This window comes from Mauremys reevesii, linkage group 23 (assembly GCF_016161935.1).
Source record: "Mauremys reevesii isolate NIE-2019 linkage group 23, ASM1616193v1, whole genome shotgun sequence".
In the NCBI taxonomy this organism is placed as follows: Eukaryota; Metazoa; Chordata; order Testudines; family Geoemydidae; genus Mauremys; species Mauremys reevesii.
In genome coordinates this window covers 16,841,194-17,123,168 of record NC_052645.1, presented here as the reverse complement: position 1 = coordinate 17,123,168, position 281,975 = coordinate 16,841,194, and the positions used below count along the sequence as shown (strand labels likewise).

The 281,975-nt window shown below is 46.6% G+C and overlaps 11 protein-coding genes and 1 long non-coding RNA gene across 37 annotated transcripts; 8 read left to right on the top strand and 4 right to left on the bottom strand.

Moving 5' to 3' along the window:
• The first annotated feature begins 12,023 nt into the window (after positions 1 to 12,023).
• Positions 12,024 to 19,597, top strand: ZBTB8B (zinc finger and BTB domain containing 8B). Of its 3 annotated transcripts, none has more exons than XM_039511720.1 (4): positions 12,024 to 12,149; positions 13,616 to 14,588; positions 17,060 to 17,238; positions 17,646 to 19,597. In XM_039511720.1, the coding sequence occupies exons 2-4, from the start codon at positions 13,640 to 13,642 to the stop codon at positions 17,955 to 17,957; spliced, it is 1,440 nt and encodes a 479-aa protein (XP_039367654.1). In that variant the 5' UTR covers positions 12,024 to 12,149; positions 13,616 to 13,639; the 3' UTR covers positions 17,958 to 19,597. The 3 variants fall into 3 exon arrangements, with proteins under 3 accessions (XP_039367654.1, XP_039367655.1, XP_039367653.1); XM_039511721.1 differs by lacking the exon at positions 12,024 to 12,149 and adding an exon at positions 12,398 to 12,826; XM_039511719.1 differs by lacking the exon at positions 12,024 to 12,149 and adding an exon at positions 12,398 to 13,033.
• A 7,985-nt stretch (positions 19,598 to 27,582) lies between these two features.
• LOC120389269 (zinc finger and BTB domain-containing protein 8A-like) lies at positions 27,583 to 53,994 on the top strand. Of its 3 annotated transcripts, XR_005590846.1 has the most exons (5): positions 27,583 to 27,710; positions 46,430 to 47,395; positions 50,425 to 50,594; positions 51,272 to 51,365; positions 52,701 to 52,830. XR_005590846.1 is itself a non-coding variant. In XM_039511723.1 (4 exons), the coding sequence occupies exons 2-4, from the start codon at positions 46,459 to 46,461 to the stop codon at positions 53,028 to 53,030; spliced, it is 1,383 nt and encodes a 460-aa protein (XP_039367657.1). In that variant the 5' UTR covers positions 27,590 to 27,710; positions 46,430 to 46,458; the 3' UTR covers positions 53,031 to 53,994. The 3 variants fall into 3 exon arrangements, 2 of the variants coding, with proteins under 2 accessions (XP_039367657.1, XP_039367656.1); XM_039511723.1 differs by lacking the exon at positions 51,272 to 51,365 and having other exon boundaries at positions 27,590 to 27,710; positions 50,425 to 50,540; positions 52,701 to 53,994; XM_039511722.1 differs by lacking the exon at positions 51,272 to 51,365 and having other exon boundaries at positions 27,595 to 27,710; positions 52,701 to 53,989.
• Positions 31,509 to 40,156, top strand: LOC120389266 (zinc finger and BTB domain-containing protein 8A-like). The gene is made up of 3 exons (XM_039511718.1): positions 31,509 to 32,481; positions 36,940 to 37,100; positions 39,196 to 40,156. The coding sequence occupies exons 1-3, from the start codon at positions 31,536 to 31,538 to the stop codon at positions 39,526 to 39,528; spliced, it is 1,440 nt and encodes a 479-aa protein (XP_039367652.1). The 5' UTR covers positions 31,509 to 31,535; the 3' UTR covers positions 39,529 to 40,156.
• An 11,041-nt stretch (positions 53,995 to 65,035) lies between the features above and the next one.
• On the top strand, positions 65,036 to 74,745 carry LOC120389265 (zinc finger and BTB domain-containing protein 8A-like). Of its 5 annotated transcripts, none has more exons than XM_039511714.1 (5): positions 65,036 to 65,290; positions 65,437 to 65,550; positions 66,637 to 67,626; positions 69,921 to 70,036; positions 73,689 to 74,745. In XM_039511714.1, the coding sequence occupies exons 1-5, from the start codon at positions 65,074 to 65,076 to the stop codon at positions 74,013 to 74,015; spliced, it is 1,764 nt and encodes a 587-aa protein (XP_039367648.1). In that variant the 5' UTR covers positions 65,036 to 65,073; the 3' UTR covers positions 74,016 to 74,745. The 5 variants fall into 5 exon arrangements, with proteins under 5 accessions (XP_039367648.1, XP_039367647.1, XP_039367649.1 ...); XM_039511713.1 differs by having other exon boundaries at positions 65,038 to 65,290; positions 69,921 to 70,090; positions 73,689 to 74,744; XM_039511716.1 differs by having other exon boundaries at positions 65,059 to 65,290; positions 69,921 to 70,181; positions 73,689 to 73,813.
• A 5,036-nt stretch (positions 74,746 to 79,781) lies between these two features.
• ZBTB8OS (zinc finger and BTB domain containing 8 opposite strand) lies at positions 79,782 to 91,042 on the bottom strand. 2 transcript variants are annotated; one of them, XM_039511825.1, is made up of 7 exons: positions 90,888 to 91,042; positions 88,976 to 89,000; positions 85,694 to 85,815; positions 85,334 to 85,416; positions 84,753 to 84,805; positions 83,097 to 83,133; positions 79,782 to 82,038 (listed from the first exon to the last, which is right to left on the bottom strand). In XM_039511825.1, exons 1-7 carry the CDS (start codon positions 90,973 to 90,975, stop codon positions 81,952 to 81,954), a joined length of 495 nt encoding a protein of 164 aa, XP_039367759.1. In that variant the 5' UTR covers positions 90,976 to 91,042; the 3' UTR covers positions 79,782 to 81,951. The 2 variants fall into 2 exon arrangements, with proteins under 2 accessions (XP_039367759.1, XP_039367760.1); XM_039511826.1 differs by having other exon boundaries at positions 90,835 to 90,947.
• A 4,142-nt stretch (positions 91,043 to 95,184) lies between these two features.
• RBBP4 (RB binding protein 4, chromatin remodeling factor) lies at positions 95,185 to 106,252 on the top strand. 4 transcript variants are annotated; one of them, XM_039511729.1, is made up of 12 exons: positions 95,185 to 95,373; positions 96,774 to 96,918; positions 97,649 to 97,794; positions 100,218 to 100,391; positions 101,442 to 101,557; positions 101,665 to 101,843; positions 101,947 to 102,073; positions 102,197 to 102,274; positions 103,528 to 103,604; positions 103,709 to 103,766; positions 103,871 to 103,981; positions 105,162 to 106,252. In XM_039511729.1, the coding sequence occupies exons 1-12, from the start codon at positions 95,193 to 95,195 to the stop codon at positions 105,225 to 105,227; spliced, it is 1,458 nt and encodes a 485-aa protein (XP_039367663.1). In that variant the 5' UTR covers positions 95,185 to 95,192; the 3' UTR covers positions 105,228 to 106,252. The 4 variants fall into 4 exon arrangements, with proteins under 4 accessions (XP_039367663.1, XP_039367662.1, XP_039367665.1 ...); XM_039511728.1 differs by having other exon boundaries at positions 95,187 to 95,373; positions 96,771 to 96,918; XM_039511731.1 differs by having other exon boundaries at positions 95,196 to 95,373; positions 101,683 to 101,843.
• A 1,097-nt stretch (positions 106,253 to 107,349) lies between these two features.
• Positions 107,350 to 120,289, bottom strand: SYNC (syncoilin, intermediate filament protein). Of its 4 annotated transcripts, XM_039511496.1 has the most exons (5): positions 116,848 to 116,911; positions 116,506 to 116,634; positions 113,108 to 114,077; positions 109,264 to 109,388; positions 107,352 to 107,968 (listed from the first exon to the last, which is right to left on the bottom strand). In XM_039511496.1, exons 2-5 carry the CDS (start codon positions 116,553 to 116,555, stop codon positions 107,908 to 107,910), a joined length of 1,206 nt encoding a protein of 401 aa, XP_039367430.1. In that variant the 5' UTR covers positions 116,556 to 116,634; positions 116,848 to 116,911; the 3' UTR covers positions 107,352 to 107,907. The 4 variants fall into 4 exon arrangements, with proteins under 4 accessions (XP_039367428.1, XP_039367429.1, XP_039367430.1 ...); XM_039511494.1 differs by lacking the exon at positions 116,506 to 116,634 and having other exon boundaries at positions 107,350 to 107,968; positions 116,848 to 117,418; XM_039511495.1 differs by lacking the exons at positions 116,506 to 116,634; positions 116,848 to 116,911 and adding an exon at positions 115,593 to 115,719 and having other exon boundaries at positions 107,351 to 107,968.
• Positions 115,682 to 144,796, top strand: LOC120389168. Its single transcript, XR_005590790.1, has 3 exons — positions 115,682 to 115,780; positions 134,749 to 134,834; positions 144,726 to 144,796. It is a non-coding gene; the product is annotated as an uncharacterized LOC120389168 (long non-coding RNA).
• Positions 144,797 to 146,224: 1,428 nt separating this feature from the next.
• Positions 146,225 to 197,028, top strand: KIAA1522 (KIAA1522 ortholog). Of its 3 annotated transcripts, none has more exons than XM_039511482.1 (7): positions 146,225 to 146,708; positions 187,380 to 187,535; positions 188,182 to 188,237; positions 190,542 to 190,662; positions 191,816 to 191,932; positions 192,433 to 195,711; positions 196,423 to 197,028. In XM_039511482.1, exons 1-6 carry the CDS (start codon positions 146,426 to 146,428, stop codon positions 195,708 to 195,710), a joined length of 4,011 nt encoding a protein of 1,336 aa, XP_039367416.1. In that variant the 5' UTR covers positions 146,225 to 146,425; the 3' UTR covers position 195,711; positions 196,423 to 197,028. The 3 variants fall into 3 exon arrangements, with proteins under 3 accessions (XP_039367416.1, XP_039367417.1, XP_039367418.1); XM_039511483.1 differs by lacking the exon at positions 146,225 to 146,708 and adding an exon at positions 156,334 to 156,538; XM_039511484.1 differs by lacking the exon at positions 146,225 to 146,708 and adding an exon at positions 181,877 to 182,152.
• A 2,489-nt stretch (positions 197,029 to 199,517) lies between these two features.
• YARS1 (tyrosyl-tRNA synthetase 1) lies at positions 199,518 to 213,707 on the bottom strand. Its single transcript, XM_039511493.1, has 14 exons — positions 213,300 to 213,707; positions 209,058 to 209,148; positions 208,192 to 208,338; positions 207,824 to 207,999; positions 207,316 to 207,445; positions 206,809 to 206,889; positions 206,176 to 206,268; positions 205,649 to 205,784; positions 205,193 to 205,278; positions 204,081 to 204,216; positions 203,384 to 203,481; positions 201,966 to 202,159; positions 201,599 to 201,740; positions 199,518 to 200,580 (listed from the first exon to the last, which is right to left on the bottom strand). The coding sequence occupies exons 2-14, from the start codon at positions 209,112 to 209,114 to the stop codon at positions 200,470 to 200,472; spliced, it is 1,587 nt and encodes a 528-aa protein (XP_039367427.1). The 5' UTR covers positions 209,115 to 209,148; positions 213,300 to 213,707; the 3' UTR covers positions 199,518 to 200,469.
• Positions 213,457 to 260,664, top strand: LOC120389163 (S100P binding protein). 8 transcript variants are annotated; one of them, XM_039511492.1, is made up of 6 exons: positions 213,458 to 213,585; positions 222,812 to 224,232; positions 224,551 to 224,645; positions 225,548 to 225,654; positions 252,683 to 252,751; positions 252,859 to 252,943. In XM_039511492.1, the coding sequence occupies exons 2-5, from the start codon at positions 222,967 to 222,969 to the stop codon at positions 252,712 to 252,714; spliced, it is 1,500 nt and encodes a 499-aa protein (XP_039367426.1). In that variant the 5' UTR covers positions 213,458 to 213,585; positions 222,812 to 222,966; the 3' UTR covers positions 252,715 to 252,751; positions 252,859 to 252,943. The 8 variants fall into 8 exon arrangements, with proteins under 8 accessions (XP_039367422.1, XP_039367426.1, XP_039367419.1 ...); XM_039511485.1 differs by lacking the exons at positions 252,683 to 252,751; positions 252,859 to 252,943 and adding exons at positions 231,792 to 231,891; positions 233,231 to 234,088; XM_039511487.1 differs by lacking the exons at positions 213,458 to 213,585; positions 252,683 to 252,751; positions 252,859 to 252,943 and adding exons at positions 213,940 to 214,053; positions 231,792 to 231,891; positions 233,231 to 234,088.
• Positions 241,947 to 271,448, bottom strand: FNDC5 (fibronectin type III domain containing 5). 2 transcript variants are annotated; one of them, XM_039511499.1, is made up of 6 exons: positions 271,287 to 271,448; positions 255,212 to 255,327; positions 253,430 to 253,628; positions 250,672 to 250,761; positions 245,150 to 245,283; positions 241,947 to 242,575 (listed from the first exon to the last, which is right to left on the bottom strand). In XM_039511499.1, exons 1-6 carry the CDS (start codon positions 271,381 to 271,383, stop codon positions 242,534 to 242,536), a joined length of 678 nt encoding a protein of 225 aa, XP_039367433.1. In that variant the 5' UTR covers positions 271,384 to 271,448; the 3' UTR covers positions 241,947 to 242,533. The 2 variants fall into 2 exon arrangements, with proteins under 2 accessions (XP_039367433.1, XP_039367434.1); XM_039511500.1 differs by having other exon boundaries at positions 242,467 to 242,575; positions 245,150 to 245,261.
• Between the last annotated feature and the right edge of the window lie 10,527 nt (positions 271,449 to 281,975).

Below are 281,975 nucleotides of genomic sequence, written 5' to 3'. Positions count from 1 at the left end.
GAAAAAGAAGGAAATGTAGTCTGTAAAATATTTAAAGTGAAGCCTTTCTCTCCAGTTATGTCTTTCATGGATTCATTCCATTGAGGAGGCTTAGCTTCCATAGATGAAGAATATAAGTCAGTTCTGTGGTGCTGATATAAGGAGAAAGTCAGAATAGAGGGTCTGATTCTGCATTTCTTATTCATGTTGACTAGTCTCACATAAGTAAGACCTACTTGCACAAGTAAGAACTATTCTGCATAATTAGAAGTTGCAGAATCAGGCCCATAACGAGCAAAGTGTTTTGTTTCATGTGGCCTTTGACAAAGGGAGCTGAGTTATTGCTCCAGATTAAGCTCTCCAAACTGCCTGGATATACGCCGCCAAAGTCCTTCCTCTCTGGCCTCATTCTTTCATGTGTGTTCTTGTGCTTGGAATCATCTTTCCTTTCAGCTCATTAACATCACTTGATCGCACTTGTCCTAGCAACCTGTGCACAATGAAATCAACACATCTGTGAGTTAAGGATCTTGGTTCTGACAGCTGTCCTTTGTCATTCGTCATGCTATGCCCATCATCCTCTGCATATCAGTGACCTAAGGTCATTCCTGTACAAACATGGTATGTTGGTGGTCAACCATACTTTTGTTAAACAATTAACTCTAGCAACTGTAGGGTGCACAAAGTTGTCCATAGACAGTCAGTGTATGCTGCTTTAAGCCTACAGCTCTGAGAGATCCTCCTGGTGTTGCAGAAATACTCAGACAAGAGATTCCAGGCCATATGAAATCCCAGCTCTGGAGAATAGTGGAATGGAGTCATACAGGAGATAAAATATCCCCTCCAAAATACATTAAAACAATTCTGGAGACTTCAAACCATGAAGAATGTCTAATTACATTATATTTAGTTGAAAGTGAACTTTCCAAGTGGAGGTGGAGGTAGGAGAATAAACCTTGTCTAATTCCATAACATGGCTCCTCTGGTAAGATCTGAAGGGATTCTTGGCCTGTTCTCATTGTCCAACAACAATATTAGGATCTTTGGGGAAGAACAGGGCATAAAGACGGGAGAATGGTGGGAATCCTCAGAGCTCCCATTTAGGGACCACTCCAAACCCCCTGCTTTCTAAAAGGCAGAAACTAACCTATTATATGATTTCAACCGTCAAAGATCTCAGAATCTAATGAAACAAGAATGAGAGGACTCTGGATGTTGCAGTGTCACGGACTATAAGGCAGAAACTAACCTATTATATGATTTCAACTTAGTCCTGCCTTGAGTGCAGGGGACTGGACTAGAAGAACTCTCCAGGTCCCTTCCAGTCCTACAATTCTCTGATTCCTAACATACTAACAGTTATATTTCCAACAGCATGTACCTGTTGGCATTGAAACCCTGTGCCTGAAGATGTACTCAGCAGAGTTGGGGCTGGCATTACCCTTGAGGACTGTGGGTAGAAGAACTATGTTCTCTGCTAGAATTAAATTAGGTGAATTTACTCCAGACACAATCTGGAATTTCCCCTTGACTCCCTTTGAACAGAGAAGTAATGAATTGTAACATTCACTCAAGTCAGGTAGATGAGCCCTTTTGATTGCACTCTCCGAAATATCTCAAAATCTAATGAACCAAGACTGAGCGGACTGTGGATGTTGCAGTGTCAGGGACTAAAAGGCAGAACCTAACCTATTATATTATTTCAACCCTCATTCTTTTACTCTTGCTGCCTTGCAGTGGATCCTTCCCCCTGATATTGAGATGTAAATACAAAATTAACAATTACAATAAATGTCTGCCCCACATTCACCCTTGATCCAGCCACTGCAGCTTAGAGATGGCTGGTATAAATCTTCATCTATCCATAAAAAAGTAACAACAGATTGTTCTTCAGCCCTTATTACTACAGGAAGACTTGTATGGAAAGGTGGGTTTTTCGTTGTGCTATGAAAGGAGTCAAGCAAGGGCTCATTCTGATCTCTTGTGGCAATGAATTCCACAGTTGAGGAAACCACTGCTCAAATTATTCTGTTCTCAGCTCCTGAAAGTTTTACTCTGGCTTCCAGAGAAATAGTGACAAAACATGAGGGAATGAGCACTGGGCCATTAGAGTTGCTTCCATTTTCTTTTTTTAGAACAGTAACAATTTCCATGTTTTTAGTTAATTTGAGCAAGTTTAGTGTCTGTGAAAGGTGTGAGAGACTCCAGGAAACTTAATTTCTCTGTGCACAGAACTGGTGCAGCAAAGGCAGCAGCAGTGCAATCTTCCTCATGCAGCCACATCAATGTGTCTCAACTTTGACCTGCAGAGCTCAACTCTGGGGTCAGAACAAGATACTAGTTCAGTTTCCATCCCCATTCAGTTCTTGGCCACTCTGCTGAACCTAACAATAATGGTTACTGATAGCAATTTTGATGGTGGTTCTGTGATGTGGAACAGGACTCAGAATACCAACTCATTTCTGGTTGTTTTGGATCCCTGTGGAGGGAAGCCTGTTACTGAACATGTGCCAAAAGAATTGTGCAGTCCATGTTGCTGGCTTGGCATCTCTGCTCTTCTCCAGAAGATCCAGAGACTATGCATTCTGTAGCAGTGTGAAGAATTTCTACAAAACAAGCAAAATGAAATGCTTAAAAAATAATCTCTTTTTTCACTAAATCCTGCCTGGGACCTAACCCAACCTGTTACATGCTGGCGTAAGAACTGAAATTTCCAAGTAGTTCACAGACTGGGCTTCATATGCGCGTTTTGCTGCCAAGGGAAGAGGTTAAATGTTGCATGGGTATTCTGAGTCAGGCTGCCAGTTAACAACCGAAGAGGACTGTGAGGCTGGAAAGCATGTCTCTTTCAACAACAGAAGTTAGTCCAATAAAGGACACTCCCTCACTCACCTGGCCTCTCTAGTTAACAACCTGACAACCATAGTGCCCTCACCATTTGGGGAAATGGTGCCAGATACTCCAGTGGCTCCCAGTTCATTGTGAGTGAGGACTGAAGAGGGAAATTAACAAAAGGAAACACAAATGAGAAATTCCTTAAAACTAGCCCAACTGTGGATGAAGTAGTTAATGAGCTCTGTATCAGGCTCATTGGCTGTATCAGGCTAACAAAGACCTTATATTCCCTGATGGCTGCTGCTGTAAACTGGCTGGCTACTGTCAAACACTGAATGAAGACATACGACTCCCTGCTGCGTGTCCCCTTCTGGCATATACCCTTTCTTTTAAATCAAACACAACCAGGAGAACAGGGTAACTCTCGCAAAGAAAGTCAAGCAAGAGGCATGTAATGGCTGGAGAAGGGGCTGGTGTCACTTTTCCTGCCAACACAAGGAGGCAAGAAATAGATTAACAATTCTTTAACCAACTGGCCTACCACAATTATCTTTTGTTAGGGCAATTCCTACCTGTCTTGTGGGGAAAAGAACTCCCATTTATTGTCAGACTTCCTTATTACTGTTTTGCAATAAAATAGCCTTTCCATTTTAAGTGGCCTCATGGCTTGCCTATAAAATTAGCATTTCTGTGGGGCTCAGTTTCTCACTTTGCAAACTTCTTCTTTCCTTTCCCTTGTAACACTTTACTGCACTTTGCCAAGGGAGGATCAGATTCAGAGCTAGGGAAAAGTGTCCCTGAGATAAATGGATCTGATGAGGAAAGATATATTTTAACTGATTTTGGAGACACATCGACTTCTGATATCCATGAATGAGGAATCCTTAAAATGTCTGCCATCATCTCATGATCATTCTGCCTAATGACTTTTAGTGTACCCCTGAAGAGCAAATTTTTGCCTTTGGACTCCGCCGTATTTAAAATGCATGTAATATGGTCAAAACCAAGAGAGCTATAAAGGATGTATCCCTTTGCTACTCCATGCAAAAATTACTCAGTTTAGACACTGGCTCAGGCAAGTATGACTGCCTCGTTCTACATACTCATTCTTCATATTTTGTTTTATTTTGTTAATGTACAGGTTGATTCTGTTATTCAAGAAACTATTCTGTCCTCATACCGTGGTGCCACTGTTGTAGCATGGCCAGAGAGAAGTGGAACTGAGCATTAGAAGATACACAGAAAATGAAGGTGTGATTGCAGCACTGGTAGCACACCATTTAATCTAGCTAGCACAGGGAACAGTAGTAGCAAAGCTAACCCACCTCCCAGCAAAGAATTCAGTGCAGACTAGCAACCTAAGAATATGCCCCGGAGGTCTGTATTGGGGCAGCTGGCCCATGCTGAAGCCAGGGCCATCATGGCTTCACTACTATTGTTACCCAGGTAGATTAAAGCTAGTGCAGGATACTAACTGTGCTACGATCACACCTCCATTTCCTATGTAGACATACCCTAAATTCCAGGACAGAAAGATGCAGTTTGGGAGTGGCAGAGACAGATCAGTGGTAGTAGCTCTCCCATAGTGTTCCTCGCTAGCTGAGCTACATTGATTTAAAAGAATTTTCTCACCCTGGGTATGATCCTGCTCCCTTTCAAGTCAACAGAAAAAATCCTGTTGATTTTAATGGAGCAGGATCAAGTCCTTTGAGTCCCTAACTGAGTTTAGACAATTTTAAAAATGAAGGGAAGGGCACCAATGATGATTTGGCAAAAAGAAAACTTAGAAACTCCATCACTAAACTGTGCAGGTTCACTGCTGGGCAGATGAAACACTGCAGACAAAGTGGAATCCATCCTGGATAAGCAGGACTCCAAAAATGCAATTAAAAGACAGAAAATAATGATGCTGCAACTGGTATCAAGCAGAGACTGTTCCTGCAGAGACAGCCCCAATTATTGACTGAAGCAGACCTGTAAATACTGAAGCTAATTTCTGGAGACAGGCAGTATGAATCTCCATATAATTAAGCTCTGACTCCCCAGAAATTGATCATGAATGGCATTTAATAAAGAGCTTGTTAGTGCATGAGTTAGGCAAAACTGGTTGTTAACAATGACTGATTCTGAGAATCAGAGACTTCTGCCCCTGCCTAACACAAAGCAATGTTTAAAAAGAATAGAAAAGAGCACCTGTGGTGGAGTGTTGAAAATCTTGATGCTGGTTTTATGATTTAAAACTATTTTTAAATATATACTGTAGAAAAGGGAAAGGAATAAAATAATGTCTGATGTATAGAAAATGCTTTTCATCCTGAAGAATCCCACAGCTTTTTAAAAATCAAATTACATAGGGATCACTTCACCCATCAATGAATGCAGTCACTTTTGGAGTGGAACTTTGCAGCTGTTTAACAGTGCAGAGCAACACTATCTGACAATTTAAGACAGCAAGTAGAGAACACTATCCAAATAACATTATAGGGAGATTTAATTAGGGAAATTGTACAGCAGAGATCCAGGACAAGATCCTCAGCTGATGTAACTTGTCACATCTCCACTGGCTTCAACGCAGTTATGTAAATTTACACCAACTGAGGATATGACCCCCAAACTTGCATTTGATGAGGACACCATGCTTAACACCTCTTCTCTTGCAAAAATGCAATGGAATTTTAATAATAAATAGTAATTTTCTTAACCGCACACAGTCAGGAACTCAGTTTTGCTTCTAATCTGAAATAAGGCATTTCCAACAGTGGAGTACCCACTAGCACCAGGCTAAAGGTTTCATTCCGTATTGACTCAGTGCTTGATCCTGCATTGCTCTCTTTGGAGTTTAGGGTGCACAAAGAATGTAGAGCTGAACCCTAAGTACAGAGTGCCACTTACTGAATCACTAAATCTGTTTCTTGGAGCACCATGGCTGGATTTTCCTTGTAAATCTCCCATCCAAATACTGACCAGCCCTAAACCTACTTTGCTTGTGAGATCTGACAAGATCAAAATAAAATGATACATACTTTCTTCAAAGCATGTGCAAGTATCTTTCACCTTTATTGCTAGCATGGATGTATAGTATATGTCGCTTGGGCTTGTAATTAGTAAAGTGTAAAAAGGTTTCCTACTGCATGAGTGAACCCATCTTTCATAAATCCAGGGGTGCGTTTGAAATGTTAAAATATATTGCAGTGATTGCACCACCACCAAGAGTGTTAATCTGATGGAAACTGTATTCTAGGGGTATAATCAGCCAGTGAAAGTTTAATCAGATGGTGTAATGTTTGTAATGTGATAGCCTGGTGGAGAGCCTTGGGGGCAGGAAGGGTAGAGTTTCTGTGCCACTAGACTCAAGTGAAATTATCTCCTGCCTGTTTGTACAAATATATGTATCCCTCTTAATAAACTCACTTATTATTTTTCTTTCAGACTCTCTTAGTAACTCTTACTGCAAAACCAAAATATACCAATTAATGTATATTTAATAGAATGGAGCGTAAAGCATGTAGATCCTGTAATTTTACTGAGGATTCCTAAAAACATAATAAATAACAACAACATTTGAATCAAAGCTCCTTGATAGAATTAAAGCTTTTATATTGTAGTTTTAGAATATATGTTTATTTTATATTACAAAACACTACTAAATGTTTTGAAATTGGAGATGGTAACAGTTTTCAAAGCAGTTATATGTGGTCAGATAGTGTTGGGAATATTAAAATAAATTTAAGACAATGATGAGTTATTAGCAGGTAGAGTTGAAAGGTTATAAAGAGGTCACAGAAGGTCACAGACTGATTCATTCTAATTGCAGTGTGGAGCATGTAGATTTTCACAGGAGAGAAAGTTTCAATGTTCTTTTCCATTATAGTTCTAAACCAAGCTAGTTAATGTACCACTCTGCCATGCTGGGAGAGGATGACTGTTAATAACTAACACACAGAGCACCAGGAAGAATAATCATCTAGACTAGAGACAGGCAGAGCACATCAGCATTAGAATAGACACAGTGGGTACTAGCAAGATAGTTAATATAGAAGGAGAAGAGAATTCAAACAATTTTGTATTAGACTTAGAACGATCCTGTAAGTAGGGAAGAATTTACGTATGACGGAAGCTATTCCATATATAAACCAATTAACATTTGCCCTCAGACTGGTTTGTGAGTGCTCCAAAACCTTTTAGGACAACAATTTCCCACCCCATTATCAGATTTCCAGGAATAATTATATGATTTTTCAGAGAAGAATTTTCTATATGAAGTTCTCAAACAACGAGTCTGTTTGTCCTGAATGACCACCCAGAAACAATGCCTCCTGGGTCAGAAGGAAGGCTGACTGGTTTGGGGGCAGTGAGTCTGCTTTTATGGAATGCAGACTACCAGCACAGTAACACTGAGGAGGTGCTCAGACTCTGAAAATCTGGTGTCTAACAACTTTAGAGACCATAATTCTGGTTGGCTGCACTTTGCAGCAATGCGGCTGGCCAGAAGTTCTGGTAGACTTCTTTTTGGACAATGGGTATTCTGTACCTCGCCTAGGGCGAAGATTAATAGGGATCCAGCTTTGTTGTAATATTACAGACCTAAGATTTATGCTGCGTGGATTCAGTTGGCTCCACTGATCAACTATTTTGCCACCAATCTTATGAATTTTCATCTGGCCTTCACGAAGATATGGCACATTTTACACTTCCCGGGTTAGGATCACAGAAGAGTAAAGCTTTCTCCTTTACAAGCTCTATTTTCATAAAACTTTTTGTATTAAAAGCCATTGTATTTCTAAATAAAGAGTGTGTAATAACAGATTGATGGTAAAGGAAACATTTGAAAAGTATCCAAAGTAAATAGTGGAAGGGTTAAGAATGCCGGTGCCTCATTTGGAAAGATTTTTTTGCAGAGCAGCAAGGGCTGAAGTCAAGACAGCACACTTAGGCCTTTGTACATATAGACAGAAGGTCAACAGCTGACCATCTATGAGTTATGGTGAATAGAAACCATGACCTTCTATCTAGGTCCATAAGCTGCACCCATTACTGTGGTATTTAACCTTCTGCTTCCCAACAGACCTCTGTACAAAGTGAACTACAGCTTAGCTCATAGAGAAAGCTGAGAAACATTTGAATAAGAGTCTGATACTATTTGGAGGCTTGGAGCCTGTTAATGATGCTCTTTAATTGGTAGGAAGTGTCACTGATTTTCCATTCAGACTGTAATTAACTAAATAGGACAGATCCTCAGAACCACCCATTTGGATTGGTTGTTGCTAATAGGGCTGGGGCCTGTAAGGCCATCTTTGCATCGTCCTTATCTTCAGGTTGTTTGTCCAGTCCCAAGGAGGAATTTAGAGCAGCCTCAAGCCTACCAGCTGCAGCAATTGCAAAGTGACCATTCCAGGACACAGCAGTGCTCGGGCCACACCTTCATTTTTCCCAGCCTCACCCCTTATGCCAGGGTAAATCAGTTTAGCTGCTTTGATAGCTGCTTTGCACCCCCAGAACAGTGCAAAGCAGCACTGTGGGCCAGGATTTGGCCCACTACTTATTATTTGTATAGCAAATTGTTGGTATTTTATACAGGAATAATAATAAAAACAATAATGTGTTAATTAAAACCTGAACAGAAAATCAGTGGCTCTTCTTACTAGTCAAAATTGTGTCCAGTTTAGTCATTGGCGAGATGAAGGATGGTTAAGCTGTAGGGCTTCAGGGATGGCACTGTCTGGGCTGAAGGTGTTGTGTAAGAGACATTTGGCTTTCCAGACAGAGAAGGAGGAAGCGCAGAAGTGGATGCAACACTGCATTCTCTGTAGGCCGTTCATGGAGTGGTTATGCAGCCTAGGAGGTGCCTGCTTGCTTTCTCAACTACAAGAGTGAATGCAGAATTTATAGACAGCTAAAATGTGAACATTTTATAATTTTAAACAAATGAAAAGGAGACAAAAAAAGAGAGGGTCCCTGGAATCATTATGACCCCAACTCCTTTTTGAGGCACTGAGTTAGGGTGGGTCAGAGTCCTTGTTTTCAAACTTCTGAAAGGTATATAGAGATATTTCCCCCCCACAGGACATAATCTACAACCCAGGAAATGTCGGGACTGATCCTTCAGCTTACTCATGTAAATAGTCCCATTGGGACTACTCTAGCAAGTAAGGTTGCAGGATCAGTTCCTTAATTTTTAAATAATTAGGGAACTTAGACAGAACTACTTTATACAAAGGATAATATATCGAGTAAGTTACTGGGCCAGAAAAAAAAGAAGCAAAGAATACCATTTATTTTCAGAAGGGATACTTCAATGCATAAGATGACCAATAATGGATAGTATTTAAGAAGAAATGTCTCTGGATGGTTTATTCCATAAATGTCCACGATGGAGTTTTTGCACCCTCCTCTGAAGCATCTGGCCACTGTCAGAGACAGGATACTGAACTAGTTGGCCCACTAGTCAGATCTGGTATGATAATTCCTATATTCCTGTGATTTGGGAAGGGTAGTTCATGAGAGTCATGTGTTTCAGGATCAAAGTGTTGATCATATGTATGAATCTATTCCTCTTTCACAAATAAATTAGTGCAAGTGAAGAAATACGTAAAGAGATCTGAGATTTTGACAAGTTTTTAGTTATGCTGCATTAGGGTGACCAGATGTCCTGATTTTATAGGGACAGTCCTGATTTTTTGGGTCTTTTTCTTATATAGGCTCCTATTACCCCCCCACCCCGTCCCAGTTTTTCACATTTGCTGTCTGGTCACCCTATGCTGCATCATCCCACTGCATACAAGGGACAATGGCCATGACCTTCAAAGCACATATGCAGTATTGTTGTAGCTGTGTTGTTTCCAGGATGTTAGAGACACAAGGTGGGTGAGGTAATATCTCTTATTGGACCAACTTTTGTTGGTGAGAGAGACAAGCTTTCAAGCTTGCACAGTGCTCTTCTTCAGGTATGGGAAATATACTGAGTGACAGCTAAATACAAGGTGAAACTGATTATTTAGCATGTGACAGTACATTTCCCAGACCTAAAGAAAAGCTGGGTGTAAGCTCAAAAGCTTGTCTCTCTCACCAACAGAAGTTGGTCCAATAAAAGATATTACCGCCCCCATCTTGTCCCTTCAAAGCACATGTACGTCAAGGATGTGTAGATAACTGCTGAAATCCTGGTGATCTCAGACAATATGTGAATGTCCTTGCCTCCCTGCTCTGCCCTCTGAAAATGGCAGCTGAGCTAGGTCACTTGCTGTTCTGCTATTGGTTCCCTGCCTGCTGCTGCTTGCTTCTGCTCTCTCCACTGGGATTTGGAGGCCATGTAGGAGAATTTGAGCAACGTTAACTTATGTGGCAAACAGTGATGTGATTTCTTACTCTTTGTCTGGGAAACATGCCATTTAGGAGCATCTGTACCCTGCTTCATTTCTCTTTTCCCTCCGGCTTAGCTCTGCTCCTCTTTCTTGCACAGTCCCAAAATACTACAGATTTTCTTCATTGCTGAGTGACCAGAGTGTATTCTGTGAAGGGCATGCTGTTTAGGCACTGCTTATTAGAGAAGGGAGTTCACAATTCATCTTATAGCAAATTCATAAATTCACATATCTGCTTAGTGGAAATGAGGAGTGTACGAAACTCTTGGTTATTAATCGAAGGGTAGATAAAGATGCAGGGAGGTGGGAATAAAGTAAAATAGCAAAGGGACGGTGGAGAAAGAGCTGAGGGACTGTGAAGAGGAAATGTAAGGGGGAAGTGTGAGAAATAAGGGACTGGGGCAGGAGCAGGGAATTAGAGTCTGGCAGGGAGGATGGGGAGTGGGATGAGGAATTTGGCAAGGACTAATACTGTAGGAAGGTATAGATTTGATAGGGAGAAAGAATTAGTGGACTACAAAAAGAAGTAATATACTGAGGGAAGTATGAAAACTGATGGTGAGGAGAAAAGTGATTATATATGGGGGTAGGGTTGCCAGGTGTCTGGTTTTTGACCGGAACGCCCGGTCAAAAAGGGACCCTGGTGGCTCCAGTTAGCACCACTGATCGGGCCATTAAAAGTGGGACTAAGGCAGGCTCCTTTCCTGCTGTGGTTCCATGCAACTCCTTGAAGTGGCCGGCACATCCCTGCAGTCCCTAGGTTCCGCTGCCCAGGGCTCTGGCAGCGATTTAAAAGGGCCCAGAGCTCCGGCCGCTGTTGCAGTGGCGGCTGCAGCGGCCAGGAGCCCTGGGACCTTTTAAATTGCTGGTCCCGGGGCAGCTGCGCCTTTCACCTGCCCCCATCAGTGGCCCTGCTGGTAGGGTCCCTACTGGAAGGGTTGCCGACAACGGGGGGGGGGGGGGGAAGGGGCATGGCAGCATATGGGCTGGTACCAGCTTCTTATTGGTATGCCGTACAGGCCTGTATGGGCCTACTTTCACCCCTGCCTCAACCCCTCATTTCTGGCCCCACCCAGGAGCCTGCACCCCCAGCTGGAGCCCTCACCCTCTCCCACATCCGGACCCCTTGCCTCAGCCCAGTGAAAGTGAGTGAGGGCCGGAGGGGGATGGAGTGAGTGGGGGCAGGGCCTCAGAGAAGGGGCAGCGCAAGGGTGCTCCGTTTTGTGCGATCAGGAAGGTGGCAGCCCTCTATGGGGTTGGTTGGGTGTGTGTGTAGGAGACAAGTGAAACGTGGTGGTTCTGTGACGAGGGACTCTACACTCCCCATCTCCCATGTCTATGAATATTCCGTTCATGTTCTCGCCGGTGACATTTGGCCAGGTCTGGTGCCTGGCTGCCTTTGGGACGCAGCTCTGAGCTGTGAGGCGCTGTAGGCTCCGGGGGGTGACAGGAGGGGCGCAGATGGTCTGTAAATAGCACAGCAGGGAGGCTGAGGCCATTGGAAGGCACTGCCCGGACGGTACCGATCTCAGTCATTCCGCCTTCCCCTCTCCAACGCCGAGAGCCCAGGGGGGCCAAGCCCCGCTGGGGCTGCGCTTCCAACCCAGCCGCACGGCTCCTGATCTGCCCCGAGCCCCCAGCACCGCCCGAGAGACCCAGCCCCAGCCCGGGAGAACAGGCCCTCGCGGTGCATGCTGGGATGTGTAGTCCCTGCCCCTGGCTCCGGCCCCGAAGAGGAGAATCACAGCAGGGAACTCCAACCCTGGAGGCGGCCGAGGCGAAGGGCGCATGCTCCGTGGGGTGAGGGCGGGCGGCCGGGGAGGGCGCACACTACCCTGCTGGGAAGGAGGCACCGCCTCTTGGCCTATCCTGCCGCGGGGTTGGCGGGCTGTGCTCGGGAGGTGCGGCGAGAAGGAGGGTCCGGCCCGGCGCGTGCGTCAGGTTCGGTAGCGCTGCGCGAGGGGCCGGGTAAAGGTGAGAGGGAGAATGGAGGTTCCGCTTTTTCATTCAGGAGGGGACGGGAGCGGGGGTCGGTTCGGGGTGTGGCTGGGGCGGCTGAGCGGCATCACCGCCCCCCCCGCCAGCTGCCCTCTGCGCAGAGCTGGGGGAGGGGCTGCACAGGGGCCCTAGCCCCACTCCCTGCCCCACCGGGGGGGGCCGGCAGGCTCTGTCCCGGGGGTCCCGGGCTCGGGGGCGGAGGGTATCCTGTGGGGGAGGCCAGTGCTGACCCCGCGAAGTCTGATGGACTCCCCGTCCCTCTGGGGGGCTGCAGGGACTCGGCCCTGCTCAGCTGCCCGAGGCGTGTTTGCTGTGCTGGGGTGGGCAAGGCTGGCTCCTCTCCAGCACACTTGGCATTTCCCACTTGCAACCAAGGGGGAGAGCTGCTCAAAAGAACATGCAGAATACGGTGCCAAATCGTGCCCCTAGACTGATTGCCACAGGAGCGCCTGGCTAAAATGCAAGAGCGGGAGTGAAATGAGCCGGGTTCCGAGCTCTACCGCAGACTTTCTGTGGGATGCTTAAGCTTAGTTCTTCAATTCCCCTGCCTGGAAAATGGGGTTAGCGCTTCCAGTCCCACAGGAGCATTGTGAGACTTCAGGCGTGTGAAGTTCTCTGAAATTCTCAAGTGGAAAGCCTTAAATAAGTAAAATGTATTGTTCTTCTTAAGCCTTTCCAGTTTTCATTAGCTTTTCTACCAGCAGTGCTCCTGAGCAACCAACCTATGCCAGTTTCACCCTTGACTGCAAATATCAGAAAAACAATAGTGTCTGATTTTTTTTAATAAAGAACAAGGGATTAATGTCAGTAGCGGTGCACGTAATCTCATCCAATGAGACAACTAGTATATAAGTAAAAAGGTGAACTTTGATAACTGTATCTTCAAAAACTTTTCTCAGGGCGGGTTGTCATTTTACCCTGGAATCAGTTTTACTGAAAGTGTTATTAAAAGCAGATACCATCTCCGACTATCTGAAGTTTAGAATTGTCCTGACTCTTCGGAGCACTGTACACAATCACTGCATCTTTGCCATGTGTCTGTGATAGGTTGGCTGAGTTGGGATTTGTCAAGCTAGTATGTTGTCCATTAAGAAAGGACAGAGGCTACTCTATTTAGATTGTAAGCTCTTTAGGGCAGGGACCATCTTTTTGTTCTGTGTTTGTGCAGTGCCTAGTACAATGGGTTTCTGGTCCATGAGTAGGGCTCCTTGGTGCTGTGTTAATGCTAATAATAATTGGACGTGGACTGTCATAGTTGGAATGGTACAGTGACTTCAGGTTTTAATTCCCCCCCTCCCCCTGGAGTCTGAATATGATTATAGGCCAGGTTGTTGCGGGGGGGAGGGGGGGGAGAAGGAGGGAAAACAGTGATAGGTTTTGATTTCTTCTCCCTTTGTGGAATCATTTCTGCTCTAATGTTCTCTCTTTATGTTTCTTGTCAGTGATCAGAAGCAGCAATAGGAGAAATGGAGATGCAGTCATACTACACAAAACTCTTGGGAGAGCTCAATGAGCAAAGAAAGAGGGATTTTTTTTGTGACTGCAGTATTATTGTGGAAGGCAGGATCTTCAAAGCTCACAAGAACATTCTCTTTGCCAATAGCGGCTACTTCAGAGCCCTATTGATTCATTACATTCAAGACAGTGGGCGACACAGCACTGCTTCTTTGGACATTGTTACTTCAGAGGCCTTCTCCATCATCCTAGATTTCCTTTATTCAGGGAAGCTGGATCTTTGTGGAGAAAATGTTATTGAAGTCATGTCCGCAGCTAGCTACTTGCAGATGACTGATGTGGTCAATTTTTGCAAAACATACATCAGGTCATCGCTAGATATTTGCAGAAAAATAGAGAGAGAAGCTGCTTTCTATCAGGCTGATAGCGGAAGCTCTAGTTCTGTCAGAGAGGGCACTTCTTATGGTACAAAGAGCCAGTGCTCTGCCTCCGTGTCTTCTCTGCAAGAAAAGGAAAGGATTTCTGATTGTCAGAGAGATCCTCCCTGTGGTGAATGTAGCAGCTGCCACCCAATGGAACTTGTGGTGAGAGACCCTGTAAGCAGTGATTCTCCAGATGACATTAATTCTTCTCTGCCCAAAGGGGTAGTAGAACCAAAAGTAGAATTTGACTCTGATGAAGTGGAAGTAGAAGTGGGTGAACGACTACAGCAGTATCCAACTCCGTTATCTCTTGAGCAGATGGAAGAGGGGCTGCACAGTGGCCAGGCAATGGACTTGGCCTGCAATAACTATCATATGAAACAGTTTCTAGAGGCCCTGCTACGCAACAGTGCCGCTCAAAGAAAAGATGATGTGGTTCATCACTTTGTTCGGGGCTTTGAGGGTAGGCCAGAAGATGCAGGAGTGGCCATGAGTTCCATGATGGACATTCACAGCGACTGGTATGGAGAGGATACAGGTGAGATGAGAATTCCTTAGGCTGTAGATAATGTCTGTATAACAGATGAGGAAGCTGCTTATTTGTATAACTTTCTATGTTAATTGAACAGTTATTCTCATTCTTGTTCAGTATACTTCACAGGAAAATATTGCTGAATTTTATGCAACAGCAAAATAAACTATTGTTCTGGACTTCAAAAGAAAGCTGCACTCATTTTGCTCAGTGCAGCATTTGGAAGGTAAGTATTTCTGATCTAAAAACTTGTATTTGAAATAGGTGTTTTGGAGTCTAATGTTGGTGACCACCAGTTTACTAAATGGTAACATAATTTGAGACAACACTGGAATGAAGGATGAATGTAAGAAAAACTTTGCCTCTTATAACTGTTAGTATTATGAAGAAGAGTTGTTAAGGATTCAGAAAGACAAACTGATAACCCCATGTTAGTTATGCTATAAACTCTGAGAGGCGGAATATTAACTACACTGCATATTTTCCCTCTAGAGGCAGACTTCCTTCTCCATTGCTGATCATCAGGGCTGCTGCTTTCACTAGCCCAAATGCATGCTGGGATTTCTCAGCACCAGTAGGAAGGCTATGTGGCAGCACCTTCAGGGACCTGAAGGAGAAAAATCTCATGTAAATATACACATTTCCTAAAATGGCCGTTAACGATTTTGGGTCTTCCATCTGCTTGTAATAAAGTTGGAAGACTATTTCTTTTCCCAAACACTGTCTCTGTTTACCTTTCAAAAACTGTCCTTTAAGATGGGCTCTACTCCTTGCCTGAAGTACACATCAGTTCTCATAGCCATTCATAAGTCGCCAAGTTAAAAAAAATGATGTAGGCAATAGGAGTTATGCACAGAAATAGTGTATGCTGTAGAAGGTAAAGCTATGTTTATGCCATCACTAGCTCAAGCACACAAGTGTGTTCTTAAAGCCACTTAGAGTTCAGCAGGTCTGTAAGGAACTCTCACTGTAGTGAATCAATGTTCAGCTGATAAAATCATTAACTATTAGTCAATTAGCATAACTGAAATAATATTTAATGGCAGTATTCTGTTACAATAACATCTACTGCTTCCAAAATACTGTAGCATAGCATACATCTAATAGGATAACATTATGTTCCATTGATGTTTTTTCAAGTAAAACTCTTCAAATTGTTAATCTAGAATTAAAAGTGAAAATGCACATAAAACCTGATAAAAGTTTCTAGCAAATTCTATTAATTATTGATAATTTTTATCACTAGAAATATGTATTTTAAACATGCATTCAGGGTTCTGTGTTTCTCACTAGCACCTGAAGTAGAACAGAAAACTATTCTTTATGCTGGTTTAGGTTCTTGTGATGTATTCAGCTTTTTCAAGGGAGACACAGAACGCTGAACTCCGGCCCTGGTAGCTAAAGTTACGGAATGAGCTCAGATATCTTGTTTTTGAAAGTGTGTGTGTGTATATATGTGTATGTATATGTATATGTACATGTCTATACATGAATTATTAGTGTCATTACTGATTTTTATATTTATTGAAAAAGATTTTAGTTAATCTTTGAGGCTGCAGTACATTAAAGGACTATGTCTGTGCATAACTTTAATCATGCACTTTAGTCCCATTGATTTCAGTGGGGCGCCTTAACATTAAGGATGTGTTTCAAGTGCTTTCTTGAATCAGTGTATAAAGCAACATGCACTTTTTAGTCTCTTAACATCGCTATCCAATCCTAGTCATGTTACAAAGGACATCTCTTGTCAGTCATATATTGGCTATCATGAACAAGCTCAGTAATGCCCATTTTTATTTAAAAATGTAATCTTCAAATACAATTCTCAATTTTTGCATCTTCTCACATGAATTTATCAATGTTTAATTGTATGTGTATATTCTGAACCTAGGCCTATTTTACTAGAAAAAATAAAACACAAACAGCAAATATATTAGAGATGGAAGATTTCTGTTAGTCCCAGGAGAGAGCCTACTAAAACTTGAATGGGGACAGAGGCATAAATTACCTCTGGGGATGGTCTCTCTATGTCTAAATTGAGGCCCATTATTATAGCATATTGGACATCTTACACTGCTACTGCCTGTGCACTTTCCTGTGGCTAAATTAAAGACTTTTCCACTGCGATTAATATGACACCTTTTTCAAAAATAATCTTGACGATAACAAGAAACTTTCAATGGCTCGCATATTGAGCATAGTCTAGCAAATACATCACACCAGAAATCAATGTTGCCAATTTATTAAATGTATTTTAAAGCTGCCTGATTTTCAAGGGTGCTAAGCACCTGCAGCTCCATAAGCTTTTAAAAAAGAGACCATACAATTATATATATATATACACACACACAAGTTAGCCAAATACAAAGAGGAAAAATATGTAAGTATTCTGGCCCTATCTTGCAGGCAAGGATTGTAACAAGCAACCTAGCTAACTTTGTTGAATTGTCTAAAATATATTCTTTTCTTTTTAAAAGGTGATGTGTTAGTTGTGCCAATCAAGCTCCACAAATGCCCGTTCTGTCCCTACACGGCTAAGCAGAAGGGAATACTAAAACGGCACATTCGCTCTCATACAGGGGAGAGACCCTACCCTTGTGAGACGTGCGGCAAACGCTTCACCCGGCAGGAGCACCTTCGGAGTCATGCTCTGAGTGTAAGTTTGATGAAAGCAGATATCTGTCAGAAGCAGACTTAAAAATAAATAGTAAGCTCCTGTGTTCAGTGTTTCTCAGTCATTATGCTGATCTGTGTAAATAATGAATATGTATCACATTTTGACTTAAGGCTATTCTAAAGTACAGTAGAGTATAGAATGATTCTGCTCCCAATATGTAAGGTTAACTGGGCAATGGTTAAGACTAAGAAATTGACATTTAATGTAATACAGCTATTTTAGTCCAAAACCTCTTAGAAAGGTGATGTGATCATTTGCCCTGCAAGTTTGGTAAATGCTGCTGCGTGTTTCATCTTGGAATATATGGAAGCAGCATCTCCAAAAAGGAATAAAACAACAAGATAGGCCAGCCAATTTACAATTATGTTTTATTTCTCATTGATCAGGTGCACCGATCAAACAAGCCAATTATCTGCAAGGGTTGCAGAAGAACGTTCACAAGTAGCCTATCACAGGGATTACGGCGCTTTGGCTTGTGTGACAGCTGCACTTGTGTAACGACTACGCATGAGGATTCAATGCCCATTAACCTCAGTCTGATGGAACCTTCATCAGAAGGTCAAGAAAAGGGTGATACAGACAATGATTGGCCTATATATGTCGAATCTGGTGAGGAAAATGATCCAGCTGATGATGATGATGCTGATGATAAGCAGGAGATCCATAGAAGCTTATCAGACCGAGAGGCACTGATGTAGTAACAGAAGGAGGGTTGGCAGATTTAAAGCGTTTCCCCTGTGATTGGTCATTCTACAGCAGAAAACTGCATATTTAACCAGTTTTGTGGAACTCTGTTTTTATTACTAAATTCCAGTTTTGATAGAACAGGTGGGAAGAACTGGATTTTGAAATATTTTTTAACTTTTCAGTGCTGTGCACTAGAATTCTGAGGGAATTTTCTGTCCTGGATGAGCAGAGGCTGTCTCCTTGCAATCACGTGTTGTGCTTCTGTACCCTGGCTCTGAGGGAAGGATAACATTATTTGCAGGTGAAGGATCATCATGATCATTTGATACTGAGTTTCCTCTCACAATGCTGCCATGGTCCCTCAATCCTGGTCTCAAGCGGGCCAACCATCATCTTTCTAGGAAGAGATGTGGAGAAAATAAATGTAGTTTTCATCCTTAACCTTGGACTTCTCTAAACTGTTTTGCAATCTCGTCCCTCTTATGTTAGGAAAGTCCTGTCTGAAACTGTAAATCCTAACTGTTTGTTTAATCTTAAAAGTTTAGAATAGGATTTAACCTGGAAACCACAGTAAATTACCAGGATAACAAATATGCTACAAAGGGAAGCATATTCAGTAGAGAATCTTCACACATGTTTGTTCATATATGTACTTAGAGAGCAAGTTTCTATTTTTGGGCAGTTTTCACTGCATTTCCATCCCAGGAGAACAACCGAGCTTGGGCTGTGATTCTTCTGGTCTGTATTTAATGCCCATTAGACAGTAGTCCAGGCCTGAGAACTACACAGAATACTTATTCTGTGATCTAGTAAAATAGTGTCCAAAGTGCACTGGTCACTGAAGCAAGACTAAGTGCACTGCCCGCCTCTTTTCAACCATTTAAAGTAGAAGTTATAACCTAGCAATCTAGAAAAGTGGTTTCTTTAGTAGATTAAATAGTCAGATTTACTGTTGATCTAGCTGAAGTACAATTCCAAAGAAAAATCTGGACTACATATATAACACCATCCCTGCAAACTATTTTTGAAGAAACCAGGTGAGACCCTTTGTAAAATTAGAGACTCCCTGTATGCAAACTTCCCCTTTCCTAATGAGATTTTTCTTCTTATATAGTCAAAAATAGTCTTTGATGATTCCTATGATGGTTTGTACCCTTTCATTGTCTTATGAATTCATCCAGGTACTGTCTCTTGTTAAAATTCCAACTTGGACCCTGCATTTTCCTTGTTGGACAGATACAAGTTGGCTTTTGAAGGAGGCAAGATTACTTTATTTAATTTACCTGTTCAGTACCAAATTGCTGTAAACTATGAAATTAGCTGGGAAACTGTAAAGAGCTCTTGGGTAAGCTACTGCTAAACTTAAAGTTAAAGAAGTTACAGTATTGAAGGATTCTGTGAAGTGAAGGTGAATACTGTACGTAGATAGTACTTTCTAACTTGTTCGTAAATGTTCAATGAAAAGCATTGTATTTGGGCCTCACTTTCTGGATCAAGTGCTAGAACAGAAGATTGCAGATAGACATCACTGACACAAGAAGATCGTCTCAGTTAAAAAGACAGTTTTCCTTTCTTATGTTTTAAAGAAGACTTTACACTGAGCAAACATAAAATGGAACATTTTTATATAAAAAGCAGCTGATTTAACCAGTCATTTTCTGTATACCTTGTGCTATTATTTCACATATTGGATAAGAACATTCTGCCCCACAGTTCAGCTTCTTTATTTGCTTCATCCTGTAGCAAGGCAATAATCCTGGTGTGATATCACAATCTACTTGTACAGAAGTGATTCTGATATCACAAATGCGGCATTATGACTTCATTGCAAGATCAAAGAGGATGACTAAAAATGAAACAAGCCTCTGTTTATCTTGAATTACTAGCAAAGTAGCAAAAAAAAAAAATCAAAGGTAAATAGAGTTGTTTGAAATGTCTCCACAAAACTAGAAGTCTTACTTTAAGTGCTCTCTTTCTGGAAGATATTTCATTTCTTGCTGGGTTTATTTTCTGTAACTTAAATTGAGGGGAGCAACGTACCGTTAAAAATAAGCTATTTGTATTTGTTTTCTAGTTTGTTACAAAACCTCTCCAGTAGTCCTTATTTCCTATTGTTTGTACATTGGTGTTGGTGTCTGAACAATCATGTCCTAGTTTCATCAGCATAGCATATTAGTATTAGGGCTAGATTTTCCAAAGAACTAAGCAAATACCAGCAGCTCCTATTTAGGCACCTGAATGAGTGTCTGGATCTACAAAAGAGCCCTGGCCACTTCATTTAGGAGCCTAAATGGGAACTGAGCTCTCCTGAACATCCAACTTCAATTCTGGGTTCTAAACACTTTTGAAAATCTGGCCTATAGGGTGGGCTTCTAGATCACATAAGCACTTTTGAAACTCCTATCTATAATCCCATGGGGGTGGTCTTTTTGATTACTTCTCTGTTTCTGCCCAGCTAACCCAAGTTCACGATGGTATTCTCTGATATCTGCTTATCAGATGAGCAAAGGACTTTGTGTAAGAACATTTGAAAAGGAGTCCTCATAGTTTTGACAACTGAGGACTGAGTTGCATAATGAAGGTGGGGTAGGAATGTAAATAGTCATCCTAACTTTTCATCAGCATGGCATCCTGATCTCGATGGTCATTCTGGCAGAGAGGTGCCACTTCAGTGTAAATATTAGAGGCCACTAGACTTGGAATATTCATTGGATATGGTGCTGGATAGTGTGTTACAATGCATCTTTCTGGTGATTTAGCTTATCAGAGAAACACTGTAGAACTATGTTGAGGCATGTACTAGTGAACTCTGAAATTGTGAAGACCTTCAGAAGAGGAAAATCAGTGCTCTTGTGAAGGCATGTATGCGGTGGATTTAAGAGCTGTGGGAAATACTGCAGTGACCTTCAGCTGTTTGAATTCAGCCTGCTTCATTTGGTTTTAGAAATTTTTGTTGTGTGTCTTGTGCATAGAGAATGGAACTGTGTTAAGTTTTGTGTAATGTTGGGGGAAGGGGTGGGGTGGGAGAGAGATTCCAATCACATTGCAGTTTGAAAGTGACCAGCAAAATTGCAATTTCTGTTGATCTGTCACAGCGTGCCATTTTGTTTTTCAGTGGGTCCTTAATTCAGCCTCTGTGTTTAGTAGAAAAGGTTATGCTTTATTCAGTTTCTTGTGACAGATGTTTATGTAGATCTATGTTTGCTGTGCTTCCCACCCAATTCCATGATGTTTCCTTGAAATCTTCCATGTAAATCCAGCCTTTACAAGCTTTGAGAAAGTGACACTTCAATTCTAAAGAATATTCATATGGTGCTGAATGAAGAATCAAAGAAAATGATCTTAGTAGGCTTGTTTCTAATGTGATCTTTTCTTTCAAGGTTTTTAAAAGGCCACAAAACTACATATCTTAAATTCTTAGCTCTACATAATTTACGTTGTTTAGGAGTATACTTAATCTATTTGTTTGCACATAATGGCACTGTTTTTCACTAAAGAAATATGTGCTGCAATGATATTAATGGTGCATTGAACTTGTAAACATTAATCTTCCAAATCTGAGTAATTTTGTTTGTCTGAAATTTGAACAGTAACTTTATAGCTGGAGTCCTTTAATTTAGTCTACCTAATTAACGGACACACTTATGAGCTGAGCCTTATTTGAACAGCTGATTTAACTACATCAGTGGATACTTGGAGGAATCTAGAACCTATTGGCCTTGTGTAGAAAGTAAACCTAGTTGAGAGGGGCATGCTTTATAAAACATAGACCAGTTGACTAAATCGAGGAAACTCCAAGTTAAGGCTCACACTCAATGTTTAATTCCCAGACATTCAATCCATCCACTGCTGGCAATGGGCACTATGCAAGCAAAAATCAAATTCATGGCAAGGAAAGATTAAAAGGATACTATCAACTTTAAAAGCTAGTCAATTTTTTTTTTAAAAAGGGTTTTCAGGTACTACTGATTCTTCCTAATAACTTTTATGGTTTTACAATCATGGTTTCATTTTTAATTTTTATTTCTTTAAAGAACTTTTCTTTCCCCTGTTGCTGTGGGGGGGTCCTGCACAACCCTCTGGGGAAATAGTGAAACTGACTGTTGTCAAATGCACATAATAAACTGCAAAAAACAGATACATAATTTCCTTCCTAATTTCTCTGTGATAGTAACCTCTTGGATGAGATTTGTAAAAATAATAGGTTTTAAAAAATCCAGATTAAGTATGATTTTTTTAAAAAAACAAATGTATTTATTTACCTATGTTGCTTTGTAACCCCTTAGATTAAGTGAAAATTTAAGAAACCCAGTTGACTTTTTACATTTTTCCCAGTTTAGACAATGAAAACTTTTGTTTATTCAGGGGTCTTAGAGCTGTAATGTTTGGGTTTAAAACAGTGCACAGGAATTATTAAGAACATAAAAATGGCCATACTGGGTCAGACCAAAGTTTAATCTAACCCAATATCCTGTCTTCCAACAGTGGCCAGTGCCAGGGGCTTCAGAGAGAATGAACAGAACAGGTGGTCATTGTGTGATACATCCCCTATTGTCCGCTCCCAGCATCTGACAGAGGCTAGTGACACTCAGAGCATGGCATTGCATCCCTGCCATCCTGGCTAATAGTCATTAATGGACCAATCCTCCAGGAACTTATCTAGTTCTCTTTTGAACCCAGTTATACTTTTGGCCTTCACAACATCCCCTGGCAATGAAGTTGACTATGCGTTGTGTGAAGAAGTACGTTCTTTTGTTTGTTTTAAACCTGCTACTTACTAATTTCGTTGGATGACCCCTAGTTCTCGTGAAGGAGTAAATAACATTTCCTTATTCATTTTCTCCACACCAGTCAAGATTTTATAGAGCTCTATCATATCCCCTTTTAGTGTTCTCTTTTCCAAGCTAAAATGTCCCAGTCGTTTTTTAATCTCCCCTCACACAGAAGCTGTTTCATACCTCTAATAATTTTTGTTGCCCTTCTCTGTACCTTTTCCACTTCCTTCCTCTATCTATCTAAGCTATTAAAAAAAATGTTGAGATGGGGAGACCAGATTCACATGCAGTATTCAAGATGTGGGTGTACCATGGATTTATATAGAGGCATTATAGTATTTTCTGTCTTCTTATATCCCTTTCCTAATGGATCCTAACATTGTGTTATTTTTGACTGCCGCCGCACAGAGTGGATGTTTTCAGGGAACTGTGCACAATGACACCAAGATTTTTCTTGAGTGGTAACAGCTAATTTAGACCCCTCATTTTATATGTATAATTGGAATTATGTTTTCCAATGTGCATTACTTTGCGTTTATCAACATTGAATTTCCCTGACATTTTGTTGTCCCGTCACCCAGTTTTGTGAGATTCCTTTGTAATTCTTTGCAGTCTGCTTTAGACTTAACTGTTGAGTAATTTTGTATTGTCTGCAAATTTTACCACCTCACTGTTTACCCCTTTTTCCAGATCATTTATGAATATTTTGAACAGCACTGGTCCCAGTACAGACCCATGGGGGACACCACTATTTACCTCTCTCCATTCAGAAAACTGGCCATTTATTCCTACTTTCCCTTCTTTTAACAAGTTACTGATTGATGAGAGAGTCTTCCCTCTTATCCCATGACTCCTTACTTTGCTTAAGAACCTTTGGTGAGGAACCTTGTCAAAGGCTTTCTGAAAATCTAAGTATACTGTATCCCCTGGTTCACTGCTGTCCATGTTTGTTGACCCCACTCAGAGAATTCTAATAGATTGGTGAGACATGATTTCCCTTTACAAAACCATGTTGACTCTTCCTTCAACAAATTGTGTTCATCTGTGTCTGGTAATTCTGTTATTTACTATAGTTTCAACCTATTTGCCTGGTACTGAAGTTAGGCTTACTGGCCTGTAATTGCCAGGATAGGCACTGGAGCCTTTTTAAAAAAAATTGGTGTCACATTAGCTATCCTCCAGTCATCTGGTACAGAAGCTGATTTAAATGATAAGTTACATACTACAGCTAGTAGTTCTGTAATTTCATATTTCAGTTCCTTCAGAACTCTTGGGTGAATACCATCTGGTTCTGGTGACTTATTACTGTTTAGTTTATAAATTTGTTCCAAAACATCTTCTAATGACACCTCAATCTGGGACAGTTCCTCAAATTTGTCAGCTAAAAAGAATGGCTGAGGTGTGGGAAACTCCCTCACATCCTCTGCAGTGAAGACTGATGCAAAGAATTAATTTAGTTTCTCCACAATGGCCTTATCTTCCTTGAGTGCTCCTTTAGCAGTTCAATCATCCATGAACATTGTTCAAATGTTTAAAACTAACTATTATAATTGGAATTATTAATGTGAGGAAACATTTGTTGGTCACACTGTAAAAGTTGCTTTGCAAACTAAAATTTGGAGCAAAATTTAAATCGGGTGTCCCTCCTCACTTTGATGTACATTATAAACTTAAATGTATGTTGTGTTTTTTTTATTTTAAAGCCTTACTAGAAAGTGTAAATTATTGATAACATAATATGCTATAATCATTTCACTGAGTCAGTTTTTGTCTGTTTCAGTCAGTTTTTGGACTGTTGCAGACTCTAAATAGGTGGAGGTGTTTAAAATCATGTAATGGAGCCTAAGATTTCACTTGTTCTTAAATAAATATAGGTAAGTAGAGAAATATAGTTCCAATCCTGCCAATGGCTCAATGCAGGCATACAAGTCTACCTAAATGGATCTTGTTATAGGATCAGAGTCATAGTTACTGTGTTCTCTGCTGCCAGGGTCAACTCGAACACTCTTTAAAACACAGGCTCTTAACAATTATTATAACACTTCTTTGCTTCTACCTAATTTTTATTTGAAGATGGTATATGCACAGGAACAGATTAAAAACAACAAATGCAGTATGTAGCCACTTACACGTTCATCCCAAAATACCCAGAGGCAGTATTCCACACCTTAAACTAAGGACCTACAAAACATGATGCAGAATTTTTTTGACTTACAAAAGAACCATCAAAGTACATGAAATCATACTTTTCTCATGCTGGTAACTTAACTGGCTAAGGCTCAGATCCTGTAAAGACTGACACACACATTTAACCTTATGCACATGTGTGGCCCTATTAACTATGAGACTAGTAACATGCATAAAGCTAAGCATGCATTTTAAGGATTAGGGTCCAAATCAGTTTGAAAAGTTCTCCAAGCTCTTAATGGTAAGACTGAGTATGCCTTGAACTTTTAGCTATTCAATACCCCTGAAAACAGAAGTTTATCATGTGAACACTAAAACTTCATTTGAGTGTAATTGACTGTATCACTGATATTCAAATCAATTTTCTTGTTTGAGCACAAATAGCTGGTGGGGTGGGGTGGGGTGTGGGACCAAAAAACACAAAAAAACCCTAAAACACACTACATATTGTTCACATGCAAACTTTAGAAAGTTTGCCTTACAATAGCTAAGATGTTTTTAAACTTTTATTGCTGGGTAAGGTGGATAATATGACATCTAGTGGATCAACATATTTAGAATACCCAAGCTTTTGGGGCTCAGAAGGTCCTATCAGTAGGTATTAAACCAAAACCTAGAATGTTCACTAAATCAAGAAATACTTAATCCATCAGCTTTTGAGCCAGCACCTGACACTGGAACTTTTTTGGCCTGAAAGCTTCTGACTCAAGTGCCAATCCTGTAAATTCCTCTGGGTGAACTTGAGAGCCTGGGTGGGTCAAAATACTCAGGCAGAGGTCTGTGCATTGGCTTCTATACTGGTAAATTACTTTTTGACCCAGTAAAGGGTATTTTTTTTAATTTACCTTTTCAACTTTCTAAGACCAATACAGCTGCAAACATTTTCTGCAGGTTACTGGGTAATGCATTGTCTTGAAATTGATCAACTGGTTTAACCAGAGTAAACCTTACTATAGTATTAATTGCTATAAAGAAAATATTCTTTGTTTATATCCTAACTCTGCTTTGTGCCTGAAATTCTTCAGTTATCTCCACTTTCTCTGTAAGTCTGATTCTTGGTATATTTTTCACTGTTTAAATTCTATTTTCTGTTGAATTAACTGTTAAATTAAGAATACAGGAGAAACTTGACTCCTGTTTTAATAAAGTGCCCTAGTATTTCTGTTTCACCATGTAATAGCAAATAAGGTGCAAAATTAAAAACAAACAAAAAAACCTACTAAGGCAACCTTTTATCTTGGAAGTGGGAGAACTGACATCTTATCTCCTGGTTCCATAAGCACTGAGGGCCAAAAGTTCTATGTGGGACACTAGTCTCACTGTGTAGATTTAAAGCCAGGGTCTTTTCAGTGTCTGACTAAAGGTACCAGCACAGTATCTAGAGAATGCAGTGTGCAATAGATAAAGCAATGCTCAACAGGTGGAACTTTGGAGATTTATAACTGGACATTTCCCAAGAGTTGCTAATAGGAAAGTGCCTATGACATTTTGTCATTGGCTGCCAGGTTTCCAAGTGTATCTGACTGAGACTTTTGTGTGTGTCAAGGTGGATGAGTAAAAACTAAATGGAACCAAAGTTAAGAAGTTATGTAGACCACCACCACAGCAGCAATTTACCCTTATTAAGGGATGGGGAACAAATCTTTAAGTGCTTTTTGTAACTTTTTTTCTACAGTGGTGCATTACTGAATGTCTTTATTGTATGTTAAATTGTATATGTACTATATATGTTTATATTGTTGTATGTAGTCCAGTTCTTTTATAGCTAAAGAACAAAACAAAAAATAAATATTATGCTAACAATGAGAACATGGTATGATTTTGTTCCTCTTCCCCTAGATCTGTTAGGTGTATGATTTAAGTAGATGGCTTGCTGGTGGCCCTGTGGGATTTTCTGAATCAGTGCTGTAATTTGTCACAGTGCTTTTCTTGCGGATATAAAGTTTCAGTGGGAATTATAATGGAAGACGTAGTTTAAAAAACTATAAACATTTTCCCATATAAATATTTGCAATTCCCATTTCAAGGAAAGTGAAATAATGACCATCTGTATCCCAAACATTTTAATAAATAGCTCAAAAGAAAACTAAGTGACAAATTGACTTGTCCCCCTCAAGCTCCATACTCTATAGTGCTGAGAGAGCTACCCAGTCCTCAACTGCGAAGAAGAGATGTCATTTCATTTTGAAAGCAAAGGAGCCTTTCACTGGTGTCATACCTAAACCTTCCACTCACCAATGTCCTTGTGTGCCATGATGGGCACTAGTCTAGACATTCTAGGGTGACCAGATGTCCCAGTTTTGGGGTCTGTCTTCTATAGGCTCCTCTTACCCAACCCCCCCACCCCATCCCGATTTTTCACACTTGCTGTCTGGTCACCCTAAGACATTTTTACCCTCTGCCGGGGGAAGGCTTCCAGAAATGGGCATGGAGGGGCGGGGGGTGTAAAATGGCCTTTAGGCATCACGTTCCCTCCTGGGGAGCATGTGGGACGGCGGGTGTGAGAAGAGGAAAATGCAGCCCACACTGCAAGGCGAGCTCAGGCAGCGGAAGCTGCTGGGTTGTGCCTGCAATCGGTGCGTTGCCCCTTTAATTGTGTCCCCAGCCCTCGGGCGTCTCTGTCCAACGCCCACGTCAGCAAATACCTTTTGTTTCTCTCACGTTCGGGCTTCCATGGTTTGGGGCGGCGGGCCCCGCAAATTGCATTGACGCGGCAAAGAGCCCCGGCCCAGGGGTTTGGGGATCCCGCACCCACCTCCCGCTCTCTCCGGCTCAGCAGCTGCAGCCCGCGGAACCCAGCCGGTAAGTGGCGGCTCCGCAGCCGGGCGGAGCGGGCGTTGGGGGCTGAAATGGCCCCGGCCCGGACCGAGCCGAAGGCCGGGACAGCGGCTGGCTCTGCGGACCCGAAGCGGGCTGGGGTCCGGACCCAGCCGCTCCCCGGAGCCGAGCTTCAGCCCCGAGCGAGCCGCGCTCGCAGGGAGACCTAAGCGGGCGCCATTTGTAGCCCGGGCGCTGCTGGAACGGGCCGGGGATGGCAACAAAGGGCTGGTGGGAAGCGGGAGCTCGGCGGGGCGGGGCGAGGCCGCTGCCAAGGGGGAAGGAGACGCGCGTGTGAAATGCAGGAAGCTGGAGCCCAGGCAGGGGCTGCTCGGGCCACGGTGGGCGGCGGGTCCCGGGCGGAGCCGCCCAAGGGAGGCTGCTGGCAGCGGAGCTGGAGCTCCGGGACGGGGCAGCCCCCTCCCAAGCCGCCTGGCGCTGGCCCGCTCGGGCTCCCTCGAGTCCCTCTCGGGCACTGATGCTCCGTCCGCTAAGCCCAGCGGGCGGCGGCGCCTGCCCTGACTGGGGACCGCTGGCTCTGAAGTCCGAAGGTACCGGCCTTGCGCCGTCGGGCGTCCCCAGTCCTACCCTGATTCCCGATGGTGAGCAACCAGTTCCGCCTGGGCGTGGGGGTGACTGGCAGCGACCGTCCCCAGTGCCCGGGCTGGTAGCTCGGGTGTCCACTGCGAGTTTGTGCCGCTGCCTCCTTGTGCCGCGCTGGTCCCCTCGGCCAAGAGGAGGCGGAGCGGGACTGCGTGTGGCCCCGCTGCAGACAGAACCGTGCGTTCTAGCGCCTGGTTCCTCAGCCTGTCCATGCAGAACGCGTCTCCATCCCACCCTTCTCCCTGTGATGGGGGAGAGACAGAAACATTCCCTGTCCACACCTCAGCGGGGTCTCACACCGGTTGAGGGAGTTGGAAGAGAGCGTCTCCACTCTATTCAATCTGATAGCGCCACATCCCTTCAGTATCTGCTTACTGATGATTATTTATTCTACCGTACTTGTATATCATGAAAATTGCTAGCAAGCTACCTGAGTCTGCTCAGAAATGTATTCTTTGCTCATATGTAAATGTAATACATCTAGCTTCTCTCTAATAAATTCATTGTTCATTTCTTACATAGAAAGGCAAGAAAGCTGAATGGGATTTTTAAAAAGTCAGTAATAACAGGTATGTTATGTTAACAGACACAATAAAGTATGCCATCTAGTCTCTTCTGATTTGAAATTCGTTTTTAAGGAGTCTGATACAAATATTACTGACATCTGGACAAATCCTTAGGTTTAGTCCTAAGGATAAAGAGGTTATAGCATCATCCGTGCAGTCTTATATCCACTTCAGGACAACGACCTCATAATTTTGTTGCCAAACATTTCTGTTTCCAGCCACCAGAGAACATCACCACACATGTTTAGCAAAAGCTAGCATTATGTTTCTCCATCTTCACCTAAGGAATCCATGTTGCACCTGCCATGCATTGATATTCATTCTGTTGTAATAGTAGTTCATCTTCCTGTTGTGTGGGAGTGGGTAGGGGGTTGCTTATTTTCCTTTTGTGACACGAAAAAAATCTTTGTCACTTAAGAACCTAAAGTCTTCCAGATATTCTTATTGGTTTTCTTTTTTGTTTGTGTTCACTTCTAGATAATAGTAAGAATAAAATATTTTTCTTGATTTAATATGACTGTTCAAAAATAAAATTATTTGAAACTTTAACCATGAATATCTGCTTTTTATGTCTCTTTAGGTTTAAAATAGAAAAGTTGATATGGAGAGTGTCCTTCACCTAGCTTCCATATAACACAGTTACATGGAAGTAAAAAAAATCTATACTTTCTCTTTTGCATGCCTCACTGAGAGAAGAGTACAGTAGTCAGGAGAATACTTGTAAGTGCTGAAGAAGAACCATTCACATCACCAGCATCCCATATAATATATAGTACTATGTAGTCTAGTCACTTACTATATGACCATCCCAGTTCTCTGCACTGCCATGCTGGAGATGCAGATTCATCTTTTCTGGTCTGACTCTAATTCTCTGGATTAGTAGAGAATGGCACTGTGGAAAGAAAAAGGACCATTTAGACTCTGCCAGAGATGTGGAGAGCACACTACTTTATCCAGTGGGTGGGTTGGAGGTAGGAGACGAAGATTCTTGCAGCATACAATATAGTGCATGTATACTAAAACAGTAATCTGACATACTGATTTAATTTCCTGATCACTGATGTCTTCTGAACATGCATTGTGAGATTTAAAATACATTTCTGAACTGTGAAGATTATGTTCATAGTGTCTTGTATCACTTAGTTTTGATGATAGTTTGTGATGACTGTCATTAATACACTGCTGTTGAATTTCACTCTATTTTTAAGAGCAATAAACTCTAGATTTTTTTTCAAACACTACTTCATAAAACTTCCCGTCATTTAAATGTTATTCCCAGTATGCTGTGGAACCTACAGATATATATATAGATATATATATATATATATATATATATATATATATATAGATATATATATATATATATATAGTACCCCAAACTATATTATTCCATCATCGGGTCTCCTGATTTTTATATTTTTAAGGGATAATTTCATATCTGTTCACTAAAAATATTGGTGTGGGGCAATCAGAGTAATCCTGTAGTTGACCATTCCATACATGTGTTGGATTTACAGCACATATATCTTGCTTTATGGACTGGTAGGACTGCAGAATTTGCCAGCTCCTGGTGAGAGAGCACCTTTCATTGTTCTGCAGTGATCTTTGTGTAACTGAATAAGGAGCAATGTTGAAAGATACAAAAGCCAGTCCTAGATCCAGCTCTTTTTGCCAAAGAAGGTAGCTCTGACATGAGCTCTTGAGGGAATTGGTAGTGGAGAGAAAATTCTGGTGGTAAGGACATAGTAGACTGCTGCTTATATTTTCTTTCAATAGAAATTTATATTAGATTACCAAAAATGGGATAGTGCTTTTAAAATATTCTATTTCAAAATAATGGTGTTAATTTTAGTGGCCAAATGCTGACAGTTTTATGTTCCAGCATCACCCACTCTTTATAAAAGACTGCTCACTTTGGACACTTCTAAAAAATATTACTCAACTAGATTTTTTTTGTCACTTCTTAGGCAACAAAGTTGAGAAATTACTATTTGTGTATTAAAAGTTACATATATGTAGCACCATTCATCGCACAGGAATCTATAAGACCTTTCCAAATTATATATTCAGGAATAACGTAACCCTCTGGTAAGTGTTACACAGCAGCTTTTAACAATACACATCAATAATGTATGACAATTTAGAATAGGAATTGAGCAATAAAATTATCCACTGAAAATGGAGGATGACTTTAGGAAGGCAGAATGTAAATATCTCAGTGGGAATTTGGCATGACTCTACAGGCTAGGACCACTTAACTCCTACAAAAAATGGAATATTAGTGGATCACAAGTGGTGAAGTTCTTGTCTGAAAAGCAACACCTTCCACAGAGAGTCCCATAGCATCATCCTAGTGCATTGTTTCATTATTGATTGTGAAAAAAGATTACCACTTACTGAAATGACAACATCACTTGTGGCAGTACCTGGATTTTCCCCCGTTTCTTAACCAAGTACTGACAAAACCCAACCCTGCTTTGTGAAATCTGTCAAGATCACATTGTGAGGTGGAATGACTACTGGAATACCCACAGAGGTAAAATCTTTGCACCGCCAATCAGACTACTTCTTTCATATTGCACATTTTATAAATATAATTTTCAATTTTTTTTAGAGTAGCTCTTGTTTGCCCTTCTCTGGAATGGATATTTCTTCTCATCAATCTCGCCTCCTACAGCAACTGAATGAGCAGCGCAGGCAAGACTTATTCTGTGACTGCAGTATCCTGGTTGAGGGGAAGGTCTTCAAAGCACATCGAAATGTGCTGTTTGCCAGTAGTGGTTATTTTAAAATGCTCCTTTCTCAGAGCTCAAAAGACATGAGTCAGCCAACAACTGCTACCTTTCACATGTTCTCTCCTGATACTTTTATGGTCATTCTGGACTTTGTGTATTCAGGCAAGTTATCTCTTACTGGTCAAAATGTGATTGAGGTAATGTCAGCTGCCAGCTACCTGCAGATGACAGATATCATTAGTGTTTGTAAGACTTTCATTAAATCTTCACTGGACATCAGTGAGAAGGAGAAGGATCGCTATTTCAGTCTTTCAGAAAAAGATCTGAACAGTAATGGAACTGAGAGTCCATGCTTATATAGCACAGAATGGAGAGTAGAAAGCAGTCCCCCACATTCTCAAATTGACTCTGATGTAGGGGTATCTATGGTGGGTGGAAATTCCTGGAGTAATTGCACCTACTACTCAGCTTCACAAAGGAACACCCAACAATCTCACTTGACCAAACACACTCAAAGACGGCATTCCTTTAAAAAACGTATCAGGCATCTTGGATTGCCACATTCCACTGACGTCCCCCATTGTAAATCAAGGAAACTTGGAGATAGAGCTTCAGAGCCTACTAGCCACGTTTCTCAATCTGAAGAGAAAACTCAGCTTGATACAGAAGTTGACTTTGCCCATGCTGGGTATCAACATGGTCTGAGATCAGAGGTGTTGCCAAGGAGTTTGCTAGAGACCCAGCAGGAGCATGAATCATCTAGATCAGCCAACAAGTCTAAATCATCAAAAGCAGATGAGCTGTATGCAAATATGCCCACAATTTTAGGTGTTATGGGGAGTTGGATTGAAGGTAAGAGTGAACTAAACATTTATTCCTTCACTATTAAGGGTTCTTAAATGTTCTTTCTGCTGAATTTTTGGCCCAGAAATTGATTGGACATTTAACTCAATAAAAATGATCATCTCTAGAAACTGAAAAATTAGTTACAGTAATGCACTACAGTGAAATCTGGAATCACCTTTTTAACTAATGTGTGACAGTAACTCCATGGTTATATTTTTAGACTGCAGATCATTCAGACATTCCCATATTGATAAGTCATAGTAATGACTTTGAATTCCTAATAAATGAGGCTCCAGTAAAATAATTAAAGTTGCATTTTATATTGTTGCTATGAACAGATTTTTATTTATTTGTCCATATTAATTTATAAACTCTGTCAGGCTTATTTTAAAAATTGCTATGAATCGTCATGTGATAATTCTTACAGTAGCAGCGGCCAGTCAATTTCATCCTGAATTTCTCATTTTAGGAAGACATTTACTTTGTTTCTTGGATTCCCTTTTAAGGAAGTGCTGTTGCCTCACTGAAAACTTTAAAAACAAGTTCCCTATAGAAAGGATTGTTCTAATAACAATGTCCTGTTACTTCTAAGGACAGATGAGACAGACCTTTACCAATGCTGAATGCCATGATTAGTTAGCAGTGCTAATGGGTGCTGGAACTAGGGGTGCCACCACCTCCATTGCTTGAAGTGGTTTTAGACATATATAGGGTTTACAATTTTGTTCAATGGCTTTCAGCATACCCATTACTAAAATTGTTCCAATGCCACTGAGTGCTAATGCCAACTTTTACAGGAAGAGTTGTAAAATGATGGACTACTACAAGGAACAGCCTCTAACAGAAAGATGATCCTAGCAGAAGACCAAACATCTAGTTGATAACAATGAGTGAAAAAGTGCATTGTGTTAAATGTAGCTGATATGTGTCTTTGACTAGACTAGTATGTAAACTGGCCACTAATTAGTTCAAAGAGAGTCTTCAAACTTGTAGGTTCTCTCAGGTATGCTGTAAAGATAGATGAAAAAATATATAGCACTCCTTCAAGAAAAAATATTTCATGTTGTTGATCTTAATTCCTTAACAGGATTCTGCAAACGTATAGTTGCCATGGGCAAAATTCACATTTCAAGTGTTACCAATGCATGTACAAATATGTTGTTATATCATCTTTACAAGCAGAAAAACAACTGTCTCAAATAGTGCAAAAAACTGTTGTAATTCTTTACTGTTTAGAGTTATAGGCTCTTTTCGATTTCTTAATTAGACAAGATTTCCTTTTAATTGTTTGAATTTGAAGGAAAATTAATAATTGTTTGCAACAAATCATCCAGTTTTAGTAATTGAGTGGACTGATCCTCCAATCTACGTTGTCATATCTCAGTGGATGACTGGTGCACTTCACTGACCTTGGGTTCAATAATAAAAATGAATGTAATCAATTTTTTTAAATTATAAAGTACACTATATATTTTTTAAAAATCTCACAGAACTTTCCCTTTGGGGAAAGAAAGGGAGAATGAAAGAACCATACATGATAGATGCTAGTCACATCACTTAATGAGCTACCTGAAAGCACATACACCACAGTGATGTATGTGATATAAGAGCCTATATAGGTTGGAGCTGCTACTTTAAAGGCATAAAGTTCTGTTCTACAACTAACTGAGCACATAATTACAGGAAAGGCCGTCTTAATAAGGAGATCAAACTACTGTACCTTTGGTTAGAGTTTGTAATACCATATCTAACTTCCAGGTGCTAAAACTTGCCAAGTTCTAGGTTTTTATAGCTTTTGCTGCTTTCAAAAAGGGAATACCATGGAGTTGCAACAACTTATGCCCTACTTATAAACTGTTCATCAGCTAATTCATACGTCTGAAAAGATTACATATAATGATGTCTTGATGACTCCTTGCATAGGTCATTCCTTTGTCTTTATATATTTTCAGGATTTTTTCCTATTACGTAGTTTGAATTTTCCTTTGATAAGAAATTAAGGGTGTGGACACACAACTCCAGGTAGACCTTCTGTATACATCCAAAATTTAAAAAACACTATATTTAATAAGATCATGGTGTCTTCTTTGGCACTTCATTCCCCTGTGTATGTGACCTCTTTTGCTAGGCACTGCCTCCTAGAAATTGACCAAACCCTTTGCAATGAGAAAGGGTTCAACTCTTCTGTTGCACATATGCATCAGGCTGTTCTTATGACTGATATATTCTAAATCCGAAGTTCTCAAACTGGGGGGCACACCCCCCTGGGGGAGACAAGGAATGTATTCTGGAGGGGCAAGAGAAGCCGCTCTGCCTTCAGAGCTGGGTGGCCGGAGAGCAGCAGCTGCTGGTGGGGCACCCAGCTCCAAAAGCAACTCTGCCGCCAACAGCAGCGCAGAAGTAAGGGTGGCAAGCTGCTGGCCAGGTTCTCAGTTCTGAAGGAAGTGCCACTGCAGGCAGCAGCAGAGAAATAAGGGTGACATGTCATGCCACCCTTCCTCAATAACGTCCTCTTCTGCTGTAATGCAATCTATGTGGTGTACTGAACTTTCACAGTAGACAGAGCTCCAGAGACAATGGCACTAGCAAACTGTCTCTGATTTGATGGGCAAACTTGGGAAAGCGATACAAAACTAAAACTAACTTGGCTGCAGAATAAAATGGGTTTATGTTTTTTTGTAATGCAAAGTTAGCAGCCATTTCACTGTGGCCCATGAAAAAACTAAAAGGGAAATATATGTGTTGTTGAATATGACTGGCAATGCTGTAGTTTGAATTAATCACCTGGTAAGCAGAGAACAAGCTGTATAGAACTTCTCAAATAGGATAGGAATTGACCTGTTCCTTCTCTGTCTCACCTGCTAGCAGGAAGGTAAGTACATTTTTCAAAGTTTTCCATGAACAGTCCACAGTTCATTTAAAAAAAAATAAAAAAGGCAATAGTCCTTTCCTGTTCATTTATTCTCTCATCCTTCTTTGGTATGTAGACTACTAAAGCAAGATTTGCCACTTAATCTCCTTGAGCTGGTAGGGACTGGCAGCATTGCAGAAGCAGCGTGTTCAGCCTCGGGGGAGGAAGTGCTTGTTATTTTGCTGTGCCACTACTCTCATGGTTAACACAGTAGTGTCTGACTCAAGAGAAAATTCTTTTAGCCTTAGTTAGTATTACAGGGTCATCTTAGTCAGACCTGCATCACATGCATGGCAGTGCCTCAGTTTCTTCTCTTCTGTGCCTCTGGGATAACCATGCAAATAGAATTTCAAAACAAAATCTCCCTTCTGTGGTCTGGTTTATTAATATACGAGTTGAATTCCAATATTTGCACTGGAAAGCCTTTCCGATCCACACCTCATCCTCTGACTTCTACAGCCCTCCCACTGAGGTCTGTGAATAGTTATTCAATTTTAACCAAGTTCTTGACAGCCTTTTTGCCAGAGTCTGTGAAAAGTTCTTTCAGTCTTTCTTGGCTGCTGGAGTCCACAATATTTCTAAGCAGTCCTTGCCCCACTCAGGCTCCCTCCCCAGTCCCTTGGCAGTGAAGGCTTAATAGCCATTCCTCTTCCAGTCTGCCAGTGAAGAAACTCCCTGATCCATCATCTAGATCTCTTTCAGACTCTTCTGCCAAAAGGCCTTGCTGTCCTCCTAGTCACATGTCTCTATACTATCAAAGGGACTGAAGCCCTGCAACAAATGTGCTGGTGCAAGCTTGCCCTTAACGGCCCACCATGATGCTACACTCGGCTACAGAAGGTTGCCGTGAGGTAGATCTTGAGGTGAATTAAGGGATGGATGGCAGCAGGGAAGTCCTATACTGAGGATTGCGGGACAGAGTTTCATAATTAAAGTATTTCAGAGAAGACAAAAACTGTCATCTTACTGGATATCTTTTTCTATCATTTACAATCACCAAGACTTTTCTGTGTAAACAGAAGCTATTTTTTATCTATTTTATTCTGTTTGCTTGATTCATTTACTGTTGTCACTATCTAGTGTTCATGATATGACAGTTGCTTCTATAGTAACAAAATCCAGTGTCAGAAACCTTGGATTGTGTCAACACTACTGTACACAATGCAGCAGAAGAGTAAGGCTGTTTAGAAAAAAGACTTTCTGTGTACAAATATGCTGGTAAAACATGGTGGGAAAATATCCCAGACTGGTACGTGACCAGTTAATGAGGGTTTTGATAAAATATATTATTTAAAGGTATGCAAGTAAGGCTGTGATTCTTTCTTAGAAATTCAGTGTTGAGTGGAAAGATCTGCAATTATTTCTGTTTAAAAAAAGTTGTTAGATCTCCTCCTGCTGTTCATAATCAAAATATCATTTATACATCAGAAAATCTGATAAATTTGGTAATTTGATACACTTCATTTGGGTTTGGAATTTTAGTCATTGCTTTTTTCCCCACTACTAAAAAGAGCATGAAACTTTTAGAAATTAACAGGACTGTTTTGTAACAGATGATGTGAGGTTCAAGTGCCCATTTTGTACCCATATGGTGAAGCGGAAAGCAGACCTAAAGCGTCACCTTCGTTGCCATACAGGGGAGCGACCCTATCCATGTGAGGCATGTGGGAAAAGATTCACCAGGCTAGAGCATCTGCGTAGCCATTTTCGAACAGTATGTATATTTTTTAACATATAACAGATTTTAAAAAAATGTTTGTAGCATAAACCTGCCAGTCACTTCTGTAAATAATCAATAGGGTGAACTTTAGACTATTTGCTTCTGAACATTTCTAAATAAACCATTTTGTTGTGATTACTGCTTGGATTTGAAGAACAACTCTGATTATCAAGATGAGCATGGTACTTGTGTCTTCAGAATACAAATGTCAATTATTGTACATTATTCAAATACTGAAAAAGAATATATTGAATAACTAATACATTAAATGATAGACTGTTTTCCTGTTCCAGTCTGGTATTTTAAAAGGTTTCCCAATGTTTATCTTTTCTCCCTCTTGCAAAATGTTATGTCCCTGAAATGACCCAGTTTGTGGGCAAACTCCTTTTAAGCTTTTCTGCATCATTCTGACAAAACACCTAAGTCTTGACCTGTGGAAATCCTGTTATTACAGTTCTGTCTCTTTAAGAAAGACTGCTAATTGTTCACAACTATGAAGTTGGTTGTGAAGTGGACATTTTATTTTTTTATAGGGATTATGATGAGACTACCAACCAAAACAAGATTTGATTCTTAGTTTTCATAGGGAAAAAAAAAGCATGGAATGTTGTTGACTAGCTCTCATCTCTTTCCAGTAATTTTTTGCATTGTCTCCCACCCGAATCACGTGGTTCTAGTAACAGCTTTTCATCTCTACACTAGTTCACATCTATCTCATTTTGATAGTGACCAAGAGACATACCATTCCAAAGCTGTTTGGTGATCTATGATGAAATGAAGTGACTGTCTCAGTACTGTTAACAAAAATCAACACCAACATTTGTACTAATTGACAATCTTGCTGGAAGTCCCAGCACAGAGACTGTGGACTGAATAGGTTTGGAAACTGAACAGGAGTACTTGTGGCACCTTAGAGACTAACAAATTTATTTGAGCATAAGCTTTCGTGGGCTACAGCCCACATCATCGGATGCATGCAGTGGAAAATACAGTAGGAAGATATATATATATATATACAGAAAACATGAAACAATGGGTGTTACCATACACACTCTAACAAGAGTGATCAGTTAAGGTGAGCTATTACCAGCAGGAGAGAAAAAAACTTTTTGTAGTGGTAATCAAAATGGTCCATTTGCAGCAGTTGACAACAGCAAATGGACCATTTTGATTACCACTGATCACTCTCGTTAGTGTGTGTATGGTAACACCCATTGTTTCATGTTCTGTGTGTGTGTGTATATATACATATATATATCTTCCTACTGTATTTTCCACTGCATGCATCCAATGAAGTGGGCTGTAGCCCACAAACGCTTATGCTCAAATAAATTTGTTAGTCTCTAAGGTGCCACAAGTACTCCCGTTCTTTTTGCGGATACAGACTAACATGGCTGCTACTCTGAAACCTATGGAAACTGAGTTACTTTTTCAGTCTCAGAGATAGTCTCTCCTGGCCAGACTCAAGAGCTTTTATTACTGGATTGTCTAACCTTACAGAAGAGTTAGATGACATAGCAATAGAAATTCCTATCTGCCTGACCCCACTTCTACACCACAGCTTCTGTTGGTACTAAAACTGGTATAACTCACCAGTGGTGAATTATGAGTAGAGCCCTGCATGGATACAAATTTATATCTGCAGATATAAAATTGTATCCATGCAGGGCTCTAATTATGAGTCCTAATTTACCTAGTGTAGACCAAGCTATTGGCAAGATGAGTAGTACTGGGAAATTTGTGCCATTCCTGGTTTTGGATTAATAGAGGACTTAAATCAGTAGTGCTGACAATCTAGCATTTTTTTCAGAAACTCTACATCCTATTAGAACTTTCAGCAGATATCCCTCTCAACTTAGATGTGGATACAGTACTGATTATACTGTGCAATTGATATTCTTCTCAAAGATTCTTCACTGAATATGTAACAGATTTATTAAAGTACATGCTGTAGTTTCAATCTTTCTGTATGAAAGGAAACTGGTCCTATTACATCACAGAATTGTTAAATTTAAGATATAGAATCTGAAAAATAACTTGTATTTTTGTGCTGCTATTGGATAATATTTTTATAAATTTAAATTTTCAGATTCATCAGGCTTGTAAGCCAATATGCAGAAAGTGTAAGCGCCACGTGACTGACATGACAGGGCAAGTGGTGCAAGAAGGAACAAGGCGCTACAGACTGTGTAATGAATGTCTGGTTGAAGCTGGTATAGAAAGCATTCCTATTGACTTGGAGGCTGAACAATCACTTGGGTTTTCACCAGAAGAAGAGGACAAAGATTCTAGGTGGCACTTTGGTGAAGAACACAGAACTAAAGAAGTTGTGGAGGATGACTCTGCTGGCTTAGTCATCCAGGAAGTTGATGATAGTGAAGATGAGGCTGAGAAAAAGGAAGTAAAGCCAAATATTAATTAGTTAATTAATTGAGAACTACTAAATCTCACCATTACATTAACTTCTTGTGTCTTGCCCAAATTCCCTGACTCTGGTTAACAAGCAAAGTTCTGTCATTATGACTGTGATACGGTCTTATTTGCATGCTTTGTATTCATCAAGACACCAAGATCTGTGACATTGGAAAGAATCCCAAGACAGAATGATGAACAGTTCACCTTTGAACTACTAGAGGGATGAATAACTTTTTTATTAAAATATTCCTTAAAGAATTTTAAATGAAGGAAAAAACATTAAATTCTCACCAATACTTGCTCTTTCTTTAAGAAACATTACACCATTTTAAAAAGCAATCATTTTTGCACAAGTTCTAAGTGTAGTTACTCTTGTTCATATTTTTTCATTGGATGCATTTTTCATCCAGCAAAATAGAATGAGAATTAAAATATTCTGCCACCGTGAAGCAGAAAGGGAATTGTCACTCAAACTACTCTGTAGCCAAGGGCTCCATTAAAGTATTCTTATGTTTTGTATTTTGAAAGAATCTCAGTATAAGCATATGGTATATTTATTTTCTTATTTTGGAAAAATCTGTTACAACTCATTCATCAAATTTATCTTTCAAATAAATGAATGTATGTTAATCTTCCTTATTACAGCAATTTGTGTTTGTATACTAACTGCAGAACTTTTCTTTAGCAAATATCACATAACATTTAAAGAAAAAATATACTGTATTTGAGTTCTTGGATTTTCAAGACAAATATATTTTACATAAGGCAGAGTTCTTTTAACCTTTTCTGGTGTTAATTCTACTTTTATGATACCTAAGTGAAACCAAGAAAGACATTGTAAAATGTATGCTAATAATTTTTATATTAGCAGCTAACTGAAGAGAAGGAGATTTTAATCTCCTTTTTCTAGAGCCAGTTTACAAGATAAGACTATCTGTCTGGCTTCTGAGCAACTCCTCCTCATATTGTTGCAAGTAGTTCCACCCCCAGCAGCGCTCTTCCTACCAATCAATCCTCTCTGGCTCCCAACTCCAGGAGAAACGTTCTTAGCCTGAAACACTAACTCAAAAACTGAGAAATATGAGACCTAGCACTAAATAAAACAACTATACAAACTAATACCTACGTGGTCTCCAAGTAAGAACAAAAATCTCCCTGTCTGCAAGAAGTCCAACAGTCCAGAATGTGGGCTATTCCTAGCAGTATCCCAGGTGAAACCCGTGGCAGGTTTACTGAAACAGGAGATCTAGGATAGTTATCTTAATCTACAATCCCGGGGACTCTGCATTCAAAAGGTACAGAGCTAACATCTATTCTCTAATGTTGAGTAAAAGTGTGGATTGATCACCAGGATCCTGTCTGACAAATTAGTGCCATGGAAAAAGTAGTCATACTTTAAGGAGACTGGAACCTTACACCCAGAGAGCAAAAGTATTCCCATAAATCTTCCTGAATATTCCAATCAGGCACACAAGCACTAGTTCCTCATCCCCACAACCCTCACTGTCTGTGCACAATTATGTGAATGGATTTTCAGAACAGTTAGACACAATGTGACTCTTGAAAATTCTAACCAAAACAACAGGTAGATATCTATGTGCTTATCTACTGGTTTAGACGCACTCTGTTGTGTTCCTGATAAGTGATGAGCACTCAACTCCATTGATGTTGATGTGAATTCTGGGTGCTCAGCATCTTTCCAGATGTGGGCCCAAGTACTAGGTCTTTGAAAATTCAGCTGTTAATTTCCAACCTAGATTAAACCTAATGTAGAAAAATATTGAGTAGACAAACAATTGTTTTCAGAGGGAAGTTTACAGACAAAATTAAACTGTAGAAAAATGAACTCACATGCTACAAAAATCTGAGGAAACAAAAATGGTTTAAAATTTTGAATGGATAGGAATAAAAGATTCTAAAGTATTATGCTACCTTTCACATGTTGAGAAACCTTTAACACTATCACAAGGTGCCCCAGTTTTAGTGGAAAGAGAGAGCTTATTCTTCCTGTTCTATGACATTAATTAGTTTCTGCTCCATAATACAATGGTTCTTTTGTTGCAAGTACAGTTGAGATTTATGGTCCAAGGCCCCAATCCTGCAAACTGCTCTAGGCCTGCACAAAGCCCTGCAAAAATCAGGAGGCTCCTGATGGGTGCAAGGGGTCTACATGCACAGAACAACTTGGAGGATGCAGGCGCAACTGTAGAGAACAATGAAATGTTAAGAAGAAAATTTGTATGCCTGTTCACTAATATTTTAAAAATTAGCAATCCAATGGGGACATATCTTATTCAAAAATATTGTTTTCCTTAAAGGAAGATTACTTGGTTTGACAGTCTCAAAATGTAACCTACCCTAACAATCAACTTTTAAGAATTTTTCTTCCTGATCTTGAAAAGTCTATCAGCCCTTCAAAACAAAGATTACAATACTGTTAAATCCTAACTTCTATACTAGAAAACCCACCAACAAGAAATCAAGGGTGTGGGATTTTTGTGATTGCAGGCATAAACTGTGCTATCTCCTGCCTCTTCTGCTCTATCAGTAGGATATTCAAATTTGCTAGTATCTTCTGATACCAGGTTTCTTGTACCTATCCTGTCTGCTCGCAGAAATGGAACAGGCATGAAGACTGGGATGATGCCCGAAACATACCCATGCCATGTACTAACTAAAACTAAGCTGGTAAATTTAATACTTGCACATATTTATATCCCTTTTAATATCAAAGTGCTTTTAAAAGGTGGATATTATGAGCATTGATTGTTCCAATTTATACTTGATACTTAAAGTATACATTGGAATAGTCAATTATCATAATAAAGTATAAATATTTAAATTTAAATGTTTAGGTAACATCTTTAATAGAACACTACCCATTATTTTTTAGGCTTTATATTGTTTCTATTTATTTTAAAGTTATAAAACAAGTTTTCCTTTCAATTTTGATCTTTTTTATTCGGAAAAAACAATTTTAACCTTATTGGTAAAGGACTTAAAAGCTAATATGTCTTAAATTAATTACTTTGTTTATTAAGCAATAATTGATTATACTGTCAGCACTCTTAATAGAGATCTAGGAATACTTTTAACTGTTGCAGGTTTTGATTTTTATTGGCCCTGTAATGGTTTAAAAACAATCTAACAATGGAGTAGTGACTTATGTTTTTTCTTTCTGATATCAGAATTCCTTACATATTCTCTAACTAGCCTTACTATCCAAATTTAGGATTAAAATACTTGATCATATGGGTGTAATCTTGGCCACACTGAAATCAATGGGATTTTGCCATTGATTTTAACGCAGCAGGATTTCAGCCAATATCTTTAAGTAAAAATAAATATACAGAAAGCTTTAATTTAAAAAGCAACAATTGCCAAGGATTTGTCTTTAGTCACACACTAAGGTACTGTATTTTCTAATAGCAATAAAAACATTATTTTTGAGTAACATCTTTTGTCATTTCAATAAATGAATATGTCACTTTTTGCAAGAAATAAAGAGGGAAATTGTGACCCTATTGAAGTCAGTGGAAATTTTACCCTTGACTTAAATGGTACTGGGAATTCCCCCTTGGACTTTAGTGCATATTTTTTCACTTGTTCTATGTTAAACAATGTGATAACTGCACATATCCAATAAATCTCCTACTATAATACAAATGGGTCTTCTTATTCACACACGGTAACACTCCTGTAATTTTATCCAGAGTAAAATGATGGGATATTATCTTCCAGAACATTGATTATGTCCTCTATTGCCACTGCTTCACAGGAATGTCTGACTACTAGGACAACCATAGGCCTTGGTTCTGCAAAAACTTATGCATATGCTTAACTTCAAGACCTGCTGAAGTCATATTAAGCATGTGTTCAAGTCTTTGTTGAATCAGGCCTATAGTTAGAAAATAAAAATACTTATTAATTTTGCAATAATTTATTCATAAGATTATTGCCTAATAAAATAGATACATTGTTAATGTATGTTGCATTTAAGAATGCATAAAGTTGCAAGTAATACAAAATTAAACATCAAAGGAGAAAATATTATAATCTATTACATATCAATCACATACCCATGCCATTGCCATCTGTGAAACAAAGTTATTAGATGAAACATTTCCCGCATGTAGTTTCCACTCATTATTATATGATAGATGCCATTCTTTTTAGACATAAATTTAACCATGCCCCACACTAATCTGGTATTCCTTCATTTGTATTATAAAAATATTGATGATGGTACACTACAGAATCAGGAAACTGAAGTTATGGAGAACAGTAGTTCTGTTAAAGCTTCCATTACTTCTGTTTTCTTGGGAATATATTGGGGGGGGGCACTTGCAGATGATTTTTGACCTTACAGGGCAGATCCATATTCTACAGTCCTCATTTGGTAAAAAAAAACAAAAACATTTGAATAAATGTGAGTTGTTTTGACTAAGGATTGTAGGATTTGACCCATCATACATAGTCAGTAATTCAGTCTGAAGCAGTGCAAAAGCACAAAGAGAAATTTGTGAAGACGATGCTAATCTAAGTACTTGGTGTTAATTTACTTTACCACAAAAATTATTTCTCCTTTTGTCATCAGCTGCCTATCATTTACACATACATACAGGGGGACTCACAAAGTAGTATCCCTAAGGGTTGAGTCAGCAACTGCAAGTTGTGTTTTTTAAACAGATACAAAGAGAATGTGCTCTGTAGAACTAGGTATATGATTTTGTATACAAGGATTACACAGATATGTCCAATACATTTAACATATGTACGGTTTGTGTGTCTTTTCTTTGCCACACAAAATGATATAAAATCTGGCCCTTCTGCTGGCAGTTAGTGCTTTCATCTCATGTACAAAATCATATTAAAGTTTTATTGTGGCAGGAACTGGGGCATCCCACCAGCCCTGGAGGCTCAGCTAAGAGTGAAAAGTAAGGAACAGAGCATCTCTTAAAGCGTCTGGAGCAGGGGTCAGCAACCTTTCAGAAGTGGTGTGCCGAGTCTTCATTTAGTCACACTAATTTAAGGTTTTGCGTGCCAGTAATACGTTTTAATGTTTTTAGAAGGTCTCTTTCTATAAGTCTATAATATATAACTAAACTATTGTTGTATGTAAAGTAAATAAGGTTTTTAAAATGTTTAAGAAGCTTCACTTAAAATTAGATTAAAATGCAGAGCCCCCCCGCCCCCCCCAACCGGTGGCCAGGACCCAGGCAGTGTGAGTGCCACTGAAAATCAGCTCGCGTGCCACCTCTGGCACACATGCCATAGGTTGCCCACCCCTGGTCTGGAGTATGGGAAGGATGTAAAGCAGAGCATGCAGGAGGTGAGAAAGGACAGGGCCTCAAAACTCTACTGAAGAGTATGTCAGGAAGAGAAAGAAATGGGACATCAGGGCCTAAATCATAAAGCTTGAGGGGGTTAAGAACAATTTGAGGCATTCTGGTGCCTTGAGGGGAAAGTGGGTGTGAGGCAGGACAGGAGCATTACATTCCCTCAGGGGAACATGCGGGTGTGTGGCAGATGGATCTTGGGCATCAAAACCCCTCTCCTACACAAAGGTGTGAAGAGGAAGCATCTAGGACATCACTTTCCCTCCTGGGGAGCATGTGGGACGGCGGGTGTGAGACGAGGAAAGCGCCACACTGGAAGGGAAGCTCAGGCAGCGGAAGCTGCTGGGTTGTGCCTGCAATCGGTGCGTTGCCCCTTTAATTGTGTCCCCAGCCCTCGGGCGTCTCTGTCCAACGCCCACGTCAGCAAATACCTTTTGTTTCTCTCACGTTCGGGCTTCCATGGTTTGGGGCGGCGGGCCCCGCAAATTGCATTGACGCGGCAAAGAGCCCCGGCCCAGGGGATCCCGCACCCACCTCCCGCTCTCTCCGGCTCAGCAGCTGCAGCCCGCGGAACCCAGCCGGTAAGTGGCGGCCCCGCACCACGCCGGCAGGCCGGACTGGGCGTTGGGGTTCGGGGGCTGAAGCGGCCCCCGAGCGAGCCGAATGCAAGGGGCAGCGAGCGGCTCCCGCTGGCTCTCAGACCGGAAGGGGGCTGGGGCCCTTATGCGGACGCTCCCGAGCCCGGGCGCTCCCCGGAGCCGAGCTTTAGCCCCGAGCGAGCCGCGTTTGCAGAGAGACCTCAGCGGGCGCCATTTGCAGCCCCAGGCGCGGCTGCGAGGGGCCGGGGATGGCAACAAAGGGCTGGTGGGAAGCGGGAGCTCGGAGGCGGGTGCGGGGCGAGAGGAGGCGGCCGGGGAGCAGGGTTCGCACGCAGCCAGCTGGGCAGGGGCGGCGCGGGAAACGCCGGGCGGGCTCGCGGGGGCCCTGCGGGAGCCGCACAAAGGGAGAGGCGCGAGCCTGCGGAGAACTCCCCGCGAGCGAGCGGGTGTAGGAGCTCCAGCCACCCGGGCAGCCCACAGGCTCCTGCCGGGCTTGCGCCCCACGGCGCGGTGGGGGCCGCAGGCTCCCCCGAGCTCCTGTCGGGCTCTGGCGCCTCGGCCCCTGGGAAGGCGGCCGGCACCGCCTGCCGCGGCCGAGGGTACTGCGGGCTCTAGTCGCTAGGCGCTGCTGCCCCTCTTCGCTGGGCGGGCGTGTCTCGCGCCGTCGGGCGTCCCTGACTCCCGATGGGTGAAGAACCAATTCGGACTGGCCGCGCGGCTGAGTGACAGCGTCCTCCGCCAATGTGTGGTGCCGGCGGCTTTGGTGTCCATTGCGAGTTCGTGCGGCGGCTTCTCGCTGCCGCTTTGGTCCTCTCCGTCCAGAGGAATGGTCTCGGTGCACACTGCATCCCTCTACTTAATAATAATAATAATATAATAATAATAATAATAAAAAGCTGCTTTTAGAATTGGGTTCAGCAACTCTGGTTTACACGTAGCATGTCAAGATTGTAATTATTCTTTATTGTAGAGCAACGCTTCCTGTTACCCTTTTTTGGAATGGAGATATCTTCCCATCAATTTCATCTCCTGCAGCAACTAAATGAGCAGCGCAAGCAAGACTTATTCTGTGACTGCTGTATCCTGGTTGAGGGAAAGGTTTTCAAAGCACATCGAAATGTGCTGTTTGCCAGTAGTGGTTATTTCAAAATGCTCCTTTCCCAGAGCTCAAAGGAGACAAGTCAGCCAACCACAGCTACCTTCCAGGCATTTTCTCCTGACACATTTACAGTTATTCTGGATTTTGTGTATTCTGGCAAACTCTCTCTCACTGGCCAGAATGTCATTGAGGTCATGTCAGCTGCTAGTTATCTTCAGATGACTGATGTTATTAGTGTTTGTAAGACCTTCATTAAGTCATCACTGGACATCAGTGAGAAGGAGAAGGATAGATATTTCAGCCTGTCAGACAAAGATGTAAATTCCAATGGTGTGGAACGCTCATGCTTGTATGGTGCTGATTGGAGAACAGAGAACAGTCCCCCGCATTCTCACTTAAATCCTGATCAAGGGACTTGTGTGATGAGTGGAAATGCTTGGAGCAATTTCAGCTACTATCCAACTTCTCAAAGAAATGCGCAGCAGCTGGCCAAACATGACCAAAGGCAGGATTCCATTAAAAAAACTAGACATTTAGGATTGCAACAATCTTCTGATATTCCCCATTATAAATCAAGCAAGCTTGAAGACCGATCCTCAGACCCCACTAGCCACGTTTCTCAATCTGAGGAGGAAGTCCAAATTGACACAGAAATTGACTCTGCCCATGCTGGATATCAGTATGGTCAGGGTTCTGATGTGATGCCAAGGAGCTTGGGTGTGGCACAGCAAGACCATGAATCACCCCATTCTTCTAGCAAGTCAAAGTCCTCAAAAGCAGATGAGCAATATGGCAATATGCCCTCAATTTTAGGTGTAATGGGGAGCTGGGCTGAAGGTAAGAGTTGGTCATTTGTACCTCTCCCCTCAGTTCCTTCAAAAATGTTGTTGAATCTTTACTGTATGAAAGTTACAATGGAAAATTTATATAACAATCTATTATATCACTAGCTCTAACAATAGGGAAATAGGTATGACTGCACCCAAAAGGCAGGGGGGAGGGAATACATTCAGCTGCATTGCCTAGAAATGCAAGATTGGAAAGTAATATTCCCTGTGTGGTATTACTCCGTTATGGCTATGTACGGTATCTTTAAGTCACTAACTTTTGAATTGGTTTCTCAAGCTTTGGAAGGATTCCAAAATGGGGTGAGTTTCACAGAATTAGAGCTCTCACTACTTTCCTTCTCCCACTGTAATTCTATTGCATTAACTCCAGTGCCCTTTGGTAGACACAGAAACAAAAGTCATGTATCAAAGGTATGCAGCAAACTATTAGGGACCTTGGGATAGGTTCTCAGCTAGGGTAAATCTGTAGCGCCGTTGACTTATATTCCCTTTATTTTTGCTACATCTTTCTTGAGATATGGTGACCAGAATGGAACACAATATTTCCTAGTGAGGGTGTACCACCTGACAGTATTATCTTTTTACATTAGTTTTTAATCCATTCCTTTTACATTGTAATACTTGTTGCTTTACTGTTGACTTCTGCTCAGTATGCAGCATCGCTGAGCAGTCCACAATGATACCCAGATCTCTCTTTCCTGGGGTTTTACAGTTAATGTAGAGCAAGGTAAGGTTCTAACTCATGAACTATGAGCTGTTTGTGAAAGTACACTCTCAGTAGCTGATTTTAGTCCAAGCTCTCTTTTTAGTAGAGAGAATATCACAGAGACTACTAGTTGGAGCTGGAACCAAAGTGGATTGTTGTTTTTGTTTTTTTTCCTAAGAAAGGTATGTAGGATCAAAGTCTTAAGTTCTCATAGAAGTATTAAAACTTTGGCAGAGACTGGCAGCTAAATCAGGCCAGCCTTTTCAGGTCTCAAACTTTCTGTGACTTTTTTTTTCTTTTTTTTAAATTTAATTCTGTTGATTAAAACTTCTCCTGTATCCATGTTCCCAAAATATCTTTTGAAATTATACTCTAATAATTGGACTCTCTTGTGAGTTTTTGCTTTATCACCTCTTCCTTTGGTCACAATTAGTAATGCACAATAATTATAATGTTCTGCCAACTATTGGGCGATACAGGTAGTCTTCCAGAGAATACATATCTTTACAAAATTCAAGTTTTAAGTGGCAGACAACCAAACACTAGAGATCAGAAATACGATCACTTAAGATTTACCAACCAAAGATTCCTGTGGAAGTGAAGGATATCAGAATGCAGCTTATTTTATCCTGTTTCACATTCTGGGAAGGCACTGGCATGAATCTTAGGAACAAAGAAGCAACAGAGCAGAAGTAGGTGTTGGGATTCCCTCCGAGACCTCTTTCACTTGACTTATCCAGAACAACTCATCCAATTCTAGAAGAAAACTTCATTCAGTTTTCTGGGATCCAAAATCTCAGTTTGACTCTAGCTGGTCACTCAAGTTACTTTATTAGGATGTAACAGCTCTATGCCCACGCTAGCCAGGCACAACCCAGGGGTTTTAGGTACAGGATTATATCGCGATTCTACATCATATCACACAGTACACAGTTTCCTATCTACTAACATTTATGCTGCTTGAATCTAATTGGTTTACACAGTATACGGATCGAGTAAGGACCAATCATGTTGCAGATTGTGTAAAGACCAATCGCTTACCTCCTCACCTGACTTACATTTCAAGCTTATCAGTTCAGCATGTTCCCACTTATCGCAACTAGCCCAAAAACACCATCTCCAGCACATAGCTTGTCACACCCTTGTTTACAGTTTAACCTTGCCCTCAAATCAAGCTATATGCAAGTTTACTCATGCCCAGCAAGATCTACGGCAATAGTAGGGAATCTTGTTCCTCAAAACTGTTTTACTCTTAATTGCACATCTCCAGTCAAGGAACACTCCTCCTGCCCTCATCATGCTTTTTTTTTTTTTTTTTTTTAAATAGCCTGTGGATGAAGAGAGGGAGGTCATGGTGATGACAACTTTATAATGTGGAAGGGCATAGCAATAGGAGAAAAGATACCTGTGTTCTATTTCCAGATGTACTGCTGACTTGCTGTATGATCTTGGGAAAACCATTTACGTCCCAGTCCTGTAAATACTGAAGTCAATAGGACTATCCACATGCTTACAGTTAATTAAGTATAAAAAAGGTATTTTTGAATGATTGGGGCCTAAAGCTGTTTATCTGTAAAATGGGGATAATAATGTTTGTTTACTGGTGAAAATCATTATGAAAGTGCTATGTAGTTGTTTGCCATATATATATATATATATATATATATATTCAATTTTTAGGTTAACTCCCTGACATTTTTCGTTAGTTACTGCTTTGGCATTTCAACTTATTTTATTTTTGAGACATGAAACAACTTTGTATATTTACACCCCAGTTATTCTGCCTTGATCTGCTGGTAGTGGAGCTGTACAGTATAACTAGTAGAAACACTAATCTTTCAGACACTAACATTACAAAGGTAGTAATTTTGAATGGCTGAAATAGCTATCTTATCAAATTGTATTGTTACTATAATCAAAGTGTTTGTCCAGGCAGGCTTATAAACACTAACCCTTCAAAATAAACTTCATTGACTCCCTAGTTTCATCCTGCAAGTTAGGTCAATATCCTTTATTTTTATTCTTATCCATTTTAGTATAGCCAATTGTCAAGTCCTTTTTCTTTTATTCCACTGCTATATATTTAACATGAAAAAATGATGACATCCTGTGGAACTGAAGGGTTGACTTTGAAAGATTTGTGATGTTAATTCACTCTTTCAGAATGAAAACAACATGCAGTTCTGCTAGCTCTGCTGATTTTTCATAGTCAACATAATTTATAAATTAGAAAAAGTATCTTTTAGAAATTTGTCACATTATTGGACCTGTTATGACTTTTTCAGATATTTAATAGGATTGTTTTGTAACAGATGATCTGCCCAGGATGAGATTCAAGTGCCCATTCTGCACTCATGTGGTGAAGCGAAAAGCAGACCTAAAGCGCCACCTTCGTTGCCATACAGGAGAACGACCTTATCCATGTGAGGCATGTGGAAAAAGATTTAGCAGGCTAGACCACCTAAGTAGCCATTTTCGAACAGTATGTATTTTAGACAAAGACTGCATGGTTTCATTTAATGTGTGTACAAGTGTATGTCTTGGAGTATAATGTAGTATGGCTGCATATTATTTTAAGTTACTCAATCTGCTTGGCATGATTATGGCAGTTTTCTTAAAGCAAGGTTAATATAAAACGGCACTCTAGTGGTTTAAAAACATGTCGACTTGAAATTTAATTCTCTTGAAAATTTAATCATCCTTGTTTAGAGGGCCTGCAAAAGGGCTATATAAAATTCAAGACCTCAGAATAGGGCATAGGCCTTGTGTGAATCCTTTGGAGATGGGTGAATGTCGCTCAAAAGGAGCTGAAAGTAGTTTTTGGCACTACTCTTGCCCCATCAATTTCTTTGTCTTAAAAATCACTTCTCCCTCTTCCCAGTTGCTCTGTGAAAGACTCGTATAAATGAGGAAACAAACTGACTAACCAATTTGGCTATACATAAAGTAAAGAGGAATTCTGTATTTTCAGTTTAAGTATTAGTACTGTAGTAGGTAGACTTGCACATAAGTGTAGCACTTTTAAATTTTGGTTTTGTTTCTTTAATACCTATTAATTGGTTTTTTTTTTTTTTTTTTTAAATAAGTTCAGGAATAAGGTAAAACTGGTGGTACTGGGGAGATAAGCTGTAATATTTGAAAAGGGTTGTATGTCAACAGAGAAGTAGAAGAGGGATCTGGCAGGGTGGATGGAGGACCTAGAGCAACTGCAGCTGCGCCACTGGCTGAGAGGAGGAGCTGCGTGTAGTAACAGGTGGGAAAAGTAGGAGTGAAGACATAGGGTGAGGGGAATAGCCTAGAAGTTATCTCAGAAGAGCAAGCTCTTTAGAGAGGGATATACCATGGTATGAAAGCACTATAATCCTTTTGATATTTTAAGCTATTCCTGTGCTATCATTTTAATGGTTTCATAATGAAAATTAAAATCATGTACTTGTTTCCTTTTCACAATTGTCCTGTAGGCCTTTACCATAGATTAAAAAGCCTTATTCCAGTATACGGTGTACATTTTAATGTACATACATCAAACAATTTATTTAAGACTGAAATAGCTGTGTATTAGACTTTTTTTTTTACATGGTTATCCATGCTTATATGCATATACGTACAGTGAGTATTAGCAAATCACATAAAGGTGGCACTGAGGACTAGACACAGTGACCTTCTTTCTACTCCTTTCCCCCACCCTCCCCCAAAAAAAGACTACCACTCAAACCAGAGGATTTCATTAACTGTCAACTCACCTCAATTCAGGCCCAAAGCTAACTGTTTTCCACACACATTTGCCATCTTCTCATTTATATTGTCAAAAAGTTATATCAGAAAAATAATAATTAAACTTGCTATTTACACTTAAGGAATTAATCCTACATCCATCTTAATGAATGAATAATAATTTTGTGTCACATATTGAGTTCATGTTTTTGGACCCTGACAGGTTGAAAATTATGTGCGTTGGTAATATATAGATCTTTAGGCCAATTACAGAAAGATGAAATTAGGTGATCTGTGACAGAAAACTCTGTTATACATACACACAAGCCTGTATGCTCTTCCTCTTAATATTTTTATTTGGTAACTTTTGTATATGAAAATGAAATATCAAATTGTTGAATGAGCACATTTCAGTCATACTACTTCATTAACAAATCACAATTTTTTTTGTTGCTGCTTTTTTTTTTTTAATTCCCAGTTATGAAATAATGAAGCCAGAACTCAGTTCACAGGGGTGGTTAGAATTTTGCTAAGCTGCCTGAATTTTTAACATTAAAAGTTTAATTTCCCAACCAGGCCTGTCCTCGAGGACAGAATTATAAACTTTAAATAGAGACAGAACTTTTCAAAAAAGGCAAGTGCTCTGTACTGTTGAGATCACAACATAGGGTTTTCAGCTCCCCTGTGAAATCTCCTTTTGGGCTACCCAGTAGGTTTGTTTAAATCAGCCTAAATTAATTTATTTCTTTATATACCTGTGAAGCACAAAGTTGTCAAATGATATCTGACTGCCTCTTCACAAAACAAAAACAAAGAATTGTTTGGCTATCCTACTCTGAGGAAAATATCATCTTTTATCCCTTTCAATTTTCAGATTCATCAGGCCTGTAAGCCAATCTGCAGAAAGTGTAAGCGCCATGTGACTGAGCTGACGGGACAAGTGGTGCAAGAGGGGACAAGACGTTACAGACTCTGTAATGAGTGTCTGGCTGAAGCTGGTATAGACAGCATCCGCATTGACTTGGAGGCTGAACCACAGCTTGAATTTCCACAAGAAGGGGATAAAGATTCCAGGTGGCACTACAGTGAAGACAACAGATCTGATGTGGAGATTGTGGAGGATGGGTCTACTGACTTGGTCATCCAACAGGTTGATGATAGTGAAGATGAAGCAGAACAGGAAGTAAAGCCAAATATTAGGTAGTTGTGAGTGAACTGAGAATTAGTAAATCTCCCCTCTTACATTGACTTCCAGTGTCTTGACCATTAGCCCCCAACCAGCCTGTTAATATACAAAGATCTACTATATTGGCTTCTTATGAACTTGTCTAAACTTGCATGCATTTATGGACATGCCATTGGGTCCATTTTGAATTTTGTTACTCAAAAGTATCAATATTTTGCTTCATTAGAAAGAATCCATCCTGAGATGGAATAATGGATGAACAATGAAACTGAACTACTACGATAACTGTATAGCAGACAGTGGTTCTCTTCTCAAACCTTTTTCATTGTGTATGGGGGGGGTAAAAACACTTTAAAACTTCACTGTAAATTACCCTATTTTAAACTTTTATAGGTGGTGGGTGCGGGAGAGCGGAGTTTATATCCAGTATCACCTGGTGACAGCTAAATATAACAAGGTAGCCCAGTATAGAACATAAACAAAATTTTCTTTAAAATACAGAAATGAGGGTGCCCTTCCATGGAATTTAATAATTTCTTGATATCAAGTTTAGAGAAGCCAGGAAAAGTTTTCAGAAATATTGTATATAAAATGTTTTAGATGTGATAGCACATATCTGGAAAAGCACTTTTTTGTAAAACTTCTTCTAATAAGGAAAAAAAAAACCAGTAGCAGACCATTCATTCAGGAAAACTTTTCCCCAGAAAATAAACAAATGGATATAACTTCTAGTCAATGCATCACAAATCAAGTGATATCTGAGATAAATCATTAATTGATACCGCTAAATGTCTTATTCACTCTGAAAATCAGGAATACTCATTCTTCCCGTCAAAATACACTGTCTTTTGTTAACTACCGAAGGAAAGCAATTTTTTAAAGTAATGAATTTTTGTACTTCTCAAAAGTGCCAAACTGAGAATTGTATGTAGTGTAGCTGTAGCTGTGTCAGTCCCAGGATATTTAGAGAGACAAGGTGGGTGAAGTAATATCTTTTCTTGGACCAACTTATGTTGGTGAGAGAGACAATCTTTCAAGCCACACAGAGCTCTGACCTGAATAACAGCTCTGTGTAGCTCAAAAACTTGTCACTCTCACCAACAGAAATGTGTTCAATAAAAGATATTGCCTTGCTCACCATGACTCAGATTTGTTAGTTATTAGAACAAGTACAGCACTATCAATAGCAGTTCAAGCTTCCCAAAACTGCTGTAAAGAAAAGACCTTTGGGGTGAAAAGGGTTTTTTTAGCCTTCATGCTAGTTCCTTCCTTGTGCCCTCATTACATTATCAACAATGGTGTCACAGCTAACTAACCTGTACACCTGGTAATTAGAAACTGAACTAATACCAACTAATTTTAATCTAAGCCACTGAATATTTTGGTCTATAGTGATCTGTACTAAATTTGAACTGGTGAGTTTAAGGTAAAAGGGTCCCCACGTACTTACTGTTCCCAGAGTCATTCAGTCACCAGGAGAACCTTGTGATCTTCTTTTTCTAAGCTTTCTCAGTGAACAGTATACACTGAAAACCATACATACAATTGGTTACTTTGTCTACAATTAGAATACAAGAGGTGATTAGTGCCAACCAGAGAATGCTGCTGAGAAAAAATAAGCCACTTTTACTCTGATATAGTGCGTTAACCAACACTGCAAACGTGAAACAAACACACGCCTGCTACTAGTGTGCTTTTCTACAATCTTATCTTGGACAGAAATAATTTAAAGATAATTGGACATAATTATTAAAAGTTTCATCCTGCCCTCATGGAAATTACTGGTGTTATCATTTATTTCAGTGGGTGCAGGATTATGCCCTAAATTTCTGTTTTCCATAAATCTTCCTTGACTGAATTTTTCTCTGATACAACCTGCAATTTACTATCTCTTTGCACTATATCAATAAGCATGCTTGCCTGATGTCTGGATTAACTACAGCAACATTACAAATGTGTACTATTGTAACCTCTCTACCCATTTACATTTTTAAAAAGCACTACTTGAAATCCACTTATGTAAAGATGCATAATCTTAATTTAATATCTGCATTACCTGAGAGAGCATCATTTTCTTTTTGGGATGTTGACGGCTAGCGGGAATGTTAAATGAAAACCTGGGCAATGCCTTCCTGGAGATCATAGTCTGGGTCCTAAATTTCTACACTGGCAGAGGCTGAGAGTAGTCCAGGAGTAGCATGCTCATCTTCTAGGGAGAGGAATACCCTCTTTTACCTTTGTCTGCCTCAGAAACAATGTTAACTGTCTGCAGAGAAAGTCTTGTCCATTCTTTTTCATATGGAAGAATGGGATGACCAGAGGTGGGCTCAGATAAAACAGGGAAAAAAGGAGATTGCTTCAGGGCTCTAATAGCAGATTTTAATTTTAATTATTCCAGATTTCTCCCTGCTATCACCTGTCAAAATTTGTTTTATGTTCCTTTTCACGCAGAAATTTGCACAATGGGTTTGCTCTGAAACTGCACAGAAAACTCTTGAAGTTTTCCACCTTGACAAAACTCCTGTAGTGGCTGGCAGAGGCAAGAAATCCAAGCAGAGTTCTTCCATTTCTGCCAGAACTCATAATACACTATAATTAAAACTTTGTAAAACATTGCATGACCAACCTGAACTAACTTCAGACCTAACGAAGGAATGTGTATAGAAAGCCTGAATAGCTTCAGAGAGCAGTTCATTTAGTAATTTGCTAACAGAAACCTGATTTACAGGTAAGAGGGGAAACTGTTCAATCAATAGTCAGCCACAGTAAAATCCAAGTAGTAATAAATTCCACTGTGCCAGAATATTGAGCGATCACAGCAGGTGAGGGGGAGAGAGCTTTAGGATCACGCATATAAGCTGGGCTACATCTGCTGAGGATGACATCTAGGGTGTAGCCTATTGCAGTGGTTTTCAAACTGCGGGTCGCAACCCAGTACTGGGTCACAGTGGCTCTATTCAGCACTGCCGACCTGGCCGTTAAAAGTCCCTACCTGTTTTGACACCATGCTCCGCCCCGGAAGCAGCCAGCAGCAGGTCCAGCTCATAGGCAGGGGGACCATGTGGCTCTGCCCCTGCCCTGAGCACCAGCCCGGCCAATGGGAGCTGGAGGGGGAGGTGCCCGCGGGCGAGAGCCATGCAGAGCCGCTTGCGTGCCTCTGCCAAGGAGCCTGACCTGCTGCTGGCCGCTTCTGAGACTCAGTGTGGTCTGCAGTGCCAGGATAGGCAGGAAGCCTGCCTTAGTGCCGTCGCTGACCAGGAGCTGCCTGATGTAACTACATACCCCAATCCCCTGCCCCACCCTGAGGCCCCCCAAACCTGGAGCCCCTTCCTGCACCCCAACCCCTCCTCCCCAGCCCCATCCCAGAGCCTGAATCCCCATCCCAAAGCCCTGACCCCCTCCTCCACCCCTGCCCCAACCCCGAGCCCCTCCCAAATCCCTCATCCCCAGCTCCGTTGGATTGCGGGCATCAACAATTTTCTTCAACTCGGTTGCCAGAAAAAAGTTTGAAAACCACTGGTCTATTGGGTATGTGGGGTTTTTCTTTTTAGAGCAGAGAAATGCTGGTCCGAGTCAGGCTATTTGATTAGGAGGACATTTATCTATCTCTAAGAGTGATCAATAGCAGCTGCTTCAGAAGAAAGTACAAAACCCTTGTAATGGGCAGTTATGGAGCAACCTGCTCACATGAGGGAATTTTTTTCCCACCGGTAGGCAGTTAGTGGCTGGCAATGTCCTGACGCACAATGGTTTCTACAGTTTTGTACGTTTATCCTAGCTAATGTAACCTGATGGTTTTTATTAGTCATGTTTAATCCATTTTGAAAATTTTATTAAGCTATGAGACTATTTTGAGGCAGTGATTTCAACAGGTAAACATGTTTTGTATTTTAAAGTATCAGTTTTATACTTGCCTTTTTAATTTGATTTATTGTTCACATATTTTTGTACTGCAAAACAGGGTATACAGAAGTGCCTGACATTCTTTATCATTCATCATTTTACATACTTTATCATGTTCCCTCTGTTCCTTTTCTAAATGTAAATGGTCCTAATTTTTTAAACATCTCCTCTCATGAAAACCTTTTGCTTCTAATCACTTTCTTTGCATGTTAGGTAGTAATGTCCTACAACTCTTCTCCAGAAGCCCCTTCTATTTATGCCCAGAAAAAAAAAAACCCATAGCCCTGGCTGAGGGAATTTTAATGGAAATGGGGCTGATATCTTGCTGGCTTCATAGGTTACTTTTTGTATTGAACAGTCCTATCTGGCGAAATCAACTGATTGTAATACTCTCTTCTTGGTACTCTGCCAGACCACAGATAAGTCAGCTGACTTCCTGCACCTCTAAACACCTTGAGAAGGCTGCTCACAATTGTTGAATTAACTTCCTCTCCTGTCAAGGACATGACTGGGACATGGGTGCTCATGCCTAATGGTTAGAGCTATGGGGGTAGCCAGGCCTGGAGGTTAGAATGGAGCCAAGTTGGAGTCAAGACTCAGTGCCACGGGACATGTAGGGGAAGAGGCAAGAGCAGAGCTGAGGGGCAGAGTCAGGGATCAGAAGCCAAATGCCAGAGCCAATGGGTGAGCCGGAGACGGGTCAGGAAGCAGACCCAGACTTGTCAAGGATGGAAAAGGGCAGGGAGAGGAGCAGGCAGAGGAAGCAGGACCAAGCGCAGCTGCAGTTAGGGAATGCACTGAGCAGTAAGCAAGCCCTGGTTGTTGCTGGGTTAAATAGTAATTAGCTCTACCTCTCCATCAATTACATAGTCTGTTAGGATCAGCTGTGGCCAGTGTGGTGTTAGGAGACTGTCCCTGCTGAAACTGGCTCCCTGACAGTACTTCCCCCACCCAAGGTGCCTTCCAAGGGCCTGGTCTTTCTGGCTACTCGCCTTTCACCAGGAGTAGGAGCATGGACATTCCCTTCTGGTTCCCAAGATTCTTCTTTGTGGCCATAATCCTCCCACTCCACGAGGTAGTAAAGTCAACTCAGATTCACTTAGACTCCAGGATTTCTCAGACCCTGAACCTCCATGGGAGAGGGTAGTGGAGTGGGGCAGCCAGGGAAAAGATTTTCTGTGTAAGATTTCAGGGGTCATGTGAAAAACTGGATGGACTTTCAGAGAATTGGGCAGCTGGCTTTGGCACGCTACCCAGTTGATTTGTTCAGTAATCTTGAATGGACCCACGTATTGACAGTCTAATTTTGCATATGGGCAGGAGGATTTGAGATTTCCCCACAGTAAGTGTTGGTGCAACTTGGTGACTTTGGTTAGCTTGACGTTTATATGTTTCCTTGGCAGCTTCCAGATGCTTTGTAAGTTCCTGGAGAACTTGGTGAAAGTGGATAATGAGATCTGTTGCAGCGGGAACTTGGACGTCTGCAGGAGTGACTAGATTGAGATGAGGGTGAAAACTAATGGGTATAAAATTGACTGTGTTTGATGGAGGTATAGATGGAGTTACTGTAAGCAACTTTGGCATATGGCAGGAAAGTGACTCAGTCTTCTTGGCGGTAGTTAAAGAAGCATGGACAGTATCGCTTGAGGATTTGATTTAACTGCTCCATCTGCCTGTTGGTAGGCTGAGTAGATGAAGAGTTCAATTCCAGAAGTTTAGAGTTTGCACCAGAAATGGCAAGTGAATTGTGGACCCTGATCCAACACTATTCTAGTTGACAATCTGTGGAGATGGAAAAACATGGTTTAGGAAAAGGGGAGGCTGTTTCCTCAGTGGTGGAGAGAGTGAAAAGAAATAGTGTGATCAGCTACAACCAGAATGACTGTAACCTTGGGAGTGAGACCACACACCAGGGCTGAGGTGGGGTGGGCAGAAGCAAGAGTAGAACAAGCAGTTTAGCATGTGAGCACTTGCTCTGAAAGCAGAGGTTGCAGGAGCTGGCTTTTTTTTTCTCCACATCACAACTCACCCCGGCCATCAGAAACTTCATACCACCAAGTTTGGAGACTTATGGAAGCCAAAATGGCCAGCTACTGGTATACCCTGGCAAATTCTCAACACTTCAAGTCTGGGTTGACCTGGAATGTAAAAGCACTTCTCATGATACAGTAGACCATTGTGCAAATGGAAATCTGAGTTGTGCAGGGTGTCAGAGGTATCAAGCCTCTGACAGATTTTGGCCACTGGCTAGTCTTTTGGGAGTAGTGTTTGAATAAGGGACAGCAAATCCTGGGCTGTGGTTCCACAAAATTAGCTGATTGTAGCACAGTGGCTCAGGAAGCAGGGTTCAGTTTGGCGTATTCGTCCTTGCGGGAAAGGGCATCTGCTTTCCCATTTTGTGACCCAGGGTGGTAGGTAATGATGAAATCAAAGCTGGTAAAAAAAAAAAAAAAAAAAAGTGGCCAATGGATCTGCCACTGATTAAGATTATGGGCCATTCAAAGATACTCTGAGTTCTTTGAATCAGTAAGGACCTGGACTGGGTACCAACCCCGCTCCAAAAGATGTCTCCATTCTTCTAATGCTGTTTTGATTGTGAGCAGCAAATTGTTCCAGAAACCATAGTTTTCTCAGCAGTGATTAGTTTACAGGAATAATATACACAAGGATGGAGTTGGTTATGTGGGCCTGCATTTTGCAAAAGTACAGCCCTGATTGCGAAGTTTGAGGTATCTGCTTCCACAGTAAAAGGTTTGGCAGAGTCTGAACACACAAGAACAGGAGCTGAAGTGAAACCTTTATTTAGCTGATTGAGGGCTGATCATATCTCTGCCAACCAGACAAAACAAAACCGTTTTTGGAGGAGTGCAGTTACCACTGATGCTAGCTGGGAGAAGCCTTTCATGAAGTACCAACAAAAATTGGCAAATCCAAGAAATTGCTAAACTTCCTTGACATCCTTTTGGGGCATTCCACATACTGATGGCAGACACTTTCCATGGGTCCATTGTTGGGCTCCCTGGAGAAATTATGTAACTGAGGAACTTGTTAGTGTCCTTGTCAAATTCACATTTCTTCAGTTTGGCATAGAAGTCATTCTGGTGAAGTCTGAAAAGGACAAGGCAAATGTGTTGCTCATGTAGCTTCTGGTGTTTGGAGAAGAGAAGAATATAATCTAAACAGAGAACAAAATCGAACCAGCACATCCCAGAAAATTTTGTTCACAAAATGCTGAAATGTAGCCAGAAAGTTACACAGCCCAAATGGCATATCTAAGTACTCAAAATGTCCATATTAAGCGTGGAATGCTGTCTTCCATCTAGCATTGGCCGCTAAGCACCAGAATTCCACAGCAAACCTGATGACTGGCCTATTCACCTGGCATAGGTTCTGAAGCATGCTCTCCGAAGAGTAGGGACAATACAGGTCATCGAAAACAATCACCAGGGCTCGGATAAATTCCTCAAGTTGCTTCAGCAGGGTGCTGGAAGTCTCCAGGAGCGGGCTGATGCCGAAGCCAGGGCCTCCCTGATTAACAGGGTGATAAGCCCGACTCATACCTGGTCAGTGGGAAATGACAGCGGTCATAGCATGAACAGGAGCCAGCATCAACTCAGGAAGCTTCAAAAATTCACGTGGTCACCAGCAGAAATCTTTGGTTCACAAGGCACCTGGGCCCTAGTTAGGAAGATCTGTGCCTGCATGGCCATGATCTTGGTCTGCAACTTCTGCAAGGTGTCCATTACCTCTGTCAGGAAGAGGGAGGCCCTAATGGGGTTCAACCTCATAGCCAAGCCCAGTCTTTGGTCTTTCTCTCTTGGGCTTCTCAAACTCTCAAGGACACAGCTAGGACATGGGTGGTCAGGCCTAATAGTCAGAGACATGGGGGAAGCTAGTCTGGAGTTTAGAGCAAAGCTGAGCTGGAGTCAAGAATTGGGGCCATGGGACATGTGGGTGCAGAGTTGAAAGCAGAGCATCAGAAATGCCAAATGCCTGAGCCAATGGGTGAGCTGGAGACTTGATCAGGAAGCAAAGCTAGGGGTCAGAACCACAGGTGTCAAGGATGAAGGGTAGGGGCTGAACTGGGCACAAGAGCAGGTGAGGCAGCAGCAGGCACAGGAAGCATGACCAACCACAGCTGCAGGCAGGGAATGCATTGAGCAGCCATTGATCTCTGGCTGTCACTGAGTTCAACAATAGGTAAGTCTGCCCCTCCATCAATCTATCAATCAGGCAGCCCCGTCAGGATCAGCTGTGTCTAGTATGTTACTAAGAGACTGCCACAACTGCAGCTGGCTCCCTAATACTAACTCCTACACCCACTCCAATTGGGTTTCTGTCCTCTTCACTCAAACTGCTTTCACCAATGTCTCCATTGACCTCTTCTTGAGTAATTCTCCATGACACTATTCCATCTTGTTTCAACTCGATCTTTTCCACTCCCTTTTGATACTGTTATTCGCTTCCTTCTCATGGACATTCTATCCTCCCCTGGTTTTCTTCCTACTTTTTGAGCAATCCCTCAGCATCTGTTTCAGAAGATCCTCTTCCTTCCCCCTACCGCCCTCTATGGAGGACCCCCACGGCTTTGTCCTGAGCCCCCTCTTCTTTTTCACCTACACCTTGTCATTGGGAGACCTCATTTGTTCTTCTGTATGCTGTTCTAGTGTGGAGAAATAGACTCTTCTTCCTCTGTTCAATCTCTCATCACTCACTGGCATTTCATTGTAGATGGCCTGCACTCCTTTCAAACTTCATTGCCAAAACTGAATTCTAAACCTTTTCTCCACCCCCACCTCACCTCACCCCCATCTCCATTCCTGAGCAACACCTCAGTTCTTCCTGTCACCTAATCTGCAATCTCCAGGTCATCTTTGATTTTTCCCCCCCACCCCCAAGTCTTTCTCCCTGCACATACAGTCCATAGCCAAGTCTGTCACTAAAACTCTGTCTTTCCTATCTCAGCAGCCAAATCACTTGTTTATTCCCTAGAATTTGAAGAAAAGATTAAGGGAAAATGAACACCAACCACAGGAGGAACTAGAGACAGTGAGCCTCCCTCTGACTTGTTAAAAGTGTATCCTACATAAAGAGTGAGAAGTATAGACATCAATGCAATGAATGCTGATTTAGTAGGTTAATGGACACTTTCTACATAATGCTCAGTGGAAAAAATTGGTAGATACCAATGGCAAGACTACAAACCTACTGTTTTCTCACATACATCCCATTGTTCTCTATATACCCTATCACTTTTTTATAATGGCTAGACCCATACCATGTTTCAGGGCATGCCCCAATTGCTACATGATTAGTTAGGAAGAAGCTTCAGCTTTGAGCAATTTATTTCATAATTGTTCACTACAGGGTTTCTTGCTCCACCCTCTGAAGCATTTGGTGATACTGCTCACTTTGAGTGTCTAGACAGATTATGTATTGGCGAGAGTCTGTATGTTAATTCCTATTTTCCTCTGTTTCCCTATTTCTCCACATCTCTCTCCTATCTTGGCATATTAAATCTATAACAGTCTCAACATCTGAAGATCTTCTAGTATGCAGATCTCAGCTTCATTGTTTCCAGGGCACCACTTACAAAATATGTTAGAAAGCAAATGCAGAATAGAGCCTTCATTATGATTTTTTTCACCTAGCCTCAGAAGAGATGTTTTGTTCTTGATTTTTCTTATCAACAAGAAACTGTCATCATTCTAAGTAATTAACATACTTTGGATTTACACAACCTTTCAACTGAATGTTTCAGGAATTGTTATGTAACTACCATCCTTGGATTCCAGTCAGATTAATAGTTCCACAAAGGGTAACTTACTTAAATTGACTTTTAAAAATGAGTTGTAAAAAACAAAACCTGACACTAACTGAATAGAGTGATATGCTGAATTCCTTACATACTAAGGATAAGAGGAATGTTCAAAGTTATTTTGAATGTATTAGCTGCCCAGAAGCTGCATATTATTATTCCTTCTCCTCTACAATGTATTATATTATACCTGCTATCTAAGGTCACTGAACGAGAGGACTTTTCCAGACTGGGAGAAAATGGTGCTTTTTCAATCTAGTTAGCTCAATCAAGCTATTGAAAACCTCACTTAATACTGTTTTCCCTTTTCACTGAGCAGTTAGCCAAAATTCAGGGACTTGCAGAGTTGTTTTAGAATGAGAAATTGGTAACATGAGCCAGATACAAGTCTTAGTGTATTATTATTTTTGCAAAAAAGGTACATAATGTCTTGTTTCCCTGAACACACTAACAAACCACAGCAGGCAGTTTCTTTTCTCAGAAATCCCCAAGTCTGCTATTCCAGTGAGTACTGTCCCCAAGAAACCATGTCCCTTTGCTTCCATTCAGGGTCCTACTTGCAACTCCTTGTCCTGTCTGGCTTTTTGTCTCCAACACACACTACATGCAGCTGATATCCTCACCTAGATCCTGCATTTGCAATCAGGGTTAGCACTCTATACAAATTAGCTCCAAATCTTGTAGCTATTCTTACTACATAAAGTTGCTTGATTGTCCCATCCTCCTTTTGAGCTTGAAAATGCTTGGCACACCCATTAGCTTCAGGGAGGTCTGAGATGGTCTATGGACCCAAGACTCCTCCACAGGTAGCCATTAACCTTTCAGCATAATATGAATATAGGTTTTAATATTTAGGCTCTATCTTGACCTGCAAAAATCACTATAAAGGTGTTAGACTGTATCTATGTTGGTATTAAGTGGGATTTTAAATTGATTTAAACTTGCTCAATTAAGATAACTTAATTTGGGGAGGGGGTTACCTTTTTCTCCTAATCCAGACAAGGCCACATATAAGCATCAGAGAAGTTAAGTGATGGACTGTGGGGTTTATTTAATATGTGTAATGAGTTTGAAGACTACATGGGGGTACAACAAAATAAGGTAACTAAAACCATGTGGCTTCAGTGGATAATGGGGTCAGACAACAGTAACACATTGCATGATTTTGTTCTACATACAGTAGGAGGCAGAAGTGTGATTTCTGACCATTTTAAAAAGAACTGTAAATTATACATCCAGTGCCCAAATAGTTTATTGTGTGTGTCTTTCATTGTTTATAAACAAAATGATCTAAAAGACAGTTGTCAGGACAGTACTTAAATACTTTTCAAACAAACTATAACAGATTATAGGGATTCCAGCTGAGATGAAGCATTAAAAAGGGAATCAGGTGTCAATTTCTTAATGTATATAGAATATCTCAGGAATGATCAAGGAAGATGGGCAGAGAACTACTACTACTACAGGAACACTACAAAAGAAGGGCCACATGATCGGAGTACCCATTTGCTAAACCAAAATTATGGACAGAATGAAAATGACCTTTTTATAATTCTAGCAAGAAGTGTACAGCTGTGAACCTGAAACTTCCAAATCTCATCTACTAAATTGTGTTTCAATACAATCTCTTCCCTCCCCCTTAAGAATTCCCTCCATTAAGAATTTTAGGTCATTATTTTATACACTGAATGCATGCCAATTGTCCATACTTATGCCAGAACTAATTGTTATGTTAATAAGCAGAGGCTTTTATACCATATTACTTGTCTAAGAACTGTTTCCAGTATTTTTTTTTAAAGAAAAGAAATACTCAAAAATCAAACTAGCACTATCTTTTACTAGGCAAATAGTGATGCATGAAATACAAAGTAAGAAGGCTTAGCCTTACATCAAGTACTTTTTTTACTTTTTTTTTTTAAATCGGGGATAAGATGGGGGCAGGGAGCCCTTTATGAGCCAGGAAGAACCCTGTAAGGGAGTGGGAGGACAAAGACACAAACCACATAAAGTCCATCTCAATCCATCTTGTTCCACTAAAAATACAAATACTGAAAGGGGGTTGACAGCAGCCTTCCGTCATGATCTTGTTAGCTGATGAATAGGGGACACCCCACCAATAGGGTGACCAGAAAACAAATGTGAAAAATCGGGGAGGGGGGTCTAATAGGAGCCTATAAGAAAAAGACTTAAAAATCGGGACTGTCCCTATAAAATTGGGACATCTGGTCACCCTACCCACCAATACCTTGACTTGACAATTAAGGCTGCAGCTAAATGCTTTTGGGAGGAAGAGGGAGAAGCGACCTCCTACTTCCTCTTTAGTTCTGCTACTAGTTTCACATGCCTCGCGTTGAATGTAAGGCTTCCTCCTTTACAAAAATGAGAACTAGAAAAACCTGTATTCAACCCGTACACTCTCCCAACCCAAGAAACCCCTGGATATTTGAAATTTTCACACTGCTAAACAATGACCGTGCTCAGTTTATTGCGGGCAACAGTGAACTAGGCTTCTTGGGGAGATTGCGGGTGCGAGGCGAGGAAAACAGCGCAGAGCAAGGTGAGCTCAACCTGAGCAAACAGCGGAAGCTGCTGGGTTGTGCCTGCTACAATCGGTGCGTTGCCCCTTTAATTGTGTCCTCAGCCCTCGGGCGTCTCTGACCAGCGCCCACGTCAGCAAATACCTTTTGTTTCTGTCGCGTTCAGCCTTGCGTGGGGGACCCGCAAACTGCGTTAAAGTGACAAAGAGCCTCAGCCTAGAGTCCGGGGAATCGCAAACCGACCTCCGGCTCCTCCCCGGCTCCGCAGCAGCAGCCGCCGGTAAGTGGCGGCTCCGCAGCCGGGCGGAGCGGGCGTTGGGGGCTGAAATGGCCCCGGCCCGGACCGAGCCGAAGGCCGGGACAGCGGCTGGCTCTGCGGACCCGAAGCGGGCTGGGGTCCGGACCCAGCCGCTCCCCGGAGCCGAGCTTCAGCCCCGAGCGAGCCGCGCTCGCAGGGAGACCTAAGCGGGCGCCATTTGTAGCCCGGGCGCTGCTGGAACGGGCCGGGGATGGCAACAAAGGGCTGGTGGGAAGCGGGAGCTCGGCGGGGCGAGGCCGCTGCCAAGGGGGAAGGAGACGCGCGTGTGAAATGCAGGAAGCTGGAGCCCAGGCAGGGGCTGCTCGGGCCACGGTGGGCGGCGGGTCCCGGGCGGAGCCGCCCAAGGGAGGCTGCTGGCAGCGGAGCTGGAGCTCCGGGATGGGGCAGCCCCCTCCCAAGCCGCCTGGCGCGGGGGCCTGATCCCGGGCACTGAGGCTTCGCCCACTTAGGAGACAGCCGGGCGACAGCGCCTGCCTTGAGCTGGGATTTCTCGTATCGGGAGCCCGCCCGCACCAACCACTGAGCGGGCGTCTCTCGCGCCCTCGGGCATCCCTGGCTCCCAGTGCTCCGGGGGCCACAGCAGACTCGGTGTAAGGGTGATTGACAGCGTCCTCCGCCAATGCCGTCGTGTGTCCGCCGAGATTTGTGCAGGATGCACTGGCTTCCCTCCGCGGCCCTGGTCTTTCTGCGCATTGGCTGCAATGGTGGAGAACGGTAGCCCGGTGACCTTATCTCAGGCAGGAACGCTATTGAACCGTAACCCTCATATCTGTTAAAAGGATGGGGGTTCTTTCCCGCTGCTGAATCGGTAACGGGCTTTTGAAAGGTTTCATTGAGTTTTGCTCAGTTTGAGGATATAAATGCACTGAGCTGGAGCATCCAACTGAGGCATCTCATCTGCTCTATCAAAATAGTCTCGCTTCTCTCTCCCTCATGCTAACGCGGGCTGATCCCTTGGAGCCTTTTAGTAAAGAAAAGTTTTTGAAATTGTTCAGCAACTTTGGTTTACATGTAGCAGCTCAAGATTGTAATTATTCTTTATTGTAGAGCAACGCTTCCTGTTACCCTTTTTTGGAATGGAGATATCTTCCCATCAATTTCATCTCCTTCAGCAACTAAATGAGCAGCGCAAGCAAGACTTATTCTGTGACTGCAGTATCCTGGTTGAGGGGAAAGTCTTCAAAGCACATCGAAATGTGCTGTTTGCCAGTAGTGGTTATTTCAAAATGCTCCTTTCCCAAAGCTCAAAAGAGACTAGTCAGCCAACCACAGCTACTTTTGAGGTCTTCTCTCCTGATACCTTCACAGTTATTCTGGACTTTGTATATTCAGGAAAACTGTCTCTCACTGGTCAAAATGTGATCGAAGTAATGTCAGCTGCTAGTTATCTGCAGATGACAGATATTCTTAGTGTATGTAAGACATTCATTCAATCCTCACTGGAGATTAATGAAAAAGAGAAGGATCACTACTTCACCCTTTCAGCCAAAAGGGTCAACAGTAGATTTGACCGTCCACCTTTTTATAGGTCAAGAAGGAAAGTTAAAAGCAACCCCATCCGTTCTCACGTAATTCCAGATCAAAAGGCAGGCATGGTGAATGAAAATTCCTGGACCAATAACAGGAACCACTCCTCTTCACAAATGAATGTCCAACAGCAAGAAACACAATTATTCAAAAGAGGCCAAAAGCTTGGTTCAGTGAAAAAGCGCCAAAGGCGTCTAGGACTGTCACAGTCCCTTGACTTTCTGAAACATAAATCAAACAAACCTGATGAGGCCAGGGGAAGTTGCAGTGCTTCAGAGACTAACCACGTTTCCCAATCCAAAGAGCAAATTCAGTTTGACACAGAGAATAACACTGCTCATACTGGGTACCGATGTGATCAAGAATCAAAGGTGATACCAAAGAAATGGTCTGTTGCTCAACTGGAACAAGAACTTTCAAGAACTTCCCCTGTGTATATGGATTTAAAAGCAGATGAACTGTATACCTCTATGCCCACTATTCTAGGTGTAATGGGTGGTTGGAATGAAGGTAAGAGAAGATATAAGTTTATAAGGTGTTTGTCTTCAGACTTTTCTCAGGGTTCTCTTGGAAAAGATTCTGGCTGTCTGCAAAACCTTGGGAAAGACAGTTGTGTGTATATGCCCAAACTTTAAGCTTCATTACACTTTCTTAATTCAATATAACACCTAAGGAATAAGGAGAGAGAAGCAATAGAGTCTAGTGGGTGGGCATCTAGACTCTGAGCCAGAAGACTTGAGCTAGATCCTCAGCTGGTGTGACTTCAATGGAGCTATGAGACATTTTACACCAGGCTGAGGATCTGAGCTCTAGTTTCTACTCCTGGTTCTACCACTGATCTGCTGACACACCTCAGGTAAATTACTTCATCTCTCTGTCCTTCCCCTCTTTCCACCCCCCCCCCCCACTTTATCTGTCTTGTTTATTTAGATAATTCCTGCCCCAAAGAGCTTGCAGTCTTTCATGCTAATGTACCTATAGAACAATGGAGTCCCATCCTCGGTACCACTAGGTGCTACAGTAATAGCTTGTGCATTTAAGTTATTAGACCTAGATCCTTCATATACTTACACATGAGTAATCTTATTGACTTCAGTGATACTGTTCAGGTGCATAAGTGTTTGCAGGATTGGGTTCAAGGAGGTTTACTGTATGCAAGCAACAGTAGAGATAAGTACAGTATAAGAAAGCAATCAGTGAGCCCAAAGAAATTAACAGAAATTTGCACTAAGCTAGAATTGCATTATTGATGATCCACGCTCTGCCAAATGAAATGTTTACTATTAAACATTTGAAATCTATATTCATTCATATTGCATATATTTAAGAAATTTTGCAATTCACAGTAACTTATGCTTTTCAATAATTCTGACAGCAAAAGCTACTGAAACCGTTGAAGGTTCAGAAGTGTTCCTCAAGGAGTTACACTGCAGAAAATGTCTTAAACATTAGTAAAATAAGGAGTACCCAATGGAAGAGGGAAGAGAAGAGTTCTGTATATTCATGTGTACAATACTGAAAATATTCACAGATTTTAAGGGGAAACAAAACAAGTTTGTTTAAAAAACAACAATGGGGTCCTTATGACTAAAAGTCCATATTAACTGCTGTGTCTGTAAGATGGCTGTGACAGGCTTAAATCTGCTTAGATCTGAGTCACAGCTGTGCCTAAAGGAAATTTAGAAAATGGCTTAGTATAGTTTAGTAATAGCATGGTGCACCATCACAAGTAAGAACCAGACTGGATTCTTGGGTTTAGCCTTTTCCTGAATTGGCATGGATTGCCATTACTCCAAGTGAGAAGCACCACATTAGCCATTTAGCTGCTTCTGTCTTAAATGTCAGGCAGATCCCCCTCTCCATGTGAGGCAGAGAGGGAATTGAATGCGAGTCTCCCACATCTCAAGAGAGCTCTTGCCACTGGGGTAAAAGTTATGATAATCTTTCCTCCCACCCCCAGGAACTATTTGGTGAATTTATGTCAAATATGTTGTTAATTTCAGGTTGACTGAAACTACATTTTTTTGACAAACTACTCATCTGAAAAAAATTCAGTAAGTTCTAACTGGTACCAGCCTACTTACTACCTGAGGGATTGCCTCTCTCTCCCTGCCATACTGCAACTGCTGTGATCATCAGAGGCGCTTTAGCTACACCGCTCCCCCCCTTATAAAAAGGAAGAAATGTGTTCTCTGTGAGGGTGCAGACTTAACTTGCTTCCCCACACTTGGTCCAAAATAGTCTGAATTTGATGACGTTCTGGATATACTGCAAAAGACCTCTGTTTAAGGGGATGTTTGGAAAGGCTTAGAATATGCTTTCTTGAGGAACAGGTGGCTGGCAGAATTCTGTGGAATTTATTTTAATGCTGCTGAGATCTAATTTGTATTTTTTCTATAAATTACATTAAGGCACCTTGAGTCTTGGAATTATGTCTTTATTTCAAATTAAACAAATATTCATCTGGTTTCCAAAACATTACCTGAAGCAAGAATCCAATATGCAAGCATCTGAAAACCTATGCATGTTAAGGCACCTTCTGTATAGATGTAAATAACCTAGTTTAGGGGTAGTCTATCTAGGACAGAATCCACTATCTAAATCAGTTCACCAAGTATGAGACTTTTTATTAAGTTGGAAAACTTATGAACTGGGAGAGGAGAGAAGGAGGGTTGCGGTTGGGGTTTGGGTTCTTTTCTCTCAAGTGACAGATTATAGGAAAAGCTAACTTTGCTTCAATTAATCTGTGTCTAAGGAAGAGGCTATTGATGTTTACCTAACAAATAGGATTTTCTCTGTAACAGATGATCTACCTAAGATGAGATTCAAGTGCCCCTTCTGCACCCATACAGTGAAACGGAGAGCAGACATGAAGCGGCATCTTCGATGTCACACAGGGGAACGACCTTATCCGTGTGAGGCATGTGGGAAAAAATTCACAAGATTAGAGCACCTACGTAGCCATTTCCAAACAGTATGTCATTTGCCTAAAGACTGGTTTTCTCAAAAAATGAAATTTATGTTGGCAACAGCAGTTTATTATCCAGAACCAGCCCCAGAGATAGGTATATCTCCATATTTATTTATCTCATGGAACTGGAAGGGACCCTGAAAGGTCATTGAGCAGGCTGCCCAGAGGGGGGGGGCAAGTGGGGCAATTTGCCCCACACCCCGGGCCCTGCAGGGGCCCCCAAGAGAATGCTCTGGCCCTGGCCTCGCCTCCCCCTGCGCCTCAGCGTGCTGCGTACAGGAGCAGCCCTGGACAAAGCTAAAGCGGCATTGCTCGGGCGTGGCCTGAGCTCTGCCCCGCTCAGAGTCGCATGGTAAGGGGGTGGGGCTGCGAGCTCTGGGGCCCTGATGGAGTTACGCCACTGCAGCGCTGTCCAGGGCTGCTCCTGGACGTGGCACGCTGAGGCTTCAGGAAAGGGGAGAGGCGGGGGTAAGCAGCATGGTGGGGGGGGTAAGGGGCAGGGAGTCCCAGGGACAGTCAGAACACAGGGAGGGGGTAGAGGTTCTGGGGGGTGGTCAGGAGACAGGGAACAGGGGTTGGATTGTGGGCATTCCGGGGGTCTGTCAGGACTCAGCAAGGGGGGGGCATAGGGGTCGTGGCAGTCAGGGGACAGGGAATGGGGGAGTTAGTGGGGGGTGGGGTCCTGGGGTGGGGGGTGGGAAAGGGGTCTTGGGGGGGCAGTGAGAGGACAAGGAGGATGGGTCAGGGATTCTGAGAAGGGCAGTCAGGGGGCAGGAAGTGGGTGGGGGTTGGATAGGGGGCAGGGCCAGGCTGTTTGGGGAGACACAGCCTTCCCTAGCCTAAAGCTCATTCAGCAGTTTGAGGCTTGCAGACAGCTATTAAACACAAAGAGCCAAGCTGTTATCTTTTCCATGGGGGAGGGATCACATGAGAAGAGCAATATCCTACACCACCTACCTCCTTCCCAACCCTACTAAGGGAGACCCCCCTTCCTCTGCATTCCCCGAGGCTCCAGAGGGGTTAATTCAGTGGTTCTCAAACTTTTGTACTGGTGACCCCTTTCACATAGCAAATCTGAGTGTGACCCCCCATTATAAATTAAAAACACCTTTTTATATATTTAACACTATTATAAATGCTGGAGGCAAAGCAGGGTTTGAGATGGAGGCTGACAGCTCGCAACCCCCAATAAGAACCTCATGACCCCCTGAGGGGTCCTGACCCCCAGTTTGAGAACCCCTGGATTAATTTAATTTTAGCACCCTGTGTCCATTCACATGCATGTGCTATTTTGAGGGTTTCAGTTTTCACAACATAGGCTCATCCCAGATTCTGGAACATGCTCAAATGCTCAGTTTGTGGAGTATGTACATAAGCTATACTAAAGACAAATCCACAGTAACCGTCTCCAGTTTGTGAGGGACCCCATGGAGCCAGTCTCTAGGAAACAGATACATTCATGGAGCTTAAGTCCATTAATGGCTGTTAGCCAGGATGGGTAAGAAATGGTGTCCCTAGCCTCTGTTTGTCAGAGGGTGGAGATGGATGGCAGGAGAGAGATCACTTGATCATTATGTGTTAGGTTCGCTCCCTCTGGGGCACTTGGCATTGGCCACTGTCAGTAGACAGGATACTGGGCTGTACGGACCTTCCGTCTGACCCAGTATGGCTGTTCTTATGTTTTAAGCTAAAATAACCCAAAGTTATGGAGACAGATGAGTCAAGGAAGCCAGCAGAGTATCAGAAACTTGGAAAAATCTCTGACTGGATGGACTCAGGTGTTTGATCACCAGCAGAGGTGGTTTAAAAGTTTTGGATTTTTTTTTTTTAAAAGCAGAATTTTTTATTGTTTCTTTAAATAAACACAGCAAGCAGCAAATATTTGGCCACACTTCTGAAACCCCAAACCATGTTCGGTTTGGCAGACTAATTTCAGCTTTTCAATTAAAAAAAAAACAAATTTTGAAGGAAAGCAAACATTGTCTGATTTTTTTTCTGCTTTTTAAAAACCTAGTTTTTGATTCAAAAAAAGTTGATGGAAAATATTTGTCCAACCCTTTTAGTGAGCTTTAGTGCCTTTTAGCACTAGCTGATGCTGAGAACCAGTGATACCTTGTAAAGGTGACTTGAAAAGAAGTTCTCAAAAGTGCGTTTGTGCTGAGATGTGGAAGGTTTTTAAATGTTTATTTTTCCCAGGGCTTCCCTGGGAGAGGTGGGGCAAGTGGGGCAATTTGTTCTGGGCCCTGCAGGGGCCTGCCCTGAGAATATAGTATTCTATAGTATTGCAACTTTTTTTTTTAATGGAAGGGGCCCCTGAAATTGCTTTGCCCAAGGTCCCCTGAGTCCTCTGGGTGGCCCTATCATTGAGTCCAGGCCCCTGCCTTCACTAGCAGGATCAAGTACTGATTTTTGCCCCAGATCCTTAAGTGGCCCCCTCAAGGACTGAACTCATCATCCTAGGTTTAGCAGGCCAGTGCTCAAACTATTGAGCTATCCCTCCCACCTAGACAGGGCCCTGTATAAAATAGTTTAGCAGTCTCACCTGTCAGTTTAGGAACTAGACAAGTGTCTACATCACAACACTAACCATCAAATTTATCATTAAAATTAGCACCTTGGGTGGTAGCATAACCATGGCTTTTGTGGTATAGAGAGACCATAGAGACTGAACTTCTCTCTCTTGTCCCTAAATGTTAAGATGGATGAGGTCTTTTGGAACAGTGAAAAGAAACTTGCACGGTAGCTCCATATGCTGCACCTGTTATGTGCACAAATAGGACTTTGGTCTCAAACTTATGGACTTATTCTTCTGTGAAGACAAGTGTCTTTTACATGTAAAGTAATAGGATTTAGAAATAACTGTATAATATAACATTGTCTAAAAAACCTTAAGCAGCATTTAAAAGAAAGGGCCATATAAAATGCACAACAGGTACAATTTAGAAAAAAATGGTCTTCAAATGACAGATTGAGGTGTGGTGGAGAACAAAGTAGCCACAAATTAGTAGTAGATGCAAAAATTAGCTTTTAATCTACTTAAGAATTGGATAATGCAAGTGTAAATCAGCTTTGAAGTGTGAAATAATAGTGTGGCATTTCCATTACTTTTTTTAAAGTATCCCATCTTTATTTGTCTTGGTGCACAGATACACCATGCCTATGTGAATACCTGGAACCAGTTAGTAACTTGGTATCCAGTTTAAATAAAAAGATGGTTGTACCACAGAAGCAGAGCATTCTGTCCTACGTGTGCTTTGTGTTGCATAAACAGCTCTGGGTAGAAAAAAAGCTTTCCCCTTCTGATAAGCAGATACTTCATTTATTGTGCAGATGGAGTGTTCTAAAACTACAAAATGAAAATTAATCAAAGATATTTAACGATCCAGTGTACTTGTACTAGAGACTTTATTAAATAAATCGGTGCAGATCTGTTGGTTCTTGCTCTACAAGTCTCATGCTTATCCCCTTACTTATTTTTAGGGTGATCTAATGCATTTCTCAGTTCATAAATTACTGTAGATGTTTTCTCAAAGAAAAAAAATAAAAGCTATATTAACCCTTCTTTGGATGAAAGCTGATATTTTCCATTTTAAATCTCTAGATACACCAAGCTGGTAAACTAATCTGCAGAAAATGTAAGAATCATGTCACCGACCTAACAGGACACGTGGTTCAACAAGGAACAAGGCGCTACAGACTATGTAACGAATGTCTAGTTGAAGCAGGTATTGACAGAATTCATGATGACTTAGATGCAGAACATCCTCTTACTATCTCTCTAGGAGACAAAATTTCTGGGTGGCACTTGGATGATGAGCACAGATCAGATGTAGAGATGGAGGATGAACCTGATAAACTTGTCATCCAACAAGTTAATGATGATAGCACAGATGAGACTGAAGAAAAAGTGAAACCGAATCTTAGATAGTTGTATTTGGAGTGAAATCTACTAGTGCTTTTCTCATCACTGACTTACTAAGTCTTGCCATTTAAGAGAGAATGATCTACTTAATCATTAATAGATCTTTTAACAATACTGTATGGGAGCAAAATAAGGCCTACAATCTAATGTGCACATAGTTTAGGACATAGGAACTTCTTTCCAACTACATTTTTTTTGCTACAATGTAAAGATCCCTGAAAATTGGCCAGAAACAACTGAATATCTGGAGAGCTATTAAAATGACTTATTTTAGGGTAAACAAAAGACCATCTCAAAGTTCCTGTTTGAATGGAAGCATGAACCAGTTTTCCTTCCTTTATTTCAAAGCCTTTGTTAGAACAAAGTTGTTTAAGATGTTCAGTAATCTAAAATGTATCTCTTAATAGGTTTAATGTTCTGCCAGCTGCATCAAAGCAAGAACTACTGAATCAGTTACTATGAAAACACTTACTAAAGCCAGTAGTTAAAATAAATATTTTCTGTAAATACTGTATTTATCCTATATGTACACTTATAAAAACAACTTCATTTGATATTTGTAATAAAACTTACAAGTAATTAATCTGACTAATCTGTTACTAGTTACAAGAAGCATTTTAAAGAATATCTATATAGAGTAGGTTACTGAACAGAACAGCTACATTTGGATGGAATGAGTTTGCATCCTCAAATGAACAACATGATTCACACTATTGAGGCTTTTTAATTTAGACTACCTATAAACAGAGTTGCTTTGAAATAAGACTAATATTAGAAGTGCAATCTTTACAAAGGGTTTATATATATATATATATATATATATATATATATATATATATATATATATATATATATATATTTTAAACAAATGTGTTCAGGACTTGCATTAAACTGATAAAGGGGATTGGTTAGGCATGATGGAGAATTTCAGGCACCTATGATTTAGGAACACAAGTGCTATTTTCAATTGGACTTGTGACAAATCCTTCATGCATATTTGGAAGCATTTACTGTTTTCAGAGTAACAAAAAACACAGTATACTAAGTATAGTGACAAGTGAGACTGAGGGCTAAAACATACAAATTTAAAATACAAATTCATTTTAGAACTTTTTTTGTAAACAAATACAGATCACACTTCAAGAATTTGGATTTGACTACACAAGATGAATGGCAGTACAGAATTGAGCCCCTAGTCTATATTTGTGAGCTGTGTGAAAGGCAACTTTCCCTGTTCCTGGATCTATCTTTTTAATCCTTAAGAACCATCTTTGTAGAATGCTCAATCATGTGGACTCAGCAAAACCTTTAGATCCTAGAAACACTGAATTCTTAGTGATAACTGCTACAATACTTCAAAAGGGAAATGCAAAAAAAACACTAAGCACTGGCAGTGGCGAATGGGAGGCTCATGAGTGGAGAATGTCAGCCTTATGAAGAGAAGCCACAGCTCTCTCCCATACCCAGTTTCTAGTTCTCTTTTCTCCCAACATAAGTGCAGGAGAACAAATGACTTTCATAAGTTATTAAAAGTAAACAAAAGGTTCTTGAACAAGCTTTGAAATAGGAGGCTATAGACTAAGTAGCAACAATGGGCCTGATTCTCTCCTGTATCCCAGCCCCCTTCACACTGCTCCAGTGACCTAAAGTGACAGCAAACCTGGCAGAAATGGCCTTTAGAGAATTACACCCTGCCTGCCCCAGAACAGCTCTGCCATTATTTCCTTATAGCCTTGAGTGTAGGAAATGTCAGGACAGAGACGCAGTGTAGCCAGAGCCTACTTGTGCTGTGGTTATCATCAGGCAGTGAATTGCCCCTATGGGGCATGACTACTCTCAGCCTCCAGCTGCAATAGATGAGAGATTGCTAAGTTTCAATGGGCTGAACAGGCTTTCAGACAGTCTAAGAGCTTGTCTACACTAGAAGGCTGCAGCTGTGCCACTGTAGTGCATCTGGTGAAGACTCTATGCCAACAGGGGAGAGCTGCTCCCACCAACATACCACTGTCCACACTGGCACTTAAGTCAGTGTAACTTACATCACTGTTGGGGTAGGGGGGCTTATTCACACCCCTGAGCAACATAAGTTATACCCACATAACCTGTAGTGTAGACAAGCCCTTAGAATACGAGTGCACATCGAATTTAAACTAGTTTTTGGCATGTCCATTCATTAAAGCCTATATACTTTAAACAAGCATTTAAAATATAAATTGGTTTGTTTCTTACCTACCAAAGTCCAAAGTTTTACCCAGCAAGTGTCACACCTCCTAAAAGCAAAGCATTTTTTTGCATTACAATAACCATTTTATATAGCATCTTTTATATATTCTCAAAACACTTCTACAGTTAAATGGAAGTTGCACAGAAAAAAGAAAAAATAATTTTTAATTTTAACAGGGATCAACAATGGAGATATACTTTCAGAAGAGACTTGAAAATATCTGAAGTTGAGGTGAAAGACACATAAGGCTGTTCTGAACCCAAGGAGCTGCAAATGCGGTTCTTACTTACATTAGCAAATTTCTTAGCCATTGTTCAGCAAGGGTGCAGCTGCTCCTGTGCTACCAATGCATAGTGCAATATAGACCACATGCATGCATATTTTTAAAAAACTGTATCATCAAATACCAAAGTGGCTAGATTTTATGGAGGGGCAGAGGAGACCAGTGCTAAGATAAGTGAATAAAGGAGGGGAGGGAGAAGAGAGAGACAAAGCATGTGAGGTTGTTCAGAGTAAATGAGTAGAAGGCTTTGAAATCAGGATCCAAATTAGTCAATGGGGTAATTTCATTGCAGTAAGTAGATGGAGTTACTTCATGGATGAGTAGGGCCTCAGAGGACATTTTTTCCCTTATGCACTGAAACAGATGATCTAGTAGTATCTATGATGAGTATGGGATTACACTTGTTTTAATGTATGAGAAAGTAGACAGAAGCACTCTGCACAAGCTGAAATCTATTAATCAAACCTATAGTATCTGTAAATGCATGAACCATGCTCTTTTCAAAGACGCAGCCTTCCCAAGAGGTAATGTATATATTTAAAAATAAATATGGAATACAATTAAAAGTATGCCCCAAAATAAAAAAAAGTGAGATACCTATTTGTTTGTAAACACATTATGCTTTCTCTAGTCTATTTTTCTAAACAGAGCATTCCCTTTGCATCTAAACTATTTTTTAAAAGTTTACTCATTTTTAACTACCAGACTGTAGATGTAAATATGTATTTAACAAAATGAAATTAGTAAAATCAACTACTTTTATTTTAAAATAGTGACTTCATAACTTGCAATTCTTTACAGATAATAAACTGACAAAAGATTTAAAAAAAATTAAATTGCTATATATTTTACTGTATACATTTGAATTCCTTTCAAATGTATTTTAATAAATTTGGCATTATGAGTGAAATATAAATGGGAAAAAGATGGTCCTATAATATTAAAAAGATTAAACAAATGTAAAATTTCATCCACAAGCACAAGCCCTTCATCTGCAGGGGAGCCACATATGTACCTATGAGGTCAGCACTTTCCACCCCTCCCAAAAAATAAAAATTTTTGTAATGTGTTTTCAGAGTATAGATTTTTTTCAATGCCAGGACAGGTTGGGTGTGACCAAAAATCTGACAGATCTTTGGAGTTTGAGGAAGGCGGCTCAGTCCAGTTGTTGGCAAAAATGCGTCCACGTCATAGGAAAACATCAGACTTGACAACCATGTTGATAGTTTCAGCAATCTAAAGACTGAATGGGAACAGAAGCTGAACTACCTTCTCCATTCCTTGGGATGGTCCCCGTGGAATAGGCCTAAGCGATCATCCGGGCTCATGGAAGAAGCTTGTACTGCTATTGGCTGTGCTGCAATTTATTTTCACAGACAGGCTCTCTCTCCAGGGATGTTGTTCAGGAACCCCAAAATACACCGAAAGAGACATTTGCGGAGGGTGCCCATATGGTGGTGAGGCAGAGCCTTCGTTTTCATATTTACAAGCAGACCCATTCCACAGGAAACCCATTTCAACTTTAGCAGTGAGGTGGGCCCATAGATGCCAGGGAGTGCCAGTTCCCTCATTCAGGGGCTGGCTGAATGACTGCAAGAGGCACCAGGTTCAAGTCTCTTCTGACTTTTTCAGGAGATGGTTCCACCTAATGCCCACCCATGTTTAGAAAAAATAAATACCTAACATTTCACATTTTCTCCACAGAGAACATGATTTTCCCTCCTCATGATTTAAATTTAAAACAACATACTGATTCCCCCTTCCCCCTTGAGCTCAAGCACCACCCACTCCGTGCCTCTCACAGGTAGTGCCTTTTATTGAAGGAGAAATCCGCCAGCCTCCTCTTAGGACACCCTCCCCTTCTTACAGCAACAGCCCTCTCTCCTTCCCTGTTTAGCCCACCGCCCTTCACAGGGGCACTGGCCACTGTCTAGTTACAGGGCCAGTAGCCCCTCTCCCTGCCCCCCAAATACTGTCATACAGAGATGGTACCCCTAGTTCCAGCACCTATAGGTGAGGCTGCACCCCCTGGCTTTGATTTCCATCATACGAGGGTTTAGTTTTGTTCAATGGCTTTCAGCACACTCCCCCCACCCCCCCACACTATACAATTGTTCCAGCACCACTGGCCTCACCCCACCTCCCCCATTCTCACCTCTAGCCCCACCATGGGCCAGCCCTTGCCACCCTGCCCCCTCTATCCCCTCAGGAGAGGCCCCCCCCCAACCTCCCCTACAGAGCCTTCCGCTCACGCTTCCTCTGCCGCTGCCCCTTTAGCTTTCCCCACACTGGGGACCATGTTACCCCCCTTCATGCCAAAAATCGACCCCACATGCCACATCCAGCCCCACCTGAAACTCCTTCAGGCACCAATGGGCACCGAACCTGACCCGCCCGAGGTTGCTCTCATGACAGACTCCCAACTCGAAGCACCATTGGCTGAATACAGCCACCTGACAGCCAATGGGAAGTTGGGCTAACTAGATTAATCTGATTGACAGCCACTTGGTCCAATAGAACTCCTTCCTGATGAGCTGCCTTGAGTGGGTGGGACCTGAGCCAGTGCTCGAACAGCTCTGTGGAGTAAACAAAGCTCCAGAGCTTCCCGCTGGCCCCATGTCAACTCTGCGCTGCTATTGGCTGAACACATCAGTGCACTCTTTTTGCCCAATGGGGTGATGAGTTGCCGTGAGGGAGGGACAGGGGCTGGCTTGGGCAAGAGACTGTCCCCATTCACGCCCTGGCCCTCAGACAGGTGTGTCTTTTGGTTCCACTCTTATGCGATAAACCCTCCCGACCAACCTGCTCTCTGGCTCCACCCCACCAGCCAGCATTGGCCTAGCAGTGTCCAGCTGAGGCCCAGCTTCCCTCACAGCCCAGGCTGGTTTCCCCCTCCTGCCCCCCCCCATTGTAGGCTGTATTACACACCCACCCCACTCATGATCATCAGCTCAACTAGTTGTCAGGCTCACACACGCACACCCCCACCCTTCCCAGACAAACAGGACATCACCCCGCTGCAGCCAGCTCTGGGGTGGAGGGCAGCAGCAGGCAGCCAACACAACGGTACATCTTGCAACAGCCTGAGAGAGGGGCAGTTTAGCCAATATGTCATTGCCCACATGTAACAGTTGCAGAGGGTCAACTGGAGGAAGCAGAAAGGAAATTGGTGGTGGCATTTTCCCTACTCCACCTACAAAACTAACCCTACCACTCTGTCTCACCTCTAGGAGATGCTGCTCTCAATAGATTGTTATAACACCTGCACAATTAGGTCAACTTTATTTTGCACTATACATACAACTAAATGAAAGATTTTTAAATGGACACATGCACAGTAACATGATTGTAAGAAAACCCATTCCTCCCTTTAAGTCAGTCTTAAGTGAAACATTTTAAAAGAAAACTGCTTAAAGTGGGCAGCCCTTTCTACACTTTATATTTTGAGAAAACAATTACCATGGAACGAGGGAAGGATACTGAACACAATATTAACCTTTCCTAGTTATAGTATGATAGCTGCTTTGAGGTAGTTGGCAGTGGGGTTCATTAGGGTGACAATGTCCCAATTTTATAGGGACAGTCCCGATAGTTGGGGCTTAGTCCTATATAGGCAACTATTACCACCAACCCCCATCCCAATTTTTCACACTTGCTGTCTGGTCACCCTAGTTCTGAACATGCTATACTGAGCCAAACTTAGAGACAGCTGCAGAAGAGATGTTACCGATACCCGTCTGTGATTTGCTCCTTCCCTTTTCAGAGGTCCCAATCCCTATGCTGATAATAAAGGAGAGCTCGTAAGCTGTCATTTTGAAAAGATGCTAATTGTCCTGCATGGATCCCTATATGCAGTAATGTTCAAACAGCAAAGGACCATCACTCGCATAGTTGACTTGTACACTACTGTGAAAGATATAGGTCCCAATTCTAGTTTGCCCTAAAGCCCCTTTCACACAGCTCTGGCAGAGTTGCTGCAAATATAATTACTCACGCCTGCCCTCCAAAAAACTCCATGTGCTGTAATTATTCTTTTTCTCCTCCCCACTACCATACCCACAACCATCCCTTGCTGGTAAAAGGCCAACCCAAAATATATCTTCGCATTTAAAGAAAGGCAAAGGAACCTCCCGCACTGTTTACGTGCAAGGGCTCAGAACTGTGTAGCACAATGAAGAAAGGTGAAGTTTACATACACCTCTCTGCAGGAAAGGTGTTCAGCCAGAGTTTGCCTCCTGCATTACAATGCATTGTCCAACAGTGGAAGAATGTTCTGTACTGTTTCTACAGTCTTGTCTTACGAAAGAAGCAGCCGCCAGTTTACTGACTGCCATCACTGGAACAGGAGAGACGTGCCCTTCATATTCCAAGATCTAATTATTCTGGGACATGCAGATCCAGGTAGGCTGCCTTCTACTCCAGAAATGCGGAATGCAGCCTCTACTTGTGGGAAGGGCAGGAGGAAATATTAGTACTACACTTGATCCGAGCTCATAGCAACACTCATAGACACACGCTTCACTATACCAGTATTCTATAGAGATCCAGCACCACCTAGTGGCATCTTGTCATTTTACCACAGACACGTCAAAGGATTTACCATGTTAAAACTCATTAATTAGACCAGACTAGCAGCAGAGATCTCAGGGTACGTCTACACCCCAGCTAGCCACTGTGGCTGACCTGTGTCAGCCAACTCAGGCTCGTGGGGCTCTTTCACTGCTGTATAGATTTCCAGGCTTCAGCTGGGGCCCAAGCTCTGGGACCCTGTGAGTTAGGAGGGTCCCAGAGCCTGGGCGCCATCCCGAAAGTCTACACAGCAGTGAAACACCCCCGCACCGAGAGCCTGAGTTGGCTGGCATGGCCCAGCTGTGGGTTTTACTTTGCTGTGTAGACATACCCTCAGAGGCTTTAAATAATGTCAAACAGAGAGGCCACTTTGGAATGAGCAAAACAGAGGAGAGGTAGTTTCTCTAAAAGAAAGCAAAAGTGTGCAGATCTATTACAATGTAGTCTTCTCACTCTCCTGATATCTCAATAAAATATATTTTTGGCTAATAAAAATTATTAATAATTATCCCCTTTTGATTTCCACCACCTACATTCAAAAGGAACCCAGTACCAATGCTGGCCTTTAAAAATCAATATAAAGTATCCAGTGCTACTGAGAGATTCCCTATAAATCCCTTTCTTCTCACCAGAGAAACCTAGCTCTCCTTTCTAGAGATGCAGTTCCCAGCCTGGTTCACCATCCTCAGATGGAATCATAGGTGGCTATTCCCCGTGATTCCTCCTCCCAGCTGATGGAGCATCTTATTGGCTCCAAGTATTACAATACATTTATAGCCAATATTTCCAGAGAGATGACAGAGTCTGTGTGGGACCTTTGCCAGCAATGACAAGTATTCACTCCCTTCAGCAGTTCTCTTCTTGTTTTATATATCAATGATGACAAACACTTCTGGAGTCTCTTCTTCATGGATCTGCATTGCTGAATAAGTTATTGCCTTGACCTCAGTACCCTGGAGGGAATAGGCACAGGAAATTAGAGTTTGTAGACCATGAGCCCCAGCAGTGGCTCTGCATGAATCACAGCAATATATGAATATTCACAGGCTTCCTGGGAATGCTATTCAGTTTACAATAGTTTTCAGACTGGGGTATGTGTACCCCTAGGGGTACGTGAGCTCTTGTCAGGGGGTACATAAGAAAAATCCTGTAATGGCAGACATTTTATTTAGTACAGAAATTTTCAAACTGTGGAGGCGGTGCCCCCTACGGGTGTGTGGAAGAATGTTCAGGAGCGAGCAGGGACACCAGGTGGCTTGGGCCAACGATGCCAAGCAGCTCAAGGAGGGAGTGCCACCTCCACCCTGACTGACCTCCGTGAAAACTTCTAGAAGCTGTTGCTAAATGGAAGGCAGAAACTGGGGAAGAGCACATGATAGCACGCACCCTCCCCTGCCTATGTCAGATGGGGGCATGCAGTAGACTACATTATTTCAAAAGGGGTACAAAGCCTAAAAAGTTTGAAAACCGTTTAGTAATGTTTATATAAATCAATAAGACTCCTTCCCCAGAAGCACAGCTGTGCTGCACTTGTCCCAACCTTCGCACTCATAACATCACCATGTAGTCATGGTCTAGGTCCGTGACTGATGGGAAAGTAGCAGAACAAAGTTACTTCCTGCAGAGCATGAACTCCCATCTCCTAGCCACAACAGAACACCACAGTTTGGGTGATGTGGGAGGTGATCAGGAAGGATTATATTAGTTTATTACCGATAATAACTAATGCCAGTGTAAGCACCCTGACTTTGGACTGGTTTGCATTTCATTGGCTCAACAAGACAACTGACTTCTTATTGCTGCTAGCTCATGAGTAATCACCCAGACATGCAACAGTTTCAAGAGTACTAATTGCTGCAGTCACAAATGGCAGTTAGTGAGCCAGGGCTTTGGTATCAGAGGCAATACTGGCATCTAATTATACAGAAAAGTTTGTAACTGGCTCTCTTAATAACTTGGGAGAAAAGCCTTTGTCATACCCATGAGACTGTAAGATGCGATCGTTACATACCTGAGGGTGTTTGGATAAAGAGAACTCTTCTCCCCACCTTAGGGAACAAAACAAAAAAACCCACAAATAAGTATGAAGAGATTGTTGAAACTTTGGTTTAATTCAGCAACTACCATTGACACTTAGAGGAAATCCACTTTATGGTAAATGTCAGATTAACTCTCCTCATTAGTTCTCTCATAGCATAACTATTGAGGTTGTGCGTGGATAGTTACTCCCTCAGAGAGCTGAGCCATCCCAGCATAGATGCTAGTTATTTGTACCATGCTTGTTTAAATATATAAAAAGCCTCCTGTTCCAAGCTCTAGCCTCTTGGACCATTTTTAACCAAAAAAAAAAAAAAAGTAAGTAAGTAATTCAGGGACCACCACACTACACCCTCTCTCTAGTAGTTAAAACATGTACCTCCTACTGTAGGGGAGAGAATGGCACACCATCCCTTGATGGAATCTGTGTGCCCCATGGAGGGGAATTTGCCTTTTCCAACTAATTGCTGGAAAGGTCACTCCCATAAGCCAGGGTTGCTAGGAGAGATGTGGGTGGAAGAGAGGAAGCATGAGCCAGCGGTTAGGCAACAACCCATGACATAAAAGAACTGGGGTGGGGCTCTACTACAGAATTCCCGTGTGACCTTGGGCAAGTCACTTAGCCTCCCACAGTCTCAATTCCCCCATCTGTAAAATGGGGATGATAGCACTTCCACACCTCACAGGGGTTTTGTGAGGATAAATATGTTAAAGCCTGTGAGGCACTAAAAATAAAGCAGCCCAGAGAAGTACTTAAAATAGATAGGAGGAAGAGGAGAACAAACAAAGCCCATTTTCCTTTCACTTAGGCATTAGAGATTCACTCTAACAGTTCCCCTATACAATCCTCCTATTAAAAAGGATTCAAGTTATTCTGGTCCTTCCAAGTCTCCTCATGCAAGTACAATACACGTAGTGTACGGTCAGCTACAAAACTGACAAGCTAATCCCTCAATAAATCCACCGAATCATCAACAACCCCATCAGAACGTAAATGCTATAGAAGTTCTCCAGTGGGAGTGAAAGGAGGCATCTATGGCCTTGTCTAGACTAGGGCCACATCCACACCAGGAAAATGCATTAGCTAACCAGGGCTAACATCCTAATCTTAATAAGGCTGCTATAGTTCAAACACTTTAAACTGGTGGGAAGCGTAGGGTTTATCTCCATCAGGTGAGCATGTCCTGAAGTACAATTGCTTTGTCTCAATTAGACTTTTAACTAGGTTAATTAGATTGAGCTAGCTCAGTTTAACATCACACCTTTAAATCTTAGTCTAGTAAAGGCCTACAAACCCAGGGAGAAGGAAGTGGAGAGACATTGATTTGTCTACAGTCCCTGCATTGTATTAAGTAATTCCCTGAAGTTCTGGGCTCAGATTATTTTTATTTCCAGTCTGCGTCCACGTCTTTGATAGTGACTGGCTGAAACGCATCAGAATAATAAGTAGTATTTATACAGTTTTACAAAAACATTGTCTGGTTAATCCTCATGACAGAACATGGTAGATACTTAACGTTTATATACAAGACAGACAGAGGGACTTGCCCAAGGCCCCCACACTCCTTCCTAGTCTTTATTCACTGGTTTTCAGATTTTTGCTTTTAATGAGATGGTGTTGATTACTCACCCAATGGACCTTATTTTGTACCTCATTCGGTCAATGTTAAGCACTTTCACTTCCTGCAAGGAAAAAAGGAACAGGGGAAAAAGTTGCCATTAAGAGGACTTCTCATAAATGATTTATACCACCAGATGAAGACTCCCAGTGAACATGTCCCCATACAAAGCCGATATTCACATCATCATAGGAACCTAAAGCCAACATTTGAGCAGCCTCAGAGAGAGACACACTAGTATTCAGAATTCAGATGACATGCATCCGACGAAGTGGGTATTCACCCACGAAAGCTCATGCTCCAATATGTCTGTTAGTCTATAAGGTGCCACAGGACTTTTTGCTGCTTTTACAGAATTCAGATGTACATAGAACAGTTATTACAGTAGAATGACACCTATTCATTAGCATTTACAACAGCTAAACTAAGAGTATATTCCTTGCCTCCCCCTATCCTTGTATCTACAATCCCCCCCATGTGTTGGTGGGTCTAAGTGGTTTGTTGGTTCCACCTTTACTGCCACAGATACTGCTGTATATAGGGCAGGTGTTGGTAGGGAATAGTCTTGTCCTGTAAGATGGAAGAGGCTTACCCTGGGTACGAAGAACTGGTCAGCACTGAATGTATACAGCCACTCATTCAAGAAGTTATAGAGAAGAGAAAGGAGGTCATGTCCTGCAGGAGAGAAGCAGAGAGAGAAAGTGACTCAACTGGGAGCCCGGTCAAGAACTTCCCAAACATTCTTTTAGTCTGTATCAAAGAGGCAGTTTCCTGATGACAAAGTACTAGAAGATTCAGATTACCTGTGTATAAATCTGGTTTTAATACATCTGTACCAGTACTACATCTAAGGAGCCAACTGAGCTTGACTCCTTAGATGTAGTACTGACCTTTTTATTTCAATGCACTTCTCTTTCAACGAGTTCATATTATAGGCCCACTGCCTTCTTACCTTCTGCCTCCACTTCTATAGTATCCAAGGGTTCAACGGTCTCTGTATCCGTCATGTAGCCAAACATGGCCATAGCACATTGCTCAAATGTCTCTTCCAAAGTATCTCCCCAGGCATGTAACCTGCAGACATCAGCATTACTCCATCATACAACAGTAACAAAGAAAGTGGTGTGTGTGTGTGTGTGTGCGTGCAGATGAAAGACTGGGGTGCTAGTATAAGTGGGAAAGGAAGTGAATGCAGAAAAAAGTGCAGACCTGCCATTACCCAAGATTAGGGAAGCACGGCTTAAATATTGCAAGAGGAAAGGGGCTTCCTTTTGGAGGGACAGTGGGAAAGTAGTAAATATTTTACTAACAGTAGTGATGTCCTTCCTAAATATGGACAGTTGGCATGCATGGAAATAGACCACTTGGAAATAAAGGTAGCATAAAAATTTGAGTTTGAAGAGAAGAGAAAGAGCTGAAGAATTAAAACACCTCCATGTAGCTTAGACTTATTTTAGGAGCACTCTAGGCATACCTTTGTGACATTCTGTACCTTGGGGGAGCACCCTGTAACACCCCACCCCCATATTCCTCATCTGTCTAGAATTGTGATATTACATATAAAGCATGCCTCATAAGGTATCAGGGGAAAGGTTATGATCTGCTGAAAGCCATTTTTCTATCTATATAAGTATATCATTAATGTATGTGAAGTTATGAGAATTGTGTTGTATGGTGGTCACTAAAACAAGCTGTAAGATGGGGAATCAGCCAGATATTAGCTCCCCAGAGGCAACAGCAAGGAACGTAACCAATACCTGGGCAGGGTGTCAAACAACCCATCAACAACCATTGTCCAGCAAGGGCACTACAATTCAGTGACTCATTTGCATCAGGCCACATCAGGGGAATTGCTCAACCTTGTCTGGAGACTCAGCAATGCCCCAAGACATGCCTGGACTTGTGTTCTACAAGCACCTGGACTGAGGGCATAACACAGGGGGCCCAGGCTTGGCCTTTCTCCTTCACTCACCTATGCTGCAAGCAACAAGGACACTTTGAAGACTACAACTGAGGGGAGTGGCTCAGATGTCAAGGGTGAAATCTGCATACTATGAATGCAATATCCAGTGGTCTGAGAAAAACTGCTTAATCTAGTTGTTGCCCAGTCTAATAGGGTTGAGAGTTTAGACGCAGGCTTATATTTTATTTCTGTTGGTAACCGACTTTTTGCCTATCACTTAAAAATCTCTCTTTTGTAGTCAATAAATTTGTTTCACTGTTTATCTTTACCAGTGAATTTGCCTGAAATGTGTGGTAAATCTGCTCAGGTTTTGCAAAGGCTGGTGTATGCCCACGTCCCATTAATGAAGTAGTGAACCAATTAATAAATCTGCATTGCCCATCTTCAACAGTGCAAGATGGCATATTCCTGAAGTCCAGTGCCGGTTGGTGCCTTTCCCAGTGTGATTCATGAGTGGCTCTGGGAGCATTCATGCAATCTAGCTGGCTGTGGGGCTCCCCATGCGGTTGTGCTGAGTGATAACAGCTCCTGGAGGGGCTTGCTGCTGGTCACTAGAAAGGCATTATGACAGACAGCCCAGGCTGGAGAGTTTAGGGGGCACAGCAGTCCCATGGTCCCAGGCTGTACCCCGGGGAACCAGTCACCACCTTATCAAAAAAGAGAAATGATGACTATATTCCCCCCCCCCCCCGCATGTCCTCCCAAGAGAAACCATATTGTTGAAACGAAACAAAGAATATCTAGCATCTCAGCAGTGGTGTTGGAACCACTTTTATAGTGGGGGTGCTGAAAGCCATTGAACAAAACTAAACCCTGTACATGACAGAAACTACTTCAAGCAAGAGGGTGCTGCTGCACCCCCAGGTCCCTAGTTCCAGCACCTCGGCACACTTAGATATGCATTCCATAATTGGCTCAATTCTCCTCTCAACAGTTTACATAGATGCAACCCTGCTGACTTCAGTTACTCCTGATTTACATCAAGTGTGCTAGAAGAATTAAATCTTAGTAAGGTTACACACAGAAATTTACTTCTGAGGGAATTCGGCACCACTCTGCATGCACAGAATCCCGCCCCCCATACATTCTGCCCTAGAAGTGCTGCAGTTCTGCCTTTTGCCCACCAGGGGAGGCTGTGGCACCAGAACAGCCAGCTGCGATCATGCTGTTGGCTGTTCTAGCACCACAGCGGCCTCTGGTGGGTGAAAGGAGGAACTGCAGCACTTCTGGGGCAGAATTAATTTTCTGGTGGGGCGCGGGGGGGGGGGGGGATCTGTGCATGCACAGTGGCGCACAATTCCCCCAGGAGAAGTTGATCACTGCACCCTGCCTGCAGAGCCAGGTTAGGACAGAGTGGGGCACATACTGCAGCTGCGTATGGGGTGTGTGTGTGTGTGTGTGTGTGACAGTCACAGATTGGGGTTCAGAATAGCTAGTGGGGGGGGCAGACTGGTGCCTGGGCTCAGGAGCTGCTGGGGTGACAGTGTGGAGCCAGGGGCTGAATGGGAGTTGGGATGCAAGGCCACATGGGGATGGGGGGAGAAGGGCTGCAGGGACATATTCGGATGGGGAAGGAAGCTGCAGAGACCCATGAGCATAGGTGCTGACTCCGTGGATGCTCTGGCGCTGGAGCTAGGGTCGAGCACCCCCCGGCACATTAGAAAGTTGGTGCCTGTGCCCATGGGGATGGGAGGTTGTGGGGAGAGGAGCAGATGTGCCTGACTGAATGGGAGAGGCTTTGGGTCACCAAGGGTCTACATGGGGAAGGCTTCCGAACTCCCTTACAATCCAGCACCCTCCCCAAAAAAACAAACAAAACAAACAAACAAAAACAAAAAAAACCAACTGTTCCATATTTCTCCCAGCCACATCCAACAACCCTCCAGGTTCACTCCAGGCTCCTTCCCTCTTCATCAGCTCCTCTGATACCCCCGACACCCCCCAAGCCTTTGCACTGCTTCTGACTGGTGCAGGAAATACAGTTTGCGTGTTGTAATTTAAATTAAATTACTCAAAATTCTGTGCTAATATGCCTAGTAAGGAATCAGTTTGTCAAGGAAAAAACCCCACAAACACAACCTTTTTTGGTCTGAATTGTTACAAACTTGCTGACAGATATTTTGAAATAAATTACCAAAATAATTGAAACTGGCATGATTATACGGATATTCTGACAAATAAAATTTGAAGAATTTTAAAATATTGTGCACAGAATTTAATTTTTTGGCACAGAATTCCCCAGGAGTAGAAATTGCAGCTGTAAATACTCACTGCACGTCAGCGGTGTGATCCAGATCTGAGGGAGTAGAAAAAGAATAGTTATCATGAGATCATCATGGTGGTTTAAAAATAAGCAATAACATGGAAGAAAAAGTCAGGTCCTGTTAACAACAAGATAATAGTTTGTGCTTGTTTTGACACTGAAGCTCCAGTTAGTGTGTTAATCTGATTAACAAACAACAACATTGGAAAAGACTTAATTCAAGGTCATCAACACATCCACAGAGCAGGTTTTAAAAGAAAACTCTTTGCAGTCTGCCTGGGATTTAACTATCGTGAGTAGTTTTGTATCATCTGCAAGTTTTGCCACCTCACTGTTTACCCCTTTTTCCAGATAATTTATGAATATGGTGAATAGGACTGGTCCCAGTAGCAATGCCTCTCTTTCATAAAAAAGGCTTTTACAGCTAGGTTTTGGGATGTGTGTGTCAATAAGGGTTTTAAGAGAGAACAGTGCACTTAACAAATAAAGAGTACGATGAAGTGACAACATCTAATTGAGAGCAAAGTTAAGGGACAAAAGAAAGTGAGCTAGTGATTGAGTGAAAACGATAGTTATTAAAATCAATGGGGAAACCTACAAATGGTGTAGCAGTGTTGTTGCATTGTCAAACAACATCTAAAAGTTATAAGAGCAGAATTTCAAAGCAAAGATGAACACAGTCTACACCTCCTATCTCTAGCTAAAACCGATTTCTGCCAGCTCTTATGAGACATTAAAGGTGTTTACTGCACCAACAGAGCAAACAAGTGATGATGACGACTAGATGTCTGTGACAGTTTCTTCTTTTCCCTCAAGGCTGAGAAGTGTCATGTGTCTGGTATATTCTGCAGGCTCAGTGCACAAGCCTTTTTTGTTCATTTATAGCTTTTAAACTGCCAACACCCTAATATGTGGCATTGGCTTTTAAACTATTAAGAATTACAAAACAAGGAGCACAAGGACCCACACTATAAAATTAATCTTAAATTATGTAATATTAATTTTCTTAACATAGATGAAATTTTATACAACCACAATTTAGGGATCTAGAATTTAAGTCAACACACAGTAATAAAAAGACAAAAACAAACAAAAAAGTGTGTGAAATAACCACATTTGTTGGAGGCAGATCTAAACTGAGGTCTAAAATAAGTAACAGACTATAGATCATCACAGCTGAAAACCATCCTCTTGGTTCCATAATCACTACCTGCTTTGTGACTAGTTTCCCTACCAACTATAACAACCAACCAGAGTCTAACTCATTTCAGCCAGAGAATAAAAATCTCGGATTACATAAGGAAGACTGGCTCCATTTTGACTGGTGGAATATGCTGCTGTCATTAGGGCTATACTAGGCTTAAGAGCTGAACAAGTCCTGAAATATATGTTAATGAATTACACAAACTACTCTCCCAAATGGGCACTGCCCAAATAAAACTACAGTTAGACACAGGCTGCCCTTCCTGTAATTCCTAAAGCTATTAAATCAAGGCAGGAAGAAATTCCTGGGGAGGGGAAGGGGGGAAAAGCCCAGGCAAAAGTCTCAAAGCAGCAAAGTAAAGCACATCATGCAAAAACAAAACAAAACAAAACAGAAAAGAAGACGTAGAGAAGAAGATGGAAAAATATATTCTCCAGCTAAAATCTTAAGCATTTGTTTAGAGACAAGAAACATCTTAGAAGGAGAGTTTCTCTGGTTGCTTTTTATGAATAAGTCATTGTAAAGTTATTTACATCACAGAAAGGCACAAAATAATTCAGCAAATTAAGAAACATAAACAACCCTTTCAGTTAATCTACAGACACCCACCCACAATCTGAAAGTGAAAACAGCATGCAGCATTAGTGTATTAAGGGGACTCACCTTTCCATAGTCCCCGCCATGGACTATGCCTGGACAAAGCTAGGAATACTTACACTCATATTTCTTAGTGAGGGGCGGGTACTTGGCTTTAATGGCGTGCTGGTCTGCTGTCAGATTATAGTCCCTGTAGTTATCTGCCATGATCACTTTGGTGTGCACTACTCACTTCCTGCTTTATAAAAATGGCCGCTCCCTTCCAGGCTACTGTCAGGGAAGTTCCCACACGTGATGCTGGTGCTTAAAGAGAGAGTTCTCTTTTTATCAGGCCAGTCTCTGAGGAGAATCAATAGCAATTTTGGAAGAGCTCTTTTATTTATGTAACTAAATGTAGCTAGCACCACAATTGTAGGAGGCTATGGAGCTGTGATATTTTAAATGTGCCTCTTTGAATTCCCATGCCACCAAATCCTTCATTCATGGGGGAACTTTAGACCTTGATTCTGCAAAGATTTGACGTGTGTGTTTAAATGTATGCACTGCATGAATAGTGAACATGCACAGTGGGTAAATCAAGCATGTGCACAAGTCTTAGCAGGTTTGGGGCCACAAACCGTAAACTCCTTGGAGCGGGAATCATGTCTTCCTTTATGCCCCAAGCATGCTGACAATGCTCCATAAATAATAGAATGATACTAAAACCAAAGTAACAAGTCAGTTGTATAGGAGGCCTGACTGAGCTCGCAAGTGTCAAATGTTTTCCAGTCCCCCTGAAGTTAATGGCATCTGAGGATATTCAGCACTTTACAGAACGATGCCCAGTGCGCATATGGTAATCTAAACATAGACATGTTACAAAACAAGCCCCTATAAAACCCACCAAATCCACAGCAGCTGGCACAAATGCAGACTCCATAGCTCTCAACCATGTTACTACAGCAGATAAAAGTGAAATCTGTTCTTTAGGGCAGCGACTGTTTATTAGGCCCCAATCCTGAAAACACACACAAATGCTTAAGTCAATGGGGCTTAGCATGGGATCTGGTCCCTAGCGAACAAGGTTGTCAGATCCCGTGAAGCGTATGTTTCCTAAAATCAGCCTCTTTGCAGTTTCTTCAGACTTTCAAGCCACTTTTTAATTTGAAAGGTAATTTGAAACTTCAGGACCAGAAAACACATATCAACTGCAGGTTCTGTAATCAAGTATTTATCCCCAAAATGGGCCTTCCCATATCTTCCCCTTCCCCACAGAGCGACCAGCCTTGCTCTTTCCTTAAATTGCTTGCATGTGGAAGGAGCTATCTACAGCTAAATCTAAGTAGCATCCTCAACAGCTGATGGAAATTGTACTGATTCAAAACAGTGTTGCCAGCTCTTGTGATTTTATCATGAAGGTCTCACAATGTGTAGTGTCTTCTTAAAGGCCCAGGTTCTGGAATTGCACGATAATTTCAACTTTAAATTTTTGAAGTAAATTTCTAGTCCTCGTGGTTGCAGAGAAAAGCTTGAAAATGTAAAGCAAGGGATCCCTAAAGAGACAAAAGGCAAGGGAAAGGACCTAACATTTAATATATTAAAAAAAATATTATTTTTAAAACAATCTCTCAATTGTTATGGGCCAAGGTAATTATTTTTCAATATTTGGGGTTGACAATGCAAGGCTAATGATGTTCTGAATGAAAACATAAGAGGAGAAATCTATAAATAAGGGCATATGTGAAGTGAAATAAGGGTATATCTTTTTAATTTCAGGAGAAGGGAAGGACTTTTTGGAAGGGCTAAATAAAAAGCTCTCCTAGTGCTTTTTATCAGGAGATTTTAAAGGAGGTCAGTATCATTATCTCCACTTTAAAAGATGAGGAAATGGAGGGTCAGAGATGTGCAAATGACTTATCTAAAGTCTCCTAGTAGGCCACTAGTAGAGTCAGAAATAGAATCTGTATTTCCTTAGTCCTAGTCTAATGTGTACACTGCTAGGCCACATGTGTTTAGCAGCAGCTAGGCTGCTTTTTAAAATTGGGATTAAGGGCAGAGTATAGTTTGTGTCTATCCAGTGTAGTGTTTTCTATAATGTCCATCCCTGTCACATCTAAGTGGAAAGGGGAAAGTATTGACTAGGGTTGGATATAGGTCATTTATGTCTTGCTGCCATGGAGAGAACTAAGAAAATAATCAGGAGACAGGAAACATCGAAGATTTTCCCTTATGCAGGGCACGTAATAAAAAAAAACTGAATTGTGTCTGTTATGTTTAAACCCTTTGGTGAGGAAGGACGGTAACAAACTATCTAGGAAGTAGATTAAAGGCTGAATTTGAACCTTATTTCTCAAATTCCGTAATTGTCTGGATTTTAGGGTGTTCCATACTATTATCTGATAATAGATTGCTGTGACTTGTAGACAAAAAAATTTATTCCTAGGTCTATTTACTTCCCTCAGATGTAGTATGTACGAACACACAAACTTTATAAAAACAGAGGCTCACCGGCAATCTAATTTGCATAAAGTGGAGCAGTTTTTCTGCTCTCTCCTAGATGCAGTATGGAGACCTCAAACGTCTTGGAGCACTGCATGGTGGGGCCTCTAGTCTCTCTAGTGTAGTGCTGCACTATTTAAAAACTGCTTGGACCAACATGCAGCATTGCATTCTGAGACCTAAAATATGTATGCGAACCATCTGCCTGTATTATAGATGAGTGGCTGTTCATCGCATATTCCTCCTTGGTGCACTTTAGCCAGTACATGATACAATATTACTCCTTATCATGGATCCACAGGATCAGTGCTACACTCCCAGTTTTGGAACAGCATCTTGGAGGAATCCCTTTGGTCTGCCAGACACCAAGGGGTCTCACTTGTCTCCCAGGGCAGGCCATGCATCCTTACCATCTCCTGAGACTGAACTTCTGGGGCTTCATCACTCCCGCTACACACTGAGCTCTGTTCAGCAAGTCCAACTGAGACAGGGTCCTGCTAGAAACTTGTACACTCTTCAGGGATTAGTGCACTTTACCAAGTAATTACACTGACACTAACATAGCATTTTCAATACAGTAGGGTTTATTAGTCAGTTGGAACACAGCATAGGAAGTCCTTAGGTTAGCATACAGAAATTAAGGTTAAAACATAGTCCATTATGGTCAGCCCAGAGCACCAGCCAGGCAGTAGTGGACTCCATTTTCAGGGGTCTCTGACTTCATTCCTCAGTACCCAGGTACCAGAGCTCCAAGCTTCTTCCAGGAACCAACTCTTATGTCCCCACCTCACACCTCCATCCCTTTGTTCTCCAGCTTGGGCCTCTGCTCAGCTTCTGTGCTGAGAGGCAGAGACATCCTCCTCCATTTGGGTCATTGGTTGCTAGGTGTCAATGTCCTGATGAGTGGGCTTTCCATTGTTTCCTGGATTTTCCATTCTCTGCCAGTCCTTTTTAATGACACTCATCTAGTCCACTCAAGTGACACACACACAGTATGTACGGACACAAAAACTTTATAAAAACAGACACAGCTATGTCTTAGGCTATGTCTACACTATCACTTCTGTTGGTATAATTTATATCGCTCATGGGTGTGAATAAGCCACCCCCCAAGCAACATAAGTTACACTGACATAAGTGCCAGTGTAGACAGGGCTATGTCTAGTGTGAGTAGCCATAGCCTTAGCCTTCCCCGAGAGCAACCACAGTCCTTTTCCCTTAACTGGGTAGCCACACAAATAGGGGAAACTGAGGTACACATAGGATTCATAAAAATTTTAAAATTCCCACTTTGTCACACTGCTCATTATAGTGCTAGTGCTGGTTGTTGACTGGCAGGAATTACATGCAGGCTTTACCCTTCGGTCACTCACTCAAACGACCCCAATAGTGCTGGCAGACACGGCACACCTGTGCGGAGATGGGACAACCATAGCCATCGGGGATGGGACAAATGCATATAATGCAGTGCCAGGCCATAGGGTTGGATGGCGGCTCATCTGGAAATGGTTTTGGGGGATGGGCTGTCCATGGTCTCCACAGTGTCACCCGTGGGATGGGGTGCAATCGCTGATCCCACCACCCAGGATGACCCCAACTAATGCATGCACGTGGGGCTAGAAGCTGACAGTCATAGAGACATAGAATATCAGGGTTGGAAGGGACCTCAGGAGTCACCTAGTCCAACCCCTGCTCAAAGCAGGACCAATTCCCCAACTAAATCATCCCAGCCAGGGCTTTGTCAAGTGCGTGGTGTCTGTATGCAAGTGGCCACTTACTGGTTACTGGCCCTTTAAGAAGACCTGGGCGAGGAACAGGGCCCCGGCCGCCCTACATTGGAAAATGGCGGCTCCCAGGGGAACTTCAGCAGCACCTTCGCCACCCACGTGACCGGAGAGCGCGCTCGCCGCCCTCTGGGCCCGCCCTCCCGAGGTCGCATCGGCGCTATGATTGGCAGCGGGGGCCCGGCAGCGGGCTGTGATTGGCGGCTGATGGCGCGAAGGGCGCGCGGCGCTGGAGCCGCACGCAGGGGGCAGGAAACAATAGAGCGGCGGCTGGCGGGGACGGAGGGAGGCGAGGAGCCGGCTGGCCGCACCGCCTGCACCGACGCCATGGCGGACAAGGAGGGTAGGCGAGCGCGCGGCGCCGACGCACAGGCCCCGGCCGGCCTGGGGCCCTTCCCGCCTCTCCGGGGCGGGGGCCGCTCGGCCCCTTCCCCGGCCTGCGCCGGGGGGAGGGGCCCCGCTCCCGGTCCCCCCTCCCCGCCCGCCGTGTCTTCCACGGAGCCGGTCCCCTGGTGCGAGGCCGCCCGCCCCGGAAGGGCTGGGGGTGGGGCCCCGCTCCCAGGCTGGCTGTTGTGGAGGCGGCCCCTGGGGCTGGGGGGCGGGGTCCGGCTCCGGGTGGGGGGCAGGCTGCGGGCCCCGTGTCGCGGGCAGGGGCAGGCCCGGTCCCTCGCGGGCACCAGCGTGTCAGTTGTTGGGCGCGCGCTGTCCCGGGAGGCGCCTGCTCCCGCAGGGCCCCCTAGTCTGGGGGTGTCAAATGGGGGAGGGGGCGCCTCTCGGAGGTGCCCTTCTGGGGTTCACCACCGCCCTCGTACGGGCACTGCCGAGTTCCTGCCCCTGTGACTGTCAGGACCTTCCGCACCCTCGGCAAGATCACGCAAACTCCACTCACTCAGCTGCTTCCTAGGGGCTGGGGTATCTAGGGGCGGGGTGGATTTCTTCCCTAGCCTCCTGCTGCGGCTCTTTCTGCCCCTATGTGAGGTGATTCTCTGGGGCATGTTTGTCCATTGAAGAACTTCCTACCGTCTGCGTACAGGGGTTTATGATTTGTGATTTCCCCAAGTCGCCCTTATCTAGTAGTTTAACTCTCAAGGGCCCCCAAAAACTCCTCTCCTGCACAAATGGAAATATCTTTGCACAGTCTAGATTCTAACCCCATTTTTACTATTGCATTTTTATAAGATTCCTGGATTGCTCAAACCTAGGTAGTATGAAAGGAGGGAGATTTTGTTTTTAATGTTCAGTGAAAACACATTAGAGAAAAATGCCATTCTAAATGACAGAAAGCTTTATGCGTTACCTTTAAAGCAATTTTTAGTGAAGGGTGAGTTGCTAAGTAGATTCAACTCACCTGTCACGAGGAGATGCACAGGAATCTATTGGCTGACTTAGGGCTACATAGCCTTATTGGGGATATTTCTAGTATGAACTGAGCCTAGGCACTGCTCCTTTGTATTCCAGGCATATTTAATTTTTATTGCTACCTATATCTGTGTGATGAATTTTTATGTATTGGTTCTGGATTAGCCTTCTTTATCTGAAGAAAGAGAGGTGGTTGCATGTGCTGCAGGGGATTTTTAATCCAATAGTTGTCATTTTGGTAGAAGTATGGTCTATGTATCAGCAGTGTGACAGTGTAAGGCAGACAGCTAGTTGTTAAATGCACACTCGTTGTCTTGTTGCCAGCTTATAAATGTACTTGTCCATATTAATTTTGTGCATTTAAAAAAAAAAAAACTTTAGCAGCCTTTGATGATGCGGTGGAGGAGCGTGTGATCAATGAGGAATATAAAATTTGGAAAAAGAACACTCCTTTCCTGTATGATCTGGTAATGACCCATGCTCTGGAGTGGCCCAGCTTGACTGCTCAGTGGCTTCCTGATGTAACAAGGTAAATTGAGCTTCTTATTTTGAATGAGGAGGGAGAAGGTGACAGAAGAACAAATTTGTTATCACCTCTCATATTGCTGTGAGACTGTATAATTGCTGTCTTCCATGACCAGCTGTTTGTGCTCTTGCCTTATCAGTAGTGAGTTGAGGACTGTTATGGCGTGCAGAATGTTAGCCAATACCTCTGCTCCTTTTTGATTTAGAAATGAGCTTCTGTCTGACAGATTTTTTTTTTGCCTATATTCAAAATATCCTGTTTTCTGCTCTTCTCTCTCCACCTGACAAAAGCTTCAGAGTAAAAGTAAACAGTTTACATATGTCCATTGCCTGCTTCTTTGTCTGCACACAACCACTGTCATCCCCTAAATTTCTGAGCCAATTTATTTTCCATTTGCTGCTTGCAGAAAGTGCTGATGAACCTCAAGGTTTTACTCCACTAGCAGCTCCTTAGGGGTATATCAGGGACACTATAGAGGGGCAAAGAAAACAAGTAGACTTTGGTGCTGTGAGGATTCCAGTATAGGATCTGGAAGCAACCTTGTTTGGAGTGAGGGGATTTCCTATCTGAGTAGGAGGGCAGGGACAATGCTAAAATGAATGGGTGGTTGTGTTTGTTTTGTGTTTGTTTTTGTTTTGTAAGGGATAACTTCCAGGCAATGGTTCATTCTGATGAGCTGGTTACAGATGTATCTCTCTCCCTTGATTCCTCATGTAATTTCATTTTGTTGTAGACCTGAAGGCAAAGATTTCAGTATTCACCGACTAGTCCTGGGGACCCACACTTCAGATGAACAAAACCATCTTGTGATAGCCAGTGTTCAGCTGCCCAATGATGATGCACAGTTTGATGCTTCACACTATGATAGTGAGAAAGGAGGTAAGAGACAAATGAGATGAACAAAGTGGAGTTCTAATCTTTTTCTCACTAGCTCTTAGCCTTTTCTTAGCTTTGGGTTTGTAAAGTACAGATATAAAATTAAAAACTCTTACACTATTTAATCATCAGGAAAGGATTCAGCTTCTCGCTCATGGATTTCTACACAGTACCTCTGTAATCCATATGCTACACTGAATGAAATTTAATTTTCACTTAGTAAAATGTAACCTTTTTTTCTTGTAACAGTGATGAAAAGAAAGGGGGAAAGGTTTATTGCAAAATGGTGGGGTACAACTGTATATCCATTATGAGACGACTGAATTCTACAGGTTGTCTTTTACATTGCATAAAGTATTCCTTTGTAGTGACTGTTTTCTTAACCTGGTGAAAGGGTCCTTTTCCCCTGCCTTAGAGGGGGTGTAATGTTTCAGATGTTCTCTTTAGTTTGAATCCTGCTGTCAATATTTGTGCCAGCCCCTTCACAACAAAAAGGGTGATTGTACTTTGTCCAGTTAAATAGCCAAATACTTCGGGTTTGGATCCCATGTTTTCTGCAGCCTTGTTTGGCTGCCAGTGTTCCTACTTGTTATAAGGAATGGCTATTTTAGTCAGTTCAATCAATTGTTCTACATGATATAGATCATTCCCAATCCAGTTGTTTGCTGTGCACTTTCTTGCTAGAAGCCAGGATTGTGCAATTGGCATTCTGATCTTTGGACTTCTCAGTATTGTTCATGAACAAGATTCTATCTAATAAAATACTTTATTTTAGTATTTGTTTTCCAGAAATGTTAAATATCTGTGCTGCTTGTTTTCTTCTTTTCTCAATACTTTTTGTTTTTCATGATGGGTATGGAATCACAATAAAATTGCAAGACGTATTCAGATAATTGAGATGGGAAGTCTGTAGAAGTCTCTCTTCATCCCAAAACCTTTAATCGTGGTCCTAAAATGGTTTTAGTTTTAATTTAATGACTTTCACATTCGTGCCTCTTTCAAGGAATATACCGCACAATACTTGCTCTCAATTTCATATTCAGATGCTAAACACAGCTTCAAAAAGGCTATCACTGAATTTTTTTAGTCATCTGACTTTTTCTATAACCCTGATATACTTGCTACTACTCATTCTTCCACATGAGGCAGTATGGCCTATTGAACTGAGCACTAGACTAGAAGCCAAGAATGCTTGACCTAATCCTAGCTGTGGCACTAATGAATGCCTTGTCTAAATGCCCATGGCAAGACCTCATTTTGTGGCCTTGGGCAGGTTGCTTAATATAAGCTTTCTACCTCAGTTCCACTCTGTAAAACAGAAATCTGTTTTCTATTATTGTCCATTTATCTTCTATTTTAAGCATATTTTTATTAGTTGTAAATGAGTGGAGCATAAACAAGAACTTTGTTTAATTTATTACAAGAACATTGACAAGGAATGTGAACTTTGTTACTTATTTTTAATGTCCCAGTACTGTAAAGTACATTAATCACAAAAGAAAACCTTGCCATTTTACTGAGAGTTCAGTTGATAAGATTTATTGAATTGATAATTTCAGAGAAAGTTTAAAATTTTTAGATAGGAAAGTCTCATTTTTTGCATTCATGGGCCAGATTCCAATGTGGTTTCATTATCATTCAGAAATGGAAGAGAAATCTACTGTGAATCCATTCATAGGAGTAGGTAGATTGATGCCAACACTGTGGAAGAGAGGTCAGGAACTCTGTCCAGGGATTCTGTCACTCTGACATCTTTCTCATCTCTGGTCCCCTGCTGCCAGATCAATGGTGGTAGGTCCTATTCTCTTTCCTAGACTTGGGTTGCCTGCCATATTTTTCCTACAAGGTCCTGTATCTTCCTCAGGGAGCCTTGGGGGTAGGCTGAAGGCTGCATTGGTCCTGGCTGCAGAGGCAGGCTGAACTGTTGAACAACATTGTGCTGTAGCTCCAGGCCTTAAAGGACAATATTATGCTTTGTTAAACAAAGTTTGGTACCATCTAACTGGGCAAGACTCAGACTGTTGTGTTTAGGAACAGATGTGTTCTAATCGATCTCCCAACATACATTACCTATTTGTAGAACAGGCTCTCTTAAAACTTAGTCTTGCACCTTCACCAGTAATACGCTTGTCGTGAGTTTCTTAACTGAAATAATTAGCAAAGGGTTCTAGTAATAAACTGTCTTAGGGGTGGTTTGGGAGCTAGCTTAGAGTCCTGATGTATGGATGTAACAACAACAAATGCATTTCAAAATGAAGTATTCGAAAACCAGCTTCTCTTGGCTTATTTTCTGCGAATATTGCTTCAGAACAATGTATTGTCCTGTAACCCATGTGGATATTTCTCTGACCTTGTTGAGTTCTCGTATTCTGATTTGAATGACCTGCTCAGTTCACTATTAACAGCTATCTGTTTCTTATTTCCAGAGTTTGGAGGCTTTGGATCTGTTAGTGGGAAAATTGAAATTGAAATAAAGATCAACCATGAAGGAGAAGTGAACAGAGCACGCTACATGCCCCAAAATCCATGCATCATTGCCACAAAGACTCCATCCAGCGATGTCCTGGTCTTTGACTACACCAAACACCCCTCTAAACCAGGTGTCTGTAGCTCTGTCTCTTACCATAGTCCAAAGTTGAGCAAAATTCTAGTGGATAGGCCTTGTGAATATTTTTTTGGGGGTGGGGTGGGGGAGTGGTTAGAAGAAAGGGTGAAACAGCCCAATAGAAGCGTAAGAGTTTTTGTGGGATACATCTTGTTTTTAACTCTTAGAATTAAAACTGACTTTTGTTTCTTGCGTAGAAGACTTCTCCAAGGAACTAGTTGATGTGTGCCACCAGTGGCTGCCTCACTGCATGCTTTGTCATGTCTTGTTTAGAATGTAACTTTTAAATATTTATGTATTGGCTGAATGGAGCACCACTAGCAGTTCCTCACTAAGGCAGTGGTGGGAGTTCACCTGTTGTGGTAATGGAGGATGCTCAGTGGCCAGTTGGAAGCTGTTTTGTTTGCTAGGTGGCTGAGCTGCTGTCCTGGCTAACTGCAATGTAAAATTATCAGCAAACAGCCTAGGCAAAGTTGGGAGGAGTAGCCTTAAAAACTAGTTTGGACTCTCTCTTGGGAGAAGCAGAGGAAGATCATTGCTAATTACAAAATGAGTGGATTTTGGGAGCTTAATTGAAAACAGACCCTACTAATGCAATAAGGAGAATTACCAGAATAGTAATTGAGGGTTACATTGCACCATCCAGCCTGACAAATTACTTCTTGACTTACAGGTTGTAGACAGGGAGCAAAGACTGTCTTTATGTTTTTACAGCACCTTAGAGTAATGGAACCCTGATCCAGAATGGAGCTCCTCAGTAATAAATGTTTGAAATATAATTCCTCCTTTTAGCAGCTAAAAAAATATTAGTTCTAACACTTTGCTTTAGCCTTGTAGATTGTCTTGGTGCATTCTACTGCTTTTCTTAAAAATGAAACGGTCCTACTGCTGGAGAAAATAATCAAGAGACTAAAGTGGGAATCCTATTTAAAATGTGAAAGCAACGCTTGGGGAAGAACCACAGAATTCTTGTTATTGTGCTCCATGATGGGCTTGCATTAGTGGAGTTATTAGGAACTGAAGTTTTCTGACATTACCTTTGCAGACCCTTCTGGAGAGTGTAATCCTGATCTTCGTCTTCGTGGACACCAAAAGGAAGGCTATGGACTATCATGGAATCCAAATCTGAGTGGGCATTTGCTTAGTGCTTCTGATGATCATGTGAGTATTGTAAATGAATGTAAAATGCCGGCTGTGCTTTAGTTGATTAACTATTGCTTTTTTGGGGGTGGGTGGGGGGAGGTGAGGAGAGTTCCTCTATCTTAAAGATACACTTTTTCTTTAAGACCATCTGCTTGTGGGATATTAGCGCTGTTCCGAAGGAAGGTAAAGTGGTGGATGCAAAGACCATCTTTACAGGGCATACAGCAGTAGTGGAAGATGTATCTTGGCACCTGCTCCACGAATCTCTTTTTGGATCTGTTGCTGATGATCAGAAGCTCATGATGTAAGTGGGTAGTATCCTTATTTGTAAAGTTGGGGACGTTCCCCCTTTCTCATGCCATTGGACAGAAAAAGTTTATATCCCATCACGTTTCCTTTCTTTGTAGTTGGGACACCCGGTCAAACAACACCTCCAAACCCAGCCACTCTGTGGATGCTCACACAGCTGAAGTGAACTGCCTCTCTTTCAATCCCTATAGTGAGTTTATTCTGGCTACAGGATCAGCTGATAAGGTATGGTCTGTCTTGAATGTGGACAGATGACATCCCTTAAGCTCATGTTCACACAACTATATATTGCTAACTCTGCTAAAAGTCTCTCTTGACTTAATTTTATTTTTCCATTTTCTTGAATAGACTGTTGCTTTATGGGATCTGAGAAACCTAAAACTGAAGCTGCATTCCTTTGAATCTCATAAAGATGAAATATTTCAGGTACAGTAAAATATCTCTTTTATGGAATTACTTTGATTTTTGTTTCCTGCAGTTGAGGACACTGACATCCTGCACAATATTAAAATTCATCCATTTAGTTCCTTTCTTTCCACTGTTTTTAGTACTAAGGATATTAAAAACTTTGTGATTCTCCCCACAGTAACTAGTTGCAGTGAGGAGCTCCATAGATAGTGAGCTCTCTAAATGTGGGAGAATACCAAACCCTTAAGGGAGTTAATAAAATGATTGGCAGACTGGAACAGGTTAGATGAGAGGTAGCTTTAATGGCCGTTCCTCATTATCACTAGAAGAGTGAAATGTTAGCAATACAGAGTACAAATAAATTATTCATTGTGGTAGACAGAAACAAGGCAGCCTGCTGAAACGGCTGCAGCATGTTCATCATCTGGATTTGTCCCTCAAGGAAAGCTGCACCTTCATAGAGTACAAACTGGTGACCAATAATGGGGATCTTCAGGATCAGCTAGAGACAGGGAGCAATTGGGAAAGCAGGACATCTTTTTAGACAGACTAGCATCTTCAGCATCAGAAGAGATGGCAGGTGAAGATAATTGTCCAAGAGCAGCAAAATGGAAGACTGATTTGAAAGAAAAGAATATGCAGGGGTTTGTTGGGTAAGATGATTGCTATCATTGAGAACTATAACTGCTTCTAAATAGAACACTTGATGGCGCTTACATGCACTGTTGGAAGATATGTGCTTAGAACCCTATTCTCTTCCCTCAACCTCTGGCCCAGATATCAGATTAAGTAGTATTCCCAGGAATAGTTTGTTTTCCAGTTGGAGGCAGTAACTCTAGTATTTGGGCTGGTATAAACAGGATTGTGGGATTTATTCCTTTTCCCTCTGTTCTGCTTTTTTTTTTGTGCTCCATGTAATCTTGCCTCCTATTTCACATGAGTGCATGGTTTGTGTAAGTGTAACCCTTGGAGGATACAGTGTTTTTCAGTAAGCATCCCACATGAGAAGGAAGATTGGATGTTGCAGCTCCCTGGAGTCTGAGCACATCACCTCATTCATGCTTTTTAGGCATGCAGTCATGAGTGTTCACAAGCCTCTCTTCCATGTAAAAGCATTATCAATGGAAAATTCATATTTTGAATAAATGCATTTACATTTTGAAGTTGGAAAACTGCATTCATGAGATAAAGCAGATGTCTCTCCACTAACTGTCTCACGCATCGCTTCTTAAGATTCATCGCCTTTCTGATGTGTGCTCTTACTTGTGCAGGTTCAGTGGTCTCCTCATAATGAAACTATTTTGGCCTCCAGTGGTACTGACCGCAGGCTAAATGTCTGGGACTTGAGGTAAGTCCTAAACTGACAATGTTACTTGCTATTGTCTTTCCTGAATCAATTCCCTTGTGTCCTATGAAAAATCTGTTTACATTTTGTTCTTGTTTCTACTACAGTAAAATTGGAGAAGAGCAGTCCCCTGAAGATGCAGAGGATGGCCCACCGGAGCTGTTGGTAAGTTTCCCAAACCATAACACTGGATCTGACATGCTCTCCATCTCTGCACTGTAGACCTGAATGCTCTGCCCTTTTTGTTTTTGTTTTTTCCCCAATACTAGTTTATTCATGGTGGTCACACTGCAAAGATATCTGATTTCTCCTGGAATCCCAATGAACCCTGGGTAATTTGTTCTGTATCAGAAGACAATATTATGCAAGTCTGGCAAATGGTAAGGTTCTCTGTGGTTTGTGTGTGTGTGGGGGGGTGTTTTTTGTTTTAGTGGCTGTGTGGGAAATGACACTATCTCAGATCTATTGAGCAGAGTAGAATTCCCTGCTCTGATACAGACTTGTTGTGCAGCCTTCGCCAAGGCTGCATGGAAACACTGAAGTTGGTTTAGGTTTTGTTTGTAAAAAAACAAACATTAAAGAAACTACTTCATGTCTCTCAATTCCAAAAATGTGTGTTTTTGGGAGGATATAAACATTCCCTTCCAGTATTTGGAACCTACACATTATATTAGTGTATGAGAGCCAAAGGAGAAGTTGAAATCTGATCGAGCATTGTCCAAAGTGAGTGAAATGCTTACAAATGGTAAATAGAATAAATGGGGCTAGGGGAATTTAATTTTATATTTTACGTAACTCCAGTTAGAAGCATAGGAAAAGAAACTAGTGTTTTTAAGTGACTTATACCCTGACAGTTGCTTTTTCAACTTCTGTTTATCTACCCATAAATGGGTGAAATATCAACTTCGCAGGGGCTTTGGTATGATAGTGTTGAAGATCTTTGAGATCTTCTGAAAGGCACTTACTGAGTGTAGAAAAAAGTTTAAAAAAAAGGGGGGGGGGGGAGGGTTCTTTTCCATATATTGTCTTTAAAATACAGTGGGATTCTCAGCGATCTTCACTTACAGTTAAGGAGGCAAGTCCCTAATTGTGTATTTATGTACAAACTACAGTCTTCATAATGAGCTTTTGTTTAAGGAAATACTGTGGAAAACATGACCATTACGAGACGGTTCAGTCGTATTTATAGTAACACTTCTGTAAATACTAAATGGCCTTGAGGGATCTAGGATGAGAGCTCAGTATGTGGAGATGAGCAACTGCTAGAACTGCAGTCCTTGGGAGTGCTCCGATTGAATCCCTTTAACTCGGATGAATGTTGTCCTGTTAAGTGCAACAAAGAGTCCTGTGGCACTTTATAGACTAACAGATGTATTGGAGCATAAGTTTGACAAAGTGAGTATTCACCCACGAAAGCTTATGTTCCAATACATCTGTTAGTCTATAAGGTGCCACAGGACTCTGTTGCTTTTTACAGATCCAGACTAACATGGCTACCCCACTGATACTTGTCCTGTTAAGTGTTTCTCCAATTCCCCATCCCCTATATCTGTCTTGCAGGCTGAGAACATATATAATGATGAAGACCCTGAAGGAAGTGTGGATCCAGAAGGTCAAGGGTCCTAGATGACTGACCTTTTACTGTTTTTAGTCCTCTTTCCCTCTCTTCCCTTCCAGCCCTGATATTGACTTAACACTGGTTTTGAGACACACATAGACTTTTGTGTTCAGCCTTCGTTATGTAGATACCATCAACAATGCTTTTAACTCCAACAGTGAGGACTCTGACTTAAGGACTTGGCCAAACTGAGCTGGTACTGTGCGATAGCTCTTTGTTTAAATTTCCTACAGAAGCTGCTTGTGTATCGAACTGGCCTCAGATGCCTTCATGAAGTGGAAAAAAAAACTCACTTTTCTTTTTCTTCTGCTTAAATGCTAAAGCTGCAGGTTTTTCTGGCTAACTTTAACCAAGGTTTGAGGGATGGAGCCACCTAAGCGTGTGCCTGAGATGATGCAGTTCATATGTTGCAAGAGGTTTTAATCTGTGAGCAGTTGATAAGTGGAGAGTGGAATCTCTTGTCCTCTTTTTTTGTTAAAACTCAGACTGTCAGGATCCTTTTAGTCTGCGTGCCAGTATTTTCAAGTGCAGATTCTGACTTCAACCAGAACTAGAGTTCTTTCCTTAATTCTGGGTTTTCACTTTCTCTTCCCCCATCCTTCCCCTTCTGGTGGGCAACACAGAATTTTGGATACAGTAGCTATTCCTGCAGATCATTGTTCATCACCCATGTAGTTTGCTCTATTGTGTGTTCTTGAGCTGTGTTTTCATATTATTTTCTTTCCTTTCTGTGAAATGGTTTTTAAAACTTGGGACCACCAAGTTGTAAAGTTGTATGTTTTTACCAGGCTGATGTACCACAGATGGCATGCCCAGTAATCTGAAAACACCATTGGTAGTTGGTATATGTAAAACAAAATATTAATTAAATGTGGATGAGCTACTTTATTTTGTTTTTTTTAGGAGTTAGTCCTTGACCACTAACTTCTGCACATCTCCCACTAGGGTGCCCTGTTCCACCAGTAGGCTGTTACTCTCCATGACTAATTATGTGTAAGTGCTTCAGATGGAATAAATTGTTTTTCTACATAAATGGTGTGCAGCTTTTGATTTTTGTGTGTGTGTAAAGCTTATCTTCAGGAAAAGTGCATTCTCAAGGTAAAATTGTACCTCTTACAATAGAGGTGCTTTCTGAGCAGTAGTGTGTGGAGGCATTATACCTTCTAGGAGGTGCTTTAAAAGGTGTGACCCGCAAATGCTGCCAGGAGAATGTTGGTGTGTAGGAGCCCAGTACCATGGCTTCTCGACATCAACCTCTGGGGCTATTAGCATTAGCAGCAGTACCACATATTATCTTCTCTGTGCCCCCTTCAGCCAAAACATGGCTGTGGTGATAGGGGAGGAATGAAGGGTGCTTTCTTGCCCATTCCTTCTAGAGTACATGTACAGAGCTATCCATAATTTAGCCTTTAGAAAGTTCTTCTGTTCACACCCTCTCAAGGACAAAGTTCTAATGGTGTGGCAGCCTTGGGCGGGGAGAGTCCAAAATCTTGATATCCGTGAGGTCAAAACATAAAATTCAAGGTTACGTAGCATGGATTGCCTTTTTATATAAGGCTTTGTGGCTCTGATTCATTCAACATTAAGGCAAAGCTTGGCCTTCAAGAAATGGAGCAGACTGAGGTGTAATTCTGAAAAGGGGTTACTGCAGAGTCTGAATCACCCCAGGTGCTTTGAGAGGGGCTGTGTCTACACTACAGATGCTGTGGTGGTGCTGCTGCTGTAGTGCCATGGTGTAGATACTTGCTACAATGATGGAAAGGGGTTCTCTATTGCTGTAGTTAATTCACCCCTCCAACAGGCAGTAACTAGGTTGATGGAATAATTTTTCTGTTGACTGAACTGTGTCTACAGTAGGGCTTAGAGGTGTAGTTAAGCCACCCTCAGGAGTGAATGTTTCACACCACTGAACAACATAGGTCAGCCTAAATTTTAGGTGTAGACCAGGCCTGGGTCTTAAACCCTCTACTGATTGTTAATAGGCTGTTAGGTCTACATGCTATGATGATCACTAAGGTGTGAACAAAACATCTGCAAACTTGATTTGATCACATGAATATGTTGCCCTTTCCATGAGGCAGAATGTGCTTTGGGATATACAAGCAGCCTTTAAAACCTGAATCCTTATTTTCAAGGTGAAATTTTTATATAAAGTGGAAACCATTTATATGGGAACTTAGTTTATGGACCCTACTAGAACATGTCACAATACAACCATCATCTTTTGTGCTACAAAAGAAACCGTCCTGTTTACCGTGCAACAACAGTAGTCCTTTGAAGTGTGTTCTTCGAAACAAAAAAATTGCCTTTCGATAGGACCCTTTCTGTGTAGGCTTATACAGTCCACCTACAAAGCAAGATCAGATATGCTTTCCAAATACACAGCAAAACATACATCTCTCGTTCCTCTTTATATGTTCGTCAATTAGTGCAAGTGTACTTTTCTGTGCTCTCCTGGAGGACAGCAGCTTCATTCTTTTTACCATGCTAGAAGATCAACAGAGCAGCACCTCAAGAAATATAAACAAGCAAATGATTGTCTAGTCTTCCTGATTTTAAATAGCTGCTATGTCTTATTTAGGAGGGGTGAGCAGAGAGAGGGAAATGTAAGTGTTCACTGCAGATACCTCAGTCCTTCTCATTTAGTGCCTCTGCATTTATTTTCTGATAGAATAAGAAGTCCATGAATCAGTCTTGATCGACTTTCTCTTCTGAGTTGCAAAGATTACCATAGATTTCTAAGCAGCCCCTGCAAGGGAATAAAGTAAATTTAGGCCACTGATTCTATGAAATAATGATCAGGAGAGTTACGGGAGGCGGACTTTATTTATGAAGAACATCCTAGTGCTGCAAGGTGTGCAGGAATAGCACTGGATAGCAACCAGGTTGGTTGACTAAGCATGTAGAACTGTGAGATTTGCCTCCAGAATCAACTTATCCTTAGCACAGAGTTTGACACATGAGGAACTACTGCTATGGCAGAGAGAGGAATGGAGAGGCCACAGACAACACACGCTTTTAAATTTGGGTGCCCCATTTTAGGTTTCTTATTTAGATGTCTCAATCCATATTAAGTGGCCTAACTTTTAGTGGTGAACACCTGCAGCATGCTGCAAGTATTCAGGGATTCTGACTATTGGGCAACTTTTATTTAGGTGCAGATATGAATTTAAGAGTCCAAGATTGACCATTCATATTTGAAAATGGCCTTTGAAACCTGTGATTTAGAATAATCTGGCCTGCATCTGTAGTGTCCTAAAGTCTTTGCTACCTGATACCCGTTCAGAAGAGTGGATAAAACTAACTCCTTTGGCAGTCTTGGGAGAGGGACTAGAGATGAAATGGGCTAGGTGCCTGAATTTCTCCCTCTTAAGGAAGGGGTAATTCCCTCCTAATTATTCTGAGGGAAGCATGATATCTCTCTCTGGAGTGAGGGAATATTTTCTGAAACTGTACAAAAGTAAAAAGTGGGAAACAAATGCTACAGTAAAAAAGAAAAATTACAAAACATCTCCAGAGCCTGTACAGCCCAAGGAATGGGTAAGATGTCCCAAAGTGCAAACTTTGAGAAGTGAGACTGATGATTGTTCTGATGCAAATCAATGTATTTTTGTTTGAAATTCTTGGTGTTGTGGAGCATTCCCATAACATGATGAGGCGTCCCCAGAAAAAATTAGCAGTAGTGGTATTTTGGCTAGAAGGGGAATTTTCCCCTTTGCTTGTGGTGATGGAGAATATCAACTTTTCCAAAACTGTGGCCTTCTTCAGGAAAATTGTGTCCCCACTTCAGTTCTTCTGTGTTGCTAAAGGTCTATCCATTTTAATTTTCTATCTGTCTCATCCTGCTCTCTGGTAAATACTTGTGTTCCAATCTCTCCCCTTTCTGGCTGACGCTAATGGTATTGTGCCTAGTTTGCACTGTAAGTGCTTTCCATCAAAGTAGGACTGCTCTGGCCCCCTGCTTGTATAGGAACTAGGAGCCTTAGGCTCCTACTCAACTAATGTCTAAGGCTGCCCTTGAAAACTAAAGAGAAATAAACTGACTTGTAAATAGATAGCTCCTGGTGCAGGCTGGTCCTCAGCTCTTCCAACTCTTGGTTCTTACGTTGCTGAAGTTGGACCTCATTTTTCAGCTCCCTTAGCCTCTCTTCCATCTCTTCCACCTGTTCCTGTGGACAAAGAAAATGTCTGATGTGTAACTATGAAACAGTGCCTGGGAACTGAAGGTTAACCAGCTCTTAGTGTTGCCTACATGGGGAGGGGTGGGAGGGAGAGGATTTACCCTGCTTGCAGCCATCAGTATAGCAGGTCTGCCTGTTTACATTCTGGGTTTGCAATGGTGCAGCTATACTGATGGCTAGCCCCACCCATTGATTAATCCCTGATATAGATAAGGAACCTAGTTTGCCTAGGGAGGAAATTCTGCTGTTGGCTGAATGTGCTAATGCACGCTCAGTAGGCTCATCTGTACATATGGGATGTTTCTCAGCTCATAGTGCCTCAAGAAGCGATAACTGAAGTGTAATACAAACAGGAAAATTGTGTGTTTCAGAGAGATCTAATCTGTATTTTTATCTTAATGTAAAATTGCCAGGCGGTAAAGAGGAAATTAATGGGGAAAGTACACCCGAGTTCTTGTGTGATGTGGAAATAGGGGGGAGATCATCTGAATCAATTTTCAGCAAACCCTGGCCTTTCAGAGCGCTAAATGCGAAGAGCGATCTAAAATGAAACGTTGATGTAAGGCCATGAGCTGATCTGGACATAGATGGCTTGACCTCTTCATACAGAGCCTGCTGCATCTGTTACCTTCATGCATGATCAGGGCAACTTGCCAAAAGCTTTTCAACAGCAGCGTTCAGAAAGGGTATAGGGATTGAAATCCAAGTCCAGTTTTAGAAGCCACTGACTGCCTTGGCTTGCTTTAACTTAGCTGAAAAGTGAAATGGGGATCATCTTCACCTAAGTGCACTCTGTAGGTATTTAACTGCTTTTCCTTTCCCTACAAAATGGGGGAGAAATCTTAACATTGGACATTTCTCTTGTCTTCGTAGAGAACCTCTGGCAAGGAAGGCAGCCCAACCCTGGGGCAGAGTATGTAAGACTGTTACTATTAATGCAGGAGGAAGTCAGCCAGGCAGTGCTTTCACTGGGACCCAAAATGTTAGGGAAACAGCTGTATCAGGGCATTCAGAAAGGCTTTTACTTTTAAAGGAGCACCAACTTCATTTACTAGATGGCGTAGACTCTATTAATAGCTATGTTAAGAAAAGCAGAGAGAACAATACTGAAAATAGTCTGCCATTATAGGCCTTGACAGTACAGTCTCCCCTTTGAATTTTGTGTGTTCAGGTTTGGTCTCAAAAAGCGTATTCTAGAGATAGAAAAAACTAGGGAAAGTGTTTAAAGACAGAGAATTTCTATAGGAAGAGAGATTAGAGTTGGACTATTATGTTTAGAGAAGAGGTGAATGTGATAGAGGGATAGAAAAAGGGTCAACTAGGGGCTTCTGTTTATCCTCTGTCATAATACAAGAACAAGATAAAGGAAATACAGCAGATTTTAAAATGGAAAAAGAAACTTGCACAACTCCTTTAACTGTGGAACATATTGCTAAAAGAGAGCTTGGAAAAGAGCTTAATAAGATTCTGAGAAGGAGTAGTCATTTATCTGAGTAATAGCTACCATTACACCAACTGGGATAAAAAAATGTATGAGACCTAAACCTTCACGTTTCAGGGCATAAACCAACCACTATTAGAAAGAAATTCCCTCTCCTTTCCATCCCCCGAGCAGGCTATGGCATAAGTAGCCATAATGAAGGTTTAAATCTTTCTTTGAAGCTTCTGATGTTGGCCAGTGGAGGACACAGGATACCAGACTGGATGGACCATTGGTCTAATGCAGTATGGGAATTTGTAGGAAAATCATTTCTCTCTCTAGAGGGGAAAATAGCCTTACTTGAAACAATAGAGGGAGGGCTACAGCTCTTCCCATCAACATCAGTAATTTAGTAATAAGTGTATTTGGTTTAGGCATTTGTAATGGTGCCAAACGTCTCCACAACTGGTGTTTTGTGTTACTCAAACCAGCTGCCAGCAAAAGCTTCAATTTTCAAAATAATATTTGACATCCACTCCCTGGCTTTGCCAATGATGCACCAGTGAGGGCAATTCCAATGTGTCTTACACAGCAGTCTGAAGCTCACCAAGTTAGCAGGCCAGTGTCCTGGCAACAAGGTGACAAGATAAATAACAGGCATAAACCATTTAAGGCTTTATAAACTAACCAGCACCTGGAACTAATCCCAGACGCAGCCAGGGTACTCTGAACACTAGTGTCGTCATAGAAGCTTGCTCAGTATAAGAGGAACTGCTGTATTCAGCACAAAGTGAAGCTATTATGTTTTTCTCAGGTAGCCCCAAGCAGAAATGTGATGTGCTGCAAGTTGGACTCTTTGGATACATCTCTCTCCCTCTCTCTCTCTTTGTTTATGATGTGCTTATCTCTGTGGTATTTGAACATGTATGTCTCTCAGGCAGAAATAAATCAGCAGGTGTGTGTATTAAACACCTGTAAACTAGTGTGTCTGTATATTGGATATGCAGTGTTGTTGTAGTCCTGTCAGTCCCACTTTATGCCTGTGCATCCAGTATACAGAGACATCCTGAGACAAATCTAAATAGAGAGAGGGCCAGATCCTCCAGTGGTGCTAATTGATGTCGCTTCATTGAAGTCAATGGAGTTTCACTGAATTATACAGAGGATCGGTTTCATTTCTCTCATAGGTCAGTCAAAGCTTGGAGGCTTTTAAAAAAACAAAAAACTTTTAGCAGGATTTGTATTTGACAGCCGATTTAAATGCAAATACATAAGACAACTGCTGCAGGTATAAAAATCAACAACTTTGGCACTACACTGCTTCACAGGCTTTAAACTAACTCATGGTGCTGCACTTTAGGCCTTTAATTAAGATTTGCTTTTGAAGTAACCAGGGCCGGCTCCAGGCACCAGCATTGCAATCTGGTGCTTGGGGCGGCATTCTGCAAGGGGCGGCAGTCCCCCTTGTTTTGCCCCCAATCAGTGCGCCGAATTGCCGCCATGGGCGGCGGGAACAATCCATGCACCCTTAGGGCAGCACGCGCATTTCCGCGGTGGCAGCAATTCGGCAGCAGCTTCTACGTTTAGCTGTCCACGGCGGCTTCAGCTAAACATAGAAGCTGCAGCCGAATTGCCGCCGCGCGGAAACGCGCCTGCCGCCCTAAGGGCACACGGACTGCCCCCGCCGCCTGTGGCGGCAATTCGGTGCCGCTGCTTGGGGCGGCGAAAACTGTAGAGCCGGCCCTGGAAGTAACAAAGCTCAAATTATTTCTGCTCCATTGTGTTTCACACAGCGTGTGAGGTAGGAACTGGCTTTGTTGTTTGGAGGGGCTATCTAGGTGCCTCGTGTTTGAAGAGGAGATCAGTAACCGATATTTCCTTTGGCTGCCCATGGTGGTGAATCCCTAGCAATATCGCCTGGTGTCCTCTTTGTTTCTAACCTCTCTTTTCTGCCTACCTAGCAGCTCTGTTACTTTGCCTTGCCTCCATCAAGGAGAGGGGACATGTCTTTTCTGGGCTACTAAATGTAGATGTCTGACTTCCTATTACCCCCGTTATTCCCTGCCATCTTTTCCCTTGGCCCTGAGTGCAGTGTCTTCTATACCCTAGTTTCCACAGGTTTCAGAGTAAGATTCCCAGCTCTTGTATGTAAGGTACTTGTCTAGCACCAATCACTGTAGTATTCAGTTGCTGAATCCAGGAGCCAGACCACCTGCATGGAAGCAGCAGAGACTAGGCCTAGACTAGAGTGGTACTTTAAACTATTTTATAGGCCCGTAAAACATACCCTGTACTGGAGAACTTCTTCGTCCCGTTTTTGCTTAATGAGCACGATCTGTTCTTCCAGATTTCTGTTTTGCAGCCTCAGCCTGCTGGCCTCTCCCTGCAGTGGTCTCAGTGTCTCCTTCAGCCCCTGAATCTCTCCCTGTGTTTGTTGCAAAGCCTTAGCACTGGCTTCTCTCCTTTCTAAAAGGTAAATGAGCTGCGGCTCGTAGTGTTTCTCCAGGCCCTGGCGGCTCTCTGCCACAAAGCTCTCGAACTCCATGGAAAGCCTTCGGCTTTCCTGCAAGTAATGGCTGTCCCCTCGGTAGTGGGGCATCTCCAGCCGCTGCCTGAACTGTTCCTTCTGCTTTTCACAAGTCTCTCTCAGCTGCGATATTTCCTCTGAAAGCTGGCTGACCCTGGTTTCCAGTTCAGCCCGATAGACAGCATACTGGGCCATGTCATGCCGTCTGGTTTCCAGCTGGTACTGGCAAGCCACACACTCTCTGGTCACCTTGAATAGCTTCTGCTTGACTTGTCGGATCTCGTTTCTCAGATTGTCCCGCTCCAGCTCCATTTTGGCCTGCAGTCTGTAGGCTGCCAGTATCTCCTCATGAGCTTGTCTGATTTCTTGAAGGGCAGGTTCCCGGAGCAGCGTGAGTTCCTGGATGAGGCTATCCCTCTCCTTCTCCAGCTGCTCCACAGCTTCAATGCATTCCTGGAAATGCTCTCCCAGCTCCTCAATGCTCAGAGTCTGGGACTCCGCAACATCTAAGTCCAAGGGAGCATCTGCACCATCCACATGCTGCTCCAAGGGTGCGTCTGTGTTGTTCAGCTCCAGCGGGGCATTTGTGACATCCATATGTAGCTCCAAGGGGGTATGTGCCACTTCAGGCTCCAACAGGGCATCTGTAGCATCTCCCTCGAGCTCTAAGCATGTACCTGAATCGTCTATGTGCAGCTCCAAAGGGGGTTCTGAATCTGCCATCAGGTCCCTGGAAATGAGAGATGAAGTGTGAATTACAACAACATCCACTGCGAGTTTCAATTTTCCCTTGACAAACTGTTAAAGGAATGGTTCCTCAAACTGGTTTCCCTGAACTAGGAATGTTAACGGTGTGTTAAGCTAAGCACCTGCCTCTGCTGCAGGGCCCCATCTCTGCTGCTCTTAGCTGCCTTTGCACAAGTAAGACACCCTTCCTGTTCTTTACAAGAGACCATGCTCTCAAACTCACAAGCCGCTTCAAGCATGAAGGCTACAGTATTGGTTGGAATTGATGCATTGTGCATGGTCTTACAACAAGTTTGCCCTTAAAAAATCTAAGATGTTTAACAAATAAAATAAAAAGTGACATTGGCTCTGATGGACCGGGAAGAAGAGATGTGTAGTAGTAATTTGAAAACCAGCTGCAGTTCCAGTGGTACCCAGCCTCCCAGAACTGTAGAACCACTTCATCCAGTGGAATTGCAGGGAGTTACAGAATAAACAGCCCAGGACAATACATTGCAAAGTTGCACTACCATGACTGGTCAAGTAGTAAAACTTCACTAATGATGCAAACCGTTATCCCATGGCAGGATATGACCAGTGAGTGACTCTGCTGAAAAACTGGCACGTAGACACTATGGTGACTGTTGCATTGTAAATACCAGGGTAGATGTATCCTTTTGTTTCCTGGCTGCTGGTAGTAACACTGTTTCTGATCATTCCTTGTTGCCTCACAGGAAATAGATCCATTTACTCATTGTTTCTTCACAGTGCCTTGCGCCACAAGCACAGAGGATCCTACTGGAATGTCTGTGGGCATACGTACCCCTAGACCAACAGTCGGCTAAACTTTTTTGTTTACATGAGTGAAGGTGTTCGCTGTTAGAGGTTGGGTGTGGAAACACGTCTCTATTTTTCTTCTGTAGTTGGTACGTGAGCTGGTAGCTAGATGCTGTAGGGATGGGTGCATTAAACATGCCTAGATCCATATTATTGCTTGTCAGGCTACGTCTACACTAGAAACTTCAAAGTGCTGCTGCGGGAACGCTCCCACAGCCGCACTTTGAAGTGTGAGTGTGGTCCTGGTAATCCATCTCCACGAGGGGAATAGCTCCAAGCTCTGGGAGCGCGGCTCCCCACACTCGGAGCCTGTCCACACTAGCACTTTAAAGTGCTCAAACTTGCTGCGGTCAGGGGGGTGATTTTTCATACCCCTGAGCCAGCAAGTTAGAGCACTGTACAATGTAAGTGTACACAAGCCTTGGTTAGGACACTGAGGTGCTGCAGTAATACAAAATAATAATAGTAGATGTGTCTTCCTGCCTCTCCCATGTGCTGTGACTGGAATATATGTGCTAAGTCTGTATCTCTTTTATTTTTAGGAGAGAATTTACTACTCGGAATGATAGAAAGTCAAACAAAAGGCTTTTACTAGGTGCTGTTGCACCGAGAGCTTGTCTACAAAATGTCAGGCAGACAGCAATTTATGCTGCCAAGTTATAGATTTTTCAGTAAAACTTGCCTGGTTTTCTGCCATGCTGACACAGCCTCCAAGGGAGGGCATGTGCTGATAGTATGCCCAGGCTCTCCAAGATGGCTGAGGATGGAATACAACATTTAACACAGAGTAGAGAAGCTTCGGCTTTCCCAGGAGGGATTCTTAACTCGCCTCTGCAGCTGTGAGCTCATCATTCATCCACTACAAACTATGTAAGTCCCTAATACATGTTATTGTTACAAAATGCTTCAGTCATAACTAGTCTAAACACATGTGCTTTGGGGTCCTGAGGAGAGAATGATCTATTGCAAAAAGACCATTATACTGTTTGTTTGTTTTTTAAATACACCCTAGAATAGGTTCAGTTGGAAGCTGCAACCACACCCAATTTGGAGTAGAGTTAGAGAGGAAGAAAGCATGGTCGCTGCCAGCATGGATCTGAGCTAATGTCTAGTCACCTAGAAATAAATTCGCATAGGCTGGCACAATAACAGCGCTCCCCTCTGTTCGCTAAAACAGTTCTAAGATGAGAACAGATTAGTTTCACGGATATGCTCCCTCTTTCCAAATAAGGCAGCTTTCTGAAATCATGACACATCCCTAGCCTCAGAAGCAGGGTGAGTGTCTCTTATTTCCTAAGAGAGAAGGGGAAAGATCGTGAAAAGGTGAGGACAAAAGCAGAGCCCCTTTTCAGCTGGTACCATCAACTTTTTGGCTAATTGAACCCCTTGGTGCTCATCTGCATGTGTGGGACTAAAATCAGGAAATAACCCCTGGCACACCTGTCCTGCTGTTGCAGGATTTAATCCTGAAACTGACCAACTGCCCAAGACCACACACTGCAGTCCCACCCTTCCAGATCTGGGTTTAGAGATTCACATCAACTCACCATAACACCCCTCTTCTCTCTCTCTAGTTCACACAAGGAATCTCTTACCTGGCACGTAACATCCCTTCCTTATGGTCCCGTGGTGAAGTACAATGCATTCTTCAGCACAGACTAGAATGGCTGGTAGTCTGACCTGCATGTATTGACTAAAGCAGACTCCTGGCAGATCTTGTAACCCTGTCAAATGAATGAAGCTGCTGCCTGCAGGAGCCCTGCTGCCCTACATTCTGAGCAGAGCTGCTGGACTTTCTGGGTTAATCCCAGCAAGAAGGGTGAAAGTGGCTCTGCTCAGGGAACACCCCTCCCCACCTCTCCCCTTTTACCCCTTTTACCCCATTGGTCCCAGACGAGGGAAAAGCACAGCCCCAATTTGCAATTGTTAGCTCTCACCTTTCTCTCCAGGAGCCCAGTTCCTCGTGTTCTGGACTGGATGTGGGCGTAGCATAGGAGTGTGTATTTGCTATTAATAAAGTGTTAGAAACCAGACCCCCTGGCCTCCAAGCAGCAATCTCCCTTTCTTTGCCTGGAAGCCAGCTGCAATGCCAGCTGCAGGCTGACACTGGATCCCTCCCAGTGTGGTCAGGGAGGAGGAGGAGGGCGGAGAAAGGGAGAGCTGGCTCCTTGCTCCAGATCATTTTTAGCAGGCGGCAAGTTACAGCAAATGAGGTTGGGTCCTTCCAGCCCATAACCTGCCTTCAACTTCTGGGACTCGGGAGCCTGCATCTAAAACATGCCCATCCTGGGAGGCATTTTCCAGGGAAGGTGGTGGCTAGAGTTACCCTGTTCAAGACTGAGCACAAGCTCTGGGTTGCTGTGCTCCTTTGATTTTTAGAAGGATTTTGAAGTGATGGTTTTCTTTGTGCAGCCTTACGCCCGCCCCTTCCCTGTCCTTATTGGGCCCTCCTCCCTGACTGGCACAATACCCTTACCATCCCGGTCCAGCCAGAGAGGCAGCTGTCTGGTGAGCAGTACATGAGAAAGCAGATGGAGTGGAATGGGTGGGATCAGTTGGAGGGTGGAGCATAAGGGTTTGTGATGTTTGTTCAGAGTTCTTGGCCTGTGATCAGTTTTAGTTGATTGAAACAGAAAATACTACAGAATTTAAAAAAAAACAACAAAAAACAGCAAATCCGTTAAAAATACTTGAGATTAAATGGACTTTAGGGATGGGGCACTGCCCACTGCTGTGGCTAGGATACCGATCTGTGAATTCAGGCTCCTGGCTTCTACTCCTGTGTCTGCCACAGACTCACTAGTTGATTTAGAGCTAGTCACTTTGGGTAAAATTTTCAAAAGCGCCTAAATTCCACTGACGTTCAGTGAAATTTAGGTCCCTAAATTCCTTGTGACAATGAGGCTATGTCTGCGCTACAGGCACAGTTACGGCACTGCCGCTCTGCCACTGTGGTACAGTAGTCTAGAAATTTCTTACAGGGGTGGAAGGAGTGTAGTTAATCCAGCCCCTCAAGAGGGGGTAGCTAGGGGTTTTTTACACCGGGGCGTAGACTGGCTTAACTACATCTCTAAGGCTATGGCTATACTTAGCGCTGCCGCGGGAGCGCTCCCATGGCAGCGCTTTGAAGCACGAGTGTGGTCGGAGCGCCAGCGCTGGGAGTCCATACTCCACCTCCCTATGGGGATTAACGTACAGCGCTGGGAGTCGTGCTCCCAGCGCTGGGGCTCTGATCACACTGGTGCTTTGCAGCGCCGCAACTTGCAGCGCTGGAGGGGGTGTTTTTTCACACCCTGCTGCAGCGCTGCAAATCTGCAAGTGTAGCCATGGCCTGAGTGTGAATTTTTCACACCCCTGAGTGATGTATCTAGATTGATCTAAGTTTTCGGCCTAGACCAGGTCTTAGACTTAGACTTTGGCCAGGTCTAGACTTAAAAGCTAGGTTGACTCAGCTACGTCACTCAAGGATGTGAAAAATTCATACCTCTGAGCAACGTAGTTAAGCCAACCTAACGCCAGGTGTAGACAGCACTATGTCAACAGAAGAATTCTTCCATCAACCTAGCTACTGCCTCTCCAGGAGGTGAATTAACTACGGCAATGGAGATCCCCCTCCTGTTGCTGTGGTGGTGTCTGCATCAAAGTGCTACGGTGGTGCAGCTGCAGTGTTTCTAGTGCAGGCATAGCCTATGTCTGCACTACAGACTTCTGCCAGCATAGCTCTGTTGGTCAAGAGTCTGAGATTCCCTGACTGACTGAGCTATGCTGGCAAAGTTTGTAGTGTGCACACAGCTATACTAATAAAACTACACTTTTATTGGGTTAGCTTGTTTTGCTCATGGGCGAGTGGATTTACCACACTGGTACAAAGCACAGTATAGCTGTGTCCACACTAGGTCTTTGCTGGGATAGCTTTGCTGGTATAGTATACTTGTATTCCTATACTGGTAAAGTGCTCCTAGTCTAGACATAATCTTAGGCTCCTAAGTCACTTACACACTTCTGAAATTTCTATCCTTTACCTTTGTGCGCCTCTGTCCCCATGTGTAAACGGAATTAGAATAATGACCTTGGTAAAGCACTTTGAGATCTGCAGTTGAAAAGTGAATATATATGTGCCAGGTGCTCTTATTATTAGGAATAATTAAGTTCTCTCTCTTTTGCTACTGCACTTCAGTCTTCCCCTCTCAGCTGGCACAAGATGGAGCTCAGTTGTGCTTCACTAATAAACCTGCCCACCCCTGCAGTGCTGCTCTGACAGTAACATTCTCCCTGTCCTTTGGAATGAGATGGGGCTTTGTTGTTTCAAAACTGCACCCTTTCAAATATATTCCCATTTATTAACATTTAATACCAATATACAAATGTGCTCCACTCATGCTTCGTCTCCTCTGAAATGTGGCTATTATGAGTGTAATGCAGAGAGTGCAGAGGGGAGATGAGCCAAGCTGTGCCCACCAGGTTCTGCTGCTGCTGCCGATGCCCTTTCCTTTCCAGTGGTGGTAAATCTTAGCCTCAGTACCTAACCTGGCAGCTGTCTCTCTCCCCCTCCAAGTTCTCAAGGCAGCGTTGGCCTTGCTCACTATACCAGCTGCAGAAAGTTCAGAAATGGAAGATGCCAGCTACTTGCTAACGGTGATTGCATAACCCTGTGATGATGATCTTCCCAGCATAAAGGACTGCTCCATAAAACCATCAACAAAGGAGTGGCAAGACATAAAACTATAGATCTGTAAAGATTGTCACAACGTATAAGTAGCCCCAGGAAGGAGATATATTATACATTCAAGTTTACAAGAGGCCAGAGTTTACCCTTTGCATTTGCAGACCTGACAAGTCTCGGCGTTTCTGCTTTTTGGGTTAATTTTAAAACCGTTTTTAAAGACTCTCCTTCTTGCAATGAAGGGCTTTGTTGTGTTTCAGTGAGATGTTCACAGCCTTACTATTGACTTCTCGACACCTCCTTCACTGAGATTGTCAGGTCTTGACAACCCTGCGTTCCTATTGTACTGATAGGCCTTGCAATCTGCGCGCCTTTACATTAAAAAAATACAAATAATCTGTAAATCCAGCAATAATCTCTGGTGGGAACTAAACTAGACCTTACCTTTGCTGTAACAGCCCTGTTCGTGCCCAGTCCTCGACATCCTCCCCAGCAGTTGCGAGCTGGCTCTGCTTATCTACCTACGAATTGCCAAGAAACACCCACCACTCTCTTGAAACATTCATAAACGTCAACGTAGTCCCAAGTGTCAGCTTCCCCAGTCTTGCTAATCCTCCCTGGGCCAGACACTAGTGCAAGGCTCAGGTTACCCATCCCTTGTTTGCCTTCAGGTTTCTAAGTTCCAGTGAAATCAGGGCTAAATCAGGCTTGCCAATATAAGCACTGAAGGAAACACAGCTTTACGTGACAAATATTTTTGTCAAAAAAGATACTTTTTTCAGTACAGTCCACTCTTCTTCCCGCCCACCCGCTCCCCTATTTGTGGAGTGCCTTTTGACTCAATAGCATAGGAATGCTATTAACTTGAACAAGTTGTGTGTGTGTGTAAATATATAACTGTCCAAAGCTGCCAGGGGGACAAAACCTGTGGGTCATGTGCGCTGGGCAGAGAAAGCCTTGTATGGGATGAAATTAAAAAAAGGTTACTTCTGAAGTGCCAGGTTTACACCTCATTCTGATTTATCCATTAAATATTTCAGGGGAGGGAGGAATGTGAAAACTTTCAGCTGTGCTTTCCTTCTGGACGGGGTGAGTTTGCAGCTCTTCTCCTGTTGGGGATCTGTTTGTGAGTATAGCTAGGCAACAGCCAGCTAGGGTGTCACCAGGAGAGGAAGGGGCATTACATCTGATATGCCCAGGGCTGCTAATACAATGCAGCTTGTTACAGCAAGTCCAGAGAAGAGATCTCAGCAACATTGTGACCCCTCATAGCTGCAGAGAAATTATACCCTTTTTGGATTTGGTTAAGTACGACTCCCCACATCTGCTTCTCTTTGGCCTGGTTAATTCAGGTTTGAAGGTTGGATGGATTCCTGTTTGCATGGAGCAATCTGAAAAAACGCTCTTTTGTGTGTGTGAGAACTAAAATAGTCTGTACTTTGCTCCTGTAAACAGCACCAGTGAAGGCTTATCAGGAACACTGCTGAAACCATGAAGGAGAAAAGAAAACATATGAGCATATTGCAAAGACTAAATGTTCCTGCTTTTTTTAAAAACTGCAATGTCCCTGATTGTCCCTCTTGTTCTCTTGTGGTTACAGATTTTTCTGCTTTGAACCTGATGACCTACTAAAAATAGCTAAGCACCACAGAGCACAGAAATAATACTTAATTCACTCTCTGTCTGTCTGTCCCCCTCCCGCTTTGCTGGGGTTCACATTTTTTCCTTTGAATTATCCCCTTTTTTCCCCCCTCTCCCTCTTCAAAAATGTCACATCTTCTCCAAATCCAGTGTCTGGGTAGCGGGTTTAATAAATGTTAGAATACAGGAACATGGTTCTAGGCTCCTGGGTTCTGGACCCAGCTTTGCTACTGACTCACTGGAAGATCTTGAGTAAAGCATTTAACTCTCTATGTCTCGGTTTTTACCCATCTCTGTAATGGGGATAATACTTACCCCACAGAAGTGAAAAGAGGTTTAATAAGTGTCTCCTCTTTTCTCCCTGGTGGGATCATTTATCTCACATGATAAGTACTATCCATATAAAGACATTCTGCCTAAGTTCTTTTCCATTGTCCTCCTTTCTTAGCTTAAGTTCACGTCCTCTGTCTGCTTCTTGTCTCTGACGCTAGCTTGAACAATTTTGCAGCACATAACCTGTCTAGTCCCCACAGAATTTCATACTCCTCAGTGAGTTCTCCTCTGATGGCCTATCCTGCTCTCATTGGAGTTTCCCCATTGATTTAAATGGGAGCAGGATGGTTTTCTGTCATAAAGAATGCAGAGCTTTAAAGATCCTCTGGACTACAACCATTGCCCTTCTCTCTGAATTGTCTCAGTTTCTGTGGTCTGCTTTCCCCAGTGTATCCAGAGGGGCAGAGGGTTTTCCATGAGAGGCCTGGATAATCCCTCAAGCAGGGATAGGATCATTTCCCCATCCCTGTATGTAACCTAGCATCTCTTTTGTTCTTTTACTGCATTCGCAGCCTGTGTCAAAGGTTTTAAGATTGCATGTGCCACCCCTCTTGATTCTTCTGCTCCTCAGTGTTTTCTAGCACATCATCTCATCGGTTTATTCCCTTTCTTCCATTGTATGTCCCTAGCATCATTGCCATGTTTGTTTCGATATTGAATAACATCATCCGTAGTGTCCAAATCATTCTGAATTTTACTGAACTCTTCCTTTCTACTGAAAGCTCCCTTCCTCCCTCCCAGCCTTAACATCAGCAAATTCCACCAGCCAACTGCACTTTTCCTTCTTCCAGGTCGTTAAAAAAAAATTGATCCTTATTTACTGATCTCTGTGGCTCTGCACTAGCTAGCTGCCTCCATTCCCAACTGCTTCCATGTGTGTGAGCTGTATGTGTTTGATAGCTAAACCTGTTCCTAATGATATCAAGCAGAGATGCTCATTAACTAACTGTATGAATTAGCCTTTTGCAAGGTGCTGTCTCCAGAAATGGCCTAAACATTCAGGGAAAAGATGTCCACAGCTTCCTCCTCCCAACTCTTCCACCTTCCTTTTCAGACCTCGCTCTCCAATCTCACTTTCTGAATTAATGTGGCCTGTTCTTATCCTATTAGTCCTTTCCTTGTCATGCCATTTGCTGAAGTCAAACTCACTCTTCACTTTTGTGCATTTTCCTTCCACTTCCTTAATTCCATTCTGCCACCCTGTCCAATCCTCCTCTATACCTCACAAAGAGACTCTTTAAAAGCTCTTGACGCTTTTATTCCTAGCTGGGACCCACCATCCTTTGGACATAGCAATTCTATCTTTGAAAACTTTCTGATTCTCCTCTGTCTCTTTCCTTCCATTGCTTCCTATCACTATCCAGCACATCCTGCATTCCTTGCTATTATTATTTATTGCAGTCTGGCCAGGGCCAGCTCCAGCATTTTTGCTACCCCAAGCAGTAGGAAAAAAATAAAAAAAGCCGCGATCGGCACTTCTACCGCCGCTTCATTCTTCGGTGGCAATTCGGCGGCGGGTCCTTCCCTCTGAGAGGGACTGAGGGACCCGCCGCCAAAGAGACGGACGTGCTGCCCCTATCCGTTGGCCTCCCCAAACACCTGCTTGCTGCGCTGGTACCTGGAGCCGGCCCTGGTTCTGGCTGAAACCACCATGTGCTAGGTGCTGTTCACTTGCACAGGAATATCCAGGGCATGATTCTCAGCTACAGCATTCCTACACTGGGGACAGTGTAACTGACACACAAACCCATACTCCCTGCCCCACACAGAATCATAGAATATCAGGGTTGGACGGGACCTCAGGAGGTATCTAGTCCAACCCCCTGCTCAAAGCAGGACCAATCCCCAACTAAATCATCCCAGCCAGGGCTTTCTCAAACCTGACCTTAAAAACCTCTAAGGAAGGAGATTCCACCATCTCCCTAGGTAACCCATTGCAGTGCTTCACCACCCTCCTACTGAAAAAGTTTTTCCTAATATCCAACCCAAACCTCCCCCACTGCAACTTGAGACACAGCTCACAGTCTCTGCTGCAGTTTGCTCATGTTTGTGTTCCCCAGACTTTAGACCGCCTAACTTCTTTGCTTACGCCTGCAGCATTGCCAGCTCCGGGGCATCCTGGCAGAAATTTGTCTGAGGCAGGAGCCAGTTACCTGGTGATGTAACCCTCCTAGCAAACTGGAGCTCTCTTTTTGGCTGTAACCCCACTTTCCTACCTCGCGGAGGAAGAACAACCAATAAAAGCTGCTGTAGGCAGTGCACTCTTCTCACCCTGGCTTGGAAAGGCTGCAGTGGGGTCCTCTCCCCACTTCCAGGCTGGAGGGGGGCCAGCTCTAGGAGGTCTTCACCTCCCTCTGCCCCTGGCCCTGTGCTACAGCTCTTCGTTCCTTCTTCTCCTACCCCTCCAGAGAGAAGTGCACAGGGGCAAAGGGAGGTGAGAAGCCCCTAAACCTGCCCCACCCCACTGCAACCCTCCTAGGCCAGAGGGTGGGGTGAGGAATCCAGGAGGAGCAGAGATGAATCTGGAGGGCCCGAAACAGTGGGGTGGAGGGGCTGATCTGCTGGGTGGGGTCTGGGGGACAGGATTGATTGCTGGGCAGGGGATAGATAGACATGGGGGAGAGAGTTCTTGTAGCAGTGGCCAAATTATCTTAACCAATACATTTGGTAGTGTTGGCAACACTGATTGTCACACACAGACACCAGGTGCAGGGGTGGGGGGATTCAAAAATCAAAAGACTGGGGAAAAAAGTATAATTTTTTTTTTAAATTGAGTTTTTTGAGGTGTGACTCATGATTTTTGATCTCTTGAGGCTGGCAATACTGGGCCTGTGGATTGTCGCTGACTCCTCATCCACATTGCTAGTAGTTCCTGGGCTGGGCTGGAAATGAGCACTTAGGATTTTGAATCTGATTCTGTGGGGAAAATGTGAATCTTTGCTCCAGGCCTGCGTATATTTCCACGGAAGGCAGCACTCCAGGGGAAGGATTGCTAAAAGGCTCTTTTGCATGATGTCCAGGCTCCTGCATCTTTCTCCGTGGGGCTTTCCCCTTCTATGTCCCTGAACAAAAAGGTTCCTCCACAGGTGGATCTTTCTGCCTTGGCAACGCTTGACGTAGTGTGTCATGGCGATGCAGGGTGACAGGTGTGAATTGATTTACTGTGCTGGGATGTTCTGCAGAAGTTTAAGTTCATCTCTTTGGCCACCAGAGGCCGCCATGAATGCAAGTTACATTTGTGATTTGCCTGGACAGGAGGCAGGTTTAAATATTACTCCGAGTTCCAAGGGGGAGGGACAGTGCTGGCCCTTGAGCCTTCTTGTTTTCCAGTTAAAAATTACATAGGTTTGAGCTAATCACTGATAAATTAACTTCAGTTTCCCCTGCAGCTCTGCTCCCGCTGAGTGACACACACTGTACTGCTCCCACCTGTTCCAGACCACTGGGCTCAACAGCCATAAATCCCTAAGTGCTACCAGACATCAGCCGGACTCCCTTTCAGTCCTGACTGTGTTACATTCCAAGTGCCTAGCAGTTGTGGCAGGGATTTTCCAAACCAATGGGCCTTATCCCACCCTCTGGCCATCTGCAGGAGTAAGGAACCGTAGAACTAGATTCCCTACTTCCCACCCCTCGGACAAACAGGCACTGCTAGGTACTAAGTGGGATTCTTGGGGGGTGCAGTGTGGTGTAATGCATATTCTAAAATCAGGACTACTGGGTTCTATCTACCTACCTTATGGGTTTCTACAGTATTCATCGCCATAGAATCCATCCAGCTCAGCCACTGAATTGCTGTGTGACCTTTGGGTGAGTTACTTCTGCTCTCTGTGCCTCGGTTTCCCTGTATATAACACAGAGATGTTTGAATTGCAAGTGCTTTGGTATGCTTGGATGCAAGGTGCAATGCAGCATTATTACTAGAAGAGAATGCCCCATCTGCTTGATTACCTACAGCAGCCATGGCTTGGATCAGAGAGCTACTCTCCTCCCACCAGCTTTCTTCTTCACTGACTCCTGCAGTGACACAATGGCTTTGTTGCATCTCCTCAGTCCTGCGGGGGAGGGGAGGAGCGGGAATCTGGCTCAGATTTGATCAGAGCAGATGTCTGTAAACAACCAAATTACAACAAGCAGTTGAGCTGCAGCAGCCCATGCCTGAGGTATCCAAATTCTGTGCAGTGGTGCTGTCTGGAGAGCTCTGATCAGCAGTCTGGAAGGGCTGGCATTATTACCCTGCTTTGGTGATTTTTTTTTTCACCTCTCCACCTTCTGCTTTCTATTGGTTCTTGCCCACAGAATTAGTGTAACTGGAGGATTAGCCACAGAAAACCAACAGTTCCAACTTAGAAATTGACACCCACATCCTAGCTGGAAGGGGAGAGAGGATGGGAGCAGGGTGGCAGGTGTGACGATCAGGATCCAGGTTTCAGAGTGGTAGCCGTGTTAGTCTGTATCAGCAGAAACAATGAGGAGTCCTTGTGGCACCTTAGAGACTAACAAAGTTATTTGGGCATAATCTTTTGTCAGCTAGAACCCACTTCATCAGATGCATGGAGTGGAAAATACAGGAGCAGGTATAAATATATGAAAGGATGGGGATTGCTTTACCAAGTGTGAGGTCAGTCTAACAAGATAAATCAATTGACAGCAGGATACCAAGGGAGGAAAATTATGCCAGTATAACTTTGTCAGTTGGGGGGGGGTGATTTTTACCTATATAGTTATACCAGTGAAAGCCCTAGTGTAGACACAGTTATACTGGTATAAAAGTTATGCTGGTATAACTTATTCTGCCTCCAGAATTGCAATAAGCTAGATCGGTATAACTGCATCCACACTAAGTGGGGTTTGCCACTTTACCTCTACCAGTGTAGTTAACGCAGTCCATCTTTTACTGCAGATAGAGCTTAAGGGATGTCACCGTGCTTCCGATCCTATTCTACATCAAAAGTTCTGGCTGTAGGGGGTTACCAGCTCCCCCAGGAGGAGTCACTCTGCAAAATGGTGTAGCTTCTCGCAGCAAGAAGCTGCAAGAGCAAAGGTGCCCCCACCTAATCTCACCCCAGCGTTTTGTGGCAGCTGTCACTATATAGATCTATGCAGGAATTCAGGCTGTGGGGGGCTCTAGCTACCTCAGACTCAGCCTCTCCCTGCCGGAGTTAATGTAGGGAGTATTGTCAAAGGTGCTGGCTGTGGGGAGAACACATTCCCAGCCTCTGCTCTGTCCCTCTTGATTAGGATTGATCTGTCTCCACTGAAGTGTCATCCTAAACCCCGATGAAGTAGTAATGGAGAGAGAAAGCTTGAACATAATCTGTGAGACAGCAAGGAACGGGTTAAGCTGGGGAAAGATTTATACGATAGGCAAAGCAAATATCCCAGAGAGGATGGGCTGTGGCTGTTGGCAGGGCCTGGCCAGGTCCAAAGGGGAAAAGCTTTCTGAAAGCAGATCAGGATAAAGACACTCTCCTCTTTGAAGACAGCTGGGGTGGGGCTCTGGAGAGGAAGGAGAAACTTACAATTTCACCAGCTTCCAAACATTACTTTCAGCCTTATTGTTATTTATTATTTTATGTATTATGGTCGCTTCTGGAGCCTTAGTCATGGATTAGGACCCCGCTGTGTTGTACAAACACAGAACAAAAAGACAGTCCCTGTTGCTGCTTGTGGACACTGCAAGAATGGGGCTTGCACTGTTCTGGGATATTTGCTTTTCATATCTTCCTGCCTGGCACTGACAGGGCACTACTGCCAGGAAGCTTGCAGCCCAGATGTCCTGCCTGGCACTGCTGGGCGGAAGCTGGTGTGTTGGCTGGTACTGTTAGAAAGCAGGCAGTGCAGGAGCATAACCGGCCAGTTCAAATAAGCAGCTAGAGGCAGCAGTCTCCTCTGCACAGCAGGTTCCCTTTAACAGCAGCATGGATCTTTGGGCTCTGCTACTCTTGAATAACAGACAAGCTCTGCCCTCCTGACTCCTTGGCCTGGCATGTCACATCAGCCTCCCTACACAGGCGGCTCTTGCATTTTCAGTTCATTTCAGGCTCCATCCAGGGCACATCACGGTCAAGAGTTAAGAAACACCTGGCAAAGTGTTGCCACCTGGGCAGGCTGAACATTCCCTGTTCCTTTTGGGGTGGGTATGGCAGCTGGAATTCTACCTTCCCGGCACTTGCTTTCAAACCTGTCCTAAAATTCATCCAGAAGAAGGCAGCCTGGTAGGAATGAAGGTTTCCGGCAGCTGGATGAGCGATCGGTTGGAGGAGGAAGTGATAGCTATTCCTTTGGAATCTTTCAAGGCCAGAGAGAGCGCATGCTGGCACCGACCCGGCGGGAAGCTGGGAGCAGTCTGGGGAGGAGTCTAGCAGAGCACAGCCACCTGGCAAAGAAGCAGCAGATGGATACAGAGGCACCAAACCGTCAGCCTGGGTTGACTAGTTTATTCTGGAACAGGGAGCCATAATTCTCTTGCCACAGACTGGCACTGCCCCTGCGGGGCTCTTGTAACCGGGGAAATCACTGTAGCTCTAAACTGGCAGTGACTGCATAGACGTCCTCATGCTCCATTTGGTTATTGCAGGGAGTCTCAGACTTTGGTCTGTGGCGAAAACCTGGGCAAGTCAGTTTCCTTCCCTGTGCCTCAGTTTCCTCATCTGTAAAAGGGGGTAATTATGCTGACTTCCTTTTTCAAGCATGTTGGGATCAATGTATAACTGGGTTAAATAAAGAACTAGATAAGCTCATGGAGGATACCATCAATGGCTATTAGCCAAGATGGTCAGGGAAGTAACCCCATGCTCTGACTGCCCCGTAACATCTGACTGCCGGAAGCTGGGCCTGGATGACAGGGGATGGATCACTGGATAAATTGGCCCATTCTGTTCACTCCCTCTGAAGCATCTGGCACCAACCACTGACAGAGACAGGATACTGGCCTAGATGAACCATTGGTCTGACCCAGTACGGCTGTTCTTATGTAATGGATGGGAACTGCTTTATAAGAGATTCATTCTCAATCATCTGGACCCTTCCTATTTGCCAGTGCCTGGCTTTCCTTCCTGTCATGATCACCAGCCCCCCACTTCTACTCCCTATTTGTGGTCATGAAAGTCCTGCTCCCCTCCGTTCAGGATCTCACATCCTCCCTTGCCATTCATTATTGCCTGCTCCTACCTCTGCTCCCATTTGCCATCAGCTGGCCTTCACCTCCCTTCCCATTCAACCCCATCATAACCTCCTCATTCTGTTCCCTACTAGTGCTTTATGGCCCTGACCTGTGAGAAGGGAGATGGGGGTGCAGGCCTGGGCCTTTAGAGATGGAATGAGGCAGTCTGCTCCTCCTTCTACAGGGAAGCTCTCCTTTAACCAGGTCTTCTTCTTCCCCAATGAGCTCTTGATATCTGAATAGTGTTCTGCAGGATTTCCCATTGGGCTGGACACTCTGTAACTCAATATGCCGAATGGGTTTAGAGCTGCTACAATAAAGACCTCTTCCAGCAGGTGGCACTGTCAGAGGATGGTATTTGAATACTGGTGCCACACTGGTCCCATCATTTTCCAGCAGGAGGCACTGTAGGAGGATGGTGTAGGAGCTCTAGCTATTGGAGTGCCGGCAGTGGCTCCCATCCTAGCAGCAGGATCCTTCTAGGAAATGGTGCAGAGTGTGGTGGGCTCTGCAGACTATGGCCGTTGGTAGGAATGGGAAGCATCCAACAAAGACCAAAAAAAAGAGGGCTGGGGGGGGGGGTCCTCTCCTACTGCGCAGAAAAGAAAACGGATGAGGTGCTCCTGGGGGCTCTTCAATGAAGTTTCCACCTGGGGCAGACGCTGCAGCTCTGACACATCTGAGTGTGAGCCCTTCGCTTGCAAATATTTTCTGTCTGTAGCAACCGGAACATGTCCTCAGACAGTAACTGAAAACACAGGCCTTTCCCCTGACCCTGGGACATCCTAGCACCTCGGCAGGGTGGTTTTAATTTTAAAGGGATACTGCATAGCAGTGCTTATGGGATGAGGGGAGGCTGGGGAAGCAGAGTGGAGTCCTTTGCTTGCAGGAAACTCATTTCTGCTCCTGGCTTGTCCATGATTGTCAGCCAGGCAGCTGGTACTACAGAAAGGCTTGTGGCAACCTGAGAACAGGGATGTTGGGGGTCTGATCCATCCTCTCCCCAGTGCTCTGCATAGTCTGTGCAGTATTTGTGGTGCACCTTGTGCTTTGTGACACGTAAGAAGGGAACATTACTACTCCAAGGAGCTTACAATCATTCTCACACTGCAGCTGCTTCTCTGGGTGCTCATGGACATCACGTAAAGCTAAACTGCTGTCAGGGCAGGTTTTGGGAACCAGGCTGCTAGTGGAGAGAGATTTCAGGAACGGGGCACCCCTGGACTTTGTCCTCCGCAGCAGCTCTCGCTTTGCTGAGGTTTGCTCTGACGCTGAGAGGTGAAAAAGATCCTTTTGCTAATCCTGACTCAATGCTGAGAAAAGACCAGCCAGCTAAATGGCTTCCCCTGGGCATAACAACTTGGCAGTTGGTATCAGCCTGCCTGAGTGCATGACAGCTCCAGTGCTGGACACTTGTGTGTATGGATGTGTGAGCCCATGCTCTCCATTACTGTGTGTGTGTGTGTGTGTGTATGTGAGAGAGAGAAAGCACCCCTGACTCTGCATGGGGTGTCTTGACTGTGGGTCTCCTTGACTCTGTGTGTATGTGATATTGACACTGTAGGTGGGAGGCCCTGTCTATGTGTCTCCTTGCTTTGTGTGCGCCCTTTGTGTGTCGCTTTGGATCTCCTTGGCCATCTCTGTGTGTTTCCCTGTGCACCTCCCTGACTTGTGAGTGTCTGTTTCCTACTTCTAGTTCAGTGTGTCTCCTTGGTTCGCCGTGTGCTTTCCTGACTGATTCTGTGCATCTTCTTGACCGAGTATGTGTGTCTCCCTGACTGTATCTTTCTTGCTTCTCTGTGACCCTCTGTGTCTCCCTGCCTCTGTGTGTGTGTGTTTCCATGACACTCAGCCGGTGTTTCCATGACTGTTTGTGCGTCTCTGACTGTGTGTGTGCATCTGGGCGTTTCCCAAGCTCTGGCTGTGTGTGTGGCCGCCTCTTTTCCTGCACTGATACCCGAGGTCTCCCAAGATCTCCTGGGGGAGTAGATGAGTGATGTGACTCAAATAGTGCAGCCCTTGTTCTTAATTCCAGGGTGTGGCCCTCATTTGCTCCTTTGTTCTCATTCTGTGTGTATTTCTCTTGGCGTGAGAGTGACTTTGCTCTCCCGGTGCAATGCAATATCGCAACATCCGCTCTGCTGGCGAGGAAGCAAAGAGGAATGGAACAGTCCCAGCAAAGCCTTTAGCTGCTCACTGCTCTGTTCCAGACTCTTGTCTGGTACCCGCCTTCTCTCCCCTGTTGTTACAGACCCATTCCCATCCCCATATATGACCCTCTCTCCTGTTGCCTGCATCATCCTGATTTGCAGAGATTAGCCTGTGTGATCTGTGACTCTTACCCCTGTACCAATGTTGCCTTCTGCTGGTTGGCCCAGAGATTACCTCCTGTGTTTAAAACAAACTCTTGTGATTGCTACAGCTCTCAGCATGGGCAGCGTGTGAACCACCAGCTCAGGGAGGCTAGCGTCCCTGCCCCTTCTGCCTGAGACCCCACCCCTCCCACCCCCATCCCCCACTGGAGCCCAGAGTCCGTCCCCCCCGCCCTGCCACCAGTCCCTCCACCCCAGCCCTGGAGCATCGGTCAGGTGAGTGGCATGGCTCCAGCCACCACCCCCAGCCGCAGCCCCAGGGGAAGAGTGCCCCAGGAGGCAGGAAGTGGCCTTGGGGCAGAGTGTGGGAGGGGACCCGCAGGGCTGTTTGGGGAGGCTCAGCCTCCCCTGGCCTGCGAAACCCTCTGCCCATGGCTCTCAGTATCTCACCTATCTCAGCTGTGGACTCTGCTAGAGGCTACACTTCCTCTCACTGATCTGCAGGAGAGGAAAGTCCGAGGGTTCAGGAGAGTTTTGTAAAAGTCTCTATTTTAGAAAATCAGTAGGTTTTGTTCCCCACTCCCATCACCCCTTCCCCAGGGATTCTAGTGAGAGGGTGTGGCCAACCTTGTGTGAGCCTGTGGTGTGCATGAATCTTGAAATTCACCTTTTGCACATGTTCCAACATGTAAGTACCCGTTGATGCTGAGTTACGGCCCTGATGGGTGCGCTCTGAACGAACACAGACCGATAGATACGATTAGAAAGAAGGCAGTTTGCACACGTATAACTTGTCCGTACTATAACTAGTTAATTATTCAACTCTTTAACCCAACCCCCCAGGCAAGCCCTGTACAAAGCAATATGGGCCATGTTGATTCCTGGTGTAATTCCATTGCCTTCATTGTTACATCAGGGATGAATTGGGTCCAATATATTAAGGCTGTGCCGTGAGGAGGCAGCGCACTGGCTCCTTGCCTAATGCACCAAAGTGAACCCTCGGGGGGGCCCTTGCTGGGGGTGGAGGGTTTGTCTGAAGCATCACCTTGCCTGGATTTGTTGCTTCGTGTCACAGACTCATCCATATCTCATGGGTGTCATCCCATCCCTCTGTGCGTTCGGTTGCATGCGATGGGCATAATCGTGTTGTTGATTTGCTGTAATTTCATGCGATTTGCAGGAAGGGAATGTAAATGCAGTGTTGGGATGATGGGAGGTAATCACAGGAGCTGCAGGCCCTCCCTGATTTCTCTAGAAAGGGGCTGGGTCGGGCTAACCAGACTAAGATAGGAAGGTATTTGGGAACCTCTGAGCAGAGCAAACCCTTTCCCAGGAGGCTTGGAACCAACTGAGGTTAATTCATTGAGCAGGGCAGTGGTTATGTTCTAGGAGACAAGGGAGTGTGTTGTTTCCACGCTCCTCAGTCAGTTCAGCCCAGGGTTGAGGGGAATGCCTTGTCCTACAGTGAGAAGGCTGCGCAGCTCCCCTGTTCCTTCACCCCAGGACTCCTTTGTGAGGAGTGGGCCTTGTGGTTACAGCCTCGGCTTGGGAAGCGGGAACAGGGGTTCTGTTCCCAGCTCTGCCCCTCACTCACTGCATGACCCTGGGCAAGTCATTTCCTGGCTCGGTGTCTCAGTTTCCCCATCTGTGAATAAGGGTGATGCTTGACCCCTTCACTGGAGGGGTTGTTTGGGATTAAATCAGTAATGCCAGTAAAAGACTTTGGGATCCTCCAACAGAAAGGGGTAAATAGGATTAATTGTGGTGAGGGCTGCACCAATGGACCTTGGGTCTGCATCCTCTGTAGCAGGCTGGGAGGACAGTTGTGTCCATGTTCATTCATGGGCATCTCCACACCCCTGTGGCCATGTAGCCTGATGTGGATATTAAGGGACCACGCTCTGGCTCCCGCACTGTGGTGCTGCTCCAGTGGAGCTGCCACCCTCCCAGAGGAGCTCGCTCTCCACATTTAATCATGGAATTCATTTCCAGCAGCTGTTCTGAATTATGCCAAAAATCCAGAGGAGTCCTGTTGCCACTGGCTGGGCGAGTTGTTTGTAGCTGGTCTGCAGGAGGCTTCCTCTCCTGTCCTGGGGGTCTGGCATTCAACCCTTCACTAAAGAGACTTGCAACCCTGTTCAAAACATCCAGTGCTGTTTGTGCGATGTGGGAATGAGATCAAGAGCTCTCAGGCAGGCCCCTGGACTGAGAGACCGAGCGGATGGAGACACCAGGAGAAAGCTAGCGAGACGGGGAGGAGGAGGAGGAAGGAGAAGAGGAGAAAATAGACTAAAAATTCATCTGGCCCTGGTGGTGGGGGGTGAAAGATGAAAGGGAAGAGGCCAATGCTGCAAACCACCCACTATTTCCCATGTTCCTGAAGGAGCTTGGAACTTGTCTGTGTGCAGACAATAGAGTGACTGTGGGGAACGAGGCGCCCGGAGCTGGGGCCCACAGGGAGGTTACAATCGCTGGCGCTTTTTAGCTTCTCCCAGTGGCCTAGGCCCTTTCTGTCGGCCCTACTGGCTTAAAGGGAAGGGAGATGCAGAAAGGGGCTTTCTCATGACAGCAGTTGCCAAGTGCAAAGACAGCCCCATGGGAGAGTGGGGGGTCAAGGTTAGGGTTGGGGGAGAGCTTCAGAGGAGGATAAAGGGGGCTCTGGGGTTTACAGGGGCAGAGACAGCCCCCTGCCTGGGTGAGACAGGAGGGCTCGGGGGTGTGTGTGTGTGAGAATCACAGCATCCGCCCCTTCCCAGAGTAAAACAGGGGGATCTGGGGTTGAGAGGGACAGAGTCAGCCTCCTCCCTCCTTGGAGGACTAAATAAAATTTCCTATTGCTGCATTTGCCCAGCCTTCCTTCAGCCAAATCACCCCCCACCCCCACCTGCAGCGAGCTGTTCTCAGCCACCCATGTGGCTGGACTGGGAAGCTCTTTCCAAGCTAGTGGCTGAGGCAGAGAGCGAGCTATGAGAAGACTCCAGGGGGGAACCCTAGAGCACTGGGGCTAGGGCTAGGTGGGACCTCACTTTGCAGCTCCTCTAGCCTGTTCTAGCTCAGGAGCGAAATCTGGCGTGAAGGGTTGGAGCCGGGTTTTCTCCAAGAAAAGCAAAAAAGCTGCAGCAGGGAGAGGCTGACCCCCTACTAGTGCTAGAGCGGCAGCACGGTCCAATGGGTAGGACAGCGGGTTGGGACTTAGGAGACTGCTGGATAACCCTGTGGCAAGTCTCTTCTCCCATCCTTTGTCTGTTTATGCCCTAAGCTCTTTGATGTATAGACTCTCTCTCCCTCCTGTCTACACAGCAGCGAACACAATGGGACACTGATATCACCTGGGGGCCTCTCAGAGCTAGTGTTATACAAATAATGATAATAGCCATCGTGGCTACACCACAGAACTCCTGTGTCTTCTGGGTGGGGGTCTGCTCATGCTGAGGCTGGGCAGAGCAAGCCCCGTTCCTTTCCCTTGTACCACGAAGTATCCTCCAGACAATCCCTTTGCTCATGTTGGTGGCACTGATACTCCGACTTCCCACTGCTTCCTTGTCCTGATGGCTCCACACACTTCTCAGAAGCAGGTTCAGGCACCAAACAGTGAAAGCCAAGCTGCATTGTGAGGATGCTCCCAGTCCTGCAGAAAGAAGAGGCGGCAGGAGGCTGGGAATTGGCAATGTTTGACCCCCAAACACGTGGGAGAGAAACTTACCTCCTGTTTTAATTCTTACAGTTTTGCTTCAAAGCTGGGATGTCCAAAAATCAGCTACGGCCACATACACGAGTTGAACTTCTATTCAGTGGATGACATTAAAGCTGGTAGGTCCAAAATCAAAAGGATGTTTTTTTTCCCTTTATTTCTCCCTGAAGAGTCTGTGTCATGTTCAGATCCTTTTGCAAAACATTTGTCGGTTCTCTTTTGTCTAAAGCAGCCAAAACCTCAATGCAATCTCTGGTACTACAACCCCAAGATCAGCCCTACAATAATAAATGTGAGCGTGTGTGTGTGTAGCCCAGCAATCTCATACACCCCTACACTAATAAACACGTGTGTGCGTGCAGCTCAGCACGCATGAGCAACCCTACATGAACAAACCGCTGAAGACAGAGCCCAGCCCTTGATGATAACTCCACATTATTGACAACCCACTGTGCTCATGAGACGTGTGCATGGATGGAGCTAGCAAAGAGCTTTCAGGGTCATGCTGATGAGGGGAAGTTTGTAACAACAATGCATTGATTCTAAAATTATGAGCTGTCTTTTGACAATGTCCTCCTAATTGCCATTCAGTATTAATATTCACAGACACATTTCCCAAAGCGTTCTGAGCCCTCCTTATCACGGCAGCTGCCTGTCTTTTGTATTGCAACTTGTGGTTTGCAGGAGTTTCAGACAAGCTCACAGTTCCTTCCAAGGGCTCATGGGAAGGTCATTTGCATAAGCCATGTCCCAATGGCTGACCAGGTCCCGGCTGAAACAAAGTGCTGCCTGATCAACACTCCCCCAGTCCTGATTCAGGAAGGCACTTAATGGCTTTCTTAACTTTAAGCATGCAGTTAAGTTCCATTGAAGACACTGGGGCTTAGTCACATGCTTAGGTGCTATCCTGAATAGGCATGTGTTCCTGGATTGGGGCCAGGCTGCGCAGATGTCCACGTAGGCTGAACGACAGCAAGCTGGGGGCAGGTGCTAGGCAGCCCTGCTGCTTCGTCCCTCGTTTGGGAGCTGCACCTTAACCTAATTCAAACCCTCACTATTAGGCTGCAGCAAACGTTACAAAGTGTAAACATTTGCTATGTCAACAATAGTGTGTTATCAAATCCCATGCCCATCAGATCCTATAGCATCTAGATACTATAGTGATGGGCACACAGGAAATGCCTTAGACCAGTGGTTTTCAACCTGTGGTCTGCAGACCCCTGAGGGTCCACAGACTATGTTTAAGGGGGTCTGTGAAAGGATATCATTACCATAGAATAGTGGTTTTCAACCTGGGGTCTGCAGACTGTATCTGAGATTTCCAAAGAGATCTGCAAATGAAAAAGGGTTGAAAACCACTGCCTTAGACGGACAGACAGCCCTACTAAAATGTCATGTACTTTTCTGTGTTTCCTGCTCCCGCTTTACTGAAGTACAAGCTACTTGTGTGTAAACAGAAGCTGTGTCCTCTCTAATCTGCTCCCTTGGCCTGAATGATTCATGCAGCCATGGTGCTATTCAGTAGCTGTGACAATACAATCACTTACCCGGCTATAAAGTGGGGCATCAGCAGCCCTGGCCTGCATATCACTGAATGGAGCAGTCTGATTAGAAAGGAAAACGCTGCTGTTTACGCACTTACATCCTAGTGCAATCACTAGAGATGGGGAAGGAAGTAACATTTAGCCCTGATATGGTGCTTCTCATCCAGAGCTCCCGAAACACCTTACCAGAGAGGGGCCATGACATGTCATTATCCCTATTTTACAAAGGAGCACAGACAATGCCCATGGCAATTGAATGGGATGTTTTTCAAATGTTCTTTTCTAAAACATCTTTCTAAATTGCAAACTTTTATCTATCATTCCAAACTCCTGACGAACCCCTCCCTGTATGTTCATCACGAGTTACAGTGTGCTTGCTTTTTGAGCATTGTAATGAAAATACCTGTTCTGCGCTTAGCGTGATGATTACGTAGGGATCTCGGCTAGCGTGCCTGGTGCTGTACAAAACCCAGTGAAAGACACTGTCCCTGCCGCAAGGGGCTGATGTCTCACATAGACCCCATACAACTTTACTGAAACAAGAACGAGAAGCCAAGATTCTTCTTTAGTCTGTCTCTGAGCTGAGCACAGGAATAGAAAGTGGGGGTGGGTGAGGCAAAGGGGGCTTTAACTCTCCTTTACAATCCCTGTGTTGTGGAGCCACTTGGGGACCATGCATCTTCCTCTGTATTTCGGGTCTCATGGGCCTTGGGAAGTTGAGAATAGCTGTAGCGCAGTGCGGTCCGCTTACCCCCGCCCTTCCTGACACCCCTGGGGGTGGGAGTTGGGCCAGCAAACAGCTGCTCCAGATGTTCCATGTTGGTGGCAGTGTTGCCACCATGAATCTCACACAATTTGATGTTTGCCTTAAGGCCCCTGCTATTGGAGTGAGGTGAGTACATGAGTCTCAGCCTCCATTTACAAAATAAACTGTAAGTTTCTAGTTCCTGTGGTTGCAGAGAAAAGCTTGAAAATGTGACCCCAAGTGTGGCTTAAAGGCTCCAACACCAGAAGGCAAAAGGAAAAGAATTTATTATTTACCTCCTCTCAAAAACCCTCCTGAATTTGAAGTTAATCACATGATTTTGGTGGGGGCCTGACTCATGATTTTGGAATGTTTGGGAAAAACCCATTCAGATCAGAAGTTAGAATAGCCTTGGGGCAGCTCCAATTTGTGCCAGCTGTTAATGACTCACAAAGGGCTGTTAGATCAGATGGGGCTCACCAGAGAGCAGCAGTGGTCTAAGCATTCCCCCTCCCTGTCCCCACTCCCCAACCCCATACTAGTTTGGCCCTACTGCAGTGTGGAGTCCCTTTCACTGGGAGTATTCCATTCCTGCCCCCGTTAGCGTCTCGATGCCTTGCAGCACGGAGAATCGTCACCGCAGTTTGTAAAGCTTGTCCCAAGTGACAGTGGTTCTGTAGCACTAAGCTGACACATCTGTGATTGCTTAGTCAGGGGTAATCAATTCTTTTTTGTCAAGGTCCAAGTTTCTTGGTCAAGGAATATAGTCAAGTTCCAGACTCCCAGAAAATAATACAAAAATAATAACAGTAAAGATGATAATAAATAAAAAGATTTTGCGATCTGTTCAAAAGCATCTGGCGGTCTAGATTTGGCTCCCGGCCTACCTCTTGACTCCTCTGGGCTTAGATTGTCAGTTCTTTCGGGGAGGGTCCGTCTTTTTGTTTTGTGTCTGTACCGCACCTAGCACAATGGGGTTCTGGTCTATGAGTGAGGCTCCCAGGCACTAATGCAGTACACTTAATAAATAATCTGTGACCGACTGAAAATGGAGTATTTGGCCCTAATAAATTATACTGATTAATTGATTAGCATGAATTATTTAACCTCCATGCTCCTGTGAAGTATTATTGTTTCCATTTAACAAATGGGTAAACTGAGGCATGGAGCGAGTAAGTGGCTTGTCCAAATCAGGGACAGAATTGAGAATAGAATCCAGGGATCCGACACCCAGGCCCCCTTGCTCTAACCATTAGAGATTTTCCCTCCCAAACAGTTGCAATGATTCGTGGATAGTCTGGGATGAGCTAATATGGCCACTGCGGTGCCTGAGTGCTTGTCCAAAAGGCTCTTGGCTAGGTTTTTCCATCTCTTGGGGCCACTGTATTGGAGCGGATGCACAGACTGGACTGCTCCCATCACTGCCAGATTCCTTTCGGCAAAAAGCTTGTTCTCAAAGCAGGCACAGAAGTGTCGGAAACACCTCTCAGGCCCTGGAAGTGGCCATGTCAGTTTTGTTCCAGCCGGCACACCCAGCTGTGAAGGAGCCCAGAGCCAGCGCCTGTCTGAGCAGGCACAGATCAAGTTACACTTTCCACACACAGCTGGGGGAAGAGAGAAATACAGGTAAAAATGAGCAGGAACCCTGGGGTGGATTCTTTCCAACTCCTGGGACTCCGTGAGTTACAGCTGCAAGGTGTTTGCTCTGACCTAGGAGATGAAAAGTTGAGGTGTCCTGAGCAGGTTAGTTAGGTGTGACTGCCCAGGTCAGAGTGCAAGACCAACTGTGCCTCCTGATCTGAACAAGGACCTTGTAATGCAGCCTCAGGGCAGGTTACAAAGAAGGCGTTACTGAGTATTCATGAGGCTGAGATAGACAGAGGAGAGACAGCTGGCCCAGGGAGGATGGCCTCTCCGGTGTCCACATGAGGGAGGAAATCAGAGGCAGAGTTCAGCATCTGAATGGGATTAATTTGAGGGTGGGCTCTTCTAAAAGCACATAAAGGGGGAGCATCTAGACAGATGGAGGAGAGGGACTACAAGGCCAGATCTGGCTCATGCTGTGGCCTCTTTTTGCCGCACTGGAGAAATCCATAGTTGCCCAGCTAATGTGGGGACAGGGGACAGTGAGGGGAGTGGTCAGAGCACTGCTGCTCTCTGGTGATCCCCATATGATCTAACAGCCCATTGGGGGCCATTACCAGCTGGCATAAGTTAGAGCTGCCCTGAGGCTGCTCTAACTCGTACTGGGGGATGAACTGGCCCCCAGCCTCAGAGAAAGGGTATAAGGTGACATAGTCACTTTTGCACCCCCATCCTGGCCAAGCACAGCTCAGCTGGACCTGAGGCTCAAGGGCACACACTCCCCACCCTGGACACTGGTTTAGCCTCCTATTTTTGCATTAATCGGAAAAATAAAATTGGGGGGGGGCGCAGAACTGTTCCACTGCAGTTGGCTCCCCCTGTTGGGAGCCTCAGAAGTGAGGCCAGGGGCAGGACTGCATAAGCCCCACAGGCTAAGTACACTGAGTGAATAATGTTTGGGAAGTGAAGGGAGCCTGCGTTATCTCTGTGTGTGCTATGCATGTTCTGTTGATAGAGGCCTTGGGCCAAATTTTTAAAGGTACCTAAGTGCCTGAAGATGCAGATAGGCAGCTACTGAGAATTACAAAAGCACCTGAGCAGGTTGGGCAAACTAATGGGAATTAGGCACCGAGGTGCATTTTAAAATCCCTGCAGATGTCCATCTGCATCTTTAGATACCTACATGCCTTCAAAAATCTCGCCCCTCGAGGCTCCAGAGCTGTCAGATCAGTATGAAATTCAGCTGCACGTACAAAGTGAAGACATTAAAATTCTGCCCCATTGTTCCCATTCCTGTTGCTGCCATTTCATTTTTGTCTCTTCACTAGCAAAGCTCTACCTGATTTAAAGATTATTCTTACCAGAGGGAGGAAATAACAGGAGCATTCAAGCTTTTGCAACGACCAGACCTGCCTCTTATTCCTGACGTAACATCTCAGATCAGCCAACACGTCAGAGAGCAACGTTCTCTGTTTAAAAATTGACCATAAGTCTCAAAGTACAAGCCAGAAATGAAACCTCTCTTTGGCCAAATGTTTCATGGAAATTCTTACTCAGCAAATATCTCCTCTCAACCTTAATCTCTGTGGCCATGAGATTAGTGATTGGCAGGCAAGATCAGCGTTAATTTTGGGGCACTGGCTCTATGATAGGAAAGGAAATAGGGTCCAGTGGTTGGGGATCTAGCCTGGGAGTTGAGTCCCAGCTTCAGTGTTTATTCCACCTTACTCTATATAACCTTGGGCAGATCACTCAGTCTCTCTGGTTCCTCATCTGTAAAATGGGGATAATAATTCTGTGGGTCTTGTGAAGATAAACCCATTAGATGGGGCTCAGACACTGGGATAATGAGGGCCATAGCAGTACCTAAAATAGGTAATATAATGGGGGAAAGGAGTGTTAGAGGCAATGAGGGAACAAAACCCATCAAAAAGCATCTGAACTTCATCTGTCTTAAGGTTTTCTATTGTGCGCCCCCCCCCCCATCACTGAAGCTTCTTAAATGCTGTATAAGTCTTTTGGATCTGCACTGCAATGACTATAGTCAACTTCAGAGGATTCTGCTCTTTGCCTGTCCCAAGATTATGCACAGTTGGTTTGGGTGTGTCTGGAGTTTTAATAAGAAAGAAAACTTGCTGTTGTGAGAAACCTCTGTCACAGAGGAGGATCCTGCAATATGTTCTGATGTCATCCAATAGCTCAATCCATGGTCAAGCCCCCAGAGACGAGAATGCTTTAGCTTTTCCCCTCACACTCCTTGTCCTGGGTTTTGTCAGCTGCTTTGTCCCAGATGAAGCACTTTGGTCTTGGATGGAGATTTGGTCATTGATGTAGCTGGGTTTTGACCCACTGACGGTTTCGGAAATCAGACTCATCGCCTTGAACTGTCAGCAGAATTGATTGGGAGCCAGGAGGAGGGATTGGTGCACAGGGGTGATGTGCTGTCAGGGGCTGGTCTCACTGAGGGGTTGGGCTGCTGTATTCTGCACAAACTGGAGCCTATGCATTGCTTATACTTTCAGCCCCAGATAGAGTCAGTTACAGAAATCCAGTTGGGGTAATGAATGCATGGATCATTGAGAGGGCCAGATCCTGCTCTGAGAGGAAGGGCAATATCCTCTAGCAAGCTCCTACTGGAAGAAGCTGTTCCCACTGCCTGGTCAACCAGGGTTAGTAATGAGTCCAGCAGGACTTCAAGGCTTTGCACCGCTGTAATAAATAAGGGGCAGATGCCTTTAGTGGGAGGGGAGGCCAGTGTCCTAACTCGTGCCAGGAAACATTTTCCCCTCCCAACCCGGCATCACTTTGGTCTTGCTTGGGTTGAGTTTGAGCCAGCGGCTTTTTATCCAGACACTGATCTCCTGTAGGCACTCTGACACCCTTGCAATGGTCTTGGCTGTGTCTGCAGAAAATGAATTACACAGCTGGGTATCATGAGTGCATTGCTGGCAGTGGAACCCACAGCATCACACCACCACTCCAGCCGCTGCTTGTAAATACTGCAAATGACTAGGCAGGATAATCCTCATGGGACTCTGCAGGGCAGGGCTTTTGGGGTAAGAACTGCAGTTCCCCCCCCCCCCGTCCTCTTGTAGTGTTGTGCTGACTACTCCAGCAGTAGAAGGTCAGCAGTACCTATAGTTCACTCCTCTACCCAGTGCCATGACTATAAACGGAGAATGTTGATTAGGACATTAACAATAGACTAGCAGGGGGGAGAGCCAAGCTGACCCTTGTGAAAAGGCCTGAACAAAATGAATACACCTTTACAGCACTTGGTCTCTTGCTCAGCAATGAGCAGCACTAATCACAGGGCTGGGTACAGTTATTATAATATGGGATTCAGGCCATAACTATAAAATAAGACTGATGTAATGGCTGCAGTTACTACATGGGCATTTTTGTCACCCTCTAGAAATCATCCGAAAAAGGGTGTTTTCATCCCTCATTTCCCTCCCTAGCACATCTAATGGAATAGATTTCCCTGCAGGCTAATTGTTATTCTATTGCCTCTCTCTTCATAATTATTTGGACAACGCCCCATAACTGAGTGCAAAGATATTTTCAAACTGGTTCAGTTGCCACTCGAGGAGGGGAAAGATGTGAAAAATACAATCACTTTTTGGAAGGCTCATGAGTCATTAGCAGTTTGAGCCGGCAGCAGAAAGTATTTAAAAAAAAAAAAGCCCTAATTAGGGATTAGCTTTTCCCCTGCAAAGTCCAGTTATTTTTAAATTGGTCACATGCACGTTTCATGACAAACACCACGTTTGTTCTGCTTGTACACCCCAGATCTGTGCAAGGTGCGGTTGGTGGGGCTTGTTCCCACGGGCCCGCAGCAAAAGCTTTGGGGGTAGAGTCCCTCACAGCTGCTTCTCTCAGATGTGAATTTCACATAGAATCATTGTTTCCTTTGGGACTGGGCTGCTCTTGGAGGGGCCAGGTTGGCCAGGAAATCCATCCTTGCGGAGCCAGCCTTGCAGTCCTCTGGGTATAGTGATGAGGTTTCCTCTCATACCACAGTAGTTAAGGTGGAACAAATTGCAAGTGTTGCAGGGGTCAGTAACTAGGCCACAGACCTTTTGGTGTAAGGGAAGGAGAGATGAAAGGGGATAGGTGCAGTGTTAGACCTTACTGAAGGGTGAGGGTAAAGACACCGTAGCCCCTAGATAACATTAAACATGCCATGGAGTAAACAGGCAAGCCAAGGAAAAGGCCAAAACTAGCAGCAATCAGAAAATATAGTTTACTTCAGTCATAGTTTAGATCTAAGTAAAGATGTGAAGAAGTTTAAGAGGAGGGACAGTGTGGGTGGAAGAAAATTGAAGTTTGCGAATCAGAGCCCTGCTCATGAGGAAATCCAGGATACACAGTCAGTATTCACATTTCCAGTCCAGAAGCCTTTTTGTTTATTTGTTAAGCAGCAGCAAGACACTCAGCATTGTACAAATCACAGAATACACACCCTAAGAACTGACCATGTGAATGAAGTAGATACAGTAAACAGATATGTGGATAGAAAATTTGTGTCCGCATCCGATCAGCAACGTGCAAGAACGGTCCGCAGATATCTACAGATTTGCAGGGCTCGACAAACACGCGCTAGGAGACAGGTGCTAGTTTCCAGAGGGTGAGGTTTAAAATCCTTCTAGCCATTTCTAGAAGTTGGCAAAAGTCATCAGTATTTAGGCAGACCATTTTGAGCCTCTAAGAAAGATTGCATTTTAAAGAGCAATCAGGCAGCCTACACAGTTTGAAAATACATCTGCACAATAACTTAAACATGGATAACTTGTTTGTCACATAGCATTGTAACACAGAAAATTAGGTTTCAGAGTAGCAGCCGTGTTAGTCTGTATCCACAAAAAGAACCGGAGGACTTGTGGCACCTTAGAGACTAACAAATTTATTTGAGCATAAGCTTTCGTGGGCTACAGACCACTTCTTCGGATGCAATGAAAATTAGCTTCTGCTTTCTTGCAAGGTTTGCAGCCCACCCCTTTGTTTTAACACAATAATATTGCAAGCTGCAGGCTGACAGGATGTATGGCTAGCCATTACAGTGTATCATGTCAAAGATCTGCCAACTAATAGCTCTGACAAGATGCATAACAGCTCCTTCAGTGGCTTTAGGATGCATCATTAGGAGATGAATGGAATCTTGAGAGCAGAGGATGATTCAAGCAATCCTCCTGGCTCGCATACACAACACTCATACTGCAGCTATTTTGGCAGCCTGCTTTGACATTCCCCTTCCCCTAAATGTTTTGTCTGTCTGGGAATGTTTGTGTTTCTCATGCATAGGTGGATGCATGAGAGTTGTAAATTTGTCTGGGATTAAACACTATCTCCCGTAAATATTTATAGGGCTCTCATCACCACAGTATCTGAACACCAGCTTTGGATCCACCCACTTATAATACTGACAGAGACATACACAGTTTAAATATCAGAGTGGTAGCCGTGTTAGTCTGTATCAGCAAAAAGAACGAGGAGTCCTTGTGGCACCTTAGAGACTAACAAATCTATTTGGGCATACGCTTTCATGGGCTAAAACCCACTTCATCAGATGCATGCAGTGGAAAATACAGTAGGAACGAACGAACACACACACACACCCCATGAAAAAATAGGGGTTGCCATACCAACTCTAACGAGACTAATCAATGAAGTGGGGCTATTATCAGCAGGAGAAAAAAAAACTTTTGTAGTGATAATCAAGATGGCCCATTTCAAACAGTTGACAAGAAGGTGTGAGTAACAGTAGAGGAAAAAGTAGCATGGGGAAATAGTTTTTAGTTTGTGTAATGACCCATCCACTCCCAGTCTAAACTCTGTTCTGCTAGGTGTGGGCTTTTTGCACCTGAGAGGCGGAACTTTTCTTACTTGTTTTATAAATACAGACTAATAAAACTGCATCAAACAATTAAAGACCCAATATCTGTTTATTTTCCAATTGAGACATATACAACAACCAGGAGCTTGACACAAGGCATTTACTGGGAATGAATGACCAACAGAGGGTTAATGACCCTGCTCACATCCAGGCTATCAGTTCCCCAATTATGCTCAGGAAGTGTCCCCTTTATTAGCTTTGTCATTATTCATGAAACAATAAGACTGTGCTTTGCTTCCAGGATACATCAAGTTTCAGGACTTCAGTTCAAAGCACCAGTGTGGTACCAGGCTGCCTGCAATAAAAGGGGAAAGAACAGTCATGAAATTGGAAGTAATCTCTCCCTCCTCTTTCCCTTGCACTGATTTTATGTTATTGTATATAACTTGCACCTCTTCTGAAGATCCTGTACAGCTCTGTAAGGTGAATTGTGAAGCTTAAAATGTTTTTACTTACCATCTTTCAGATAGTGAAACTGAGGTACAGACTTGCCCATGATCACACAAGAATTCAGGAGTGCTCCGATATCCCCGATTGGCAGCAGATTAGATGGAATGCCCAATCTCTTGCTTTAACCCTTAGACTACACTGCTGTCCAAGACCTCAGTAGTAGAACCCAGGACTCCTTACTCCCAGTCCTCCAGATGTAAACTCAGAGTGCCAACTCTAACCAACAGACTCCACACTCACTTCCATTTTAATGCGGTGGCTGCTGGGGGTTTTAGATTTAAAAGAACTGACCAAACCCACCACAGCTAGAATGCGAGATGAGGTTTTTACAAGGGATGCTGGAAATGCCCCCAGGCTCCCACGTGATGGGGCTCAGGAGCCAATTTTAATAATAATGCGAAGGGAAAAGTTAAATAAAAAGCGATGAGTATTTCGTTTAAAGATGACCCCGTAATCAAACGGGCCCATCTCAATGCAGACACCCCCCGCCTCCAAACACACACCAGGGCAAGCGCGTGGGGAGGCAGAGGGGAAGGGAGAAAGCGCGGGGAGGAGATTACATCCTGCCCAGAGCCAGGCACTGCATCCTGCTGGTGTAATCCTCGCCCCTCCGCTCCCTTCTAATCAGACAGTCACAATGGGGCCTTTCTCTCCCCAGCCTGCTCCCGGGCTCCGCAGAGCAGGGGTGGGGGGGTTGGCTCGGAAGCACGATGCCCCTCCCCAGATTAACACCACCCCCCATTAACCTGCCCCCTGCTGCCCCCCCCCATACAGCCCTCCTCTGCCCCACGCACCTCCCCTTCCTCGGGGGCTGCTCAGCTTCCTAGCCCCACACCCCCTCCCCTTGGGGTCAGCCCCCTCCCTCCTCTAGCCCACCCCCGCCAGTCCCACCGACCTGTTCCCCCTAGGCCGCCGCCGCCGGCTCCTACCTGCCGCCGCCGCGCTCCCTGGCAGCGGGCCGGGATGGGCAGTTCAGCCCGGGCCCCTCTCCGGTGCGCCCTGCGCGGGGTGGGGAGCGCACTCCGCGGAGCGTTCGCGGAGCCCGGGGCCGGGCAGCCGGGGAGGCGGAGTGAGGGGCCGGGGGCAGAGCCTCTCCACACCCCAGCGCGCTCGGCAGGCCCCGCCCGCCCCACACACGCCCGCCCGCCAGTCCGGGAGAAACTTTCCCCGGCTGCTTCCTTGGCGCCTTGTGCAGCCGGGCGCAGAGCGGACCCGGAGCAGGAGAACAGTCCCGGGGGGACGGGGAGCCTGGGCTGGGGCGCGGGGGTGTCCCGGGGCAGGTGAGGGGGGCCCGGAGCCCTGGGCAGGGGAGAGGCGGGAGCCCGGCTGCCGGGAATCCAGAGGCAGTGCGGGGCTGGGGCGCACGGGAGACGGGGAGGGGAGGCGCTTCCCCCCACCCCGGATGGGGAGCTCGCGTCCTGCGGTGGCTCCCCCGGGCGGAGCGTAGCCAAGCCGAGCTGTCCCCGTGAACCCGCCCTCCCCTGCCCGGAGATGTCCGGGAGGCGCTCGCAGGAGGCACCTGCGGCGGCTGAGGACACCTGGCTCCCCGCCGGCGGGCAGGAGAAAGGGGACGTGCCTTCCGCGCAGGGGCCCCCGAGGAAGAAGAAGCCCAAGTCCGGCTCCTCCGGCCTGCGCTGGGCTTTCAGCTGGCTTCGGGGCAAGAGGAGGAGGAAGAAGGGCAGCGGCTCCAGTGCCCCCCATGGGTCGCCCCCCGTGGAGGGGGAGGCGCCCTCTAAGGGGAAGAAGCAGGAGGAGCGAGCCAAGAAGGGCAAAGGTAGGGCAGGGCCGCCCCTGGAGGAGTGGGTGCCTGGGCGAGGGGCTGTTTGCTGGCTGGGTCTCTCCTCCCTCCCCTTCATGCCACCCAGACTTTCCCCTCTGCCCCCTGCGCTGCTGTGTGGCCAGCCTTGAGGAGCCCTGCGAGGGGACTAGCCGCTCGCTCGTTGCCCTCGCTCTTGTTGTGGCTACTGCAGCAGGCCCGTTCCGGTTCCCTGTAATCGGGAATGCCAGGCGCCCTGTGTAATCTCATTCCTCCCCTAAGGGATGTTGCCGGTTCACTGGGTATGTTCTCCCTCTGCTGAGTCAGAAGGTCACATAGACTGGAAGAAACCTGGAGCAAATCCAGATTCCTCCTCCTCCTCAGCATGGTGTTTGCGGGAGCTGCGCTGCTCCAGGTGTGGCCTCTTGCTGGCGGCCTACGGCCTACTGCCAACATCCCCAGCCAGGCCGAGGTGCTGGCCTTGGTAACCTGGATGTAATTCCTCCCCACTACTTCAGGGTGGCGGTCGGGGTGCTCTGCTGCTGGAGGCAGGCCTTCAAAGCCTGGATGTAGCTGAAAATGGCAACGGCCTGTTAGATCAACAACTCCGTCCTTCTGCAGGGCAGGATACGATCCCTCAGAGAGGGCACAGCTGCTGAACCCATGCTATGCTCAGGCCCTCCACTGCTCCTGTGTGTGATGTTATGTGGTGCCATGCTACGAGGAGCTCGGCCCTCCATCCCAGGATTATACACACACTACCAGCCTTCACGGCTAGGTGATGCTGTGTTGCTGGAGGTCCTGTTCTTCATAACATGGCCTTTCTCCATTTGCATATGGCCTGGCATACAAGTAGTAAGAGCGAAGTACTGCTAGAGGTGTTGTCCCGTCTAACCTGGAGGTATTCTGCCAGTGCTGGGGTGTGGTGTTAGGGACCCTATGTATGCTAGTGTCTCCGCCCACCTGTTAGGACATCAAAATGAAGTCTCTTCTGCCTAGGGTGACCAGATGTCCCAATTTTATAGGGACAGTCCTGATTTTTGGGTCTTTTTCTTATATAGGCTCCTATTACCCCCCCACCCCCTGTCCCGATTTTTCACACGTGCTGTCTGGTCACCCTACTTCTGCCTGGTGTTTTGGAAAAGGGGATCCAGATTCCTGTAGTAATCCACCCAGAGGCTTGCCTCACACCATGATTCATTGTCCAGTATTACCATCCTGGCTCCCTCGCTGCGCATTAATTAGTTTAATTTGCAGGTATCCATAATGTGGGGAGTTGCTGTTTTTATCAACACTCAGTTGCTCTTTTACTGGTCTCTCAGTTATTGCTTTCAAGAGCACACTGAGAGCTGTGATAAGAGGGGACAGCCCTGGAAATGCAAGTTGCTCTTTCAAAGAGATCTTTGGAAGGTGGCTGAGTTTTCACCTAACGGTCTCGTAAGATGCTACCAGCATGTCCTGTCAGACATGTCTGGCTGCAGCTTTCCCCTAATGCTAGGTGCTCAGATACCATGGTGATGGGCAAAACATAAGAACCTGAATATAATAGTCCACCCAGTGTGACTTTGGTGCCCCACCAGTACTGGCATCAATTCCATACCTAACCTTCAAAAGAGGGCCTATACAACCAGTCATTGCCAGATCGAGATCAGAACATAAGGCCCTCATTCCACTAGGCATGCACCTCTCTTATGGACACTGGCCGTGTGTTTTTAATGCCAACTAGGAGTCCAGCATTATGCTTCCAGCATCGCTGGCCAGCCCTTTGACAAGTGTAAACTGGGTATCTGTTCCGTGCCCACTCGAACTGCTTTAAATGCCCCTCTTCCCGAGACCCGTAAACTAGCTGCATGCCTTACTCTGCTCTGCTATGAGTATGAAACCATCTCCCTTTTGCGTGGGAAGCTGCAGGCCGTGTATGTGTGTGCCATGGAGCATGTACACCGTGCTTAGAGTTCCTTGCCATGTTTCCGTAGTGCAGCCATTTCTTGGTGTGATGAGGAGAGAGGTGTGGATTGGTAGAAACAACATGCATATGAAATTATTGCAGTTTGCGTGCCCGATTAAATCACTCTGTCTGTTCTAATAACATGCTCATTTCCAAAATGCAAAACATGAAGGGACCACACCCTGTTTAACCCTTCCTATCCCAGCTGCTTTGTCATTTGCATTCTAATGATGTGGCCATGAAGGCAGCATGGACCAGGGGACTAAGCACTGGGCTGCAAGCTAAGCAGCCCGGCTCCATTACTGACTTGTTATGTGACCTTGGGCAAGTCACAGTCTGTGTTTCGATGTCGTAGTCCTCCGTAAAATGAGGGGGGAAACGCTTCCCTACGTCACTGAGGGGCTGCTGTGCAGATTCTTCAGTTAATGTTTGGGCAGTGCTTTGAAGATGGAAAGAGTGACAGCTATCAAAGTGCTAAGTTATTGATTAGTTTCTTGTGTGCACTGGGTGCAGTGCCCTGCACTGGAGTCAGGTAACACTCAGCTGCCACTGCCCGAAATACTGACCGGGATGGAGGTCTGCCTTTAGCTGACGGCAGGGGCGGACCTATCAGTAATATGTTTTGCCTGAGCCTGTGAATTTTCCAGTTATCAAGCAGGAGGTGACGGGCCAGGACTGTTGGAGGAACAGTCTGGAGTTGGGCCAGTCTGGGTTGGCCTCTAGGGCTCTGATTGTGCAGGTTGCTGGTGGTATCTGCTGATCTTTTTATACTTCTCTGGTTTCGGGAGGTACTTCAGGCCCTTCCAAAGACCAGCCTGGAATCCTGGGAAGTACCATGTCCTGCAGCAGAGATGCAACCCAGGATTGTGAATCTCTTCACCGTTGCATCACACGCCCTTGCCCATTATGAAGACTTAGATTTGTTTATGGAAGGGGTGGCTGGGATGCATGTGGAAACATTTCCTCCTGTGTCCACGCTGGGATAAGAGCCCTTCTCCCTTGGGGAGGGGGTGCAGACATATGTTAGAAAATGGCAGGAGTGTACAGGGTCTGAAGAGTGAACAAATCATTCCAGTAAAGTCAAGGAAGGCATGGGTCAGGGCTGGGTCAGGATCCAGTTCTTCTGAGCTTTGGTCTCTGTTCACGATTTGGGTATAAACTAGGGCTGGGTGGCTGAGCACTGAAATAAGAGGAATGTAAAAATGTAGGAAGTCCCATAATGGAGAACTCAGTGATCTGTCTAGTCAAATATTCTGTCTCTGACTGGCCAGTACCAGCTGAGCTGCATCAGAGAAAGGTGAAATTAATTCTGCAGTAGGCAGTTCTGGGATCACCTACCCATGGGGAAACTTTCTTCCTCCACCTCCCCTCCCCCCTTGAGTCAGAGGTGGCCTTGTGCCTTGAAGCAGGAGGGTATTAGATCCCTTGCAAAAGTGTGTTTTTTGTTGTTGTTGTTTTAAATCCTCTCATTTGTATCCCTGGATGTTCTAATTATCCATAAAAATGTCCAAACTTTAACCAAAAAAAGAAAGAATCTTGCTATGCTCTTGGCTACAATGATACCTTGTTGCAAGGAGCTCACAAGCTAACTCTGAGTTGCATGGAAAGGTATTTCCTTCTGCTTGTTTGAAACCTACAACCTCGTGTGTTTGACTCCCTGGCCTGAGGTACCTTCTTCCCCTATTCTCCTCTGATTGCTGCTGTTTGATTGCTTTACCAGCTCAGGCCTTATGCTGTGGGAGCCCCTCCCTGTCCCTACCAAGTACTATTACCCCTACTGTTACTTTTAAACAGCAAAATCTTCCATACAGCTGCTTGGCCAAGTTCCTCTCTTCTGTTTATTCAAAGAAATAAACCCTATCACTGAAATCTGTGTTGGCACCTGGAGTATGGAAGGGTACAGTAAGTCTAGTTAACCCATTAGGATTACTACAGTATTAGAAGGATACAGTCTAGTTAAAGGGACTCCATCTCCACGCTTCTGTCTGAAAATAATTTACCTACTGTTGTTACAAATAACACCTGAGATCACGGGAAATGAGATGAACCAATGATATTTCTTTTTATTCAGTTTGTTGATCCCATCTAATCTATCTATCTTAGGTACTTATATGGTCTCCGTTACTGTGGTGTTTGAGCATTTCACAGTGATGTGTTCATCCGCACAACACCGCTGTGTGGTAGGACAGTGCTGTTATCCCCAAATTTGAGCTGGGAAGCTGAAGCATGGAGAAATGAAGTGACAAGATATCTATGATGAAGCAAGGAATTGCTCTCAAGTGCCATGCTAGTATCCTGATCACTGAACCCTTGTGCATTTGACTGTACTTTGGGTGTAGTCAGAGTCACTGTTTCCTGTGGGTAATCAGTTTCTCCAGGGGTTGGTGGGGTTTTTCACTTGGGGACAAGAAAGAAGAAAAGCATTTAAAAAAAAATTGTGATTGCAAATCCACCCCAATAGTTAAGGTGTCTCTTTAGTACTGCTGCAAAAGTGCATGTGCACCAGCATCACATTTTAGGAGGACCATTTGACTAGAACGTCATTGAGGAATGATGTCCTAGTGATTTTGGTCCATCATTTAGGGGGTTGATATCGGTTTCACAATATTATTTCTGAAGGGTTTTAAGAATGAAGGAGTTGATGTTCCAGACAAACCGCACCATAGTAACTCTAACTCAGGAACCAATCCATGCCACAAACCTTGATGCCAACTCTGCCCACATATCTACACCAGTGACACCATCACAGGACCTAACCAGATCAGCTACAACATCATCGGTTCATTCACCTGCACATCCACCAATGTAATATACATCAGCATGTGCCAGCAGTGCCCCTCTGCTATGGACAGTCCCTACGTAAAAGGATAAATGGACACAAGTCAGATATTAGGAATGGCAATATACAAAAACCTGTAGGAGAACACTTCAGTCTCCCTGGACACACAATAGCAGATTTAAAGGTAGCCATCCTGCAGCAAAAAAAACTTCAGGACCAGACTTCAAAGAGAAACTGCTGAGCTTCAGTTCATTTGCAGATTTGACACCATCAGCTCAGGATTAAACAAAGACTGTGAATGGCTAGCCAACTACAAAAGCAATTTCTCCTCCCTTGGTGTTCACACCTCAACTGCTAGAAGAGGGCCTCATTCTCCCTGATTTAACTAACCTCGGTATCTCTAGACTGATTCTTGCCTGCATATTTATACCCGCCTCTGGAAATTTCCACTACATGCATCCGATGAAGTGGGTATTCATCCACGAAAGTTTATGCTCCAATACGTCTGTTAGTCTGTAAGGTGCCACAGGAATCTCTGTCGCTTTTTACAGACCCAGACTAACACGGCTACCCCTGTGATACCAAACATTTTCAGTTACTACTTTTTTTGTATTAATTTGGCCCAACAGCATATAGACTCCTCACTTTAACAGCACTATGTCAGGACTAAAAGTCCATGGATGCTGCTCTGTGATAATAGCTGAGATAGTGAGGTTGAATCTGAATGCTGCAGGTTCCTAGATCCATTGCTATAATATAATAGAGACATCCTAGTTCTCTGCAGATGCAGCAGTTGTATCCTAGTGCTAAGGGTTCAGAGTTCTGCTGTAATGAGCGAGGCGCTACAGCCATGTGGACATTCCTGCATGCTGCCTCTGAGTCTCTCATTCAGGGGAATTGTTTCGGTGTGTTTGGTAATGAACTTGTTAATCTGCAGAGAGCAAAGAGTGACATTTCAGAAAATCTGAACAACAGGAATCCACTGGCTGGTCTGAGCTGGAAACTGTAAGCTTCTCTGCTAAACAAAGAGAGGTGTGTCTGCCAGCCACAGCCATTCCACCTGGAGACAACTGGAAGAATTACTCTAGCAAATAATGTTCCATAAGATCCGATAAAACTATTTTGCTGGAGTCAGGTTTCTCTTCATAAGGACGGTTTTATTTCATAAGACAATATGATCATTGACTATGACTCCAGCACCGAAAGAAACAGAAACCTCGGAAAGGTGAAGAGCCGAGCAAACTGTCTACCTGCCAAACTGGAGTTCGTGCCGTTGGGTTTTGTGTGTCTGCTGCTACAGGTGATGAGCACCTGAACACCTCAGCTGGAGCAGGGGGGTACCCACCTCTGTGGGTGCTAGTGCTGCCATCAGTCATAGCAAGACACACACACAAACCTGGGGGCCTGGATTCAGGCTTTGCAGGACATGAGTGGAAACCCTTCTGATTATTTTTTTTCTGTTAAAGGTTTGGGATCCTAAACATTTTTTGTGTTACCTTTTTTCCCTCTGAGATCCATTTCCCCTTAAAGAGAACATCCTAGTAGCCCAGATCATGTTCTGTGTCTGTTCATTGGCATATCCAGGGTAGAAAATGATAGGGCTGGTTTATCTGCTCCTTCTGCCAAGAGAGAAGGGTCCCCATCACTGTAGGACTTTGACTCATTGGTATAATGGGGCAAAAACTAGGCTACAATGACTGTGGAGATTGTAACCTTTCTTGGCATAGTAAGGAGGCGAGCCCTATAGGTCGAGGGACTAGTACTGAAACCTCAAATTGTGCACTTTGATGCAGAGTTTTGGACTGGAAAGGTGCCAGATTGGCAGTCCTGGGAACTGAAGATGTTTGTTTAGCCACAGAACTGGTCTGGCCTAGGCTTGGTGGGGCGAGCTTTCCCGCTCGTTGCCTGATCAGTGGGCTTCAGTTCTGACTGGAAGGAAACAGCTGTGGGGGTGAAGAGGGCAGCTCAATCTCCACGAGCCATTCAGTCCTTTGGCCATCCCCCAGGGTGCCCAGTTGGTGTCAGGTCTGTGATGTGGACACTTACAGGAACTGGACTGAGACCATCAACTCATCTCACGTAGGCCACTAAACTGCCATCAGCGGGGAACTACTAGCCACTAGGGACCCAAGCTGTGTTTGAACTGGTCACCGAGTGGTGAAAGGCTCTCGCCACCAACGCTCTGAACCGTCTGGTCCCCTTGATGAATAACTAGGGGGTTTCTTCCACAACACATGCTAGAAGCAGAAAGGCCCCTTGCGCTGCATCCCCTTCCTTGCTGGCCTTGCTGTCACCTGGTTTGGTAGCAATGCGAGTGTGCTTCCTTGATGTGAATGACATGCTGGGAGAGTCTGTGATGCTTCCGGGCTGCTGGAGTGTGTTCTGAGAGGACTCTGGAGTGCAATGTGGTAAAATCTGAGTCCAGAAGGCAGAGATGTACGTGGCCAGCTGCAGCTAGTGTGCAGACGTGACTGTGCTGGGGGCTTTGCCATGGATCTTGTGACAGGGTCTGTTCCAGTGCAAACAGTAAGCAGTTGGGTAATGAGCTGCTCTCTGTGGGTAGTTGGTGGGGCTCCTGGCTGATCTGGATTGTAACTAAGAGCGACACTCATGCACTTGAGATAGAAGGGGCCATAGAGGCAGCAAAGTCTGAAACTAGTGATGTCAGCAGCTCCCTGGGCTGAGCAGATTGTCTGTATGTGGCATATAAACCAGACCAACCCAGGGCCCCACTGTCCTTAATCCCAGCAAACACAGGCTCAGTCCAGTTCTGAGGCTTCTGCACCCCTGCGGGACCTTCGGTGCCTCAGAGCTTTATCTGCAGGTCCTGAGCCTCGTGGACACGCCCATCCCCTGCTCACTGTGATCAGAGGCAGTGAAGTCTGGGTGCTGTGCAGTGTCTGAGCCAAGGGCTCAGGGTCATGGGGGAGCACATGTTCCTGGGCTGGGCACTGAAGGGTTTCTGTCTTGGGAGCAGGAAGGGAAGATTCAGGCTGTATCCAGACAAGCTGGTCCTTTTCATGGCAAGAGAGGAGCAAACGTGTCATCTGGAAAATCTGTTGCATGCAACGTCCTTTTTGCACTCTGCTCTAGAGTTCCCTACTGTGTCATGTGGAGGAGAGCGGGGGAGTCTGGAGTGGAGAGCGGGGAGTCTGGAGTGGAGAGGTTCCTGTCTTTTGCCACTGTGTTAGGACACCTCCTTTAGATCCGGCGAACCTGCAGGGGAGAGGCAGGGGCCAGGGCAGCCCTTTCCGTCCTTTCGTCATGGAGACTCAAGAATGTGGGGCAGGCATGTGACTCCAGCCTGAGCGGCCCCTCCCAAGCTGGTGTGACCTTGCAATCTGGTGAGAAGTCTGTGCTGTAAACTAGGGTGTAGCGAGCAATGGGATCACAGAGGCCGAGCTGTTGCCCACCAATCCACTCACATACCCAGCATCTCCATCACCTTCCAAGGCCGAGCTGCCACCACACAGACTGACATTTTGGGTGCAGCTGCTGTTAGTTATTTGTATTACAGCAGCAACACCTAGAGATCCCGGACCCCTGGTGCTAGGTCCTTGCCCCATAGAACTTTCAGTCTAAGTCAGCAAGACGGGCTGTGTGTGGAAGAAAGGAGGAGTTATCTCCATTGAACTGCAGGGAGCTGAGGCTCAGAAATGGTGATTTTCCCAGGGTCGCACAGAGTGTCTGTGGCAGATTTGGGAATTTAACTTACAGCTCCTGATTCCCAGGGCCGTGCCTTAGCCACAAAGCTGCCCTTCCTCCTTAGCAGAATGTCTGATTAATCACATAAACGTTGTTCTTAGGGAGTGCGTCTCGTGTGCCCATGACTCTGACCAGCTGACCCCTCCCTGCCCTGACGCCATCTCATTTTCAAATTCAAAGAAGAGGAGAGAGCTACATTTCAGCCTCCTCTGTGTCAGCCTTGAATCTGACATGCTGCTTTCCTGGATTAGTGTCCTTCACAATCTCCTATCTCAGGGCTTCTCTGCATGGAGGTTGCACCAGGTTAACTCTTGAATCGGTTCATTCAAACTAGTGCAGCTGTGTGTGTGGCCAATCTTATTGCACTGTCAACCTAGATCAGTGGTTTTAATTTGCACCACTGGACGACACAAACCAGGCAGACGGCGATGTAAGTGTCCGTGCACAAAGTGACATCCATTTAATCTGTATCAGATCCCCCCTCGAGTTGTATTGCTGTAGCTTCATGTGAAGAGTGGGCTGTGGGCTGTATGTGTGCTCTCCTAGCTGGGAGTCTGTATATAAGACCTGTTTGCCTGTCTTGGATACTTATGTGGCCCCCGTCTCTGTAGTATCGGAACACCTCACGGCCTTTAATGTAGTTAGCATCTCAGCCCTCCTGTGCGCCCATTGTACAGATGAGGAACTGAGGCACAGAAAGATTAGGTGACTTGCTTTTGAGGACCCTTCTGCTATCGCCCTCACCTGGCTCTGCTGCCGCTTCCACTAGAGCAGTAAGGATGGGCTGGATGGGGGTGTGATTGCCGGAGCAGTGACCCCACCCTGGCTGATGGGGGTGAGGGGATGTTCATGGGGAATGGTCCCAGATGTAAGGTGAGCCTGGGGGCAGGAGCCACCTCGCTGTGGGCCCACCGAATCCTAAGGCCAATCCTGGCCCTCACCCACTTTGTATCCCACTCCCTGGCAGAGCTGTGGACTCTACAACCAACCTGACTGGGAGGGGGCGGGGTGTGGGCAGAGAGAGCGAAGGCAGCGGAGCTGCAGGGGCAGAGCGAGGGAGGGTGAGAGAGGACAACCCATCCCAGCTATTCTCTTGGAGGCCCCTCCTCTGTGTCAGCCGTGATTGGCTCCGGGGCTGAGGGAGAGCACAGCCTGTGGAAGGCTGGGGCTTGACGGTTGCTGGAGGGATGAGAACCGGAGCTGAGCGCCGGCTCGCTGGAGCTGGAAGCAGGCCAAGGTGAAGCCTGTTTGGTGCAGTCATGTAGCACCCCGTGCTTCCTCCACCCAGGAGAGGGGGAGGGAACGTGCCGCCTGCACACGCTGGCACCATGGGCAACATGCACCAGAAGAGGAACCCCCCGAATGCCAAGGCCAGGTCCTTCTGGCATTTTGGCCGCACAGGGAAGCTGAAGACAGGTAGGAGCCTGAGGCAGGGGCCCAGCCAGGGCGTGTGGGGGAGAGGGCGGGACTCTGTCGATGGCAGCTCCAGCGAGGCTGGTATGGCTCACACACAGTACAACAGTATTCTTCAGTCATGAGCCACACACAGCCTGTTGCTGGCAGGATGGGCGCCCAGGCTCTGGGGCTGGCACTCAAGCTCATAGGAGGAAAGTTTGTGCCCATGCCCTTGTACCCAAGGTTGGGCTGCTGTGGGTAGGAGGCGGTGTCTGTATTGGTGCTGCGTGATGTGGGGGCTTCGTGCAGGTACCCAAGGATTCTTTTAGCGAGGCTGGAAGGAGCCTGGGCGGGTCTGAGGTTCCCGGAGCTTTGCAATCTGCTGCAAGTGCACATTGCCGACTCTGCCACGGTGAATCGGGGCTGGATCTCGGAGCGCTGGAGCTGAAAAGATCCTAATCTGCTTTGGGACTGGTGAAATTCTCACCGTGCTCTCTCAGAGACCCGGGCTTTTCAGCATTGTCAGTGCAATCAACATCCACCGAGTTAGTTACCAATTTGTTTTTCTCTTCTCAGCTAGTCGATGGCCTCAGTGGTTAGGGCAGGTGGCAGCGAACCAAAACTCCTGGGTTGTATTCCTACCTTTGCCATTACCTTGCTGTGGTGGTCTTGAGCAAGTTGCTTTCCTTTCTCTGTGCCTCAGTTTCCCTATTTGTAAAACTGCACCGGGTTTAATGACTGTCTGCAAAGTGTCTTGAGATCCTTGTATGAAAGTGACTTGCTGTAAATGAGCTGTTTACAGGCACAGTGTTCTTACCTGGACTTTCATTCTCCCTGGTTAAGCACAATACTGATTTCCATTTTTGCTCTCCTGATGTCTCTGTCCAGCCCACCATGAGGAGTGGGGAGAGCAAGGAGTGGATTTTCCTTTGACTTATGCTTTCCCCCTTGTTCCATGCTGGGAAGACACCTCCACTGCAGGAGGCTGCAATATAAAGGCAGAAAGTAAAACTGAACAATGCCCTGTTGTTTTTGGCTGGCTGTGGGGGGTACAAATTCCACTGCTTTCTCTGCTCTGGTTCCCTGGATTCAGAGCGTGAAAAGTTTAAGAACTCCAGAGAGTGAGGGCAGGGGTGGTGAATGGGCCATCTCCCTCCTTGCTGGATTTGGGTATCAGGGGAGACAGGGGGCTTAATTCCTTGCCAGTTGAACGTGTGTTTCAGAGGTACCAGACCCCCTAGGGTATCCCCCTCCCCCACTAAGATTCCTCCATCAGTTCAATGGCTGAACTGGAGCAAGCTGGAAATCTATGAAATTAAAGTTCTTGTGATAGTTTTGTCCTGGTTCAGACACTGAAACTGGCCATTCTTTTAGATTTTGCTACATTTGCAATTGTTCCCTCAGCCGTGTGTGTGTGTGTGTGTGTGTGTGTGTGTGTGTGTGTGTAACAGGGGGGTGGGGTGGGGTGGGGTGGGTGGGTGTCAGTCTGCGCTTGAGTAGGAATCTAGGCTGGAAATCAGAAGATGATTTCTAACCATCAGAAAAGGGAATCATGGAGGGCAAACCAATGGGAATCACGGGGGGCAAAGAACCTGACTAGTTTTAAAGAGGAGCATGCTAAGGTTATGAACGGGATGACATGATGGGGTTGCTTGAGGTGGCAGGGGACTGAGCTTGAAGGTGTGGGAAGTCCCTGCCAGTTTTATGTTCCTGGGTTTGGCAAAAGCCCCCAGAAGTGGGGCACTCTTGTCTAATGGATCAGAGTGGGCTTAGCCAGGAAACCTGGCTCCTTGTGCTGCTTCTGACGCTGCCTCGCGGTGAGAGACCTCACTGCTCTTTACAGTGCTGGGAGAGCTCTGCCTAGAGAAGTGCCATGCACATGCGACGTCTGGGAGTTGGGCTTTATCCCCCTTCTAATGATCACCGAAAGAGGGAGAGTCCCCACTGGGAAGACCATCTGGCCCGAACAGACCTGTGTGTGGGGACTGACAAACTGAGCTGCTCTCCCACTTGCTGTTTTTTACGTTTCATACCCAAGTATGATCCAAGCAAATGAGCAATAATATCCAATGCCTGCAATATACCAGTGCAGCTCCAGCCTCCTGGAGGCCAGCGAGTGAGACCTGGCTTGGAAGGACCCTCTGGGAGCTGCCCTGAATCCCAAATTCTGTTGTTTGTGAGAGCTAAGCAGTCCCCCATTCCAGCGTGTGCACTTCTCTGCACACTCTGATCCATTAGATAAGAGTGCTCCGCTTCTGGGGGCTTTTGCCAAACCCAAGAACATAGGACTGGGAGGGACCTCCCACGCCTTCAAGCCCAGTCCCCTGCCACCTCAAGCAACCCCATCATGTCATCCCGTTCATAACCTTATTATGCTCCTCTTTAAAACTAGTCAGATTGTTTGCCCCCAACTCCCCTTGGGAGGTTTGTTCCAGAACCTCCCTTTTCTGATGGTTAGAAACCTTCTTCTGATTGGGGCATTTTAAAACTAGATTTTGTTAAAACATCAGAGCAGTGATTCTTGGGACCAGTCCTCTGTTGGCTGAGAAGAGGGAAGAGGGCATAGATGGGATGTAGTATGTCTTTTCCATCTGTTATTTCTCTGCTTCGCTCAGAGGATCGGGTTCTCCCAGGCATAGCTCTGGTTGCTCAGAGAGCACCAGTTGTACCCTACAAAGTCTTTGTAGGGAGAGAGTTTGGATTCCCCCATGTACCTAAACACTCCCCAAGATGTATCCAGAAGGGGAATGTGTCTCCTATTGGCCATGTGGGTGAATTTTCTATCCAGTGCCTGGGTGTGTGACCCTACCCTGCCCACGCCTGAATGCTTTGCTGGTTCAGACAGTGTGTTTTGGGGGGATTGCCCCTACGGGAGACACGGATGGCAAGGGGGCTCCTGCTGATAGGCCCTGCTGGAATCACACACTATCTGACAACACTTGATCCCTCTGCTTCATTCTTTCTTCACTGTCAGCATGTTGCACAGGTGTGGCTGGAATGGGCTAGCCAGACTGTCCGCAAGGTAAACATGCACTGGGCCGGGATTCAAAACCTTCAGCGCAGGCTTAGGGAGTGACAAAACAAAGCAAAACTACCCACTGGGCATGGCTTAAAGGTGACCTGCAAAGGGCTCAGAAAGAATGGGGAGGTGCCCTTCCCTGCTGCTTTGTGGAGGAGAACGAAGACTTGTGAGGTTTTGGGCTTGTACCTTAGAAATATCAGGAAGGTCAAGTCAGGTTTAGCAGGGGCACCTCTGAGCGGCCTCAGGGATGTTGATCTGGAGCCTTAACTCCTTAATTGAAGGGGGAGGGTTGTTGAATCTGTAACAAAGGCTGCCTTTTTCCAAACCATTAATTATTGGTTGAAGTTAAATGGGTATTAACCAAAGCAAACAACCCTCAAAGAGTCTGCCTTCCCCCTCGACTGTCATTCATAAAGAAGCAAAAAAAGAGCAGAAGCCCCCGCATTGTTTCTCTTTGGAGCTCACCTTGAAGGAGATCAGAGAGAGGCCAGGAGCCAGCTGGGGGAGCAAAGGCAGGCCGGAGGAATAACAGTTCTTCGCACTTGCTCACATCATAGAGCAGTGACTCAGTAGCCCTCAAACTCACAGGGGAGACAAGTTGTTGTCTTGCAGATGGGGAAACTGAGGCACAGAGAGATCAAGTGAGTGGCCCAAGGTCATACATGGAGTCAGTGGCAGAGCCAGGTCTGGAATCCAGGAGTTGCTGGTGTTGTGCATTGTCCTCTAGATTGTGAGTTCTCAAATAGCTTCCCTTCTTTATGGCTGCTTGGGGACTCCCCAAACTATTTTCTGTTGTAAGAGAGGGTTACACCATGGAAGAGGTTGAGAAACACCACTCTAAACTACACTGACTAACAGAATGGATACTCTTCTATGTCAGGCTGTTTTCAGCCTGGCTGGGCTGTATTTCCATTGTCCTGTATTTCTCTTCTGAGAGGCTGCAAGCCAAATCTGGCAGTAACATGCAAAAGTGGAGGGTTACCCGTTGGTAAGGGGACATATCTTGTGGGGTGATTTCTATTCTGAGTGGCTAGAAGTAGCTGTAAAGTCATAGATTATAAAGCCAGAAGGGCCATATGACTTCCCTGAATTAATTCCAGTTTGAAATAGAGCATCCCATCTTGATTTAAAAATCCCCAGTGATGGAGAATCCACCACCACCCCTGGGAAGTTGTTCCATGGTTAATTACCCTTGCTGATCAGTTAAAATTTTTAACAATTGAAGTGCAGCCCCTCTCGTGCTTTAGCTTCGCCCCTCCTGTGAGCTGCTTTCTCTGCTTCACCCCTCTCATCAGGCCCCGCAAGGTGGAAGGGCTTGTTTACCTGAGAAGGTTTTTTCAGTATGTGCTTTTCTGCTGTAACTTTACAGATGTAACTCCCCCAAAGAGGGGGCACCCACACCACTTCGTTTATGCTGGCTTAAGCCATTTCCCCTGTGAATCATTGCATCCACGCAGCCCCGAGCTTTTTGGAAATAACCGCACAACATTCTGGACAGATAGCTTATGGTGCAATGTTCCTCCCCTAGGCTCTGTGCATTCTGGGTTTTTTTCCTTGCAGTGCATTGTGGGATACTATCAGAATCCATTGGAATTCTGGGACTTGGGGTCAAACTAACACATCCGCAGCACTGACTCTAAGACCCATTCACCACTCAGTCATTCGCACCATCTGAATTTGCCTGGATCTGCCACATCCCAGTTTCCACTTGCCATTGTAACTCCGCAGTGCAGGTTGCAGGGGGAATGCTGGGAGGCTGGGACTGGCTGTGGGATGATCCCACAAAGCTTTGCAATGAAGAAGGATTGTGGCAAACTCTTTCTGTGCCAGGGCTGCCCTCCTTGTCCAGTGTTGGAAGTGAGGGTTGGCCCATGAGCAGGTCTCTGCAGGTAACTGACTTGGGGGAGTGCCTGGTGCAGACAGCAGTGTGGAGTTTTCCCCCAGGAAGTTCATCCAGAATAGTGAATGCAGAGTGAAGTTGAGTGGTACTGGACTGGTCAACTGGTGTGGATGGGATTGTGGGTACCAGGAGTGGGTTCCAGTTTTCCCATTAGTATGGGAGGATCTGGAACTCAGATTTGCGAGGCATAAAACAGGTCTGGGGGAGTGGAGGCAAGAGCCTGGCCAGCTGGTGTGAGACTTGGGGAAGGCAGGGAGAGGGGTGTCTGGGGCCTGGGGATGGGTATGGGGAGGATGGTTGGACCTGGCTGTATGGGGTGGGTGGTCAGGCCTTCCTGGGGGAAAACTTTCTGCTCCTCTTGGATCTCTCTCTTGCCTGGCTTGGGACCTTCATTATTTCTTGGTGACTGTGTGAGGCAGAGGGCGGTGATGTGCACCCGACCCCTCTCTAAGTGAGCAGCAGTTGTTGGAGGGGCATTGGACCAGAATAGTCTTGGAGCCGTGAGGGGAGAGACCAACCCACATGGGAACGTCCACCACCAGCCTTGGCCCCCTCACTCCCCTGGGATATGAAGGCCGGCCAATTTCCAGGCAGATCCCTTCCCTCACTGGACTCAAGTTCTTCCTAGCTGGATCCCTGGGCCTGGAACATGAGGCTGGTGAGCCATGTGTCACCTTGCTACCTTCCTAGCTGAGAATATCAGACATGCTCCCACTGGGGGGCTCTGTATGATGCTTCTAGGGGAGCCAGCTCCTCTTCTGGTGCCTAGGTGCTCCGGTGATGGGCACTCCATTAACGTCTGGCTAAGATCCTGCTGGGCGTGGGGGAAAGTGCCCACGACCAGGCTTTCACTTAGCTGGTGCAGCAGGACCGTGAACATGAGCTTTTCTGCTGGCGTCCCTTTGGGTCACCAAAACGGGGAGCTAGCTGTTACAGTGAGGGGGGCATTACAGATGCGGGGATGAGAGGAGAGCGAATGGGGGTGGGGAGGAAGAACAGTGGGGAGGGCATCGGGCAGAAGGTGCTGAGAAAACATAGAGTGAGTTCTGTTTGTTCTCTGCCCCGGCTCCATGGGAACGGAACAGAGGCCACGAAGCGAAAGAATTTGCATTGTGTTGCTTCAGCATTTTGCAGCGCGTGTGGCTGGGATCAATAGGCTGGGGGCAGGGTGTGTTTGGGGAGCGGCGCGAGGAAGACCCAGAGGGAGCAGGCCAGGTTGCTGAGGCACCCTCTCTCCTTCTGCAGAGGGAGAGTGTGGTCTCTGGGGCCAGGGATTCAGCCCTGTTGGGGAGCAGTGGACACACACCGGTGTGGGGGACTACATGAGTGCAGAGGGTGGATTCCTCTCTTCCCTGGATAGGGGGTTAAACACAGTCTCTGTTTGAGTGGTCAGGGAATTCCTCCCCTCCCAGCCCCATTCGTGGTCTTTCAAATGGGGGAAGGGAGATGGATCTGGGTTTCAGTTACCAGGTTGGCTCATTACCACTGAAGATTGGACAAGTTGCAAAATAAATTGGAGAGAATCTCCCCCTCAACATTAAACGTCTGTACCGCCTTCCATCCCGCTAGCCCTGTATTTCTGCCATTCTCCCCCTCTCCCAACCTCGTGCTTCGCTCCCTCTTTGGCTCAGCTTTTTCTCTTTCCTTCAGGCAGGGAGGGTGTTTGGGACAGGACGTTCCCATCTTCCCCTCTTCTCATTCCCCACCCCATAGCTTCTGCACAGCAGGAGACCCGGACACTGCTCCCTCCACGGTTACGGCTGCAGATATTTCAGCTGGGCAGAGGGGGGCGCTGCACTGGCAAACGCTGAGTGGTTCTCACTCTCCCAGGCCCACAGCCCCTGTGAGTCTGTGGACAGAGGGTCCAAATTCAGTCCCCAATCCATGCAACTGCTGCGCCACCCAATGCAGCTCCCACTCCCTTCTTGCACTTCGGTGCATTCCTCCTCCTTTCCGTGGGTTTTCATCTCTCTTCGCCTTTCCTCTCCTGATTTCTCTCTCTCTCCTCCTCACCCTTCCAGTTTCCTTCTCTCCCCCTGGATGGATACCAGCGCTGCCTGCTGCTGGACACAGCGCTTGTGGTGCCAAGCCAGGGCCAGAAGGAAGCTGTTGGGAGAAGCTAGTCAGTTTCACTTTGTTGTGTGCCAGTGCTCAGGGCCGGTGCCGCACAGGCCCAGGTGTGATCCTACTGTACAGCCTGGGGCAGAAGCAGCAGAGGCTGCCATGAATGCTTCCCCCGCAGGGCATCTATTTCCCTCTGATCCCCACGGGCAGGGGCAACCGCAGGGGAATTCCTACAACGCAAGGAAAGGTGGGCAGGAGATGGGGTCATTCAGGATGAGGCTGAGGCTGAATCAGGAGCCCAGGATCCTCCCTCTCCCTCCCAGGAGATGGGGGCAGGGCATCCCTTTGGGTGGATTCCTTGGGCTGTACCTGCCCTGCCTGTAACCTGATCCTTCTCTCCCCCACCTGACACCATGTTTGTCGTTGGACGCTGTGTTCTCATAACCCAGCCCCACCCCGGGCTGGCCATACCCAAAAAATTACAAACTCTTGTGTCTCCATGGAAACAACCCCCCTCCCCTGCCCGTGCTGGATCAAACTCTGCCCACCCTGCACTGGGATGAATCCCACTCCTTGCCCCACAGGGTTTGCAGCACCTTATCCCCTTGCTGCCTCTGAAAGGGCCTTTGCAGTCCTTGAACTCCATGGAGACCAGAGTTCTTTATCTCGTATCTGCAGGGGCACACCAGGTGCTCGCTGAGTCACGGCAGCGGAACGTGGCTTCTGGCCAAACTGCACCCAGCAGAAACAAGATGGCCAGTGGAGCCAGCTGCCACTGGGTCGCCGCTGTCACCGGCGCTGGGTTCGCGTTCACACCGCTTCCTTCTTGGCACCATCCACAGCTGAGCCTTCCCCGCCCCGCAGCACAGCAGACTCTGGCGGAATGGCTCAATGCTGAGGGCTGCGGGTGATTGCCCCACGATGCTTGTTTGGGTCCCCGGTGTTTAAAATAGTCTGAAAGAACTGGATCATCTATTGTCCTCTGGGAGTAGCAGCTTTGGTCAGACAGCGCCGAGGAGTGTGCCCCTCAGCGACCTGGCTCCATGGTTAGTTATTTTGTTTGCCAGGTCTGTGACCCCTTGTGACCCTTCCCCCACACATTTGGGGCAGTGTCCTGAACCCTGCCAGGCGGAGACAGCTGAGCAGGTAGCTAGTAACTCTGATTGACCATCACAGCTTAGTGGACTCAGTCTATTTCCCATAGGGAACCAACATCAGGTTGGGCACTGCAGTCTGTGTCGAGAGGCCAGGGCTGAATGGGTCACGGAGACAGAACCATCCTCTCCCTCCCTTGCCTCCTGGGTAGGTAATGCAGCTGCAGCCACTGTGTGGCTGGAGGAGTTCAGTCTGTAGGGCTGCCGGTCCAACCCCTTTCACCAGCACAGAAGTAATTTCCTTTGAAATGGCTCAGCCCAGTGGCTGGGTCTGTGTTCCCCGGAGGCTACGCTGCCTTCAAAAATCCCTCAGGCTTCTGGGTTTGGAGAAATGAGGTGGATTCCTGCCACCACGACCCCAGTAGCCCACGCCAGCAGCTTCTCCGTTATCCATGGGGCTGTTCAGTGTTGCCCTTTGGTAGCCCACACTAAGGAGGAGCTGTGTGATGCTTATGGTCAGATCCTTTCCCAGCCTTGGAGAAGGAGGGCATAGGGCTTCCTGGTTGATGTTTGTGAGGGGACCGTCGTATGGTCTGGGTCTGGAAGGCCAGATGCTTACGGTTTATTGAGGAAGCCAGCCCAGATGTGGTGATTTTCTAGCCCAGCCAGCTGTGTTAACACAGCCAGGTGCGCTAAGCCAGTGAGAGACAATCACAGAATCTGGGCTGGGTCTGTGGATAAACCGCAACCCGATAAGAGGGGGCCCAACCCTCAGCCACCAGGGAATGTGTTTGTCATGATAAGTACAGGCGCTCCCTCTGGGCACTAGAATCCTGGGGCTCACCGTGGGGAGACACCTGGCCTGCCACTGGCTAAAACCACTTCTCCTCCCCCATGCCAGCTCATGCTCTTGGGATAGATCTGCAGAGGTGGTGATGATGAATGGGGCTCCTCTCGCAGTAGAGCCATCTCCAGGATCTAGCTCTGACAGGCTGGGTCCTGCCCAGGGGGCACCTCCTCGTTCTTTCCATTTAACAGCTTCACAAAGCTGCTCCTGTGGGAAGCCTGGGTGGAAGCAGCCCCTCTGTGCTGTGCCTGGCAGCTCCCCATTGCTAGCCTCCCTCACTTCCTCCCTCTGCTTTGCTCCCACTTCCTGTCCTACCACCAGCTGGTTCCATAAGGAGAAATGGGTTGAGACTAGGGTTGCCAACCCTCCAGGATTGTCTTGCAGTCTCCAGGAATTAAAGATGAATCTTTTAATTAAAGCTTATGTCATGTGATGAAACCTCCAGGAATACGTCCAACCAAAATTGGCAACCCTAGTAGAGACAGGCCTGTTCTTGCATTTCTCCACCATCTCTGTCCTCTCTCTCTTTTGCTGGCAGGGACGGCAGCAAGCTGCTGCAATGGTGAAGGCTCTTGTTCTCCACTGGGAGAAGGCTAGAGCCTGGGTGAAGCTGCCGAGGAGGACTGTAAAGCTGGCATCATAGATCTTGTTTCTCTTGGGTAAGAGAGACCAGGAGCCACCGCCTCAAATAACAATCCCCCCCGTCCCAAACTCTGCAATATCCGACCCAGCATGAGAACATGTGGGATGGGGTTGATGTGCCTACAGCAGGGCCTTTCTGCGTGGCAGGACATGTGGGCATGGGCGCATGTGTGAAGGGAAGCAGGGTGTGCAAGGAGGCGAGTGATGGAGTCCTGATTGCATGTTGGCTCAATGCATAGGGAGCACATGTGGTTGCTGCTGGCTGCATGGTAAAATACCTGCACACGGGAAGGATGTGCTAGGTCATGTGCTCATGTCAGTAATCTGCCTCCCTCCCTCCCTGTGTGAATCAGGATCAGGAAATCAAATCGCTGAGGTTTCACATTAGTATTTCATATTTACAGAGCAGCTTTAATTCCTTCAAATACAATATATGACTTGGCTCACCTGGAGCTGAAATGCAGCCAGCTATGGGTGGAGCACATCAGTGCGCTGCAACACTTCAGAAGTTTAGGACAGGAAGTGAAGAAGAACAATGCAGCCAACTGAAAATGAAACAGGTATATAGGTAGGCAGCAGGCATTAGCCTTGGTGTGTTGACCACATGTACCTACACCTGTAGAAAAAAGTATTATGGAATCTCTCCTATCTCCGTGGGACATGACCTTGTCAGCACCTCCAGCAACACAGTGTCCTCTGGCACCATGCTCGTGCCTTGGTTCAATCCTGACTCAGCATGCTCAGTCACTGGCAGCACTTTGTGCAACACCCTGGGTTTTCCTTGGCCATCTCAGCCCCATCTATTCTCTGACCTGAGCCGACCCTGTACAGCTCTTGACAAGATCCCAGTCTGAAGTGGTCTGCTTGCTGATTGCCACCTCTTCAGTCTCCTTATTGTCTGCACCGCTCTGCTCTCCAGGGCTTGGGCTCCTTCTGCTTGGTTCTGGCTCCAGAGGAAATCTGTATTTACCTTAAAACCTGTTAGGTGGCTTTTCTCGGGAGGAGGAGGAATGCTAGGAGGAGGAATGAGGCTGAGGCTATTGATGGAATGGAACAGCTATATTAAGGGGAGCAGAGACCAAGATATTACAGCTGTTCTAAACCCAATGCTGGAGTGATGTGGAGTGTGTGCCCCTAAAGCTGACAGGCTGAGTCGTTGAGTTACTGCAGGTGCTCAGCCAACCCCTGGGGCCTGATCCTGACTCCCACTGGAGCTTTGCCTGAGTAAGGACTGTAGGATCAGGCCCTGGAGTTACACTTAGAACATAAGAACGGCCATACTGGGTCAGACCAAAGGTCCATCCAGCCCAGTATCCTGTCTACCGACAGTGGCCAGTGCCAGGTGTCCCAGAGGGAGTGAATCTAACAGGCAATGATCAAGTGATCTCTCTCCTGCCATCCATCTCCACCCTCTGACAAACAGAGGCTAGGGACACCATTCCTTACCCATCCTGGCTAATAGCCATTCATGGACTTAACCTCCATTAATTTATCTAGTTCTCTTTTAAGCCCTGTTATAGTCCTAGCCTTCACAACCTCCTCAGGCTTCTGTGCCTCAACATTTCCTGCTTTTAATGTGCATTGATGCCAGGCCTCATGTGCAGACTGTAGAGCTGGCAGAAGCCATTACTTCTTATTGCTGCTGTGGTCATGGACTTGTTTTATTCAGCATGTAATTAACTTGTGAAAGTTCACAGTACAATGTAGAAATACTCACAGGGAGGGCAGCATTGTCTAGTGGCCAGAGCATGCAACTGAACTTCAGGAAACCAGGGTTCTGAGGTTTGTGTGACTTTGAGCAAGTGACTTAGCATCTCCATTCCTGTCTCCATCTCGTTGGGTAGAATAATGTGACTACATACTTCTCAGATATGTTGTGAGGATTTATCCCTAAATATTAGTAAAGTGCTTTTAGAGCCTTCCAGGGGGACTGGCAGAGAATTGCCAAATATTGTGATAAGAATGACATCTGCAGCTGGAAAAATTCCAAGGGGCCACCAATCCTCAAGCTTCAGGGCACATGTTGCTCACTAACTGGGGTCAGGAAGGAATTTTCTCTGATGAGCCAGTGTTGCACAAAAAGGTGTGTTCCCTTCTTTTAAAGCAGCTGGTATAAGCCATTGCTGGAGGCAGGTTGCTAGACTGGATGGACCACCAGTCTTTTCCAGTATAGTAATTCCTATAGTGGATTGCATCAAGGCTTACTCCTTTTTGGATCTTTGCCTGGTTACAATCTAATGGGCCAAGGCTGTAGCTTTCCATGTGTGCAGGAGGAATTGCTTGGAGGAAACAAAGTACCCAGGCTGTTTTTCCACTTAGGGCCATATCCAGAGTGGGTGTATGTGTTGCAATAGCTTTATATTTCCCTCTGCATGTTGAATCCTAATTGGGGTTAGAAATGGGAACCTGGATTATTTATTCCTTGTTAGAAGATTTCCTGGGCTGAGGTGTGGGGCTTTGAACCTCTCAGCCCAGCAAGACATTTAAGAGAGGTTGCAACTCATGGTAAGTAATGGGTTTGGAAAGGGACTGCCAGTAGTTTCTGTAACTGCAAGGGATGCTGCTGCTACGCCTCAGAAATATTGTTGCACTTTTCCTCTGGCCTTGAAAGAGCCTGTTACTGCTGTGTACCAGAGGGATGCAAATCTGAATACAAGACTCACAGAACAACAAGGGCTTGGATTCCAGACAACTTCCTCTAGCAAGTAGAAGAGAATGTTTAAAAAGGGGGGGAAATGTGTTTGTCATTCATCCCCTTAGTTCTGATATTGGTCTAAGCCTTGTGCTCCTAACCTAGGAACCCGGGCTCCTTACTTGGTTTTTACTCTTGTTGAAGCCTAAGTAGGAACTGAGTAAAAACTGGCTAAGCATGGCAGGACTGGGCCACAGGCAGGGCGGCTTTGATTTAAATCACTAGTCAGGAAGACTCGATTTAATCATGGATTTCTACATAAAAGTGCATTCTTGTTAGTTGTTATAACCTTAACACACATTCCTCACAACTCAGAGGTAGATGTCATTTTTTAGAAGGTACACACTATACATTTTTTAAATGATTTATCTTGGAAACTTTTCAGATTAGTTTTACAGCTAGATCAGAAAATGAATGATTGTTTGGTTATTTCATTTACCAAGGTAATTGAAGCAGATATTTATGACGTCATTGGGAGGCGAACTATCTCCAATTCAACATTAATTGGAGGATTTTCTTGCCATGCTGTATTAGGAGGAGAACATCACCAAATAGACATTAAAATTGTTTTATTTAACTAAAAAAACAACGTTATGTATTCTGGATATTTTTCTTCAACAGCAAACATAAAAATTTAACAAAACAAGCATGTGAATTTTTGAATTTAGTTAAACATTCAAGTTTTTTAATAGGTTTGTTTTTGTTAAAATTGTTTTAATTAAAATAGTTAAATGAAATATTTAAAAAAAACACAACCAAAAATTAAATCGACTGTCAGTCAGGTCAACATGAGAAACTTAAAATATTGGCTTCTGCAGCTAACTCAGTCATCTTCACCTTCACTTTCCTGTTTGTTCATAATCTGGAAAAGAAAAACAAGTGTTCCTGCTTTTTCAGGTCCCAAGCGATTTCTCAATTTGGAATGAATTAGTCCAAAGGAAGAAAATATTCTTTCTACACCGACAGAAGAAGCTACTGCTGTTAAAAGTGAGAATATCACTTAAACAGTCTCTGAATCCAAGTGCTTAGGTGACCTCCACCCGTTCACTGGTGTGACTTTCTTTAAAACAACATCAGTAAACATATATTTCTTGAATGGTTCTTATTCCCAAACTGGGTCTCTTTTACGCCTGCTGCCATGATAGGTTTTCCCTTCTAGTGAGAGAATGGTATGGTAGATCTCAACTCAACGAAGGCTACACTCAGAGAGACCTCAAGACTTCTTGAATATGCTGCTCAAACAGTTTCACTTTTGTTTCTACTTCCTGTCCCTCTCTTCTCACATTTTTCTCTAGACTTCTCCTTGTCCAGATCTATTCCGCCCCCAACAATCTTCTATTTGTTGAACTTTTTGAAACTTTGCATTTTTAGAAAGAGGTAAGGGATTGACTATGTGTACACAAATTTGCAGCAGGACAATAGGGTTGATCTCTGTTATTTTTCACCTCTATATATTTATTTATTTATTTAAAACCGTTTTTGCTGTTAACAAGCATTATATCTCTGGAGACACAAATCCACAGTTTGAGAACTGCAAAACTAAGCATCTCTGATGGTATCTTCTAGACTGAGCACTGATTCAAATTGCACAGATAGAAAGATTAACCTAAGTAATCTATACAGAAGCCTGTGGAACCCCGCAAGATTGGGTCTCTAATCCATGAATTATTGGAACTCATTTACAAAACTTTTCTTAAACATTACATGAATATATTGTCTCATACTATAGAATTAGACTTTATAATCCCTATTCCATGATGAGATATCTTTGAGCTATAATGTATCTTAATTAAAACTATCTTTAGATAGATTTTTTTCCTCAAAAAGAATTTTATTAAAAAAATCGGATTTAAATTTAAAAAATCCGATTTTTAAAATATATTTAAAAAAATAATTGATTTTTATCCACCCTGGCCACAGGTCATTGTAAAATAGCCTCCTTCACTGCCCAATGCAGCCAATGGGATCTGAGAGTGGTCAGCGCCTCTGCATAGTAGGCCCTAGATGTCTCTGGTGGACACTCAAAATTAGCAGTTGTTTTTGAACATTTAGGCCTAAGTGAAGTGAGGCGGCAGGTAATAGAACCCAGGAGTCCTGGCTCCCAGGCCTGTCCTGTGCTCCAGGTATTAGACCACCGTGCTAGATAAGGATATGAAAATCTTTTCAAGTAAGTGATGTCCTTCTGAAAGTTGCCTTGGCGTGACTGGTGTGTGCTGAAGAGGAGAGGGTGTGTTTGGGTGAGGCGGTGAGCAGGGGCAGGTAGAGAAGCGAAGGTGTGACAGGTGAGGAAGAGGAGGCGTTCTCGGGGGCGGCTGGCCTGTGCTATCCCAGAATATGAATCGTGGGTGAATGGATCGCCCCTAGAGGAGATAATGTGTACAGGTGAGAGGTGAGCAGACTCAGCATGTGTGTTGCCTGAAAGAATCAGCGTCATTCCCAGTGTGGAAGGAGCTTGTTAGGGCAGCTAACTCTGCCCAAGCCACCTAACTGGTTATTTAACTGGCTCTAATGAGAGGCACAATGCTGGGATCTTAATCTTTGTGCAGTGTGGGCCCTTCCTAGCCAGCAAGTGCCATGTGAAGAGCCATGAGGATGAAGCTCACAGAGCTCCCTCAGTCTCTTTGGAGCCTGTGGCCTTTGGTCCACTTCTCCTAATGGGACCTGCCCTTGCTGCTGTGCCCAGTGCAGAAGGGAGGAGAGGGTTTCACAGAAGATTGCTTGAGCTGCTTCGAAACAGGGTCTTGGACAAACACGAGGGTCGGATGCCCCGGTGGCCCGGTTTCAAGTCTCAGCACGGGTATCTCCGCCCTTCTCCTGCTAGAAATAGGTGGAGTCCAGACCATTTGCAGTGAGCCAGGCTCTGAGACATTTAACGACTCAGGTCAGATCCCACGGTGTTTATCCATGGCCAAAATCTGCCCCCTCCATCACTGCTGTGCACCATGCTTTCCACTAGCCCTCCAGCTGGATGCCTCCTTTACCAAGAAGTGGCTGCATTTTGATATGCTATATAGGCTAAGGGCTTTGGGATCCCCCTTGTAATGTAAAATAATGGCTACGGGGATGTTCAGAGAAGCACTTGCAAACTTTAGCTAATTAGCTTTCCAGTCGCCCTATGTAAATGCACATGGCTTGGGACCAGATGGCGATGGTCACCATTCTGAGAGAGAGAGAGACCTGGGTTGTGATGTGAGCCCCAGCTTTGCCCTTTGCCAGGAAACGGCTTGGAGCAGGTGGCAGCACAAGTTCCAGGCCCTGAACAGGGACTTGCTCACCTTGCTTCTGTTGTAACTTGTGAAAGATCCTCAAAAGATGCTACAGTATGTCTGGAGGGAAATGATGATATCCCCATTTTACAGAAGGGGAAACTGAGGTGCAGAAGGTGACTTCTCCAAGACCACTTGGCAGGTCAGTATGTGAGCTGGAAATAGATGAAATTGCATAGAGCAGCGTTTTGCTGAAAGCCCTGCTCTAAGACACTCTTTATTGGAGCTATTTCTTTCCTCTTGTAGCAAACACCTCCAGTGGAGCCCCTAGGCCAGACAGACACAGTCTCTAGAGGATTTCCATTTCTTTAGCTTTATTCAGATTTACAGCTGGGTTTTCTGCAGGATCCAAAGGGGATCAGCAATTCAGTTGCAGCAAGGAGGCTGCAGGAGGAAGACAGACAAATGCACGCACCCTGGCTGGTTGTACATGTGAGCACATCTGCATGCCCTTGGTCAGTATCCTGATGCATGCTGCAGAAACAAGCCCAGGAGGGATTGTGTGTGAGCAACAGCCTATCTGGAGGCCCTGCAGGTTGCATGCAGCATCTCGCGTCCTGGACTGGGGGTGATGATGGTGCTGAGATTGAAGGGAGAGACCTGGTTGTGTGTGGCGAGCCCCAAGGCTCCTAGGACTGAGCATTGCAGAGAAAGATAAGCTGGCCTTTCCTCTCCTTTAATCTCTCTGCTCCTTGCTGCTCCCCATCTCCACCCCCTTTGCCTAGCCTCTCCCACAACCCCTGCTTCTCATTTTTCTCCTGTGAGTCAGTGGTGGTGGAAGGGGGCTGACCGAACTGGGTGTTTCCCTGCCTCCTGCTGCAGGATCCTTTGCAGAGGGAGCAGGCAAGTTGAGGCATTGCTGTGGAGGTGATTGAAATGGATGTTTGCAGGCTCCTCCGAAAGCTGAGTCCGCTGAAAGCTGCAGAGCACAGAGAGCTCAGGCCTAGCTCTGGCATGAAACACAGAGTGTGGGGCTGCCTTGCTGAAGGGCCCCTCTATCTAGAGAAACACCCAGCGAGCCCTTGTGTTTAGTTAGTCCTGGGCTAGTAGCATTGTCCCAAGATATGCAAACTCCGGGCAGGCAACCTCCAGCTTCCACCATGGAGCTGTGGGACTGGGTAGAGCGAGCCCCTCCCCACCTCCCTGAGCCAGTGCCTGCTCCTGACTCAGCACCTTTGCTGTTCCAGGCCGGGCCCCCTCACAGTTCTGCAGAGGCTCCTCAATCTTAACCTGCACCTACTTCAGTCTTGGATCCCTCCTGCAGCCACAGCTCTGCCAATGGCCGTCAGTTTGGTCAGCACCTTCTCCTGTTCCAGCCCTGCTCCCCACAGCGTCCTGCCAGGGTGCTTCCGTTCTGACCTGCAGCCCCTGTCTGTCCTGGCTCCGGGTCTCTCATGGTTTTAGGCTCCTGGAAGTGAAAGGCTGGGATGCTCCATCCCAGGGGTGATCAGCGGAGACCTGGAGAGGTCTCTTCATTCTGCTGTGTGGGGTGCACCCCTATACCCTGCTGCTGTTGGCCGGGGACTGCAGTGGCTAGAGTCCGTGGCACCCTTTTGCTTTACTCCAGGCCTGGCAGGTAGCTGCTCTGTACTGTGTGGTACTGGCAGGTAGAGAGCTGGAATGCAGCTGCCTCTGCCCCAGTCGGAGTGAACAGAGCAGAGGCTGAGGTTGATGTGTTTGGGTCAGGCTCCACGGTGCTGGCGGCTGCTTTTGCAAGCTCGGTGTCCGCACCAATTGATTTGCACTGAATAGCGACTCAGCTGCAGATCCGTCCCTGTCTCATTGTGACAATGTGGCACTGACTAGCGTTGGGCACCCCCGTCAGTGAGGCCATCTGGACGCCTCTCAAACCAACCTGCAGCCTCTGCTCTGCACTTTCTTAGCTCTGCATTGTAGCCTAGGCCTTTGCCTCCATCTGAGCCTGTGCCAGAAGGGAGAAATGGCTGGGAAGCAGAATTTCCTCTATATTCTTTAGTGCAATTTGCGTTCAGGAATTGCTTAGGGTTAGAGTCAGTGCAGGGCTCTAGGCAGGCGTTTGGATGCCTGTGAGTGGCACATGCACATGGTAGTGTCCTGCTGCTGCAGTTGTGCATTCTGTATAGCTATAAAAATCAAATTCCCCCTACCATTTCAACTCGATACAGGATTCCTCTTTACTTCAGGCCCTAAACTGTATTGTTGTGTTACTGTTAGCTGTGTACCAGCTGCCACGCTCCACCTCAGAAGCAGCTGCATTTCAGGGGTGGGTGGAATTATTCCTGTTGGTGGTTGTTGGTACAGTCAGTAAAGTGCCTTCTGTCTGAGAAGAGCTAGAGGAATGGAAGACTCGTCTCCTCCTGTCAGCAGTCCAAACCAATCATTTCTATGTGATCTCTTCCCAGCTATTGAGGGGATTTAGGCAAAATTTCCCTCCTTTAATATTTTGGGTTATTTTATTATATAACCTCTTTTTAAAAGCAATACTGAAGATTTCCCCAGCTTTTCTGATGTTGTACTCCTGGGCAAAGCCTTAGTGAACACAAAGGTAGGGTTGAGAATGTATTAACAGGAGTGTTGCGTTTTCCAAACACAAAGACCAAATACAGACCTTCAGCCTGAATATCTTTTGTTTTAGATGAAGCATAACCACGAACAAGAAAGAACAAAAGCAAAGCCTCCAGGAGAGAGCCCAGTGTGTGTGTGCGCCTTTGTGACAATCTGCACTGGACTGAACACAAAATGGCTGCCTGCCACACTAGACAGTAGAGGCCTTAGAGATGTAAAGGTGCAGCTCGGGTGGGTGCATGGGCCTGGGGGGGCTCTGTGGCCTGCGGATGGGTGAATGGCGATGTTTCGGGCCTGTACGGGCAGCTGAGATCCAAGAAGTTGGAATCTCTTGAATCTTTAAGTTTGGGTCTGCACTTCCGTTGGTTCAGAAGCGAGAGCCAAAGTCCCAGGCTAGGAGGGAATATTAGGGTTTGTGGCCGGGTCTATCAGAGTTGTTGCAAAGTTGGCTTTTCAAACCAGCTTATTGGTGCTCTCTTCACACCCTCCCCATGGTGGTTTCCCCAGAGGAGTGCTTCTGTCTCTTCACTTTGGGGTGGGGCCAGATCCCAAAGTCCTTCTCAAGCCAAGCTCTCGCTGCAGCTTGTAGTTGTTTGCCTGAGCTAATGGCCTCAGGATCCACTCCAAGGAGGCTGTGCCCAAGATACCTCCCAGCATGGGGAGGCCAAGGTTTCCTCATCCAGAAGGATTTCTCTTTCTGCTCCTTCGCCTCCAGTCTGGGAGCTCATGCGAACCAGACACACGGTTCTCTCGCTTAGTGTATCCAGCCCGGTGTGTACTTGCAGGGATGAGCAAATCCAGGGCAATTCACCAAGGACATATGGAGAGTGAGATGCCAGTTACATCTGGACATGTTGTTACCAGCACAGGCTGCAGCTGGATTAAATTCCTCAGCTGTGAAAATCAGCAGCTTCCACTAAAGGCTCAGACTTCTGTCTATCTGCCTTCCCTTTCAGCTGAGTTTCTGCTGCTGCCGCTTCTTGCTGGTCCATTTCCTAGGTGAGCCTGAGCCCGTGTGGGTATTGCGGAGCTGGGGTTCTACCCTGCAGTATTTCTAGCTGTGCTGTACGTAAATACAGTGCGCCGGTAGGGCCATACCTACATCCCTTGTTTCTCTGGGAATGGAGTGCTGGGTGCTGTAGAAAGGGCAGCCATGGCCATATTAGATTCTAGCAGCCACGTAAGGTACCGAGAGAGAACCAGAAACCCATGCTTTGAGCATCCCCTGTCCACTAAGCTGTAAACCAAGGGCCTGACCTTTTGTGGTTATTAGCGATCTCATGGCTCTGCCTGTGAGGGAAGGGGCGTTGGCGCCGGTGTCCTGGCCACATTACAATTTGGATAATTATATCCTGCCTGCGCAATTTCAAGTGGCTACAGACCTCTCCTTCACTTCCTGCCCTAAGCTGCTGCCGGTCACTTGTGTTGCTGCGCCTGCAGCTACCATGCTCCACTCTAGAGCTGGCTGCGTTCCCGTGACTGATCAGGGATGGGATTCCTATGATGTGTGTCGAGTAACGTTTGCAGAGCACCACGGATCCCTGTGCATGAATGGGGCTGCCTAAACTTAAGATCAGTGTCCGTGGTCTGTGTATGTGCATGGAGGAATATCCCTCTAGGAGCTACTGACCCCATTCAACACAGCGCTTCCGGGCATTCCCCTGAATCAGAGGGAACTGCTCGTGTGAGCATGTGCTTAAGTGCCTTGCTGGACTGGGGGCCTATTTGGGAGCGCGCGAGACTATCTAATGGCTTTGATGCTGAGGTGGTAAGCACTGGGATGGGTTTGTGAATCATGCAGCTCCTTCCTGCTGTAGGGAGGGAGAGTAGGGAGAGTAGGTTGGACCCTAAAGTGGAACGTGTTCTCAGTGCCGCTGACACCGTGGGCTGTGGTGCTCAAAGTTGCTCCCCGGCGTGGCAGCCAGCCGGTGAGCTTGGTTCTTCCGTTCAGTCGGTGCAGGGTGAGCTGAACTCTCCCGCTGTGGCTCAATGGGACGGGAGGCCCTTATCCCAAGCAGGGATGCTCTTCTGCTTCCCTGCAGCGCTGGACGGTACCAGGGGCAGGATCTCTTTCGGCAGCAATACCTGCTGTTTGCCGTGGCTGACGTGATGGCTCATGATGTGTTGCAACAGCAGCATAAGGAGAGGAGCAGGGCAGCGTTCAATGCCGCACGTGGCTCCTCGCTTTGTGCATTATCAGCCCTTTTAATTATAGTGCATTCCACTTGGGCTGTGAAAACAACCGGGCTTCATCAACCCGCAGCTAACGCTGCCCCTTTGTGCAAGTGTTCGTTTAGCAGGGCCCGATCCTGCACACGCTGATGTTCCAGGGTGTCTGGCTTTGACAGGAGCGGGGCGGAGGGCATAGCGAGCTCAGAGAGAAGGAAACTTGTTGGAGAACGCAATGCAATGTACAAGCACCAGCATGGGTTCTGCCTAGAGGGATGTTGGGGAAGTTTTTCTATGCAAGATGCTGCTTGGCTGGGGGTAGTTCCAGCCGTGTGTTTGCTGGTGGCACAATGTGCAAGGTGCTGTCCATATGGGAGGGAAACACAGACCTTGCCCCGCAGAGTGGAAAAGCTAAGGGCTGGGGGAGGCTGGGGGAGGGGAGAGCTGCCTGTTCACACTGTCCACCTACACATGGATTCTGGTGCAAAGCTCTGCATCTGCTTTGGGTAACTCCTTTCAGTCTGCAGCTGTGTCTCACCGGGGTAATTAAATGGCACACGCCAGAGAGCATGTTTGGACTCAGGAACCGGCAGGAGTGGGGAAATGGGAGGTGTTGGAGGGTCTTCTCCCTGGAGGGGAAGCGAAGCGAGAGTTTGGGGAATCTTCTGCAGAAAAAAAAATTTGGAAACTGCCTGCCAGCAATCAGAGGCCTCCTGGCTGGGATGGTTTAGGAAGATCCAAAGAGCAAAGGCAGGGAAATCTACCCCTCCTACCCCACTTTGAACACTGCCAAGGGAGAACCCAGCCGCCCCCAGTGCAGTGAGCTGAGTGCATCCCGCTGTTCCTGATGCTCTGGAGGAGATGCCAGTGCTGTGTTCTCATTGGCCATCTGCAATCCCATTACAGCTAGGGGGGGAATCAAAAGAATTCCACATGCTGTCCAAGGGATTAGTCCTTTCTTGAGCTCTGTAATCATCCCGCTCCCCTCCCCTGGCACTGTCTGCCTGCCACCTGCATCTGGCAAGGGCTGTGCAGCAGAAAGTGCTGTCCCCAAGACAGAGTGGTGGTTTTGCATGTTTGAAAATAACCGAGGGGTGTGTGTGTGTGTGTGTGTGTGTGTGTGTGGGACGACAACTAGAATGTGTGTTGGCATGGACCTTTCAGTTAAAACTATCGACTCGCAGGGAGTCCCATTTTCTGGGGACGCGCCGTTCATTACAATAATGCACAGCTCTGATAGCGCTGTTCGTCAGCAGGTCTCGAAGTGCTTTACAAAGGAGGTCAGTGTCGTTATCCCCACTTTCCTGATGGGGAAACCAAGGCACAGAGAGGGGAAGTGACCAGACCAGTGGCAGAGCCAAGAATAGAACCCAGGTCTCTTGGGTCCCAGCTCTATCTACTAGGGTACATTGCCTGTCCCACTAGGCCTCAGAGGCGCTTTAGATTCAGATTCACTTGGAAGGATGGAATTAAACCAGTAAACAGGAGTGAAGCCCTTGTAGTAATAGTAGTGTGATGCACTAGCTTATTTGCGCATACCATTGTCTTCTAGTAGTGGATGTAACCAAACTGCTCCGGTGTGTGTCATAGGCCTGTACTGTGAACAGCTGATGGAGAGTCTTTAGCTCATTGTAGGGGCTTGGTTTCCATGGGCATGAGGTTCCCAGTGGCCATGGTGTGTAGCATATTGACAACATGTTCCTAGGGAACGTGAATGTGCTGGTACTTGGCACTTTACATTGTGTGAACATCAGTCAATCCTACTGCCCTGGGGGTCACTGATTACTGTCATCACCTCCCATTTTACACATGGGAAACCAAGGCACAGAGTGGTTAGGTAACTTGCCCAAGATTGTGCTGCAGGTTGGCAGCAGAGCCAGGGGTAGGACTCGGGAACCTGACCCTGATTCCCTGCCCCATTCTCAAACCAGTAGTTACTGCTGCCTCTCTCGTTACCCCGGCTATGTGAGCTAACCCCAAGGCAATAGGAATCCCCACCACCTGGGTAACAGGTGTCTCATCCTACCTTGGCCTAGTGCCTTCTGGGTGAAGTTTCAGCTCCATCCCCTGCTCCTGACAACTTTGGGGCACGTCCTTTGCTCCCTACGTTGTGATCCTGCTGGAGCATGAGCTGTAAGTTGGGCATATGGACTCATCACGCAGACTAGGCTCTGGCTGGAATATAGTGCTGGGTCGAGGCAGAGTGAAGCAGCCACGCTGTTAATGTATCTACCTCAAGGACACATGCTCCTGGCAAGGATCCAGCTTGTCTGATGCGGTCAACCTCTGTCCTTCCCCCGAACACTGAACAGGACGGAGCCATCGGTGATATGTGTACAAACAGCCCCATGTGCTCCCGGTCTGGGACATGTGCCTGACCCATCTGGCAGTGCCTAGGAATCCCACAGGAGCATGTCTGTAAGGTCTGCAGGGAAGGCCCTCTGAGCCCTGTGTCTAAGGGCTGTGGGCAGCAGGGAGCAGTCACCCTAGGGTGCAGAGACATCTTGCGTACCAGGACTTACAAAATGAGCCTCAGAACTGGGGCTGAGGATGAATCTCCAGTGGGATCGGAGCTGAAGCCTGTGCAGGGTAGGGCTGTAGGGTACCCCGGGGGAGAGAAGGGGCACAGAGAGCCCTCTGCTCCCTTCCTGCCCTGGGCTCCTCTCCCACCTCCTAGTCCCTCATCCCTGGTGCCTGGCCCTCCAGCCCCCTCCTCCTCAGCGCTCTCTGATCCCAGCTGCCTGGTGTCCTCCCCGCACCCTGCCAGGCATTGTTTCCCCCTGGATGAGGACACTGCAAGGGAGAATTAGCAGACTCCCCTTCTGTCTCTCCGCACTGCAGCTGCAGCCAGCCTCTTGCACTTTTCCTTGGGTTGTGCAACAGACCTGGACCTCCCCGCATGCCAGATGGTGCTGGCCTGCCCTTCCCAGGGAGCCTCTCTCCAGAGTCCTGATGAATATTCAGCAGTGAGAGGCAGAGGTTCAGCTCCCCAGAAGAGCAGGAGCGGTTCGGGGAGGGCCATGCCAGCCTGCAGGAATGAACTCAGTGATGCCCATATAATGAGAGGGGAGCAGAGCTTGGGAGGAAGGGATCTCAGTGCTGGAGAAGGGCCAAGATGAATGCTGGGGGATGCTGATAAGTGAGGGGAATGCACCATTGTAGGGGGGAGGTGTGGCGTGGTCTGGATTGGTTGCCAAGACCTCTGGGTTCTATTCCTGGCTCTGCCAGGCGCCGTGTCACCCCCTGGGCAAGTTACAGCCCCTTGCTATGCCTCAGTTTCCCCGTCTGGAAAATTAGAATAATCCTGATCTGCCTCTCGGGGCTGTGAGGCTCAGGCCAGTCCACACAAGAAATGTTTGCTGATCTAGCTGTGTCAGCTGGGTGGTGGTTGGGTTTTGTACGGCGTTTCTAAACTGTCCAAGATCCCAGTGTAGGCACTGTTATATTGGCACAAAAGTGCTTTGGTGGATACAGAGCATGTTGCTCAGAGAACCAGTATTAACTATGCCTGCTGAAGCACTCTTTTGCCAGTATAAGCTGCGTCTTCGCTTGGAGGACTTACCAGTATAACCCTGCCAGCAAAGCTGTCTAGTGTAGCCCTGGCCTTAGCTCCATGTGCGTCTGTGTTAGTGACCCTTCGCACTTCCCTACCACTTTGCAAGCCTTCATTAGTTCTGAGAGGAGACAGGTCAGCATCCATTTCCAGATGGGGAAACTGAGGCATAACATGGGGCTGTGACTCACCCACAGTCCCAGGGAGTCAGTGGCAGAGCCAGGAAAAGAATCCAGGAGTCTAGTCACTAAACAGGCTCCCCCCTGCATAGGGTGTTTCTGTAGTACCCATGGGGTCTGCGACCCACAGGGGTTTGGCAGCGGGATGGTTATCAGACCGTGGAGCTGCTAGCTGGTTGCTGCTAATTCCCCAGCTCCCTCTCCCCCAGAGCCTTCTAGACTCCTTGTCCCCACATGTGACAGCTCCCAGCCCGGTGTGTTTGTGGGTTGTGCCCTCCCTGGAGTCCTGCCGGTCACTTGAGTGGGACAGGCCCCGGGTGAATGTCTCCATGGGCAGGAGTGGGGGTGGAGGGCTGCTCAGCTGGGTGATGAGGTCTCCTGCACACCCCTCTCCCCAGTCAAAGAGAAGTCGGCCCAGTATCCGAAGGGAGGCTGCTCTGCTGACTCGGCACATGAGGAAGGAGCTGCCTGGGCCACTAGGGCCACTCTCATCCCTCCTGAGCTAGTCGGTTAGATCTGCTTTGGGGTCGCTTTTCTGTATTGTCCCCCTCCCTCAGTGGCATCTGAGAGCTTGGGGGAGGGGATGATCATGCCAACCAGGGTCAAACTGCCTAGTGCTCTGGGAACAACCGTCCGTCCCCCTGCTGACTGTGTGTGTCCGTCCGTCCATCCATCCATCCATCCATCCCTCCAAGCCTGGGGGTAGTTACTCCTGAGCTGTCTCAGCCTCATCGCCCTGGTCTGTCCCAAAGGTTCGCCCTCAGTCCAGGAAAAGCCCCGGCTACCCTGGATGCCCGAATGGAAGTTCCAGCTGAAAATCTGCTCGCTCCTGACAGCTGCCGACTCGGGTTTGGAAGAGAGCAAGAGGTCTGCTCCCTCCAGCAGGGCCCAGTGAAGGGGCTCACCGGAATTTCCACGGGCACAGGCCGACGGCTCCCCTGGGTTTCCCAGGCCCCTCTAGGTGGGAGCTGGGATCAGCCCCCGTGGCTTCCTCTTGCCTTTGCCCTGTGGCCCATACAGGCTTGTTCCTGCTGGGCTGTATCACTCCAGGCAGCTGCTCTGGATTTAGTTTCCTGGAAGCCGGGCGGGTGGGAAGCGTTTGCTGAACTCTTCCCGCTCTGGATGCAGCATCTGTGCTCGGGGACAGGCACTGGGCCTGGAGGGGAGGAGGAGGTGCAGGGGAGGGGCTGCTTTTCTTTTTCAATGAATGAACTGTGCAGTTGGAACAGCTGGGGGCTGGTATTCACTCCCCTGCTGGCCTCCAAGGAGATGCAGAGACCCAAGGAGATGAGATCCCTCCCCCCACTGTGCCCCGCTCCTCTCCCTGTCCTTGAGTTCACACTTCTCCAGTCCTGCTCTCTGTATGGAGGCTGCTGCACCAGCAGCGTCTCTGTGCAGCTGGTTTTGTGCATCGTCCTGCCGGATCCTGAGGCACAGATGAGCGTGAAGGAGAGAGGCAGCAGAAAGCGCCGGGGATGCTGAATGCTGGGAGGCAGCTGGATAAAGGCAGCAGCCTGAGCTGGGACCCTGGTGTGGCAGGAGTTCTTGGCTGCGTAGCCCCATCTCCGGAGTGTCCCTTGGCACCAGAGCCTGCCAGCTGCCGGGATGGTGGTTTTCCTTGGCAGAAACCTCCCCTCCCTCCTGACTCTGTTTAAGAAGAAAGGTGAGTACAGCCTCGGTGGGATGATTCCTTGTCCTTCTGCAACCCTGGCCACTGGCGACCTCCAAGCATGAAGCCTCCCTGCCCCCCTTGTGTTGTGGGGCTGGGCTGGCTCCCTGGCATGGTGCGAGCAGGATCCTGTTCTAGCTGGCTGCCTCTCTGGGTCGGGCAGGGAAAGGTCACCCCGGCAGCGGCTGCTCTTGTTGGTACGGTGACCAGATATCCCAATTTTATAGGGACAGTCGCGATATTTGGGGCTTTGTCTTATATAGGCGCCTATTACCCTCCACCCCCTGTCCCGATTTTTCACACTTGCTGTCTGGTCACCCTACTTGTTAGGAAGTTAACGGAATAAACCAGTGAGCTGCTTCCTGCCTGAAGATGACTTGCAGAGCGTGCCCGGGCTGCGGGAGTGATCTTGTTGAAATCACAGCAGTAAAGGGCTTGGTTGGGGTATGCATGGTCCTATGGGGGTGGACCAGGGTCCTGGATGAAGGCATTGGCCCTGGTGGGGTGAGAGAGAGAGCTCCTGGGTCCCCTAAACTGGGCTGCATGTGCTTTGTAATCTCCGTCCCAACTTATCCTGGATGCTTTGGCCCTGCTGTTTCTGCCCATGTCCGACCCTGCGGCTGGCTGGCTGTAGATGCTGCCTGGCTGGGAGAGAATCTCTTTTTCTGTGCGGCTTAGGAGGGTGGAATCCTGTCTATTGTCCTGTGTCCTTTCCCCATTGTGCAGATCTGGAGCTGCTGCAGCAGTCGGTATTTCATCTGCCTGGCTTTTAATCTGAGTGCATGCATGGGGGGTGTGCAGCAGTGGCAGAGATGCTGTGGAGGAGGGGTGGTTCTCTAGCTGTTCGGGCTAGAGAGAGAGAGAGAGAGAGTGAGTCCATGTCCGTGTCCTGCCGGCTGGGCAATTGGCGAAGACGACACTGGGAAGTGTGTGCAGGGGGATGGTCGGTGCCTCTGTGGTGATTCCACGGCCTCTGTCAGCTACTCGTCCTCTCCCGTCCTTTCTTCAGCACAAAGTTGTTTTTCTCTCCACGGCTGCAGAGCAGCTAGAATGAGATGAGCCATAATGGGCAGGAAACGTAGGCTGAAGGGGAGAGCCTGCTGAGCTGACTCAGCACCCGCCTGTCTCCCAGGGTAGACAGTGGGAAGCATGACCCCCCCCCCCCCCGAACTCATCCAGGGCAGGTTACTTAGATCCTGGAGCCCGGGGCAGCTAGAGAGAGCCAGCTGCTGATGCCTCAGTCCACTGAGCAGCTGTGTGCATGGAGGCTTTGAGATGAGACTCTAGCGTGCTACCACAGGGAAGGGGATGATTTCACTGGAATGGGGTAGGAAGTGTGGCCTAATAGATAAAGGAGGGGACTGGAAGTTAGGAGATCTGGGTTCTGCTCCCGGCTCGACTGGCTGGGTGACCGTGCGCCAGTCGCATCCTCCCTCTGTGCCTCAGTTTCCCCATTTTAAAAAACTAGGTAAATACTTCCCTGCCTCACAGGGGGATTGTGGGGATCAATTAATTCCTGTGTTTGAGGGGCTTTGAGACGCCTGGTTGGAGTGCTGTAAGGGGTGTAAATGCTGAGGTGGGAGGAGAATCTTCTGCTTTATTTACTTGTTTCGCTTCAGACTCCCACCCTCTCCCCTGCCACTTATCTCCTTTGCTGGTGACAAAGCTGCGTCCAATGTACAAACTCACTTTCCCTGGACAAAGATACTGGTAGACTGGTAGGGGTCTGCACCCCCAGCTTTGTCCTTCTCAGGCAAGTGAGGATGAAACCTCCCCAGCATGGGAAGCATTTGGGAAACCTGTGTCCACGGTATCGATTCGTTGCTAAGCTGAGAAAAGGCAGATGGGGGTGAGGTGTTCCAGGGCAGCCTGGGGTCGGCATGTAGAAGGCTTCAGTGCACTAGTAACTAGTGGGGTGAAGTAAGGCAATATCCTGGGTAAGAACCAGCCTGGACTCCTGGGTTCTTTTTCCAGCTCTGCCACTGATTGGCTGGGACACCTCATTCAGAGATGAATTGATTCCAAGGCCAGAAGGGACCATGAGATCATGTTGTCTGACCCCCTACGGAGCACAGGCCAGAGAACTTCCCCCAGGTCCCCCTGCTTTGGGCCCTGTAACCTGTGCTCGACCAGAGCATCTCTTCCAAAAAGGGAGTTTTGCTCTGAAGATGACATCGGGGCAAGTCCCTTCACCTCTCTGTGGCTTAGGATAATAACCCTCCCCTCCCTCTGATGGGGTCTGAGGGTGAAGTACGGTTCGAAGGTATAAGTGCTACCTGCCTGGAGAGAAGAGGTGCAAAGCTGAGGGAAAGCATGAGATCGTGGACAGAATGGGGAATGTGGCAGGAAGGCCTTGTGGAATGGGAAGGAGAGAGCCAGTGTGGAAGGTGTGTGGCTGGGGTGGGATCTGATCTCCAACCAGAGTTTGGTAGGTCCCAGTTATTGTCCTGGTCATCAACCCTTTCCCTCCTTCATCTCGTCTGGCTGTGAGAAGCCCGTGGAGAATACTCTGAAGCCAGTGCTTCCTCCTTCCTGCTGGTCTGTGGGCAGAAGAAATGAATGCAAATTTCTGGTGTGGATAAATAAAGCCTTGTCTATGCATGCAAGTGGTACTGCTGTAGCCATAGCGGGATAGTTACAGGAATACCAACCCCCTAGGGTGGATGCAGATCTACAGGTATAAAGGTGCTTTTACCGTGTACTGGTCCCTTCCTGTACGGGAATAGCTATACTGGTAAAATTGCCTCCACACTAGGGCTTGCATTGGTATAACTACTGATAGAAAATCACACCCCTAACTGACAGTCATACTGGCACAAAATCTGTGTAAATGCCCAGTGACTGGAGCAGGGGATTGGGACTCAAAGCCCCTGGGCTCTGTTTCTGGCTCTTCCACTGACTCACTGTGTGACTCTGGGCAAGTGATTTGTGCCTCAGTTTCCCCATCTGTGAAATGGGGATAATTATCTGGGACTAAATCCCACTGTAGCCAGTTAGTGACAACTCTGAATTCTGTGCTAAACCCTGCAGCTGCTCAGAACTTCACAGAGACCGTGGGGATAGAAAATTGGTCCTCCTGTTTCATTTCAAATCCACAGGCCCCTGCCACTTGAATGTAAGGAGATTCTCTCTTAGTTATTATCCACCTAGGGGCTATGACTCAGTTGAGCTATTCTGATTCCACCCTAGTGGAAGACAATGATGTTTATTACAATATATAGCAACTTCGTGGGGAAGAGAGGCAATTATGATGCTTAATTCATGTTTGTAATGTGCTTTGGGATTGATGAAAGGGGCTGTATAATAAGGACAACGTATTTGTCATGTATTGGCTGGAAGTTGCGCTATAAATAGCATGTCCGTACTATTATTAGGGATGTATTTAAGGGCCTGACTGTTTCTCAAGGTATTTTGATCACTAGGGCAGAAGTAAATCAGCCGGCAATTACCCTCTCGCTCTGAGATTGTGCCAAACAGCCCCCTTGTCCCATCCTGCAAGGCACTGGGCACCCTCTGCTCCCATTGGGTTAGGATTGGCTCCTTAGTCCCTGAGGTGAAGTTGGAGGCTTCGGGGCTCTGTGGAGGGCTCTCCCCCGGGCTGGTGCCTGTCCCTTTAAGCTGCCCTGAACTGCTGGCTCATTTGGTTTGTATGCAAGGTGCACAGATATTTCTGGTATCAGTCATGTGATACACCCTGGGGAGCTTTCACTTATTCAGTGCATTCTTTTTAAAGGCACAGGATCCACTTCCAAAAGAGCAGAGTCAGACCTGCAGCCTCCCGCTGCCAAAGCCAGAGGCTGGTGGGGAAGGTATTAGGTCACCTCTGCCAGCGCAGGGCTGTAAGAGGAGCTGACTGTGAAGGGTTCTGCTGCAATGGATACAGGAAATGCAAAAGCCCTGGACTCACCTAGCATCGCAGAGTTGGAAATGCCAGGCCATGGGGATACAGACTCCAGCAGAGGGGATACCAAGGGGAGGGTTCCTAGAGCAGAGACTGTGGCCAGGTCTACACTATAAACGTACATCAGTATAACTACGTCGCTCTCAGGGGTGTGAAAAATCCACCCCCCGAAGCACCGCACTTACACTAACCTAACCCCCGGTGTGGGCGATGGGAGGGCCTCTCCCGCCGGCATAGCTACTGCGCCATAGTAGTGTCTTCACTAAAATGCAACAGCGGCGCAGCAGCAGCTTTTTAAGTGTAGACCTGCCCTGAGCACTGACCTTCCCCAGCAGGGCCAGGCCCTCAGCTTTGCCCCCAGCTTCGTCAGGGAAAGCTAGTTAACCCCAGCCCTGTCCCCCAAGGGCGATGGAGATCCTCTTAATGCTTAGGAAGGACGGTCCAGTGACCAGGGCACCGAGCAGGCACTTGAGAGAGCTGCGGTCAGTTCCTGGCTCTGCCACAAGTTGCTGTATAATGCACTGACTCCACCCTGGGCTCAGCTCCTGTCTGTACAGGATGGGGTGGCCCCTCCCTACCTGCGGTCGGGCTGTGAGGGGCTCGATGGGCACTGGGTAGAGCCCTGGGGGTGAAGCAGGGGTCGTTGGCATCCCACTGGTGTGGCCGGGGGTATGTGTGAGCAGGACCAGGTGAGAGCGAGAGAGCCTAGGCCTCCAGTGAGTGCAGGGAACTCACACGTGCTGCTTCCCCAGAAGTCTCCCGGTGTCCCCCAATTTGCACACCTGCTTCTGTTCAGGCTCCCCCCGACTTTCTGTAATGCACTCGTCCCTCCCACCCCCGGAACACCTGCTATCTGTGCAAGCTGTTGATGGGAGCCACACAACCAAGGGGAATTTCCCACGGCTTTAGCGGGGCTGGAAGCCAGACGCCCAGAGCTGCCCGTCACTGTTCCTGAGCCTCATGCAGCCCAAACGATAACACCTCAGCCCCCTCCATACCCCAGCTGGGCCCAGTGCCCCCTCCCCCACGCACCAGGCACCAGGATTCCTGCAGGCCAGGTGGCTGCACTGCTCTGCTTCCATCTCGCTGACAGAGTCAGTCAGCCGGGAGCGAGGATAGGAACAAATATTTGTCCCTCGATGAAGCCACCACACCAGGAAGCTGTGAGTGTGAGGGCTGCTCAGCACTGGTGTGGGGGGGGAGCCTAGGCCGGGAGCTGCCTCTTGCTGTCTCCTCCCCGTCCCACTGGAGGGCGCCAGGAGCCCCCACGGCAGGGGCTGGGATGTAGGGGTGCTAGGCTGATTCCTTTTGCCTTCCCAGGCTCTGCCAAGGCTGAGAACAACAAGAGGCTGAATGTCCAGTACAAGGCGGGAGAGGAGCGGCCCGACAATGTCTTCTTCCCCAGCAGCCGTCCGCCGCACCTGGAAGAGCTGCACAACCAGGCTCAGGCAGGGCTCAAATCTCTGCAGCACCAAGGTACGCGCCGTCCCACGGGGCTGCTTGTCCACTGCAGGTACCCCGCTCTGCTCCTGCTTTCCCCTGAGCATGCATCCAGGGGAGAGGGTCTCCCAGGGGATGGGGCAGGCCTGCTGCTCCCTGGGGATACAAACAGGGCACGTGTCTTGGTGTGAGGCAAGAGTCAGAGGAGGCAGCACTGGTGCAGCCGGCATACTGAATGGGAGGAAAAGCCAGAGCAGGAGGGGGTTGCATAAATCTGACACTCCCCCTCCCCCCCACCCCCCCAAATCTAACACTCTCACACAGGCCCAGTATGTATGTTCCACCAGCCTGCAGCCATCCACGCTGCCCCTGCTCGTTGGTCACACAGGCAGGGGGCTGTGGATGGGCTGTTTTTGTGTCTGACCAGAAGTCCAGTCACTGTGGGGCTGGCAGAGAAGGTGGATGGTTGCGGCGGGGGGCGTAAGGGGGAGGGGGCATATTGATCTGCAGGACACACAGGCCAGCATCACCTGCTGTCCCCCGGCCCTGCTCTGGGCTGCTCCGTTCCTGCTCCCCCAGGCCATGGCCTCCAAGCACAGCGGTTCTGCCAGCCCGCAGTTTGATGGGACGACTCCTCTCTGACATTTTCCTTAGGGATTTTTTTCCATCTTTGCTCTTCCAGAAAAACAAAAACAGACCAGAAGCGGCTGGGACCATGGAGACAGCAACAGCATCCAGGTGAGTGACTGCCCTCACACCCCCTCTCCCCCGCCCATGGCTCTCTGGGCTAGGTGCTGGTTGGCATGCAGCGCACTCTGCTGATGCACGTGGCAGTCATTGCCCCTGCAGTGGGGCAGGTACAGCGTTGGGCGGTGAATGTTCCTGGCTGCTCCCGCGCCCCCATCATGGGGAAGGCCTGGGCATCCCCGAGACATTCTCGGGCACCTTTCTGCTCATGCTGGATCTAAAGGAACCGGGCAGTGAAGGAGCATCCTGGCAAGCAGCTTATCAGGGGCGATGGCCGGGAAAGGGAAACCCTGGGGGAACACGAGGAGCTGAGAGATGCAATCGGATGCTGTGACGCTAAGCAGCAGCAGGACGTAGGAGCTGATAGGGCCATGCAGTCCTTAGGTGGTTCTGCAACGGATCAGGGAGAAGGGAGCCCGGCGCTGCTGATTGTGCTGGGGAAAGGCAGGCCCTGCAAACAAGCAGCTGCATGGAGCTGGTGTCCTGGCACATGCTATTCCCTTCACTGCAGTTATTCCCTGAGCTTTACCTTGGCAGTAACGAGCGGTGGGGAGGGCCTGCCTGACTGTGACCCACTCGGCTCATGTCCACAGATCCTCCCCAGTCTCTAACAGCCGAGAAGTGCCCACCCCTTTAGCCAAAGCTTGGTTTTGGCCAGTCTCTGGACCTCTGACCCTCCTCCCGCCCCCACGCCCTTCTCTCCCCTAGAGCCTCACTGGGTGTATTTGCTCAAACAGCTGACTGTCCGGTTTTTTGCCTCTGTAACTCAGTACGGCAGACAGAGCCACTGGGGAAGGCAAACCCGAGACCTGAGACCTCTGTCCTACACAGTGCCTCATCTAGAGCCCTGTGGGGCAGGTTCTGAACTCCTCAGTATCAAATGTTAGAGGGAATTCAGAGAAGAGCAGCAACCATGATGCATAGGCTGGCGTGGTTCATCTAAACGGGCTGAGGCTAAGCAGAGGATACCCTCTAAGCCTTTGTCTTCAGCAGCGTAATGCTCGCTATGCCTTGTGAGACAGAGATGATCATCTCTGCTTCGCAAAATGGGGAAACTGAGGCAGAAGGCAGCTAAGCGACTTGGCCAAGGCCTTCCCAACAAGTCACTGGGGATGGAGCCCAGATCTCATGACTCCCAGTCCAGTGCTTGACCCACAAGACTATTCATGTTGGCTGCAGATATCCCAGCTCCAGACCATTGATTCGGTCGCCATATCATCAAGCAAGGAAAATGTAGGTTGGATGTCAGGACGTATTCCCCACTGATAGGGTCTGCTGGGCTTTCTCAAGGGAATATGGGGGAGCCCCAGAGCTGGCAACGTTGAAAATTAGACTGGACAGAGCTCTAGCAAAGGAGCAGTGCAGTGCTGGGCCCTGAGCTAGCAGCATTAATGCCTGTGAGAGTGTAGACGGGGGAGGGAGGAGGCACAGAGGAGAGATGGGGAAGATGGACAGGGTGCTGGTTTTCAGAGAGAGGCAGCAGAAATAAACTGCAGGGTGTTGCTGGCAAACGCAGCTGCCCATTTGCCAGCTGGGATTTTGTGCTGCTGTTTCACCCAGGGAGGGGGCTCGAAGGTCCTGCTGAGCAAATTGCAGCCCCACCACTGTGCGATTGTTTGCATCCCTCCCAGTGCCCTTCCTAATCATCTACAGGCCGCTCCCTCGTTCCCATCTGGCATGTTCGAGCGGCACTCCCCTCCCTTGGGAGAATGAGACGAAATCCTGGAAGCTCAGGGCGTGTGTAGACACATGCAGCGGTGCCGAGGGCTGCGTGGAACTCTCATCCTGGTTCACACCAGGGTTATGCTGCGTTTGGCTGCACTTGCTTGGGAGCCAGGTTAAATTCAGCTGCAATCAGTACATCCCCAGTCAGACAACTGCAGCTGGCCACTCGCTGCTAAGGGCTCATTTTCACTGGTACGTGAAGTAGGCAGCGCCATCTGGTGCCAGGTCAGGTCACTGCTGGGCAGTCATTCCCTCTGGCTGGGTCTCCTCTGTCAAGGGGGCCCAGGGGCTGGCCGAACACACCTTAGGACAGGGGGCTTTCCTGCCTGCACTCTCTGGTCCCGTCTCCTAGTTGAGGGGGTTCTGCCTGCATGCAGATGGGGCTGACTCATAGCACTGGGCCTCCGAGAAGTTTTGTGTCTTCAAAGTGCGGAGCTGCTGAGTCGCTTTGTGGCTGAGAAGGGACCCTGTTGGGGGACTCTGATGCTGGGGAGCGGCTTGCAGAAGGAGGGACTCATCTGTTTCTATAAGGCTCGGGACTTATTTGAACCCGTTCTCCACCCCATGCAGTCTTCCCACACCTCTGCGGAGGACGATGAGATTTCCTTCCGAAGCAGGACCCAGTCGTGCACAACAGAGAATGCCTCCGAGGACGCCCTCTCCATCCGCTCAGAGATGATCCAGAGGAAAGGTACCAGCCGCGGGCGAGATGGGAGTTTTGGGGAGGGTGAGCCATCTGGATGGTGTGATAATCCAGCCGAGCCGCGTGAGCTGGGGTTTGGGTGGCCTGAGGACTGCTGGGTGATTCCACAAGGGACATCAAGCCTGTCCTTTGGGCCAGAGCTTGCAGCTGAGATGTGGGGGGAGGGACTGTTGCAGGGTTAGGGCAGGACCGCTGGCAGGGAGGGGTAAGTACTCTTCCAAGCTCTGCCCGGGGCAGCTGCCGCTCGGAATAGATTGTGCAGATGTTCAGTGTACGCTCACGCAGCTGTCAGGGCTCCACTGGTCGTCCTGAGCCTGGCTCCCCTGCACTGGGGCTGGATTGTGCTCTAGGGCAGTGGCAGGGAGAACTGCTGGCGGAGTGACACCAGAACGGTGGGCGAGGCAGTGGGAGATCATTTCCCTGGTAGCTTTGTCAAGGTTTACCAGGACCCGGTTTCCACGCAGGCATTCCGTTGTTAGCCCCAACGGCTACTTGCTGTTGATTACATCCAAAGTATCAGTATAAGCGTATACGGCCTTATATTCGATACTCAGCTACAGTCCAGTTGTAAGCACTGGCCAAAAGCTGGTTCAGACCTGGGAGATGCCCTCCCATCATGGCATGGCTCCAGAGGGGCAAGGGGAGCTCAGACAAAGCAGCCCTAGAATATGGGACATTTTGTGCTCTATAACAAACAAGCGAGGGCATTGCTGGTTATTGGACCTTCGCAAAACTCAGCTGAGAGCTGCACTCTGCTTTCTCCAAGGTTTCCTTATCTCACTTTGCCATGTTTTCCCCTAGCTACTGGACTAAGCATTTTCTACCAATTACTCACTGCACCTGGTGCCCAATTACCCATGTTTTCTTTATCCCAACCCTTAAATAAGATAACTGGTATTTCCAGGGTCGCTACAAGTTTACCACAAACAGTTCCCCTTTCTCATGGTCTCTATCTTTTTGGTCACAGACCTGGGGCCTCTCATTCATGGTAAAATCCAACTTCAATTTAAAACCATTGTTTACGTAGGTCTGATGTGGGCCTCTGTTCCTACAGAGGTGCATACCCTGGGCAGGGCAACGTCCCAGCGGCTGGGCCCCGCTTGCCAGCCTGGGACTTTATTTCATCGTAACTGCATTTCAGGTTCCACCTTCCGGCCTCACGACTCCTTCCCCAAATCCTCGGAGAAGGCAGGGAAGAGGAGGAAGGAGAGGAGGACGACGGTGCTGGGCATCCCCCAGCATGTCCAGAAGGAGCTGGGTAAGGAGGGCGGATGGGCCTTGCTGGAGGGAGGGCTCGGGGACAGCGGCCGCGCCGTGTGCACGAGTGAGCCAGAGTTCTCTCCCTGCTGAGACTTCGGCTCTGGGCTCAGGCTAGGAGCTGGCTTGTTCCTGGAGGTCCCTGTGCCACCCCTTTAGCAGCGGAGTATCCAAGGGGCCGCGGGGAGGAGTCAGAGCGTAAGACAGAAGGGACCACCAGAGCCCCATCCTGCCACACAGGAGGTCATCACCCCATCCAGCCACTTCGCACCCGGACAGCCAGACTCAGACCATGGTATTACAGCCTCAGGAGTCTGAGCTACTGGTGTCACAGGGAGAGAACAGGCAGGACTGAGCTGCACCGAGGCCCCGGCCGTGGCCAGCGTTGATTTAATTGAGTCCTGCTGGCCCATAGTAACCCCTGTATGCAATCAGCGAGGGCTGCCTGCCCGCTGGGTTCAGTTTATAATGATACTGGGTTTTGCTCCTATCCACCCTCAGGTCTGAGAAACAGTCACGAGCTGAGGAAACGCCCTGGCAGCGTTTCCCCCCGAGATGGCCCCATACAGGCTGGGAGCCCCCACAGCCTGGGATCACCCCTCTTGGTGAATGGCGGCGAGGCAGACGGTGGCATGATCCACATCCCCACCATCAATGGAAACCTGCAGCCCCCGCCGGCCCCCAAGGGCGGCGCCCGTGTATCCCTGCAAGCCCTGGAGGAGGCAGAGTCAGACGCAGCCATCCAGAGGCACATCAACTGTGTCTACTACGACGACACGCTGCTGGGGAGGAGGACGGCAGCCAAGCTGACTCCCTTACTGAGGCCGAAGTCACTGGCTGTGCCGGGAATGACCACCAACCCCAGCCCTCCCCCGGAGCTGCTGGGCCCTGTTATGTCCATTTCCCCCCAGGCCACCTACATGTCCAAGATCATTCCCAACGCCGTCCTGCCCCCCATGGTGGACGTCATCGCGCTGAGCAGGAGCAGCGTGCGGACGTTGAGCCGCTGCAGCCTGGTTTCCTCCAGCCCGGCCTCAGTCCGCTCCCTCACCCGCTTCTCGGAGCCCAGCGCCCGCAGCCGGGAGCACTCCTCCTCCAGCGACAACTGGAGCCACTCCCAGTCCACGGAGACCATCGTGTCCGACAGCTCCACCATCTCCTCACACGGCGGCTCCAACAGCAGGAAGGGGGAGGCCGGGCCACCCAGCGAGGCGGATACAGCAGGCCGGTCCGACACGGACCAGCTCAGTGTCTACAGCGCCGCGAGCTGCACCAACTCCTGTGGCCAGGCCAGGCCTGTCTACACGGCCCACGGCCTGCTGGCGGTGGGGCCGGGGGGCAGCAGCGGCAGGGCCTCGCCTGCCTACAGCACCAGCAGCATGGCGGACGGCTCGGACACCGTGAGCGTGAGGAGCGACCGCTCTTCCACCCGCAGCGTATCCCTCAGGAAGATGAAGAAGCCGCCGGCGCCCCCTAGGAGGACCCACTCCCTACACCAAAAGGCGCAGCAGCACCAGCAGGCAATGGGCGAGGGGGGGCAGAAGGTGCTGGGCCTGCCCCCCAAGCCCGATCCCAGACCCCAGCGTGAGCCGTGGACACCGCGCCTGGAGAGCCAGAGCCCCCTGGGCGAGGACGAGGTGTTCTCGCCCTGCTCGCTGAGCGAGACCAGCAGCATCCGCTCCGACAGCCTGGCCTACTCGGCCGACGCCAGCTCCCCCGACGTGTCCCGGTGCAGCCCGGTGCCGGGGGAGAAGCTCCGGAGGGAGGTGGAGGGGGTGGCCGTCATCCTCAGGGAGCAGCAGGCCACCCCCAGGCAGAGCTCCCCCGAGGGATTCAAGCGCACCATGTCGCCCTCCAGTGGCTACTCGAGTCAGAGTGGCACCCCCACCCTCCCCACCAAAGGGCTTGGCCCTCACGCCTCGTCTCCAGGAAAGAGGAGGCCCCAGCCAAAGAAACCGGAGAGGGTCTGCTCGCTGCAGTCCCCTGCGCTGTCCATCTCCTCCTCACTGACATCCTTGTCCTCCTCCACCTCTGACCCAGCCCCTGCAGAGACCGTGGCACCCCCAGCTGGCCCAGCCCTGTCCTGGCAGAGTAGAATGGACAGGTTTATTATTCCTCCTCACCCCAAGGTCCCGGCCCCGATCTCCCCCCCGCCCACCAAGCCTCGGCCCGCAGCGCCTTCTGCCAGCCCCACTGTCTCCTCCCCTGCCCCAAGCACGGCCAGCCAGGAGCCCTCGGCGCTTCCGAAGCCCAGCAGCAGGTCACCCCCTCCATCTCCTCCACCTCCCTACCATCCTCCTCCACCACCAGTGAAAAAGGCTGAGACAAGTCCAGAGGCCCCCCACTCAGAGACTATTCAGGAGGTGCCTCAGGACCCTTCGTGGCCCCCACCTCCGCCCCCAGCACTGGAGGAACAGGATCTGTCCATGGCGGACTTCCCTCCTCCAGATGAGGCCGGCTTCTCCACCATGCCGGAGCCGCTCCCTGTCACCGGAACCGCAGGGTCTTCCTCCGTTGCAGCCCAGCCAGAGCCTGCGGGCTCAGAGCAGCCAGCCAGCACCAAAGCAGCACCCAGAGGGGATGGTCCAGGGGCAGCCTCGCTCGCATTCTCCGCCAAAGTCTCCTCAAGGACTCAGCAGCAACAGGCCCCCTTGGCTGGTTCAGCACTGCCAGCTCCCGCTGCGGAGTTGCCCATGTCCACCGCCATGTCCCCATCAGCCGGAGCAGCGCCTGACTTGCAGCCTGGCCAGGCCAATCCTGCGGTGCCTGCAGCCCCACCTCCCGCACCTGCGGCTCCAGCCTCGCCCACAGCTCTCCAGCTTCAAGCAAGCCTTAAGAAGACAACGAATGGCTCCCGGTTGGATCCTAAGAAGGAGCCTGTCTCTCGCAGTAAGAGCAACCCCACGCCAAAGGAGGACGCTAACCTCCCCATCGTCACTCCCTCCCTGCTGCAGATGGTGCGCCTGCGCTCGGTCAATGTGGATGGGCATGCGCCGGCCGGCCCGGGCAAGCAGACACCTGGCCAGAACGGACAGGGCGCCGATGGCGTAGGGAAGCAGCCCCAGCAGGTCCCCCAGAAACCCATCCGCAAGTCCCTGTCCCTGCGGCAGTCCCCTTCTTCCAAAGACACCGTGCCTTTGAACCAGCTGCAAAACGCTGTACGGCTGAAGACTTCCACCTTGTCCTCCAGAGACGCCCCAACCTCCAGACTGGCGGACCGGACCAACGGCAACAAGCTGACTCTCCCAGGCCACGCAGCCTCTAGCTCGGAGCCTACCGCGGGGGATGCCAAGGACGGCCAGGTGTCCCCCATCCACAAATCACCTGCCTCCACCGCCAGCTTCATCTTCGCCAAGAGCTCCAAGAAGCTGGTCATAGAGACCCCATCTTCCCCAGAGGCCCAGGCCGACCTGAAGAGGAACTTGGTAGCTGAGCTGATGAATTTCGCCGGGCAGCGCTCCACAATCCCAGCAATGACCCAGCAAGGCCAGGTGCCCCCTGGTAAGCCACAAGCACAGAGGAAGTCCAGCAAGATCCCACCTCCCATAGCCAGGAAGCCTTCGCTTGGCATGGGGCCGCCTCAGTCACCTGTGAGCCCAAAGCCGCAGGGGGAGGAAGTGCTGAACTGTTCCCTACCAGACAGTAAAGCAAAGGCTCCCTCGGCAGAAGAGAACAGGACTAAGAGCGAACTGTCCGTGAACGCGACCCCCCGAGCCGACAGCAGCGGAGCCGGGCACCTGGCAGGCCCAGAGACACCATCGCAGAATCCCCCTGTATAAGGTACAGAGGGATTGGCGGGGGGTAGTTCCCGATAGAAAACGCAGGGTGTAACAGGGTACCGTAGGTGCCAGGCAGCTTCTCATCTCTGCCAGTGCACCCCACTCCTGACCTGCAGCCCCCACGCCTCCCACTGTAGCTCTCCTCTGGCATAACTCTTCTGCTGCCCTGCACTCCTCCTGTCTCTCTACCGGCGGGAACAGGGCTAGAAAACAGACAGAGGATGATGACAGAACCCTCTAGAGAACAGCTTAGTGCTAGGCAGGGATGGTGGGGAGAATTGTGACTCTGACCTATCTCCTAATGCCTGAATCAAAGGGAGACGAGGAACAAACGTAGCCCTGTTAGGATCCCCACTAGCACTGGCTGTTTGATAACATCAGTCAGTCCAGAAACAGGCTGATGTGCTGGGAGGTAACTCCACCTCTTGGGGCATTAAACTGTGGTCGAGGGGTTTGCACAAGCCCAGGCTGTATCAGTTCAGGCTCTACAGCTTTAGAAACCAGCAGTGAGTGTCAGGTGATGGCTGACACCAAGATCAAACCTGGGGCTTCCAGAGCTAGCAGCATGGGCTAGAGCCCCCAGCTCTGGAACAGGCACATACGTTCCGTGGCTCAGCCAGAGGGGAGCCTGTGACGCTCGCTGCCCAGGGGTCAGCCGGTCCCGGGCTGGGCTCAGGATAACCTAACGGGAATCGCTCTCCTTTTCCTGCAGACAAACGGGAAGAGACACCTGAAGGATGACGCTGCTGTGCTTGTGCCCCGACCTACAGGAATACAAATCTCTCTCTCAGGGACCTGAGCAGGTGAAAGGATGAGCGTGGAGCTGGCACGACTGACTGAGTAAAAGGAAGCAAACAGCCTTAGCCTCTGATGGCCTTGATGATATTTATGCAAAAACTGGTGTTGGTTTCACTTTCTTCAATAATACAGCTTTATTTTGCATTTAAAAAACAAAAACAAAAAAAAAATCCCTAAGCCCTGTCCTGGTGTCTAGCGCCTCGCCCGTCACTTGTTGGATTTGCCGGTTTTGTTTGTGCAGGAGGGAAGGCTGCAGAGAAGCCGCTGCGAGGAATGTGGGGTGGTGTGTTTATAAGACCACACTGGATCACCTGAAGCACGGCCTCTTGGCCAGGACGGGGGGCAGCATGGGCGGGGAGTTGGCCTGGCTGTGGGCTTGTTTTTCCACGCGCGGAGGATCAGCTCTATTCTGTGCACCTGAGACGGCACGAAATCAAAGCACTTCTTAAAAAGAAGCTGAAGGCACATCCTGAATGCTACAGACCTGATGGCTGACGCATGGCTGGCTGGCCAAGGAGTTCTCCTGAAGGCTACAGACCTGATGGCTGACGCATGGCTGGCTGGCCAAGGAGTTCCTCTGCCGGCTTTGCTGCATGGGATCATCCTGAAGGCTACAGACCTGATGGCTGACGCATGGCTGGCTGGCCAAGGAGTTCCTCTGCCGGCTTTGCTGCATGGGACCTTCTCTGATGTTCCAGGACAGGCAGTGTAGTGCTAGCTATGCCCCCGACTGGCTTTGGAAAGGCACAGCACCAGGCCTGAGGCACATGGAGGCTGGCAGCAGCTTGGCCTAGGTGTGCTGGGTGCCCACCCCAGGCTCAAGGACCACTTCAGTGACAATGTGCAGGGGGGTGTGTCTGTGCTGAATAGGCCCTGGCTGAGGGGGGAGGGGAAATGGGGCCCAGAGCTGTTACAGCAGACGAGCCCAGCTCCCTCCTGCCTCAGGCTGCCTGCTGTCCCATCTCTCTCTAGGGCTGTTACAGGACAGTGGGCAGGCAGGGCCAGGGTGCCAGAGGGGAGGCACCATGTGAGCCAGGCCGCCAGGGCTCCCCACCGCTACTGCTCGGGCAGGGGAGATGCTCTCATTCCCTGGGGCCAGTGGTAGTGCGTCAACACCACAAGGAGCCTCCCCCCGCCCCCATGCAGCTGGGCGGGGGAAGCTACCCGAAGGCAGGACTTGGACCCTAGTGTGTGATGGGGGGCCCGGCCTGACTGGCTCTACTGGCAGGGCCGTCCCTGGGTGGTGCTGGGCTCTGAGAACGGGGGAAGGGGCAGGCCAGCAAGGGCTCCTTGAGAAGTTCTCTTTGGGGGCAGGGAGAAGCAGGGCTTAGGAGGGTCCCTCTGCCAGTCCTGAGGGTGCTGAACAAATCAGTTCTCACGCTGCTTCACGTTACACGCTGCGGAGGCCCAAGCTACAGTGTTAGTGGCTGAGGAGCTGGAAAGGGATTTATAGCCACCTGGCAGCCGAGCAAGCGGTTAATCGGGCGGGCAGGCAGCCTGCAGTGCCCCTGCCTCAGGGCCCAGCAAAGCTGCTATTAGCCACAAGTGGCCCCTGAGGTGAGCGTTCAGCCCCTTTTTCTTTGGGCTGGTTGAAAGCACAAGCCCCAGGCTGCTGCCCTGTGAGGCCGGGGAGGAATCAGTCACTGCGTGTGCTAACCAGCCAGGACCTGTCTGGGACAGGAGGAAGGGCTTCCCCCACACAGGGCCAGCCTTCTGGATCCCAGGGAGGAGAATCTGGACTCTGAGGCCAGGCCTTAGGGGCCTCTCCAAGCTCCATAACCTCCACCCTGAGAGATTCCACTCCCCTCATGCTCTGTAATGTCAGAGCTGTGCTCTCATCCCAGCCAGGCCCTGTGTGTTCATGGACAGCCCTGGGGAGGGAGGAGAGGTGAGCAGCTTTTCAGATGCCCTGTAGCAGGGAGTGACACTGGATGCAGCATTAAAGGAGACCAAAAGCCTGAGTTTTACATTCATCCCTGGTCCCTAGAGCCAGGCACCTTGATTTCTATTTCTTTAAATGTGGGGTCATGCTTTGATTTCCTTGATTGTAAAAACCATCTGCCTTGAGAAGATGCAGAGTAACCGTTACAAGCTCTGTGTGTCTTTGGTTAAAGATGATGATTGAAAGTGGCTGTCTCCTTTGCTTCTTGGCTAACAGCTGGGGGTTTCCCTCCTCGAGGATGGCTGGAGTGACAACAGTGAGACCCTCTATTTACACAACTCCCCCCTCAAAGCCTGGAACAGATGAGTCACCCAGACAGACACACAAGCTGTTTAGTTTTTCACCCTAACAAGGGAGAAGTGCCAGAACCTCGCTGGAGTCCACTAGGGCCTCAGCTATTGCTTTGACATGGGAGGAGCCCAGATACCCCACTGCAGGGTGGCAGTGTAAAACCCAGAGAGAGAGCAGAGGGATGTTTAACCTCACCTGAAGCAGGGATCAACCAGCTGGCAGGAGACAACTGCCTTGCCTCTCCCAGCTGTCCAAGGGGTTAACCCCCTCACCGCTGAAACCTGTTCACCGAGGGACAAATTGCCCAATCCATGCTCATCCTGGAGGTGTTGCAGCCATTCACTGGGCTACCCCTTCTGCTCTGCACTGGATAAGGGACCTTAAGATCCAACTGTAGTCATGCCACTGCTTTCACAGTTCCCCTATCACCATGTGAAAGTAGGAGCAGCCTCTACTGCTGATAAAGGCTCTAGCATCTCCACAGGCAACCAAATCCACTCAGGGCTCAGTAACAGGCACTAGGCCTGAAAGGTGGTACCAGGGGAGGGGAGCCTGGGGAAAGTCAGTGAGTGCTACAGGACAGATGTCCACAGCACTAAGAAACCAGCACAGCTGGCAACATCTGCCTTTCAGCTGCAACTGGGCTATGGCTCAGCAGAGGGAAAGAAGTGGCTAGAACTCCCCTCCTGCTCCTAGAGGCAGGCCCCTGCCTGTGCCAGACCTTTCAGGGGGGAGGACTCAGAGCTCCTGGGCTGGCACATTCACCCAGCTCTACACTCAGGAGTGAGGCTGGCAGGGGTGCTCAGCGCAGTTAATCCTGCCCCCACAGTCGAAGATCTGGCTGTTGGCTCCACCAGACAGTCCCATCACACACGCCTCAGGCAGTTTCACACTTTATTGGGGTTTTTAACAATGACGGATGATTTCAGATTCAACACTAAAGGGAGAGGACCCCACCTGCAGCTCCATGGGCTGAACTCCACAACCCTGTCCCCGGGCTTGCAGAGCAGCCCTGCTTGTCTGGAGAGCCTTACGTGCCCTCCACAGGCCCAGCCCCCTCGTCTTCGCAGTTCAAGCCCTGCGCAGATCGCATGGGGGGGCCGAGGCAGATGTAGGGTGACTGTCTTTACACAGGATGTCCCGCAGTCTCTCTTCCCCCTTACGAACGACACAGGTTTGAACGACTATTCTTCCCTGAAATACTTGCATTTAAAATGAGCAGAGCTTTCCAACGGCGGCAGCTTCCAGCCGGCTCTAGTGCAACCTTCAAAGAGGCTGGAATCCACCCAGTCTGTGCTTTTACAAAACAACTTTACCCCGGCTTCGGACACTTCAGGAGAGCAGCACGTAGGGGGACTCACAGGGGAAACAGAGGTTGCAGCGCTAGCTCCTGCTGGGGGCTCAGGAGCTACATGGTCCTTGAGTCATGCTTGGCCTTCTCCAGAGATCAGCTGGGTGGGAGCAGGTCAGCAGCAGCTTGAAGGGAAACCGGCTGCTTCTGGAGGTCGGTTCTCCACCAGACCTACCCAAGTTCAGTTGCAAGGTGTGAACCAGCTACCACATTTCGCACATTCAGCCTCGAGCCCCAGGTGCTTTGGGCTGAATCTCCCTCACTTAGATGCATGCTGCAGTGGGGCGATCGTGGTGGAGGTTGGGGGAACAGAACCCAAAATGGAACAGTGGATGGCAACAGGTGAGGAGAGGACAAGGGGGACAGGCTGGCACTTGTTAACTAATGTTCCCACCCTTCAGTGTTTTACATGAGACATTCCCCAGCCTGGTCATGAAATTCTTCTGCTTCCACTGGGCGACAAAGTCCTCAGAGATCCGGAAGTCAGCCTGGGGAGAGGCAGGTGGGGGGACGTGTCAGACTGGCTGGCCAATGCCTGTTCATCCCGATCACACCTGCAGTATGTGGCCTTGGGACTAGGAATCCTTGTTTAAGGCCCCCACCACCTCCCAAATCCCTGGGCACAGGCACACTGCTCCTGCCAGGCCCCAGGAAGGGATGCCAGCTGATGTCTCACAGGGAATGCTACCACGTAACTCTCATTAAGGGCAAAAGGGGCCCTTAACCCTCACTATAGGCACCAATGGTGAAGCAAAGTGGGAGCACAGGCAGACCCTGCTGTAACACCCCTATCGCTGTTTTCACTAGATGATCCTTGAGTGTTTTCCCAGCAATGCGAGTAGCCTCCTAACCTCCCTACAAGATACCCCACTCCTCATTTTACATTGGGGAAACTGAGGTACACACCAGGAATGTGACTTGCCCAAAGCCATGCAGCAAGTAAGTGGCAGAGCAGAAAACAGAACCCAGGAGTCCTGACTCCCACTCGCCCTCTCTGGCCACTGGACACTGCCCTTAAGTGGCAACAGCCTGCCAGCTGCTAGGTAACAAGACCCCACTGAGATGGACTGGGTCTCAACAGGTCTCTGCCAATAGCTGCCGCCTTGGCCTCCCCAGGGAGTACAATCACCCCAGCCCCACTGCCAGTTAACTGACAGCTGGCAGATGCCTGGCTAGCCAGGATTAGACAGTGTTGTGCCAGCTGTGTTCATCTACTCCCCAGGCAGGGGGGAGAGAGCACAGGACTGGAGACTAGTTCTAGGCTCTGCTCTGCCCTCTGTATGACCTCACATGAGTCACTTTCATGCAGTGTGCCTCAGTCTCCCCACCTGGAAAGAGGGGCGACATCCCCATCTCATTCAGGGGCCGTAAAGCACTGAGAGAGCCTGAAGCTGTGACAGGGCTGCTGCAGGCTGCCTGGGTGACTAGAGGGCTCTGATTGTAGAGATGGGCCCTGTCCCCAGCAGCAGCCAGTCCCATCGTGGGCAAGAAGCTTCCCCCTCTTACCTGCAACTTCTCGAAGACTCTCTTCTTGGGTTTGAGCTCGTCGTCAGGCTGCCTGCTCTCGTAGCCTTCCACATAGACACGCTCCCCTGGGCAGGAGCCTGCTGGCGGGTCCAGGGGCTCCACCCGACGGGGATCCCCCACGCTGCGGAGAAACACAGAGAGGGGGAGGGAGTGACCAGCTAGCACCTCAAAGAAGGGGCCTGTTCTAATCCTCCTCCCGGTAGGAGAGCAAAGAGCCGGGGTCAACAGGCAGCCTGGATGTCGTGAGTGGTGATGGGGGACTAGGCTGTATTCTCCCCTCCTGCCCCATGTGGGAAACAAGCTGAAATCCAGCCTCATCACCCCTGCTATCCCTGCCCCCCCTCACCTGGAAGCACACAGCAGCATGCCCTGGGACTCCACTCCCCTCATCTTCTGGGGCTTCAGGTTGCACAGCAGCACCACCATCCTGTCCTGCAGCTGCTCCTTCGGCACGAACTGCACCAGGCCGCTGATCACCGTCCGGGGCTCGGGCTCACCCACATCAATCTTCTCCAGGTACAGGCTGTCGGCATCAGGGTGCTGCCAATGCAAATGCAGGTACAGCTGGGAACGGTCATCGCTCGGGAAGGGGGGCTGAGAGCACACATGGGCAGGAAGGCACCCAGGCGGTTTACATACGCACTCCAAGTGAGTGCTCGAGTCACTCCATGAGGAAACAAGCCCCCCAGAGCAGCCTCCACTTCTGGATGATCCAAATCCTTGTCCCCATTCCTCCCCCCTCATCTCAGGCTAGGAAGAGGCAACTGACAGTGCCAAGTGGGAGAATTTCCCCTGGGGCAATTTCCTTGATAGCTGCTCACCATCAAATGAGATTAACGGGAGAATGTAACAACTGTCTGGCTCATCTAGTCCAGGACCTTAACAGGGACTGGTGCTGACTGCCTTTGGGGATAAGTCCCCTCTCTACAATACTATCCCACTAATGAAGAGTTTTGGGGAGCAGAGAATTTCTTCCTGACCCCAGCAGGTGATCACCCGAGGCACTGAAGCATCATGATCACTGGCCCCGGTAATTGGCTTTGGTTAGTCCTGTGCTGTGTGACTGCAGAGATGTTTTCATTCGTTAAAGCATCTGATCTTTTTGTTTAAACTAAGTTATTCGCCTCAAAGTCTTGCAGAAGTGAGTTCCACAGGTTAACCTTGCTGTTAATAGTACAGAGCTGTTTAAGGGTAAGCGTGCCGTCTGGTGGCAGGTCTCACCCCCTACACCATCTTTGCTCCAACACTCCTCCAATTCAGACACAGCAGTGATCATTTCTAGATCCCCACCTGCCTCACTCAGCTGCATTCCAGAGCATGACCATCACTAATGAAAGGTAAGGCCCATTTCCCAGCACCTAGTGAGCTCACTAAGCCTTGATAATTAAACAGCTCTGTGGAGAAAAACTGCCATCTAATATGTTACCAAACCACTGCCCCCTATTCTGGTACCAAGCAGCCCAGAGATGCCATTTTGGGGTCAGGGCTTCTGGTGGACAGGACCCAGTTACTAATCTCATTGCTTCCCAAGCCCAGTCCCTCCTGTATGGGGACTTCCCAGGCACAGGACTCTCAGAAACCTCAGGGAAGAATTGCTGCAAGGTGCTGCTCCTGCAGAGCAAGCCTAGAGCTAAGCATGCAGAGAGAGCCAACCCTTTCTGACAAGCCTGGAAGGATTTACTTTCCTTGCAAACCACTGTCTGCCCCCACTTTCTTTGCCATCCCTGCTCTCCTGTCACAGGATCCTTGCTAAAGCATCGGTACCTTTTCCACGCTGATCACTTTGCCAACACGGATGTCCAGTTGGGACGGGACCACATCCTCAGGGTTTGAATTCTTGGTGGAGTTTTTCACTGAAGCCTCTGCATGTGCAAAAGAAAGAGAGTGAGTGAAACCAGCCTGCCCTGAGAAGAGTTGTGCCCAGCCACAAGTGAAGGTGCTTTTGTGGGAGGGGTGCAGGGACTAGGAGAACCTGAACTCTCCCCAGACAAGGGTCACTGTTTCTGGTTTGCCAGTAGCAACCAATTCATATACAAATCAAGCAAACTGCAGCCACCCTCTTCTCTAATACAGCCTGTGCGGACCACAGATCCCAGCATGCACTGTTCCAGCTTGACTGCAGCTCCAATAGAAATGGAGCACTGCATGCTGGGATCTGTAGTTTCTGGGATAGGCACATGGCCCATAGGTCATTCTTTCATCAGCCCTCGTTGCTGGTGGCTTGGGCCACGTCAGATGTGACAGCTGCTGGCCAAAGAGAGGCAGGAAGAAGAGCTGCATCAGGCGGTGAGACCAAGGCCTGTATCACCCAGACTCTGAGCCACCCGTGGTCATTGCTGGCGGAATTCAAGTTCCAGAATTTCTTCTGTTTGCTCTCAGCCCCACCAGGAGGCTTCATCTCCCTAGCCCAGGCCTTCGTAACAAGATTCCCCTCCCTTGGAAGCTCATGGCATTCGCTCACTGGATTTAGACGGGTCAGGATACGCTGCGCTGGTCAATTTCTTCAGTTCTGGGGTGTTGAACTTCTCTCTAATGGGGTCAAGCAGCTTGTTCAGAGCCACTTCCACTGAGCTCTTCAGGTCCCCCGGGTGCACGACCTGCCACGTGAATAAAGAAAAGGGTTTGTGGAGGAGATTTTCTCTGGGGCACGGGGAGAAGTGGACTGGAAGGGCGGAGCAGTTTCGTATGACTGTGCCCATTTAGACAAATATGTCTTTGAAAGCTGTAAGGTGGGGCAGCCAGTGACTTATGCTGTGAGAGTTAATGGGATCACATCCTAAGAAGGACAGGGCTGGGTCACTAGCTGGATGGGAGACCCGTCCCCCGGAGGAATAGCTGGAAGCTGCAGGATATGGGGTTGGTGACTCAGCCACGCTCTCCTGGGAGTCAGGGCCACACCCAATGCTCCTTTGTGGTGCTAGAAGGCGCTGTGGCACTGGAAATGTAAAACCGAAGGTCTCACCATTGTAATTAGAGATCTCATGGTATTTTCCCCTCCCCTGCCAGCAAAGAGCAGGGACATTACCCCACCACCCTGGTCAAATTCCAGCTTTGATAATGACATTCCATCTCCCTCAAACTTCCCTGAGGCTTAAACCGGAAACAGATTCTTCTCCACTTGTTATCCTAAATTGTTGCTCTGTGCTGTTGAACAGCTAATGTTTTCCCACCCAGAGATGGCTGCATTTCCCTGTGGGTGATCTGTGTATTGCTAAATTTGGAGGGTTCATAGAGATGAAAGGCACTGCCAGAAATGGAAGATCATTAACAACTAGACTTACAGACAGGGGATACTGCACCAGCCACTGATTGTCTGGCTGCTCCTGGGCGTAGCTGACTCACACCATCATGGCACCTGCACCACCACACTCACTGGGCCAGAATCTGCCCTTACTGATGCCCATGCAATCCTACAGACTTACATGTGGTGCAAGAGATCAACATTTGCCCCACTACTCAAAGCCTGTGGCAGAGGAATCAGCCTGGGCCTCCCTGCATGCTCCAGGGGTTTTTCCATGCACACAGCAGTGTGGGCATGAGGGAGGTGGATAGCAACCCCCCGCCACAAGTTACCTCAGTCGCAAAGTCCTTTTCCAGCTCTTCATAAGTCGTGTAGGTTTTGTTTCCTCCCCATTTTGTGTCTCTCAATATCACAAACTCTGTGACACAAGGAGGGTTTAGAGAGTCAGATTAACCGAGATGAAGACAAATCGCTGAAGCACTGTCCCCACTGGCAACTCTAATAACCCCCCCACACACCTCACCCCAACAACTGATGAGGGGTATCGCAGCAGGGACCAGAAAAGGTCATGTCATTGCTATGAACGCACAGTGTCTCCTTTCTGGCTCTCGGAGAGGTGGAGGCAGAGCCAGGTTCTGGAGCACACGAGTGGGTGCCTTGCATTAGGATGCAGAGAGAAACATGCTCGCTTTCCTGCCTCTTGCCTGCATTTAAGCAGCCGTCGCCCAGCAAGGGCTCTGATGAAAGACTGCCCCCTCTCAACCTCTCCAGGGCATGGAGACAGTCACCTGACTTGAGTGGGAAGAGGACGTGCTTGATGAATGACAGAATGCCGTTGTTCTCCACGTTTCCCGGCTCACAAAATGCCTTCTTCAGTTTCTTCTTCACATCCTCCTTCCGATCCAGAAGGTCAATCTTCGATTCCTAGGACGTGGAAGGAGAAGAGGAGACCTGTGAGCTCAACCAGAAGCAGGCAGTGCAGCCACTCGGGTTCCTGTGCTAATTTAGTATCACCCTGGATGCAGAGGAGTTTTACTTTAGCCCAGTTGTAGGGTTCAGCGCTCTGCAGCTACCTTCAGCGAACCTGAGGGCGCCTGTCTCTGTTCTGGGGCACTCAGCATCTTTCCCTACCTCCGCCCTAGAAGAGGCAGGGTGTGCTGGAGTTGGTACCACCTCTCTCAAGCCACCACCAACAGTGAGAGGAGGGCTCCTTTCTCAGCCAGTGGAGTTCCAGGACTTAGCCTACCAGCCCCAAAGGGTTAGACTCCTCGCCCTGCAGGATTGCTCCATAGACTGATGCGGTTCATCAACCTACCTCTTCGGAAGAGCTCATCTTGGTGCCTGTCAGCCCCGGCACCATTGGGTTCATCAAATGGAGGCGTTTGGTGTAGCCCAAGGAGGGCAGGTACTAGGGAAGGAAAAGGAGTTACAAGTCTTTACGCATCCTCAGCTGAGGAGCAGCTTTCACCATCACTCCCCAGTGCATTCTTCCTCCCTAGCATCTGGGCTCCAGACATCCCCCAGTGCAGAAAGCTGGGCTCAAACCATGTTGCTGAATCCCAAGCCCCTCTGCTTGGAGGAGGCTCCATTCTTCAGTCAGCCCAGACCTGCCCCCAGCACACGCCAGTGGGCAAACTGCAGGGGGCAGCGAGCGACGGGCACCATCAGGCGCTGAGGGGGAAGGAAAAGCCGTGTCACTGTCACCCCTGCATGGGGCAGGGCCCCAGCGGCAAACATTGACCTGGCAGCGCATCCCTGTGAACAGCTACATCAGCAGCCACGGAGCACCAATGGGCAGCAGCAGGAACCTGAAGAGAGGGCTGGGTGACCTCACAGATACTCTGCATAAGACAACGCTGGCCATCCAGCTGCAGGCAGAGATCTGGAACCAGCCACCTGGGGGAGCCTCTTGCATTTCTGGAAGTTCAAAACACTCCCCAGTTCTAACCTTTTCTGCAAAGGTGAAAATCTTCCTCTGATCCACTCCTCCAAACTGAGCATCAACCTTCAAGTACTCCTCGTCCAGGGCCTGTGGGGAGAACACACCCACGAGCGTGACGCTGCAGCACGAGGACTCCCACACCCCAGCTGACATCAGACTTTTAGCATTCACACCCTAGAAATCCACCCAGCTCTCAGAGCTGGGAATCCCAGCTCCACATGTAAGTGGTATCCCACACCCATCCTGGACACGTCGGGATATTGTGCAACTGGTAAACACCAGTGAAAACAACCAGCCACACCTCCACTATATCCATGCACTGCACTGACACCAGGTGAAGTCCTCGAGATTTGGGCTGCATATCAGATACTCATGCTGATTAGCATGAAAGAAAATCTGCCCTGATCAGCAGTAGGGGGAGGGGGATTGCGATCAGCCTGGCGCATGCATTGCAGCCTTCCAGGGGAGGGGGATGTGTTCCATCAGGGTCTCTGCCCCCCGCCCTGAAGGTACCTGCAGTCCTGGGTAGAGCAGACCACTCAGCAAGGGATGCTCCACTTGCTTCACCACCTCTGCTCCAGCTTTCTTGGCATCGTGCTGGGTGACTAGAGAGGAGAGCCTGTAGACGTCCAATGTGTATTCCCTGGGGGGAGAGAACAGGTTGATGCTGCTGCTGAAGCCAGACAAATGGAAGCTTCAAACCTTCCTCTTCTATAGCCACTGCACGCAAAGGGGGACACTGGTGGGAGCGGAGAGAAATCAGGCATGTAGCTATCTTACCCCCCCACCCTTTCTTGAATGACACTAGCTCAGAAAAAGACAGATCCCCCAGCTGGCTCGATATCCCACTTGTCTCCCCCACCCCCGGATTCCTTTGTGGAGCCGGTCAGCACGTGAGATAGTTGAGGCTCACTCCTCCCATGCTGCTTGTCCCCTCTCCCTCATAGTAGCCATCAAATCCCACCCCCCAGGCAATGGAGGGAACACTCCCTGTGAGAGGAGCAGGCTCCCACAAGCTCACTTGCTGAGCTGGTAGTCAGTGCCCCGGATGAATTTCAGCTTGTCGAGAGGCACGCCGATGCTCTCCAGCATGGCCTTGATCACGGTCTCGTAGTATTGTGTGCGCAGCTCCAGCAGCTCCCAGGGCGCCTTCATGTTGTCTAGGTACGCGTGGAGGTCAGCGAACAGGATCGTCACCTGGCACAGAACGGGAGGGGGAGTTGGGCACGTCACGCTGGGTGTTACACAGATAAGAGGCGTTACAGGTTCCTTTCTGCCACCCAACATGGAGCTGAAGGTATCCCGTGCTCCTGACCTCTTTGGGTCTGAAGCTCCCCTTCTCTCCCTTTGGCCTCCCCAAGGTCTCAGCATCTAGGGTAGAGCAGGTACCTCACATCCAGCCTTCAGGAAGTCTGCAATCTTGGACATTGGTACGAAGTAGGCTACGTGAGGCTTGCCTGTTGTGGCTGTCCCCCAGTACACCTTCAGATCTCGCTCTTTCAGGATGGTCATCAGCTTATCCTCCCCGAGAACCTCCTGCGAGGAAACCAGAGGCTGCATGTTACACAGCGCAACAGACTCAGCATGCCTATTGACCCAGCAGAGACCATGACAGCCATGGAGAAGGAACACAATACACTGGGCTCGTAACTCCAGGAGACGAAGGATGGTCATCCGGTTAAAACTCTGGATCAGGGGATCTAGGTTTTATACCTGGCTCTCTCTAGCCTTGGGTGAGTTGTTTAGTTTCTCCGTGCCTCAGTTTCCCCTCTCCAGAATAGGGACAATGATCTTTATCCATCTCACTGAGCTGCTGAGTTGATAAATCCATTAGTGACTGTGAGGCACTTGATGAGCATTATGGAAGAGCCAAGAGATAAAGAAAAACCTCTGCAAGGCAGCTCAGCATTCTCCCTATACTGCAGCTGGAGAAATGGAGGCACAAAGAGGTTAAGGGGCTTCCCAAGATCACAGTACGGCAGAGGCAGGAACCAAGCCCAGAAGCGCGGTTACAACAGAAACTCCACAATCATCTAGGGAGGGGTGCACAAGGGGCACCCCAATCCTCAGGACACTTCTTAGAGTGGGAGCTTTCCAGGGCAGGGACTGGCTTTGTGTACAGCCCCTGGTGCAGTGGGGTCCTTGGCACCACCGCAACATAAGTAGTAATAATTAGATAAGTAGAGCAAAGCACGTATCCCTTTGTATATCTCGTCTCAGTAACTGGGCAGAGAAGGCCCCCACCCCAGAGGTACCTGTAGGTTCCGGGTGATCAGGTGGCATTTCTCCCTCGGGGTCAGCTCGTCCCCCATTGCGTCAGCCTATGACCAGTCAAGCTGTTACAAACTGTGATTAAACAGAAGACATGTCACAGGAGGAAAGGGAGGGAGGGGAACCCTCCTGATAGTCATAGGGGGAGGACTCCTGGTGTGGTTTCCAGCTCAGCCAGGGCACAGATCCCACTGTCCCTGCACACAGGGAGAGGCACACACCCTGATGGCCTTGTGTAGTGGGAGAGGAAGCTGTGTGGGGCTCACCCCCCTTGCTGGTCTCTTGGCACAGCTCACTAGAGGGCATGGGCAAGGCACCTGCCCTGGCACGGTTCAGACTCTGTTAAAAATCTATAACCACCCTCTGACCCTGGCAGGGAGGCATCTCTCCCCTCTCCCCACTCACAGACCGGGGGCAGGCAGGGCTGGGTAGTGGGGCACAGAGACTTTCACTCCCCAGCCACCGGTTTGAAACCATAGATTCCAAGGTCATCTAGTCTGACCCCCTGTACAGTACAGAACTTCCCCCAAAATCAATCCTAGAGCAGAGCTTTTAGAAAAAACACCCAATCTTGATTTAAAAATTTCTCAGCGATGGAGACTCCATCATGGCCCTGGGTGAAATGTTCCATTGGTTAATTACTCTCACTGTTAACAATTTACACCTTATTTCCAGTCTGAATTTGTCTAGTTTCAGCTTCCAGCCATTGGATCATGTTAGACTGAAGCTTCAAACCTTCCTCTTCTATAGCCACTGAACGCAAAGGGGGACACTGGCGGGACATTTGTTCCCCACGTAGGTAATTACAGCCTGTGATCAAGTCTTCCCATAACCTGCTCGTTGTTAAGCTAAGTAGATGGAGCTCCTTGAGTCTATCATTAGCCCTTTAATCATTCTCATGGCTCTTTTCTGAACCTTCTCCAATTTATCAACATCCTTCTTGAATCGCAGACACCAGACCTGGGCACAGCATTCCAGCAGCGGTCGCACCAGTGCCAAATACAGATGCAAAATAACCCCTCCACTCCTACTTGAGATTCCCGTTTATGCATCCCAGGATTGCATCAGCTTTTTTGGCCACAGCTTCACGCTGGGAGCTCATATCCAGCTGATTATCCACCATGACCCTCAAATCTCTTTCAGAGTCACTGCTTCCTGGGATAGAGTTTCCCATCCTGGAATGTGGCCTACATTCTTTGTTCCTAGATGTAGACATTTACATTTAGCCGCATTAAAACACACGTTGTTTGCTTGTGCCCAGTTTACCAAGCGATCCAGATTGCTCTGAATCAGTGACCTGCCCTCTTCATTATTTACCGCTCCCCCAATTTGTGTGTCGTTTCATTGATAAAAATGTTAAATAGCATAAGGCCAAGAACCAATCCCTGAGGGACCCTACTGGAAACACACCCCCTTGATGATGATTTCCTGTTTATAATTACATTTTGAAACCATCAGTTAGCCAGTTTTTACTCCATTTAATGTGTGCCACGCTAACTTTATATCATTCTAGTTTTTTTAATTCAAAATATAGTAGGGTGCTAAGTCAAACACTTTGCAGAAGTCTAAGTATCCTGTGTCAACACTATTAACTTTGTCAACCAAACGTGTAATCTCATTAAAAAAAGATATCCAGTTACTTTGACAGGCTCTATTTTCCATAAATCCATTGTTGATTTACATTAATTACATGACTCACTCAATAAAGAATTAAAGGAGAGTAATGTGTCAGCCACTCCATTACCTTGCCCAGGATCAAGGGCAGGCTGACAAGCCTACGATTACCCAGGTCATCTGATTTACCCTTTTTAAAAACTGGCACAACATCAGATTTCTTCCCGTCTTCTGGAACTTCCCCAATGCCCCAATCAACATGAACAGTCCAGGGAGAGCCTCAGGAAGCTCTTGGATGCAAGATATCTGGACAGGCAGATTTAAAAGTGTCTGTCCTCCACAGAAACTAATGGAATGCAAAGAGTGTTAGCATCACCAGATGATGAGAGTAGAAGCATCTGTTCCCCCCCCCCCATACAAACCAGGAATATTTATTTAACATTTTTGTCTTTTCTGCATTATTATTGATAATTCTACCATTTCCATCCAGTAATGGACCAATACCATTGTCAGGATTATTTTTGTTCCTAATATATTTTAAAAAGTCTCCTTATTGTCCTTAACTCGGCTAGTCATGGATTTCTCCTTGTATCCCTTTACTTTCCTAATCAATTTTGTACAGTTCCCAACTTCTGAATTATATTCATTACTATCAACTTCCCCTTTCTTCTATTTTTTTTTAAACACCTGCCTTTACTTCCCCTCTAAACCAAGTTTTTGTTTTTAACCCACTATGGCCTTCTTTCTAGAGTATGGATTTTTGGACATCTAGTAAGGTGTTCTTATATGATTCCCAATTATCATTCACTTTTTTCTGATTAAATTCTTCCTTACAGCCGATTTGGCTCATAATTATTTTCAGCTTTGTGAAACTGGTCCTATTAAAGTACATATATTACTGGTCTGGACTTTATTCTACTTGCATATTATAAATGTGATCAAGTCAAGATTGCTTGTACTTAAGCCACCATTACTTTTTAGTTCTGTGATCAGAACTAAATCTGTTCACAGCTTTATCTGGTGTGGTCAGATGTTTGGCTACGTGTGTGTTCTCTCTGTGTGCTGCCCCAGCTGTGCTCAGCCAGCTAGCACAACAGACCTCGAGCGAACCACCCAATGACCACAAGATCTGTTAATGTTTACGAAGGTGCCAGGTGAAGCACAGTAATAGCACCTGGCAGACTCTACAAGGATACTAAGACATGTATACCCATGACAATGGACGTAGCTCACTCAGTGGCAGGGCTTTCCATTCCCCCCTCAGCTGGCCAAAGATACTCCTGAGATACATCTTTATACCCTGATATAAACAAGTTACGTACGGTCATCCTGACCTTATCTTTTAGGAGGGGTTGGTGTGTTCCTGTTATCCTTGGGGAATGTTTTTGTACCTTCTTGGCATCGGGATGTTCTGGTACTACTTGATATCGGAACGTGTTTGTGTGAGTACTCTGTGGCTAGCACTTTTTAGGAATGTGTATTTCTGCAATATCAGCCCTGTTCTTGCCAGATTCTGTGAGCAGGTCTTGCCTCATACCAGGCCTCCGATACAAGGGCCTATGTTTCTACTACATCTGGTAAAGCAAGATCTAATAAAGAATTCCTCTGTGTTGGCTTCAACACTTTTTGAGTTATTAAATTGTCATATATAGTGATTAGAAATTCCAACGATGCTTTAATACTGGTAGCACGAGACCTCCCCATATCAAATTGAAAACCCCACCATGATCACACAGCTTTCCCCCCCCACACACACATTATAGCTATGGGCTGTCCTCCTGTTCCCTTGGGCTATTTGATGGTCTGTAGCAAACATCAACTAATACCCCACCTTGTGCTTTATCTGTTAGAACACTGATCCATGAGCATTTAAAATCATTTTCCTCCGAGTTACCAGGGACCTGGAAACAGCTGATGCCATTATTGACAGGGAGTGCCACTCCCTTTCCAGCCTTCCTAAACAGGTTACTACCATGGATACTAAACATGCCAGTAGCGTGAATCAACCCTCCAGATTTTCAGTAACACCACCTTGAATTTACACTCCTATGAGAGTAATTCCAATGCCTTGTGTTTGTCACCCAGGCTTGGGGTGACCCGATGTCCCGATTTTATAGGGACAGTCCCAATGTTGGGGGCTTTTTCTTATATAGGCTCCTATTACCCCCACCCCCACCCCCTGTCCCGATTTTTCACAGTTGCCCTCTGGTCACCCTACCCAGGCTCCTAAGATGGGGGGGGGGGGTATTTCTTCCTTGCCTGTCCTGTGGCTCCTTGATCAATGTTGTTCTCACCATATCAACGCTGTGCGGAGCGCTCCCACCTCCCCTCCTAGTCCCCCCCCCCGCTATTACCTGAACGCCCCCCTAGCAGCTCCAGCCAGCCTGTCCCGAGGGGGCTGGTCCCGTCCCCACTACTCACCCCCCCGCACCCCGCCAGCGGGGCAGGGCCTGTCCCGAGGGGGCTGGTCCCGTCCCCACTACTCACCCCCCCCCCGCACCCCGCCAGCGGGGCAGGGCCTGGCGCGAGGGGGGGGCAGGAGGGGAGACCCCCCCCCACGGGCAGCGGCTCTAGGGGGGGCTTGGGGAGCCCCCGTGTGACCCCGCCCTTACCGTGACCCGACCCGCTCCGCTGCTCGCCGGCGAGGCGCCCCCGCTGCCCTTCTCCCGGCGCCGGGTTGCATCAGCTTCGCGCGACGCCTCCACCGCCCCGGCCGGCCACCGCTTCCGCCGCAGGGACAAGGCTGGGGAGTCAAGCCCAGAGCACGTCGATTGGGGGCGTGGCCTCGCGGCGGGCGGGGGCGGAGCCTGTGATGCCCTTCCCACCCACCCCCCGCCAAGGCGCTCGCGTTAGTGAGTCGCGACTCGAGCCCCCGGGTCGCGTCTGGAATGGCGGCGGGTGAGTGAGTCTCCCCCAGCGGGGGGAGAGCGAGCGAGTTCTGATGGGGGGGGCCTGACCCCAATTTCCCCCCCCTCGTGGGCTGTGACGGGGGGGGGCTGACCTCAACTGCCCCTCCCCCCCCGTTGGCTGTGACGGGGGGGGGCTGACCTCAACTGCCCCTCCCCCCCCATTGGCTGTGACGGGGGGGGCCTGACCTCAACTGCCCCTCCCCCCATTGGCTGTGACGGGGGGGGGCCTGACCTCAACTGCCCCTCCCCCCATTGGCTGTGACGGGGGGGCCTGACCTCAACTGCCCCTCCCCCCCGTTGGCTGTGACGGAGGGGGGGGGCTGACCTCAACTGCTCCTCCCCCCCAGGTGGGCTGTGACTGGGCAGGGGCCTGACCCCAACTGCCTACCTCCCCTTGCCCCCATGTGGGCTGTGACTGGTTCCAGGGGGCGGAGGAGCCTACAGCTTAACCCCAGAAGTGAGTGGACCCCAAAGAAGGGCTGTCGCACTGCAGGGGTTCCTCCCAGGGACCATGGGGAGCTGAGAGGGCACAGGCCTGAGAGTCCCTGACCACTTGGGAACAGCATGGAGATGGCATATAGCCATCTCCTTAAGAAGGACATTGTAGAGCTGGGCAGAGGGAGGGGCCAGGCAGCTGGAAGCGAGTTCCTCTCGGCTGGCTTGGGGTGCAGGGGGAAGGCCAGAGCCCTGGCTCTGGGCTCCCCTCCCCACAAGATGGACTTGGCTGAAAGTCACTGATTTCTGTGCTAACAAGTTCTGTTCTGCACTGTGTTCCTGTCGACTAATAAACCTTCTGTTTTACCTGCTGACTGAGAGTCATGTCTGACTGTGAAGTTGGGGTGCAGGGCCCTCTGGCTTCCCGCAGGAGTGGGTTGTGACCTGCGGGGGGGGGCCTTAACCCTGACCCCAGCTGACCCCTCCCAGGTGGGATGTGATGGGGGTTCCTGACCACAACTGCCCCCTCCGGATAGGCTGTAATGGGGGAGAGGGAGACCCTACTGAGGTGAACTTTGGGTGGGAGGATGCAGCCAAGAATAATAGATATTAAGTATATTTAAGATATAGACTGAAATATAAAAATTAATGTTGGGTCACAGGGCCTACAAGTTGAGGCCTGTCACATTTCACTTAGCCATATTAGTCCTCAGGCCTTAGAAGGGTTGGCATAAGTAGGTGACCCAGGAATAACCCTGTACCAGTGAAATTACAAGGTTACTGTAAAGAATGTGCCAGTGGGTCATGTTAGGGAAAATATACCACAGTGTACTTGTCTAGACCGTGAAGCACCCAATTGTAACATCGTGAGAAATTCTGCAGGTTACCATGCAAACTAGTTTACAGAAATGCATAATGAGAGTAAGGGGAACTAAGGGATAGCCAATGAGAAATGAGGTGCCCCTAAATTAGTGGGATGTGGAAGTATGGATGAGGAAAAAGGGGTTGGAAGCCTTATGCATATGTATGAGCCTTAGTGTGTGTGTGTAAGCATAAAAGGTGAACCAAAGAAGTCCAGAGATGCTAGGATGGCAACCACTGCTGCTGGTGGTGGTGGTGGTAGTTGCTAGTCATAGGGCTAAATGCTTCACACCTTTTCTCTGTCTGTTGTATTTTAGTGTTTGTGGGATTGTTCATCTGCTTAGTGGACTCGTTAATAAAGGGACTTGTAATAAATTGCAGTTGTTTCTTATTCTAATGATACGGATGATAATATTCCTGATGCTGTAGCCCTCAGGAGACCAAACCTTCGTTGACCATTGTGGTCTAAGTGATTGATATAAATTGATTAACCACCAGTCCATTAATAAGGCTACAAGGGGCCCTGCCCACTCCCCAGTCAGAGCCCACCTCTAAAGGGCTGTGACGGGGGGGAGGGGGCGGTACTGCCTCCTGGTACTCCCTCCCCCTTCCTGATTGCCCCCAAATAGAATGTGAGCTATGGGCACTAAATGCCCATTACTTTAGAGACCTCTGCTCCCCAGACAGGGTCTGGCTTGAAGGAAGACTCCTCTCCCGCTACCTTGTAAGTGGGGAGTTGCCCGTCACAGCAGAGATGGCCTATGAGGATGGGAAGCACTGCCCACCTAAGTAGGTAAGTGCTTAGCCCACTGATGCCTTCCTCCAGTGGGGTGTTATCCATCATGTGTGGTTCAGCCTCTGGCACTAACTGCCACATACACTTAGAGAGGAAGGGGGGGTAGAGAACTGAACATTCTTCTGAATTCCCTGCCTAATGAGAGAGTCCCCAAAATGGAGTAGCAGAGGAATTTTCCCATCCCTTGGTATTAGTGTAGGAGATACAGATTTCTCTTTAAAGGGGTGAAGAGGGAGCTGGGGTGGGAGATGTACAAACCAACAATTGCCTAGTTATCCCAGCACTGGAAGTGAGTGGAAACTGGTTATGTGTAGGGAGGTGGGGGTGTCCTTTATTTTATTTATTTATTTATTTATTTTTGTGAATTTCTGCATAAGAAATGGGTTGGGTAATGTAAGAGAGACGTGTTCCCTTGGGTGGATTCTAGAAACAGAAAATAAACATGGATGTGATATTTATACCTTGAGGCTGTTTTTAGAAATGAGGATAAAGCTGGCAGAAGGAGAGGTGGAAAACCAGGTATTTAATTGGAAAAAGTCAGAGGAAAGGCGCTACAAAAAAGAGTGATGATGAAGTAGGTGCTGTTTGGGTGAAAGGAAAACTAAAAAGGGAGAAGATGTAGTCTAGAAAATGTGCTAGGTTTAAAAAAAAAATTGGGCTAAATGTGGAGGAGTATGAAAAACTGAGCTTGTTAGTGTGAGTAAAAGTTAGAGATAAGTTGGAGATAGTACGTGATGGGAAAATGGAAGGTACCAAGGACATGACCTAGGGTTATGTTGCGGTTATAACTGGTTTTAGCAGCCGTTTTTAATGGATGTTTTTTAGAATTTGGAATGGGTTATTAAAATGCTATCTATTCTGATAGCATGGAAAGGAAATTGGTGCAGGTGTTAGTTTAAATAATTTGTAATGTAAAGAGCCAATAAAGAGGTGGCAGAATGTGAATATGGAAATAGGTTTAATGTTAATTAGTATTTTAATAGGTTACAAAAGGAGTAGCCTTGCTAATTTGGGGGAGCACCAATGAACACCAAAAGCATCCAGTTAGGTTACCTGATTAGAAAGCTATACTTCATTTTGTTGTCAGTAGACTGATCAGCTCATACACCATTCCATCTTTGAATGTGAGTATAATTGTGGTACCCGTGTAAATGGTAATTGTACATCTGTTTGTTTGCTTAACTAATAATTTTTCTCTTACATAAGTTCTATTGTTCAAAGTGGCATCCAGGATCTGCTGCTAAATTAAATTGTCTGTACCCAACCTAGAGCCTCAAACCTGGAAACTAAGTTTGGTTTATTGTATCCTTATCTTTGACAATTTAATATTAATTGGGAACATTTAAAAATCAAGGTTCCAAAGGCAAATAGGTATTTAGAGAGGAAATAGGCCAGTAAAAAGGTGTGAATAGAACTGAAGTTTAGGCAAGGGGTGTAAGGGTCTGACTTGCATATAGCTTTGATGAAAAGGAGTAGGATTTCACTTTACTTAGCTACTAAAATGAGATATTCCAGTCGCTATCGGTACCTATTTCTTGCTTTACTAGCACCTAGAGAGATTGCGTCTTGAAACGTTGCTCTATATACAACTTAAAAACATAGTTCTACTCTGAAAATTGACTCTTCTTCTTAACTCGGTAGACTCACTCCCTGTGGGTATTCAGTCAGGTCTACTTTACTAACAAGTTTATTTTTTTTACTTCAGTTAGTCCTGCAGAACCAACACAGCTCTGGGACAAGGAGCTGGACTCTGTTCTGATTCATGCATCAACAATAGAATTGTTACTTAAATTCTGATTGCGCAATCTGTTGATGCGTGAGGCAGAAAGCACAGTACCCAGGTTGGCTTTCAGATGGAAAGGTGAGTCAGCAGGGCTGGCAGTTAAAGAAATTATTTTTATTTTATAAACGGAGCAGGTAAATATGTTTTAAAACAGTTCTAGTAAAATCTTTGATAGCTTCTATATGTTCTACTACTACAAGTGTTTATTAGTGTAATAGAGTAGTACACCACAGAGCAATACCCTGCAGGACCCAAACCAGTTCTTAGTTTTCTTTTATTTGCTCTTTCTTCTGTTAAAATACTTGTATCTGAATTGCAAAACATTGTGCAAGTACAGACTGGTGGGTACTTGGCCCGTATCCGTGACCTTCCCCTTTTTCTTCTATATATGTGGCTGTTTCCTTCTGTATTCCCTTTCAGTGTATAGTTTATAGAGCAATATAAACAAGTCATTGAATGACATTTTAGTTTGTATTGACTTTGCTAGTGTGTTTTATGTAGCCTGTTGTAAAACTAGGCAAATATCTAGATGAGTTGATGTTACCCCCCGAAAGGCCTCTGCATACCACCAGGGGTACATGTACATGTACCCCTGATTGAGAACCACTTCTGTAAGATATTAGCTTAAACAAGTTAGCATATGTATAGCAGGCCTGCCACCTTTGGCACAGATAAATGGCCTGATGGTTACCCTTAGATTTTGGGGAACTAGGAATAACTTGCTTCGTGGCAGGAATTGAAATCTAATGGTGTGATGAAGAGGGAGAGTTTCTTGTTTTTCTGTGGTTTTTCCAATGGTTTGCATGCAGAGGGGGTGGGACTCAGTTTCCCTGGGTGTTACTGGTTTAACAAGGTATGGGGAGAGGGAGTTTGTTGTTACAGAGGACCAGCGAGGGGACTTGGGACCCCGGCCAATGGCCTGCGGGATGGAGACCCCAGCGACTAGTGACCTGGAGGCCCAGCTCAGGAGTCGCAGCCAGTTCTGGCCAGTGGGAGGATAATGGGCTGTGAAGAGAGGACCCCAGTGACCTAACCAGCCGGTTCCAGCCAGAGGACAGAAGCGAAGAGAGGAGGTCTGGGACCCGGTTTAGGACCCCGTTTACCTGGAGAGAAGACAATGGACAGAGGGGGCTTGGGGCCATTGATATCAGATGCCCAGCTGGGAAGAAGGGGGACTCAGGCTGGAGATGGGGAGCAGGCAGGGCCCACCTGGATGCAGGGAGACTGGGATGTGCTGTGCTGAGGGAGGCCAGGCCTGAGAGTTTCCTGAGCTGTGTTCAATGCTCAATAAACCCTCGTGTTTTACGCTTGCTGGGAGTCACTATGATCTAGAGAACAGGGTCCCATCAACCCCTTTGGGGGTGGAGGCCCTGGGGGTCCAGAGCGAGTGGACTCCCTGAGGGGGCCCACGGCGAGAAACTGGTGTGCTAAGGCTCAGAGAGGTGCAGCTCCAGGAGATTGAGGGGCCTGACCCCGAGAGAGAGTGGCCCCCCGAGAAGGGCTGTCTCACTGAAAGGGGCACCCCCCCCCCCAGACTGCACGGGGCCAAGCGTGGGCAGGATTTGTGAGTCTGTGACAAATGGTAAATGGCAACCAAAGGAACATGGGAATGATAACCGGCAACCTGCTGGAGCAAGAAGTGACGGATATGACAGTGAGCTAAATGGCATTAATATGTATTCATATGCTAACCTATAGGAGAAGTGCACCCCAATACCTTGAGGGTGAGGAAGTTAGACTTGGGCATGGAAGGCTGATCATTAGCATAGGGCAAACTAGCATGTTGAATTAGTGCATTTTTCCATCATTTGATCCTTCAGCTCTATTGTTGTAACCTATAGGGCTAGCTTGCCTGTATATCTGCTTGCTTGCCTATATATCTTTTCTTATGGTTTTCTTATTTTCTCATGGGTTTGATTATTTGTTTTATTATACTAGGTTTATAGATTTATATTAAGAGTATTTTTGACTGTAACACAAAGGACCTGCAGGCAACATCCTGTATGCTGAGCTAAGGCAAAGTTACCATGCATATGTTTGAGACCTTTCACCTAGATAGGTGGTGATGAGCTAAACCATAAGGTCCATATATGGTTGTGACCTTTAACATAGATAAAGGATGCATTGAAGCAGGTTGGTATAGGGAAGCTACCTAAGTTCATATCCTCTTTAAACTTAACTGGTACACCACAAAGAACTTGGAAATAAGCGGGTAGGACGGAAATAACAAATGTGAGAATGACCTAATGTCATTAATATATATCAGGGGTTGGCAACCTTTCAGAAGTGGTGTGCCGAGTCTTCATTTATTCACTCTGATTTAAAGTTTCGCGTGCCAGTAATACATTTTAATGTTTTTAGACGGTCTCTTTCTATAAGTCTGTAATATATAACTAAACTATTGTTGTATGTAAAGTAAATAAGGTTTTTTAAATGTTTTTAAGAAGCTTCATTTAAAAATAAATTAAAATGCAGAGCCCCCCGGACTGGTGGCCAGGACCCGGGCAGTGTGAGTGCCACTGAAAATCAGCTTGCGTGCTACCTTTGGCACATATGCCATAGGTTGCCTACCCCTGATATATATGTATATGTCATCAGTATGTATGAACATACCAGCCCATGGGGCCAGTGTACCCTGGCATTTTGTGGGTGAGGAAACTAAGTTTGGACATAGAAGGAGGACTCAAGTGTTCAAGCTCTGTAAGAGGGGTGACCCGGTATGCCAAGGAAGTTTCTTCATTCATAGTTAATTATCCTTTTGTTTATTAGTCTGTTAGTTCTTAATTGTAAGTTCTAAGTCAGTGAGTTAAGTAAAACTCTAAGTTAGCTTCTTTAGTCTTCTATAGCTCTTAGCTCTTTGGCTTCTCCTAAGCTCTCCGTCTCCCACTCAAGAATTGAGGAACCTGGACCTGAACTCTCTTGGCATACCAGAGGCAAGGCTGGTCCTTTCTCTCATATCAGGTTATCAAGGAAGGGTGTGATTTATATTAATCAAAAGCTTTATAGTATCAGAGGGGTAGCCGTGTTAGTCTGGTTCTGTAAAAGCAGCAAAGAATCCTGTGGCACCTTATAGACTAACAGACGTTTTGCAGCATGAGCTTTCGTGGGTGAATGCCCACTTCGTCGGATGCAAGAGTGGAAATTTCCAGGGGCAGGTAAATATAAGCAAGCAAGAAGCAAGCTAGAGATAACGAGGTTAGTTCAATCAGGGAGGATGAGGCCCTGTTCTAGCAGTTCTGTCCAGTTTGGTCGATGTACATATATACATTGTAATATATGCCATCATATGCCAGCAATGCCCTTCTGCTATGTACATCGGCCAAACTGGACAGTCTCTAAGGAAAAGGATAATGGACACAAATCAGACATTAGGAATGGCAATATACAAAAACCTGTAGGAGAACACTTCAACCTCCCTGGCCACACAATAGCAGATCTTAAGGTGGCCATCCTCCAGCAAAAAAACTTTAGGACCAGACTTCTAAGAGAAACTGCTGAGCTTCAGTTCATTTGCAAATTTGACACCATCAGTTTAGGATTAAACAAAGACTGTGAATGGCTTGCCAACTACAGAACCAGTTTCTCCTCCCTTGGTTTTCACACCTCAACTGCTAGAACAGGGCCTCATCCTCCCTGATTGATCTAACCTCGTTATCTCTAGCTTGCTTCTTGCTTGCTTATATTTACCTGCCCCTGGAAATTTCCACTCTTGCATCCGACGAAGTGGGCATTCACCCACGAAAGCTCATGCTGCAAAACGTCTGTTAGTCTATAATGTGCCACAGGATTCTTTGCTGCTTTTACAAAAGCTTTATAGTGCATAATACCACATGTGTATCTAGAATAATATCATTGCCTTTGTAACTCTGATTATTTTACCATTTGATTACTATTCCCTTTATCGCAATAAAAGTCTTTAAGGCTACATTTGTCTCAGTGAGAGCATCCTTGTCATACATCCCAAGTATCCTTGCAAACTCTGTGTAGCCTAACTCTGGGGCAAGAACCTTATTATCTTCTGATCAGATAATTGGTGAGCCTATAACCCATATTATCTTAAAATAAGAATATTAACAACCTCAAATCAGGCAACATTGTCTACCATCCATCTTGGGCATTGAGAAACCTGACCATCAGACTCGTTTGGCATGTCAGAGGCAGGGCTGGTCCTTTGTCTCTCACCACCAGGTCTTAAGGAAGGGTGTAAGTATGTGAATCTAAGAGCATACAAAGAATGATATCGCAGATATCCCCCATACTGGATTATTCCTGTCTGATTATGTGGCTCAGGGCTTTTCTGGCTTTATTACTGATCCTAATAAAAATCACTGCTTTGCTTTGACCTCAGTGTGAGTGTCCTGGCTATACCCCTTGAGATTCCTGACAAGATACTGAACTCATTGGTTTTAGTTCTGTGTAGCCTGATTCTGTGACCAGAACCTTAATACCTTCTGATCAACTGAACAAGTATTATTACCTATTAAAAGGATCAGGTAACATTATAATATTATTTTATTTAACCTTTTTGTTTCTGTTTTCTTATTTAAAAATGGTATAATGCTAGCTCACTGGAGAGGGAGGAAAGGTTTGAGGCTTCATTTAATATGCAAACTGCTCTATGATCCTTGGATGAAAGATGCTATGAAAGCATACAATATTTCTTTATACGGTCTTTTTTGGGGTGTCTTATACTGATTCACATCAACAGCTTCAAAGAAAACAGCATGCAGTGGTCTCTGTAGTCATGATTTAGACTCTATTAGTACTGGCTAATATAGCTGTTGAAATTAGACCTCTGACTTGTGAGCCCTCTCTATGTCGGGGATTTCTCATTAGCATGTCTGGCTTACTGGCTCTAATTCTCTACCTGCTGTTTGAATAGCTTAAGCAAACTCACTCTGGTATAACCTTTTAATAGCATTTATTTAAGTCAGAATAGCCAGGAGTGAAGGCCGTGGAGGCCAGGTATCTTCAGACACTGGGCCACCTGCTCCAAGAGTGGATGCTGATAGGCTCTTCCCTTGCTGCTGCGTCAGGAAGGACTAAATTTAAGAGAAACAACAGAGGCAAAATATGTACAACACTTTTTTCCTTAAAAGTTAGGCAGCCGAATGCCCTAGATTTCAAAGTGACTATTTCTAAAATGGATCGGTCACAGGACAAGTGTAAGTTGTCTTGGACCAAGTGAAAATCCAACACTTAGGTTGCCCAGGGAGGAGAGGTGTACATCTCTTTTTTCCAGCGAAGGATAGAGGGGACTAAGAAGAAAGTAAGATTAGCTGAGATAGGAACAGGTGAGAGACACTCCTTTAGTTCACTTACGTTGTTCTCTCTTTGCAGGCAAGTGGGATCCATCCTGTGACTGACTTTCTGGAAGAGTGCAACACATTATAGGCTGATTAGAGGCTCAGCAAACACTGGTACCTGTTCTGCCCTTGCTTCTAGTGGCCAAGCAGAAGCAGTGAGGTCACTTAAAAACAGAGACCAACGGCATCATGGAAGACAGCTCTCCACATTCCTTTGGGCTTGGTGTATATCATAATCATAAAGTGACTCTTGTTAATGATACAATCCCCAGGGCTAAAAGGCCCTTAGACTTACTGGAGGAGGATGAGCCCCTGCAATCAGATGCTAAGAAACGGCGCCACTTGAGTAATTATTGTAGCACTCCATGTCCATCAAAGAAACTACCGCTGTGCTCCCCAGATTCTGCCTGCTTCCTAGGCTCCTCAGGCTGTCTGGATGATACTGAGCTGGAGAACATTGTCATCAGAGTTAGTCTTCCAGAAGACAGTGTGGTAGCCCTTTCTGTGAATACAGCCAGATGTTTTGATGATAGTGAGCCGGATGACTCTTTGCTGGACCCCTCAGATGATGAACAAGGGAACTCTCCCTTCAATTACACTGAGGAAGAGTGTAGGGAAATGTTAGCAGATGATTACTTAGGAGATGACCAGAACACCACTGGAGAGAGTGCTTTAGTGAATCAAGATGTATGGGGACAAAGTGAGAAGGAAGTGAGTAGCAATTGTAGTTTGGCATCAGTCCCTCCTGAAGACACAGAGACATCATTCAGGACCATAGATGAGTTAGTAAGTAACGAGTCTCTATCTCAGACTGGCTCTTCAGTTAATCCTGGATGTTTTCAAATTCTTGAGGCTGAAACAGCTAATCCTGAGGGTGAAGGGTGCTTGAATGTGGACTGCTTGAAATCAAATCAAGTCACGTGTACACTATTTGACTGTGATCTTCAGGGGCCTCTAAATCTTTCCCCAACTGATGCAGATTCAGTAGATCAGTCAAAAGGGGTTGATGGCTTGGAGGAAACTGGCGAAAAAGCTTCACACGTAATAGATGACCATCTACAAAATGCAAGCAAGCAAAGTATAGAGTATGATGAAATCAGTTCTAATAGCTTGGTTGTTGAAGAGTCCCTTGAGTGCCTGGCTTCTAAAGAGCACCACAGTGGGGACCTGGATAGTGTGGAAAAGCTGCCATCAGAAATCAAAGAATCATCTCCCTTCTGTGATGCACACATTAAAACTTCCACGTACTCTCCTGAACCTGCCTGTGGTCAAAGTAAGGATAAAGTGGAGAATCCAGCACCTGGACTGCTACTGCATCTGAAAACCTCTAATGTCATCTTAAATCAGGACCCTTCTGAAGGAACAGACAATGGATTATCAGGGACCTTTGGTTCCCAGAAGGAAGATTTGAGCCAGGAATCCACATCTGTTGAAGAATTGTCAGACAATCCTAAAGTAACAACACATATCTCTGTCTCTTTACTCTTATAAAGCAGCCTTGCCTACGTGTTTTCAATAGAAAAAGTGAAATGTTTTTGTCTTTCAACAAAGCCATAAGCTTATGAAGCAGAACAAATGGGCAGTAGGGTGGATGGGTCAGACATGGTTTTTATTTAAACATTATAGTTCCGTTGTCAGTAGCAATATCAAGGTGCATACATGGGTTTGCAGCCTTGCACAGTAAGTAAGCTTTTTCTATAGGAAAATAATGCATCTTAATGGATGGACACAGGAGTGTCTTTTGTCAGGCTAATCCTCTTCTCCTCTCTCCAGTTAAACTCTGTAGCCTTAGACCGGAACTGTGGGGAAGACAGTACCTGTGGGAAGAAGCTAGGCAAAGTCATTCCTGTGCCACAGGTGGAAGAAAGGTAACGTGTTATGCATACTTTAGCTCAACAGTTCTCACACTGGTTTACGGAGCACTTGCTGGGGGTCTGGAGAGCTGGCTGCTCTCATGGTAATAACTTTTCTCATTTCCACTTGCTAAATTGCAAGTAAATTTATTTAATGCCCTGTTAGGTAATATTTTCCATGTAAGCGATTGCTGTAGTTGTCACAAGGGTTACTTGTGAATGGGAGGGGAGGGGAGGGGATCCAAGGCAGTGTCTGAGACACTATTAGGATGTAGTTCATATTATGAATGTGTGAGAACACCTGGTGTGGTCACTGTTCCCCTTTATCCCTTTGGTTTCCAGCAGATGGCAGCAACAATACAGCTGGCCAAAGAGAGAGCATGTTAACTGTCCAAGCAGGCAATATGCAGTTCTGTGGTAGCCCTGTTGGTCCCAGGAAATTAGAGACAGGGTGGACGAGGTAATATTTTTTTATTTAGCAGAAGCTGGTCCAATAAAAAGATATTACCTCACCCACCCTGTCTCTTTAAAGCAGGCAGTCTGTGAGATGGGGGAAGATGCTGACAATCTTCTCTTACTCCCAGATTTGCTACTTCCTCCCCTCCACCTGCTTCACCTCTTCATCTCACTCACAATGGGGATTTCTGCCATTATCATTCCTCAACTTTCCGTAGTTTCACTGCTAATGGGGGACAAGCATCCCCTCCTCCCACAGGCTGAGAGCAGACTTGTCAGCTGTCCTGCTCCTAGGAGTGGCTTGCCAGATCTCCCTCTTACAACTAGTGTGTCCAAAAGAATAGTGCTATAAGGAACTTCTGTCTGTATTTGCCACACAGGGAATCATGGTGCTGTTTGTTCCATGGAGCCTTGCTTGACAGGTGCTTCAGAAAAATTAACTTTTTTCTCTTTTTTTAAAGACCAAAACAACGGATATGCATTTCCGAAGCAGAACTTGAGCAAAAGAAGCGTATTTATATCCAATGTGTGCGTGCCCATGTAAAGAATTCCATGGATCCTACACCAGGTAACCTGCAGTAACGGCTGGGAAGTGGGGAAGGCACAGACCAAACCAAAAGGGCCAAATTTGTTCATTTGCATTCAGCAAAGTTGTTTCAGATGTTATTTTTTAGGCAGCAATAAGAATAATGTCGCCTGCAATCGGTGTTCCCTCTAATTTTTCCCACGGATGTGCAGAATTTTATGTGCACCAATATGGAGGTGATGTGTCACACAACAAAATTCATGTGGCAGGGTTGGGGCTGAGGGGTTCGGAGTGTGGGAGGGGGCTCAGTGCTGGGGCAGAGGGTTGGAGTGCAGGCTGTGTGTGAGGGCTGCAGCTGGGGGTGCGGGCTGTGGGGTGGGGCTGGGGATGAGGGGTTGGGGGTGCAGGCTGCCCCAGGGTTATGGTGGGGAGAGAGGACTCCCCACAGCAGCACCTGGGCTGGGAGGAGAGGCGCCTCTCCTTGCCGCGGCAGATCTAAGGCTGGGGCCACAGGCCCTGGCGCCTCTCCCCCGGCCGTGGCAGATCTTGGCCAGGCCTGGGTTGGGGCTGGGGGAAGAGGCATCTCTTTCTCTGAGCGCCTGGGCGGTGCTTAATAGGCTGCTGCGCAATCGCGCAGCTTAGAGGGAACTTAGGGTTCAATATGTAACCACCCCTGCTTTGAGACTACCTCAGAAGCAGTTTCTCGACCCGTAATAGCTGGGATAGACAAGGAGTTTGATGCACATGCTCAAGTTGTGTGGTAAATGCAGGTACACTGTCAAAAATTGGCACTTTGGGCAGTGAGGGCATTGCACTTATAAATAGGCTATAAAATGCAAAATGGGGGAGGTAGACATGGGCTCTTGTCTCTGGTGGTGCTTAGGGATGAGAGGCCATTCTTTCCAGCTGGCAGCATAGAACTTAAAATTGTGAAACCTTTAACTTAAGTGCCAAGTAGTAAGACTTGAAATTCCTGCTAATACCTTCCAGGCCTCTTAGGCTGTGCCCCTCTCAGATTGATCATACAAAAGCTTTTGCTGACAGATTAAAGAAGAATCTCCACGTAAAGAGCAAACATGACTATTAGATGAAGAGCTGCACCTGAAGGAATTGTGGGTTGAACTGAGAAACTCCAGAAGTTAAAGATGGCCCTCGTGACTTACAAAGATGGCCTCAAACTGTGTTCATTTGTCAGGCTTTTCATGGGTTTGGTAACTTTCCTTTCTTGAGAGTTTCAAGAAACTGACAGTTGTGCCGCTGCTCACATGGAGCTGCCACTTCTCTGGGCAGTGCAAACATCTGCATAGCTATGGGGCTGCTTTCCAGTGTATGAATAAAGCATAAGAAATGAAGAGGGGACTATGCGAAGAAAGCTAATTATGACCTGTTTTCTCCTCCTTTCAAATTAAAAATGCAAGGCATATGTTCTGAATCGTAGCAAATCAGGCAGGAGCCTGATGAACAAGGCTGGTGGGTGAAATGGAAGATCCATTTCACTGAGGAAGAATGTTGTGTGTGATGCACCTAGTCTTTTTGCTTCTTAGTGGAAGTGTCTATATTGTTCCAAATAACGTTAGGCTTGGAATGCAGCGTGACAGGTAGGAGGATTTTTTCCAGTTGGGTCACATAAGAACCTTCTCAGTTGATTGGGTTTGATTCTGAGTGGTGCCTTTCTCCATGCACCTATTATCCCAGTGAGAATTTATAATCAAGCCCTGTCAAGGAGCCACAGCACACATATTGTAGTTGTGAGTAATTCTTCCAGGAATCTAGACCAGAAAGCCCACCAGATCTGTGCCTTTCCACTGCCTCTTGCTGGGAAGGGGTAACAAAACAGGTGACTGAAAGTAATACCTCGTTATGCCACCATTTTGGTTAAGCTTTTTTTGTATTGTAGGCTGTCACTTGTACTTTGGTAGCATAGCATTTAACTTCATTGTTCACACTCTTCTGCATAATCTCCCCCACACTTCTCTGTTGTAGCATATCCCTTGTCTATCATTCGTATGTTGCCTGTTTTGATTGTAAGCTAGTTTGGGGCAGGGACCTTGTCTTTTTACCTGTCTGTATAGCACCTAGCACAATATTATACAAATACAACTTTTCTATGCTCATGTTGGTGGCTTTTGTGGGCTCAGCCACTTAGAGGTAATAACAGCTGCACTAACTGCCAACCATTCAGTCTTTCTGGATATTGGATAGTTTGGAAGGAGTCCATTTTCCGCGCTAACTTTTCCCTGTCTGGCAAAGTGAACTGACCCAGTGCAGAATAAACCTGTGGCTTTGGGTATATGCATCTCCTCCAAGAACCGGGGAATAGAATATTTCCGATGAAATAGATTTGTTTCCAGCTTTCCACACAAATCTAAATGCTGCAGAGGCTGTGTTCTAGCGGATGTAAAATTGTGATGTGATTTGAACATCTGTTTCCAAATGACTGACTGAAACTGTCCATAATTGACCACAAAGAAATTTGCCAGCTGACCGCTAGCTTAGTATTCAAACTTCATATTGCCCTTCATTCAACCATAAATAGAACCAATCCTTCTTGATGAGAGCCTCATTGTGGATTCTGTTTGGTCCGGAATCATTTGTCACTAGTGATGAGGCTCCCTGTTTTCATAACTGGAAGTGACTATAGTGGCTCTTGGCATTGAATGTTCACCCAGTATTGTTACTTCATCTTGGTCTAGAAGAGAGAGAAGACAGAATAGCTGAGAACCCCTACTTTTTTTTAATTTTTTTTTTTAAGGGCAGGTGAAGAACAAATCTAGTGGTGAGTTTTTTCCCCTCCCTCTGTATATCCTTCTCTAGCTTTTCGCAACATTGTTCAGTAAATGTGCCTTTGCAGGGTATTGAATTCATAATTGTGCATATTGAATAGTGCTTGCACCACCTGCTGCTCAGACAACTTTCATGGCATCATGTGGACTCTCTTCAGACTTCTGAGCTGTTTGGTACCTGGAAAGCAATACTAACTCTTCCAATTTGGTATCTAATAGCTTCTTTCCTTAAGAGCTCCTCTGCTAGTAAAACTGTACCAGGAGTTCTGTCCAAGGACAGATTGACACAGCATGTTAGATATACAGAGCTGCCTCCACTTGGAGGTGACCTGTTTATCTCCTCTCTGGAAATGCATAATTTGCATTGTAATGCTTCCCAACTCGATCATGCCATTAGCAGCCTGGCAAAGATGTGATGAAGCTGGATCCTCTGGGGCAGAGAGAGAGGAGGCAACTTGTGAAGTGCCAGAGGGAACTGTTAGGACCTGATTTTATTTAATACCTTTAATTTATGAAGGTTAACTATCTTTATTAAATAAAGTGTTGCAGACAAGGAGGATTAAGTAATACAAGGGACCCAAGGGCAGAGGTTAAGTGGGTTCTTCTAATTTCACCAATGCTCTTGGATATAAAGTATGGGGGTGGTGGTCTTCTAAGGAGAGGATCTATGGTGTGGGCTGAGCATTCCTGAAGGAGGAATCCTAATCACAACCACATCTGGGAAGAAGGCTTGAACTAGTTCTTTCAAACAAACAACACAACCCCTCCCAAACCCATAATAAATTCAAATCCTGGGAAGCGGGATGAGTTTGGACTTTAGAGTGTATGGGCTCTGTTTGTACAGCAGGTTGGGAAAAGTGCCTACTCACAATGAGACTTAGATTGTATTTGGGGTAGGGGGAGCTTCTGGGAGTCAGCTGTTCAATGGTAGCATGACCTCCTCTCCCCTCCCCCAAGCCAACGCTGGTGTGAAAGCAGAAGCTTCTCTAGTGGAAAGCCAAATGCAACAAATAAGGGGGCTGGATATTATTTTTTAAAGGGAAGTTTAAGACTAGTGACCAGACTTTCAAAAGAGCTCAACGTCCAGAAGCTCCATTGAGAACAGTTGGAGATTCTTGGTATCTAAATGAGAGCTCAGCTCTTACAAAAATCTGAATGTAAATGTATCGCTTCTCCCTGTTTTGCTATTTTGGGAGGATAGGGATGGGAATATATCTGTAGGCGAAGGAAAATAACTCCGTGGTCAGGGAACAGACCTGGGTGTTGAGATCCAAGTTTTATTCTTGACTCTCATGCAGACTAACCGTGGCAAGTCACTTTGTTTCTGTGCCTCCCTTCCTTTTTCTCTGTCTGTAGATAGTGATGACAATTTTTATTGCTTTCTCTGAAGCACTCTGAGATCATTGGATTAAATAGTGCTAGAAGCACCAACTATTTGAAGAGTCCAAAAATTCCAAGGAGACCAGATGCTGCTAAAGAGGTGCAAGGGATTATTTCTACTGTACTGCATTGGTTCTCCACTGTGATCTAAGAACCATTGGTAGTCTGGAGAATTGGCAAATTACATGGTGTTGGCTCTCATTTTCAGCTACTAAAAGAAGCTACAAATCTTAAGTGGCTGCTTAATGTTACTCTTCTGGGGAAACAATTACTGTGATTGCCAATGGAAAGAGAAGTAGCTTATGTTTTTGTAAATGGGTGGGAGAAATGTCCATAAAACACTTTAAAATGTGCCCCATGCTATGACACTTTTGAGATGCTCTGCTGTAGGGAAAAACCCTGCACTGGCCCTGAGGGAGTTAGAGATGGGCAGAAAAACCTTATGGAAAAGATCAATCACCAATTTCTGTCTTATAAATAAAACTGCAGTCCTGATTCTGACCTTTTCTTCTGGCTTTACATCACACTGGGGTAAAGCAGAAGGAAAGCCAGCTGAACAGACTATTGCATTCCCCTAATCTGTGGCTGGTGTACAGAAGCCTTAACAGCTCTACACCAGTTTTCTGTTACTGCCCCAATGTACTAGGGCTTTCAATGGGTAAGGAGATCTGGCCAGAGTGCCTCTGTGCTCTGTCCCCAGCAGCTGAGAACAGAAAACAGATCTAAGTTACATCAGCCCTACTGGCAGAAGGCTTGGGGGGGTGGGGGATGGCCCAAAGATGGCATGACTGAAATTCAGTCAGGGGCCCTGGTGTAGAAAGAGTAAGAATTTGTGGGATGTTGCTAAAGATAGACAAACTGGAAGAAACTACAAATCTGCCAGTGACTTGTAATCTAATCTAAATGGATTGAAAGGATGAGTTGCTGTCTGGACGGAACAGCTCTGCAACATGTTCATGGTGAGTATCTGCATGTTGTTAGCCCTCTTGGCGCTTTGCGTTTCTCCCTAAACAGTAATGGCTGAACACAGACCGTGGACTTTCAAAGAGTCATCTTTAGGAAGTGTGCTGTAAAATTGAATGGCCTCTTGTCAGACTTGGAACTGGTCACTTCAAACAGAAGCTGATGCTCCAGTGGGTGAAGGAGAGGTGCGGCCAGTCTACACAGATGCTCTCAGTAGGCCATCACTTCCTGTGGAATGAAGAAGTGTCTCATGTAGAACCACTCCTAGTGGTAGCAATGTGACTGCAGTAGCAAGATGGAAAAATACCTGCGTTCATATTGGTTGAGGAGGGGCACTGTTTTCTGTTGGTAGCAACATCATAACAATGGACTTCTGCTGTAGTGTGCATCACAAGTAGTGTGCAGTATGTAGTCTCAGCCTGCATTACCAGATACTGAAGTGAGGAGTGGGCAAGCGTACAAGCATTGCAGATATGGTCTGAGCTATTTTGTGACCTGGACACACAGACTCCTATATCTTCCCAAACCATCCGTTGCATTCTCTTGCCAAGGATTCATGATGTGAGGCCTTTGGAGAACTACTGTATCTACTGAAAGGGCTTGTTCTGTGCAGTGGGTAACACTGCTGTATGAGCAATAGTGTTACATCCTTTTCAGATGTAAGTGATTGTGGACAAGGATGTCTCTTGCCACACTCTGATTATAGATATGTGCAAATGGATCCTTGCAGTGGGCCATCACTGCAGTGAGGAGCTGAGTCCGCTTCTTGGAAAGCATCATCCCAAGTAATATCCTACTCATGTCAGTAGCAGGTGTCTGCTTCTCTACTTCCAGGGAAATGTTGCATTAGTGTCCCTGAAAACGGACATGTGTAGACCTCTTGTCTTTTTGGTAGACTCTGTTTGTTTGTCCCTCGGTGTAAGATCTGTCTTGAGGACCAGGAGCAACATTAAGAGCTGGGACCAGAGTTCCCATGCTGCTGCTGCTGTCTTTTTTCCAGCCTCATGTAGCATGCTTGATCTCCCATTAACTACTTACTTTGCTGAATTGCAGATGCATTAAATGAGTTGTACGCTCTGATGAATAAGGTTGCCAGCAGGGAGTACCGAACCCAGGACCGCAGATGGCAGCATCCATCAGACCTCACCATGAGGTATGGTATCAAATGTTTGTAAGGAGGGGCGGGAGCAGAGGAAAGCCCCTTTTGCAATGGGAAACAAAACAGGCTATACAAAGTAACTTGTTCAGGGCGTTATTTCTGTTGGAGGTGTTTTGTTTGGTCTCTTTTTTTAAATTCACTGTAAGAATATGAAGTAGCTAAGGCCTGAACACTGACCTTTGTTAGAAATTGTTATAACTTGAGAAGGAAGGTCTCCTGGATTCTAAATATCTATTCAGAATGTAATGCTCACCAGAAGTGCCTGACTGACACTATTGGAAACAAAGCTTCAAGGTGACAGCACAAGTGTCTGGTAACACTGTTTCTGTGTTATCTTGACTTTTGTCCTCCCTAGAGGAGGTTCCCCTCACTTCATCTCCAACTCTTCAGAGAGGCTCCCAACACAGGAGTGAGTTGTGATGGTGACCCGTAATATGGACACGTGTCTTTCAGGACTGAAACTGCCAGGCCACTTTGCTGTTTTAGGCCTTTTTAATCACGATAACTTGTGCTGAACCACTGTTGTAGAACTGAAAAGCTGTTGGTGTGAATTTCCGGAGGCAGACAGATGCTCCTTCTCCTGAATGACTATATTGATAGTTAATTTTTTTTGTAAGTGTGACCCCACCCTATGTCTCATGGTTCCCCAGATGGCTCTGCAGTTAATAAATATTATTTCCTAGCCATGTTGATATATCTGCCCAGACCAAATGAAGACTCAAGAGGAGCCAACTCTGCTATGTGCAGAAGGGGGAAGGCAGCATCTGACAGCTAATATGGAAAGCTTTGTTTTCCTGCATCCGAAAGTGTGTTGCAAACAAGTTAATGAAACTGGAATTGGGTAGTGGGAATTTTTTTGATTGTTTTATTTTAAGCCATTGTAGGAAGCATTTTTGAGGGTTTTTGTTTGAACAAAGCCAGCAGCTTTTTCAGAATGTGCTAGATCCAAGAAATGGCAATATTTGCATGACAACAGCTCCTTCTGTGGGAGTTTACTTCTCATTTAACTGTCATGAACTGAGCAACCTTCAGACTTCTCTGGCAGGCCATGGAGACACAGATCTCAGCAAGGAGGGTAACAGAAAGCACTAGATAATGCTCCTAGAAGGATTCTTCTTGTACTCTACTACTGTACTTACCATGGCAGCGTGGCAAGATAATTTTCTTTTAAAAATTTTGGCAATAGAGAAGTGTCTGCAGACTGCAAATGCCATGGGACGAGGGAAGGCATTTGCAAATTAGCCACTGTTCCTGCTGCTCTTGTATGCATGCTTCTACACACCATATTTGCCTTAATTATTCTGTTACCTTTATTCCCCTTCTGTTCTTGCAGAAAATACCCAAGGTTCTCCAAGAAACCCACCCAAAAGTGCAGCCTTAAGCAATGGGTGAGCCGGAACTTGGCCCACCACCGTCGCTTCCAGGACATTCCTGACCATTTCCAGCGTAGCTCTGTCACAGCATCCTCCAATGTCTGAGCTACTTGTTACTGAGGGATTGTGCTCTGTTTTTTCTCCATTTAAAGTTAGTTTTTAATTGTCCTGTAGCTTAGCTGTTTGTCTCGATTGTTTGATCTATGGATTGTTCTGTTTTTTAATAAGGCCAGTTTGAGGATTTTGTGTGTCTTTGTTTTGGAGACCTTCAGAACCTCCTTTTAAATACAGGTTAAATATGTGATCTGTTCAGTACAGATAACTCTTTTTGTAGCATTTCTTATCAGTATTTTCCTTTGAAACAAAAGCAAGCTTTCCAGAGAGCAGCTGACAAGCAAAGGTATCCCCACTGTTCAAAAGGAAGTCACACCTAACAAGAAATCTAACGGATATAATGCTTCAGCTACGGGAGCTGGATGATGCAATTTAGAATGGAAATCTTTTTGCCAGAGCCTGAGCTCAGAACAAAGCTTTTAAGTTTTTTTAGAGCAACTTCTAGCTTCCCTTTGGACACCATTAATGTTGGAATCACCTGTGTGGTCGATGTCCTTTTTATGAAGGTTGACAAAGGCAGTGTTCTGGGTTGACACATCAAGTTGGCATAAATTAAGAGGCAATTGGAGAACAGCCTGTTTTCCCCATTCCTCAAATTTACTTGCCTCCCTTGTTTGTCATCTTCAGTTATAAGCTTTTCTTTGTAAAATGTTACATGTAGATTTGCACTTTGTTGATAGTGTTTATAAAGAATTTGCACTTTCTAAATGTCTCTTGGTTTTGATGCTACCCAGTGTGCTTGGGTGTGTGAGCAGACCCTTTCCTGTCTTCTGCCCTTTCTTGCCATGTAGTTTCCTACCCATGTTTCAGGAATAACAGCAACTGTAACTAAAGGAGCCAACTTGCTCTAGTTGGAGAGCTGGTCTGAAGTGAAGACAGTAGAGAGATCTGAACAAAACAGCAAGGAGAGAACGTGTAGCTTCCTCCATATGTTTAATAGCAGCCTTGATGTGAATGCTTCCTTAGTCACTTACCTATTTTCTGGTGAGTCCATATTGGCTGTTCTGCTGCACAAGGCCTTTCTTGGACCCCATCAACAGTTAAGTGGATGTGTTCTGGTCTCGTGTCCCCTTACGATAAACAAATTCTTCAAGGAGACTTTTTATTTTTGTTAAAGGCAAGTTAACCAAGAGAGCCTGGGTCACTGCAGTGAAGAAAGATGAAGCTTTCATGAGCACCCTATCTAGCAAGTGCCAGAACAAAGGGCTGCTGGACTGGCACCTCCCTTCCTTGTAGGATGAGGTGGAGTGAATGATTAACAATGGCCTCCTTACCTGCTCTTGGCTCATCAGCTGTCTCAATGTAAATAGCAGATTTGCTTATTGCTTTGCATTGTGTAGTTCTAACCTAGTCCGTGGGGCAGAGCAACAACACATTGTAAAATCGACAAGTGAAAAATGAAGATCATTTATTGAACTGAATACATTTATTATTTCCATCTAGGTATTTATAGAAATTTAAAGTGACACGTATCTCATACAAACTACTTCAGGGACTTTAAAAAGCTTAACAAACAAATGTGGAGCAGCTGGCAGAGCAGCTCTCTGTGCCTCAGGAGTAGGACTTCATATTGCCTTATTTGTTTTCTCAGTATGGTATATTGGGTCTAAGGAGGGGCCCAGGCTTAGCTAGCGTCACTTATCGCCGTTCCTCCACAAAAGACCTGTCTTGTAGTAGCTGTGGATTGAGGAATGGGACTTATTCCATAATTTGTCAGTTGTGTGGTAGTAAGTACATACATAAGAATCCCATTGTTACTAGGCACATCCCATAGTTCTCTGTAGCTTTGGCAGCTTAACTAGGAGGAGGAGGAAAAGTAGTTCCCTTGTAGCTAAAATCAACTTCCCTGAGAAGGAGCAACGCAACCACTGCAATGTTAGATTCTCTCATGGACTTTATAGCCTCAAACACATACTCAGACTGCCTTTAAACCTCCACCTATGCTTGCTCTTCTTGTTCTTCCTAGTTACTTACCCCTCTAAACAAAAACTCGACTGTTGTGTGTGGGAGACCAGCCTTTTTATAAAAACTCCTAATGGAAGAGATCACCTCAAATATGCAAGAGAACACTTCTGTTCCACATCCCTTAACCAAGTTTTGTCCAGCCATGAGTGTTTGCTTCAGGCAGGTTTGTTTTCTTTTAGTTACATGGAAGGTGCTGAATGAAAACTAGAATTTATGAATACATTTTAAATGAGAAATTATCAATGTAGTCCATGGTAGCTGTGTGTGTTACAGTAGTTCTTTTCTACTGTATTAAAGGACCATTAAGCACAGACTGTATAACTTTCCCCTAAATGCTCTATGTAAAGCATTTACAAAGCAATCCATCCACAGTGGGTGACAAAATATTTCTTGAGTACAGTACATGGAGTCAACTTCACGCCCTGATTTTCTCTGACAGCTGACAGGAAAAATGACCAGAGTGAAGCATTGAACAAGACAGAACCATTTGGCAAATCTCACAAAGTCTTTCCCCTTTTATCAGATTTTCTTGTGGCAGCTTTTGCTAATGTAATTTTAAAAAAATAGCACTGTACCCAGGTTTTCTTTTTCAGTGTCTCTCTCTGTGTTCATGTACTATATTTTATCCTTATGTAGCACCTTTCAATTTGGGATCTCTAGGGGCTTAACAGTTCACTCACCTTATTAATCATCATTTTATAAGTGAAGTGACTGTGGCACAGAGAGGTTAAGTAACTTGCCCAGAGTCACACAGTGAGTCAACAGTAGAGCTAGGAATGGGACCTAGGTCTGCCTGACTCCTAGCCCCCTGCTCTAACTTCTATATACTGCATTTGTAAATGAAAGAGAACATTTTGCCTGCCACCATGGAGTCCCAGGAAGGCTATTATAAGGGTGTGTCAATTTGCCACTAGTCTGTAAAGGCTGAGGTGGGAGCTTGCCCAGTCTTAGGCTATGACAACAGCTGAAACACGCATCTTTTAGAAAATCTCTCCAATCAAGAAGTATCCCAAAACCAACATAGCATCTCGTGTGATTTTAGCACTGTAAATCCTACTTGTTGGGAGCCTTGCATAGAATGGGAAAGTCATATCACTTGGCAGCTACTGATTGGGGAGGCGAGATTGTTAGCACCATTCTTACAATGGCCATTGTCTTGTAAGCCAGTGAGTCCCCCACCTATTTTTTTGGCTGTGCATCTCGAAAGGGAGTTATTTGTGTGTGGTCCTAAAAGACATCCCTGTGCTGAGGATTTTGTTGCTAAAGCCTACCTGTTCCTATTACTTGTATAATAAAGGAGAGGCAGGGGCTCTCGGATTAATCTTTTTCTAGGGTTTTTGGAAAAGAAAGCAAGAGGAAGTAGTGTCCATAGTAGTAGGAGTTAAATTGCAGAGCCCATTCCCCTTGCAAAGGCACATCAGCTAATAATACTTCCTCCAAAAGGCTAAGAAGTAGCGTTGGGTTAGCCGATGTTGTAGGAGTCAGGCTGAGACTGGCACAGCTGGGATGCTTCATTCCCATCTCAACAGGTGATTGATAGTCACTAACCATCAGCCCTGGCACTTCAGAGCTGGGGCAGGGGGTGGGAAGGACACAAGCAAGCAGTTCTGTTAGACAGTGGATGCTTAGAAGCTGTACTCCTTTATGCATGAAGATTTCCAAAAAGATTTTTCATGCTAGCCCTCTTAGATTTTGTGTTTCTCTTGTAAAGCAGCTATTAAACTATACACAGCAGTCAGGAGACTATTTATATTAGCCTTTTCTTAAAGCAGTTATTCTATTACCAGTTAGCCATGCTGAGACCATGAAATGGCTCTGAACAAGAAACACATTGTAAGGCCTTTCACTTGAGAGGATGGTGGTGTGTCTAGGGCTGGCTCTGCTGGGCTGGAGAAGAGTAGGCGGATGTGGGGACTTCCTTCTGAATCTGTGTTTTGTGATCTTAATGTTTCTCCTACACACGTTGGAGCTGCCACAGGGCAGCTTTGCATTTTCTACAGACTCCAGGTTCACAGACAGTCTTATTGCTAAAGATTTCATTCTTCATAACTGTACATACTGTACCTCAGAGGTGCTGCAAGGGCAGAAAAAGAGAGAGATTGTATGTGTAATGCTCATGGCAGGACAAATTACATATTCACTTCTGGAATATAGGTAGGGGCCTTATTATTATCTATTATTTCCACTGTGGTAGTGCCCAGTAGCCTCAATGAGGAATGGAGTAGTCCATTGTGCTAGACACCCCCTCCCCCAAAGGAAGATCTGAGCCCTGTGATTAAATGTTTTACAACTTCAATTCTAGTAAGAGCATTCACCATTGTGTTGCACTCTTAATAGCAACAGCAAGACCATAATGACCCCCAAAGCTAATGAACTACACATTCTAGCTGTTCTCCTCTCTCGGCAGTTGATCGGATCTTCCTGCCAAATCTTTTTGCTGCAGTGTAATTTTAAAAGGACAGAAATAAAATGTGTACTAGAACCTGGCGTAAAAGTTGATAAACTCCCTCCTTTAACCACTCACTTCCCTCTAGATAAAAGTCAAGGGAATCTGATCTGATTTAAGGGCATGTACTGTAATGTCAGTTACACCAGCTGAGAAAGGGGTATTGTTGATATAAATACATTATGTTTAGCAATTGGTTGCGTCAAGTGAGTTTCTCCTTATCAGTTTAAAAGGACAGTGATATGCTGAAAAGTGAAAAATGGCATCACAAGGTTCCGTCATTATTGTCTCTCTCTGTGGTTCCACATCAGACTCTTTCAGCTTGAAAGGAAAAAGATGGCTGTTCTAGCTGCCAGCCCTGTGACTCCATCTGGGATCCGAAATTCAAGCTGTGTCTTTCCTGGCTCTGTCACTAATTATAAAGGTTCTGCAGTTGGAACTTAGTTAAACAGAACTGATGGTGATGCATGAGCCAGAATGGAATCCAACTCACTTTCTCATAGGTGGGTGGGTTAAGAAGACTAAAAAGTAGGGAAATGCTTATTTTAGTCTGTATGGTCAGCGGATATGACTGAATTCACAGCAGGGGGAGATCCATGGAGAAAGTAGATGACTTTTTAACATAGTGATTTCATCGATCAGAATGTTGCTTTAACAAACAAGGAAGATTCACCACATGTAGATACAGCAAAGAATCCTGTGGCATATTAGAGAACATAGAATGTTTTGCAGCATGGGCTTTCGTGGTGAATACCCTGATTCTTCAAGAAAAGTGGAAGCTCATGCTGCAAAACATCTGTCTAACATCTGTTTATATCTGTTACAACAGGATTCTTGCTAGCTTCTACCAGAACACACATGTAGATAGTTTGCCTGTCTGTTAGTGGTCTCTATACAGACAAATCAATGATAGTTTGGGACATTGTGATAGTAAGCCTTATTGCAAAGCTGGAGGAAATTACATATGGCACAACATGCAGAATGAACTCCATTCCCTCTGTCTGCTAGGAACTGAAATCTGATGATGCATATGACTGCCCACATCTTATATCTCTGAAATGCGTGTGCTGCTGTGATATACACTTTTGAATGATGTGACTTTTAATATCTTAGGCAAATGCTAGAATTAAAATCTGTTTCTTCCCATTCACATCGCCTCCAGTATAATTGTTAGCAGCTGAGATTCTACAAACACTTTTTAAGGCATGTAGGTGTGTTCTGTAATTCACTGTCTGTTTAAAATGCATAAATGTTGTAATTTTTCTTAAAGGGATGAGGGAACAGAGTTTGTGCCGTTTCTTAGCGTACAGGGGAAGTGACTGAGAAGTTGATGACAGTTACGATTGTGAATTGGAAGGACGCCCTGTATTGAATTGTTTACTCCACATCGCCCTCTGTGGTACAGTTTCACTAAACCCTTATGTGGGGGAGGAATATATTGACTAAATGAGTGCCTATAAGCACAGGATTATTGTGCTTTTAAGAAATAAAGTAAGTGGTGCTTAACTTTAGACATACGCTGGCCTGGAGGTACTTTTCTCTTATTCCTTTATTGTGCACATCGACTATGCGCAGTTGGTTCCTGGAAATCAGTTGAATTAGTCTCCAGCGACTGCACACCATCAGCAGAGCCATTTAGATGTTTGCTTTGTTTTGTTTTGTTTTTTTATGTTCAGTGGAAAATCACTTATTGCGGGGCTCTTTGGAATCCCTTCATTCTAGTGCACTCCTGCTTGCTCCCTAGTATACAGCAAAAACTACACTTTGCAAACACTTTGCAAGCAAAATCACACTGGAAAATCTGGGCAGCCTTAAGGTGATTGCAGATCATACACTTTTTTTTTAAATGCTTGTTTGTTTCTTAATGCACTGCCTTTTTCCTGATTAAGGGTAAAATTTTCAATAGTGCATGAGTGACTTAGATGCCTACGTTCCATTTTCAACAGTGACAAGTGCTTAGGAGCCTAAATTATATTGAATGAGACTTGGGTTTCTAAGCACCTAAGTTGCTTTTGAAAATGGGTAAAATTTTCAAAAGGGCCTATATGTCTCTATATCTCTCTCCCTTCCTTATGTAGCACCTCTTTAGATAAAGTATATTCTTATTAAATCCCTTCAGTTGATAGTTCCTGAAAACATCTGCATTAAGAGGGTCAGCTGCATTTGATAGCTTGGAATTCCTTTCTGGTACGAGTGGATTTGCTTCCTAGCTTACATTTGTTTTTCTCGCTAATAGCATTATTACCTTACCTTTAAAGCCTGCAGTTATTGAGCATAATGATACACTCCTTTTGCCAGCTGCCATATCATGGCTTGAATACTTAACTGTGAACAAGCATCTATGCCTCACATTTTAATTTCTCCATCTCTAACAAACAACAAGCGCATCACTGTTGGAATAGAAATAGCTTAAAAACCTGTCACTAGGAAACAATAACAATTACTTGCAAAAATGGGGAATGTTCTCTGCATTCCCAGAAACATTTTTGTATAAAAAACATCACCCTGATAAATTACCCAGGCTAACTTTCCGCAGCAGCAGCTAGGTTAGAGTTTAGGGCCTGGTTTGCTTGTCTGCACCAAGATTATGACAGAACATCTCTTATCATTTTGTACATGCCGTGCCATCTGCTCTAAGTCTTCCTTTAGAGATAGGCTATGGATTCTGAATGACGTTTCTTTCTCATAAAATGCGTACGAAGCCTGAGACATTCCTGTAGACATCTACTGCCTAAGTAGGGCTGTGGCTCTACTTACATTGTAGCTTCTTGCTCACCTTAGCCCACAGCCTAATGAAAGTTAACCCCCCATTGAACCTTTACTGCTGCCTGCAACCAGGGAGAGGGAGAAAACACCTAAATTCATGATCCCTCAGATCTGGGTAGAAGGTCCCCACCTTCTATTTCATGCATTTTTCCCCAGTGTAGACCAAGAGGAATCATCGCTAAACTCAGGTGTTTACAAGGAAAGATGTGCCTTGAATCTTTTATTGTACATTAAAAAGTGGTTATTGCTCCAACTGTATCAGAGGTATTGACCTCTCCCTCGTGGTGGTGGGGAGTAGCTTTTGGCTAAGGATCCAATTTAGAAAACTATGGGTTGGGCTGGCCCCCCCCTCCCTGAAACTGGCAGTAGGGAAGCCCTTGTTTATAAAATGCCTCTGCATGCAAATCTCCCAGTGCCTTTCTCCTAGATTGACTACTTGAGAAAGGCTAATGGATATCAAAGGGGAAAGATGTCTGAACTCAGTGACTGCCAGCCTGTTTCTTTGCAGTGGCTTTTGAATCATTATCTTGCCTGAATGCAAATTTGTTTGCAATGGGAGGATTTAAATCCTATTTGGGCCAACCCATCTTAATATTTGATGGAATGATTAGGATCCCATATTATCCCCCAGCATGTATGGAATGGCCTTGTAGAGTAATTAAACAAATACATATAAAAGCCTGCTGGCAAAGCTCTGATAGTAAATCTCTTCCATTTGCTGACCTCTCCCCTACCAGCCTCAAAACATTGCAAGTCACAGGGAACTTGTCAACTTATGAACATAAAGCAGTTAGTAAACTAGAGGCGACTCCTCCCTGCCCTCCCCACGTTTGTGGAGGAGTGAGGAGGGACTCTTAACAGACACCTGGCAATACAGGGTCATGATGAATAGTGGAGACACGAAGTGGAAGGAGAACAGATCCACTCACTGGAACCCCAGTAAAAGAAGTAACTATTTAAGGAGTGTCCTTGGCCATCATTGGGCAGGGATCCTTTGGAAGTGAATGGGATAGCTGTCAGCACTAGAAACCTGGTATCCTTGTATAGCAACCATTATCATCATGACTTTGTGTTTTGTTTTTTTCCACTAACTGGCTACATTTTGTAAGGACCATTTGTTACACTATAGGTGGAATCAGTCAGGCCCAGTCGTACATATCATGAAGAAATGGTCCAAGTTCTCCTGGAATCAAAACAACGGTTGGCTTCTTGTCTCTGTTGGTCTGTGCCCCACAGTGTTTTGAATTCCACCCTGCTTACCTAGGGTGGTTTACAGCATTGGAGAATAGGAGAGATGGCAAAAATAGAGACAAGTACTGCAGATCTCAACTGGAGAGCAGCCAGCAAAGTAGTGACCATCCAGATGGAAACTGTAATGTGCCTTTGTTAAAAACAAACATACAAAAAAATCCCACCTGCAAAATGTATTACACACCAAACATGAGTGCTACGGAGTGAGATTAGAGTACACAGCAGCCACAATCCTTATCTCTGCCACTGTCTAGTGTTTCTTTCTCGTTTCTCTGAAGAGAAATGGCAAATGCAGCCTGAGCCCATGTTGATGCTGTCAACACGTGGCAACAGTGAAGCAAAATACAATGAAATTTTGTGATCTCCAAAGAGAGGCAAATCACTCCAGGAGAGAGAGGAGGCGGGAGGGTGGAAGATGAGTCTGTTGGGATTTGTTACAGCCTGGGTGAATTGTGAGTCCGATACAGAATCTCCTGAGGCATCAGTTTCACAGAAGCTTTTCCTTCTCAGACAGTGGCTTATGTGGGGTTTTTTTTCCAGGATTTTTTTCTTTCTCTCCAGTTGTCTTTTGCAGAGCAAGGGCAAGGAGATTTATGCCAGAACTTGACAACCAGTAGGTCTCTCCAAACCACTCCAACAGTATTTCACTTCCCCAGTCATCAGGGCTCAGAAGCAGAGAGGGAGAGCAAGAAATGGAGTCCATCTATCGGATGGCAGGCCGTCATGCTTCGATTATATTCACTGAAGGCTTGTTTTTTGGAAACTGGGAGAAGGGGGAAAAGAGGGAGAAAGGTAGAGAATGCTCAGGAAAAGCCCTCAGAGGTTTGTTCTGTGCAGTGGTGAATTTGTAAATGGTCCTGTCGCCTGCTGCATAATGAAAATGGGTCAGGGTTGGGGCTGGCGTTAACACTGGCTACAACTGCTGGGCAAAGAAACACTCTGAGTACTTGACTCTGGACTTTAGAGGCCCAATTTATCATCAGCCTGCACCTTGTGCAACTGTTTGCACCAGTGCAAAATGTTATGATTCTGCTTTATTAGCATTTCCTCCCACTTTGCAGAAAGGTAAATGATTACACAAGGGGTAGAACAATGATAAACCGGCCCAATCCAGGGATATGTTATGGTCATGGTGTGACTTAGTATCATGAGCATTGTTTCTGAAATACATAAACTGCATGGAACCTCAAATTCAGATGCTATCAATGACGTTTACACCAGTGTTACTCCAGCAAATGGAGATTAGAATTTTATCCTATTTCTTTGGGCAGCCTGCTGCCCAGTTATGGTGCACAACCCACCCAGGGAAAGCCAAAGGTTCACAACTGCAAAATCCACACCAACTAGCTGGGTCTACTGCCTGCTCAGTGTTGCTGGGGCAAATGTTTGATCCCAAGGGATTGCGGGTGGATACAGAAGGATCGTGAAACATAGAGCTAAGGCTGTCATTCTCTCGCAAATTGCCCTGGCGCTGGGCAGGGTGAAGGAACCGTGACAGGAGTAATGCCAACAAGGGCAGCGTTAACAAAATATTGAGCACCTTTTCCTAAACCGTACCACTTCATCACCAAGAAGGGCAGTCTGCCAGAGCTGGAAACAGGGTCATCAAAATTCGTAGAGCCGAGGGGACAGAAAATGTTAGGTAGCTTGGTTGCATCCCTCGCCCTTTCCTTATCTCTCTGGAATTAAACACGGAGCTGCTGCTCACTTTCCAAACCCTGGGTATCCCCATCAATCATCCTAGATATCTAGGACTATAGAAATTAAAGTGGAGGGAAGCATTTGAATCTGGAAGAAAGTGGCATGTTTGAACTGGCAGCTCACAGAGAGAGCCCTGCTATTGTTTTGTTAAGCCCTGATCCTGCAAGTTACTGGCTGTGGAGGGATTCCTCTGCCCACACAGAACCCCACTGATTTCAGTATTGCTGTGTGAGCCCCTCACAGTTGTGGGATCAGAGCCTTGACCTGTTGCTTGTTGAGTTATCCTCAGTCTCTAGGCTTTGCCCGTGTCATACTTAATTGATCGTGGTGAGGTTCTGCATAACCTGTTTCAAAGAATTAGCAGGAACAGCTCCTTTTGACACAGGCCTCTTCATATTGTGATGTAAAATGTAAGTCTCATTTTCAACAGCGGTGCCAATAAATATAAAAATATAAGCCTTCAGATTTGATTATATCTCATGGGAAATCAGGGTCATGCTTAGAGCTGGGTGAATAGTAAAAGAAAAATAAAATTTTGAGTTATTTGAATTGTAGTAGTGCCTACGAGCCTTAGCTATGGATCAGGACCCCACTGTGCAAGGCACTTTACAAACACAACAAGAAGACAGTCCCTGCTGTGCTAAAATTCTCTTAAAATTCCAATTCTTGTTGGCTGCGTTCAAGCCACTTCTGCATCCACTTTCTGACAACATCCTAGCAAGTGTCTTTATTGCCAGAAATGTTCATGGGATGGCTGCTGTAGAATATTTGTGCAGAGTTTTGAATTCGTAACCATCCATATTCACGCCTCACACCTGCTTCTACAGAGTTTCACCCATCCAATGAGGGAATAGGGAATGTCTCATGTGACCCATGTGCCCAATCAGAAGTAACTAACACAGCTCGAACTCTGAATGCTCAAAATGAACTGCTCAAAAATGAGCAGGAATGGGAATTAGTGAATAATTTCAAATAATAAATAAATGAAAGGCAATTAGGATCAGCTCCTGAGCAATTTGGAAACAGGAAAAAATTTAAATTAATTGAATAAATTATTTGGTGCAAATTATTTGCCCAGCTCTAGTTACATTATAGATGTCATTTGCCACAACCTATCTTAAACCTCATAGCAGCTCCTTCTCCTAAACAGCTGATAAGCTGTTATCTGAGAACAGCCATAACATCCCCCCTGCCACTAGCATTCTGACCTGTAATCACTGCTGTGGGGTTCTGAACATAGCAGTTTTGGCTTCTCCCTTTCAGATTATAGTCCATCACCCAAATACAGCACTTTTCATCCAAAGATCTCAAAATGTTTTACAAATGTGGGTTGATATTATTACCCTAATTTCACTGAGGGGGAAACTGAGGCACTGAGATTAAGTGATTTGGCCAAGGCCACCTAGTGAGTGCTAGAGTTGGGAATGAAACCCAGGATCCTGACTTGCAGTTGTACTTTCAAGCCATGCTGTTTCCCTTGTCATAGGAGAGACCCACTTCTACACATTGGCCCAGTAGAGAGAATGTTATAGCTGGGATCTTTAACAGAAGGTTGATTTTCAGGTTAATTCAGCAGAAGCCCAGCTGGAAATTGATTGGCTACCTCATCCCCCACTGTGTGCCAACAGCATCTTACCTTGCTGCGCAGGAGCCCTCCGCTCTGGTGCTCGGGAGTGCTGCTCTCAGACGCACTCTTGGCTTTCTCCTTGTTGTTATTTGGTTCATTATCTTTGATGATGTCATACTGCCTGCAAAACAGGGCGATCACTCCTAGCAGGAAAAAGTGTTAGAGGTCACATGAATGAGCCAGGCCTTTGGAACCTGCAGTGATCAGAGCCCACTAGCCTGCTGCTGTGCGCCTTGTGGCAGAGACCTCAGCAGCATTGATACCAAGTCCCAAAGATCTTTTTCTAATACGACTAGTCAGGCTCTGGCTGCTTCCTTCACAGTGCCAAATTCCACTCTAACCTGGTCAGACAAGGTCAGGAGATTACTTGTACTCCCACTTCCCTCTCATTAAACAGGACAAATGTTTTAAGCTTTCCCCTTTGGATAGCAGTTCACACTGACCATGTTAGGAGGTTTAGTGTGACCTTTGCTTTGCAAGCACAGGGGCATATTGGAATTCCCATTAGTTGGAAATGTGCCCTCAAAGCTTTCTTTTTCTGAAGCAAAGAGGGATGCAGTTGAGCTGGAGGATGTGATGAATGACCTGTGTCTGCCTGCAGATGAAACAAACCAGGGTCTCCTGCTCAGCAGGACAACATCTGCAAATATATGACAGCTACAGCAGGATGAGCTGCCAATGGAAATGTCCTCCCACACATTTAGGTGTGTGGAGAACAAAGCAGGGGCAGCCATGACAAATGAAGAGAGTGAAAATGTCTTTCACAGCGGCTTTTGTGTTATGTTCTGACCAAATAACCACTCTTCTGCCTGCCGGTTTCCAACGCAAAGTAACAGAGGTGGCAGGAAGGGCAACTGATAAGGTCATTGCTTCTTGCCTACTGGAAAAGGATCCAACTCACATAAATTTGTTAGTCTCTAAGGTGCCACAAGTACTCCTGTTCTTTTTGAGGATACAGACTAACACGGTGGCTACTCTGAAACAGTAATAGTCTGTATGTATATAGAGTTTACCATCTGTCAATCTCAAAGTACTTAACAGTGGTAGGTGTTGTTATGGGAGTTGTCGCCAGGTAGTGCTGTTATACAAGTTCTTTCTTGCATGCAAGCAAATTGTCAGCCATGGGAAGACATGCTGACGGTTGCATAAAAGTATCATCATCCTCATTTTCAGATGAGAAATGTAGGCAAAGTGAGACAAAGCCAGTACTAGAACCCGGGTCTTGACACCAAGTCATGGTGTCATCAGAGAAGCATAGTGTATAAAGTGAATATGTATGTACACTCAGATTAACTGTAGTTTCCATTCACCAATAATTCCACACTTGAGTCTCAGATGGTTCTGCCACAGGGCTGGGAAATGTCATGGTCAGAATGAAACTGTAAATAGTTCATCAGCTCCACTGAGATTTTCTTTACCCACCCACGTTTGGTAAATGGCAGTCATTTTGTCTAGAAGGGGAATTTAAAAGCCTCTTTCAAGATGTTGGAGAATTCTGTGCTTACGTTATGAGCTGAGTTTTGGAAGATGAAGCTTAATTACTTGTCTAGATTAAACCTTTTTAGCTATCTCATTTAATTATTTTACTCCCCAAATGATTCTTACAGGGCAGGAGATTTAGCTCCTAATGTGCAGAGACAGTAACTTCTTTATGTAACTATTTTAAAGGATCAGGGATTGGAGACAGTGACTGGAACCCAATCTAACCCTGTGGAAAGCAAGTACCAATGCATGGTAAACTCAAGATTTTTCCAGTGGAAAAAATTATATATGAATCTTATCTGGTTGCTGCTAGTCCCTCTGGATTCACTTACAGTTGGAAAGAATCCAGGGGAACAAGACAGGAGACCATTAAGCCCCCTGCCTTTTTATTTAAATTATTATTAACCAAAATTTGTTGTCAGATCTCAGATTTGTGACCCGATTTCATCTTGGGGGCGGGGAAGAGGAATCCCATCTCAGTTGAGTTTAGCATAAATGGGCCTGGGCCAGATCCTCTGCTGGTGTAAATTTGACACAGCTGCACTGAAGTCAGCAATTTACACCACAGAGATTTAAGCCCACCGTCTCTTGAGGACATGATTTAACCCTTCAAACCCTATCAGTCTTCAGGGCTTTCTTAATAAATAAGAAAATATGTGCACACAAAATTATAAGAATGTTAAGGTGGTTAGTCTTACAAAAGCCAGGCAACGATCCAGATCCTGCTCAAGTCGTGCAAAGGGGCTGTCAAGTCAGCTTCAGCGGTCAGCCGAGGATTCCCCCAGCATGAGGAAATCCAAGGGTGGCACAGAACTGACATAGCAGACTATGCCACCCCCTTTTACAGCTACGGGCATAGGGAGCATGTTGATGGCATGGCTAGGGGGAAGGGGTTTCAGCTCTCACAATCCCTGACTGACTGGAGCACAGGCACAGCTGAAGAATGAACCCATTGTCCAGAATCCATATTTCATAGGGAAAGTCTCCAGCCTCCAACAGTTAAGGGACAGAACTATCCCACATTGCTCTAACACCTAAGCAAAAGAGAGAAACATTTTACCCTCTCCTGTGAGCCCCCTGGCATGTTCTTGAAAGATAGCTGGGGATTGTTCCCTCAACCACACATCTCTAGCTTTGGTTGGCTTCTTTCCAACAGTAGTAGTTTTTCTGCACACACAATGTATGTAGAATGTTCCTATTATCAGGACAATGGGAGTAAATACCGACTGTACTTTATGGGTTATATAATCTACTTTACCGTAAATTTCCTTGCATGCCAGTTCCCTTGTTTCCCCTGAAATATCTTCCCCCGACCAATGTGACTATGCGGCTCACGAGTAAAACATCGTGCTGTTTCATGAATGTTTTATGTTGCAGCAGAAGCAGAGGCAGCTGCTGAACGGAGGCCAGAGGAAGCTGGCACTCTGTACAGAAAACAAACAAGCACAAACTTTCTTTTCCGTTAACTCATGGCACCCTGATCCCAACCTGGGCAAGCCATAGTGCTGGCTGCTGAGAATGCTGAAAGCTCCAGGCTGATCGAAGGAGGAAGGGTGCACTCTCCTCAGACATTTGCTAGATTAAAACAGATGGGCCTGGTCCTTTTCTGGTATAAACCGATGTAGCTCAGAAGGGTTATGCCAGTTTACACCAGCAGAAGATCTGATCTCAAACTCATAATGGGGAATTCTTTGCTTTCCTGATGTCCCTGGGTGGTTTATTTCTTTTTTAAAATTGTATGGAAGGATTTTGATGCCAGGGTGGAGTTTGCAGATGACACTAAACTGCGGGGAGAGGTAGATACGCTGGAGGGTAGGGATAGGGTCCAGAGTGACCTAGACAAATTGGAGGATTGGGCCAAAAGAAGTCTGATGAGGTTCAGCAAGGACAAGTGTGGAGTCGTGCACTTAGGACAGAAGAATCCCATGCATTGCTACAGGCTGGGGACAGACTGGCTAAGCGGCAGTTCTGCAGAAAAGGACCTGAGGATTACAGTGGATGAGAAGCTGGATATGAGTCAAGAGTACGCACTTGTTGCCAAGAAGGCTAACGGCATATTGGGCTGCATTAGTAGGAGCATTGCCAGCAGATCGAGGGAAGTGATTATTTCCCTCTATTTAGCACTGGTGAAGCCACATCTGGAGTATTGCATCCAGTTTTGGGCCCTCCACTACAGGGAGGGTGGGGACAAATTAGAGACAGTCCAGTGGAGGGCAATGAAAACGATTAGGGGGCTGGGGCACATGATTTATGAGGAGAGGATGAGGGAACTGGGCTTATTTAGTCTGCAGAAGAGAAGAGTGAGGGGAGATTTGATAGCAGTCTTCAACTACCTGAAGCGGGGTTCCAAAGAGGATGGAGCTCGGCTGTTCTCAGTGGTGGCAGATGACAGAACAAGGATCAATGGTCTCAAGTTGCAGTGGGGGAGGTTTAGGTTGGATATTAGGAAAAATTATTTCAGTAGGAGGGTGGTGAAGCACTGGAATGGGTTACCTAGGGAGGTGATGGAATCTCCATCCTTAGAGGTTTTTAAGGCCTGGCTTGACAAAGCCCTGGCTGGGATGATTTAGTTGGGGTTGGTCCTGCTTTGAGCAGGGGTTTGGACTAGAAACCTCCTGAGGTCTCTTCCAACTCTAATCTTCTGTGATTTATTGACCCACCTGTTAGCGGCCCCTTCCAAGCCACTATTGTCTAAGAAAATCCCGTGGGTACTCTTCTAGGCCCAATCCCACTGCAAAGTGCTCCAGGATTGAAAAGGTGCAGAGGGGATCTTTGCTCCATCCTGGCACAGCACCAAGCACTCTTCAGCCACAGCCATGGGTCTGACCCTACACTATTGCCTTTTAAATCATATGGGCCCCGAACCTGTAGCCCTGATGCAGCAAAGCTCCCATTGAATCAATGGGATTTTTGGTTGCATGAGGTCTGCAAGATCAAGCCACAATTTTAAAAAATGGGTTTAGGTTCCTAAGTCCACGTTTAGGCAAAACACGTGGCTGAGCACTCAGCTGCTACTTTTAGCATTTACCTTGCTTGTCGTTGCTACAAATTTACCCTTTTCCTCCCTTGCCCTTGGCCCGTCCCACCCATAGGTTCATACATTTTAAGGCCAGAAGGGACCATTAAATCATCTAATTTAGGCTGATGTCACTGAAGCTCTGTAGTGGGACTCTCTCTCTCTCTCTCTCTCACACACACGCATTCTTCAGACCGGGGCATTTCCTTGTACAGTTTCATCCTATACCACTCATAGACCTTTGCAGATTGGTTGCTCACAGAGTCTCATCCTTTCCATAGCCTCATCGATAATAGTACAGAGTTGACCAGTTTTGCTCTCAGATGTGTGGGAAATTTGCTCTGTAAACAATTCTTTTTATTCTTATACCAGATTTTAAGAGGATTCAGGTTCAATTGCTGACCTGATATTTTATGTTTGGCTTCTTTTAACAGTTCAATCATTGTAATAGATCTCAAACGTGGGTTTTAGTAAATATAGAATACTGGATGCTTGAGAGTGAGACAGGAGGTTGTAACTCACTCTTGATTTGTGATGTTTGTCTTTAGAATATCGCCACACCTCTTCAGAAGAATTACTGGCTTGTGTGTGACCTGCAGGCATGTAATGGGCCAGATATAGTGAGAGTGGCACACTTCACTTGGGCTGCGTTGTGTTAATGAAACAGAAGGGGCTGGATTCTGGTGTGGGGTTAAGGGGATTACCATCAAGTTTTTTCTGGAAGGATTGAGAATATAGGATTTACCACAGCAGATCAGACAATTGGTTCATTAAATCCATTATACTACCTCCTGCTGTACTAAATGAGACTACTTCAGCCAGTCCAGTTCCTGCCTCCAGCAGTCGCCAATACCTGATGCTACAGACGAAAGTGAAATGCACTTATATCCAAATGTGCAATGCTGCATACAGGGGGCAGGGGTAGGGATTACTCTGCATATCTCTTCCTGGCCATCATGGGTGTATATTCTCACCCACACCCACACATGACTCTGGGACATTACATGCCTTCGTCATAGGGACTGCTACCAACCTGCCCACATGAATAACACCACGACAATTATGAGAATTTCCCCAGCTCGCAGCTGCTGGTTCTTCCCCATCTCCTTCATCGTCACCTCATCTGCACAGGGGAGAGAGAGACAATGAGTTCCATTTGTGTAATGAGTTCAGTCAGGCTCTGCCTGCTCCTTTCACATGCTCCTTCCCCTCCCCCCAAACTCACAGATAGTTAGTGAGCAAAGCTGGGTGGCTGCAGATCTGAAAACCCCTTGGAAGATTTGGAAATGTAAACCCCAGCTGACCACATTAAAGTCTCACTAGACACCCGTTTTACTATGTGCCCCAGCCTTGGACGGTGAGTGCACAAGGTTCAAAAGTAGCATGAATTGTCCAGAGTCATCACGCCTCAGTCAGCTGCTAGCATCCCCGTTCCTTTCTCTCTCTGTTAGAGTTTTCTGTAGCACCCATCACTGGAATATCTCCGCATGGTGTATTCTAGCCATCGCATCACTATTCTGTGCAGAATTCCTGCCCGCCCGGCTCAGGATTTATGTCCTGTAGTATGCAGGGTTGGCATAATCTTTTTCAGCAGAGCTGCGGGATGCAGGAATGAGTAGTACCTCTTCACAAGCCATAATGTACAGCCCTGGCCTCGGAGGACCAAGAAGATTGCAGTTCAGATCTCCTGGGAAGCAGACAATGCTCTTCTCAGTGTTTTCAGATGAACAGCAATTCACTATTGACAGACTCCAAATCATTTCAGCAGAAAGAGTCAAGAACTCACAGCATCCTAGGAACCGTGGATGAGAACCCTGCAATACAATATGGCCTAACCTAATAATCTAGTAACCCTTTATAACCTGGACTCCTGCTCCTCCCTGGCCCCTGTTCATTAGAGTGCCTTGCTGCTGCAGAACATCTCTTTGACCTGCCTTGGCACCATCTGATTTTGGCTAGATGTCTGCTCAGAAGGGACAAATTAAAAAGCATTTCCCTGACTGGCCGTAACTGATTTGGCAAAAACATTTCAGATTTAAAAAAAGCAGGATATCCATTGGTGTCTCTTAGAATCCAAGTGCAGGGAGGTTTAGTGAGTCTCTCACAGCCTCATCTTAATGCTGCTGCAGCGTCCCTGGCATGGATCCTCAGGAGTTCTATCCCAAACTGCGTGCAGAGTCTGACCAAAAATTTCCCCAGGCACTCTTCATTTGCTGGGCTGATTGGCATGCTCCTGCCAGACACTAGTCCTGAGAACAGTCCTCATTCCCTCTGCCTCTAAGCTACCCACTGAGGAAAGAGCAATGGAGATTCAGGTGCTGGGAGCACTAGCGGCTGAGGTTCTACTGGGGTTCATAATTTTGCTGAAACAGGCCAGTCTTGCTGTGGTTAATGTGATATACAAAAGTCATGTTACCAGCAAAGATTCTTGTGTCCTTACCATTAGGGAGTATCCCAGTCTTGACACTAGTATGGTCTCAGACTGCAATCTGAGATGTGTAGCTGGTATGCCTTAGATTCCTCTACACTCATTTAAACTCTCTTAGTGCTGCTTATCCCTTACTGGTGTGAGTTTAAGGGAGTCTAGGCTGAGGGAACTTGCTTGCCCAGCAGCTGGAAGATGCAATAAAAAAGGGATGGCCTCCTTTAATTTACACATCCTTATTCCGCCCTGTCAGTTGCTTTCCATGCTGCGCACCTCACTTCTGGCTTCTTGAAATGAGTTACACCAGCTTAGCCTCTCCTAGACTCATTCACACTCAGCGAGACCCAGTGCATTGACTCAGAGGTGATGTAAAGGGGGGGGTGAATTGCACACCAGTGGGAGGGGCTGAGTCTGAAGGAGCATAAATTGGTGTAACATGCACATTTAGGGAGCCATCTGAAGGTATAAAATTGCCATCACTCCCTGTAGGCTCAGTCTGACCTCAGAATTTGGCCTTACAGGTACAGGGGACTGAATGGCCTGGGGCAGTGGGATGAAAGAAGGAAGATTTTCCCTCTACATCCCAGTTTCCAATCTGACCCTTGTTTGTTTCCTCTAGAACACCCCACCTCAGTCATGGGGAGAGAGTGAGAGATCAGCAGAAGCTGCCAGTGACTTCAGGGGGCAGGTGAGGCCAGGAGCACTCCTGAGTCTGACCCCATCATGTCATCTTCAGGCACTTTCACTAACACGGGCACCCGTGAATTGTTCGGTTTTTTGTTTGTTCCCCAGCAGAGCCTGAATAAACAATGAGGGCCAGGTCCTCCACTGGTGAAAACCGGCATAGCTTCAAATCAGCAGAACCACACCAACTTTCACCAGCTGAGGATTAGGCCGAGGTCTCATCTCTGTATTGGTGTTTTTCACTGACGTTCTATTTTTGCCTCAGGGAGCTGAACCGACCAGAGATCAGGTCTTGTCACAGTATTTCCACCATCCGAGAACTCCCAACTCCTGAGCCTTAGCCTTGGTCTCATAAACGTTTCTATGGGCCAGTAACAACCACCCATGGAGAATGTAAACAGAAATTCTAGAACCTGTGTGTAACTTGCAAGCTAAGAGAGTCCCAGGACACGACACACTTTGCCGATGTGTTACGTCTGTACATCCCCCATGCCCGCTCCTGTGTGTAGTCTGATCCCACTGACTACAATGGGACTGCAACAAGCGAATTTAGCCCTGCCTGCATTTAGCTCGGCTGGTCTTATTTTTGAATGCACCAGGCACCGTGTCCCACTTTGCTGGGCAACACTGCCCTGCATCTGGGGCAGCCCATGGGGCCATGTAAGAACTCGCCCACACTTGCCTTTATTCTTTGAGGCCAGCTTCTCGGCTTCCCTGGGGGTCTTGAAGAGGACGGGTTCACTGGCTGGACTCTGGCCTTGGATGCTGATGGACTGGACATGCACAATATACTCAGTGTCCTCCTCCAGGTCCCAGAGGGCACACGAGCGGGTGGTGGTGTTCACCTCTTGGATGAAGCGCAGCATCCGCACATCCTTCTTCTGCAAGCCCAAGGCAGGAAAGCACAGGAGCTCAGAGGGAGGGTTCTGTCTGGGTGACGGACGCCTTGCTACATAGACGCTTTCCACTGCTCCCCAGGGCCCCTGACAGCAGCTTAGTGCTGCCATTTAAAGTCCCCCTAGCCCGTGCGTAGGAGGAAAGACGTGTGCTCTAATCTGATCACAGGCTTCTCAAGCAGTGAGACCAGCTACAGCTGCTTTTATGCAAGCGGGTGCAGGTGACAGCCACTCGCTCCTCCGACTCGCCAGAAACAGTGGGCCCAGCCCTCCTCCCGCTGACATCACTGACACACGTGTAACTCCACTGACTTCAATGGAGATACTCCTGATTGATTCTGGAGGGAAGTCAGGCCCAGTACTTGTAGAGAAGGTGACCTGGTAAAGGCTTGGTGGAGAGGGGCTGGTTCCATTTCCCTTGAGGTTCAGAGCCAGTTGGATGAATGGTTCAGACTCTGGATCTCTCTAGTATTTATCCGTATACCCTAAGGGCATGGGTGTGCAAGGCCCGTATCACCTGGTAACACGTGCCATCTCCCAGGAGCTCCCTCACTAGCTTCAGCTTGTAGAATGTCACAACAGAGCAGGAGCCACAAATTACACTCAAAGCATCTGGAGCTTCTGGGTGAAACTCATCCTGTGCAGAGCCCAGCACAAGGCCTCGGCACCTCTAGTGTCCCCGGCTCCTCAGAGATGTTGTGGTGCCGATGTTTTGTGCTGGCCTCTACATGAATCTCATCCTCTATGAATGAAATGGCAACCTCCCAATGCTGGTTTTAAGGAGATGTGCTCTCATCTTCCCCATGCAGAAGCTTCTCATTGTTCTATCCCTGTCGGCACTTACCTCTCAGCAGAGCTATTGCCGAGATTTGGGGCTGATGCTAGCTCTGTCAGGTTGCATTTTCTGCCTAGTCACCTTTGGGCCCTGGAAGCGTGAAGCCATTAAATCGTTCCGGCCTGCTCCTGCTCTCACTGAAGTCAGCAGCAAAACTCCTAGGGACATGACTGGGGGCAGCCTCTGGCCCTGAGCAGATTTGTGTGCATAGCTATAACTGCTTTCCCTGCCATGAGATGTAACTAAGAGCTGGGTGGGGCATGAGGTGGAGATGGATAGGGGAGTCTCCAAACTAGCCCTTCTCCAGTCTCCCGAACCATTGAATCCCCTGGGGGCGTTTTGCTGATGGATCCATTGCCCCGCTCAGCCCCTTTGCTGTGAAGACCATGAGTTGCTTTGCACGGTCACCCCTCTCCCTGGGGTAATCATCCTGGCTGATGCTAACTTGTCTACTCTCCTGTCAGTGTGCAGTTCTTCTCTGTCCCCAGGATTATACATTTGGGGCATGTCCTAAATCCAACCCCCTGGAAATGGGTTAAGGTGAAGGAAGAGGCTGATTCTGTGTCAGAGCTCTGCAAGAGCCTTGTGAGAGCTGCAGGCGGGGCAGGCTGCACCATGAGAAATCCAGAGTTTGCCCTTTCTTCCCTGCTCCTAAGGCCCACAGCAGGTGGGGTAGAGCTGAGGGGGACCCAGCACATGTGGAGAGGGGAGGGGGGCCATATGGTGAGAATACCTGCTGGGAGATTGCAAATCCAATAACAACTTCATCCTCCAGAACATCCCAGGTCACAACAGCCGAGTTGGCCTTCAGATGTTTGACTGTGACATTGACTGGAGCGGACGGGCTGTCTGCAAGGAGACAAAACACAAGCTTTACTATGGCAAAGTCACTGGTGCAGGCAGGAGACAGGGAAGGAGCTAGAGAGGAGGAGCAGTCGATTCCTGTAAGGCATCGGACATGGTTTCCTGCAATAAGAGGAAACAGGATTTAACCCATGTCAGCCACTGCCCCTTCGCTAGGGGGCTGCAGATGCCTTTCATCTATGTAGTGGCTCCAGGCGTGTGAAACTTTGAGACATAAACACACCATGTTTTTGGTGGCCATTAAATTCTCCAGCCCCCTTGGATGATTTAGAGTAACATTAAACCTGCATGTAAAATATTTCACCCGTTAGACACTGCATCCCAAACTCATGCTGATAACGCTTTTATGCCACACAACGCCATCACATACTCTTCATCTAGCTAGTCTGTCACACACACCCCTGCTTTCTCCATTAGAGCTTGCCCAGACTGCAGTGAGAGTGAAAGGCAAACAGGACCCTGCCTGGGTACTCAGCACGTCACCAAGGGTGGCCTGTAGTTGGAAGTGCTGGTGTACGGGGAGACTTTGGCAAACCAGTAAAGTGCCTGAAACCACTATGGCTTATTGTTAAAGGCAGCCTAGTCAGCAAGCTGTAAATTGGCCATTCAGCAGTCTCAGCTTGACCAAGGCAGGAGGGGGGGGAGTTTTGGGGTGCCACAGAAAGGGCAGCTTGACCCCACGTCCTTCCTGATAAGAATTGTGTTGAAGTTGCTGATACATGCATTTTAAAAGAGCGGGATGTGCCCCAGGAATGTCTATTGGGGTCTCAAGGCTGCAAACTCTGGAAAAACCCACACCTGGTTAATCAATAATCAGAAGGAGCCTCTTGCTTGCCCATTGGAACTGCTCACTTAACAAGTTTTCTTTAAAGGACATGTCATTCTATTACTAATGTATAAATAAGGGGGGAAGCTTGAGATAGTTGGACTCGTTTGGGGACTCTTTTGGGCTCTTTTTGGACTCTCCCTCTGGATACATCTTGCGGTCCCCACCGGCAGATGGAAGATTTGGCCACCGGAAACCTGCCGCTGTGTCACTCGAGAGCCACACTCAGCTTTGGTAATTATCAAGGGTTGGGGGTGTTTTATTAACCATTGCAGACATGTGTAAGTGCTTGAGACTAAGTAAAGTTTAGCTTTAGGTGAAAGCACTCTCATGTTGTCCTGTTTGTGCCAGCCATCTATCGGTCGGACAGCCGTGTCTCCCCGATTTATTTCCTGACACCTCCTCGCACAGAGTAAAAATTACCAAGAGCTTCGGGTTGAAAGAACCTCTGGTAACACTGGTGCCCTAGTTAACGCCCTTGGGGATTTGAAACCCACATGCAGTGAAGAGCGGGGTGCAGGGCTGGTGTAACCACTAGGTGAACTAGGCAGCCACCTAGGGTGCCAAGATTTGGGGTGCCCCAAAATTTTATTTTACACTATTGCTCCCGGTGGGGGGACTGGCCGCTCGCAGCCACGTTAGCACCTACTTCTGTGGGCGTCCTCTGCAACCGCGGGCCCTGTCGCCTCCCTCCGCCATGCCCCCCATCACTGCCCACCCCGTGCCCCCCACGCCAGTCCAGATCTGCCTCCTCCCCGAGCCCCCAGGCTGCTGCATCGCTCCCTAGCCCACTTCCTCCGGCTCTGGCAGTCCTGGAACCCCTGCCGCAGCAGCGGCTGCTGGCCAAGGGCTGCCAGCTGCCGATCGGAGTGAGTGACATCAGCCCTCCTGCAGTTGGCCCTATTGACAGCAATGCAGCGGTGCGGGGGGGAGGGGGAGGAGAAGGAGTGGGGGAAAGGAAGGAGGAGACCATGGCCACTGGTCCACCTGCAGGAGTGGAACATGGCCCTGCCAGAGGATACATGGTTAAAGAGCTCCAAAAGTGTACCTGTCCTCAGAACATGCCACCTTCCAAGGCTTCATCCCCATCCATCCCTGCAGCCTTGTGGAGCAGGCAAATAGAGCCCCATTTTGGGGGAAACTGAGGTAGAGAACAGGGACATGACTTGCCCAAGGTCACCCGGGGAGTCATTGTCGGAGTCCTGCTTTGAACACAGAAGATCGATGCTCCTAGTTCTGCGCTGGCTCAGACCATTAGACCAGAGGCCTTCAAGCCCTGAGCTGTGCACCTGCCCACACAAGGTACTAATCTGGGATTCAGGGGCAGCACACTGCAAGCTTTCAGTGAAGAAACTTGGCTGTCGCGAGCCCTTATGGCTATAAGGAAAATCTTCCAAAGGTGAGGGGCATCTAGCTGACACAGTTCTGTCTGCCTGAGTCTGCAGTCAGCCTAGGACAACAGCTCTAGGAAATGCAGCAGTAACTGTTAAGTCTAATTACGACACTGTCAGAGCCCGATTTTCATGTAACATGGGTGACCAGTTGCCTGGTGCACAGCCACTGCAAGTGGGCGAGCAACTCAGGTTAAGTGCAGCTCAACCCTGGGCAGGCTGCAGCACCCAAGAGATTTTTCTTCTCCCACTGAATGACAGAAGATGCACCAGTAACTTTACTAGGTAGAAGTTTAGTGACCACATTAGGGCCATATCCTCCCCACTCCCAGCATTGGGCCAACTGCCCCTCGTCATTCTCCTGATTGCTTGTATTGTTATTGATTGGGGGGGGGGTTCTTTTATTTTTATTTCCCTGCTGCTTTGAAATGCTGATGCTTTACAAGCCCCCTGGTGGTGCCACAAGGCCAGGGTGGGCAGAAGTTAGGTCTCCTTTGATTTATTTATTTTAAATGACCACATTTGTGGGGCTGATGAGCTGACTGCTGAGGGACTGGCTGAACTTCCAACCAACCCTCCTGGCTTTGAACTAACAGGAAAGCAGTGACCCTGTGTCCCCTTCCAAACAACACTCTCGGGCAAGACCTGGGTGCTTCCATTGCCAACAGGTGTGATCATGCTTCAAAAGCTCCAGGAATCAGTAACGAGGCAATTAGGAATGGGAAGGTCTAGACAAGGCATCGAGCCCAGATGGGTTCCAGCCCACAGTCCTTCAGGAAGCAAAAAGGACAATAAGAAAACCCCTGGCCCAGATTGTTGGAATCTCACGAAAGGCTGGGCAGTGGCTTGAAATGGAGCAGTAACTAATGATCGGTGGCTCAAAGAGTTTGCAGAGGGAAGATCCTTTATTTGATCAGGTCAGCATCAATCAGAAATTGTTGTCATCTCTTCTGTGGCCCATGTGAAATGCATTTGTAATCCCAGCAGCCAAAAAAACAAACAAACCCCTTTCATTATGGTCAGTAAATGAGCCCCTGGTTGGCAGCCTCATCAGAGAGGCCAAGGACAGGATGGGTCACTGGCCAGTGCTCCTTTCTCACCCCTAGCACAGTCCCTTCTGGACTCAGCTGAGGCAGCAAGAGAGGACTTTGGTCTCCAGGGTTGTCAGTCCAGCACTTTCTACTATTACTTAAACCCCCTTTAAAAACCCAATTGCAAATCAGAGTAGGGTCTTATTTTAGTAAGGGGCAGTTTGAAGAGCTTCATACAGGGAAGGTCCGTGAGTCATGCCTGATGAATTTGCTAGAATGTATTGAGGCTATGACTGAGCTGAGAGGTGGGAGGGGGGTGCAGCAGACAAAACAGGCTCTGATTGCAACATGGTAATGGTGCTTTGAGCAAGGTGTCTACCCCCTTCTAAAGTACAGCCATGCAGCTAAATCCCTGCCTGTTGTGCTTTCCCAGATGCTGTTGAGAGAGGCTACCACAGCATGGGGTGATCTATACAGCCTGGGTTTGGGAAGGTTATTGAAACAAGTGAATTACCGGGAAACAGAGTGTGTGGGTAAAAGAGCATTCAGGATGGGGAGAAGGAATATGTGGGTGGCACCAATACTGGCATCTGAATCCCTTTGGTTTAGCAGGGATATTAATGACCTTGCGGAAAGGATAATATCAAAAATGCCTAAATTTTCCGATGCCATAAAATGTGGGGGAGGTGGGAAGAGCCAGCAGATACGGAGAAGCAGAGCAAACACCTTCAACATGAGCAGGTTAAATAAGGCTGCGAGGCTGTGACGTGACAGCGAAGTGCACTGCAAGGTTGCAGCCCAAACGTTTCCACAGAGACGGGAGCCTATAAAGCAGGAGTCACAATACAGACCAGGAGAGAGAGCAGGTGGGGAGGGGGATTAAGGATACTTCATTACCTCCATCTGCACAATAGAAACCCCAAGAGATGGATGGTAAAGGGAGATGCACTAAAATCAAACGCAGTGGACCCAATGCTCTCCCTTTACCCCCCTGTAAATCAGGACGCACGCCTTTGAAATCAAGGGAGTTAATCCAGTATAAAAGTGATGTGAGGCCATTTGCAGAAATGTGAAGCGAGGCAAGTAAGTTCTCCACAGACAGAGCTGAGTGAATAATTTGCAACGAAGGTCCTGGAAGATCCAGGATGAGATTGTGATTTCCTTGAATCTATTTTCTGTTTGGATTTAGTCCATAAACTTTCTTACTCTCTGGGTCGATCACACTTTCTTTGGAATTCCAGTTGTGTTGTGATTAGATAGATGAGATCCAGTTTCTGGTCTCTGACGGGCTCTGTGTGAGCATTTTCAGCACGAATGCTTAGGTGGACAAATCTAAATGTTGAATTCCCTGATACTGTGCGTGCAGCTCTGAATTTTGCTTTCTGTGAATGCTTATGTCAGTAAAACTCAAACCATTACCAGAAAGTGACCCCAGAGGCAGAGGGGGTAATGTTCATCTGAACTCATTTCAACATGCAGGCAGGATATCTGGGGAACTTTCTATGCAACAGTCACCCAGCCCTCCCCAGGCACATTCATTCCTGATGCACTAGGGATGGCTGCATCAGCCTTTTAGTCAATAATAGACCATATGTTCCAGGGTTTGTGATTTAGCTGTTTAACTTCATTCCAACTCATAGGCCATAACCCCACCGGAGCAAATTCCTCTCTCAAAACTGAAAGAGCATCTGTTTGGCGGAGTTTGAGTTAGCGACATGCATGCACATGAAAAGATGTTCTCCTTTTTGTGCCCATTTGTGTAGTTAAAATAAAATCATGCCGGTTTCTCATGGGCAGTGGCTGCTGTGAAACAAACCATGATCGCTCTTGTTTCCTTCCAGCAGGGAGCTTTCACAAGGTGGACCCTTGCCCTGCATACCCCAGGCACTGTGTGTCACAGCCATGCCTCACAGCTGCATACTCTGGGTCCTTTTGGAGAACGCAGGGCATAGCCTTCTCCACGCAACAAAGAGGCACAAGCAGTGAAGATTACCATGAATATGCTCTTAATGCTGAGAACTCCTTTTTGCCTCTCATTAAATGCTCTGCTGATTATTAAGCAGCTTTTTTTCTTTAAAGAGAGAGAAAACATTTATGGCTTTGGACTAATTTGTTGCTGGCCTCTCACCTTACCACCAGCGGCTCCTGGTGTCAGGAACAGGAGGCCTGGAGGATGGGACGCTCCCTACCTGCCTGTTGGGTTGCTGTTGCACGGGGGTTGATATCACAGCCCTTGCTGGTGTCAACCAATAATCACCCAGCACATCTATTAGTTGGGGAGATTGACTACAAACTACACCATGAACAGTATGTAGAGTACCCTGCCAATCCATACCCAGTGCTAGAGTGGTACCCACACTATGCCCACTAGCTCATATCTATCTATGGATCTGTACCTAGAGGTATTCCTATGCCTAACCAATGTCTGAGCTATACCTAATACCCTATATATCATCACTATCGGATCTATATTCAATACCCTATGTACAGTATCCTCAATATAGTACCTGACCTATATCTGATTGACTATGCCTACCTCATACCTCCTATCTAGTATATCTGATCTATATTTAATGTCATCTCTATATATTATACAATATGTATATTTAGTGCTACGTACAGTATATGATCTGTACTTAATAGCTTATGGATCTCTAATACTTTAACTGTACCTAATGCCCTATTTATAAATGATACAGTGAAGCCAATACAAGAGACCATCCTTGTTAGCCAGCATCCTGCCTTACAGTCTGGCCTAGAGGAGCCTTGGATATGGTGAGTGTAGTTCTGATCCATCAAACTGATTTTTCTTGGTCTCCTGGATAATTGCTTAAGAAAGGTACCAGAGCCACCCAAAGCCCTGTGCCTGCTGCCCAGCCATGTAAGCTGGGAGCCCAATCAGGTATCCACTTCTGCTCTGGCCTCAGCTACAGGTCTCCCAAACACTCTTCTGCCTTCTCTCTGCCCTAAGAGGGGAGATGTCTTTTGCCTACTTCAGCCCAAGTTCCTGAAGGATTTCCCCCTCAGAGTCTGATCCCTTTGTCTTCAGCTTTGATCAGTTTCCATTCCATCTCAACGCATGCACTGCGATGCATCAGCAGCTTTCTGCGGTGTCACCCCTCCTTAATGCCGGCTAACGTTCCTTGAGCCCTGGCTGCTAAAGTCTTAGAGTGGGGTTTCCAACAGCTCCCAAGTGACTTAGAAGCACAAGTCTCACTGTAAGTCAATGGAACCTGCGTTCCTAAGCTCCTTTTGAAAATCCAGCCCTATGTCCCCCTCCAGTAACTTCCTTGCAAGGGAGACACCAGGCACTTTTTGACCAAAGATCAGATGTGGTATGTTGGACTCTTTAGATGCTGGGTAAGGAATGTACAAAATAAGAATTGCGGTCTAGCCGGAAGACACAGGGGTTCATTTCTTAAAGCTCACACTTGCTTTCTGTAACGGGAGTTTTGGAATAGAGATGTCTGCTCTTGGGAATTCATAGCCTTCCTACAAGAGTCCCAAAAGCAGTGTGTGCATGTGTGAATAGAAGAGGTCACACACTGTGCAGCACTAGCCTCTCTAAGGGAAGGCAGGCTCCTATGGGATCCACCCAGAGAAGGGAATAGGCCCCAACACAGTTAAACAGAAATAAGCTAATCAGTCCCTTACTGTCCCTTGGATAGTATGTAGGTATTTAATCCCCTTTGCACAGATGGACAAACTGAGGCAGACATTAAATGAGGTGCCCAAGGACACAAAGAATGTCAGTGTTAGGGGTTCACTTTGCTCAGGAATTCCTGGCTCCTCTGCTTGAACCACAACTCTTGCTGTTGCAGATCTTTCTTTGGAAGCCACTCTCAGTTAGCAATTCCCCCCTGTTTAGCGGTGAGCCTTTACTGTGCAGTTGAGAGTACAAGCCAATTTTGTGTCCCCTTGCCATGTAAGCTGCAGGAAGAAGTAATTAAACAATGGAAGTGAGGATCTGTGGTACTATCACATCCTTTGAGGTCACTTCCACTGGCTGAGTCATCTGTTCAGAAGGTGGATACAGTATTGGAGCCCATTTCTAAGTTTAGTCTCCCCTGGTTTGGGGTGCAAAGGTGAGAAACCTCCCAAGCAATCTGTTTGCTTTGATCTCAGCTCCTTCAGAAGCTGCAACTAGGTCTGTGACTGTACTTGGAAGCAGATGGAGCAGAGTGAACTCTCTTCCCACTCTAACATGGCTTGCACTGGGACCACGGTAATTTCTGAATTGCTTAGTTCCTATTCTGCAGGGAGCTTCTTAATGCTGTGAAAGACTTAAATTCTTCACAGCCTCCAGCAAGAGGACCAGGAACCTAAGCCACAGCCAAGGCTCTGAAATGGATCAGTCTTTCCCATCACTACCTGGTCCCTTCAATGCATCCTTGAGCCCAAGCAAGACCTACCAGCTGCATGTCCTTTCCTAGGGGAAGCGGTAAATGCCAGGATTAAATCACCATGGCTTTTTGTTCCCTGTGCCATGACCTTTACAGCAGAAGCAAGTGGCATAAGAACATGACCTGCAGGGGAAAGAGCTGTTGTTAAATCTTCTGAACAATGTTCTCTCCAAGGCATTGAAGCACACCCCCTCTCCCTTCGAGGGCTGTGGGGGTCCTTTCTCTCCAACGCAGAGAGATGTGTGTGAAAGGAATTGCTTTAGTTCCGTCTCAGAGCCCTTTCTTTGCTCTCACAGTGGGATTTCCTTCAGCAGGTATAATTGCTTGTCAACGTTATGGGGTATTTAGCAAGGGCTGAAGCAGTATTCAGCTTTCTTGAGCATTTTAATGACGGAAGCCTGCAGGGGAGTGGGAGGGAGCATGGACCCGTCCACCACTGCCATTCAGGCTCTGAGTCACATGAGAGAAATGAAATCAGACAGTTTCAAAGAACAAAAAGCCCAACTGGTGATTCTTTAGTGCTAGAAAGGAGTCAGTTATTCCCTGCAAACCACCCACCCCCTTACAAAATGCAATAGTCATGGTCCAAACGCCACAGCCCCCACTCGCCAACTCCATGGGGAGCTGTGAGCGTCTATGTGAAGGCATTGGGCCAGATTCTCAGTTTGGACTAGGTCATTTTGTGCCATTCAGGCAGCACAAAGGAGCTGGATTCCGGCCATAACTGGCCAGATGAGAGTTGCGCTGGTGGGAGGAGCTGGCGGAGCTGATCTTCAGCTGGTGTATAAATTAGAGTAGCTTCTTAGCTGCATTAACTCACCATAGGGCTGACACATACACCACCACCAGTCCCTGATGCCTCCCAATCTCCTGAACTGAGTGTCTCTCAGTCGCAGGAGATGCTCTTCCCCAGCATCTGGCTTGCAGAGTGCAATCAAACAGATCCTTCTTTGAAGTGAGCATTGATCATGACTGAAGGATTGAGCCCTAGCCTAATGTTTCCTCTCGTTTTGCTCCAGTATTTGTGTATAAGCCCCCAACCTGATTAAATCCTAGAGACAGGAAGAAATGGGGATGATCTGGGTTTTAGTTTTGCAATCTGAAGGCCAGATCCAGGGGCCAATTTAATCCAGAGCCCACATACTCAGCATGTTTCGGGTAAAAAGTTCTGGTTTATGACCCCTCTCTTTCTGCGGCTACATAACATGAGAGAAATGTTCTTAGCAAGCTGGAGAGTGTAACTACTTGGTTTTTTTTACATTTAGAGACCAGGAGACAAGTAATCACATGAGAACCAAGACACTGATACAGAACAAGCTGATTATAGTGGTAGAATTGCCAGCCCTTACTGATACACAAGGGACTCCACTGCCCTGTAATATTTACATGGTTGGTTGGAAAGGAGTAGCATGTCTCTAATTAACTCCATATCTCACTTTTTTAATAACATGCACAGGGTCAGTTTCCACCACATATTTTAGCAGTTGGATGCCAGCCCCAGATTCACTAGACTCCAACCTGCAACAACTCCTCTTTGATTAGGTTAGGCCTCAGCTGGAATACTGTGTCCAATTTTGGTCACCAATGTATAGAAAGGATGCAGAGGAACTGGAAAGGATCCAGAGACGAGTGACAAAGAAGATCAGAGGGATGGAATGCAAGCCATATGAGCAAAGGCTGAAGGAACTGGGTATGTTTAGTTTGGAAAAGAGGAGATTAAGGGGGGACATGACAGCAGTCTTCAAATACTTGAATGGCTGCCATAAAAAAGATGGAGAAAAGTTGTTCTCTCTTGCAACAGAGGGCAGGACAAGAGGCAGTGGGTTCAAACTACAGAATAGCACAGGGGTGGACAAGCCTGAAAGCCGTGTCTGGCCTGTCAGACCTTTTAATCCAGCCCTCGAGCTGTTGCCAGGGAGTGGGGTCAGAGGCTTGCCCCACTCCGCCCTCCCAGCACTCCCACCAGGGAGTGGGGTCGGAGACTTGCCCCAGCTGGGGAGTGGAGTCGGGGGCTTGCCCCTCTCCGGCTGCCCAGCACGCCCCAGCCCCCAACTCACAGTTCCTTGATGAGCATCATCTTCCCGCACACAGAGCCACATTGTGCAGCACGACCGGCACCGCTTACCCATACGTCACCGCGCTATTTCTGGGATCGGAACCCTGCCCCAATGCAGCAGTGCTCCCAATCCTCCTTGCGCCAACCTCCACCCAATGATCAAGGCCAGCAGCACTGCATTGTGACTGTGAACTTCGGTGTGCTTCTGTTTCCCCATCTGTAAAATGGGGATAATACACCTGCCTCCCAAAGGGGTGGTGCCAAAAGAGTATTTGAAATCCAGTACAGAAGGGCAAAGACTTACATGACAAGCATGAAAGCTTGTGCTCGAATGTAGTATTTGGCTAATGTTACTACTGTTGCTTCTTTCACCTACTCTTTTGCCCTCATAAGAGCTAGTTAGGTGGGTTTTTTTGTTTGTTTGTTTTTTAATATACCTGTGATAGAAGATTTGTATCTTAGCACTTAAGATACAAATCACCTGGCGAGCATAGCAAACGCTCTGTGCTGCTACTGCACAACAAAGAATGGAAGTGGGCCCTCTGAGATGTTCAAAGATACCTAGGGGATTTGGATACCTGGTCCCATTCATTTGAATGGGAAATGAGCATCCTGATTCTTTAGGCAGCTTTGAAAATCTCAGCCTCAGGGTTCAAGTTGTCAGTTTGTGGTATATTCTCTCAAAGCATCTGCATAATTCCCAATAAAGAACCCATCCTGCATTCCTTGCACACCTAACTTGACTTTGGTAGTAGCTCCGAGTGAGCAAGCAGTGCAGAATTGCCCTAAAATTGATACCACACACAGTACTTATACAGATGCGTTTGTCCAGCAACTAGTGCAATGGGGCCCTGGCCTATAACTGGGGCTCCTGAGTGCTACTGCAATACAAATAATAAATAAATAACAAACAAAGAAAGAAATACTAGTAATTCCCAGATCACTGTCAGTGAACTAACCTAATCAACTAACATTTACAGCTAAACTGGACAAGGCACTAAAAGATGCACTGTAGGGAACATTGCTGCCCTGATCCTCAAAGCTGTGGACTGGGGCAGGATTTCTCTGCCTCTAGCTTCTACGTTTCTATTCTTTCAGCTTTGATTTGCTAAGAAGGAGCCAACTGGCATTTTTCAGCATATTTTCATGACGTCACAATTCAGTGTTCCATCCCAACAACACTGAGCACTTATGCAAATGGCACAGTCCGCTTTCCAATCGCTTGTACAAACAATAACCAGGCCAGGGAAGTAGGTAAGACTTACGATTGTGGTTTGACAGATGGGAGAAATAAAGACACAGGCTGGTTAAATGATTAGCCCAAGACCATACAGGGTATGTCTATACTGCAATTAAACACCCATGGCTGGTCCACGTGGGCTGACTTGGGCTCACGGGACTTGGACTGCAGGGCTATAAAATTGCAGTGTAGACATTTGGGGTTGAGCTGGAGCCCAAGCTCTGGAACCCTCCCCCCTTGTACCTACACAGAGTAATGAACGGTTATTCTGCAGCTACTTGATTCAGTATCTGATGCACGATAGGGATCTTTTCTATATAGATCTGACACAGGTTTGTTCCTCTATCAGACACTCAGGGCTTCACTAAGCAGATAAAATTTGCATGCATTGGTTCTCAGTAAATTTATTCTTTTAACTGAATTATTCTTGTGTCAGGCATTAATTTGGCTTCTGGGTACTTCATGAAATAGGAGGTTTTTACTTGACATCCAGTAGTAAAAGTACTGGGTCAAATTCAGCACCAAAGTGGGTGCAACTCCATTGAGGGCTGCTTATGCAAGCAGTGATATCATATGTGACTCTGTGTGTGTGAGAGAGAGTGAGGAAGAGGGGTTAATATGGCTGTGAACGGAGCCTGTCTGTCTGTGGAATGAATCCCCATTTGTCACATGTATGTTCTCAGAAAGAGGTGGTGCTTGGAACATATGAAAACCTTGGGTGCTTCGAATAATATGCTCCCGGCTTAGAGGCTGAGGTTAGAAATCGCTGCGCTTCAATTAAATCTCATTCATGCCAAATGTAGAAATCAATAGAGTCCATCAGCTGGCCAGGAAATGCCAAGGCAGCAGTGAGATGGGGGCAGGCTCAGGTGGGTCGCTTTGCCATCTGTAATCTGACGTGTCAGACTGCCAGCTGCTTTCTAGTGCATTCCTCCTTTCACTGCTCACTTCAGGTTCTGACAAGGGGCCTGACCCTGCAAGGTGCTGCGTGCCCTTGGCTCCCATTGGCTTCAGGGAGTTCAGAGTGCTCAGCATCTCACAGGATCGGGGCCAGTTACCAAGATCCACACCTGCCCTCAGTTGCATCTCTTCTGCCCCCTTGTAGTCAGTGGGGCTGCATGGGAGAAGCTGAGGGCAGACTAAAAGCTTTTAGGAATAGCTGAAGGGCACTGTAGGTGTCTGGGGATGTTGAGAACACTGAGCTGCCTTGAAGCAGGAACAGTGCACAGAATCCAGCCAGATGTTCTTTGACAGGGGAAGTGGATGGCAAAGGGAGCCCGGCTCCCTGAATTGACAGGACTTGGGGCCCTGTCCAGCTCCCATTGAAGTCAATGAAAGTTTGGCTATTGACTTCAGTAGGCGCAGGCCCTTAGTTACACTGCAGGGTGGCTCTGTGTAGCCCCATGGAAGTGTTGTATCTTTCTCCTCTTCCTCCTAGGGAAACCAGACTTGAAATGCACTGTGTCTAGCAGATGGCAGGAGAGCTGTTTGCACTGGGAAGTTGTAATGGCCTTGGCCTATTTTGAAGCCTTTTACCATCTTTGCATAGCATCCCCCGGCTGCTCCGGCAGTCCATAATGGCAGCCCTGTGACTCCATGTTCTGCACAGCTCACTTCCCTCTTTCATTACCTCTGAGTGATGAGGAATGGGCCGATGGCAGCTCAGGGACTAACAGGCCAGGCAGAGCAGGCCATTCAGGCTCAAAGCTGAGCGCTCTTATAAAGCTAAAGCATATTTCAGACCCACTAAATGACTTAAATATTTTCTCAGGGATCCCCCTGTGCAGACAGCTATAGAAATTAGTTGGAGGGCTTTGCTAATGCAATTGCTGGCCTGAACCTGACAGCTGTCCAACAGCATTACAGTTCAGAGACTATTTTACACATCTACCTTTCCCTTTCAATACTATTCCTCTTTTCCAGTCATCTCTGCATTTCTCCTCTTGTTGTAGCTTTCTGATCATGCAACAAAATAGACCTGATTTGCAGAATGCCACATGCAGAGAATCCCCTACACAGACACACCTATGTGTGCATTACAGGGCCCCTGCTCCAGACCATGCCACGCTATCCTTGATTGCTAAATTAGTAGGGGATGTTTGCAATACTATTCTCCAATCCTTTGTCAAGAAAGAGTGTTTTTAAATTGTCTGCATGAACCTGGACCCCAAGGAAAGATTTTTTGTGTGTCTACATCCATTGGCAGGGCCTGGCATTGCCAAAAAGGATTGTGCCAACCTGTTCCTGCCCTTGTGAGGGAGTGAGGTATTTGTACTAATTCAGAGAAACAAAATCCCTGTAATGTAAAAAAAGTCTCCCTTTTTTCACACAGGCATGCACACCCACACCCACCTCTTTCTCTTTGCAGAAGAACACATAGGATTTCACAGGGGATGTATTTTCTGAGGAGTGTTAGAATCCATAGGCTCACTTGACTGAGTAAACTCCTAACCCATTAATAAATATATTAACACTCTAACTCTCTCTCATACCTTTGATCTGAGGATCTCAAAGCACTTTGCAGACACTAATAGGTTTATCTTTAGGACTCTCCTGTGAGGCAAGGAAATATCATCTCCATTTTACAGATGGAGAAGCCAAGACTGGGGAGGAAGGATGATCTTGTGGTTATGGCTTGGGAAACCAAGGTTCAATTCCGAGCTGTCACAGACTCTCTGTGTGACCTTGGGTAAATCTCTTAATCTCTTTGTGGCCTCAGCTTCCTTTCTGCCAAATGAGGATGGTGTTAGAACAAACCCAATAATGTCTGTGAAGGGCTCAGATACTGTGAGGACAGGGGCCAAATCAATAGACTTCCCAGAGGTGAAGTTACTTGCTCAAGGTCAGAAAGCTGGAAATAGAACCCAGATCTCCTGCTTTCCAGGTCTGTGCTTTACCCACGAGATCATGCTGCTATCTTCGTATACCTACCCCCTCTGCCAGTGACTCCTAGGCACTTTACAATACACAAAACAATGACAACAACAGACAGTTAAAACAAACAAGCCAAAAAAAAATTACAACAGGACAAAACCCCTTGTTTATTCCCAGTTGGCTGAGTCAGGTGGCTCAAGGATAGGAAGAAGGAGAGGAGATTGTCCTAGTTACAAGAAACTGGGAAGGATATTTCAATTGCAAATGCCTTCATTGTGCTGTGTGAATTTTCCCCATTGTTTCATTCTTTTAGGAATATTTTTAATAAATCCCACCATGTCTCCCAGCCTCTGATTTGCAGAGTGATAACTTCAGGATTGCAATGTCTTCTGGCATCATGAACAATGGCCAAGGACAATTGCATCAAAACCAAAGGCATATTTTTGAGGTCACTTCTGTCCCAGCACAAATAGGACAAGGACTCTCAGAACTACAGCCACTAACCAGTCTGGATCGGATACAGGCATTTTCACTTCCTGGAACTGGGTGTCACCGATAAATGTGTACAGAATACTGGAGTGCAAGATCTTCTTGCAATCAGCATTTTGTAAATCAAGGCAGCTGTTTTGCCAAAACCATATTACCTGCAATGGAATGAGTGAGTGCGACAGTCCTTTGTATGAGTAAAGAGAGTCCTTTGATTGTGTCTGGACTTGTAACGATTGTTTTAAAATGTAACTGTGTGGTGTGTGGGCAGTACATGTGAGGGTCCAGAACAAAATGACACCTACAGGCCTGTTTATGGGGTGAAAACACAGAGAAAGCTCTGCAGAGAAGGGGAGTGTATCTGAGGACACATCAGCCCTTTTAAAAAAAATTAGAACTAATGATGTGGTGACCTCTTCCTTTCAGAAAGCTTTTTCCTCAACATCCCAAAGAAAACAGCCTCTAAAAGCACTTCAGATAAAAGGGGCCTGGTTATTATGTGGTCAAGGCACAATGTACCGCAGCAAGTAGCCAAACCAGCTATTCTCATTCTCTTAAAGCCCATCTGGCTTCCAGGAGCCGGGGTGTCTTCAGGGCTCCTTGAATAGGCTGGTAGGTGCAGAGGGAAAGGGAAAGGGGAAGGAGCTACAGTTAACAGAGCATGACATGAACACGGTGGACCTGGTTTTACCTTTTCTGGTGTGGTTCAGGCTATTAATTGGAGAAGGCACCTTTCTTAGGGGAGATAACCCTCTCTGCCATGGCAATGTCCTCAGTAGTGAGTGTCCAAAGAATGGGTCAGACTTTATGCACGTCTCTCATGACTGCTTCGTGCCATATGGTTATTACTCTGACCTACATTTTCAAGAGACTAGTGACTTTGGGTGCCCAACTTGAGACACCTTAAAGAGCCCTGGTTTTCAGAAGGCAGGTGGCTCAGCACTTGACTAAAAACCAGGCTCCTTTACGGTGTCACAAGTCGGGCCTCTAAAATCACTAGCCCTTAGCCCTTACTTGGATGGGGTGGGGGAGGAGTCAGAGTCAGTGATAAATGAAAATTGTTTCCCCTTAACACAGATATAGTCCTTGATCTCTCGTGCTCAGGGTAGATCACACGGCATACCTCCTGCCCACCCACACGGGATACACAGCCACCCTGCAGACTCTGGACATTGCTTCATTTTCTCCTATAAGTCATCTTTTTAGTGAGTCCCCTCCAGCCCCAACCCTCTTCCCCCCCCACACACACACACCCCAGGAGGCCCCTCTTTCTCTGTCCAGGCTGGCAGGAGAAGGCCAGGAGTTCCTAGACTGCCTGCGCTGTGCGGGCAGAGCAGTGAAGTTACACTTCAGTGACCCGGACCTCTCCCCAGCCAACTCCCATGACAGGGCACCGAGTCACGACACCAGAACAGCGTCTCTCAAATGCGTTAACGCTCAGGAGGACCCTGGAGCACCTGGAAGTTTATGAGCATCTCTCTGCCGCGAAATGACACCTGCCTGGGGGGGAGAGCTTTGCAAAGGGCGCCGGGGGGGGGTAAGCTTTGCAATTTCCAGCATGCACAGCTAAAATGTGGAGAATCCGCTGAGCCCTGCTAACCACCCAGGCTCCCCGCCAGGTCTCGTCTGCTCCTTACCTGCCTCCACGAGGAACAGGCTGGCATAGCTAAAATAAAACAGCAGGGCTGCGTTGATGTAGATGAAAAAGTGATCCATCCTCCAGAGCGGGTGCATCCTGCATCCCTGTGCCGACGGCTCAGGCCCCGGGCTCCGGCGCAGGGGGGACAGACCCTGCCGCACCGCTTCAGGGGGGGCAGCGGGAGCCCAGCGCCTCTTCCCGCAGACAGGGACCCGGCGCGGGCATCTCAGGACCGCGGACAGTTCCCCGGCGCTGCGGCTCCACGATCCATCGCTCCGCCCGGGGCGGGAGGGGGCTGCCTCGCTGCTCCGCCGCTCAGGGCCGGCTCCTGCCCTCCGGCTCCCGGGGCAGGGCGGCGGGGCGGCGGCCGGGCTGCGGGGAGGGAAGAGCGGAGGGGCTGAGCTCCATGGGGCTGCTACGCGCCGCGAGCCGCTGCTGCAGCGGGGGGACGTGCCCCGGCCGCCAGCTCCATTCATGGGGAAAGGCTCCCCCCCCACCCCGCTCCCAGCCCGGTCAGCGCGTCTCCGGCAACCTGCCCGCCCCGCCCGGGCAGGGGAGACGGGCCCCTCCCAGCCCCCGCCCCCGCCAGCTCCGGGGCCCCGCCGCCCCTGCCCCGCAGCCGCCCCCCAGGCTCGGAGGCAGGAACCAGAAACAGCCTGGGCAAAAGAGGAAGAGCCCCGCTGTGGGCTCGCAGCCCGGCCCCCCCTGGGGGCTCGCAGCCTGGCTCGCAGCTCGGGCCCCCTCTGGGCTCGCAGCCTGGCCCCCCTGGGGGCTCGCAGCCCGGCCCCCCTCTGGGCTCGCAGCTCGGGCCCCCTCTGGGCTCGCAGCCCGGCCCCCCGCAGGCCGATGCGATGGGAGCGAGCCGAGCCGAGCCGGAGGCTGCCTTGTGTAGACACAGCCCTGCACAACCCGGGGAATAACCCCGCGGCGCTGGCTGCTTCTAGCCTCTTCCCCAGGCTGCACCTAATTCTGGGGCTGGGGGACAGCGCGATGCTCCAGTCCAAGGAAGACCAGTGTTCAGAGGGTCTGGAAAATTCTCCGGAAGGCTCCTGCTACTAACTGCGGTGTGTAACCTATGGCTTAAATCAGCCTCTGTAGCAGAGGACTGGCCGGTAGCTAATGTAACAGGATTTTTTAAAAAGCCTCCGGAGGATTGGGACAATGACAGGCCGGCCCAACTTCATTACCAGGCAAATTGGTTGGAACTGTAAAGAAGAGAATGGCCAGACACAGAGCTGAACATGCTATGTTGGGGAGAAGTTCACATGGCTTGTGTAAAGGGAAATCATGCCTCACCAATCTATTAGAATTCTTTGAGGGGGTCAACAAGCATGTGGACAAGGGTGAACCAAGGAATGCAGTGCACCTGCACTTTCAGGAAGCCTTTGGCAAGGTCCCTCAGTTAATGAGATATAAAAACCAAGGTCCTAACTAAGAAGGGGGGCGGTTAATCCTGGCATCCTGGCCAAATTCAGTTTGGGGTCACTACCTTCTGTCTTCTTAATCGTTCCCCTGCAGTGTCATTCAGGTGGGATATTCACTTCCCATCTTAAACTGCTGTGCATAGTTAAGCAGATGCAGTGTTTCACCCCAGGCGTAGTTGCATTTAAGAGGTGGGTAAGGTGACCCCTGCCTATGGTTTGGAAAGCAGTAAGAATTATTATGGATTTACCTCTATCGTTTCCTGGTCTTTTCCTCTTTTCTGAGGACAGTTGGTGCAATCTGAATTTGTAATGAGGGAAATAATCAATTGCTGAGTCCTCTCCACCTGAATTTAGCCCAGAAAACTGTGACTCTACCAGAAATGTCTGGGCTTATGAAAACTTTATGATGACTATTCTCGCCATCCCAGCAGCAAAATCCTGCAGCACAATCAAGAATAACTCTAGCAAACTCTCTGTAAAGTAAACATGACCTTCCCCCAGCAGATCCCTAAAGCCGTGGTCCAGAGCAGGGGAGTGGAACATCTACCTGAGAATTGCAAGTGAAGATGGACCAGCTGGTCTTTCTTTCCCTCCCCTGTTGGCCAGAATAAGTACAATTGTTTAGCCAGATCCCAGCTGGTGTGTAAGCTTGATGTACTCTTCTCCTTGTGCTTTGGGGGATCATTTGTGAGGGTACTGCGGAGATGGCTGGGTGCAGAATCAGCTATGGAGCTGAGCTGAGTAAGTCAAATGGATACCATCCCCCTGCCACCACCACACACACACTGGCATGACCGTGCCAGTCCTTCTCACAGGCTTCATTTCACATATTTATTTCATGTACTGTGGTCTTGTGGATTGGGCACCAGACTAGGGTTCTTCTATTTCAAGCTCTGCCATTCACCTGCTGCGTGAACTTGGGCAAGTCACTCCTTCTCTGTGTGCCTCTGTTTCTCCTCCCACCCTTTGTCTTCTTCCCTGTTCAGACAGGAAGCCCTTTGGGGCAGGGGATGTCTCTTACTCTGTGTATGTACATCACCTAGCACAATGGGGCCCCCAATCTCGATTCAGGCCTTTGGGCCCTACTCTAACCCAAATAACAATGATGAATTCCAAATCCATTCCTGGTGAAACTCCACAGACTACAGGAGAGTTGCACCAGAATTGCATTTGGCCTATTGCGGCACAGGTTGTTGCAATGGGATTTTCTGGCTCGCTCCTGTGCCCCCAATGGTTAGCTATAAGATGCCCTAGTGACTATTGGTGCTTGGTGGTGGAGACACTTTATTATCAAGGATTAATTTAGCCAATACAATTAGCTGGGCTCTAAATTCAGAGCTTACGAGTATTAGATGTGACACTAGAATTAAATGTGCATTTAGGTTAATGAAGCTGGCAGCGTTCTGATTTATGGTAACTAGTTGAAGGGAGCAGAGGCAATTTTCCAAACTTGTATAGAGCCTGTCAGCAATATGTCACTGAATAGGCAGACCCAGCTCTTGGCAGTTATGGCAGGTACTGTAGCAACCTCAAGACATTGACAAAAATGAATCCTTCAACCTCATATGCTGAGCCCAACTGAAGACAAGATTTAGAGCCTAGCGTGACCAGAGGTCCCAATTTTATAGGGACAGTCACGATTTTTGGGTCTTTTTCTTATATAGACTCCTATTACCCCCCCTCCCATCCTGATTTTTCACATTTGCTGTCTGGTCACCCTGTTAGAGCCTGTAGCAGCAGAAATCCTAGAAAGAGGAGCAGACGTTCTGTTCATATTCATGTGGACCTGCAGGCTTTCAGACCCCGGTGTAATGTTGTCATGCCTGTGTGGGCAAGTAGTTATAAGTGGGGTGGCCAACACATGGTCTAATGCTGCTCATGGAGTTACCCAAAGTAGCCCTCTGGCCAGATTAATTTTCAATGCCAAGTTGCAGCTTGCAGAGACTACAGGTCCCACCATGCAATGCTCCATCTTGGGCAGTAGCTAGACTGCACTGCATGCTGGGACTTGCAGGTTCTGTGGACCACATCTCTGGACAGCTGCAATCAGCTGCTTTCTATCTGTCTGTCTGAGGTTGGTAAATATAGCACCAGTCACTACAATATCTTGACACTGTTGCAAATGAAATGTGCCTCTCAGGCTCCTGGCAAATTGTCAGTCTAGACCTCTCTGTTAGATAAAGGTCACCTTATGGGCCAGTAGCTCTTCTCAGTTACACCCGTGCAATGGAGTTCCCCAGTGACAAGCAAACTTAGCCCTAAGAAAGCAAATGCGCCATGGTCTCTGCTGCTTTCCTCCCTCTGCATCCTTTCAGAATGGAGATGAGAATTGTACTAGGGACTACAGCAAATAGCACTGTATTGCAATTCACCATATTGGATTAGTATTTGTTATTTGTAATGCAATAGCATCTAGATGCCCTGACTGGGCACATTATGCTCAACACTGTACATGCACTTAGTAAGTGACAGTCCCTGCTTCAAGAGCTTACAGTCTCTGAAGAGAAAAGGAAAAGTTATCCCCTTCCTACAGATGGGAAACCAAAGCACAGAGAGATTAAGTGATTTGCACAAAGTCTCTGGCAGAGCCAGGGAACAAACCCAGATCTCCTATCCCAGGCCATCAGACCATCCTTCCTCAGCTTTAAATGATTATTTCCAATGCCTGCTCCAAGCTTTGAGTCTGCATTCATTCACTAGCACTGTACCCTGACAATCAGCAACACTCCCACCCCCTCCTCCTTTGGGAGCTGGGTTCTGCATGAGTGAGTCTCTTTCCACCTGGAAGGTTTGTGAAGGATCATATCCCAGAAGAGCCTTTAATCTCTGCAAGGAAACATATCTCCCTCCACACACTCCTGTCTGATTCACAGCTGTGCAGAGGTGCTCGGCTCCTTTCAGAAGCTCTGCAGCTGATTGCGCTGCAATTATGCCTTTCATCTCCTGGCTGATAACAGATTAAACTTTCAGCGCTCCAGACAAAGAGAAGGCGTTAAGGAAAGCAAGGAAGGGATGGCGGAAGAGAGTGAATGAATGTAAGACATGCCTGAGGGTCAGTTCCTGACTGGGTGCCACACTCAGTCCGGATGTGCTATATGTCCGTTGTTACTCTTTAAGGGCCTCTGGGGGCTTCAGCCTCTACTGAACTCAATAGGGGTTGAGGGCACTTAGCCCCTGGCAGGATCAGTCTCTAAGAGAGAGATTTTTTATTACAAAGTGGTTCTCAAAGGTTACCTGCTCCTTATAGATTAATTACAGTGTGACCCTGGTAGGACCACTGGCCTCTGAATTCCACCTGCTCCAGTCCTTGCCCCTGCTAGAGATAAGGCACCCAACATGATCATTGATGGTACATTAAACATACGTCCCAACAAATCCACAGCTTCTTAGGAATGTCAGAACCGTCACGATGCTGTGCACCACGACTGCTGGGGACTTGATGGTGATTGCTAGGAATAGTACTCAATGCCTTCACCCTGCACTGAAAGGACAGGCACCTGCCAGACAAGCTAAAGGAGAACCTCCACTCTCTGTTAGCAATGCAGAGCCTATGACACACAGCTGCACAGTTTGGATTCTATCCAGTCGTGGTTAGTGGTGTGCGTGCGTGCATACGCACACACACACGCACATGCACACGCACACACATTCATTACACTATGCATTTATTTAAATCTAATTCTACCAAGATCTTTGTAAACCTCATAATCCTGCACCTCCTCAGACCTCGCTCATGTGGACAGCAGCCTGACTAGAGAAAAAGTGCCTAGACCAGTGCCACTTGTGAACACCCCTTTATGCTCCCATCCCCATTATCCATCCCAGAAGTAGCCAGAAGCCAAGCCACTTACTACCTCACATTTCAATGTGTCATAGGAAAGACTGAAAGCATAATTAAAACCACCCCCAACTATAGCTGACAATTAAAACTTAAAACCAATTTAGGTCACCCAGCACAATGTACGTCCAATATTTCTGACAGAAGCACTTCAGTGGCCCGCCCACCGCCTCTCTTTAGGTGGAATTGTAAATCCAGTATTAATTGCAAGATGTATCTTTTGGATTCCTGTGATTGTCAGACAAAGCTTTTATATGACAGCTGAGCCGAACGGAAGCTTATAACTCTGTTGTTTACCTAGTGACGAGTGAGCAGGGCTCAGTCTGGCACACCAAGGCATGGAAGATTCACAAGTGTGTAGGACCATGAAGGCCGATGACTTATTCCAAAGGGCGAGTTCATGAGGATTCAAGCCAGGTTGGCATTGGGGATTGGAAGGGCTGCGGCTACTTATTGCCACAGCTCAGGAGGAGAAAAATAACAACCCCAAATTGCGCCACCAAAAGAAGGACCTTACCTTGGAAACGCAGGCTGCTCCTTCCTTCTGCCTTGTGAGCCGCATCATTGTGCATGAATGATAGTGTAAAGCCACAGGGCCAGTAACAGCGCTGCAAGCCTCACTGGGATTGTAGGGATGGGACCGAGAGCATGGGCCCTCCCTTAGGCCCTAGTTCAGGAAGGTATTTAAGCATGTGCTTAACTTCAGGTGCTCAGGTACTTAAGAGATAGGCACAGACTTAAGTGCCTTGCTGAATATGGGCCTTGAGCACCAATCGGTGAGAGTGAGGCTTGGCGAATCTGGCCACGTAGTCCACGTGCCGAGTTTACCAGATTCCCCAGTGGTGAGGGTATAGCGGAGGCTCATAGGCCGTTTTGAATGAGAACAGCTCATTGGCAGACAGGAATCCAGCCTGTCCAGCTGCATGGCCGGAAGAGTAGATGTTTGGGGGCCTCAGGGTATGTGAGCTGAGCTCTGTGGGGAGGTGTGCCCAGTGCCCAAAGCCAGGCGGCCAGGAGGAACAGCTCATGTCAGGGCTCCCACGGATAGTCTCCGAGAGGCAGAGAGATGGGGATCCTCCGGGAAGATGTGTTTGCAGGAAACTAGCAACACATGCACATGGTAGCAGCCCAGATCTGCCTTCTCAGACAGATGGAGGGACTAGCCCTGCCCTTCCTGGCCGTGTTAACAGAGAGCTGCAGAGGGGCTGAGATGAGGAGCTGGCAGAGCCGCAGACGCCTGGGTCTGGCAAGAAGGACTCCAAATGGCAGCTGCTAAGGCTTCTGGTGAGAACCAGCTCAGCTGTTGCGTGGTTAAAATGACCCATTTGCAGGAAGATCAGCACTGAACCTTCCCTGAATTCTTGCTCTCCCTAAGGCTCGACCATGGAGCCCCCCTCTGTCTGGCAGACACCTCCCAAGAAGCTGTTCCCTGGCTGCTCAAAGGCTCCGTCAAATGTCTCCTTCCCTGCTGGTCCCCAATTGGAGTCTGTTGCCTCTGATCCACAGAGCAGAACACCCTTTTCCCCAGTGATCCAGAAACAGAGAGGCTCAAATAGGTCAAACTCATCTGTGGTGTAACTCCACTGAAACCCTCGGGGTGTAAATTCAGGGCAGAAGGTGATTCATTGAAGTCAGGGATTAATTTGATCCACTCCAGGGCTTTCTCCACCCCTTCCCCTGCCCCACCCCACCAAGTCCTGGATCACTTACTGACGGGCAGGAACAGATTTCTCAGCAACTGGTGTGGGGATCACATGGGATGAGTGGTGGACTTTATGCTTCTTCTATGTCACCTTTTTTGTGTGGGTGTGGGAAGCTCCTTGTGGAATCCTTCTGAACCCTCTCCCTGTGGGACTGATTCTATAATTGATCTCAGTGGGTTTCTCCAGAGGAAACAAGCAGATCTGCTGACCTGCATCTCCGTCACTACACAGACAGCTCTGGGCTGTGTCATTAGGAATCATGGGAGTGTGTATAGGACAGGGCAGGAGACCAAGAATAATACTTGGTTCTTCTCCCTCAGACTACATCTAAAGGTCTTAATGTGCTTTGCAGACACCATGGATCAGCCCCAAGAACACCCCTGGAGGAGGGTTAGATTGTCCCCCTTGTATAAATGGGGAAACTGAGGCATAGAAAGGCACAAGGACTTGCCTGAAGGCATGCCCTGAGTCAGGCATGCGCTGAGTCAGGTCAGCTGGGACCTGATCCCAGATCTTCCGATTCTCAGTCTCATTCTTGGGGACCACATCTCCCAAAGGGTGGTGGAAGCTATTGGGGACCTAACTCCCAGGAATTTGTCATTGGATCCGATTCACAGAGGTGCAGCCTACCCACAATTCCAGTGGGGAGCTGTAAGAGCTTAGCACCTCTGTAAACCAGGGCCTTCCCAGACGTGCCCCTAGAGCATGGCTCCATCTGGTCCCAGGGCAGCTGGTGAGCCTAGATCTGCTCCCTCCAGCTCCTCCAAGGGGGCTGGGCTGCATTGTATCTGCTGGGAGCAGCACAGGCAGAACTTGAGTGCCAAGGCCACTTCATTATGACATTAAGAAGTGAGAGTAAATCATTTTTATGGTCTAAGACAATTAGGATCCTTCCCTTTTTGGCCCAGGCTGCCTCACACACAGAGCATTAAAGAAATGGATGAAGTGCATGTAGATGGCACCGTTACTGTTCTCTCTGCTTGTCTCTGGGAACCTACGTTCAAATCCTAATTAGCCCAAGGGGTGTGGATGCCTCATCCTAAACCATCCTCCTGGGTATTTATCCACATCACAAAACAAAGCGACAGGGACAGCAGACGCTGCTGTAGGTTGGATGCACGGGCATTGGCAGAGCTGTGGGTGTGAGCCCAGGGCTGGAATATCACAGGGTGCTGCTGGCTGGGACTTGGGGCACTGTCCAAGCCACATGTAGGAGGTTCAAGACTAGAAGAGCGGAGGAAGTGCAGGTGAGGACTGAGCTGTGTTAGCAGAGCACTCGGAGGAGTCTTGCACAACAGCTGCGCTCTCCCTGGCTAGAACCAGCGCAGGTCTGGTAGCCCTGCACTTTGGTGAGCGCTCAATCCAGCTCCAGAAATTGAATGAGAAAAATATCAAACCTGGAGGGACGCTGGCGAAAGGAAAGTGGGTTTAGCTTCGTTTCTTAACTATGCAATTGGCTGGCGCAGGCACAGGGAGGATGCTGACACAAACATGATTTCCCAGGGCAGCTCCAGAGACACACATGCTCCCTCCCTGTCTGCATGAAGGCTGAGTTCAGCCTGAGGGGGCTTATGAGAATTCACGACCGATTGTTCTCGGGAGATTGCAGAGAAAGAAGATGCTCTGAACACACAGCAGCAGGCCCAGCCGCCCCCACCTCCTCCTGTCTCCCTTCCCTAACCACAGAGGAAGGAGCCTGCAGCCCCAGGACTGATAGCTCTGTCTCACAATGCAGTGAGACACAATAAATCGAGACTTGAAGGCTGCCTCTACCGTGGAGTGGAGTGAACAGGACTGATGCACACAACTGGCAGTTCCCACTCATCTCCTGGCAGTTTTATGATAATTGGAAGGAGAAACAGAAGTAATTAACAGGTGTCTGACACAGGGAAAATTAAATACTTGGGCCTTTTCCCCTTCAGTCATACTTAATCCTAAAGACTCAGTAGAACGTCCAACTCAAACAGCCCAGAGAAAGAAAGAACCTCTCTTCAGCCATCCTCCCCACTGTCTGCACAGCCACAGCCTACACACACACACTCTGCATGCCACACCCACCCTGCACACACAGACACACCACACACACACACACACGTAATACACAGTCACCAGGCACACTCTGCCCAGACACCCAACTAGCACACTACACGCCGTGCGCACACTGCCCCTCCACCACCACCCCCACTTCTATTCCGCATGTGCTCCCACCAGGCACACCCTTCCTCCCCCACCACACTACATATATCCTATGTACATACGCCTCCCCCACAATCCTACATTTGCACACCCTGTATAAACACCCTCCCAGGCACACCTGGTGTATACACACACACCTCCTACATGCACACAACCTGTGCAACACACACACAGACACCACATGTGCACCCTGTGGATCCACATGCACATGGCTTTGAGCAACACTTACCAGGACCTAGCTCTGGCAGAGAATGAGCTTCCACAGAGCGCTGACAGGAGAGAGCTGTCCCCATTCGTTCGTTCATTCATTCATTCCAGCTAGAGGACTCAGAGAGCCCAGGCTGCTTGGCCAGGAGTCCCTGCCACAGGTGGAGAGTTGCTCTGCATGACAGCTGCTCCCTGATCTACCAGCTGCTGGAGACATCTCTGCCCTTCCAAAGCCCTTGGAGAACTGCCCTCGGAGGTCCTTCCCACCTTCTACAAGTGGGTATTGGGAGTGGAGGTGGAATGCTGGGGAAGAGGTGTGCCCTGGGGTGGCTTTATTCCTCTGATATTTCAGCTGCCTGAGGATTTCCCTTTATGTTTATGGCACCAGCTTTGGGGATGGGGATGAGTCTAACGCAGCCAAAGCTCCTTGGGCAGAGAGGCTGGGCCAGTTCCAGCTCTGGCCTGTTAGACTCTAAAGACTTCAACAGAGTCACTCCAGATCTACCCCAGCCCTGAACATGGCCCAGTGTTTTCTCCTTTAGCCCCACACACCTCATCGGTGCTAGAGAAGAAGAGATGGGACATTACAGGAGAGGTCCCCCTGGCTCCTGGGGCTCCTCCGTTCATCTCCTTCCCCCGGCTGTGGGAAGCGTATGCAGGCAAAGGGCAGAGAGAAAGGAGGCCCCAGAGCTCCCAGCCCAGACTCACCTTCCTACCTCTTCACACACCTGCTTTCAGCACTGCTGAGCCTAGACTGAGCTGGTGGCTCTTCTGCCTTCCAGGTGGAGAAGAGCCTCTGCCTCCCTCTTTCGCTGGCAGAGTCCCCCTGTCGCACCCAGAGCTGCTGGTCTCTATCCTGAGTTGCATTTCCTCTCATCCAGGGGCCAGCAGCACTGCAGGGGGGCACGACTCCACCCTTGCAGACATTCCTCCCCGCCCCCTGCAAAGCCCAGCTGCCACTGCCCAGAAAGGAAAGTGACACCAGACACTGCTGCTGCCCCTTCCCTTGGAATGCTATGGGGCCTCCTGGATGAGACAATCCCTTGCAGGCCGCTCAGCTGTCCTTTCCTTCACCAGTCCCTGAGCTCCCTCCACCCCACACCGTCTCTCTGTAGGATCAGGCGGGGATCAGCTTTCCTGGGCCTGAGAGAGGAGGAGTGTTGGGATAACAAGGGAGCTCTACAAAAAAAGAATTTGAGACTCCTAGGACAGACAAAGCAGGAGGGCTGGACAATACATCTCCAACCAGCCCTACAAGAGGTTAGCAAGGGAGCCACTGAGCTCCTGGCAAACCTCCGGGCCAGTTCAGGCCTATCTGG

Coding starts and splice junctions, on each gene's coding strand:
- ZBTB8B (XM_039511720.1), top strand. CDS start 13,640: ATGGAGATGCAGTCATACTACACAAAACTCTTGGGAGAGCTCAATGAG. Junction 14,589..17,059: donor CTGGTATGGAGAGGATACAG/GTGAGATGAGAA, acceptor TCTTTTTAAAAG/GTGATGTGTTAGTTGTGCCA. Junction 17,239..17,645: donor TTCGGAGTCATGCTCTGAGT/GTAAGTTTGATG, acceptor CTCATTGATCAG/GTGCACCGATCAAACAAGCC.
- LOC120389266 (XM_039511718.1), top strand. CDS start 31,536: ATGGATATTTCTTCTCATCAATCTCGCCTCCTACAGCAACTGAATGAG. Junction 32,482..36,939: donor TATGGGGAGTTGGATTGAAG/GTAAGAGTGAAC, acceptor GTTTTGTAACAG/ATGATGTGAGGTTCAAGTGC. Junction 37,101..39,195: donor TGCGTAGCCATTTTCGAACA/GTATGTATATTT, acceptor TTAAATTTTCAG/ATTCATCAGGCTTGTAAGCC.
- FNDC5 (XM_039511499.1), bottom strand. CDS start 271,383: ATGCACCCGCTCTGGAGGATGGATCACTTTTTCATCTACATCAACGCA. Junction 253,629..255,211: donor GATTTGCAATCTCCCAGCAG/GTATTCTCACCA, acceptor TTGGGCTTGCAG/AAGAAGGATGTGCGGATGCT. Junction 250,762..253,429: donor GCTGGCCTCAAAGAATAAAG/GCAAGTGTGGGC, acceptor TCCCCTGTGCAG/ATGAGGTGACGATGAAGGAG.
- YARS1 (XM_039511493.1), bottom strand. CDS start 209,114: ATGGGGGACGAGCTGACCCCGAGGGAGAAATGCCACCTGATCACCCGG. Junction 208,000..208,191: donor TCCTGAAGGCTGGATGTGAG/GTACCTGCTCTA, acceptor GTTCTGTGCCAG/GTGACGATCCTGTTCGCTGA. Junction 203,482..204,080: donor TCCTGACCCGTCTAAATCCA/GTGAGCGAATGC, acceptor TTGCACATGCAG/AGGCTTCAGTGAAAAACTCC.
- KIAA1522 (XM_039511482.1), top strand. CDS start 146,426: ATGTCCGGGAGGCGCTCGCAGGAGGCACCTGCGGCGGCTGAGGACACC. Junction 146,709..187,379: donor GCGAGCCAAGAAGGGCAAAG/GTAGGGCAGGGC, acceptor TTGCCTTCCCAG/GCTCTGCCAAGGCTGAGAAC. Junction 190,663..191,815: donor AGAGATGATCCAGAGGAAAG/GTACCAGCCGCG, acceptor ACTGCATTTCAG/GTTCCACCTTCCGGCCTCAC.
- RBBP4 (XM_039511728.1), top strand. CDS start 95,193: ATGATTGGCAGCGGGGGCCCGGCAGCGGGCTGTGATTGGCGGCTGATG. Junction 95,374..96,770: donor CGCCATGGCGGACAAGGAGG/GTAGGCGAGCGC, acceptor AAAAAACTTTAG/CAGCCTTTGATGATGCGGTG. Junction 102,074..102,196: donor CTACAGGATCAGCTGATAAG/GTATGGTCTGTC, acceptor TTTCTTGAATAG/ACTGTTGCTTTATGGGATCT.
- SYNC (XM_039511494.1), bottom strand. CDS start 117,143: ATGGGCTGGAAGGACCCAACCTCATTTGCTGTAACTTGCCGCCTGCTA. Junction 114,078..116,847: donor CTGGGCTCCTGGAGAGAAAG/GTGAGAGCTAAC, acceptor TCTCATTTCCAG/GGACCTGATGGCAGATTCAG. Junction 107,969..109,263: donor CAGGAGCTATCTATTTACAA/GTCAGTTTATTT, acceptor ATTCCCTTGCAG/GGGCTGCTTAGAAATCTATG.
- ZBTB8OS (XM_039511825.1), bottom strand. CDS start 90,975: ATGGCAGATAACTACAGGGACTATAATCTGACAGCAGACCAGCACGCC. Junction 85,816..88,975: donor GATCACACCGCTGACGTGCA/GTGAGTATTTAC, acceptor TGATGTCTGCAG/GTTACATGCCTGGGGAGATA. Junction 82,039..83,096: donor CTTTATCCAAACACCCTCAG/GTATGTAACGAT, acceptor TATTCCCTCCAG/GGTACTGAGGTCAAGGCAAT.
- LOC120389163 (XM_039511485.1), top strand. CDS start 222,967: ATGGAAGACAGCTCTCCACATTCCTTTGGGCTTGGTGTATATCATAAT. Junction 224,646..225,547: donor GTGCCACAGGTGGAAGAAAG/GTAACGTGTTAT, acceptor CTTTTTTTAAAG/ACCAAAACAACGGATATGCA. Junction 225,655..231,791: donor TTCCATGGATCCTACACCAG/GTAACCTGCAGT, acceptor GCTGAATTGCAG/ATGCATTAAATGAGTTGTAC.
- LOC120389269 (XM_039511722.1), top strand. CDS start 46,459: ATGGAGATATCTTCCCATCAATTTCATCTCCTGCAGCAACTAAATGAG. Junction 47,396..50,424: donor AATGGGGAGCTGGGCTGAAG/GTAAGAGTTGGT, acceptor GTTTTGTAACAG/ATGATCTGCCCAGGATGAGA. Junction 50,595..52,700: donor TAAGTAGCCATTTTCGAACA/GTATGTATTTTA, acceptor TTCAATTTTCAG/ATTCATCAGGCCTGTAAGCC.
- LOC120389265 (XM_039511713.1), top strand. CDS start 65,074: ATGCCTCGCGTTGAATGTAAGGCTTCCTCCTTTACAAAAATGAGAACT. Junction 65,291..65,436: donor GGAAAACAGCGCAGAGCAAG/GTGAGCTCAACC, acceptor TGTCGCGTTCAG/CCTTGCGTGGGGGACCCGCA. Junction 67,627..69,920: donor AATGGGTGGTTGGAATGAAG/GTAAGAGAAGAT, acceptor TCTCTGTAACAG/ATGATCTACCTAAGATGAGA.